The 264,306-nt window shown below is 38.7% G+C and overlaps 10 protein-coding genes and 1 long non-coding RNA gene across 45 annotated transcripts; 5 read left to right on the forward strand and 6 right to left on the reverse strand.

Moving 5' to 3' along the window:
* Positions 1-13,758: 13,758 nt before the first annotated feature.
* On the forward strand, positions 13,759-139,277 carry LOC122829959 (nuclear factor 1 X-type-like). Of its 26 annotated transcripts, XM_044114903.1 has the most exons (14): positions 13,764-15,312; positions 26,599-26,682; positions 61,556-62,087; positions 111,342-111,404; positions 111,635-111,709; positions 111,993-112,116; positions 113,341-113,376; positions 113,680-113,807; positions 114,646-114,720; positions 121,361-121,489; positions 125,663-125,829; positions 127,970-128,117; positions 130,797-130,885; positions 134,535-139,277. In XM_044114903.1, the coding sequence occupies exons 1-14, from the start codon at positions 15,310-15,312 to the stop codon at positions 134,547-134,549; spliced, it is 1,668 nt and encodes a 555-aa protein (XP_043970838.1). In that variant the 5' UTR covers positions 13,764-15,309; the 3' UTR covers positions 134,550-139,277. The 26 variants fall into 26 exon arrangements, with proteins under 26 accessions (XP_043970848.1, XP_043970845.1, XP_043970850.1 ...); XM_044114910.1 differs by lacking the exon at positions 121,361-121,489 and having other exon boundaries at positions 13,760-15,312; XM_044114906.1 differs by lacking the exon at positions 114,646-114,720 and having other exon boundaries at positions 13,762-15,312.
* Positions 139,278-140,050: 773 nt separating this feature from the next.
* Positions 140,051-144,601, reverse strand: LOC122829962. Its single transcript, XR_006370463.1, has 4 exons — positions 144,412-144,601; positions 143,651-143,836; positions 143,416-143,565; positions 140,051-141,808 (listed from the first exon to the last, which is right to left on the reverse strand). It is a non-coding gene; the product is annotated as an uncharacterized LOC122829962 (long non-coding RNA).
* A 268-nt stretch (positions 144,602-144,869) lies between these two features.
* rnf11a (ring finger protein 11a) lies at positions 144,870-149,522 on the forward strand. The gene is made up of 3 exons (XM_044114929.1): positions 144,870-145,295; positions 146,860-147,032; positions 148,054-149,522. The coding sequence occupies exons 1-3, from the start codon at positions 145,197-145,199 to the stop codon at positions 148,223-148,225; spliced, it is 444 nt and encodes a 147-aa protein (XP_043970864.1). The 5' UTR covers positions 144,870-145,196; the 3' UTR covers positions 148,226-149,522.
* A 985-nt stretch (positions 149,523-150,507) lies between these two features.
* Positions 150,508-152,532, reverse strand: LOC122829965 (heme oxygenase-like). Its single transcript, XM_044114940.1, has 6 exons — positions 152,411-152,532; positions 152,219-152,290; positions 151,972-152,083; positions 151,660-151,875; positions 151,067-151,339; positions 150,508-150,941 (listed from the first exon to the last, which is right to left on the reverse strand). The coding sequence occupies exons 2-6, from the start codon at positions 152,266-152,268 to the stop codon at positions 150,759-150,761; spliced, it is 834 nt and encodes a 277-aa protein (XP_043970875.1). The 5' UTR covers positions 152,269-152,290; positions 152,411-152,532; the 3' UTR covers positions 150,508-150,758.
* A 2,541-nt stretch (positions 152,533-155,073) lies between these two features.
* LOC122829964 lies at positions 155,074-166,475 on the forward strand. Of its 9 annotated transcripts, none has more exons than XM_044114936.1 (14): positions 155,074-155,326; positions 156,207-156,231; positions 156,405-156,511; positions 156,754-156,810; positions 156,888-157,179; positions 157,780-157,902; positions 158,020-158,118; positions 161,239-161,573; positions 161,723-161,833; positions 162,005-162,127; positions 162,929-163,292; positions 163,522-163,581; positions 164,191-164,525; positions 164,635-166,341. In XM_044114936.1, exons 7-14 carry the CDS (start codon positions 158,115-158,117, stop codon positions 166,117-166,119), a joined length of 2,817 nt encoding a protein of 938 aa, XP_043970871.1. In that variant the 5' UTR covers positions 155,074-155,326; positions 156,207-156,231; positions 156,405-156,511; positions 156,754-156,810; positions 156,888-157,179; positions 157,780-157,902; positions 158,020-158,114; the 3' UTR covers positions 166,120-166,341. The 9 variants fall into 9 exon arrangements, with proteins under 9 accessions (XP_043970871.1, XP_043970866.1, XP_043970870.1 ...); XM_044114931.1 differs by having other exon boundaries at positions 156,928-157,179; XM_044114935.1 differs by having other exon boundaries at positions 156,471-156,511; positions 156,928-157,179.
* Positions 166,476-172,628: 6,153 nt separating this feature from the next.
* lyl1 (LYL1 basic helix-loop-helix family member) lies at positions 172,629-181,205 on the reverse strand. 2 transcript variants are annotated; one of them, XM_044115019.1, is made up of 4 exons: positions 180,593-181,205; positions 178,379-180,004; positions 176,312-176,409; positions 172,629-174,695 (listed from the first exon to the last, which is right to left on the reverse strand). In XM_044115019.1, exons 2-4 carry the CDS (start codon positions 179,134-179,136, stop codon positions 174,175-174,177), a joined length of 1,377 nt encoding a protein of 458 aa, XP_043970954.1. In that variant the 5' UTR covers positions 179,137-180,004; positions 180,593-181,205; the 3' UTR covers positions 172,629-174,174. The 2 variants fall into 2 exon arrangements, with proteins under 2 accessions (XP_043970954.1, XP_043970953.1); XM_044115018.1 differs by having other exon boundaries at positions 178,379-179,656; positions 180,593-181,180.
* Positions 181,206-198,008: 16,803 nt separating this feature from the next.
* Positions 198,009-201,386, forward strand: LOC122829800 (sialidase-3-like). The gene is made up of 2 exons (XM_044114652.1): positions 198,009-198,301; positions 198,406-201,386. Exons 1-2 carry the CDS (start codon positions 198,110-198,112, stop codon positions 199,381-199,383), a joined length of 1,170 nt encoding a protein of 389 aa, XP_043970587.1. The 5' UTR covers positions 198,009-198,109; the 3' UTR covers positions 199,384-201,386.
* A 2,297-nt stretch (positions 201,387-203,683) lies between these two features.
* On the reverse strand, positions 203,684-204,657 carry LOC122829801 (forkhead box protein D1-like). The gene has a single exon (XM_044114653.1). It carries the CDS (start codon positions 204,594-204,596, stop codon positions 203,787-203,789), a length of 810 nt encoding a protein of 269 aa, XP_043970588.1. The 5' UTR covers positions 204,597-204,657; the 3' UTR covers positions 203,684-203,786.
* Positions 204,658-206,451: 1,794 nt separating this feature from the next.
* zglp1 (zinc finger GATA like protein 1) lies at positions 206,452-211,774 on the reverse strand. Its single transcript, XM_044114654.1, has 5 exons — positions 211,709-211,774; positions 208,810-210,156; positions 208,599-208,711; positions 207,485-207,578; positions 206,452-207,242 (listed from the first exon to the last, which is right to left on the reverse strand). The coding sequence occupies exons 2-5, from the start codon at positions 210,141-210,143 to the stop codon at positions 207,110-207,112; spliced, it is 1,674 nt and encodes a 557-aa protein (XP_043970589.1). The 5' UTR covers positions 210,144-210,156; positions 211,709-211,774; the 3' UTR covers positions 206,452-207,109.
* A 92-nt stretch (positions 211,775-211,866) lies between these two features.
* fdx2 (ferredoxin 2) lies at positions 211,867-216,345 on the reverse strand. Its single transcript, XM_044115086.1, has 5 exons — positions 216,136-216,345; positions 215,766-215,817; positions 213,127-213,233; positions 212,965-213,052; positions 211,867-212,892 (listed from the first exon to the last, which is right to left on the reverse strand). Exons 1-5 carry the CDS (start codon positions 216,320-216,322, stop codon positions 212,736-212,738), a joined length of 591 nt encoding a protein of 196 aa, XP_043971021.1. The 5' UTR covers positions 216,323-216,345; the 3' UTR covers positions 211,867-212,735.
* Positions 216,346-260,102: 43,757 nt separating this feature from the next.
* On the forward strand, positions 260,103-264,000 carry s1pr5b (sphingosine-1-phosphate receptor 5b). The gene is made up of 2 exons (XM_044115174.1): positions 260,103-260,202; positions 261,214-264,000. The coding sequence occupies exon 2, from the start codon at positions 261,421-261,423 to the stop codon at positions 262,639-262,641; it is 1,221 nt and encodes a 406-aa protein (XP_043971109.1). The 5' UTR covers positions 260,103-260,202; positions 261,214-261,420; the 3' UTR covers positions 262,642-264,000.
* The last annotated feature ends 306 nt before the right edge of the window (positions 264,001-264,306 follow it).

Genomic DNA, 264,306 nt, shown 5'->3' on the forward strand with positions numbered 1-264,306 from the left:
TAAGCAGCGCTGCAAATGATATAGTGCACATGCCAAGCAGATTGGAAGCATTGAAACTCTGTGAACTTTCTGATCGAGAGGCTTGATTTTATAATCCTATGGTTGTACAGCAGTACACATGATCCGGTACATGTAATCACTGCATGTCTTCTGATGGCAGAAATGCTCCACAATGAGCATATTTTGCTTTGAACACACCGAATGGTCTGAACAGGTGCAGCAGGAGCATAGAGGAAAACAAGGAGGTTTGCCGTTGTTATTCTCTGTGCTGGTGAAAACGGCCCTGGGTGTACTAGCGTAAGATGACTTTTTGTCGTTTTTATTTCCAAATATCTTCAATTTACATCAACATGCATGAGGAGTATATTATTTCCAAAAGGTTTCACTGTGGGGCCTGTTGTCAAACCTTTTTTGTGACAACTAGCAAAAAGCATTATTTCCATTTTGCTGTCCAGGCTCTGTTGTACAAATGGGGCCAAAGTTCACTGCTTTTATTAATGAACAGACATGTCCTAAATGAGAAAGAGAGAGCAAGACTTTCAGTGGCTACCAGGAGGGCTGACTAATGCACCACAAAGTAGTTTTATTGTGTACCTTTTTAATCTCTTATGGAACATCGTGGATTTGAAATATTGGCAACATTGTTGAAATCTTTGACTAGAAATAGGGACAGGTCATACCTCAATACCATCTTGAAGAAATTGAGTTGTTTGACTGGTATGAATACTTTGGTGTACACCTAGACAATAGACTGGACTTAACAATGAAGTCAACTACAAGAAAGGACAGGCTGTATTACTTAGGGAAACTTAGGTCCTTTAGTTTTTGCAGAAAGATGCTGCATATCTTCTTTAACTCTGTTGTGGAGAGTTCACTGTCTTCTGTCATCATCTGTTGTGGCAGCAACCTGATCAAGAAGCCTTGTTCTGTTCAAGGGTCTGAATCTCTGGAGATGACGGTGACGAAATTTGTTTTCATTTAATCAAGAAAATTACTGACAACCCTGAGCATCCTCTTCCTGAGACTGCTTTAGAACAATATTCAGAGGCTTCCTCACACTCGCTGTAACACAAACCGCTACAGCAGATCCTTCCTCCCACAGCAATCAGCATCTACAACAACTCTTTAAAGAATCTTGGGTAATATCAGTTGCAACAAAATGTGCTTTCTCTTTGCGATCAATAAAATATTGTGACTTTGAATTGCGTTTGAAATAGGATGAGGGTCAACATTATCCAACAACTACACATGGAAAAAAACTGCTTAAGTAACGGTAACTTTATCACTACTAACATTAGATGTTAAGAATAATTTAAAATATGTTTCTTTGTTTTAAAACAATAGTAAGGCCTTATTTCATGACAACTGCCCTTGTATGTGGCATAATTATTCACTTATATTAATATTAATACATACCAGGAAATGTTGAAATAATTGTTTCCATTTGTGTTAATTATATTTCAGTGCTGGCTAACATTGGTATAAGCATGTGAAAGTTATACAAAGGCCAAACCGGCTACCCAATTCGGATCAATGTATCTCTGTTTTTGTTTTTGTATTAGAAATACACGCAGCTTTCAGCTAAGTAAGACCTGAATGATGCAATACTTCAGGCCTGGAGAACAGTGCATCTGTGCATATGTGTCTGCATACAAACGCCTGTGTTAATCCCAGTCTCTCCCAGCATCTGGAGCCTTGACACAGTTTAAAGGGCTGGCTGTGTCCGCAAAGAGCCGGGCCAGTACTCGCACACATGCAAACACACACACACACGCAGCTCACACATATGCGCACACTCTCACTTAGCTATCTGGGGCACCAGAAGGCCCAGGCAACGCCAAGGCAGAGGCTGCCCACTTTGGCACCATGAGGTGGGGCTGTGCTGGCGCTTTGGGGGAGAGAGAAATGGCAAAGGGGGTGTGCTGTTTAGGTGCTGTGAGAAACGAGGGAGAAGGGTAGATAGGGGTAAGGTTGAACTGAAGTGTGTGTGAGGGGAAGCGAAGTAAAGGGAAGGGAAAGCACCTGGCGTGTGGTAATATACCAGAGAAAACCCTCCTTACCTGAAAAAAGATAAAGTTTGTATGAATGTGAGGTAGACAGAGTGAAATACTCCCAGAGAAAAAGAAAAAAAATGTGTTTTTCTTAGGCAGGCGTGGGGGAGCATGAGAAAAATCACAGCTTCATGATATTTTCTCACCAAAATTTAAAGATATTAATATATTATGGGACCTTAATACATTTTTTTTAAATTGGAAAAGCAACTTTGTTCACTCTCCTTCTAAAATAGAATATTGATTGCTACAGCTACAGTATAATGCTGTTATATATAGTCTTTATTGCTATTTTGAATCTCATACACTGTCTGTAAAAATATAAAAATCTTCTCTTTTTTCATTTTATCTTTATTTGTTAAGTTAAATCTCTGATGTTCTACCTTTTAAGTGTATATTGCTCAGATTATTACACTTTTTCCAGCCCTACTAGCACAGCAAGCAGATGTCAGTCAGTTAATTAGTGGGGCTACCAGCCCTTGTAGAGCGAGCTTATAAGATGTGGTTTTAAAACACCGCTGCCTGAGAGTGATGGGAATAAGTGATGGGTGCCTGTCTGTCTGTTTTTTTTTTCTTCTTTTTCTGTGACTACAAATATTTCCAAATTTTCAGGTTTGTCTTGTAACTTACTAAAAAGTTTCAGCCAGCTTCCTGGCAGTGCAAAGAAACAGTTGTGAGAGGGGCATTGCTGGCGGTTATTAGTCCAGCCCTTTCTCTGGAATACAAGGGCTTTAAACTGTGGGAACGTTATTATGATTTTGAAACCTTAGCTTTTGGAAACCTTGATATACCGTGACACCAGTAATCAGGCCATGGTTGTTCCTTATATGAACGTTAAGCAAGAGTAAGCCCCACAAAGCCAAGGTAATTTGGGAGAAAAGTGTTGCTCCAATTTCTTTGCAATTTGCAGCACATTCCTACAAAATGAGTGAAAAGAGTGAATAATTCAGTTTGAACAGTAGGAGCAGAAATAACAGTTCTGACACTAACATTTTAAAACATTAGCAATCCTTGATACTGGTGACCAGCCCACACCCATTGTTGCTGAAGACACAAACTTTCACCTCAGTGGAAGCCATTTGTGTGTTCCCATGTTAATGTTGGATTTGTTGTGGTTCTGAACGCAGGTGTAATTTGTCATCCACAGCTCGGCTTGGAAGAACTGGGAGAAAATGAGTGCTACTTCGCTTTCTCTAACTCTAGTAAACCCTTCATGTCTCCACAGCAGCTCTAAGAGTCCAGCAGCAATCCTGGAAAGTTCACAACACAAATGCAGAGACACGGTTTGTGTCTTGATGCTGTTTGCACCCTCTAACCCCACCCACACCCACACCCCCACCCCATCCCATCCACTGTGGCACCACAGATGCCCATGTTGGCCTGCAACAGCTGTCTCACCATGTGCCCTACCAAGTGTTGCCACCCAATGGAAGGGAGAGGAAGTGAGAAGGAGGAGGGAGCATTTGAGAGGGAGGGTGGTGAATTTGGAAGGGAGGGATGAGGTCATGAATAATAATTTTTATGCACCCCGAAAAGAAGCCAGTGTTGTTGTTGTTGCTTTTTCTGTTGGTTTTTTTGTTGTTTGTTTTGTTTTTGGGTTCCTTTTACATCACCACTTAATTTGTTTGTTTTACTTTTTACTGTATATAAAGAGATACATATATAGAGATATCTATATATCTATATCTGTCTATCTATATACACATATATATACATACATATATATGTGCACAATATTTAAAGTGGCTACATATATGTGTGTATACATAGATAGATAGATATTTGAATTTTGGCTTTGTCTGTGTTTCTGTTTCTGTCTCTGTTTGTCTGGCCGTTTCTATGAGTCTCTCTCCTCATTTGGTTCTGGATTTGGTCGATTTGATGGCCAGTACCCAACTTTCTCCCCTCTCGCCTGCACACCTCCCCTCTCCTTCCCCGGCCTCAGGAAGCCCCTGGAACCAGAGTTGATTAAGGAGGGACCAGTGGTCACGGGGCCCCAGTTTCCATTGGTTCACCCGGGTTGACGGTATTCGTGTTGTCCAGTAACCAGAAGCAGGCCGCATAGTAACAGCGGGACATCGTGAGAGGGAGGAGTTTTTTCCTCAATTGCAAGCATTGGTCCAACAAGTCAGGTGCAGGTTCCAGACTCGGATTCGGTGATGGAACAAAATGGAGGGCCAGTATGGTGGCGCCGCCATTTTCAGGGCAAAATATTTTCAGCATGCGTGCCATCCTTCCTAATTTATGTAGGAATTAGACACTTGGAGTCCAGCGCAAATCAGTGTCAGTAAAATGACCTTGGATTTTCTCATTTGCTGGCTGAAAATCCAGCCTCCTCCATTAAAAGAGGAAGAATAAACAGTATATTTTAATCTTTCTGGAACAGAGCGGGGCTTAAATGTGCCATAGTCATGACTAAGCCACTTTAAATATTGTGCAAATTGCTCAAAAAAACTCATTCAAAGACAGACATCTGTGCTCACATACCTGTGATTTTCTTTTTATATTGATATTTGAAAAGTAAAGCAACACAGCCCAAATGGTGCCAGGACAGATGGATCTAAGAGTGGAACCGAGAAACTGATGCCACTCACTCCCCCCTCCACCACACACATGCATGCTAAATAAACGCCGCTGAGGCCTTGAGACACTGAATAATAAAAGTAAAGTAATAAAAGAAGCGCTGGGCGAAGAACACGAAGAGTTGTGAGCAGAGTGTGGCAGCGCTCTGGTTGTGTATTTGTTCATTTAATTTTGAGGGGATGAAAGCAAACAGGCATAAAGAGGGGCAGACGTAGGGAGATCACAGCGCCGTGTACCACGTTGGTGGGGAGTGTGCCACACAGTCTGCCTCCTAAAGCAATAAATCTGAAACAGCATAATAGATAAACGCAATACAGAACACAAAATACCCTGCGAGGGGAAAACTAATAAAAAACTGAGCGATTAAGTGGAATCAGAGTTCTTAGGCGAGTATCTGGAGATGAGGGCTGTTGCCATACAAAGACCGGAGCGGGCCAACACAACAGATGAGGGAGCATAGGGACGGGGGGCCGCGAAAAAACGAGGGCTAAAAGCAGAGGGAACGAGAGACAGATGATGGCGGCGAGGAAAAAGAGAGACGGAGGAGAGAAAGTGAAGGGATGGATGGGGCAGCAGATCAGAGGGAGCCTCTGGTGTGTCTTGCTCTCCCTTTAAAGAAGAGCCAGGAAAACAGATTAGGAGTCCTCTCTTTTTCCTGGGGGAGCACGCATACACACACGCACACACAACCTTCATTCACCGTCCCCCTCCTCCCTCTTCAATCAAACAGAAAAACTAAGTTTCACACTCCGCCCGCCGCTGACCTGCCCGGCCCAGAACAAATCAAGCTGCGGTGCCGAGGCCACGGTGGCGCCCAGGCTGGGAGGAGATGCCGTGGCCGGCCTCAGTTCAGGTCACGTTTGCTGACGGTTTATGACACAAAGAGGGGAATCAGATGGGAGCACACGCAATGAAACACTCACAATTTGGCGTGCATGGAAGATGTGATCCATGCAGGCCTCTGATTATTATGTGTTTCATAATACTAGAATCTGATTTCACCTGCGTTTAAAGTGCAAAAGAAAAAAATCCCAACAACATCACATGTAATTTAACGATGTCAAACAGTGTTTTTTTTTCACTAATGAAACAAAGCAAAGAGAAATCAGCCAATCCACACGGGGGAAAATCTGACATGTAACTAAATTTAGGTTTTCAATTATTCATCTGTTTAAAAAAATAGAAGATAATTACCCAACCGTTCTAGACAAGAAAGCTAATTTTTTTTGTCAATACAATTTTTGTGATTCAGAACTCAGTTTATCTGGGTAACTGTGTGAGTGTGTGTCGTGTGATAAGTGAGCTGAGCCCAGTACAGGCCAATGATAAAGCACCGCTTGGCCTAACACACACACACTCACACGCAGCAGCTTCATAAAAATTCTTGGAAAGGTGACGCCTGTGTCTAGAAAGCCAAACGTCTCTCACATCAGTCTAATGTCACGTCCTCCCAAGGGTTCACAGTTTACTTCAGGCCACAGCATTTGTCTCCAAAAGTCTCACTGCAAAGTGTGGGCAGGCAGACAAACGAACGAACCGCTGAACTATTATACAGTAAATCACATGGAGGTAAACGAGTACAGTAAAAACAGTAAAGAATGCTCTTGCGGCTACTGATGTCTCTAATTGCGCCTGAGCATTGTTATGTTGGCCTTTTCAAATGATTTCATTTTGTATTGAGGGGAAACTATTCTCACATTGAGCAAAAATGTCTTTAAAGAGGATGCTAAAATGAATAATTCTGTTACTTTTGCCTACTTTGTGAAGAGCCCTTTTCCCTCTCTGGGAACCTCTTTAGATATTTGTTATCATAAGATTTCCAAAAGTTTCTGTTGTGGATTTACTGCAATAAATCCAGTATTAGTCTCATTAACATCATTAAGATTTTATTTTTTATTTACCTGGACAAGATGATGTCAAGCATTGTTTTCCTTTCTTTTTTTTTCTAGAAGTTTCTGCTGCACTCCTAAAACAACCCAATTTGGATTATTTTACTAGCCGGTCGACCCGTCCAGTCCTGAGTTGAATTTAACACCAGAGGTTATGGGTTTGACTCATTTCTTAAGCTTTAGACATTTATTAGTTAGCTGTATCAAGGTACTCCAAGTTTTTAAAAAGCTAGTAAAGTCTTCCATCATACAGTGCTCACTGTTAAAAGTTCCTTTAATGAGATAAAAAAAAATACAAAATAAAATAAAGTGCATACAGACAGAGTTTTGCCTGTATGTATGTAATCTATAGTAACAAAGCAAAGCCCCTCCCCCACTTTTTGCTGCACACTTACAGTCAGCTACATTAAAAATACATTTTTGCCTCTTTCTGCAAGAGAAACACATTTGGATGCTGAAAAACATTTTCAGTCACAGAAAATCTAACTAAAGCAATGCTGGTTTTTTAAACCACAAATGGCAACCTATGTGCATCATATTTTTTTAGCAGTTGACTGAAGGTCCTACCAAAAAAACGGTAGTTACTAGCAACTAATTAATGCAATATCACCTTGTCTTACTCTATATGGATTTTTTTTTATGGATTTTGAATTTCTAAATGTATGAAATTATTTGCAGTGAGCGACTCAAAACTACTTTTATTTGTTCCAATTTTTTGAAAATCTAATTAGCAATGTATAAAGGTAATAATTATAATTATTATAACTGTATTTCAGCAATATTTGAACAGAAGCAGGGACAACTGTTGTTAAAATGAAACAATTACATGAAGTTATGCATTTTTGTTTAAATGTTGGTGCTATAGCGCAGTATTGTCTTCAAGATGATCAAAATCATAACTCACAAAATGGGTCAAGGTGACTAGTATCTAAGATTAAGGTAATAAAGGGAGCTGCAAAGAATAATCCATAACCTGAATTTATAAACAAGTATTTTTTATGGTTGAATTGTTCATCTTAACTTTAATCCCGTGATGAAAATGTGAATTGCTGCTGAATGAACAGCGTCATATAAAATAATTCATACTTAACCTCCTCAGTGCACCTTCAGTGAAAACTCAAAAATTAAATTAAGTTAAAACAAGTGACAATGTAAAGACAGGATTAAAGGAAATTTTTGAAGTAGAAATAAAAAATATCTCATAAGTTTGTCTATATTGACTATCTCTTCCAAAGTAGGAATGCTGCATAGATAACATTCTTTGCTTGTGGAGGTGTAGTCTAGTGTTATTGTCACTGTACAAATTCAATCTCTACATGAGCGGAATACATCATATTTTTACCACCTTACTGGGTTTTATTTCATCTTCTGGAAGTGTTTCACTGAGTTCTGACCAGATCCTCATATGGTGAATAAGAATTATGAGGCTCCTTCTTATAAAATTGCCAATTTCTTTTAGGTTTTATTGGCTCTTGTGACCTTAATTTGATAGTGAATTGACAGGAAAAGGGGTAATGAGAGAAGGGGGAAGACAAAGGTCAGCAGGCCGGGACTAAAGCTCCTGTATGTGGGTTGTGCTTAACCCCTGCACCACCACAACACTCCAAAATTATCAACCTTCTGACCCAACAATATTGAGGCAAAGGAATAACCCAACAGTCCGTGTTTACCTAAAGAGCCTGAATGTATTCATATTTGCCTCTGCTATTGATACCAAAATCTGAAAACATTTTACACTGTGAAACTTATGATGTATTCCAAGCCCTATGTAAAGTAATAATATTTACACTTTTCGGTCACTTATAATAAAGGTAAATTCTGTTGTTTAGAAATATTTCTAGGTGTGAAACATAGAGGAGGGCGTCCCATTACTCCCGCTGCAAGAAAGCTGCAACTGGTAAGCTACAAGAGATGCTGCTGAATGTCGGTCCGTGATTAATAAGGAAAATTTCATAATTACAAAGTTCCTCAGTCAAATCACAGTTTGGTAAACTGAGTTACATTGTCTCCTTATTCTGTTTCTGTTTCCCAACTTGCAGAAACAAGACAGAGAAACCATTTTCTTAATGTGTGTCTTTTAGTCCCCAGATAATATTACTATTATTTGAGGTGCTAAGAAAACAATTATTCCAGGGTTTTACAAATCAGTCAGAAGTCAGAATCATACTGCTTGATTACTTCAGTTTCTGAATATTTTCCTACTCATTAAATGCAGCAAAACTCCCACCACGTTTGTCTCTATAAAGACATTGAACAACTGCCAGTACTCTGTACTTTTTTCTTTATTTCATTTCAAAACCAATATAAGTGTTGAGGATCTTTGCTTTATTGCATAAATATGAAGTACTTGTCGTTTATTTTTTCCTGGATTCAAACAATAATCTTCATCTATGAACCTGGCATTTTTCTTCCCTTTTATGTCCTAAAAAATTATTTGGAAGGTCAAACCTCAAAGAAAACCAAAAATTGGTATTAGCCAAAAAACCGCTAAATAAATAAACCTTGATCGGTTCACGTTCTACTTTATCCCGCTGTGTTTTTCAGAACAAGTCACTGCGAGGTGTACTGCTGGAGCCTCTCCTGAAGAAAACTGCTGCTGCAGAAATGTGTATGTTAAAGAGTCTCCATGACTGTATAGTGGGAATGTACTCAGCTTGGCAGCAGAACTGTGAACATACTCCACCCTCCACCCCTGCTCTCCTGTGCCAGGGCCGGGCATTCCTCACACCTCCAGTGGCCGCTTGGTAGCCGCTCTTTTTCTCCCTCTTTTGCTCACAGCAGCTCCCACAGACACACTGTCTTTTTGTTCGTATGCAACTACTCGAAACTAACTACTGCCTTCCTTCCTTCCTTCCTTACTCCAGCCACATACATTTCCTTCATTTCTTCGGCCCTTCACTCTTCCCTCATTTGCTTTTTTTTTAATTATTTTTCCCTTCAACAGCCCTCCATCTCCTCAGCGTTTGGGTCTGATTTGCATGGCAGAGCGTAAAGGATGCAGACAGTGCGAGGGCCCTCCCATGTCCGTGTCCATCCAGGCTGCAGCAGGGCTGAGATTTGTAATGCTAGACAACACTCTGCTACGCAGGGATAAAACCTCAGCCGCCGAGCACAAAAAGAGCCTTGTTTTTTTTTTTTTCTTCTTCTTCTTTTACTTGTTCTTCTCCTTTGCTTTTGAGAGCCTGTGTTGCACTTTTCGCAGGGATGTGCGGCATTCCCAGTGCTATCTGTTACAGTGAGGAATGAAGATTGCAGAGAGAGAAAAAAAAATATATTGGGATGACAGAGTCTGATGGATGATGTGGAGGATTGTTGTTTTCTGTCTGCCTCTGCAGCAGGGTGGCTGAGGCCTACAGCTGAGAAGTCTTACAGAAAATAAACTCTATTTTTATTGTCCCCTCTTTTCACTGATTTTCAGCCATCATACTTTTTAAAGTACCGTATTTGTGAAATTACAGTAAAAAAAAAAAAAAAAGAAAATGAATTCTGATCATTTTCTTTTTCAGATTTGATTGATGTATTTTCATATTCTCATTAATACACAACATAAAGTGACCTTAGTATTGTTTCATAGTGTTGGGACACTTTGTTTATTGTTTTGGCCTTTGTTTAAGTTTTTGTTGACTCTTCCTTTGAAAGAGAGAAACATTTTAAGTCAGAGGAAAAATGACTAATACAAAAAAATTGTGTTCCTTTCTGTCGACACAAAATGACACATTCTTTATTGATCATTATTATCGGCTTATCAAACTTTTTGGAATCTTTTTATATTTGTAACACACACACACACACACACACACATGCACACAACTCTGTGCACCTGTTGACTTCTCTTTATCATAAAACTCCATTTTGTGTCTTTAAATTGAATTTAAGAAATAAATTTTAACTATTTCTCCCCATTTTTGGGGCTTTCATTGTGGTGGTTTATTATGTATGCATCACATTTTAATATTTCAATTATTTCTTTTTACATTACTCTCTTATACTTGAGTCTTTTACAGAGCACTTTGTGTATAGTTAAAAAATTTAGTTTAACTGTGTTATAGCCTACATCAACACACATATTTGATGGGATGTTAATGCCATTCCCTGACCTTTTTTTCAGTTTAATTAATTAGAAATAATCAGCCTCACCAAGTCTTGCAGTTATTTCCTTGCGTGGGATCTAGAAGTTGTTTTCTTGGAGTACAGCATGTAATTATTTCTAGCTTTACAGACCAGCATGTTGGCATCAGGAGAAAGTGCTCCTGTGTTGCCCGAGTGCCTCTCTCCTCACTCTGAGGTTTTTCTTTGGGGGGGAACTTATTGCCCACATGATGCTGGCTCTTAAAGCAGCGTGCTACCAGAGGCATTGTGGTCTGCAGTTTAAAGGGGGCTGCGGCTACATACAGGCACACTGCTCAGGGCTTTCATTAACCCCCAAAGCTCAGCCTAATTGACGCTTACAAGTTGCGTGATTAGGACGCCGCTGCCTGCCAACGGATGCCCCGCAGTTTGTTTTGTGACTTTTGGATCTAGCCAGCATCAAATGGTGTTTTTTTTTTTTTTTTTTTTTTTTTTTTTTTTTTAAGCTATAGTGTTCTTCCAAGAAAATAAAAAGAAATGCCTAAGTCTTACTGTGTGCGCTCTTTCTCTCCGTTTCTATTGATTTAAATAGCGTTTGCAGTTTTTCTTGTTTTTATTATTATTATTATTATTATTATTATTATTATTATTATTATTATTATTATTATTATTATTATTATTATTATTATTATTATTATTATTTATTCCCACCTTACTTAGATTTTGATTTATACTCGCCTTTGAACTCCGATTCGCAAACTTCGCTCCTGCTTGGACTGCAAGAGACGCGAAGGAGACGATGAAACGAGGTCAGCCTGTACAAAAACACGACGACTCAAGGTGAAATTGTTGTTTAATTTGCTATAATTCATAAAAAAATATATTTACTGCTTGCGCGAAAATTAAATGGAAAACAACTGCATTTCGTATATTTTCAGTAAAGACCGCTGTGGCGTTTTAGGGTCGATTCAGCCACTTGATTTTTGCATCATATTGGTACTGAAGGCCTTTCAGATAAAACTCCTCATGCATCCATGAAAATGATCTGGGTTATGCCTATATTTATTTTTGAGTACGAACAGGTTTGCATTTTAGGTTAAATATTTTCTTTTTCTTTCTTTTTTTTTGTAAAATAAATATAAATTGTTAATTACAAAACTACAAAAGATTTGGAAATCGGATTGATTTTCTTCTCACCCCTAGAAAGTTGTGCTTGTTTTGTTTGTTTTATATTATGTTGAGATAAAACTTGATGGTTAAAAGCAACTACGTTTTTTTTTTTGTTTGTTTGTTGTTTTTTTTTCGTTCAATAGACACCACTTTCCACACCTTATTGAAGTTCCTTAATGATCTAATTCCCTGAAACCTTGCAGTCAGGGCCTTTTGCAAAAGTTGGCTCTACAGTTGGTCAAGGCGCTCTTCGGTGTGCTGACTGCGCACTGCAGTTTGCGCTTTAATTAAGAGTGAAGAAAAAAATGGTGTTGAGGGATTATTTGGAGGGTTTCAGAGGCCCATTTTGGGAGTTTTCCAGTAAACTGATCATTTTACAAACAGGCCATCGCGGGCATGCCTGAGTTTAATACCCAACAGCACCTGTAAAATGAAAAAAAGACGACGAAAAGCATGTAGAAGTCAGCTATTAAAATGTAAGTACAATTATTTTAAAAAGACAAAATTAGAATCTAAAAATATGTTGCTTCCATAGGTTTATTTTTATGAACATTTTCTTTATTATTATTATTATTATTATTATTATTATTATTATTATTATTATTATTATTATTATTATTATTATTATTATTGTTGTTGTTGTTGTTGTTGTTGTTGTTGTTGTTGTTGTTTTTGTTTTTGTTGACTTTGTGGTTGTTTTAATGCATTTTTTAATTGCTTTAGCTTTTGCAAATTTTTAATCAGTGCGTTGTAGTCAACTTTTATTATGATGATGATTATTATTTTATAACATTTATAATTTATTTAATTGACTTACCATCATCTGGCCAGTTTTAGCAACTATTTATTTATTTATTTATTTATTTATTTATTTATTTATTTATTTATTTATTTATTTATTTATTTATTTATTTATTTGTTTAATATATGTTTTCTTTGTTACTTTAACGTCTTGATAAATGTCTGACCTAGAAGCTCATTTTAAGGAAAGAGAACATGTTACAATTTTCACATTGTTGTTAATGTTTGGTTTTCAGTAGTTCTATTTATCATAAATTAAATGCTGGTTTTAAATGTATGTTGGATAATAAAAGGAAAGTTATAGATTTGTACATTTAGTCTGCTATTTTGATTTTACATCAATTGACAGTTTTGAAGATAATCCTGCAACAACCTTCCACTGTTATATGTTAAATACTGTAAAGTCTATATTTCTTGAGAAAGAAAAAAAAAATTGTATTTGTAACAAAACACACAGGCATACACACGTTATTCACCCAGACACATGTGTGTTTCATGTAAATCTGAAGAATTAAAAAAAAACGAGGCTAAAATAGAAAACAAACCTAGTTACAGATGACTAATTCATGGGGCCAAATGTGTGAGGGGGGGTGGGGGGGGGTCACCGCTTAATTATTAATATTTCGCCATGTTGCAGGAATGTCATCACGCACACACACCCACACACACCTACACATACACCACGCACGCACACACACATGAACACACATGAACGCGGACAAACAAAAATAAATAAATATGCAGGTGCCGCATTCATCACGCAAATGTTTATTTTATGTGTGAAGACTTCTTCTCTTCACTTTCATTAAATTTTAAGAGCCTGAAATAAATATCCTTGAGTGTAGAAAGCTTTGTGTATTCACTTCAGTCCAGTTGTTTGTGTTTTATCACATCAAAATACTTTCTTAATTGTTTTGGGGGTTTTGTTTGAAAAAGGGCCCCATGCTGAGATAGCCCCCTGTCTTTTTGACAGGAGTCTATCCTTGCATGGGGCTCTTCGGGGGTCACGATTGTGTTTGAAGCAAAGCCTCCATTATTTCTGCATTAAAATCGTTTTTTTCTTATATATATATATATATATATATATATATATATATATATATATATATATATATATATATATATATATATATATATATATATATATATATTTTTTAGCTTATAAACGTATTTCTACAACTGTCGTTCGTCATCTGTTTCTTTTTCAGCGGCTTGCTCGTATGTTTACGTTTCTGCGAACTTCTTTCCCCAAAAATCAAATCTTCCAAGCTGATCTCTGCACTCGTGTAATCTCCTGGTGACGTTTCTTGCACAGATCTGTGTCAGGGAGCTAAAACTTCTTAAACCCCAGCTTAGCATTACCCAATCAGAAGTCTGATTAACAACCCATCAGAATGTCTTTGACCTGATGAGCTACCCGTATCCTCCTCCCCTTTGCTCCCCCAACACCACGATAAAAAAAAAACAAAAAACAAACAAACAAACAAACAAAAAGCAACTGCGTATTAGCAGAGTATTCTTATTCTGATCATATTTTCCCTCTTTTTGCTTGAGCTCAGCTCTAAGTTGGACCAGGATAAGTAAAGTGTGTTGACGGAATGTGCCGGAGCCAGTGCAGCCTGTAATAATCCCCTCCACCCCCCTTCTCCTCCTACAGTCCGTGATTTTAGCCCCTGGTGCTCCTAATGCTCCTAAAGCCCCAGCTGCTCCCCCGTGGTCGCTGCGCTCTCTCCGCGACAGCCTGCGCACCGCTCGCTTTATTAATAATTCACCCAATAATTCCCCGGTTCGAGGTGGCTCACTGTGAACAACTCATCCACAAAACCACCGTGTGAGATTCTGATTGTGCACGCCGGTGAGGTGAGCCGTTCGGTCGCCGCCGGAGCGCTTCCCTTTCCCCGCACGTATCTCCGCTACAGTCCGGGTCCCGACCGGCCGACGTGTCGCTGCTCTGCCAGCATTCCGCTACCGGCGCAGCGCAACGCTGCACGCGCTTTCATCTCGTCAGCTTCAAGGAGGAGGAGGCGGTGAGGGTAAGGGTGAGGGTCCCCCGCCCTCCCCTCAACCACCCTCCTCAGTTTGTGTGTATCTATATTCTCTCGTGTGCATGTGCATGTGTGGGAGTGAGTGTGGATCAAGAGAGAGAGAGAGAGAGAGGGAGAGAGAGAGCGAGCGAGCGAGCGAAAGAGAGAGATATACGACGGTAAAAGCGATCGGGCGCGCTGCTTTTTGGACGAGTTTTGGACGCAGAAGCTGCTCGACTGCAAAGACTCTTTAATGAAAGCATAAGAGAAGAGAAACTTACTTTGTGTCACCCCTCCTGTCCATTAAATTGGTTGTAATATTAAGATCATTTCGGGATATGTTTTTTGTCTAAGCGTCTTCCAATCTGGACAAGTTCATCGGGACTTTGACGCGCACGTCTCCCCGACTTCCTCGTGCAGGACATGGGTGCATCTGACACCAAACAGCGATAGGACGGAGGGAGGTCCGGAGCTGCTGCTGTCCTCTTTTCAACCAGTCTTCTGCAGAGTGGACCCACTTTTGTTTTCTTCTTCTGGGCCTTAGGCCGACTTGTTTAAAGGTCCGTTTTTTGTTTTGCTTCCGGCAACAGTGAAGAGAAGAAGTCGTCCTCCCTCAGCTCTCTCTCCCTCACTTTTTTTTTTTTTTTTTTTTTTTTTTTTGGACGCTGAACTTTTAAAGGAAAATGGGGCATTGAGAGGGTTGGCAGATCTCCCCGCGCTATAATGGTACGTGCTGTGGAAACTCAATAGTTCCTTTCTGTTTGGCTCTATAGGGTGAAGTATGGAAGGCTGGATGTAAACAAAACAGGGATTCTGTTTGATTGAGCAGAGCTGAATTTCATTATGGTGAAAGATCAGAACTTTCCTCAGTGTGTTATTTTGACTGTAGCTGCGGCGCACCTGTGTGCGTGTGCGTGTGTGTGTGTGTGTGTGTGTGTGTGTGTGTGTGTGTGCGTGGGGGTGGGGGGGGGCGTGTGTGGTTTGTGTTTGTGAGTGCCTGTTTGTGAGTGTGTGTTGGTGAATACAAATCAGCGGAGTTCACGTTTATTTAACAAATTTCTTATCAATGTTTAACATTGATTTGCTAACTGTCAGCTGCAGTTTGCATCCTTACGACCGTCCCTTTTAAATGTACAAAAGTAAAACTCACGTCAGAGTTATGATTTAGCTGAAATTTAAATTTCAACTAATGTGTCTTTAACGTATTCAATGTTTTAAAGGTTGGCTCTGGCTATGTTTTCTTTTCTTTTTTACTAGCAAATTTCCTCTAAAATTAAAACACAGCATGGTAATAAAGTACGGATTTCCTTTGCAGGATTATACGTTTTTAAAAGGCATCCTAAAGGGAAAGCTTATAATTCTGCTTTGTGTGTGTTTATATTGATGACATCACAAGAGGCACAAGAATCAAGACAAACGAGTGTAATCAATAGATTGAACACAAGTTAACACTTTTCAGAATTGATCTTGATTAAATTCAAAAGGGGACAAAAATAGCGATAGATATTCTTAAAATAAATATCATCAGTTGCTTTATGCCATGTGTGATGTCACCAGAGGCATATGCATGAGGGAGCTTGCTTTGTGAAAAGTAGATTTTTTTTTTGTCTTGATAAAATCTCAATAAAGTAGCAAAACAAATAGAAAAAACACACTACGAGTGAGCTTTGATATGTAAATTAAGTTTGATTGGCGTTTCAGAAGAGTCAACCAGGTAGCTTTAAAATGTGAATTCGGTTGCTTTAATGGACTGAAGCTGCCTTTTCTTGCTCTCCTCTGATCAGACGGAATAAAACAGAAATTAAAGAATAAACAGAGCTGACCAAAATTGTACAATACTTGACACAAAATCCCATTTAACATTATAATTAACATGTCCTATTTCCGCAGTCTTCTCCATTTGCGCCTTTACTCTGCGCCTCTTCCCTGCTTTCATTCGTGCGCGCTTTAACTCCTTTCCTGATCACACTTTATCGAGTTGACCGAAGGGGGTGTGTGGAGTTGAGATGCCGCTGAAGGACCGTCAAGTGAGGGTCGCACAAAGAAAATATGATTCGCGGCATTTCCCTAGTCTTTAATATTGATCTGAAAATCGGATGATTTGAAAAAGAGAATTATCTCCCTAAATCCTGCAGCATTTAAATGCATAAATCCCATGATAGTAATAATAAAAATCGTCTTATAAAATGGCTGTACTATAAGCTGCAAAATACCAGATTGCTTTTATTACCCATGTTTTTTTTCTTTCAGCATGCAAGCTGTACCAAGCTTTCGCATTAAGAACAGCTCAAGAGATTCCATCAGGGAAATGTACTTCATACTTCTTTATTTATTGGAGCTTCCATACTATTTGAAATATTAAATATTACAACATGGATTTGGCAAAGGTTGTTTTCTTTCACTTTTTTTCTTTATTGTGCAAAAAAAAAAACAACTAAAAATAAAAAATTGCAGAGCATTACTGGGATAAATACTGGTTAAAACAAAGACATTACTCAATATTTTACACATGTATTCCTAAAGTGGCCTGTCCAGGTTTTTGTCAGGAAGACTGACGTAATATTTGAAAAGGTTAGAAAGTAATAATTTACATTTTCTACAAAAAGTGAAAGTATTATGTTCTCTCTTTTTCACATTAAATAAATAAATAAAATAGTCAGCATTACATTAAATATTCAAAAAGAAATATTTTCAGTATAATAATATCAATAGCAGTCATAGTCATAATTTTAAAAATCATCATATTAAAGTGTACGCCCAATTCAATCCTTGAATTAGATTAAATCTTAAATATTTGCATGGCTTTACAATGGTCATTCGAAAAATGCAGCAATTTGAGTCTCTCTAAGCTCATTATATTCACGCTCATTTGTGCAAGTCAGTGTTTATTAACAACTTCATGACATCACATGCAATTAAATAAATAAATAAATAAAATAAAAGTGTATTAGCACCCATAGGAACCCCTAATCCTAGCAGCACATCAACAAAGACAGGGCCTCCAAATATCAAATGGCATGCGTCATTTTAATGTCAGCTGTCCAACCATTTCTCCAACGCAAGTGACCTGGTAGACAATGGTTGATAACTGGCACTGATATGATAAGCGTGGTTCTGTTTTGATTGTTGGCCTATAATTTCACAGTTGGTTACGCTGCGGTTGTTGTAGAGAAAACCTGCCAACGGCACAACCTGTCAGTCAAGGAGAAAAGCAAAGAAAGTAAATGGTGCCAAGCAGGGAGACGGGTGTGAATCTTCTTGTTTTATTACAAAGATCTTCAGAGCATTAATAGAGTTTTGAAGTCACCTCAACCCACTGCTAAATTCAGTGCGCTTGCATCATGATGTAATACAAATCTACACAGCCTGATCGTTGTGGTAAACTCTGCCACATTAAAACCATAACCACAAGAAAATCCCTCCACGGATCACTCCTTGTGGGAAACAAAAGGATGATTGTACCAACCAAAACCTCATTGTTAAATGCACTAACGCAGTGCAGCTCTTTACTGAGTGTGGTTTGGCTATTAAGAGAGAGGGAAAAAAAAGATTGGATTAGGATCCATGCAGGAAAAGCGGTGTCCATGGCATTTTGGTAACATAATCCGCAGAGAAGGTGCGTGGTGCAAACAGTACAGCAGAGGAACGTCGCTGCCCTGGTAGATCAGAGTTACAATTGGTGCTGTATTGTCAACAAGCCACAGTTCAGAGCCTATCCTGTCTAGTAAGATCAGTAGTTGGCAGGCAAGCTGCCAGGACAAGTGAGTATTGGAGTGTGTCACAGTGTGAGTATCTCCTCTAGTTTCTCTGGAACCGTTTGGGTGAGTGGCTTTTTTCAATGAGGTTGGGACGGCGACTGTTAGTGTTGTCACATAAACAGCTTCACTGTACCTCGTGCTTCGTGTGTTTTTATATGCCGGTGCCCCACATGTAGGCTTCCCAAAATACACTTCGCACCTCCTCCCAGTTGTGCTTTTTGAAATGGGTGATTTGGCTCATCACCCAGAGTGCCAATCTAACTGGGGCGGTATGTGTCCTCTTCGTAAAAGGTATCAGTCAGTCAAAGGAGTGAGTGAATAAGAAAATCTGGTCATATTTTACAGCTGGCATACAACAGCTGCAGCCGATGTTTGCATCTGATTTGTGACTTCCTATCATCCCTAGAGTAATTTCACAGGTTGCATTTGATCTCAACTAACCAAACCTGAACATGATAATTTAACATGAACAAAGATTGTTTAAGACCCAGTATAAAATTCTCTTCATGGTCTTTGTGAAATCACAAACAGAGCACTCTTAATGCATTTTGTTCATTAGGACAATCTTTGATTAAGATAAGCAATTTTAGAGGGTTTTAAATACTAACCATTTTTACATTTCAATTAACTGCATTAGTTTTCGATGCAATGCTTAAAAATGGTTAAATTAACTACTTTCCTTTTAGTTACAAACCTAAGCCTTTTGACTATAATTTAACCAAAGTTGGTTCAGTCAGAAAATGACTATGGATTGTAAAATTACAGAAGCATTTAACTGCCAGAGCTAGGAATAAATTCAGGGGCAGTGTTGTTATAACACTTTTTTTTTTTTTTTTGTATAACAAGATATATAAACATATTCTTCTGATAGATTACAATTTCTTAGAAAGGTATAAATCTCCCCCTGGCTTTTCATCTTCTCGTTCTGTTTCTTCTAGATGACGTTCAAACATCCCTTAAGATGTTTCCACTTTGCTGTTAAGGCCTTTCTCGTTTAAATGAGGAAATATTTAGATTTTGTATATAGTTTGAGTATTGAGTTTTGCATCACGTTTCTCCATATAATGAGATATTGTTGCAAAATGGATTGTGGAGATTCTGCTCCTTACTTAATTTTCTATCTCTGGCAATAAGAGGCTGTAAAAATTAACAACCGCCATGAGTCTTGTGGTTGAGACAATTTGTGTATTGAAGCAAGAATTCAAGGCTTAGCTAGTTTAGCTGCAACACTAAATGGCTGAGTTTTGACTACAATCCTTTAATCTTAAGAGATTCATATAATTTTAAAGAAAGCTTTATTGCCAAACCAATCCAGCACAATGCATCTGCACCTGATATTTTTTTTTAAAGGTTCCTATTCAACTCTCTTCTGGATCCTCTTTTACTATCTTTCTCTTGGCCCTTTACATCCATCCGCTCCTCACTTCTGTTCCGACTGACATCATCCTGTCCCACTTTTACAACCCCACAAACAAAGCTGATGCTGTCAGTGTCTACTACTTAACATCAACAATGATCAACTATAGCACTTCTGCAAAGAATTCATAGTTTTAGTACACAGATACAAAATAAACTGAAGCAAAATGCTAACCACACAGGAAGTGAATTATTTACTTTATTTGTATTTTTTTAGGTGGAAAAAAAATAGAAACAGAACAGGACAGCTGGATGAATAGTCTGCATTTTGAGATACTTCCTTTTTAATTTTGGACACAGACTTGGTGTGTTTTCCTTTTCAATAAAACCAGTATGGAATGTTTGTTATTGATCAAGCAGATTAATTATTTATGCACATATGGTGCAACACTGCTGGTTGGCCACCGTTAATGTGTGCCCTGAACACATCCAAAAACAAAAAACATACTAAGTCTGGGATGGGACAAAAAAGTCCCATCTTGCACAACTAACTTGCTGTAGTCAGCCTGCTTGATCCTGTGACATCACTGACCTCCAGCATCCAAAGTGGCTGTTAATTTGGTGCATTTATCTGCACCATGCACTAACTTTTTAGGGTTTTTTTTAAAGTAGTTTTTCAGCTCCATCCATCTCTTTCTTCTGTCTTTTTGGTATATTGGATTAGCTAACTAGGCTTTCTACACAATTCTGCTTGATGTTCATCTCTCTTCAATGGTCCGTATGGGATTTTTGCTATTAAGCTAGATTTCTCCAACAGAATTTCAACCAGGCCAATCAGCAAACAGAAGGAGGGGTTGGGAACAATGATGTTGATTTTCTGCAGTGTTTTAGAATTGTAGTCTGCCTGTAGTTTTAGCATTGGCAGCCGAGGAAGTGAACGAAGCCGTTCAGTCAGTGTTGCCCCTCCTTCCCCTTAAAAATAGGGAATTAGCATTAACAGCTGTCTTGTTCAGCTTAGCACTTTTCTCTTCATAATGGGCGGGTCGGTTGTTTACAGAGTAATTTTTGGTAAGCTTCATAGCCTCAAACTGACGCATTGCATACGTCACAGCCAAATATTAGTGAAAGGGTAAAACTGAAAACTTCAACATTAAGTAAGTTATCCTTCTCAATAGTTGAGAGTCCAGATCCTCTGGAGAAAAGTATCAAACAACATTTGTATCCGGCTTTGAACATGGTCTAGCAGCAGCTCTAATGCTGAAGTCAAACTTGTTAGCAAGCTGAGCTATTGAACCCTAAAATTGTTATTATAACTAATTACAATATATCAGCTATGGTTGTCAGTTCAAAAGTTATCAATTTGATTACATTTATTTAAGATTATTACTAAATTTCAGGCAACTTTATATGGGCAGCAAACCAAGTAGAATGATCCCCATAACTGGTTAGGAATTATTAAATTAATTTATTTAAAGAAGTAAATTTTAACAGCTCTTTAGCAAGAAACCTTTCTTTGGAGTTTGATCTCACCACTCAAAACCTGCAGCAGATAGTTGAGCATCTTAAGCAGCAAACATAACTTCTCTACTCTACTTGCTCAAGATGTAATTGAATTTGAATCAATTTATATCATTTAGTTGATCTGAATATACATATCTGTGTGAATTGGACCTGTTATTACATTTTTTCATAAATTAGCACTAATAACCCGACCTGAACTCATAATTACTAAGATCTTCCAAAATATAATTTATGCAAACTGGTGTACTATTGGGGAAATCAAGTTTGTTCTATTATTGTACATACAAGCTCAGGAGGAGAAGGCAGTTTAGGGTGGCATTCATGAAAGAACCCTAACAGCCTGCTACTATTTTTTTCCACAAGCACATTGAGCACAACACGAGAGTTTAGCCTCATGCAATGTTAAACTCTTCATCTTGGCACTACAATTGGTCGAGCTAAATTATTAGGACTGAAAAGAAGAGTGAAATAATTAGCCCCCACTCTGCTCAGCCTTCTTTCTATTCTTACTTTTTTTTTTTTTCATGTTATGTCTGCTATTGTTTTCCCATTTCATCAAGTCTCCCCATTCCCAGAGGATAGTTGTGTGAAAAATTGTATTTTTCCAACATTTCTCCCTGAGGTAGCTTTGGCAAAGACTCACACGGCGGCCATTTCTGCCTTTCATACAGTGCTCAGACACTGTGGAACAGATCGCCGGTGCGGCCTGGAGTCTTTGAAGTGTCTGCCATCTCACACAGGTTGGCTGGACCATCACTCTCTCTCTCTCTCTCTCTCTCTTGCTCTCTTTCTCTCACTCTTTTTCCCCCCTTCATCACCCCTAATTTTCATCTTGCGTCCTCAACTTGGCAGTGGTAACGTCAGCGACCACATCTTGACAGTGAAAACGCTTACTGAGGTAAAAAGGGACGGTAATAATTTTGGATTTTAAAAAGATGTGCTGACAGAAGCTGCAAATGATGATCGCAGAGGTACAGTGAGGTGTAGAAGTACTGCAAGTTTCTGAGATGCAAACGCAGGATCATTGATATGTTGCCATTCATGTGCTTTAAAATGGAGCCATCTGAGAACAAATTTCACCATGAGAGGCTTCCCTACACAAAGCTCTGTGGAGGCGTGTGCGTGTGCGTGGGTGTGTGGGAGTGTCTGTGTGTGTATGTAGATGCGAGAGTCTGAGCAGGTTTCGGAGATCTCACCTCCAAAGAATTTGGCCATATGGTCGTCAACACATCCACAGAGAAAGAGAGAGGGAGACGGAAGACGGGTAAAGAGCGGGCCAAGAAGGACTTAGTGAGATGGTGGGGGAGAAAGTGAAAGAGAAGTGTCTTCTTTTGTCAGAAAAAATTCAGCTAGAAACACATCTTATACCCCTACCTTAGATCAGATGGTTCAAAGGAATAAAACAACAACTACAAAAAAAAAACAAAAAAAAACATGAAATCCTCCAAAGCATCCTCTCTCTACGCCACATATTTGCGAAGTAGGAAAATCTGTCTCAATTAGCACATTTGCATTGGGCGATGATGGACTCCAAATAGGTCACTGACTCAATCTCCCGCCTCCGAATCTTCCCTCTAAAATGTTAATTAAGGAGGGCTTTGAGATTTTTTCGCTCTGGGCTGGCCATATGGGCTGGGCATATGCTCTATATATACAGTACAATATATAATTCATACACTGCTGCAGGAGAGAGAGAGAATGAATGTTTGGGGCCCTAGAGTTTTGTTTTTTTTGTTGTTGTTTTTTATTTTTTTGAGAGGTTTACTACAAAGGGGCGGCAGTATGTTCTGGCCTCCCCAGTGGCAGGTACAGAGCTTAGTCTATTCATTAGCTCCGTGTTATTCGCTCTTGCACAATGGGATTGAGGTTCATCAGCACCTGTTTCTTTGGCTGATGACATAAAGAGGGCATGTAAACTGCTCTTTGTCAGTTGGTTAATATAAAATGAGAGCAAATGATCTGCAAGTCAGATTGACCTGTTTTTTTTCTTCTTCTTTTTGGGTTTTTTGTCTTGCTGATTGTGAACTCTGGTTAAATGGATAGCTCATGATTTTTGTTGTGATACTCTGTTAAAAGATTATAAGGGGTTGGTATCTTAATTGCAGTTGACAACTCCAAGCATTGACTAAAATAGACTTCCACTATTTAAAACTAATCTTGCTCAAAAACCTCACAAAAGTTTGTTCAAATCTTTTGTCTTGTTTTTTGATAACCTTTAACAGTAGTCACAGTTGCACTTGATTTTATTTATTTATTTACTTGATTTAACCTGAAATGTCCCATTATTGTACAGTGTGTTTTCTGCCGAGAGACATGGGTTCAGATTTTCAGCAAAATTTAATTTATTAAATCATAGAGATTTACAAACAAGCCATTGTTAATTTAAATGTGAAACGAGGTTTGAAGGCATTGTAGCACCAAAAATCTTCCTGAGTGAAAAACCACTGAGAGTTTAACTTGTAAGTAATGATTAGCTAGCTAACAGCTTGTCTGAGAGAACATTTTTAATTTTTTCAATTTTTGCACTTTTTGCCATTACGTTATTCAGTTAGTTTGACCAGAAACACTTTACATGTTCCACTGTTTGAAATTGTTTTCACACCTTAAGATCATTGGTGTTGATATTTCATCTACCTCCATTTCTCGTGCTGACAATCATTGGCTTCTGTGACTATAAGGCGATTGTATGAAAACATACCAATGAATATAATAGCATTCAGATAAACTACCATGTTTGATTTGTTCTAAATATAAGTACGATTCTGTTGAGATTGTTGGAAGTCCACTTTGGTCTTGACCTCTCTGTTCGTTAGCTCCAGCTTCCAGAATCACTAATTTGAAATTGTACTAAACAAAAACATTCACTTTACATACAGCGCTGGAGCTATTAATAACCTTTTTAAACAACTATTTGTTAAACTGCTGAACTGTTCTTTTAAAGCCTGCAGACATGTAGGGCTACGGTGCAAAGAATTTCTCAGATTTCATTAGATTTCCTTGCACACTCGCAGTTGTCCTGATGCCATCAGGCCAGACTCCCATTCACTAGCAGAATGAGGCACTTGTAGGCCAATGAAAACAGCTCTTGCCCACTCGCAGCTTATTTGGGCATAGCCAAACCAATGAGGGGAGGCCTGCTAATGCACCTGACCCTGTTTCTGGCTGCTCCCAGCCAATCACTGAAGCTCCAGCACACCTGATGCATTGCTGGTTATCAGAAGGCTCAGGCTGGTGTGGACCCCCGCACAGGTGCCGTGGAACCAGGCCATTATTGGGACCACCAGCCAATCAGATACATTGTTTCATTAACACACATGTGTATCCTGGCAGACTTTGAGGTGTTTGCTTTTTGTCCTCGAGTACGCTGTTGTATATTAGCATGTAAACGTGCATCTGAAGAACTCCACTGGCCTGCTCCCACAATGCTTTGCTGCCTTATCAGCAGGCCTCTCTCTCTCACGCTGTTCCTGGCTCCATCAGCATCGTGAGACTCAACAATAGGCGCTGTGTTGCCCCCTCAAGGAGCCGAGGGCCTCCGCAATAAAAGCAGACCGAAAACAAAAAAAACCCCAAAAAGAAACATGTTTATGGACTAATAAAGATGATTAGAAATCGCACAATTGCAGAAAAATAGGAGGTTTGCGAGTGCAGATTATCTGTAATAAAAAGACGGGTTAGAGGGGGAGATGGAGAGTGAGCTGTACAGACCTCTCATTGCGAAGGATATGAATAGCCTTTGTTTTCACCACAACTCAGGGCTGTGTGGTCTGCCAACGTCTGGCTCTTATTATGGGGTTTGTGTCTGTGTGTCTGCGTAAGTGGCATGCACGTGTGCACTGGTGGGAGCTTGCGAGTGTTGCTGTGTGTTTGTGTGCAAAGCAAGTAGCACATGTTTGTGAAAAAAAAAAACATATATGGGAGATTATATTTCGGGTGGGTGGGGGGTCTGGGGGACAGAATAGTATATATTTGTGTGTATCTCAATACAGGCACATACACTGTTTCTTCTCTGCTCTCCTTCGGTAAATGAATGGTGCATGGGGTCTTGGGCTGGCACAAGTGGGTGTGCACGCTTTTTTATCCGTTAAAGTTGTGAAATGAAATAGGATTTCATAGAACGCCGCAGCGGCTGTGGGATTTGGGCTCCCTTTGGCGAAGTTGAGTGGGGATAGGTTGATCCAATCAACAGCAGAACTGCAAGGAGAGCCTATTTCACAGCTCCGGACCCTGCCAGAACCCTGCCTCTCCGCCTGCCTGCTTGTCTTAGAATACAAATGAAGCTCCCTGCATGCACACCTACACACATATGCATGCATGTACTTTGATATTTAGACTGTGGATTTATGAGGCTGTAGAGTCCCTCCAGAGAAAGAATAACTATTATCTTCGCTATTATTATAATGAGGCAAGCATATTTTAGAAAATGTCTTTTTCAGAATGAACGTCAAAGATTTGACCACACCGATTGCAGAGCATTATATATATCTATGCAGATATATATCTACAAAGATTTTCTTGTCTTTTCCAGTGTCTGTTGAACTTCAGTCAGATTTTTTCTTGTCTTTCCCATTTTGAGGAATGACTAAAAGACTAATTAGTCTCGGGGCAACTTTGCCACACATTTGGTCACAATTTACTTATTAAGGTTCTGTCAACGCTCAGCTAAAGCTTTAAGATATAAATGAATAATTTCTTCAGTGGAATTTAATTTTATTGGAACTGTTAGGAATTATGGCACCAGGACTCTGACTGTAGATATGGATCGGTTCAGTTGATATTTTTCTACCATTCAAATGTCTGCCTGACTTAAAAGGGATGTTCTGTTGCGTTTCCTATTTCGAATAGTGGCTGTTAAAATTAGTCCTCTGTGGTCAGGCATTTGTATATTTCAGTCAATTAAAACATTGTGGATCAGTAATTAAACGTTACTGAACTCATAGGAATTAAGAACAAGGCTAAGAAAATAAGCTTTAATTATTATACTTTCATAGAATTGTTAAGGGTAAAACAAACAAATGATTAACTAAATTAAGTAATAAATATTTCCCTGGTGAAATAAAATTCCTCAAATTAAAGGTGGGGAGTTCTTTTGTTTCCAGGGTGACATTATTTTAAGGCTTTATACAAATATTTACAAGCAGTGCCCATAAAAGTAGAAAGCACTGCAAGTCTTAAAAGATTATAACAAGTACTTTTCACCACAGTAAAAAGGCATTGCGAGCTGATATAGAAAAGTCCAAAACAAATAAATGCTGTTTCATGCATTGCTGTTAAACTGTGATTGCTGTACCTGAAAAGAACAACAAGTAAAGGTGGAACAATGAACACGAAATGCTTCAGTTCCCTCACTTCTGATTTCACTGTGTTTGTTTTTCAGGCTACTGACACTTACCTGGTGAACGACGATCCTACTAGAGGCCCAGGGATGCCCGAATGTTTCCTCGTGTCGGACACATACAGGGTATACACTCCACCAAGCACACACATACTTTATGCTCTATTCATTTAATTTTGAAGACTTCAGTTCATAACAAAGCAATCATATGTAATTTGTATGTCATCTGTACTTTTTACACCACATATTTTAGACAAGAGCAGAAAGATAACTTTGGAGGCAAACTCCTAATGTGTTCACAAACTAAATTCAAGGTTCCCCACCAGGCATTATTTTCTTCAGATCACTTTCGTTTTACTGTAAAATCCCTACGCATTCCATTGAACCCTAACAATTTCGATTCCACACTTACATTTAACCTTTTATACTTCAAATTGTCAGACAGGCAAGCTGCAAATCTTTAGCATAAAGAGAAAAATAACATTTGAAACTAGTTTAAACATCACTTTTTATTTTTGCAGGATACGTTCTGTGCAACAAGCGTTGCATGTCCCCCCCACCCCCCTTTTTTTTTACACATATGTAAAAAAAACTTCTGCTTATCAGGTTAGCATGTGACAGCTGGAAACCCACTCACTTGGCCTGTGTCCTCTAATCTGACATGTGCCGCTTTTTTTTTTCTTCTTCTTAATGGCAAAATTAAGACGTGATGACATCAGACTAGCAAAATAAATCTGTACAGTTTTTTTCTCTCGCTCTCTCTCCACGCTGAATGCAAACACAGTAATCCAAACCAGTCCGAGTATAACGTTCGAGTGGCTATTAAACACAGTAAACACATGAAAAGCAGCAGGCGTGACACATTGCTCCGCGCACACGCTCAGATTGGAAACAGATCCGTGCAGTCTCTGGGATGTACGCTGGATATCATACGCTCCTATAAGCCGCCGCAGCCCATGAGCCATTTCTTTCTGGCTGCACACGTATGTCTGTATAAATTTGACTTGGAGTGACCCCCTTCCCAGAACACATATATAAACAGCTTACCCAAACAATATTTACACTGTACAGCAAAGTAAATGGGCACAGTTACGCACATTTTCCACTCACATATTTCCTGCCTTTTGAGAAAAGGCGACCTCAACCACCTGTCTCGCACATTTAGCATGCTAATGGCTGCATCAGTATGCTACATCACTTTCAATATTTAATGGCCTAGCCACAGGCGATGGGAAATATCAAGTATATGGGCAGCACTGTGTGTCAACTGCAGACCACAACATGCTAACTTTAGACAGGCCCATATGGTTTTCTCATGTGCTCTTTAATGGCTCAGAAACCAGCAGATCCGTGCTCGCTAGAGCCGCTTTTCTAGGTGATGTACAGACAGGTCTTCTTGTTTGATCACAGGCCGGGGAGGGACTTGGAAACCAAACCATGAGTACTGAGGTTCTGCAGCGCCAGTGGTTGCAATAGTATATTTGTTATTGGGACGGACACTTTAATGGCAGACTCAAGATGACAACACAAACAGCCGGCAAAGTTGGACAGCTGAAAGGGGCGGTTTGTTCGATGGAGAAAGCAACTAGAGAAAGACGCAAAAGATTAGAAAACAGAAAAGGGAGAAAAACCTCACTAAAAAGAACCACAGAGAAAAGGCAGAAAGGGGAAGACGGAGAGAGAAAAGAGGGAAAATGAGGGAGCACACACAAAGGCTTTTGGTTTGGGCCTGTGCCGTGGTGGGGTGTGGTTTGGAAAGAGGAGAGACTCTGGCAAGGGAACACTACACCTACAAATGCTTTACTTTCTTTCACATTTATTTTGCATTTTACTCTTTTTTTGTTCCTTCTCAATCTTCTCCTTTTTCTGTCGTTTTGTGCCAACACGTCTTTAACCACCAGATATTTGTGCCCATGAAAGAACGCTACGCACGGGTGTACGCGTACCTTGTGTTCTGTACTTGATACACGTTTTTCTTTTTTTGTGGTGTCTCTTAAGTATCGTACATAGGCTGAGGTCTCGTAAAGCTGCACAGCTTCGTATCCCCCCGAAAAAATCTTGGCATTAGAGCAATAGGGTGACTTCAGCCCCTGAAACCGCACCCTTTTACACAACTTAAACACACTCGCAGACGTATGCACATGTAGAAAATGTATTCCAACTTAGGCACTCACAGATACACACACACACATATGGAGCAGGGGCTTATGTATAATTGCAGGCACTCTGCCTGCATATATGAGTTTGATTAGACTGAGTAGCAGGGAGCGGGCGAGGATAAAGCCAAGCCTGATTAGAAACAGAGTGTATTTGCTTCCATACAATAGGACTCACAATTTGAACGGTTAAGTTCCCTGAGTTCAGGTTATTATGTCTCTTTATTTGTATAAAGAATGCTGGAATATAATATAGAGTTAGTTAAAGACATCAACCATAGTAAATGTTTTTATTATGAAATGTCCATTAATGATAAAGTCTCTAAGTAATGAGGTCTTGATTCTCGCTGGGGAATTTCCAAAGTAAAACATTTTATTAAAAAAAAAGCTCACCGAAGAAAAAAGCTGCTGGATCTCATCTGTTTGCTTGTGACATCACAAGAGGCAAAATACGCCATGTTTATATATATATATATATATATATATATATATATATATATATATATATATATATATATATATATATATGGCTCTATTGCCATGCACTCTTGAAGACATTTAATTATTATCCTGTGAATGGAAAAGAAAAATAGGAAAAATACAAGTGGAGGTAGTCAATATGTCTGGTTTATTGTCTTGTGCCTTATGTGATGTCACTAGAGGCATGACTGCATGCAAGCATGTTTCTTTTTTGGGACAGCAGGAGGTTTACCTTGAATAAATAACAGTTTACAACAATTATAAAAACTGACCATTACATGTTGTTCTCTGTGGTCAACCATAAAACTATGGTTTGCAGAAAAGCTTTAAAATCCAAAAAAAGAATACCAAGAGATTTGAAAGTGAACTTTTCACAAAAGCAAAATTTGTTTGTTTCTTCTCATGGTGGTTCCCAGTTATGTTAGTGTTTTTGTAAATACCTCATCTCTTATAAAATATTTTATTTATGCTCTTCAGAGGAAGAGCTCCTCACGTTGAAATTGAGAGGCAAAAGAGAATCCTCTTGCGGAACAGGACTTCACACTGCAACACCTCATAAACTGAAAACTAAAACCTCCCCATTTAAGACAATGCATCATACAGAAACACTCTGCACTGCACACGTTAAATTCAACGTATAGCAAACCTTCACATTCAGGACACAGAACACAGGGGCCTCTTGGAGTAGATTATGGGCTGACAAAAGACCACAGAATCTGAGCTGTAAATTTAAAACATTTTTTGGTGCCTATTTTGGTCACTGCTGGGTTTGCTTCTGCATTCTTTGTAACGGCAAAGGATATGAAAGTGCAAAACAAAAATAAAAAAAATCACCATGAGGCAAATCTGCCACTACAAAAGTCAAAGAACTTTTAAAGACAGTTTTAAGAAAAAAGAAAAAAAAAATACTGCTCAACTTTAAAGATTGAAAGTCGAAGTGTGAGCCACAGCTCGGAAAAAGTGCTAAACAGCGTAAGAAGTAAGAGCTGTTAACTTAGTCGTAGTCTAGTTGATAGGCAGACGGACAGAAAGTCAGTAACTCATTCAAAGAATAGTTCTGTATTCATTCACTGACAAGTTTACACCTACAAAACAGCTGGGTAATGAAGTATGGATTTTACCAGCTGGCTTCAAATAGAAACAAAGTTTTTAAAAGTTCACTGAAGAAGAAGACAATTTTCCTGTGTGCATAGTTTGGGTCAGTGACATAAGAGGTGCAAGAATTAAGTTAATCAGCAGCCATTAGTAGACTTAATATAAAAGATCCCTTCACAAAAAAATTAAAAAGAAAAAACAACAAAGTGTTTATACAGAGCAATTCAGTCAGAAAATGCCAGTTGTGTTTTGTGTGTGTTTGGGTTATAGACATCACCATACAAACAAGAGCTGAGTCGCTGCCATTGGTAAACAGAACTAAATACCTTTAAGGGGATATTCAGATCAACAGTTTAAGGGTAAAGAGGAAAATAGAAAAGAAAGAATTGATAGAAATTGATATTTTTCAACAGAACTCCGATCAGTTGCGTTATGTGATCTCACAAGATGTAGCTGTTTGTAGATTTCTGGTTTTAGGAAGACAGATTTTTATCTTGATCAAATATTGTTATACATCAAATAGGTACAGAGAAAAGAAATAATTTTTTATGTGGTAAGTTATACCTGAAATATGTTGGACTGATTACACAGAGAACCCTGGTAACCTTCACAATATTCTCCTGCTGTGCATTTTTTGCACATGAAAATGTAAAACCGACAATAAAAACTGCAGAGTACATCTGGTGAGTCGCTGTAAAGCTCACATCTCCCTAAGTTTCCAAAGCTCTTCTGTGCCCCTCTCCCCCCGCCCCCATTAAAACAGTAATCATTCTCAGGGCCTCATCCAACCTCGGACCGGCCCTGGACAGAAGCTTCGCTAAAGAGGAACAAACTTAATGTTGAAAGTTAGATTTGTGTGAAGGTAATGGAGGAGCGGGTATAAAGGACAGAGAGGGGGAGAGTCAGAGAGAAAGAGCAAGGGAGGGAGGGTGCAGAGAGAGGGAGAGAAAAAAAAAACTTTCCTCTAAAGTTAGTGAGGAGCTTTCACTGTGAGCGAGGCGGGGTTATACAGCCTGGACTCAGCCACAGCGGCTTTGCAATGCGGCACCGCAGCGAACCTCCATCCAACTTTGTGATCAACCTTTCCAGTTTTCATCTCTAGGCTCCACCATGTACTCCCCTTACTGCTTGACACAGGTATGAGAGAGAAAAGGGAAGAAAATCTGCCGTTCGTTGCGCTGCTCTCCGCTGCTGTTTTCCGGTGTCCTCTCTCTGGTTTGTTCCTACTGTAGACTGTGCGGTTACAGTGTTGTGTTGTGTTGTGTTGCTGCTGCCTGTCATTTGCTGCGCATTAAGGAGCTTTTTACCCCCTCTCTCCTTCCTAACGCTGCTCTCTTTCTCCGGGTAGTGTTTAACTTCCCTGTACGGCTCTCTCTCTCTCTCCTTCTCGGTTGTATCTCATGGCATTCCTCCAGCGGGCTTATACTTGCGCGTCTCATTGCGCATGGTTTGGAGAGAAAATGGCGCTTCTCCCAAATCTATTTTATATTAAATGGGGGGTCGGAGGGAAAAGGGGAAGAAGGGGGTGGTGTCCTGCAAACGCCTCTGGGATAAAACCGACTTTATTATATATCAAACTGATATTTTTCTTTGAGTTCTTCCTCACATGTTTTATTTTGACTTTTTGACTTTGCGGCTGTTTTAGGGAGATCTCCGCCGTGCTCATGCGATCGGCTGTATGGGGCCTTTTCGGGTCACGGTATAAGTGCACCGATCCCGGCCCCTGAAGCTTTAATATGTTCTGCCTAAAGGGATACTTTTTTTTAAAAAAAAGAGCAGCAGTTACTTTTCATGCATAAAAGCTTGCACGTGTGTGCGTGGGGACTCCACGCTGCGTCGTTATTATTCAGAGAAGCAACAGAGTCACTACGAGATTTAATTAGTTATATGATTTCATATACGTGATTTCACTAGAGGCTCCATAAAGGAGACTGAAGTCTTTTCTTTATTCTGAAGGTGCAACATTATTATCATCACACCAAATATTAATTTGCATAAGAAGTATTTCAAAACAAAACAAAAAAACATATTAAATATATTTACAATCCTGTGTTCACATAAAATGCTAGAAACTTAGGATTTTTTTTTCTACCTTTTGGCCTCATTTTTGTTGGCACTCAGTAGTAGAGAGTGATCGGTCTACAATTATCTTTTTTATGACCTGAAAAACCCTGTAATTTTCTTTCCATTTATGAGATTTCACTCAAACTGTTCATTTGAAACAATATAAAAAGGTCTAAGGTTACCAGCCCTATTCTTTAGTTTCACACACACTTCTTCACTTGTAGCGTCTTTTCTTTCTTCTATTTTTTTTAATTAATACTTTTATTGGTACATTTTTCATTTTGTGTTTTTGCATGTGTTAGTAAGTGAAACATATAATAATAATAATTTTACAGTAATTTGTTTGTAAATTGGAACAGCTCTGGCTCATAACTTTCCAAACTCAAAGGTCAAGCTGCAGATGACCTTTTGCATTTTCTTTGCATCGCCTTGAGTCCTGACCCGGGCACATGGCTAAATACACTCCTATATTTGTGTTTGTCTCATGCACTTTTGCTTCTTTTGTCTTGTGCAGTCACTGCAGAGTTAACGGAGGAGAAGTGCAGCAGCGGGAGAGCCTGCAGCTTCAGGCCGCCCTTCATGGCGTTTCTCCCTTCGACTTCCGCTGACTGCAGTTTCTTTGTCCAAATTGTCCAAATATGCATCATATTTAACTTTTTAGATTTTTTTTTTTTTTTTTTTTTTTTTTTTGTAGTTTTATATTTAGGAGATTACCAGTAGTTTAACATAATTAACCTACAGCGTGGTTGTTGTTGTTGTTGTTGTTTTTTTAACTCTTTGTCAGGAACTACATCATTAATCTTTTTTTATTTTATTTTATTTTTTATTTATTTTTTCAAAAATCACTTGAGTTGATTTTGACTTTACAAAACTAATCACAGCTAATTACCTTATAAAACAGATGCGTGCAAGATTTTTCTGTGATCCACGGAGGTCACGCGGCCCACAGCGTTCCTCTCGCTTGCCAAGTCGCCCCGTCTTGCTTTATGGTAGTTTTACAAAATCTATATAGGAAATTTCTATCGGAACCTCACACACACACTCTCTCTTTTTCTCTCTCTCACACACACGCACACACACATGCGCTATATTTTGCTGTGTTTGGCATTCACGGCCATTCCTTTTCCTTAAACAGAATAGTCCGTGGAAACCAGGCAAGATTCCTTTCTCCGCGTGCGTGTTGTTTCAGGGCCCTCTGAGCTGCCGAGATGGCCAGAAACACAAACTCTTTCACAAATTATCATCCCTACTGATTCTCCTTCTAGAAAAAACTCTGATGCCATCATCAGACTGTCTTTTCTCTCTCGCCTTGGCTGATCTTGACCTCTGTGTGCGTGTCAAATAGATATTTTCATGATCAATGCACAGAGTTCATTTGATGAGCTCCGTAAAACAACTCCTGCGGCCCTATTGCATATTTAGTGCAGATAATTTTCCGAGCCCGCTGGTATGAGACAGAGGTCCGCATCGAGTTTCCTCTTTCTTTCTTTTTCCATTAATTAAAATTAATTGGCAGCAGATCCTCTCACGCGAGCGCACCGCACGGACGCGCGTGTTGCCATATGCGCGCGGTCCATATTGATCTGCTGCGGGTCTGCTGCTGGACATCAAGTAGCTACAGATAAATTTTACCAAAGCGTTTAGATGATATTGAGTTAAACAGTAGTCAGAAATATGAACTTCAGCTTCATCTCGCAGATGACGGATGGTGTCGTGCGCAACGACATCAAGTGAACTCGGAGATCGCAGTTGTCTAAATAATTCACAAATCAAAAGAAAGAAAACATTCAAATCTGATGCAAACAATCACGCATGTATTATTAATGCGGGTAAAAGCTTTGTTGGAATGGCCACGCAGGGTTGACGGACCCCGAGCAGCCAAAAGGCGCTCTCGCCAAACATCACCAGGAGGCTGGTTATGGCGTTGTTTCATATCGTTGCGACCGAAGTGCACTTGCATGAAGCTTTAATGCGTTAATTAAAACTTTTATGCGCTGCGTTTTGAAATCAATTATTTCAGACTCCGGTTAAATCCCGTTTTATCCTGTTGAGATAAGCCCTTAATGCGGACTGGGGCGCGTTTTGGCGTGCGTCACCAACTTCTGAAGGTCTGCCGCAAACTCGGTGATGTTTAACAATGTGCAAGAGACTGCAGTTTGCACACAAAAGTTCCTATTTGCTCGCCGGATTCTCTCTGTAAACGTTTCATGTCCGATTGTATTCCTCTTCTAAGTGTTTCAAATTTGGAGATCAAATGAGTGTTTGAAATTCTCTCTGTGCAATTTGGCAAAACTGTTGAAAGAACGAGGGTAAAAACTAGCCTCTGCGGTAGTCATAGCAACAGAAAAATGTGTAAGTTTTATAGAGTATAATCGACACAGCTCGTTCTTTCAAATATAAAATAATATATTTTTTTTCATATGTGTGACATTGTGCATGGATGTGCGAAAATCTAAAGTTGATTTGAATTATAACGTATAAATTCCCCCAAATCTACCTTAGTATCTTCTTCAAAGGTGTTATCTAGTCATATTTTTTCTGTCAAATAACTGGGTACAGACAGCAAGCTCGTTAAAGAATTGTTTACTTCCATTGTTGTATTTCACAAAAGTGCAAACTTTTTAAAGGTTACAGACACACCTCTTTCTGTAAAATCCATCCAACTTACTTTTGACGTACTGTCACTTTTAGAACACCATGTCATAGTCAATTCTGTGTTTTTTGCTGCTTTCACCATTTACTGGGGATAAAGCATAAGGGAATATGGCAAAAGAGTTCTTTTAAGTGTATCCATTTGTATTATTTTTTTAGGGCTTGAATGTTGTCTTTAATTATGGTTTTTAAATTAAATTTCCACAATATAGGTTCATATTTGTGTTCTGTTTAGTAATGTTAGCAATCAACATGATTCTGGTTCCTATTAAGATGTTATCATCTTATATATACAAAAAGCAGTGCAAGATATTTCTCATTAAGGTTTTTTTTCTAAAACTGTTATATTTTATGAAATCCTGCTCTCTAAATCTTTTTGTCATTAGTTTCATAGAGAAACAAATACGCCAATAGATAGTGTCACTCACTAAAGACCCCCCACTCCCTTACCTACTCGCTAATTCTGCTCAAGGTGTATTTTAGTTGATGACATGACAATAGGTGCAAAAAGCAAGCGAATCAACTTACACAATGCAACATTGTGGACTATGCTCTTTGCCAGATTCAGACGTAGATCCTGTAAAATCTGTGAGCCAGACCTGCAGTCTGTCCTCTTTACGGAGCATTTCCATGTGTTTTATTGTTGCCAAATCTTCCTGAAATCCATGCAGTGTTTGTACATATAGCTAAAATATGTTTGCTGCTGCTGTACAGAATATAAGTAAACACATCTGAAGGAGGAGGGAATAATGAAGAAAAAAAACTAAATGAACGACACCTTCGGCTTGTCTCAAGATGTTTTAGAGGTGCTAGATTTCATCTGGATCAGTGATTTTGAACAAAAATAAACTTGCTGCGTTGGTCTGTAGGTGACAAGCTGTGTTTGATCGAATTTGCAGAAAAAGGGTAGCTTTTTCTTCTTTTTTTTTTTTAGAGCTCTTAATTTTTTGAGGCCTGGAGCTCACCGTATGACCATTCACATCTTTTGATATGTTTTATGTTCCTGGCTCAGTTTTTTGACAAGGAATCTCCTACGTCAACCCTCAGTTCTGGTTTCACTGGGAATGGACAGCGCCGGTGCTGGTGTAAGCCGAGGTGGGCCTGCACGATCTGGTAACATAGCGGCCAGCACCAGCATCACTTTGCACCGGCACACACAAAAACACACAGTTACATACATGCACCTCTAATTCTAAATTGGTAGGAATAGCACAGGCAGAAGGAGAATAGCCTTTTTGGTTTAGTGGACAGTAAGCTGGGAGGAACTGGTCTGTTGACTGCAGGCCCACAGGCAGGTGGTGGGTTGCACACAGAACCCGGGGGTACACGGTGTTCTTTTTACTTATTCATCCTTTCTGCCGGAGGCGGATCAGGTCCACCTTATACCATTTTGGCCAACAGCGAGAGCTTGTAGGCAGGAATGGAGGAAAAGAGAGCAGCGAAGTGGGAAGGACATGTGTCAATATTAGCTGAACAGTGACTAAATACAGCTTGATTGCAAGAGAAGAAAAAAAAATACTAATCTTGATTTGCGAGTCATGAATTGACTCCTTCCCAAGCTCAGTTTCAATATTTGAAATCTGTTCAAACTAAACATGTCATATTTTATTTGTACCTAGAAAAGAAATGCTTTTAAGCTGGCCTGTGAGATAAACCTTACTGCAGCGTGTGGACGGACCTCCTCTGCCTGAGTGTGTTTGGGTGAAAGTGTTTGAATCTGCCTCCGAGGTTGGCTAAATCCAACTCTGCGGCTCTCTGCTTATCCCTTATCTGTGCAGTCTCCCTGACTGCCCATAGAAAATGGATTCATCATGCTCCACCGAGGCGGTTGGCATTGCAGGGTAATAGGTGGCTGTCCCATGGATGGATGGGCTTGTGTTCGTGTGGCTGGATTGTTGTCCCCCCCCCTCTTCTTTTGCCCCCTTTGCCTGCTAGTGTGGATTAGGTTTCGGCTGATCTGTGGCCAGCGGAAACAGGCAGCCCCGATGGCGGACTTGTGGTGGCCTGAGATATAGCTGGCCACATGCATACATGCCATGCTCAGTAGAAGAAGAAAAATGAAATTACCTAATGTTTGCTTTTTATGTTAAATCTTGAGAACGCCACAGTTAGGACATTAAAGATATCGTTCCAAATTTTGAAGTGAGGTTCTTTTCAAATTTATGAGCAGATCTGCATAGCTTACACTGGGCTGAAATGTTCTATTCTAATAGCAAGACAAGATGATGTTTGGTTTTAGGCTTATCAGAGTGACACAAGACAGGATTTTAAGGGTCTTTATTCTAATAACTTTATCAACTGAGGTAAGGCATGTAGCTCCCAAAAGTTACATTCAATTCCAAGACTGGAAACGATCGTGGCAGATGGAATTTTTACTGAGGCCGATTCTGCTGGAGGTTTTTCCCTGTTAAAAGGGAGTTTTTCTTCTCTGGTGTCGCTACATGCATGCTCGGTATGAGGAATTGTTGTAAAGTCAACAACACAATGCAAGCGATTTTCTGCTGTTTCTATGTGCACGTCCAGGAGAAATAATTCTGCAAATCAAACCCTTAATGCAAGCTGGTGCTGGGTTTCCTTAGGGAGAAAGTTTTGAAACTATTCTGAGAAACTAACGAAGCTTACTGTACAGTTTGATAACTAGAATGTCATTTTTAGTAAAGTACTTTGAGACTACATTTGCTATGAATTGGCGCTTTATAAAAAAATGAATTGAACTGAAATAAAATACAGAAAATAAGAATAAGAAAGCATTTAAAAAAAAAAAAAAAAAGCATAAATATAGCTTTGCTGGAGAAAACATAACAAAAAGTTGCAGATATGTCTGAAAAGGGTGCATGTGGAGACAGCCATTGGACACTGTCCATGTGCGTTGCCTGTAAGCTTCTCAGACAAATGCAGAATGTCAAGCTGAATGTCTTAACTGAGGCTCAAAATAATGACTTCCATTCGCTTCATCAGATGAAGTAATGCTGATTCAGCACCTAAATAGCGCTTTTGGACGAGAGACTTAATTTGGACCAAAAGTGTTGCATCATTTTAAAGTTGTATGAATTCATGGCAAGAAATCTCTTTGCACCCCTGTTTCCTGTTGTGTTTTCGTTTTGTATCTAAAACTAACAGGTAACTTGAAAGGCGCTAAGCGTGAAGCACACGTTTATCCTCTTTAAAAATATATCACAGTAGAATAAACAAACATTTTGTTGTTTGCTACACTTCATTACAATTATATGATTTTAACAGGAATAAACATTTAGTTGTCGGAATGAGTTTCACGTGGGAAGATCTTCGGTGGCAACTGTCCCCAATATCCACTTACAGTATAAGTAATTAGTGGCTTCTCTGCAAATAAAATTCAAATGTGACTGCTTAAACATTCGTAAAATTACATTTGCTAGTTAGCTAAATGCCTATTAGCTGTGTGTTCCATTCTCAGTACGTATTTCACACATGAAAATCGTTAGTGGTGTACCACCATCAAACTCCATTTCCTGTGTAAATATTCATTGGTTTCTATGTATAGAACCTCCAATTAACAAACTGCTAACGTTGTTTTTGAGACTCGAATTGCTTGAAGATGATAAAGCTTGTGTGTCAACTGTTAGTTTCTGTTTTGGGACCAACTAATCTGAACTTGTACTAAATAAAAATGCCAAGAGTTATCTGCTGCAAGTAAGATATTGACAGCTTGCAACTTTCCAACAAAACCTCACCTGAAAAATCCAGAACTATCCCTTCAAGGCTAAAGAGTTCTGCAACTAGAGCTTCAACATCACTTGGGGGTGGAGGAGACCATGAGAGGGTGGGAAAACACAGAATGTCAATAAAGAATGAAGGGATGGGAATATGCTAGAGCAAACAAACTGCAGTTCATTTCTCATAGCTACTTGAGACAGACTCCCCTTCATCTTCATCCTCCTCCTCCACCCCTGCCACCTCCTCAATTAGCTCCCTTTAAAAGAAGGAGCGACGGTTGGTGAAGATCTGCATTGTGGAAGGATGAGCTTCAGTTGTTGTTGTTGTTGTTTGTCTCTCTTTGTCTGTCTCCATCCCCCTCCCCAGTGACTCGTTGGTGTGTTTTTCACTCGTTTTTTTGATTTTCTCAGAGGCTTCTTTTTTTGTGGGGGTAACCCCACTGAATGGGACAATGCAGCCTAGCGTGAAATTAAAGCTCTTAGTTAGTTTGCAGTTGTTCAAAAGAGGATTTTACACATGCATGCTTTCATCACCCTCCCATACGCTATAGATATAGCTAATTAGAGGAAGTACACCCTATGTCGAGCTACGAGAGCCCAATTAAAAAGAGTAGGGTAGCTCCAGTGTGTGAAATTTAGGCCATATTTGCTCAGTGGATGTAGATCTACTGCCTTTTCTGTGATGTCTTCACTTTTAAAATAGGTGAAACGACCAAGACATTTCCATAAATGTGTTACGTACAAGGTAGAAAAATCTCAGGAAACTGGTTGTAACAAGCATTTAGATGATTCAGCAAAGAAAGCTGACTCTGACTCTTGCAGGTTTCATTCTGGAAGAAGTCTTCCCCAAAACGTCTGTCAGGCAATAACACATCACAGCTTTCATTGTTCTTGTCAACATCATTTATTTCTGCATTTTAATTGTAAAACACTGAGAAAAGCATGAATGACTGTTGTTTTGATTTGTCAAATTAGAACTCTCCTGCAGACATACAATATGGGACTAGCTTCATCATTCAGCCTATTTGACAGCCTGACCAGAACTGATCCTAAAAAAAAAAAAAAAAAAAAATCTAAAGTAATCAGGCCATCTGTAAACTAACATTTCATGGTGGTAGGTCTTATTGTGTTAAAAGGCTGGCTCTGATGCACAAAGGCAAAACTAGAAGACCCTGTTTATGCTGAATGAAACCACAGTGAATGCTGGCCTTCCTCAGCTTACACATGTGGCCAGCAAACATCCCTGAGTTCAAGTACAGTTGAACTCTTAGTGTTACGATACATACAATGTGCTACCCATTCATTAGCAATTGTGAAACTTTTAAAATAAATTATGGACTCAAAATGTTGGAGAGATATTGTGTACTTTCTCACAGTACACAATACACTGTCTTCACCTTACTTTGCATTAGTTTCTTAAGTTTATTTAATCAAGCAAAGCACATAAGACAGTTACATAATAAAACAATGTAACAGTTGTTTTACACGAAAGTTTTCTGGCCAAAGGCTAATCTGGAAACCCAGTCATAGGATACGCTATTTCATCTTCTTTAAAAACACTCAGTCTTTTTGAGTCCCACCCATATATACCAGTTATGCACATCACTGTTGCAAGATCCATTAAACTTTGACTCAAATGTTGCAATGATAACACTACTTAATCAAATACAGATAATTTGAAATGCATACTCTTCACTCACCTTGGCATGTTGGATGCTTGAAACTGCAAGTGAAATTAATGACCAGATTTACTTTTTGATTTATTCAGCTAATATTAACTGGCCATGTGGAATCTCTCATACGGCATTGAAATAACACACCCACATCGTCAGCTGCTGCTTTAATATAAGAAAAAAGTTAAGTGGTGGCAACGGCACAAATAAAGTTCCCCGTGCTGACACAGCTCGACATTAACGCCAGATCCTTGATCCCAATACAAACACACTAAAGTAAATAAAAGTTGGAGTTTTCTATATTTTTCTGTGTGATATTTCTCTGCTGTTGCTTTACCAGAGCTGTCAATTATTGTAGAGGGTACTAAATCAGTAAATCAAGTGATAAGTTGAGTTCATTTTAGAATAAGCTGTTTTCCACCATTGAAATGAACCACATTACTTTAGATTATGTATTTTTTCTCAACCGCGTCTCTATACTTTGCCAGAAATGATTTTACTACTCATTCAAATGATTGAAATATCAAATCAGTGTCTTAATGAGTTTTCCAAAAGCCTGCAAATGGGCAATAATTCAAATAAGCTTTGTTGACACTTCAAACCATCTGAAACATGTAGACAGAAACTGGGAAACGCTGCTTCAGGAAGTGGTGACTTTTCAGATTATTTTAATAAACTGTTCTCTTACTGACTTGTTTCAGCTTGCTTAATGAAATACATTGGACCTAACTATTGACAATTCATCTTTAAAGAAAAATGGATGTTAGAACGTTTTGCTAAATTAAGTTGGTTTAGAGACCAGGGCAACTATTTGGTATGGAGCTCTGCTTTGCTGCATTTTTGAAACCAAAGTAAAACAGTCATAGTAATAATATATTCTATCTACATCTACCTGAGTAAAGTTTTTGTTGTTCTGCTGCTCCTCTTCATTGAGCTTTCTCACTCACCATAGAGTGCTATCAAGGTTTCTTTGAATATATGTTCAGAAAGAAGCCACGGCACAGAAAAATCCCTAACTCAGGGACATTACATGAAGAGTAGTGTGGACACACCAACATATGGGTATAATGTTTGGTGTCCCCACAGGTGTTGCTACACGTGTTGGGTTGCAAGCTTTTCTAAAAGTAATCCCAGAAGAGCATATCCAATAGGCGGTGACATGACAGGTGATGTGTTGGGGCTTTCCTTCCCAGAAGCATAAAAACAACACAACTGACAAAACAGCTTGTTTGTTTGTTTGTATTTAAATTGTAAAAACTGTATTTGATACTGCATGTTTTTACTGAGGACTTGCATTTGTCTTCAACTTAACAATCAAGGTGCAGCATTTATTTGGAAGGTTTTTAAGTTGCACTAAGTCCATGGTTACTTGTTAAAACGAATCAGACTTTGTTTTTTTAGATGAGGGTTAAGCAATATTGCACAAGAACGTACTGGCCAGGCTACTAAAAATTTAGTTCATGAGATGTTTTCACATCCCTTACCCTCATCCTATTGAGTGTGGCAAACTTAAGTCTTCCTCAAGCTGTTTTTGTTGCACCTTCTCAGTTTGTTCCACACTAGAAAGTGTTGTTGTCAGTGTGACCCTGTGCATTTTTAGGAGCATCTAAGAGAAATAGACCACAGTGTCCGGTCATATGAATTCTCCATGTCATGGATTTCCAATTAAAAATTCCTACTTTGTAATTGCTGAACAATTTTTACTGAAATAAATGATGAATTTCATTTTCAAAATGGGAGATGATCCTGTTGCAAGAAAACATAATTTTTTTTTAAGGCTTGATACGTTCAAGAGTACAAATAATTATACAAGGTGCTGTTAAAAGCATAATATAAATACACAAACCAAGCTTCACACAAATAAGTTGTTTTGATTAGTAGTTTAGGTTAAAATCTTTCATTTAGGTTTTGTATGGTTAAGTCATTTTAAAGTTTGCAGACGTGCTTTAGCGGCTTGCCAAGGCCGTTTATTTTTGTCTATGCTGTGCGTCTTTTTGCGTTTGATTCTGGACATAAGTGCACAAACATTTCTCAAATCAAAAACTATTTCCCCTATTAAAAGAGTAAAACCAACAGCCTGATCACAGAGATCTGTGGTCCCATTACCAGCCAATGAATCCAGTTAGCTAGTCAGACTTTGTGGAACAAAGTGTGCTTCTCTATGATTCCCCAGCCCTCCCTCCTCCCCCCTAACTGTTGCTTAGGGCACTGGCAGCTTGCCAAGGGTGGAAAAATCTATAAGCCATTGCGTAATATACCATATCTTTACCTTGTTTGAACCCTGCGCAAGAATCACAGCTGTGTGAGCACAGAGAAATGAGGGACCAGGAGAGACAGACAGACAGACAGAGACAGACAGACAGACGGAGGGAAACGTAAAGTCACTTCTTTGTGGCTGGTTTTCAGGGCTTGCCCTCATAAAAACATTTTCACTCCAGTTGGATTGAATGGTGTTGACTGAAAATTTGTCTAACTGGTGTGAGGAAGGTTAGTCTATTGGAGCTTTTTGTCTCCAGTAAAGCAATATGATATATACCACTTTTATCAAATACAAATCAGATCAATTTAGAGTTTTCCATCCATTGCAACAAAACTGGGAGATCAAAATTGGAACAATGAGTTAGCTCAGTATATTATCAGCTGCTGCTGGAGTTACTCAGGCCTCGTGCATGTCTGTAGAAAGGAAATTAGATTTCAGACTGAATTAAAAACTGTCAGTCCTTTCATGTTTGGCACTCTTCCTTTTATTCACAGATATTTATCTGGTGTGTTTGTACGCAGGCATCTCACTCTGTGTCAGTCCACACCTGAAGCTTCTTTGGGAACTCAGAGTGTTTAAACTCCTGAGGGAAGGAAATGTTTTTATTGGATGCCTTCAAACAGGGTCAGAGTTGCTCACTTTCACTCTGTCCTGCTGAGTGTGTAACCTCGCTGGTGTCGCTGCTGTTATGACTCCTATCTAACTCACACAAGATAGTTATGTTTCCATTAAGAGGCCTTATGAGCACAGCACAGGTCAGAAGTTACCTTATTTAGCTCATAGGTGTGAATATCAATAAATCTGAGATTTTACTGATTTATTGGAGGCATTATTTAGAAAGGAGTGGCCTGATATACAACAAGCCGCTTTAGTAATTTCTATAATCAAGAAATGTCTGTTCAAGTTTCAGTTTATAGATTTTCTCCAATTTGCACTGGGCCACTTTACAAACTCCCAGTTGTGGTGAACTTGAAGAATTTGGAGGCAGTCCTTCATAATTCCACCCTATTTATTCAGTGTATCATTACCACAGGCAGGAAAATATGATGCTACCACCACCGTTCTTTATGCATACTGCATTCCTGCAGTTTTGTTAGGTTTGGATAACTTTCAGTCATGTTGAAAAGCATTGACTATGCAGCAGGTGCTTCTTTCATGGGTGGGACTCCATTAAGCATGAACTCACTTCACTCCAGGCCACAGCACTGAAGCTCCTCATCATATAAAGAAAAAATGTGGGATTATATGGTCAAAACTTGGACACAACCGGGTGTTCCAACAGGAAAATAATCCCAAACACAAACCAAAACTTCTTGTGTAATTGATAAAGCAGACTCCCTCTGACCTCAACACAGGAAAGTCTTTGACCAAGAAACTAACCTTTAAGTTAACTCTACCATGTCCAATACGGGGAGATGTTAAATATCCAGTCAGATTAACATCAGATTCTTGCTGAAAGTTTAAAAAGATCAAAAAGTTAGTGGAGCTGCATGTATATATTTGAGTCTGTATAATTTTGACTCTAGGTGGATTAGGAATAAAAAAAAATTGTTAATTTCAATCTTGTGCACCTCGTACTTGTTTTTAAAATCCATTAAGGTATCGTTGTGTATTATCGCTTGCTTTAAACGGTTTTAATGTATCCTTAAAGGCCCATTCCATTTATGCCGATAATGAGCGTATGTGGACTTCCTACTGGCACCGTCCAGTGAGCTTTGGTCTTTGCAGTCACAGGGTACTCAGCGTGTGTTAGAGTCCTCTCTATATGACATGGTAAGACTGATTCTTTTTATGGTAGTGATTTCTGTTAAATGGCCACTAATGACTACTGATAATCCCCACATGCAGCTAAGCACCCTGGAATCACCAGCAGGCTGTTGTTTGTTAATGCTCCACTAAAAACTAAAACACATGCAGATGTGTGTGGGGCTTAACCGCAAACCCAGTTGAGATTGCAGCTTTTCTCTTTTTTTCTTTTCCTGCTTGTACTTTCTCTGGCATGCTTTATGGCCCATTTCAACACAGGTGAAAGTTTTCTATGCAAAGCCCCCATATTAAAATGATTTTCCTTCCTCCCCCTCGAACTGTACAGATCAAAAGGTCGATCGGTGTTTGCGCGCTGATGGTGGTTTGGGCCTCGAGTGAGAAAGCTGTACGCAAGAACGGTGCCTGGGATGGTGGGTTGAAGTCGGGTGCTGGGAGCGTACTGCATCATTTTTCACCTTGTGCATTGCATATGCATTCGTGTGAATGCTGTGTAAACGTTTGCGAGACTGACTGCTGATATGTTTGTGTTTATTGACTCAAAGAGACGGGCCGTGGCTGCGCACACAGCGGTGTACGGGTGGCAGGGGTCCAGGCTTGGGGGAAACGTGTGTGTTTAAAGTACACACAGGCCTAATTATGCTGATTTAAGCATTCTTGCGGTCCTCCCTCTGGCTTGTGGTGTGTTAACTGGCACGGCGGCGTCCAGCAGAGAAGTGAGGCAGGAAAATAAAATTAAAAAAAAGCAGGGGGAAAAGATAAAGAATACAGCAATGGAAATGAGAGGTTTAATCAGAAACAAAAAAAATAAAGGGGAAAATAAAGGTGGTGAGGGTGTAAGAGCAGACAGGGCATGTCTTCCCTTTATGTTGGTGAAGCAGAGGAAAAACACACACCACCACCACCAAAACTTCCAGGCAGCTTTTTTCCTTTCTCGCTTCAGGGTTAACAGCGCGCCCGCGCTCCATATTTATTTTTATATTCAGATGTTATGGATTGCTCCGGGAAACGGTCGTCTCTTTTCCCAGCAGTCAAATTAATACAGCCTGAGAGTTTGGTGTGGAGTCTAAAAAAAGGAGGAATTTAACGAGGATTATAATGTTGTTTTTTTAAATTAAAACTCGACCACTGAATAAATTATAAATGATCAAAACTGGATTATAAATGGTTTGCTCTCTAACCTGTTTGTCCACCTGCGTTTTGTCTTTAAAGGGACATGCCTGTAAAAGTATTCATACCGCTTTAATTTTTTTACATTTTGTCATGTTTTGACTGCTTAATAAAAGCTGAAACAAAATAAGCACAACACTATGCTTGGATCCCTAAAGTCCCCTAAAGTATAATTCTGCCATCACTATGCATGCTACCAGCACTGTGAAACATGGTAGTGGCAATGTTGTGCTGTGGGGATGCTTTTGTTCAGTTGGAAAGGTGGGTGGAGCTAAATACAAGGCATTCCTTGAAAAATTGTTAGAGTTTTGAGAATGGAGCAGAAGTTCGGCCTCCAGTAGGATGACAACTCTAGAGTTACAAATAGAGCTACAATGTATAATATATCAGCGTACAATAATTTGTTAGAATGTCCCAGTCAATAAAAGTTCAAAGGGTGTGAATGCTTTTGAATGTCACTATATGTTTAAATTGGAAAGACTAAAAAACAACTTAAAACAGACAGTTTAAAGTGTCTTTATTTGTTTTTCTGTGTTACCATCGTGGCTATTTTGGTAGTTTTTTTGTAATGCAGTTTAGTTGCCTTGATAAATTCCTAACACTTATAAGTGCACGAAAGGCCAGCACGATCTCTACCTATAACTCAGCGGAGCAAAGATTGATGAGGTTGGCTGGTGTGTATTCAAGCCGCCTTACACGCAGGTGATAAAATCCTGCTGGAGAAGCAGCCGAATCTGCTCAGTGTCTCTGGGTTCTTTGCTGCTCTGCATGAGGCAGGCTCTCGCTATATAAAAACATGTGTGCTCATATCTGGAAATATGCTTTTTCCTTTGATTTTCCTTTTTTCCCTCTCTTTCTCTTTTTCTCTTCCTCTTTTCTTTTTTTATTTGCTTATGTTTGACCTCTCTTCCATAGACTCGCCCTCCTTTTCTTGCTTTTAGTACATCTGCCACCTCTGCCATTGTTCTTTCTGGTTTACCCCATTCTTTCCTCTCTGCTCCTCCTGTCTTTCATTCCCTTCAGGAAGAATCTCAGTCTTATCTGGGATATGTTGTATTTGGTGAGCTTAAAAGCCACTTTACTAACTCCCAGGCTGTGACTCCTCAGAATAGCACAGACTATCTCAAACAGTTTCACTATTCAGAGGGGCTTTTTCCAAAGGAATGCCGTTCATCAGGGAAACCTATGCATTTCCTCATTCTAATCCTTTACCTGGCTCTCCATCTTCAGGGCCTATCTTTTTCCTCTTCTGCTCTGCTGACAAAAATGTTTCGTATTGTATTTCTCTGGCCATGTTGAGGAATGCTAATGTATTATAACCATATTATACCACTTAAAGTAAGCAAATGGCGCCAAGCAGTATCAGGAGAATCAAATCTCTGCGTTGCTTCAGACTGAAAAAAAAAAACTGCATTCATGTTTTGATTTTCCCTGCATAAATAGGCTGAAAGATCCTCCAAATTTACTGAAACAATGGTTTCGTTGTGTTCACGTAATGCAATTTCTCCAGGAAATGGAAAGCTAGCCTAAATAAAAATGAGGCCAAACCCTATTTTGCATCTGATCCGTTGCATGGTGTGTTCTCTAGTAAGATGTGTGAGGACTGAGCATTTTCCACAATTTGGTCTCAGTTTGAAGAAATTATTCAAACCTACTAAGAGATATTTGAAGAATAAATTTTTGAGTATGTGAGTTTTTGGGGTTTGTACTCAACAAATCCAGCATGAGGGCCAATAGAATAAGATCTGACCACAAAGTAGACTCTTCACTTAAGGGAGGGAATCTGCTGCTTTTATTCTGTGCTCTACCATGAGTTGGGAATAGAACGCCTCCACCTGCATTTACTCGCAAACGGACACTGGTGACAAACCCCCTTACAGATCTGCAAAGGCAAACCCTCTTTTCTGTGGATGTGCAGAGGCATTTGCTTCAGTTGCATATATGTGTTTGTTTCTGCTTGCGTGTCTTTCAGTCTTGACAGCCAAGAAGCCTCGGCAGCGTCTGACGTGGCAGCTCCTGCTGCTTTCACTCCAGCTCTATCCTGCTGGCTCGCTGTTCTGTGATACTATCTTTTCATCCAATCACGTGTTTAAAAAAAGGGAGGCTGACTCGATTCTTTTTTCCTTTTTATATAAAACCAGTTTTGCTGAAGGTTTAAGAACTACAAGCAAAAACATGGTATGAATGTAAAAAAGAATAACATAGCAGGAGAACAGTCTTCAGTGCAGTGACAACGCATTGCACAAGTATTCTGTTCCATGAGCTTTTTCAGATTGTAGGTTACAACCAAAACCTTTTATTTGGATTTTAAGTCACAAGACAAATAATCTGTGGTTTAAATTTTTTTAAATACAAAATCTGAAAAAATAAAATAAAAATCTGGCCTTACTTTGACACTTCCAAATAAAATCCAGTGCAACAAACTTACTTCAGAAGTCACCTAATCAGTAGAGTCCATTTATGTGTTTAATCTTCGTGTACATGTGCTTGTTTTATCAAGGTGTCCAACATTTTTAGATAATGCTAATATTATCTAAATAAACATCATCAAAATCATCAAACAGATCAAGGAAAATGTTGATAGCATTAGTCAGAGCAACAACCCGGAGGCCCATGGCAAAACTGGAGTTGATTTAGAAATGTACTGTTCATGTGGGCGAATCTGTCGACAGGATAACCTTCAGTCATGAGCTCTACAAATGTGGCCATTATGGTAAAGTGGCAAGAACTAAAGTAGTTGTTCAAAGAAAAACATAAGAAGTTCAATTCACAGTTCACCACAAGCCAAGGTCTTCTGGCCACATAAGACCGAAGCTGGACTTATACCACACATGACTCTTCCCATTGTAATGAAAAAAAAACTTTAATATTTTAACATAACATTGTTCTACTTCACAAATATGGACTTTTCTGTTTTTATTTACAGAAAAGGAAATAAAACTTTTCTGTTTTATTTACCATTCATGCCGTTCATCGGGTAAACCTATGCATTTCCTCATTCTAATCCTTTACCTGGCTCTCCATCTTCAGGGCCTATCTTTTTCCTCCTCTGCTCTGCTGACTAAAATGTTTCGTATTGTATTTCTCTGGCCATGTTGAAGAATGCTAATGTATCCTCATTAGCATTCCATATTTGTTCTACTTCACAAATATGGACTTTTCGGTTTTTATTTGACATGTAAAATCTCCTACCAACAAAACCAATCATCTTTAAAGCTGAAGTATGTAACTTTTACAAAATATGTTTTTTTTTTTGCATATTTCTCAAAACTGTCACTATGTTGTGACAGAATAAAGCTCATCTGCCTTATTCCTGTCATCCTACTTCCATCGGCAGAAATACATCTCTAGCTATCAGAAACCACCAATCACAACCATGAGGATGGGCTTAGCATAATCATGCTTGTGTATGTGCTACAGAAACAACTTACCGTTACAGGAAAACTGTTTATCCACCATCATCAGCGGCCATGCCAATTTGCCAGAGCGTTCATGGCAGGCTCTGTTATGGGAAAGGAGTTGTAGGATAGCAGAAACCAGGGGGGGAAAGTATGAGTAGCATGTACATGAATGTGATTGACAACTCTAAGACTCATCCTGGCTCTGATTGCCTATTTGTAACTGAACGGTGTATTTCTGCAGATAGCAGTAGGACCACTCTCATAGCCTGTTAGTAGTTTTAACAAATATGTAAAAAAAAAAAAAAAAAAAACTAATAACATATGTTTTAATAAAAGTTATCTACTGCAGCATTAAAAGAAATCTGGCAAGACTGCTTTTTGAGGCAATCAGATTCACATTTGGTTTTGCATAAGTAGTATGCTACTCTGTCTCCAAATACAATAGAGGGGTTTTTAGCTCAGGGCAAGCACAAAATACTGTCTGCAAATCCACCACATGCAAGCTATTAAGTAGTTATTTTCATGTACTGTAGCGTAAAAAGCATGTGCTTGTCTTTACTTACAGAAACAGTACATCATAACAGCTGTTGCACTCAAGAAATCACGGTTTAGAAAGCTGCTTTTAAATACAGAAATATGTGTGATTTCTTAAAGCTGTAAAAATGTAGAACATATGCATAGTTGGTAGCAATGCAACTTGGATAAATATACATTTCTTTATGCTTTTTTCTCTCTGGCCTGTTTTGAAGGTGCTTTTTATCGAGGTAGGTTTCCTCAAATTTATGTCCCCTCTAAGGACCGGTACTTATGGCCGTCTGCCTGCGGTATTGCGGTGCTCCTGAGGTCTGAAGGAGGTGGTAGTTTAGAATGAGCGTGGTCGCAGAGGAGATAACTGCACTCGCTCTCTGCCAGAGGCGCCCGTCTTCACTGTGTGTCTGTCCGCCCCTCCCTGCTTTGGTTGGAGAGAAAAAAGAAAGCTAGTGGTCATAGATGATAAAAGTTTCAAAGTGATTTAGATGTTGTTGTTGTGGGGATGAGCATGAATGACTTTCTGTGGCTTTGGAGGCTCTTTGTCACCCGCCACGCTTGTGTTCGAAGCTGTGTTTTCCTCCTTCCGGCATGGCATGGGGGTCGCTCAGCGGGGAATGCCACTCAAAATGGCCAAAGTGACCTTTAACCCTTGCAATGTCATTGCTGAGCGGTGCCACCAGTTCAAAAAGCCTATTTTCTCTTCTGCCCAGACTCAGTCAGGAATGGCAAAGACTAGGACCCTGCTCCCAGAGGGCCGTATGGAAAAGGGACCTTATGACCACACTGGCTACAGAGTCACATAGGAAGCCACTTGGAGCAGCTATATCCACTTTTGACCCACTGACACTAACAAGTGAGAGCAGACAAGGCAGAGTGCACAGGCAAATTCCCAGCTCATATCATGCCACAGGGAGCAGGCACAGTTTAACCCTTGCTGTGCCAAACCTGAAAAACTCTACATTATGTGATAAGATGAAATAAATCTGCATGCTGCAGTGTTTCAGCCAACACATGGCCACTGATGTGGAGAAAGGATTTTAACATAAACAGCTGACATGGTCACTATTTATTGCTTGCTCAGGGCATTTTAAAGATTTTTATAACATATATATGTTTTTGCTTTTCACTTTTATTAAGCTTCTCTTTTATCCTTTTTTTATGATGTTAGTTTATGTTTATAATCAGCATGGGGATTATAAGTTATTGTCAAAATACAGTTTACAAAGATGGGGAGAAAGCAAAATAACAGAAAATTAATAAATAGATAAATACATATATAAAGCCACATTAAATAAATAAATAAATTCAAACACAAGTTCAAGAAAACAAAAGAACCTATTATGTATAGGTGGTACACATTTTGAGCCTCTCTTATCAATTTGTTCCTGCAATGTGTTGAGAATCTTTTAAAATGGCATATGTGTGCCCTTTAGTTTTGTCGGTTTTTCAAGAACAGTGCTGTAAAAATACAACAGATTACTTAGGACATTTTAAGTTATGTGAAAATGAAAAATCTAAAGGTATTATGAGCAATGAAGGTGTACTAATTAAAATCAGGCAATTTGCATTATTGTGTTCACAAGAAGGCAATGAGGTCAGATTTTAGTGATGATTTGGAGAAAATTTTCTATCCTGATTTTCATGTTTTCACCAGTATAATAAAAGGTTCACAAATCCCAACTTCAGAATTTAAAAGTTTGACCGGTCCATAGATTTTGGTGTTTATACCAGCCTAAGGTGTGCTAAAATAACAGAACCCACTAAAAAAATGTTCCGTTTTATGTTTTCTAAACCAAATAAAATGATTTATAAATCTCAAACTGCATTTTCAAGAATCACTGTTCAGTGTAGATTTATCTAGTTAAGGTTTGATGAAATTGCTGTTGACATGAATCTCAGAAGTGTATGATACTTCAGATTCAGAGTTGTTTGTAAGTGATGGCCATTCACTATTAGCCATAGTTTTTACAAATCATATATATATTATACATCATTCTGTCATCATTTTTTGCTAACAACCCAAAATACTGCCAGTGATTTTTTTTTTAAAGTGATAGAGACATTTTATGTGCTTTTATAACCAAATGTTGTCAACTAGGGTAGTGAGAAATCTCTATTAGTTAACTCTGTCAACAAAACAATCAGACTCAAGATCTACATTATTTCTCATTTCAACCTTAAAGGAACCACTGCTATGTCACTCATGCCACTAGAAAGTGGCATGGGTGATATGGCCTGGGTGTCATTCTGACCAGGGGCGCCATAAATAATTGAAAAAAAGTACTTTTTTTGTTAAATCAACCCAAATGTCCTTAATGATTGATCTAATTAATGTCCTTAATGACTTATTAATGTCATTAATGAATTTTTAATGTCATTAATGACTGATTCAAGATTCTTCTTACTGTTATTTGGGGGCTATTTTACACGTGCTTTTTAAAGTGATCTGGACTGCATAGGGACATAAGTGCAAAATCTTCAAACAGTACAATTCTTCTACAGGAATTTTTTTTTTTACCTTACACTCACATGCAATTCACAAAGTATATTTGTGAAAGAACATAAATAGGATACTTAGTTTTCCCCAAAAATGTAGGTAAAATCTGTTTGGATACCCAAAATACTTTGGGTGGAAAAGGCCGGTCAGCCCCTGGTACCGTTATTGTAAAACCTCCCACTGATAGGAGTTTAAACTGTGGCTGACAAAGTGACATGCTGAGGGCAAATGGATTATGCTTTGCAACACAGACTTCAGTTTAATAAGAAATTATTATGGCCTTTTCAGTATCTCTATAAAGATCTTAATTAGCACACTTTTTAGGTTGGACAATAAAATCTGGTGCTTTATGAAAACTGTGTAAAAAAACAAACAAACAATAGAAGTATAGTGCATATGCATGCAGGAAGGAAGCAATTAATTATAAAAAACAATGAACAGATTTTAATGTAAGGGACAGGGAAACATGTCAAATTGATATTTTAAAAACAGTCCACCTTTGGTGTGAAAATGCTCACAGATTATTAACCTACTGCAAAAATGGAAAGGCATAGAGCAAATGTATAATTTGTGGATGAATGTCCTAGGCAGAGAGCAAGAGAAAGAAAGAGCGTCAAGGGGGTATCTGCACTTGCCGTCTGGCACCGGCTGAGGAATGAAAGTGCAACCCCGGGTGAGGCGAGCGGTGCGTTAGAGATAGGGAGAGAGACAGTGGCACAATGAAGAGTTGAAAAGGGGAGAAAAGCGGGAAATACAAGAGCATGCATGGATGACGGCAAAAATAGAGAAAGCACATGAAATTTAGTTGGATTAAGATGAATGAGTGAAAACCAGGAAGTTCAGGAAAGGGAAAAGGGTCGGTGAGAAGAGTTGCAGGGTGCAGCAAGAGGTACAAGGAATAAATAAAGGAATGAGGAGTAGACGAAGCTGGGAGGGTACAAAAAGAATGTGCGAGTTGGGGTTGTGGTAAATCATTTGCATAAAGGGTGAGGGCACAGTGCCCGGCTTCGGCAGAGAGGCTGGCATCTCGCCTTTACGGCTGGCAGAACTGGACGTGGGTAGGAATAAAAGAACAAGAAGGGGGTGAAAGAGTGATGGAGAAAGTCTCTCAATAGTGCATCTCTTGTGCGAGGACTTGCAGGCCTTGGCTGCCGCCGGAGCAGGGCATGATGGAGGGGAGGGGTATATCGGCTTTCATTATCTGCTTGAATCCTGCTGTATTCGCTAATCATGAGGTTCAAAGCCCTCGCTGCAGCTGTAGGCAGGGCACGGTGGCCAGCCTGTTCTGCTGGCATGTACTGACTGGAAAGCTGAAAGGTGTGTGTAGCGTCTGCTGTAGTTTGGATGGAGACAATAGATGTGAGACGGGCGTTAGACCTAAATTGCCCCTTGCACAGGCTCATATCCACCCTGTCAAAGCTATACTGCCCAGCTGAACTTATCAGGAATAATATCAATGGCGTTATACCTACACAACCTTGGAGACCCTGCAATGTATTATACGCAGAGCAGGGCCAAGATTGTACAATGCTTCGGGCAAACCTCTAACTCATTGTCCACCAGCCACAATAGTAACACTAATATCTTTTATACCATCGATGCTTCATTCTGTTTTTCACATTTTGCATTTACCACAATTTGCTTTAAAGTTCCCAATTTAAAAAAAAAAAAAAAAAAAAAAAATTGGCTTCAATGGCCACAAGCAATTAAGATCTTTCCTGTAGTCTATAACTCTCTTAACGTTTTCTTTTTTTCTTTTTTTTCTTTTTTTTAGCAGATTTGATTTTCTGAAGGTTGAAGCTGGTAACTGAAATCAACAAGGCAAACAGCAAAGTTAAACTCCAACGTCCTAAAATTTTAATAGTATCTTGTAGAAATGTTTTCGCATTGTTTCCTCTTGCTTTAAAGTTTTCTAGGGGCCCGAAGGAGCGGCATGTGCCATCAGTGCTTTGTAATAACTTTGCTAATGAAAGAATGTGGTACTATCCCATGTAGAAAGGATCAATTTGTTATATTAGGTCATTGTTTAACCTGCGGATATTAAGATGATCTAAAATTTTACAAGACACCATAAGAAAATTGCGACACTTGTTAAGAAAATAAAATTTGATTTTCTTATTGGCAATGACGTTTTTACTACTGCAGCTGTTTAATGGCAACAGAAAGTTGCTTTGGTCTTGTTTCAGGTTGGATTTGTCACTACAGCCTGCATGTAAATATAATCTGTTTGTGCTCAATACAGGTGCGTGGTTATATTTACACCAAATAAGAAACTGACTAGTCATTGCGTTTGAAAAAAACCTACAACTTTTAAGAAATCTGAAATAACTTCCTACTTTTTTGTCTACCAGTTCATTTCAAAGCAAGTCGTGGTGAACACAAAATGCAAAAACTATGGACAGCTTTTTAAGTGGTCCTCTAAATCCACTTCTGCCAGGATGTGTACAATTTTTGCCTGAAATGCAGCAAAAAATATTTAATGACAAGATAAAAAAAAACACCCAGCGCATCTTATTAAATGAAAACAATGTAACTTTTCCAATACCCATGATAGGTTTTTGTAGTAACTCTTTCTGAACAGTTCTGTTTATAATTAAATGTTCAAGGTGATGATCAGAGTCTCCGAAAACCCACACAAACCTCAAAACAATCTTGACTGAACAAATTTCTAAACAGCCCCGGTCATTACCAAGCCCTTCATCTTATCAGAGAAGCACTTGCATTTTGTGGCTGGAACTGGAAAAGTCATGGCCCCAAACAAAAAGGCAGATTTGAGTCTAACATTACCCCCGTCCGCAGCCCTGTCAGAAGCAGCCCGGCTTGCCATCAGTCCTCGTGTAGTTTGGAGCTGCTTTAATGCTCCCTCGCCCGCCTGCTCAGTCTCTCCCTCTCAGCCTCATGCCACAAATGGCTTCCAGACTTTCACACATAGTAATGCTTCAGTGTGTAAACAGGCGTAATTACAAACGATGAGCAGGCACACTTTTAACATCAATCTGTAGTGATGAAAGAAAGAGAGCAGAAAATTTGGATTTTTCTTTCTTTTCTTTTGGGGATCAGAATAAATTCGAAAAGGTTTTATAAAGAATTGAAGCAATGAGATGACATGCAGAAAAATGTTAGGAATACTGTGTCCATATGTGAAGGCAGGAGCAGCTGAAGGATGAAAAAATACATTTTTTATATTAGGAGATGAAAGTTCGCATGAACGTTTCCATCATTTCTTTCCCTTCAATGTTGCACTGTTAAGTGCTATTCCATGTGCATTTTCTTTATTTTTACAGTATTTCAAAAAGAAGCAAGAAATGTACTTATACTGAAACCTATTTTTCAACCTCACTTTTATGCAGTGTATAGAAATGGAATGAGGTGTTTCAATGCATTATGGCATCCTGCTTAATGTAAATTCCCTCTAGTTTAGAAAAAAAAATGCAAAGATTTTAGATGTAATTATTACTGATCCTTCGAAATAATAATAAAAAAACAGCCTGTCCACACACACATTGAAAATAGTCATCTCGCAATGTTTCCCTTATCATATCAGTTATTGTCAATATGCAGTTTAGACTGCAGATGTGAAAGTCAAATTCCAGTTTTGACAAGTCCGGACGAGCAGACAGCTTCACCAGCTTTTCTTTGCGTGTGTGTGTGCGTGTGTGTGTGGAGGGGTGGGAGGGGGGGGCTGAGTGTGTATCCCTATTTCTCATATTGCATGATTATTCTAACCAGTTAAGAAACAAACCCCAAAAACTGACAAACTGATTTAACTTGTTTGATAAAATCTGGTTTTGCTTACAAAATAATAATAAAAAAAATGTATTGTGAAATTATTATAATATGTAATTTATTATTAGAATGTATATTTGGAACAGAAGATTTCCCAGATGTGCTTATCAAATGTACAAGTCAGTTTAATAATAATAATAATAATAATAATAATAATAATAATAATAATAATAATAATAATAATAATAATAATAATAATAATAATTTGCTTCTAATTGAATTGTTTTATACACAGTTATTTAAAAATAACAATTTCAACATAATATTGAACAGTTTCTAAATTCATTGCATAGGTTGTTAATAGATTTTATTCTAAATTTGTTTTAACATTTTAATCAGTCTAAAGATTTTTTCAGCATTTTAGACAATTTAGAGCTTAAATTATATGAAAGAGAGCTGCAGTTGCTGTTTTCACAAAAAAACACTAATGTTGTTTTTCTTGTTCTTTTCAACATTATTAAATTAAGTATTTTTCTCGGGTGTTTTTTTCCCCCCCCCGATTCTAAAAATGATCCTTGTAAAAAATGCGTTCGTGTTCTAAATATAAGCAATGATGTTACTGAACGTATTACGTATTTCTCATCAACAGGAATCGAGTAACAGGACTTCTAAAGGTCTTTTACATCTCCAGTAAACAGTCGAGCATTTAACCTTTTTATATTAATAAATTAATTTAAAGTATTTTCAGAGCTATATAGAAAGCCCTGGAAACAGGCCAGAATTCAGCTTGTTAAATCATTCCTTTTCAAGAAGCTCACAGACAGGTGTTTCTTTAGCGGTACAAAAAGTCATTATTGGACTTTCAGGGAAAACGCCGTTAATTTGCCTTATTAGTTACTTTTTGTGTTTATAAAAGGGTAGGGTTTTTTTCTTCTTTTTTTTTTGCTAAATGAAAGAAGTAGAAGGAGTATTCAAGAGGCATTTTCGGACGGAATGAAAAGAGGGGCGTCTTTATGTTTTAACTCTCTCTTCTGCGTTGCTCAGTTGCTCAGTCGACGTTCGACCTTTTATTTTGACTCAAACCTTTCATTAAGGTGGACCGAGTGTTGGAGAGATGCGTTTAAAAACCTCGGGTGGGTGAGTTTATTTCGATTTTCAGAGAATTTCACTTAAAAACAGCTGTTTTATATTTTAAAGAGAAAAGACAAAAGGTTTAGGGGACAAATGGACGCACAGAAAGTTATTAAAGAAACATAAACTCTAAGTTCCCCGAATCTTCTGGGCGACCGCTGTAAAGCATGAGGTTTACTTTATTCCTTGTTTCTTTCTGAAATATTATTGCATGTTGTTCATCACAGAAATAAACACGGTGTTTAGCTCAACAGTTAGGATTTTTTTCTAAGTTCGTCTCAGCGGAGTTTGTTTCTCTCCTTCCTTTATCGAAATATGCCAGCTCTCATTTAAGCTAGTAATGGACGCCAGAAACATAACTTTTTTCCATTTTAGTAAAAAAAAAAAAAAAAAACCTATAGATACAGGTTTTTTTTTTTTTTTGTCTTAAATGTGTCTTAGTTTGTGTTTTTATTTTATATTGGGCCTCATTTTACTACTTTCATCCACTTCAGTGTTAAATCGTCAGTTGTCCAAACGTTACGTAGTCCTATGCAATTTACCTCCGTTTTTATTTCTTCAAATTTAACTCGCCAAACAGTTAATATTTTGCTTTGGAAGCTGCTACTGCATACATCTTGGCCGTTTAGGTGTCTTTCATTTCATGCTTTGTGAGCTTTTCTGTGCCACGGTTTGAATGGAGGAAGTTTTTTTTTTTTTTTTTTTTTCTGCCCAGCCTGCCAAACAAAGGTCATCACTTTTTAAAAGCCAGAACAGGCCAAGCTGAGATAAGATGAACTTTCACTCAAATTATTGCACAGCAGATACCTCTAGGAATCCAGTGGTTGAGGCCTCAAAATGGCCCCTATTATATATTTATTGTTCTAAATACCTCTGAGCACACACGGAAAGCCATCACTAATGAGCTAAAAGAAATGTAGGTTTTAAAAACACTGAAATAAAAGGACATATTAAATAGTAGGGTGCCACACGGACGTGTTCCTGGGCCAAAGTCATAAAACATTTTTGCCTTGACTGCAAAATGTTCTGTGAGCTTTTAGGCCCAGTTTTGATCACTGTTACGCTTGCAGCTGTTTTATTGTGATTTGCTTACTAACATAGAAGGGCATGTGGCCACATAAAAGGTTCATGGCAATGATTGTTTTTCTAAGAGGTACACAGAGGAAAAAAATGTGGCAGAACCGGACCATCAAAAGAGAAATGTGTCACCAGTTTTGGGAGAGGTTATAATTACCCTGAAAGCAATACTGTGTTTTTCTGTCACCTAATTGTAGGATTATGTTTGAAAGAATGTGGCTAATTCATCAAAATCCTCTAGTGATCTTTGTCACTTCTAATAAACAGTGTGCATATATTTTTTAGATATTATGAAAAAAAGCACACACTTTTAATTCAATCTACTTGCATTCTGTTTTTCATACATCATCTTTGCCTGCAATCTTCTCCCTTCCCATATTTTCACATCATCAGCTCGCCTGTGTGGAGCAGGCGTATGTTAGAGTGAACAAGCGGCACTGGGCCCGGCTCGGCCCGGTCCAATAGCAGTGACCAGCCAGCAGACCAGACCACCAACTATAGCCAGCTATCTACCTGCCTGGGCTGCCAACTGGTCATTTACCCAGCCAGCCATACAGCTTCCCGGCCAACCTCACAGCCAGCTCGCCAGCCTGTCAGCGAACCCGCCAGTCAGCCTGGGCTGAAACTCCTCTGTCAGACGCTGACAGAAGGGGCAGGCCACACTAAATCTGATGGTCCTGGGAGCCAACCAGAGGACTCTATAGCCTTTGTAGGCCGTTCACACAGGCAACTTGTCCCGTTGCACAGCAGGTGGCTTGAACCCACAATCACATGGCTGTGCCCTCAACTTTGCCTCATGACAAGTTAGCTTTTTATGGATGCCCACTGTCGAGATTCCAGTTTTGACAATGTCTCTGTAATTCCTGTGAGTCTCGTGGATTAATTCATGCAATTTGGACAGCACCATTCAGCAAATATATTCCCTTTTTATTTGTGAGTTTGGGAGACTGACATTTAAATGTAATTGTAATCAGAGGACCGTGCCATACTTATTATAAATCCAATCATTGCAAATGAAAAAAAAAAAAAGTTGAACTTGTTCCTGGTTAGAGCCAGCCTTTTCTTCCAACTTGTAGAGGACATATTATCCGCCATTACAGAACAGACCAGGGCAACCAGCTGTGCTCCTCCACTTTTGTCGGATAGGCAATAAACTATCTACTGCAGGAAACCGACTTTTAATATGCTGAGGCCATCTTCTCTGGTTAGGAAAGCTGTTAATAAATCAGAACTGCCTGTTTAAGACAGTTCCAGTATTCAGTCGCAGTATTAAAAAGCATAACATGCGTGGGCTGCTCATGTGAAGCTGGCCACCACAGCATTTTTCGGCAGTCTGCTTAATTGTCTCTCACCCACAACTAGGATTGAACCCTAATTTGTTAACAGAAACTTTTAATATGTTTCTGTGTCTGTGCTGTTGGGGGCTATTAAAGTGGAGTGACAAAAAATGGAGAGGAGAGGAGAAGAAGAGGCCAGTTTGGACATGAGTGCATTTTGAAACAAGAGAGCATGTTTTTGGACGGTATTTTTTGTTTGGGGGTGGGATGTGGGGGTGTGGGGGGCATGGGGGGGTCTTCCTAGCCCCCCATCCCCCCCCCAACACACCATTCTCTTTGTTTGTGTGGTAAATCCAGGAGCAGCTGCTGGTCCCAGGGTCTAGTGGGATTTTGGGTCTGTGTTTTCTCATGCCATCCCATGCCAAGGTGGTGTAACGCAAGCACATAGAGAGAGTGTGAGGGAGTGTTGGGGAGGGTGGTTGCGGTTGGAGAGCAAGCTGGTTTGTTGGGATGGTTGTGACCATGTTGGTGATGAAGGCGCGTGCGGGGGGTGTTAGCTTTAGAAGGCGGGTGCTGTCTGGATTCATGTAAAATTAATATCCTCTGGACTTTGCCTTTGCACTAGATTGGAACTTGTCTGTTTGGCTAATGACGTGCCTTCTGCCTGCACCGCACACAGTCCACCCCCCAATCCTTTCTCCACGACCAGCCACCAACCATCCATACCCCCACCTCTTTGCTTCTCCCTCTTCCATCTCTCTCTTCCCTCCCTTTGAGCACTGGGAGCGTGCGTATTGGCTGGGCTGCGAGAGACTCCGTGCCAAATAGGTGGGCCCTCTACATGTTGGCACAGACTCAGTCAATGGTTAGAGACGGAAAGTGGAGAGGAAGAGAGAACGGGAGAGCCAGAGTTGGAGAGAAAGAAGGGGGAAAAAAGAAGCTCCACTCGGGTTTGCCAGTGGTCGTGCACAGTCTTCCAACATTTACTCGGTCCTCTTGTTTTTGTTTTTTTTCCTCCTTTTCTTCTTCTTCTCCTCCGTCCGCACCCCCCTTGTCAGCTCTTCTTCTTTCTCTCTCTCTCTCTCTGTGACTCTTTTGCAGATCAGAATACAACCAATGCCTTGTGCAGTTTTGCCAACCAATCTTTTTTTGTTGTTGTTTTTCATCGAAATATTTTTCTCTCCACGTCTTTGTGAACAAAGAAGAATGTTTTTATTTTTGATCCTTTTTTGTCTGCCTCATGTATTTTAATTTAATTTTTACACATCAGAGTCTGTATTTTATTTTAATGGCTGACATAGAGAGCTTGCTAAACTTTTCTGCACTCTCCTTCTGATGTGCTCTTGAGCAGCACCTTTCCGCTCTTTGCTCTTGCTCCAGTACCTCTTGTGTTCCTGTGCTGGTATTGCACTGTGCCTCTTTTTTGGCCTGTCTCCTCTTTCTCAGATTTCCCCCCCTGCTGCTTTTATTGGACAGTTTCTCAGCTTCTGTTTTTGCTTTTTTTTTTTTTTTTTCGTCCTCAGTCTTTTGTTTTGTATTATTCACAGCAATACTCCAGGGCTCAACAATCCAGTCACTGCACTGGTTCTGGTTCCGCATTTTAAGTTTACCCACAATCGATGGAGTGAATTTATGATGAAAGAGCGAAATGGTAACTACCATGTCGTTTTCGTTTTATTCACGGATTTTTTGAATCCAGTTGTTTGGTTAATTTTAATTTCAGACACAATGCTCATGAATTTTTTCTTAATAGTGCATTTTTATTTCTATTTTTTTTAACCAACTAAATTAATTTCAGTAGTTTAGTAACTTGTGACATTACCCAAGTGATTTCAGTTGCCTTTTATAGAAATTTTCGTCTGTTTGTTATTACTTTCTCAATCCGAAACTGATTCTTTTTTCTCTATTTAGAGAAAAAGTTGTCCATATTTAATAATAAGCATTGCTAATATATATATATATATTTAATTTAAGCATAAAATTTAACTTGTTTCTTCATCTCTTACCTTAGTCTGTCAGTGGTTTGTATACGTGTCCTTCAGTGTGATATCTCCCTGTTAAAGAGTGGAAAGCATCCTTAGCTCTCTCTCCATCACTATCTCTCTTTCTTTCTGTCAGTCTCCGAGCGCCTCTCTCTCATTCTTTCCCTCCGCTCACACGGAGCAGGCGCCGCTCCTCCATGCTGCGTGCCGGTCCTAACTGCCTCTCTTCTCTCTTCCCCTCCTCACCCCCGCTTCCTCTCTCCCCATCCTTCTCTCCCCCGTTCTCCCCCTCTCTCTCCTCTGCCTCCTCGTGCCTCCCCCCCTCCTCCCTCTCCTCGTCCGCCCTCCCCCCGTCCTCCTCTCTCATCCAGGATGAATTCCACCCCTTCATCGAGGCCCTTCTGCCCCACGTCCGCGCCTTCGCCTACACCTGGTTCAACCTGCAGGCCCGCAAGCGCAAGTACTTCAAGAAGCATGAGAAGCGCATGTCCAAGGAGGAAGAGCGTGCGGTGAAAGATGAGCTACTCGGGGAGAAGCCAGAGATTAAGCAGAAGTGGGCCTCGCGCCTGCTGGCCAAGCTCCGCAAGGACATCCGGCCCGAGTTCCGCGAGGACTTTGTGCTCACCATCACAGGCAAAAAGCCCCCCTGCTGCGTGCTGTCCAACCCTGACCAGAAGGGCAAGATTCGTCGCATCGACTGCCTGCGCCAGGCCGACAAGGTGTGGCGGCTGGACCTGGTGATGGTCATCCTGTTCAAGGGCAGTCCCCTAGAGAGCACGGACGGAGAGCGGCTCGTCAAGTCCCCACAGTGCACCAACCCTGGCCTGTGTGTCCAGCCACACCACATCGGAGTGTCTGTCAAGGAGCTGGACCTTTACCTTGCCTACTTTGTCCACACGCCAGGTATGTTGCAACCTGCACACTGTTACTGTGCACAGAATATTCAAATCATGTTGCACATGAGCACAATTAGGCGTGCTGATTTTTTAATATTAACAGACATGGAGAGAAACACAAATGAAGACATTAAAGATTTGGGTGAGGGACAATAAATTACATAAATAACAAATATTTACATGTGTATTTGTAAATGAACAAGTAAGCTTGAAAAAGGCTACACCAAGAAGTTTTTCTATATTACATTTTATATTTAAATCTTAATGTTCATAATTTAAATTATTCTCAAAATGTATGTAAATTCTTTACGAATAATGAAAGTAATGTTTCGTGCTGCTTTTACAAAACCACTGTCATTTTGATATTTCTATTTTTTATTTTTCTGTGTTGTTTACTTGACAACACAGCGTCAACAGTAATAAAAATAAATTTTGGATGTGTGTCTGGGGCATAGTTCCAGCTTGCTCTGGCAAGTTTCTGTTTATATTTCTGAGGGAGGAATTTATGGCTTCATGAGTATATATTTTGTGTTTTTTTTTTATAGAAAAGAATTTGCATGCCTGTGTGAGCATGTGTGTGTCTGAGAGGGAGAGTGTATGAGACGAGCGGTGTTCTAAAACGTAATGTTTTCATTGCACAAAGAGGGAGTCGCTGTTTTTTAATACTGCTGGACGTGGAGCTGCCACGAGGAGGTTGCTGGATTCAGGGATGGTAACTTGGCCAAAGCCCAGATTGCGTGTTTTTGTGTGTGTGAAAGAAGAAGAGAGCAGAGCCGTGAGTCTGCAGCTCTCAGGCCACAGGCTGCTGCTGCCCTCGCTGTCTGCCTGAACAGCGAGCACCACGTTGGACCTGACTGCCAAACACATGCTCACACACAAAACGGCAAAGCTTAAAGACAGACAGTACTATTGAAGCTACTTTCACACTCATGAAAACACAGCTAAATACAGCCACACATTCTTGTTTTTTTTTTAAATTTTATTTCATTTTATTCGTTCATCTTTTTTAGTTCACTTTCCGACAAACAGCCAAACACGGTTTTACTCACAATTACGTCCACAGACCAACACAGTGCACAGATTCGTCCAAGAGACTATCACAGATACAGTTTGAAACAGCCAAACATTGTTGTATCTCAGCCACCATCATAGATACACACTCACACACCCGGCAAAACATCACTGCAGCTTCCAGTGCGTGGACTCCACACACACTGGTTGGGTTCTGTTTTTTTCTCACAGTGTAAGAAACACAGACACTCTCACAAAATACATTTCACAGCCAAATCCTCCATATACACACTACATCACCATTTGCTGTCTGGTTGTTCAAACAAGCTCATGACCTAATGTTGTCTCAGCTGGATTTTCTGGAAATTTTAAACACTGATTTAACCACTACATATATATTTATACGCAGCATGTCCCCCGTCACCGCCTGAACACATCGACCTGCTCTGTTAGCCAAATGCTATCATAAGCAACTCCCACTTTTTCGTCTCTCCGAGACACACACACACACACACACACACACACACACACACACACACGTTAAACCTCAGTCCAGGCCAGACACCTCACACAGCCAGAGCCAAACCTTGGCAGCAGCTCCAGCTTTGCTTTGTTAGTTTTTCTTTGATGGTAATAAACGATATGTAACGGGTAATCTCTCTTATTGTTGTCATGGTAATTTTATGTTTTTTTGATAAGCTGTCTGTCAGTGATATTGATTTTATTAGTTCTTTTTTTCTGACAGAAATGTTGTCTTATTGAAATATATATGATTTTACAAAAATACCTTAGTGTTTTGTGTTTTTATATTATTTAAATATATATGTTTTAAATTCAATAATACACTAGTTCTTAAAGGTACGGTTTAAAATTCAAATTATGTCTTCATTATGTATTTTTTTGATTAAAATTTTTTTTACACTTCATTTTCAGCACATAAAATTTCACATTAAAGGTACAAAGATCAGACAAGTAAGGTTGCAGTAAATATTTTAATTATTTTATAGATTTTATATTATTTTTCATCCGTATAATGCTCTGCTGGAGCAGACTGTACCGGTTCTTCAAAACAGAAAATGTTGCTTGTTCACTTGTGCACACACACATGGAAACTGTAATTAATCACCATAAGTTTGCTTCCTTGACGTCAGCTGTTCCACTCCTCTGCAGTACTTTGGTTTACAGCAGGACAGTAAAACACTTTCTACACAGTGTGCTATCCATTCATGATGTTGACTTTCTTTGTGTTTTCTCGTATCTGGCTAATGCAGTGTTCCTCGGTTGTTTTAATAATTCTTTCAAAGAGTTGACGCTCAGTTTTAGTCGTGCTTTGAACGATTTATTTGGCTGAAAATTAGAAACACGACATTCACTTTCACCTTGCAAACTGATGTCATGCTGATGAGTTTCAGTGATATGTGTAGTTTTTTTGTTGTTGCCTTTCTGCAGCAAATGAGAAGATGTGTTCATTATTTGTTTTTGTATGGTTTGCATTTTGTCAGTCTTTAGCTTCTCTGTCTTCCTGGCTCCTCTTTGATCCTGTACACACTTTTGTTTTGCCTCCTTAAACATCGGCCTCATTGTAGCTCTCACAGAGGTAAAGCCTCCGCTGATCTCTTTTGTTTATATTGTAGGAGAGACGGAGAGAGAGTGAGGTAGAGAGAGCATATTGGAAAGGAGAAGAGGCTACAATAGTGATTGTTCGGTTTGGCAGCACCAGAGCCCCGTTGGTGTGGGAAGAAGAGAAAGACGTCTTGTGTTTTGTTTATGACAGAGTGGCAAAAGCTGCCACGGGGAATCTCTGGGCTTGCCGTCAGGCTTTCTCAGACTGTTCTGCAGCCAGCCAGCTTTTGAGATCCTCTCTGTTACAGAGCAGAACACACCGCAGCCGTTTCTGAATTAACCACAACACCGCAGCAGACAACCCTCTCCTCTTATTTCTTTGAGGCACCTTAGATAAAGAGAAAAAATAGATATAACTACACTTTGAACATTGCAGCTGGAGCACTGGCATTGAATAAGTGTGAGGTAAAGCAGGATTGTGTTGCAGCTCACAGTGTAGTGTATTCTTAGCCTTCATCTAAGTGATTGGTCCATGATAATAAGGATAATGATCTTTTAGCCCCAGGGTCTGCTAGAACAACACAGCAGGGACTCTTTATTAACCTGTAAACAGTGTGTATTGGCTCTGATTTACTTTACAATACCAGTTAAGATATTTTTTTTTTTTTTGTGAGAGTCTGACTACTGCATAGGTGGCTCCACTTTTACATCATCTGAGGAGAATTTATTTGGCTGCTTCTCAAAGTCTTCAGTGAGTTATTTGATTTATAATCTGTGTGCTGTTTTAGATTAAACTCAGCACATTTCTGATTTATTCAGGGTAGGAAAAATAAAAAAATATATAATATATAAAAAAAAACATTTGTCAGGTCCAAAGTTAGCTCACTGCACTTACTCATAGTTTGGACCTTTTTCATATTACTTTTTTTTTCTTATATTTTCTTTGTACGCTGTAAGTGTGATCATGAAAAGATGTTTCAAATGTGTTTCCAATCAAAAGTGCAGCACAGGAAATTTGCAGTCACTCTGAGGGAGGTGTGAAATGTGCTCGCCTTGCCATTTCTGCTATGACCGCTCCACACTCCACGCTCCGCGGTGCCAGATCCCGCCTCCGTCTCACTATTGCAGTAGTAATGCCTTGGACAGCTCTGTGAGAAAGTCCAGAGAAACCCTGGTGCCGTGGCCAGCCTCCGGCCAACTCCCTGACCACGGCAAGGATTCAGAAACAAAACGCCAATTTACGTTCATCACAAAAGAAAAACTCTTGATTTATGGGCCCGCAATGTGCAAGGTAAACTTTGGCTGGGGAGAGAAACACAGTGTCAGTTGAAGGAAGGCAAACAAAAAAGACGGAATATCAAAGCTGCCGGGATGAATAATTTACAGCGTAGTAAAAGTTGATACTGTGATGGGTTGCGTGGGTCTTCTCTTTTATAACTCCTCTGTTTTCTGAGAAAGTAATCTGTTGTTAATTAGCTCCCGGTCTCTTCTCAGGCTCCCGAGACACCATAGTTGTTGAGTGGACTGTCTTTGTGTGTGAGTGTTTGTGTCTGCGCAAGCGGAGCCCTGGGTGACACTCAGCAGTGAAGTTTTGATTTAATGAAATCTTGACACTCGGGGAGTCCATCAGGTCAGAGGCTTTTGTATTGTGTTGTGGGAACGAGGCCTGATGTCGGCTAAGGAAAGCTCTTCACACAGGGAGAATCTTTGGCATCGGTGTATGTTTACTGATCGCTCTCACTGTGTTCCTGATGCCTTTCTGTCGGGCATCAGGAACACACATGTAAAATCTGAAGGGTTAAGATGCAGCGAGAGTTTGACAGGGAGTCTTCTCACACTATTCTTGGCCTCAGAAGAAGAAAAAAGTGCGTTTTGGAGGCTGCTGGTGTAAGGAAAGCCAAAGCCTTGTTGTGTGCTTATTTACTCAGAAACATGTACATACACAGATACATGCTGACATTGGAGTGTCAAAGGCAGACATGGACTGATCCAAAACCGCATTGTCTCTGTTTATCTCATGAGAACATGGAGAGCAGAGCACATTCAAAGAAATAAAAGTGAAAGACAACATTATGTTTGGTTTCCACTTAAACTGACCAGTGAAAATTGGCACAATCGTTGCCCTAAAAATAGCTGAAGGCTTTTTTCCCCCCCTCTTTACATAATGATAAACCCAGATTTCTCGGGAGAGACTAACAGCCATGAACATTTCTGGTCTACCCGCATGTGTTTCCTTTTGTGTGAAGAGTGTCAGCGTCAGGAGAGATGTGGTAAACAAATTATTCCAGTGACATGTAGAGACCATCAGTATGTGGTTGAACAGACAAATATGGCAGCTTGTGCCTTCAATGTTTTTACACGGTCTTCTCAGATTCCCTCTAATCTTCCTGAACGAACCCAGCTGTTGAACCTCTTCTGTTTTTTTCTAAGAGGTAAAAATTGGAAAAGAACCTCTTTTATTTTTTCAGACTTTTTAAATATAAAATATGAAATTAAAAAATATATTTTAATGTTAAATGTAGCTGCATAATGTCTTTATTGTATTTTCACTTTGATTTAAAGCTGTGTTTATATTTCACATATTTGGATTGTGGCGTAGTTGGTGTGAAGCATAAAAGGAATCTTCTCATTTTCCCTGGAGTGGTTGTGATTTGTGATTGGTAGATCTAGTTGTAATCTGTTCCTTATTCATTAAAAGCATCACATCAGAGTAAAAACTCAGACAAGGATGTTGATTTGTTTTTACTACTTTGAGGATAACACTAAGGCGTAGCTGGAAAAATTACTGAAAAATATTATACTTCACTTTCTGCTATTTTGAGAAATATTACCACTTTGAAAGTGCTAGTTTTTCTTCTTTTTCTTGTGTCCTCACAAGAAAAAAAATCTCAATTATTGAAATGAACCAGTCAGACCTCAATGGAAATTAGTGCATCTGTACCTTGAAATATTTTGAACAGATCAATATTAATAAATGTATTTAATAAACTGAAAAAATAAATTTCCAAAATTAAAACGTTTTCATTTTTGTCAGTGTTAGACATTTTCTCTGTGTGTAGCATTTTTTAAAATAGATTTTTTTTTATAATTAATTGAACTTGATATACCTTTTATCATGTTGTTAATAAAAAGGTACAAAGAAGGAAAAAGTACAAAAAATAAATATAAACGGGAGTGAGAAAAGACAGAGTCAGCAGCCCCAAGGGGGACGTATTGTCTGTCTTAATACTCTGTCTTCCCAGTGCCGAGTCTCTTTTCAGGCTTTTGTAGTGTTGCTGACCATGAAATGTGTATATTCCCAAAAACCATATCCCAACTCAGGCGGGTTTTCTGACCTCAGAAAGACATGGAACAGGAGAATGAATAGAAGAAAGAGAGCAGTGGGCAATTCCCGTTCCTGGGCATGGCCGCCAAAGAGGAGAGAGAGCCAGGGACGGCAGCCTTTTAGCCGGGCTGCAATCACAGCAAGGCTCTGGCAAAGGTTGTTGAGACTGGCCACTGGCGGTATTACCTCATAGCCACAGCATTGCTGTAATATGTGTCTCAGTGCTTGGTTTAATGTTGAAAGCTGTAACATTTTAGCTCAGGTTGCATTATTTGTGCTTTGCCACACTGCTGTAGCTTTGCTGAGTTTATCGGGATAAAACGTTGGATCAGCACTGATTTAGATGAAAAAAAAAATAAAAAATTCAAAATAACCTATTTTATTTTACACATGTGGGTTAAAGAATAATGAAATTATTATGTGGGCGAGTGCAACACAGCAAAGGAGTCTGATGTTGAAAGTGAGAGGAGTTGTGTCGGCGGTCGCTTTTGGCACGATGCTATCTCTCTGTTTGGAAGGCGCCAAATTTTCATACACAGTTCCTGCCAACCTCCTCCCTCTGATCCTCTCTTTCTTCTCATTTCTTTTCTTTCCTTCTCTTGTTCATGTATTTTCTTTTATTCCTCTTCAGGGTTCAAATGAATTCCCTTCCTTAGCCTCATTAACACCCTGGTCTCCTATTTTAGGCTGTAGAATAATTCATAATAACTTGTGAGCGCAAACATTTTAGCGCTCAATAGGACCATTACGCTTGCTATTTGCTTGCCATAGGCTGTGAACCTTGACTTTTACATTGGAGGTGTTCTATTTAACTCTAATTTGGATGAAGATGAGAAAAATGATTAGCGAAAAGCCTTTTAGTGACTATGGTTATTTCCAAAGACTCGAGCTCTGCCTTGTAAATTTTATACTCGTGTGCTTTCAGGCTTTGATGCCTGATTGCTCTTTAGTCCGTCCTTTTTGTATGCAAGTTGATTGCTCTTACTTTATGTGATTTTCAGACTATTTAATTTAATCACTAATTTGGGTACTTATTTTTCTGCTAAGAACATTTCACATAATCATACTGTGGGTGCCACTTTTTCCTCTTACTCGTTGAGAAAAATGCTTAGCGAAGGTGTCCTTTGGTGTGTGTTACGCGACGAGAAGGAGAGGAGCAGGAAGGAGAGTTTAGGGGGAGGAGAGCGAAAGAGTGATTTAGTTGAGAAACATAACAGAATGGCAGAGAAACAAATTTGGCATGCATCCGTGTGAGCAAGTAAGCTTTAAATCAGTTTGGCCACAGATCTAGGACACTAGACGCAGAAAAGGAGGCAGGATGAAACGGGGGGAAAGAAACATCATGGGATTGAAAGTAGGGATAGGGTGTGTATTTGAATAAATACGTGGCATATGAGAAGCGCCGTTAAGTAGAGGTTTGGATGGAGGGGGGAATCGACAGGGAGCTCCGGTGGGTGTTTGGTAAAGTGTCGCTCAATGTCAACTTGAAAAACAGGCCGGTAAATAAATGGAGTGGCAGTAAACAAGGCTCTGCGTTTCATCAAAAGAGCCTATTCATCTGCAAACAGGACAGTCTCTCTTTTCTCTGAGGACACAGAAAAGGAACCCTGTGACGGTGACGAGAGGATAGTGCTTGTTTAGATAACAGGATGAGTTTGGAGTGGAGTGGCATGGCGTGTGTGTGGGTGTGCGTGTGTGGGTGTGTGTGTGTGTGTGTGCCTTCGTTCGAGTGTATTTGAGCTCAAAGGGGATGCAGAGCAGGTGGGAAGTGTGTGAAGTTAAGTTGGGGAACAGGCAAGCTGGATATTCATTCAGATGTATGACAAAACTTTACACAATTTTTTAGATAGGGTACTTTTTTCTCATTTTTTCTGCTTGTTTTTTTGGCAGAAATAAAAAATGAGAGTTCAACAGGATGACAATAAGCTTAAAGCTATATGTAAAAATTTTGTGAAATTATTCCACTTTATGTTTTATTAGTTTTTTGTTTTCTTCTTATAGTATTTTCTGTGCATCAGCTGTTGAAAACACCTACAAAGCACCTGGATTGTAATACTTTATTTTATTGAAACAGGTATTAAATAAAATCCCATTTGAGAAAAAAACCAAATCTTAGATCAACATGAGTCACAACAATTACTGTCATAGATACATTAACCGGGAGAACTCAAAGCTAAATATAAACTTAATCAGCTATAACACATAATAAAGAAAATAATCAAGCCATACAAAGAAAAAAAAATTCTTGACTATCCCACATTGCATAAAACCTAATTAAAAGCGGTTAAACTATTCTACTAAACCCGTCATTAAAAGTAGCTTAAAATGACTAAATGAAGATAATGATCCAACGTTGGGTGTATTTGGAGATCATTACACACATAACAAGCACATGTTTGAAAAGCAGTTTTTCCAAAATTAGTTTGGGATTCCAGAACCTTTCGGTTATTAACGACGAAAACAACTAAAGGTTGTCTTTCTTCTAAGTATTATTGTTGTGCAATTAACCAACTTATAAAGCAACAATAAAAGAAAATTAAAACAAAACTAACTTTACTTTTTTTCAGATGGACAAAGCTATCTTCAAGCATTTTATAGCAACCAGATTAAGACCATCTATTGTATAAATAGTCTGCTTACATTAAGTACCAATTTTATAATTTAGTATAATTTGCAAAATATAATAGAAATGTCTTGAGCACATATTTGTTGAGTGATTGTGTAATGTGGGATTAGACTTGTGGGTGAAACTTTTGACGGCCTGTGTACGAATGTCAAGCACAAATCAATGCAGGGAGCGTTGTCTTTTTTGGCAAGGCTTCTGTGAATATGTGAGAGAGTTCATATGTATGTCTCATTATACATTTGCACACCAGGTGATGTGTCTCAATTAACATTTTATGCGATACTGTAAGCCAGCTGCATGTTTGGAGTCCAAGGATCTTCGGGACACCTTGGTGAACTGGCCACTGCAACTTTCTCTGCTTCTGCTGTTTGATATTCGTCTCATCCACCTAACAGCACAAAGAGTGAGGTGTAAACTGAGCGCTAAAAAGACCCATGGTGCACTTCATCTTGAAAACTTTTCCATTAAGAGGAAATGAGGTTTTGAACTTAAAGATCAGTGTTAAGTCACTTCAAACCACTTAGTGAATATTGACTAAAAGAGCAGGGAAGAGAAGCCAGGAGAGTGGCGTCTTTCAACATTAACAGCTTCTATTCCTTTCAACCTCTCAGTTTTTTTTTTCACAAGCTTGTCTTGTTTATACCACTGGCCTTGTGAAGTTAAATATGAGAAGTGCATCTGTCACTTTGTAACTTGACTGATCTGACAGCTGAGCTTCATACTTTTTAATTAGAACTTCCAACAAGTAGAAGACAGAATAAATTCATCCGTTATTTGTGTCCTTAATTAACAGCCATACGCAACACACTTATTCTCTCTGCGTCTCTCTTTGACTATTGAGGTTAGTGTTTCACTCTTCTTTTTGATTTGATCTTTTTAATATTCTGGGGTGCCCTCTTTCCTCCTTCCTTTGCCTTCCTGCACTAGAGTCCCCCTCCCCAGTCCACCGCCTGTTCGCCTCACATTTATTGGGCCCAAATTCGGCTGCCACCATGGCAACCCAGGCTCCCAGGGAACCTTGTTTGGGTACAATCCAAGCTGCCTCCAGGGTGGCACTAGCTGGTGTTGTCTCCGACAATGGGCTGTCACTGTGGCAGGTTCCTACGACAAGGCCAGCCCGGTTCTGGCCCTCCACAGTGGGAGTGCTAGCTTGCCGTCCGCCGGTAAATAAATACGAGCTAACATGACCTGCCGTATCCGGTGACATTAGCCAAAGCTTCCACAACTTAAAGCCTCAGCAGTGTAACACAGGCTAAGCAGGGGAAGGGTTTTCACCAGCACGCATATTGATGTGGCATGGCTTGGTGCCCAGTGCTGCCTCCTACATAAAAGAAAACTGGAGAGGCAGATGAGAGAATGAGAGGGAGAAAGGCAGCAGAGAGGTGTATTTTCAATGTATAATATATGAGTGTATATGCTTTTCCACACAATCATTTTTCTTGTTCAGTGTAAATATTTTGACATATTACTGTATTATTTTCCCGATGGGAAATTTCCTCTGCAGCCAGGTGAAAAACAATAACAAAACAGACACAACCACTTTACAACATTAAATAAAACTCAAGGGAAAATATATCTGTGTGTATTTCATAAATACACAGAAACTACATCTTTAAAATAAATAGTTTTTTCTTTGGTTTGTTTTGCTTTTTATTTTTGTGCTACATTGTAAAATTGAGTGTGTTTTGTATTTTGAGAATGTATTCTTGAGTGAGAATGAACACCCGACCACTGACTTTACTAGTAAATTGCACTTATTATGTGGGAAGATCTTTAAATCATTCAAGGAATTATTTCATCACATGCAAAAGCACGTACAAAGTCTTTTCTACTGTCTGAAAACAGCAGTAAGATTTATATCCATGTCGTATTCGTTGTTATCTTGACTTTCTCTGATGAGAAGTTCTTGTTAGATCTAATATGTTGGACCAATGATCTCCTTACTTCCCAAACAATACCATATCTGAAGAAAAATGTGCAAGTGTTAGAAGGCAGACAAATCAAGGCTCTTTGATTCTCTTCTGGGTCTGAACTGTGAATTTTATATCATATATTTGAAACTGGGTTTGTTCTGAAAAAGAAAAGCAAATTTCTAATATTTTCCTTCGAGTTATAATTTCATCATTATAAGCTAAAAGCAATGTTTCACATTGTAAACTGAAAGAAAAGAGATTCTTCTGCTTTTATTTTTATTTTTACCCCCCACAATGTCTCACTTTAGGCTTTAATTTTTTTCTAGCTTCACGTGATTCTCTGGGCTGATTTGCACTAAACCAGGCTGCTCCCTCTGCAGCTGTGTGTGTGTCTGTGTGTATTGCAAATTTTAACTGCATGCAGACCAGGTGGGGAAACACTTTTCCTCTGCAGGGAGTGGATGGATATCTCATTGTCCTGTTTTCTTAAGCTATGAGTCAGTATCCATAGCAGGTAATGAGCCTGTAATTGCTAGTATCCCAGCACTTGATGAGAATTCCAGTTCTGAATTTGTTTGACCAGAGGTAAATATTTAAGATATGTTTATTAAAGTTATACATATTAAGCAGTTAAGCTTAATATGTCAAGTTTCTGATGGTTCAATTTCTTACAATTTATTAGCCTGAGATTATTATTTCTTTTTGTTTCTTTTTTCTTGTCTCTGTAAAGAAAAATGTGGTGTTCCTTCATATAGTTAGTTCAGAACATGGCAAGGAGACAGAGGATTCGTCATGCGAGGTGTGTAATAAAATATGGTGTGTGATCCATGACAGTGCAGTGTGCGCGCTCAGACGGGAACTAAAGAACTCTTTTCTTGTTTTATTCCCCCTTTTTTTTCCTCTCTCTGCTCCCTCTGACCGGTCTTAATTTCGGGGTTAGATTGAGGATAGTGACAGGTTAATGACCCCCTTTTCCTGCAATTACAGTGGTCACTCCTACCCTCTTTGTGTCCCTTTTTCTATCTGTGTCTCAAATTCTCTAGTTCAGCAGTATCTGCTCGTCAGTTTTGATTTTTATTACTCCTAAATAGTTTTCTTTTCTGCCTTGATTCTAGAGTTTTTCTTCACAAATAATGAATATCTGTCGTGCTGGCCAGTAGATAAGATGGTCAGTTAGATAAATCGTAGTTTGTAAAGGAGTGAGAGTTTACTTAAATGCTGCTTGTTCTTAGCAGTATGTTATTTTTTTTCCTTTTTCGATTTAGTTTTTGGTTTATTTTTCAACGTATTCCTCTTCTTTAATATTAGCTTCATTGGATGTTCTCAGTAACATATGAACTGAATATATTTATGTACGACTGAATGAAATAGAATAACACTGGAAACTACAAAGGTGCAATTTTAAGCACAATATTTATATATAAATATTTTGTTGGGGGGCTTTAGATGTTTCCTTTTATTTTAAAAACTCCTAAATGAACTTCTTTATTCTTAGTTTTAATTTGTTTCAGATCTTTGTAAATATGCATATTTCTCTAAGTTGAACTCCTCTCAGTTACCCGTCTTGCGCCACACTTTCAACGTTATCTTGGGGAATCTTTGTATTTATTCTTTGTATTTGTTTCTGTGATGTGGTGCGAAGTGCTTCTCTAAAACAGAAGAGCTTTTCTATATCTGTGTTAATATGTTGAACTAGAAGTCAACATGAAACAGAACATGATTTCTTTTCCTCTCATGGTGTCTGGCTGCAGCTTGTGTTTAGTTTGGTTGCTAGCCTACACTGCTTTGGCCATTACTATAAATGAAGTTAAATTGTTAAGCATTTGGTTGCTCACCCTGCTTTTTTATTCTTTTGGCTCAGTGCATTTATGCAGACCAAAACCTTTTGTCCTGACTCAGATTTTATTCTAAAGACAACAGGAGTTTTAAAGGTTGTACACACTATACTTTAATTTAAGGCTGCCTGCTTCCTTTTTAAGATTGGGTTTTCCAGCTTTATTAATTTCAGTGTATTTTATTAAGGATGTGTGGGTGTTTTCTTATGAATAAAACCTAATTGTAAACATGTTACTGTCAAGGCACTTGTACAGCTTCCAGCTGAATGGTCGCCAGCGGTTTGAATAACCAAAGGGTGGCTGAGTGAGTCAGATTAAAGCTCTGGTGGTCGGCAAGCAACCAACTTTTTTTAGTAGCCTCTAACAGCTTGAACAAAACACATTTCTACAAATCTTGGAGTTTTTCTTTATTGGCGATCAAAATAGGGTATCACATTAGTTGTTACTGCTAGTACAGAGCTGTACTCTCCGATGGTAAATGTCTACCTTAGGTGATAATGGGAAGCCACCTCCTTGTCTGGCAGCAACTGCTTCACATCCTTCCTCCTAGCCTTGTGCCAAGTAAAAGTAAGTGAGAATGCCAAATGCTTACCTAGTGCACAACGCTAATGAGTCCCAATCTGGGCTGATCCTGATTAATAGTCAGTCCCAAGAATCCTTAAAACAGTGAGGCACCCAGGGATAACCCTTCTTTAGATTGGCCAGCCTTGTGGCTCCCTGATAGAAAGGGTTAGGGTTAGGGGGAAGATGGAAGAGTTGCCGAGTTCTGACTGTATGCGACACATGTGTCGGTGTTGTTGATTAAAAGTTGTTGTTGTAATTGCGGGGCTTAAAATGCCAGGTGGCGGATGTGTCCCAGTAATCCCCTATCTAATTTCGAGGTCCAGGGGTGAAGCTCTTAATCCGAAACACACGCATACGCTCACTCGTAGTTCTGCAAACAGGCATGCTCGTATGCACCCTTACATGCACACACACCAGATTTCCCCACACACATATGAACATATACATGTTTTCAGTCTTCTGTGTTGATTCTTGACATTCCCAGAAAACTGAGGGCACTGTCATGTCTTAAAGTAAACTCGTAAAGCTTCACAAGTTTACTTTGCAGATTTATTTTTGTCAATCTTTGTTTTTCTCTGCATTATCTGTTTATGACTCACAGGTTTACTTGGGGTTGTTACCAACAGTCAAGCCATATAAATGTACACTTCAGATAGAGGAAAGTGTCAGGGTGGCAGGGAGATAAGAGACCTAACTAACTGCCCCACCCTTTACCTTATTTCACCCTTACTCCATGTGCTTTGCTATAAGTGGGTCAGCCGCGCAGAGCAAACGTAGCACATGGTGGAAAGCTACAGTATGATAGAAAATCCTTATCTTTTCTGTCTATAACAATCAAATAGCATTTCATGTAGCTTTGTGTGGAAAATTATCTGCAAAAAAATACACTTTGTTGGAATTTTTTTTTGTTTTTGAATATTTGATATACTTGTATGCTTTGTTCATATGTCAGTATGTCATGAAAGTTTTAAAACAGTTTAAACCAGAAGCAGTGATTGTTTTTTTTTTTTTTCTGGTTTCAAAACCTGCTGATATTCTTAAGCTCAGCTTGGCCATCTTGCTCTTCCTGTCTGTCTGTCTTTCTTTCACTCTGAGTTTTGGTGTCAGGTGTAGAAGCCATGTGTTTGAAAGTATGTGAAGTAGTTTACAGCCCAAGCTGAGAAGGGGGAGGAAGGAAGGAGGCATGCAGGGAAAGAGCAGGAACCGCCTTGCCCCGGGCTTAGGGTCATCTCAGGTGAAACGGCTTTCTGGCTATGTGGGTGTGGCATCAAATAAGAGGGAGGAGACAAAGGAGGAGTCCATTGACACAGACCAGGACAGTCAGAGAGTTTTCAATATAAAAATTTAGTTCACAAATTAGAAACCCAGTTCCCCGTAAACAAGAATTTAATGCACAAAAATGTTCCACATTTAGTAATTGAAGTTTAAAGAGTGAAAGAAGAAAGATAAAACAAGCTTTGACTGCTGTAGATGCAGCAGGAGCGCCTAATAAAGGAAAAATATGTGTCTCTGCGATACATTAAGTGAGCAGAACAGTGTTGTGAACTTTTCATAACAGCAGCAGGATTTGTGGTCAAACTTAGAGCAGTGAGAAACTTTAAGAAGACGCAAATAAATTCAAGTCTGGCTTGGGGTCAAAGTTGACAAGTGACTTCCTAAATGTAGACAAGAATAGAGGGTGGAAGGAAGAAGAATAAAAAAACCCCAGAACTTAAGAGTGGATAAAAGTCTGCAGAGTGGAGGAACGTAAAAGATGAGAGTGTTTCTCTGCTGCACGGGTTTCTTGAGGTCATAGTACTGAATATCACTGAGGAATGTGGAATGCTGAATCGCTGCCAAGGCAAACACACCGGCCGCATCACCACCACCGCCCCAGTGGCTTTCAAGGGCTAAGTTATACACACACACAGACATACAATCAACCATATACTGTGTGTGGATAAGCACATATGGTACAGTTGCACAAAAGGGCCGATGGAACACATGTATGAACCACTTGTGTAAACATTAATGGTTGTAGGAACTGCAGAATGTATTTGTTGTAACTGTAGCTGACAGTATGGTGTTGCACTTGTCACAGACAAAACTTAGGTGTTTTTTTTTTATTTTTTTAAGTTTCCTTAAAAAAAGGAAACTTCGAGATCCCTCGACTGGAATTTTCTTCCTCCAAACTGAAATCTACATTTGCAAGGAATTATATTAGACACTATAAGCATAGTTAAAATGCTGCAGCTGTAGGTTATTGCAGCTGCAGCGCTCACAGGAAATACACACAAGTAAAAACGTGCATCTCCATTAACTCACTGAGTGAGTGAGTCATTTACTGCAGGTTGGACAAACTTGTTAAAACACTCACACTTGCGCTGATCCAGTGACTCATACACCATTCACACACACCCGCACACGCACGCCCACACACGCTGAGCCAGCATTTGATGTTGTGTCAAGGATTTAGGTTAGATCCACCATTGGCTAAAAATAAATGCAAAAGACGGGGAGCAGAAATCACCTTTGAAAACTTCACTTTCAGCTCAAATGAAAAATAAAGTGCTAAAAGAGAATTCTGTTTTTCCTCCAGGTGCATAATAAAATCAAACAAAAATTATTCTCAGTATTTGAAGTTGATTGAATTAGGGCCAGATGATTACTTGTAGATCTAGCAGAATAAACAAAGTAGGAAAGATACTCTGCCTTTAAGCAGATGCAGAGAGAGTAGACGGAGTAGAAAGGAATGTTTCTGTTGTCGCTGTACCCAGCATTTACGGTGATTTACTTACCTCTGCTGCACATGGTGAGTGTAAAAGTTAACAAGACAAATTATATCAATTTACAGTCATTTTATTTAGCTGTAGCACATTTAAAGACTTTGTGTCCCACCTTGCGTGTGTGCGTGAGTACTTTTTACAGACGTTTTCTTTTCTACTGCCCTCCCTCTGTCTTGGAGCATGCCAGGGTCAGAGGTCATTACAACTAAGCCGCTCTGCAGTTCTTTGATGTGGTGCACCACACAGATGCTTGCATGCACTAATGCGTACATCTGCACATGTATGCACACCAAGGTCATGTCAAGACAAACAGCCCTAGTGCCTTGTGCCTCCATATATTCTTTCTCAAGGTCTTGACAGCCAATGGGGGAAAAAAAAGAAAAACAAGGCCAGGGTTTTGCTGTTCTGCACTTGTGCTTTGAAGTTATCTCCTGTTGCCTACGAGCTTATTTGAAGGTTTCAGCAGCACTGCTTAAGTAATAGGAAAGATCACTTGTGTGAGAAGTGGATGCACATAGAACCGGTCCGTCGTTTCAGATGGCTGAAAAAGTCTGATATAAAATGAAAAATGTTATTCCCAGCTCTGAAAAGGAATGAAATCCTATGCAATTAGAAAGTTTAATTGAGGACAAATATTAAAATTAGCTTATGTGCCACATCAACAGTAAATATATGATGAAGTTAACATTGTAGCTAAAATAATTATTTATACTGTTACTGCAGCAGTAGGAATGATTGGCAACTCTGATTTTGTTTAAATCTAAACAATGAAATGATATTGCACATTATTTTTAAATTGTTTGTACAAATACTGCAAACTCTGCTAATTTTACAGAAGGTTATCATACCGTGAGAATCTCATACCTTCCCATGCCTGATGCTTCCACGGTTCTGTGAGAATTTGCTACTTTAAATCTGCGCCCACAATACTGTAAAAATCTTGGGACATGTTTATTTTTTTAATAACTATGATCTACACATAAATTACCAACATTTCCCCCTACAGAGAGCAGGATTTATATATGTTTTATTTAAGTCACCAGTTATTATCTAAAATTAAGCAGGTTTGAGTGTTTGTTCACACCACAGAAGTTTAAATGAGGTCTTTTAATTTGTGCAAGTGCTTGTCTGCACACATATGTATTTGTTTATGTGGTCGCTCACACATGTACAGCCAGCATGCATGTGTGTTTTCTGTCATTCTGTCCACACCCTGTCATCTATCGCTCTCTCCCTCACTCCCTCTTTCCCTCTGGTCTCCCTCCTCTCTCCCCTCCCCTCACTCTTGGTTGTACAGTTGAGAGAATCAGGCCTGGAGTCAAAAGTGCAAGTGTGCTGCTTGGCTGATGAGTCACTGAGATTCAGCCCACCCCACACCCCACCCTCTCCACTGTTTGTAAATATGTGGTTTCCTTAATTGAATGCAGCACCAGTTCCCAACAACTTTCATTTCTTCTTTTTTTGTGTGTGTGTGTGTGTCTGTGCACAAAGCGCAGCTTTCGTGCCAGAAGGAAGACAATATCACACCGCTGTATAAAAATCTCACGTCATACATACGATAACAGAAGCATCTACCAGCACACATACACATGTTGCCATGAAGTAAAAGGATTTAAACAATTTGTGCGTCTCTTGTAACACATATGGACACAGAGCAACTCAAACATCTTTCCATAATTACAGGCTGTATGGTCCCAGTCTAGAGGCTGTGGTTTGGCTGGTCCTCCTCTCTCCCCATTAAGACACTAAGCAGCGTGTGTCACTCAGTACTTGGACGTCTCCTCCCCTGAGGTGGCAGCTTGGGGCCAACAAATGTTCACTTGAATAAACAGACATAGACAAACAGTCGTTCTCTATGAGCATCGTACACTGTAAGAGTTGGATGCTACTGTAGGCTGTTTCTTGTCTGCGTATTTTCTCGTACTGCACTCTACTCCATGTACACTTTAAGCCTAAGAAATTCTATAAAAGGAACCAGTTGTATCTTAAAGAGGAAAAACACCTTTAAGGTGTAAAAATGCCTGAGGTATCTTCCAAAAAGAAAATCTTTTAAACATTTGAAATCTTCTGCATGTGACTATTTGGTTACACTTACTGTAGTTTAGCTGATAAACCAAGAGCCATCATCTGTTATTTCGACCTTTGACCCAATACTTGCCTTGACTAATCTGCCAGAGCAGAACCAAAAGTAAGCCTCTCTAAGTCGCTCTCTGCTTCATTTTTTTTTAACTCTTACCATATCAGCACAGATTTAGTCATTTAACATCTAGGTACTTAAATATTTTGAATGTAACTAATTGGATTATGTCTTCTTTAACAAGCCCAAAAGCACCTTGTGCAGAATTAGTCTCATTTTTTTAACCTATTTTTACCTCCATACGTTTGCCATCCCCCTGTACTGCTGCCTTGATTTAACTTAATGATGCATGAGCCTTTTAGTAAGCAAACATGAGAAGATTTTCCCCAGATTTAGGCTTATTGACGTCATCTGAGAAAATCTAGATGGTGGCCCAGACGGCAAATCCTATATTACTTCTCACACAGTACATTCATCTTTAAACTTGAGTTTATTTCACAGTGGGGTGCTCAGGAAAATGTAGTTGTGTTTTACCCTTTATCCACATTAGGACTTTGAAGTCTAAACACAGCATATCAATTACTTATTCTATTATTTCTTTCTCAGTAAATATTGTTTGTGTGATTAAACTGCCAAAATATAAACTACTTGTTGCTCCATAAACAGCACATAGCTAGTATGGGAAAATACCACAGGACTGATGAATTGCATTTTAAAAACACAACAAGTTTATAGATGGATAAATTAGTTGGAGGTTCCACTTTAAACATTTTTTTTTTAAATCACAGAAAGACGTTACTAGGTCTTTGATTGCCATTTTCTGCAGTGCATTTGTGTGTACAAACCTTGTGGGAAAATGTTAAAGTTGCTCTTTCATTTACAACAACTTAGAATCGGTCCAACATTTTAAGTTACACCCACAAACTTTATTTCATCCTAATCCTTAGATTTCTTTGTATCAGGTAAACCACCACAATCTTTTTACATTGCAAAAAATACAAAACTTCCTCCTAGGTTTTAGTCTGAATTAAACAAAAAAGTCCCCGCTGTATGTAGAGACAATGATAACAGACAGAGAAAGAGATCTTTGGGTTAGGTTACTATCCTAAACTAGAAGCATGGACTCAGGTCATTTAGCCAGTGCTGAAAGCAGTAACCCCTGAGAGAAGTAAATTTCGTTTAATAATTTAAGTGAGTGAACAGATTTGCAGGAAACTTTGCAGAGGCATTTCAGGTGATGGCTTACAGCAACCATTTAGCACTGTAATAAATGGATGAAGGGGACAAATGTCCTTCAGTAAATCTAAAAAATAATAATCCACTGACACATTAAATAAATTAGAATGTTGCTGAAAATCCTAGTTATTTCAAACACTTCATCACTAAGTGGAACACGATCTTGAATAACTACACAGAAATGGATGCTTGGGATCCTTTATTCCTGTTAATTTTGATGATTTTGCTCTTACAGTTAACGAGATCAAGATATTTAAAATCATAATAGTACATCAGACCATTAAAAATATATTTATTACAGAAATGTGGGTTTAATGAAAAGCATGTTGAATGCCTACTTAAAGGTTGTTAATTTAAAAAGGCACCTTTAATCTGACAAACGGGACATATCTGAACACATATTCTAATTTATTCAATATTTTGAACATGTTTTAAAAGAAATTACTATTGTGCTGCTAATAGTTTGAACTGTTAGCCTGAAATTGTAAATATTTCTTTATAAGTTACATTAAAATAATTTACAAATGCTTTTGAAGTAATGTCTTTATACACATGTATAAAGACATTACTTATTTTGCATTCAGTGTTTATTTTTTGCCTAAAATCTATTTGTACAACTTGGACTGCTGTATCTTTATGTCTGATCTGTGCCTGTGTGCATTTTTTTTTGGTTTGGTTCTGGAGGAACAAAGTTTACTGAGATTGTGGGGCAATAGATGGGATATGGGCATCACTGGAGTTGACAAGGGGGGCATGGACCCCTTTTATAACTGCTTGTTGCTCTGGTTTGATTTTCCAAACCATATTTGCACCTTAAGCAATCATTTATGTTCAGATCACAATAATTTGATCTCCCTATGACTCTCCACAACGTGCAGACCCATATAGCATCAGACTCATGACCCTGCCTGGTGTTGGTAACGACTGATTAATCGACTTGTGACCCTATCCCTCGGTCCCAAAGCAGCTTACCCTTCCCACTGCACAGCCAAAGCACCCTGTGATTGTATGTGTTACACATGTACGAATGTGTTTGTGCAGCACTTCACTGGTAAAGTACACCTTCATAAAACAAACCACAAAAGAAATGGTTAAAATAGCTTTGCGATATTTATATCTTTGATTTTATATGGAAGGCTGCAGTATGACTATTGGAGTATTTGCAAAAAGTAAGATGGACAAAAGACTTAGTAACTGGGAAAAAAAAAACAAATGCAGCTGTGCAGACACACTCAGATCAGCACACATGCATACACACTCACACACAGACATTGGCTGTGACAGTAAACACTGTTTAAATCCACTTGAGGATTACAAATCCACTTATAGTGGGTCAGCTTGACCATGTCAGCTGCATTTCCCACTCTGATCCAAATGCCCTTTCACACTGCTTCATGTTGCATATTTGAAAAAAAAGAGATCATAATTAAACCAGTGTAGCTTGTCAAAAAATGTGCAAAGTCCATGAACATGTTCGCAACATTATGACACATTTGCTTTCCGTGACTGTTGCTGATACTATGAGCTTATGGTTTTTTGAGTTTAAGGACGGTTATGGGTTTAGTTTTAGGTCTTCTGTGGTGTATTAGAGAATGTTTTCTTGCATTTGCACAGCTCATCCTGGTCCCCCTTCCCCATGCATTTGCCAGTTGGGATGATCAAAAATAGTAGAAGATAAACAAATGAAGGAGTGCTACTAAAAGAAAAGGGTAGAGCTTTAGAGTCCATGTTTTTTATATAAGGGGTCTCTAATGAAGGAATACGTTGTCTGACTGAGTAATGATACATATGATATTGACTTTAATCACATCTGTTTATGTGATTTCATCTCCCCTCATTCCCATTAGACCTCCCCTAGTTCTTGGAATGATCTGCTGCCTGGTCTGCCAAAAATAATCGCTTGTTTGCTGCTATTTACTTAAATCTGTCAAAGAGGCACTGTTGGAGCCTGTGCTGTTATGGTTCTCTTTTGCTCTATGAGTACAGGATGGGTGTGAGAGAGAGAGAGAGAGAGCTTACACTTGCCAATGTGTGTAATATTCTATACTGTTCTCTCAGTTGAGTGAGAGTCCTGAGTGTCCAGTCGGCCGCAGCCAATCGACATGCTCTTCTTTACACACATCTAGACATCTAGGGTGAGATAGCTAGAGAGTGTGATGTGCCTCAGTATCCGTCAGTGAGTAGAAACCTGACAGAGACTCTGGGTTCAACCCAACGTCTCAGTGTGAGACCAGCGGACTGTGAAAAAAATACACCCTCAGTATTTAACACATGCACACAGCACTTCAGGAAAGCAAGGGAGTGACAGACAGCGGTGTTTGGCTTAGTTGATCAGTTTGGATGTTTGGATTGTCATTTCTTACTTTTTTACTTTACAAGAGTTGAAGAAAGGGAAGACTATGGTCAAAGAGCATGCAAGGTAAGGGCATGCCAGGGAGATGTCAGCTCACACCTCCCCTCCTTTTTTCTTCCTGTTATATATTTTTTCTGGCTATATTTTTCTCAGCATTTCTCCGAACCCCTCTCTTTCTCTTTCTCATCTTTTCCTCTCACACTTTGAGGTCTGGAGGCATCACATGCTGCTCCCACCTGGAGCTGTGTCTAAAATCATCCAGGGATATATTGGTTGTTATTAAGCTTTCTTTCTGGTTGCCAAATACCTCATCGCTCAAGTGCACACTTGCACACATGCACATATGCATACACCACCTGGCAAAATGAAGCAACTATTCTCCTGACAGAGGCTAGACAATAAAAGAGGGGGAAATAAAAAATACCCCTCTGATTAGAAGTTGGGGAGTTTGTCATAAATCTTCTTCTGTTGATGGCAAAATGTTAAACACATGTCAAAACTTCATCCTTACTTCAAAACTTGCAGAGCTATTTTTTAGAAGGTAAGAGTGCTGATCCTACCTCTCCCTTTGGACCAATGCTGCTGATTCTAATTTCAAGCAATAATAAATCTATTAAATGACAATATGCTTCACAAAGAGATCACATAATCAAATTTGAAGTTGATGGTGTCTGAAACCTGGATAAACAGCTCCTCTGTAAAGAAAAATAAACTAAACTAGTAGCTTTCATGAATGTTTTCTTTCTTACATCTTAGGTTTACTTAAGGTGTAATTGTATTTATATAAGCACTAGCAAGCAGAATAAACGACATGCATGAAATAAAAGCTTTCATTTAACATGGCACTAACTGAAGAAATTAAGCAAGGTTTATTTAAGAAAATGCCATTCAGACTGGCAAAGGATATAGTTTGACTTTGAAAATAAATATATGTGTAATGATTAGAGCAGAAGGCTGCTGGCTTTCTTTAAGCAACACTTCTTATCCTCTTCTCTAAGGTTCTTTGCATTTAATTTGTTCAACTTTTAAAATGAGTAGAGTGCAAATATCCTAAAACCAGAAAGTAGCTTCAAGCAAGATTAACTTTCCAAAGAATATTTAACAATACTGAAATGTGAGGTATGTAACAGCAAAACAGACATTATTTTTCCAAGCTTAATAGTGTTCTTGCTGCAATAACATGAGGCATATTGTGCCAAGATAAAGTTCTCCTAAAGAAAACCACATCAGAAAAGGCAGACTTGGAACATTTTGAGAAAAGAGAAACACTTCAAAGATGCAGGTCACCCACTACTTGGACAAACACTTCATGCAGTATTTAGGAGATTAAAGATTAGCTTGTAAGATACATTAAAAGGACTTTGACGTGTACAGCTTCCTGCTTTTACTCAAGATTAATGAGACTATCAAAGTGCTTGCCCTCATTTTAAACTTGAAATGAAACTCTGAGAGCTCATTTTAAATTTCAAGATCTCAAGATCTCATCACCATGCATATTGAAATCTTTAACAGCCTTTAAAGAAGTATTTGTGTCATGTCAAAGTGGCTTTTTTTAATTCAAATACAAACATTTACTTGAAAGTTGTTGCTTTTGTAGGTTATTCTTCTTCTTTGGTACTCGAAATGCATTTTAATGAGCAGAAATTACTGCAGGCCTACCTGTGGTTGAAAATTATGTGAAACTATATGTGTTCAGCAGTTATGAATTATAAAATGGAAATACCTAATCAGGTGTAAAGATACAAGCTTCCCACAGTGCCCTACTGCAAATTCACAGGTATTAAACAGGAATAAAAAGATACTCAGGAAAATACTAATAAACTAACTTCAGAAAGTATTTTATTGAAAGTTAATGAGAAATGGTGACTGTTAAAAATGAGCAAACTGGTCACTTCAGATTTGATAACCTTTCAGTTGTGGTCTACATTCTGTTTATTCCCTATTATGTTAAGTTTAATAAAACTATCAGCAGATTTTAATTTTAAAAAATCCGAGAAAACACGCCAAACAGGTAGCCAATGCATATCAATCTCTAATAAGCCTCTCAGTTTTACATTGCATTTCTCTTCCTCTTCCTTCCAATCACCTCTTATGATGGAGTTTACACATCCTCTGTCTAGTTGGTGCTACTGGTGTTTATTTTGTTCCCTTTTTTGGAAAAAGCCTTTTGGTCCCATTATTTCCCACATCATAAGAGCACCATATCATTATGAGGCTCTGGTCCTGTTAATCAATTGACATAAAAAAATAGAAAAACGTTGAGCCTTCTTTATGTTATTGATTAGCTTTAGCAATTTTAAAGAAAAATATCTGCCATGTGAGAAACCAGAATTGTACAACTGTCATAAAAAAAGAGAAAGAAATACCATTATTTCTTGAGTTTTGAGATTGAACTTGAACTTGAGCCTGAACTAGAGTTCCTGCTCATTCTGTTCCTCTCTTTGCCCTAGTCTGCCCTTTCCCCCTCCCTTAGTGTTGGGATTAGGGAGCAGAGGCAGCATCAAAGGCCTGTCACCACTGGAGTTAATGGAGCATCACACGTGTGCATTCACACACACACACACACACATGCACCCATACACACACTGCCATGAGAGACAGGTCCTGCAACTTGAGATGGGGGTATTTGGAGATTTGGTATGGGGGTATTAACAGCATAGAAAAAAAGGAGAGAGTGTTACAGAAAGGGTTAGAGGCCAGGCCAAGAGAAGCATGTGTGAAAATCAAATGTTACAGTGCACTTTTTAATGAGTCCATGTGTGAGTCCTCATTTATTAAACGACGGTGCCAAGAGAGGTCACATTTAACAGCCAAGTCCTTTGGAGTAGATGAGGGAAGTTTGTAGTCCTAAGGAGTGCTGAAGAGAGGCACTTGCACAGTGTAAAGCCTAATGCCATGCTTACTTACACTTCAAACAGAGGGGCCGCTGGAAAGAAATGTATCCTGTTATCAGACACACACACTACAGACAACCATACATTATGTACATAACCATGTACAATGGCTTCCTGAAATGAATGCATACGCACACAAACACACGCATACCAACTTATTGGGTTAACAAGGGTACAGTTCCTGTTGCTTTCTTGTTCAAACAATGGCAGCTCTATTACAGGCCTGACAAACCAGAGAGTACCAAAGGAGAGAGAGTGAAAAGAAAGAGAGAGGGTGAAAGAAACTGAGAAGACAGAAAGAAGGGGCAGCAGGCTCAACAAAATAGCCTTTCGTGAAAAAAGAGACTTGGAAGAATAAGGAAAAGGAGAGGGATTTTGTTACATATAGGACATACTTTCCAGTCCTCCATGTTTTTGTCTTTGTAGACCCTGCAACACTGAAAGTGTATTTTGTTACCTGAATCCAGGTTTTCACCTTCAAGCAAAAGTCTAGATATGCAAGTACTTTCTTGTCTGTCTGCCCTACATCTAAATGTGTTGCGTTTTTTTTTTATTTTGTCCACAGTTACACATGAGGCTTACACTATCACTGTCACAGTTACACTATCATTTTTTGTGTTTTGCTCATGCTCCTCCTGTTTGTAGTACATAAGGAAATGGCAAGCAAGTGTTTTGTCCTCCTCTGGTTGACACAAACATGTACAAATCCCCTGTAAGGACACAACCTTTGCCTGGAACAAGCCAACTCTATGTTTCCCCACCTCCTTCTCCTCCCCCCTTCTGCATATCCTGCCTGCCCCGTCTCTCCAGGAAACGCTCCTCCTCCCTTCCTTCCTCCCTCCCCTGCACCCCCCCCCCCTTCCACCCCCTTTACTTCTGTCTGGGTCTTTATCACTCCTCTACCTCCTTCCTCTTTTTATCTATCTGTTAGGATGAACGACTAAGTGAGGGGGTATGTGTGAGGAAGCATTCCCTATGTGCATAAATGTCTGTGTTTGGGTGCAGCCACTTATGTGTCTTTGTCTGTGCAAGTGTGTCTCTGTATATGTCATTAAAATTCTGTTGACTCCAGTGAGCTAGCTGTGTGAGGGCTTCTATTGACTCAGAGCAGGTGGGCTGCTACTACAATCCTGCTAATCACTTCTTCCTCTGGGTGACTGACTGGGTCAGGCAAAGGGTAGCTGATATACAGACAGGCCACTGTCAAGTGCAGGCTAGTCAACATGAGACATCTTATCTACTTGTTAGGTGATATTCAAAGGGATTTGTTGGGTCTGTTGTGGAGTTCCTCTTACAACCTGCATCAGAAGCATTGTTTTGGAAATTGCAGCAACAACGAAAAGTTGTTGCTGCAACATAAGTGTGGATGCTTTTGAATGTTAGATTAAAATATATAACAGTCTGATTCTTTTAAATATAGTTTAAACAAAAAGTGTAAAGTAGATATAAGGATAAACCTGCATGGCTGTAACATCCAGGTAGCAAGAATGTTTCTGCACTTTTACTTTTATCTAAAACACCACATTTACACTGTCACAGAAAAGATTTCACATCCCTTGAATTGTTTTCTGTGTCACAGTTTTCTAAATTCACTATATTATTTTATACTACACTGACACAAAATAGGTTTTTTGAAGTGGAAGTTTTTATAATACAACATCTTAAAGTGTGTGGAATGCATTTGTATTCTGCTCTAGTATTTTTAGAATAACCTTTCACTATACGAGTGTCTCTATCAGATTTCAAGTGTTGCCACAGACTGGCTTCAGGATGCTGTTTATTCATTAATGTTCTCTATTAAAACCCCTGAGCTCCTCACAGAACAGCTGTATTTGCTGGTTACAAATTTTCCCTAGACTTTTAATTATAAAGAAATGGAAAAACCTTGAATGAGTTTCCTTCTTCTTTCCAATTATACACTACCTTGTGTTGGTCTGTCACATAAAACATCAATGAAATATATCAATTCTGTTTTTCTAATGTAGCAAAAGCACAACAAGTGTAAATACTTTCAAGGCACTGGAATGACATAGAGTTGGATTACAGCACGGGGTGTGCGGTATTACCAAACATTCTTCCATTTTCTTCCAAAAGGAGTTTTGTTGTCTCTTTTAAATAAATGTTTCCAGTCATCGAATCAGCGTTTCTATAACCACATTGTATCAAAGTGCAAAGACATCAGACCATCAGGCAGATGTGGTCAAGATAAAGCAAAAAAGCCGTTATGGCTGAAACTTGTGTTAACAGTTTGTCTGCAATGTCAGCTGCTGCACAGATAAGCCTCTGTTGTGTGGTGACAGAGGGTGAAGCAGTTAATCTGAATACATCACACTGCCAGTAACCCCAGCCAGATTACTACACACCTGTTCATGAATCTGATGACATCCAAAATGTCCACTTCATGTAGTCATATGCTAGCACGTTTTTGGCAAACTTCATGGTAGCCAACTTACTAAATTGGACATAGTGACATAGTACATTTACATCTTGTTATGAGTCCAAGAGGCAACATAGTTGTTGGATACTCTCAGGCTGGCATAGTTTCAGAACAGAATAATGACAGCAATATTTATTTTTCTATACCATTATTAAGTACACTAAATCAACATCTTTTCACCATTCACATTAGTCATTGTTGACAACTACTCCTCTTCTGAGTTGGAGAGCAGTCAAAGCAAGCTCAATCATTCTTTTCAACTCCTACATTGATACACACTCACTGTATTTGTATTGTACTCACCTTCCAATGTTGTACCCTCATATGAACAAACATTTTAATATAGCTTTCCTAGGCTTATTACTGAATAAAATTGTTCTTGCAAATCTATGACGTATGCAGCTGCCAATCTGTCTTGGTAATCCAGTTACTACATAACCTGTCGCCTACTGAACAGCTAAAGTGGAGTTGTAAAAAATATCTGGACACCTGACAAGTCAATATAAAAGCCATTCTAGCTATCTTACTGCAGTCATTACGTTTTTTAAAATCTACGTTTGAGCAAAGAGGGTAAGTAACAAATGAGTTTTCAAATGAGACCGCTGTAAATGAAGAATAATACTGAAGTGAGGAGGGAACACTAATTTGTGAGCGGATCCATCTTATTTGTGTTGTCTGTTATCTCTTAACCTTTGTTACATCGATGACTTTAGCTCTGAAGCAATGAAGCATTGAAATCAGATTTCTTTGGCTCTAAAGCTGTTTCTTTTAGATAAGAGACCTGGAAAAGATTAGTCGGATGCAGATGAAGGTGAGATAGATGTGAATCTGTTTGTCAAATATTTCATGCTTGGACTGTCCGTGTCCTGGATTCCAGCCAGTGCAAACAATAGAATCACCAGTCATGCGGGTTGGAGAATTAACAATGAAAAAAAAAAGACATTTTCATTTGTGATAAAATAAAGGCTACATAAAGTGATTGCGCTTTGGGGTACTACTTCAGATAAGCTGGGTGGCAACCAAGATATTTTTAAGACCAGAATGGGATTGAAGTACATTTTTGTTGCTGTCCCATAGTTTAGAAAGTACAGAAGCTTCATTATATCTTCTTTTGTCTGAAGCAGCAATTGTGTGCAAAAGTTGGTACCTTTACCAATCCCCCCACCCCCAGAAAAAAACAAGCAAAAATATATTTAAAGTAACGATTAAAAGTCAGTGAATTAAATAGAAATCGACCTCCTGCTTCTCCCCTTCTCTTACCGCTTTCCTTGCTTCCCTCCATCCACCTCCCTCTCTGCTTCTCTTGCGTTGGTATTTTATTTATTTTTTTTGCAGATTCCTTTTTTCCCTGTCAGGCTTAATGCCGCTTACAGCTCCATTTAGGCTGCATGCGTGGAAATTGGGTAGGGGATCTTGTGGGTTTGTGTCGTTGGAGATAACCAGTGTGTGGGAGGTGACAAAGGTAGCATAAGCCATTAATGTGTGTGTGTATGTGTGAAAGAGAGTGTCTGCTTTAAGTGCAGGAATAGATCTCTGACAAATGAAAGTGCGGAGGGGTATGCATCTGTCACTGTTGTTTGAAAAGCGAGAGGAGACTTAATCTGAGCGAGTCACTCCTCCTTGTGTTTGATAGGCTTGGTGTCTCAACCCAGCTAGCACTGCACTGCTGTGTTCTCCATTTAGTACAGTTATTCCTCTCCTCAAGCTTGTTGGCTTTCCCTTCCACATATTAATCAATTACTTATCAAAGTTACTCTTAGAAGAATGAAGAAGAAAATGAAATATATTTCTTTCATCTGTGAACATCAGTAAGATCTTGCAATGTTTGAAGAATATTCCATTATTATTGCACGGGTGTAGTTTTTTTCTTAAATAATGTTATATGCACCACATATAATAAATTGATGCTTTTAAAAAATGCAGAAGTCTTCATTCGCAGCAAATGAAGGTATGCACTGACTGGAACTGTTTGACTGATTTCAGATCTCTCTCTTTTTTTTATAATATTTTACTTTTAATTCCAATTTTAACCAATTAAGTTTTTCAAAAGACTTAGAAATAACATTAAAAATAGGTTTTTCTGACCTTCTTACTTTTAGCAGCCATAAGTTTATTTTAGGAACAGAGACAACATCAGAAAACCGACAAAACAGTTGGAGTTGGCATTTTAAACTGGCTAAAGCATTTTTAAGTGGTAAATACCATGGTCATATCTACAAAATCAGCTATCATATGAAATACAGAGAAAATGGATCCTTACTTTAAACCTGTTATTTCACAGAAAATATTTTTAATTATCCAGAAATCTAAATGAGAGAAAAAGATTGAGTTCAAAAGAGCTCAACAAAGCAACATTGTTGGACTCTGTTCAGCCCTGCTGTTCTCTCCTGAAAGTGTTCCTCTCTCATAGCCTGAATCCACTGCAGATATGTTTTGATGTGTCTGAGGAAACAGTTACCTCTTCTTACATGTCTGTGCTTCCTCATTATTCATATTAAACACCTTTCTGGCACTGAAAATAGCTAAAATTGGCGATTCTTCCCTCACTAACACCATCTACAACAAAGAGTGTTCTTGTTAGTATGACTTAGTAGCGCTTAGCATAGTGTGTTTACTGATCGGAACGAAATTGTATTTATGAGTTTCCACCCAGCCGTCACTGGTCAGGGCTAATCAAGTTGACCGATTGAGGTCACCAGCCAATTTCTCAGTGCATCTGCATCTGTGTAATGTTTGCTATGCACAGAGCTGGGGATCTAAAATGCTTCTATTTGTTTTTATATAAAACTTGAGTAAACATTATTCATCTTCACTTTGTTTTAGATAAAAGAACATAAACATGTTTTATCCTAAGAAGCCAGTTGAAGTTTTTTTTTTAAATATAGTTAGATTTTTGATGAAAATAATATCTTCATAAAGCAGATCAAGAATCTGATGCCAGGGCTTTGAGGTCCATCCGCTTTATGTTGTTTTAGTCGTGCATTAAATATCACTCTGCCATTTCCTTAAATTTCCCTCATACACTGATTATTTTTTTATAGCAAAGTGATTACCTACTTCCTCTGCATCCCCATTGCTGTCATCATGGCAGTCAGTAATCCTCTCTAAACAATCCCTACTAGCCCTAATTCACTATTAGCTTATCAATAAGCTCCAATAATCACTATCAGCTGGCAGAAGGATCTGCTTGCGTTAGCCAAGACCAAGCGCTAATAATCAGGCCTTATTGAGCTTTCTGCCCCAGCCAGGACTGCATGATTTCTGGCTGAGTATTGAACTACAGCCAGCCCAAACTAAGAGAGGCTGATACAAGCTTATTGATCACGCACATAATTAGAACGTTATAGAGCCATAATACATTTAGAGCCAATGTTGTTAACTCTAGCACAGTAAGTCATTAATTTCTGATTTCACATTAACCACTTGCCCTCCCCTTGTTACCCTTTCTGCCTGTTCCCTCCCAAGAGCGGTTCACTCTGTCAGGGCGTCAGTAGTTTCGCCACAAAGCCCTCGAGCGGATTACATCACCACCTCTGCTAACGAAGCGTTGTGTCACAAGTCCTCAGCATATTGAAGACTTCATATAGTCCCTAAGTTTACTTTTAGTGTGGATAGCTATTGAAACCAGTTATAAATCTTCATAGCAAGCCACAGGCATGTACTGATATATCAAAGTTTCCTTCACTTTGCATCTTCATACCCACTTACAGAAGTTTACGGCAAATCTTTCTTTTTGTTCTTTCTTTATCTTACTTCTCCATCTTGTATATAAAGAAGGAACCACTTCCCTGGAGTTAAAATGACAATTCCCTCACGGTTCACATCTGGCAGATTGTGTAACGAGAAGCCGAATTTGGTAAACTATCTATATAAATAACTGCATAGATATAAAATTTGTATTCCTTCATTAGTTTCCCTATGCATCGGAGAGAAAAGGCTGGAGAGTCTCATGTCAACAACAAAAAATGTATACAAAGAAGAATGAGGCTTATTGGTATTACAAATACAGTGTAATTAAAAAAGTGTTTGTGTGAAGCAAAAAAGGAGTGGAAAGAGGAGAGTTTGTGTAAAATGAGGCCAAAAGTAAGCATGGTAATGGTGTGAGAGAAGAGGAGAAGCAGGGAAAGTTGAGCGCTGACTGAAAGGAAAAGAGAACAATTAAAGAATAGATTGATGGGTGAGAGGAGGGAGATAATTGCAGGAAAAGGGGATTTTTTTGTTTGTCACCATCTTCAGTCTAGAGACTCACGGACCAAGGCCATGGATAAGTGAAATCATATGGCTGCCTCATCACAAAGGAGTGCAAGAGTTTTGCCGAATGCTTCGAAAGGAGCAGCAAACATTCATTCAAACATGCTCATTAAAGCAGCCGACCAATTTAAGTTATGGCCCATATGGCTCTGTGAATGAGCGCATGTTTGTGCATCTTTTCTTCCATATGAAGCATATCCTTCATCTGCAAATTTTCCATACTTGTCTTTATATTGAAATGAAATGCAATCAAGGCAAGCTGTTGTGCTGTATGAAACAGTCATAACCATACGGTAATGAGTCCATGAAATAATTGGTTGAACAAAGGACAGCAGAGTGGAAGTAAGCCAGGGGAAAGCCGTGTTGTTAAGGTAAGTTCTGCTTTACTTGTCTGATTGGCGGAGTCAGAATATAAAACACAAAGTTCAACACAAAGTTGAACGGTTTGTGAAGGGGAAGTAAAACAGTGCATGGTTTTCACATTTTACAAAAAAAATCTGAAAGATGTGCTCTGGGTTTGTATGCGCCGACTTTTCTCTGATACCCCTAAATAAATACAGCGCAACTAAATGATTTCAGAAGACGTACCGATTAATCCATCTACGCCAGATTTAGTTTCAGTGTAAATGCAGCTGTTCTGTGAAGGTCTCAGAGGTGTGTTAGAAAATGTTTCACAGGAAACTAAAATAAAAGGAAAGGAGAGCAATGCCTTGAGAAGGAGCCAAGAGGTATGTGGTAACTTTGGGAATGAGGTGCAAAAATCCACAGCTCAGGTGTGATATTCTGTCAAAAGAGTGATTAATAGTCACCTAACTTATGAAATAGCAGCATGAATAAAAACCATTGTTGGAAAATAAATAATTCAAAGCAGGTTGTCAGAAGCCAAATTGGGTACGTTGCAAAAAATGTTAAAGAAGGGAACCAGGTGAGAGCTAATTGCAACTCTTACACATAAATGCAAAATGGTGGGTGTGGCAACTATTTTTGTTGGTTTAAGTTTTATCTTAATCCACCCTTCCTGCAGGAAACACCCAGAAACAACATTACAGTGCCTGGCAACAATTTGGAAAGTTCTTCACATTCATTTTCATCTCAGGAATTTCAAGGCCTCTGGTCATCTCTCTCCTCCCTACAGCTCCTCTTTATCTCCTGCTGTAATGTCCTCAGCCAATCCTAAGGAGCTTTATGTGAGGGTTTGGTGGTTTTGGGCTTTACTCAACATCAATCCTAGCTGGACAAGTGAAATGCCCTAAAATGACTGAAATCCCCCCAAAGCTGATCGTACAGGGATAGTACAGGCTTATGTGTTCCAGGAGGATCTAGCTGGAGTTAGATTGAGAGCGGCAGTGAGAAAGAGGGAAGCTTTTCCACTGCATAATTAAATGAAAATCAATCTTGTGCATAATATGCGCATAAAGTTGTGCTGTAGAAACATTTTGCAGCACAGTTAGCCTTCAATGGCTTTGTCTTTAAAAGCAGAGACGATAGCAGAGCCAGTACAGTTAAAGACTTGTGTAGAAAGGGTGGTGAGGTAATGAAAAGCATGTTTTCATTATTTCATTGCGTCATACCATCGTTTCATTCTCTCTGACCTATTCCCTCAATCTATCGTCATGCTGTAACTCCCCAATATGTTTATTTTCTTGCCTTGCAACTTCCTCCGCTCGCCTATCCATCTATTCTCCCTCTCCTCTTTCTGTCAATTAAGTCATGTAAACTTTTCTTTCCCTCATTGTTTTTCCAGGAGAAAGTGCCTCTGCTTTTGATTAAGAACAGCGCTCTGCTTTAATACCATAACTCCCTCTTTCCCCAGTGTGTGTGCGCGCACATGCACACACGCACGCACACACATGCAAACAGTTCAAACATCATTTATCATATCATGCTTTTCTAGTTTATCTTTTGTAGGCACTTTTATTCTAGTTATATCTTTGTTTTCAACATTAAGACATTAAGAGTACAATTAGCTCTGAGTGTGAGTTATTTAGAAACTTAAGAATATCATGACATCAGTACAGAGATGCAAAATTAGAGAAAAAGACGCACAAAGGTGTGGTTCAGGAGATGGACAACATTAGCACCTGTCTGCCAGCTGTTTGGTGTCCCTTGGGGTGTTGGAGCCGTCTGACTGACAGGTGAGGAGGCCCGGAGCTGAGAGGCACGCCACAGCTGTCCTCATCCAGATGCTGAGGGGGGACACAGATCCTCTGTGCATGGCTGCCTTTTTTGTGGCTGCCTCATTACTTCGCACCTTCATTCTGTTGAATTCTGAATGAATTTGAGTTCTGAAAAGGACTATCTGCAGGTGATTCGGATGGACAGAAGTCCTGTCCTCAGTTCCACTAATGTTTATCTGGATTCTTTTTCTCAATTTCACTTTGTCTTTTTCTCAAAAGGCACTTCATTAAAATGTATTGTCTTGTCTTTTTCTCTCCAATGTGAACTCTTTCTACGTCTCACATTCTCTCTTCTCCCACCTTTTTTGTTCCTTCTCCCTCTTGCCTCTGCTCCCCTTCCTTCCCATGTTGCCTCTTCTTCTCCGGTTCCCTCCATATCCACTTTTCCACATAAAGCTGTTTTTCATAGAAGCCCATGCAGCCTGGAATAGCATTCCCCCGGGCGCTGTAGGGTGAAACACTAGACTTTTCTGAGCCCAAGCCAAACAGATGCTGGCTCTTGGAGTCCAACCAGAAACAAGCCTTCGTGCTTCTCTTTTTCTCTCTGTTTCTCTCTTCCACTCTTCCCTTATCTTGTTTCTCCTTCTTATTCATGTTCATGTTTTTTCTCTGTTCTCATCCTATTCTGTCCTTGAATCCTCATCTTTCTTCCTGGTTTCTCCTTTTCTTGACATTTTCTCACACTCTTATTTTCTGTCTGACTCAAGCATTATTAACTGTTGAGTTTCCTAATCTTTTTGCAGTTACATCCAAGCAGCCCAGTATTTGTTCGCTAAAGTCTTCTTGGATGAATTTTGTTCTGAATTTGTCTGTAAGATGCCTCTACTTTAAACAATGACTAACAAAGAAAAAAATCAGTGGGAAAGTTTTAGTTTTTTTACATTACTTTTTTTTTTCCCTTTACTGACCCTTAACTTTATATTCTTCCATTTTTGACCTTCTCATGTGGCTGTCTTTTCCATGCATTCACGCATTTATTCCTCTTGAATCTTTATCTTAAACTGGGTTCTCCTGTTACTCGCTGTACTTATTTAATTTAGCTTTCACCAATGAACCCTTGTTATTATGTAAGCTGTTCAAAATTCCAGACACATATGCTCCCATGCTGTGCAAACTCATACCTGCACATACAGAGCCATTTTCATCACATATGCACACATGCATACGGTGCTAAAGGGCCAAACTTGGCTTTGCAGCTTTTGGCAAGCGTTCAACTCTTTCTCTCCTACCCTGTGCTAGCTGCAGTGTGTTTACATGAGCTGCCAGTCACAACCAAATCAAAAGCTTTTTCCCCTCAACTTGGAACAGTTGGGGGCTGGGGAGGTATGCTGGGAGCAGACTGTAGACGTTTTGGTAGCTTGAATGTTGCCATTGGTGTCTCCTGCTCCTCAGCATCAGTTTTAAAACATTAAAATGGCCTCTGCTGGAGTGCAACTTTGTCTGTTTCTCATTCAACATATGGTGAGTTAACTGCAAATTAAGCCTTATTTTAAGGACACCATTTTCTTTACATTATAACCAACATGTATCTAATTGTGACAAAAAGCTGAAAACATTGAGAGTGAACCCATTGAACTCTGGGGTACAGAAGCCCTTTTTTATGGTTATGTAACATATTATGGCGGCTGCAATAGGCCTTACATCACTGTGAACAGATTACAGAGGATCAGGTCTGCTTACACACAGTCCAGAACACACACATATTACTTTGTGAGTTATTGGTCTACACAGTGTCAATGAAAGCTTATATGAGCTGTTATTGAAATCTAACATGTGGGAAAGAGATTTATTGATTGTGGGATTATGTTTTATGCTCATGCGTCATGTGTCAGACTCTGTACTAAGCATCAGGGACCTTAATAAACCATCAAGCTGACCAGTTCTAAAGTGAAAGTGGAGTTTTCAGCTGATCAGAGATTAACGTTAGTTCAATTAGTCAGATTTAGTCCGATGCGGTCATGCTGCATAAAAACAGAACTGACAGGGAAGCTGTGATTTATAAAATAACAAACTTTGTCTTTTGTCAGTCAAAATGTTATGGGAAACTAAAATGTTGTGAAACTAAAATAGAAATTAAAAAAAATAATACACTATAAAATATATTGTGTTTTGGTTAACAGTTTCCTAACCTATGTAGATGTAATTGTACACAACTTTAAAAAATTCGGAACAGATTATAAGAGTTTCCCTCTTCTACTTTGCTCTTATTCATAAATTTTAGGTGCAGTTCACAGTCTTGACTTGACTTGGGAAAGAGTTTGGTTTTGATTATCTTCTGAGGAAATTAAACAAGTCTTACAGGTCCTTCAGGCGTGACAGAAGGAGACAGAAAGAAACGCATGGTTTTGTTTAAAACCGGTGAGGATGGGTTTGCATTGTAAATTATTGCAGTAACTGACTCAGACTCATGTCACAAACTAAAACTGAAAGCTCAGATGTTCTCACCTAAGGGCTTAACGAATGCTGAGGCTTCACTAAACCTGCTTTCTGGTATAATCTCCCATTGTGTTTATGGCCTGTTCTGTAACTGGAGGTTTTGGCTTTTACTCTGACTGTGTTGTTCCACTAAACTGAATTGATTAGAGTCGTGGCTGAAGCTAGCAAAGCACTGTTGGTATGGATTAACAATACAGCACAGTAAAAAAAAAAAAAAAAAAAAAAAAAACAGATGTGTTGCCCTGTGGATAAGGATAGATTGTGTGTGTGTGTGTGTGGTTTTGCTCAGGCAGAGTACAGGGGTGATGTGAAGGGTGATTGTGGCAAGGATGTGAATTAGATTAAGAATTAGAATTAGGGACAAGACATTAAGCAGACTGGGATTATAGGCTAAGCACTTGGAGGTGCTGGTTGCTGTGGTGGTTCTTTGTGGTGCTGTAGATGCTCATACACACACACACACACACACACACATGGTTATACACAGCTAGATCAATCTATCTGGTCTCTTTATAGCAATATTTGGTTGTGGGGGGAGAACTGGCTGAAGCTCGCAGACAAACTAGGACAGAGACCCACACATAAACAAATGTTATGTCAGTGTGCAGTGTTTTAGTGACTTGTGGGCTGTGGGCACACACACTCTTTGTCTGTGATCCAAACTCTGCTAAGAGTGGAGGCCTCTGTTGTCTGGCACACGCCTTGGAGTTGCCTGCTGTCCTCTGCCCAAACTGACTGCTCTTTTTCTGGCGGCGAAGACTGAAGATGGTAAAAGGTTATGGGGAGAAAACATGGGTGTATGGGCTTGGATACAATGCATTGGTCTTTGACTGTTTATATCTTTCACTCAGTCACTCGTGCCCAATCCTTCATCCTCACAAACACGCATATAATTGACCCAATGTGCCAGTGATGCAGCTCCCCATTGGGTGTCTATACTGCCAAACAGATGGGGTTCTGCTTTATTGTGCATCTACAATCTGATTGGTTTATGTACTTGCCTGTGTCGGTACCCTCACTTGTTTGTTCGGACTCCAAGCTGTTTGAAGCGGGGCTCGCTGCGAAGGTTATAGCGATCACCATTTGTTAGGGCATAAGGTGTATAATGTTTTTTTTAATCTGCAAAACTCACAAGACTTAATAGTTTTCTGTGATGACTACATTTTAATTTAATCACAAACTTCTTCCACAATGTTTTTCATTTTAATATTTTCGTGCATTTAAAATACACAGTTGCTTGCCTGAGGTAGTATTTTTAGCCTTACTAGAGTTTGGTAGAAGCTGTGCAAAGCAGTCTTCTTGGCTGAAGGTTTTGCATAGAATTCCTTAGCCAGCTGTTCATTCATCAGCATCATTGCCCTTCATTGATATTCTCTACATCCTTACACACCAATAATTTTTGCTGATTTATGTGTGCAGTTGTAGCTCTCAGCTGTATCACTGATTACATCCAAGGAATCACCCACACATACAAGCACATGTTCACAGGGTCACCCGTTGGTGATAGCAACTGGGCTGATTTCAGGCTGGCTCTTGCGCCTGGCTCCGGCTTCCTCACATGACCTCACCCTTTGGCCCTAAGCTCATCTTGCTGCTGGCATTAACAGGCTACGCACAATGGGGACAAGTGTATGCCTCTGTGTGTGCCTGCTTTTGTGAAACTGTGTGATCATTACTAAACGCTTTCATTTTGAGCATAGTGCTTTTGTGGGAGTACATGTGGCCCCTAATTGCTTCTTGCTTTTTGAAGCAACTGCTATTTGTGAAAATATTAGATTTTTGTATTCAGACATCATTAGTCAATTCACTAAATTAAAATTTTTTATGCAACTCTCCAAGAAAATATAAAGAGCTAGTAACTGAACAAATAACATCAGTGGACACAATGATAATATTTGATATGGAGAAGTTCCAATGCAGGGTGTCTGTGTGTGCATTCCCCATAGAATGTTGATTTTTACATTTACTCTTTCATTCCCAACAACTTTGTAAAACTTCTGCTTTACTTCAGTCTGGTAGACTACAGTGTGGTGTGTTCACTGACTGAAACCACCCCCCACCCCTCTCCCCTATATTTTCTGGGCTTCTTAACACCCAGTAGGGACATGCAGGATGAAGTGACTTTAGCTAACAGGAAGTAACTTTTTTGCATTTCTATATATCAAAAGGAGAAGTGGTCTTAAATGGACATAGAGGATCTTTGTAAGTTCTTATCCAATTCTGCTAGCATCAGGGGGGATTCATAAATAACACCTAAAACATGCTTCAAGTGTGTGGCACCATGAACTGCAAGACTAACCAGTTCCAGACACTAGTTAAAAAAACATGTACTGCAATGTTGTACATGGAGCACCAACCTGAGAATCCAGTACACCAACTTGAACTGTGACTTGCATTGTTTTCATCACTCTGTACTTTGGTAGTAAAGTAAATAATGATTAATTACTCTGATGAAAAGTTTATAGCAGATATTAATTAGATCTGCCTGCTCATGTTGATATGCATTTATTTTGTAGTGCATAGTCAGCTACTAATAACAGCATGACAGTAAGTTTAACTATAACTGGATGCAGCTGAATTTTTTTTCCCCATCTGAATCGCTCCAAACCACTATTGTGGTTTGAAGCAGATCTGGAAACATTTGAAATGGTGGATTTATGCTGAGCTGACTTTCTAAACCTATACCAGATACAATCTGGATTTGCCAGAAAACAGATTTGGTTTAGCAGAATGAGCATGGTGCATGAGCGAGAATGGACAATATGGGAGTTCAGCTTGTGAGATGTGAATCATCAGGGCATAAGGTCACAGTCTGCAGCATCTATCATGCCATCTCCAATACATCCTCCCACTGTTTCTTTCATAGTCTCTAATCCTCAGTCTGCATAGCAACACTTGAACACACTCAGACACACCCATACACACCAAGTAAACTCCACCAATACCACCTTAGACAACTGCTGACATGAGACAAAATGATGGAACATCAACTCTTGTCAAAGTTTGCTTTCATTTGTTCATGTTTTCTGACATCACTGTGATTGGATGGAGTGTGTCCACGCCCCTGTGTGCAGTACACACCATCACACAAGCACATTCACACTGTTTGCTTTGCCTGCCCTGCACTGAGCTGTCTGGCTGGCATCACCAATCAGCACAGAGCCAAAGAGTCAAAGGTGATAACCACTTGGCAGGACAGCTTTCATGTCAAGCTCCTTTCCTCATGCCTATGTGTGTGCCTTACACATAGACACATTTGCAATGTGTATCTGTGTGTTGTCAGTGTAATAGTGTAAATACAAGTTTGCTCCCATGGAGTTTTCGCTGTATGTACAGTATAGATTGGTATAGAGCATCTCGTTTTCCCTTGTTTTGCTGGCATTTCTTCTTATATTTAGAATTCCCTGCTCAAACTGTTCTATGAGTTCCTGCATGTCCCCCTCCTCCTGTCCTCTTGGCACACACTGACGGGACTGACGTTTGTATTGTTTATACTTCCCAGGGAGATGCATACTGTGTCAGAGTCCAGCCTACTGAGAAGTGCGCTGTATGTGTTCAGCCAAGAAGGGGAAACTGTCCAACACCTTCTGTATGATGCAGACTGTTATTGTGCAACTCAATAAACTCAAAAGGCAAAGCCAAATTGCTTCAGTTGCGACAGTACAATTGACTTAAGACGTAGATTAAAAAAGTTTTTTCTCAGAAAATTACTTTGACTTTTGTGCATTCCCCAAAGATCTTTTTTTTAATATTCAAATATATTGGATGGATTGTTTTTCTGTTTATTTTCATAATACTGTTTTCTCACGGGGGTAGAACTTAAGTGTTCCTCTGTAATTGGGTCTTTTGCTTTCCAGCACAGCACATCCACCAGCTGACGTATTGTTATGTTCATAAAGTGGCACATTTGCTGTGAATTTTCATTGAAGTGTTCCTCAGGAGGAAAAAAAAATACTTGGCTGCTGGAAGAATGTTTGTTATCACTGTTATCTCAGTGGTGCTTTTTGGAGGAGTTGCCAACCTTCTTTAGTATCACTTTGAGGCTGTATATATACGTGTGTGTGTGTGTGCACTGAGGATGTTTTTATACTCTTATCGACATGTCCTTGGCTGTGCTAGTTCACCAGCCTTCTATCAGTGTAATTTACTTTCTTCTATAATACTTGAAAGAAATTAAAAGACTTGGAGAAATAAAACTGAGGAAAAGTGTAACAGCGTTAAGAGAGCCTAGAGAAATAACAATAAACAGATATGAGGGGTGAAAACCAGTCCAGTGGTCAAAGCTGTTTCAGCAGTGATTCAACTAGATGGAAGAATATGGATGAAAATAAAATCTGAAGTGACAGTTTCATCAAAGTAACACGTTTGAGGTTTACCTTAAGGCACCCCATTTGCTAGCCAGACAGGCAGTGTGTGTAACAGCCCCAGCACAAAGACCTACAGTGTGTATATGTAGGGCAGCAGGAAAAGAGACCGGGGGAGGAGAAATCCAAGTCTCAGCACAGGCCCTTCCCTCACTCTGGAGCTCTGCTCTCAGTTTGGTTCTGTACTCTTTCTGTCATATTAAACAGTTCTCAAAAGGTCTTTGCTGCTCTCTCTAAAATGTTTTTTTTTTTGTATTTTCTTTCATGCTTGCGCTCTTTTAAAAATGATTCTTTCATTCTGCTGTGGATTCCTCCCATTACAGTGCATGCTTGCACTTTCTCCACCTCAAACTGCTTTCATGTGCTTATGCAAAAGAGTGTGCAGCATTTTGATTTGAAACACTTTCTTTAAACAGAACAGCATGAGTGCTGCGTGAGGGTCTCCCTATCTCAGGGCAAAATGCAGGGATGATAAGCTCCTACTCACATTTCAGTATTTACAGCTCCATATTTCACTTTGGATTTATTCACATCACATCTTTCTCTCTTTTCATGTCTTTGTCTCCTTTTCTGGCCTGCTTCTCTCCACAGTCTAGAGAGTGAAGTCTGAGCTAGCTGAGACGCCTGGCCCAAGGCCTTGTTGCTTTATTTGCATTTCACCATGGTGTACATGTGCCAGGAAAATGCCACCTGGTGGTGATAATCCCCTACTGCAGAAATAGCTTCTTAACATATGTGTGTGTATCACTGATGTTTGTATCAAGTCAAAGCTGTGCGGCAGTAGCAGTAGAGAAAGTAGTAGAGAAAGTGCACCGCCTTCTTCCTTCTCCCACCTGGTGCTCCCCTTCTCTTTTCCTTTCCGGCCTTTGTGCAGCTGTATTTATTTGGGCTGGTTAAGGGCTTTGCAGAGACACTGGCCCCTGATACACTCGGGACCCCCTCCACCCCCCTGAGTTGACTCCTTTAAACTGAGTAGAGATGGAGGGTGACAGGATAATAATGCTGGTGTCAACACCACTTACAGGACAGTTATATCAGTATCAGCTCGGCAGGAGGACGTTCACACTCTGTTAGGCTGGGTCATGAACCGTGCTGGGGGCCCCCAACCACAGCCACACACACACCCACACACCAAATACTCTTCAACCACTGTTGATGAAACAGATCAGCTGTAGGTTGACCCTCTAAATGATGTAAAGGAAAAAAAATCTACAACCTCCACAACGTTAAGACATTGACACAAACACAAGTGTGAATTTTATAAATTCTAATATATTCATTCAGCTTCACTGCATACAAGAGCCTGTAGAAGAAATATGGATATATATATACTTATATATATAAACACTGAAATCAAATGTGGAAGTCAAAGCATTTAGACCATTGTAGACTGTTTTAGTGTTCATTCAAGTAAAGAAATGTTGGCATCCACTAAAAGTCATGTTACATTTCTTTTATTATATTTTTTGTACATGTATCTTCCTACCGGTCTTTTATGCCATATTTCAGAAGTTATGATAATTGACTCAAATATATTTAAACTCTTTGAGGTTACAGGATTCTTGTTCTCCATATTTCTCCAGTCATTCCTTACATAAATTTATAGAACTGAAGTCTTTATTTGAAGATGCCGTTGCTGGTTTTACAGCTTTTTCTTTTCAGTTATACAAATTTTTGGAGGTCTGTGCAGCCAATCCCAAATCTGTAATAGTTAGACATTATAGAGTACCTTGTGGTGCACTCATAGTTGAGTAGTTGAGGTAAAGAGGGTAATGGAGGGAGGCAGGGGGGTGGTACTTAAGGACAGGGACAAGCATGGGCATCTAGCCAGCCAAATTGTACCATTAAATCTCTACTACATCATAAACTCCACCCATTCCCTGCAACTTTAGTTACACTCTCCAAATCCACCTTTTTCACCTCTTTTACAAACCTACAAAAAATGTCCTGCCTTGTAATACCCCTGCCTCCAACCTCTCCTCCCACTGGGGGCATTTCTCCTCCCTTCATTCTTCCCCATCCCTCCATCTTTCTTTCTATCCCTCTCCTCGTCACTCTCTCTCCTGGGCCTTCTTGCCGTAGTGCCGTGCTGTTGGCAGCGCGTGGGCGCAGGCGGCACACAGACGGGAGCACAGATGGGCAGCAAGCTGTGCAGGGCGGCCAGGCACACCTGCTCCACACACACGAGCAGGCAGACACACAGGCTCACAGAAAAATATACATACGCACACATACAGAGCCCTACTCTGCCACCTCACCACACAGCCTGCCTGCCTGGCACGGTGGCAATGTTGCAGGGACACACACACAGAACTACACACACTATACATACATATAGACGTGTGTTATATATACATATTTATATATATATATATATGCTTGCTCTTTGTGAAATGAGCGAGCACTACATCTTCCTGGTAGAACCCAAAACAAAAAGCCATTCAAGAAAAGCTCATGACACAACATCACTAGGACTACTCCCAATACACAAAAAGCATTAGCATAGCATTTCTGTGGCTTTAGGGTCTACAGCACTCTGCGCTTTTGCTGGAGATCACAGTTTTATCCATGGTAAAAATCTTCTCTTTTTTTCCCTCTGTTTTTATTTTAAGATCTCATAGCAAAACTCAACTTATAAAAAATCAGTATTTGTAGATCTATGTCTGTCGCTGCTCTTATCTACCTGTAGAAAACACCTGGAATGCTGTGAAAAAGATTTCTACTGAAATTTGTCTAAGCTGGCCAGACTAAGACTAAAAGTCAGTAACATACTGTCCATTCTCTGTAAACTGTGCAATTGTTGGATTTTTTCTTCTCCACTTTTGGCTTTTCCCCATTGGGATCAACATAGCGGGTCATTTGTCTCCATTTAGTCCTTTCCTCTGCATCCTCTTTCCTGACACCAAGTAACTTCATGTTCTCTTTCACCATCCCGAAATCTCCTTTTCTTCTTCGTCTCAGCCTTCTTCCATGTAGCTCCAATTTCAGCATCCCTCTGCTGATATGATCATCATTGTCTTTCCTCTGAACTTGACCAAACTCTATAGTACTGGCCTCTAACTTTATTTCCAAACATCTAACATGGGTTTCCCACTGATGCTCTCATTCCTTATCCTATCCATCCCAAAAAGAACCTCAACATCTTGAGCCCTGCAACCTCCACCTCTTTTCGCACTTTTCGTGATACATGTGTGTGTAGTACAAAAGTTCATACTGCTAATGAACTCCAAATGCAGAAATGCAGAGAGGTCAAAATCACACATCTGGATCATCACATGGGGATTTAGGATGAAAGCATTACAGCACATGTGTTTAACCAAAGTGGTGCTAAAGACTTCTTCATACTGAAGTAGAAGTTTACCCTGATATCACACACAGACATAAATGATTGAAAAAAAAAAATAGAACAGAAATATGTAGCTATTTCTAAATATATAAATAAACGGAAAAAAAATAAAATAACGTCCAATAAAAGAGCTGAGTGAACATCTGTGTGGGATAGCCAGGGGGATTAGGAGGGTTTGGAACATTTTAAGCGCATTAAGGATTAAAAAAAGGTCAGAATGTTTAGCAACATACCGATAAACCTCTTAAGCGAAACCCAATTGGGAGGCTGTACTGTGTTATCCTGTGTTTTGGGGAGGAGAGCAGAGAACAGGGGGAGGAGGGGTGGAAGGGTGTTTTAGAGTTGACATTTGTTCCAACAAGGAGGGGAATCACATTGTGGTATTACATACTAGCTGGCGAACACATATGAATGCATGCAGCTCTGATTTGACTGCAGATCCTAAATAATGGACTTGATGGTTTATATCATTATGTTGCTCATAATCATTTCTGCATAGACTTGCAATAATTTTTCTGTTGTTTCTTTTTTTGGTAGCAATGGTTGTTTTTGTGATGGTAGAATTTGTTTTATCCTGTCCTTTTTTTAGGCGACCTCCTGTTCATTAGGTCTGCTGATCATGCAGCATGGCTGGCAGGCGGCTTAGTTACCCCCATCTGTTGGTCAACAGCAGAATCCAACAAGTGAACAAGCAAATTTCTTATCCAAAACTCACAGATACGCAATGGGCTGTTGGGTTAGTTGAACTGTGGGTTGAATGGTGTAACAGAGTCAGGAACAAATGGAAGAGAAAGTTTTGTTAATAGAAGTTGTATTGAGACTTGAAAATTACTGTTTGCTGGACATGCATGTAAGGCAAAAACAGTAACTTGGAGAACATAGGACACATGAAATGCCAGGAAAGCTTCAGAAATATGTCCTAAATGCCAGATAAATTGTGAGCGTTAAGCTGCACTGACGGATGGAAGGAAGAGAGCAGTGTGAGGCCCAGTAATGTATGTCAGGGCCATGATGAGTGGGGTTGTGTTGATGGTGGTGGGGTCGTGGGACTTGCCCTGCAGCCTGTGGAGAAATACTGTAATCACTAACCCATGACAGCAGTCATCGCTTAGCTGCTGCCATGAAGAGTTATTATAGTTGAAGTGTAGGCAAATAGCATAAGCTCTTCAAAAAGCTTTTACTTTGTCCTATTTTAAGTTTCTGGAGCCCTTGTTGGGATATTCTATAGTTTCTGTCAGCCAATCCTTGGATATTGTTTGTAGTTCTGGAAATGTCAGGTGTAGAAATGTGTGAATGAATGATTGCACGTTATCACAAAACTATCTAATTTAAACGCATGCACAGATTCTAGTTCAAAAAACTTTTACCTCTCCTACTTTACTTTTTACACAGCTTTACTTTTCATTTGCTTGTTTATCTCTCTGACAATGTTTTCTGTATTTCAATTGCAATAAATAAAATGTATATAGGCTGCACAGTGGCGCAGTTGGTAGCACTGTTGCCTTCCAGCAAGAAGGTCCTGTGTTCGATTCCTGGTCTGGGGTCTTTCTGCATGAAGTTTGCATGTTCTCCCTGTGCATGCGTGGGTTCTCTCTGGGTACTTCCTCCCACAGTCCAAAAACATGACTGTCAGGTTAATTGGTTTCTCTAAATTCTCCCTAGGTGTGAGTGTGTGTGTGCATGGTTGTTTGTCCTGTTTGTCTCTGTGTTGCCCTGCGACAGACTGGCGACCTGTCCAGGGTGAACCCCGCCTCTCGCCCGGAACGTAGGTGGAGATAGACACCAGCAACCCTCCCGACCCCATTAGGGACAAGGGTGAACAGAAAATGGATGGATGGATGGAAAATGTATATACAACCATATATCAATACATGCTTTGCATATAAAATAAAATTAATTAATTGTTCCTTTAAATTTAATGTCATAAATGGAATTAACATAATATTGTCTCAAAAAGAACATTCTGAGAGCAAAAGGATTCAGAAACACACTTCTTTGGCTTTGGCACACTGTTTGTAGTTGTGGTTGTAACTATTTGTGCCAGAATGGGAAAGTCCAGTGAATTGATTTTAACAAAAGAAGAAACTTGTTTTTAAATTCAGCTTAACCAGTACACAATTTCACTTGATACACTAACTTTTCACCTTCACAATGTCTTTTACAGTGTACTGAAAAAGAAAGTGCACTATAATTTGTCAAATTGTATACTTCACATGCAGGTTACTCACTAAACATACATTACAAGTTACAGTATTTCCACTGATTGGCAATAGATACCTAACTTTTTGCTACATTAGATGAGTATCTTTCTATTTTATGATGGCATCACTGCAGGAATAATGAAAAGTATCTGAACTCTTACAACACATCTTTTCTTTTCTGGCGAATATCGCCAAAGTCCCTGTTGCTGCTTTGATTTTCTAGTTGTTTTCTGGTAGAAAATCTGGGCATGCAAGTCAAATATTTCTTGTTACAATATCCAATAAACAAAACATTAACTGTGTTTCCGTGGCCACTCATAGAAGGTCTTTTGGTAGACCCATATATTCATTAACCCACCATAATAGTTTTTTAAGGATCATAATAAAGCAGTGTTGGATATCACAAAATGAGCACAGCTTGTCTCTTATGTACATGTCTAGGTCATGCTTTGGTTTTATCTCTGTGCATTGTTTTTAATTCACTAATTTGAAGGGCCTGCACAGTTGGCTGAAAGATTTTAGGTTAAAAATGTGTTTGTTGGCGGCAAACGCAGTGGGGCAACTAAGGAAAAGGGGCTGCAGGACTCTGATTGGGGTCGCTGAAGGGAGGGCTTTAGGGGGCTGCGGTGAGAAGATAAGGGGCTGGATGTGCGCTTCAGAGGCTGGGTGGGGGTAGAGATGGGGGCGTTATGGCTGCTTTGGTAGCCTGCAGCTTGCAGAGCAGTGATAATCAGTAACCAAACCTCTTTTACCTCCTCTTTCACTATGTCCTTCTCACTTCACTATGCAGCTATATGATGCACTGTCACACTCAACAATGAGACTCGTTTCCAGTGAGTGACGTAGTGATGTGGTGTAAGCACTGTGACCGTTGGCTGACTTGTCGTTTAACTTTAAAGTCACAATTGTTGAAAGCTCCAGTGTCCAGCGAAGTTTTGCACTCCTCAGATTAGCTAAACTTTGCTAAAGAAATGAAACTGCCGAAATGTTTTTTTGTTGTTTTTTTTTGTTGTTTTTTTTTTATTAAAAAAACAGAAAAGCAGGACATGTCACACTGTCTCTATTTGTTGTGTACTGCAAGAAAACATGGTGTGACCTGTGAAGATCGAATGTTGATTATGAAGAGAGGTATCACTTTTCCTCTACTACTAACAGCATCTTATCTAACTTGAGTTTCAGCTTTCACAAGTTTGGGTCAGTTGAGCATAGTGGTGTTCATTGTAACTAGCCTTAAGTAACTGGCTAAGTTTAATTTGGTTTACCAATAATATGAGTTCATGAAAAACTGATTTGTTATCAGGAAAATATGATGACTGAAATTATGTCTTGAAAATAGGATTAACTCTTCATTGGTCTCAAATTGTATTTTATAAAATTTCTGTTCAATGTAGAATAATCTTTTTTAGGTTTAATCTGTCAAAAAAAAATTTTTACATTTCAGACTCAATGGAATCAAATTTAGCGCAGAATCCTTAAAAAGAAAAATAGCCCTTTAGTTGAATGATAATACAAACTGTCCAATCAGAAACTAAATCTAGCACTGTGGTGGGGATGTTTAGAAAAGTATCGCACATTTTTTTACAATGCTACCACAGCAAAATTAATATTCCTAATCAGTTTTTTTGTTTACAAGTTTACATTAAAAAGAGTTTATCATTATCATCACACATGACCACTTTTTATCTCTATCTTTTTATGAGGATGATAAAAGATCCAGTTAGTGAATGTTTCTTTTTTTTGTTTTGTTTTTTTACCACATACTTGAAATGCTGCCACACAAAAGATTTAAAAGAGGTGGAGATTTCTTCAATGCTTCATTATACAGCAATCAATGTCAGCAGCTAACATGTTTCTTTTTTCATTAAAATAAAAGTCTCAAACATAGATAAAGGGTTGTAAGCATGTAGCACAAATCTTTATATCTGGGTTTCATTTCAATAGCTTAAGGCTAACTCGTATCAGGAGCGTTGAGGAGTATCTCATCAATTTCAGTGAGCTGGTGGTACCTTTGTCCCACATTGGATGCATGGCACTAAATTTCACTGAGACAAAAGAAATTATTGGAGTTGTACTCTGTTTTATCAACACTTCACAATTTATTGTCTCCGTTTACAGAGAAAGTTGCCTGATTTAAGAAACATAATAATACAGTGAAGGGACTCAGAATATGTTGTAGCCTATCTAAAAAGCACTACAGTAAACAACCATGTAATTTTTCTACAGTCATAGTTAAGAAAACCTCTTCACAATGTTTAACAATAATGTAGGAAATTCATAAAATCTCATTGTATCTGGAAAAGATGTTAACACAATTCCTCACTCACAGAGTTGTTTTCGAAGCATTAGCTCAACCATGTTGTGAAGACTGTATGCCAGCGTTTTTGCCACTAACACTGGACACACCATATGGAAAGCTGGATATTGTGCATTTGTGGTATGAGACAGAGAGTTTACAGTATTATAGAGTTCTTGTGTGAAATACTACATGACGGTAAAAAGTCCACTGAAGTCAGGTTGTTTTCTCAACAGCTTTCATTGGCCATGGTATATGTTTACTCTAAGAGCCTACCTCGGTGTTTGTCCACGTATGCGTGTGTGTTTAAATTTGTCTGGGTGCGTGCGCAGCGGGGGCACTGCCACGTATGTTTGGAGCGAGTGCTGTCAGTTAGCTGGAATGCTGCACTGCCGCCAATACTAAGATGGCTGCCAAGCTCTAAGATGGCTGCCAGGATTACACCCAGCCTGTGAGAGACACACAGAGGAGCGAGAGTTTCAGCAAGAGAAGCTCTCTTTCATTTGCTCTTTCTTTCCTTCATTCTTCCTCTTGTCTGCCTCAGTGTAGCCCTCTTTTTCTCCCTTTCTTTCTCTCTCTGAGGATAAGCAGTGTGTCGTAGGCAGCGAGACAGGTCTGTTATTGTTTCTGCTCAGTAATCTGTGGCTTAGTGTGGCTGCAAGGCAAGTGCTGCTGGCAGGAATCTCTGTGCTCTGTTATCACCTACAGCCTGCAGATAAACACCTCCTTTAGCTTGCTTGCTAGCAGGAGCCTAGCAAGGCCTGAATGGACAGCCATTAACTTACCCATACCTCACTAGCCCAGGACATGGAGAGCAGTCTTATTCACTTAATATTCTCCATAGGAACATATGTGCAACACTATTGTTTGTGTTTCATGTCTACAAATATTAACATAGAGGCCTATTTTTTGTAAAAGACTGACTCTGATACTCTCTTCGACCTACTCTTACAGCATGTCTCTCCTCATATCATGAGTTTAGTCTGATTGTTTAATATTATTAACATGTGTTCCCATGGTGGTCTTACCTCGCACAGCCTTTCCCTGTAGCTATCTCAGTGCGTAAGCATGTGTATGTGCAATCATACAAGGATTACAACATGTATTAAAGTATGAAGCACAAACTAAAGGAGAAACAGATTGAGAGAGAGGCCAGGCGTTTGTGTGCACATGTTCACATATGTGTGTGTAAGGTGCTCTGTTTATGTAGACCAAATCCCTACAAGCAAGAAGGTATTAAATAGGATTAGGGTGAGTGATACGATTACGTGGTTAGATACTAAATGCCATGGCAGCACACTGTAAATCATTGCACCTTGATTGTGCAAAGACAGGACCAGCAGGAGAGAACATTCTTAGACACAAGAAAATCTCACACACACACACGCACGCACGCACACACAAGAAGGATGTGTGAATTCATAGATATAAATTTACAAGATGTATAACATACTCTAGCACATACTGCCGATTTTTCTTATTTTCTCTCACACCTCAAATTTCAAAAAGCTGGAATCAGTAAAGCACTGAATGCTTCTTAAGTATGTAAACCACATGTTGAACCTTTGTCTTTTCTCTTTCTGTTGCCATGTAGAATCTGGACAATCAGACAGCTCCAGCCAACAGGGAGACACAGATATCAAACCACCACCCAATGGTAGGTACCCGCCTGGGCACTTCCATATCTAAACACTCCTAAATTGGCATAATGCAATTGTTTTTATCATGCCTGTTTGCTTCAGTGTAGTCCAGCAGTGGATTCTGGTAACAAACAAGCCTTCATAGATGTTGATCAACTGGGATTTTGCAATAGTAGCCTCCTCAAAGACAATTTACCACAAGACCACAAATTTGCATATTACTTTCATGTTAACCCTTTCTGTACAGGACACCTGAGTTTCCAGGACTGCTTCGTCACCTCGGGAGTGTGGAATGTGGCAGAGCTAGTCAGAGTGTCACAGAGTGAGTTATGTATGTCTTAAATGCAACAAAGAAGAATTATGTTGGTAACAAAGTATAATTTCCTTCTAGTATGTTTTGTAGTTTCCAAGAACTGCACCAGGATGATTATATAAAGTCTTCTATGGAAAGACTTTAGTATAATCAATAATGTTCTCTTTGATGCTGTTTTTTTTATTTGCTAGATTAACATCTTGAAAAACAAATTATCTTTATTCATATTTTGCATATTCCTATTTTCTTCCCATTTCTGTTCTCTTCTTCCTTCTCTTTTGCTCTTTCTCAGCTCCTGTAGCCACGGCGTCAGGGCCCAACTTCTCACTGGCTGAGCTGGACAGCAGTCCCAGCTACTACAACATTAACCAGGTGGCTCTGGGACGGCGCTCACTCACCTCCCCTCCTTCTACCAGGTAAACAGACATCACTTTACACGCACACACATGCACACAATGGCAGTATTGGGTGGTAAGCGGTGTATGTTGCTCAGTCCAGAGTAAACATGGGCCAGTTACCCGTGTCAAGGTGTGTTAAGGTGTAAAAAAATTGGAATTTCAAAATTACATTCTCCATCACAACATTCCTACATTTTAAGTCATTTTAATTAGATGCCAGAGAATATGTTTTCTCTCTGAGTGTATAAAGGATACAGTAATGCAGTGCAGCTCCTCCTGTGCCTGTTGTTCCTCACTGCACCACACTTACATTAAATTCATCACATATGTATTTTGTTTTAAAATATTTATTAATATGTAAATACAAATAAATATATTTTATAAATAACAGCTGTAGCAAACAAGACTTTATGTTTTAGCATCAAGAGGTTTAAATATACTTTTAGATTTAAAACAAAAATAGTTTGATAAGGTTATACATTTTAAAATCTTACACTGCGAGAAACTGAAATTGTGGTATTTTTTTCTCATCATGCAGTGGAAATCTTATGCTGCTGCTTAGCAGTTAGAGGATGTCACTGTAGACAGTAAAAGCTTTAGAGGAATGCTTCTTTGATAAAAGAACCATGCTAGTTGCCTTCAGACTTGTTTCTGATCATTAAAAATATTTACTAAAAGATTCCCTCTAATCAGTATAATCACCATTCTCTGATAACATCTTTTTCTGACATTTCAAATAAACAATTAAATCGCAGTTTTTATGTTTTCAGTTGTACCTCCTCCACACAGCAGTTATCCCACTATATATATATATATATATATATATATATTATTTTGGCTGAAAATAATGGTAGAATCTGTATAAAATGTCTATGGTAAAACAATCACATCATGTTTTAATTACTGCATAAACGTTCCTCTTTCAAAAGACAACTAATTCTATTTAGTTGTCTTTTGAAACTAAAAGCGATATACATTCATCTGAGTTTATGTCTTTCAGGCAGTAACTTTTTACTGTGAAGATTTTCTAATGCAAAAGACAGTTATTTGCTGTCAATAAAGAGTTTTTTTGGTAGCTCAGCTTGCAATGAAACGAAACTCCTCTGAATTTCTATATATGTTTGTGTGTGTTTGTCTGTTATCGACTTTCCTCTTTATGAATGTGATTACTCTTCTGCTTTATTCTTCTTTTGTGTCTTTCTCTTTCTGTCTCCTTACTTCTGTCATCTGCTGTCACTTTAGGTCTGAGGTGGAGTTGTACGCAAATCTTCCACGGAGGTAGTTATAAAAACCTAAAAGATCAAAAATTTTGAGACGTAACAAGGCACTCTCCTCTTTTTTTCTCTTCTTTTCCTACACTTACTGCTGCGTTTCATTTCTGTTTTGTCTGATATGCTTTGAAAATATTGGCTCCTCAAACAAACTGAAATTGAAATTTGTCTATGTGACCACTTCATAACTCATAATGTTGCTAAGCATTGTATTTATGTTTAAACCTGTATGATAGCTTTAGAGAAAAAAAACATTTTTTTTGTTTTCCATCTTTCTTTCTCCCTAAAAATGTATTCTCATTTTCTTCAGCTCCACCAAGAGGAAGTCCTTAGATGACAGTGAGTTGGAGAGTCCAACGGATGATGTTTTTTATCCTGGACGTTCACCTGCTGCCAGCTCTTCCCAGTCCAGTGCGTGGCCTAATGACATGGATGCAGGTATCCACTCCATCTCACCCTGCTCCTGTCACCCACTACCTGGGCATGAAGAAGCTTTTGCACTCTCTCGTCTGACCGCCACCAAACCATAAAAGCCCAAGAATGATATTCCACACGTCCTAAATAAATCAGACTGTTTCATGCTGGTGATTCACATAGTCCTCCTGAGCACCCTCGAAAACCTCCCAGTCACTCACCCAAATAACCATTCAATGCATAGAAAAAGAAACACTCCTATGTAATTAGTCAATTATTTGTTATAATTGGTGAACACTAGTATTGATCTAGAACCAAGATAGGACTGCAGTACTATGCTAACTAATCCTAGATTCTAATTGGTAACTTTTTTAAGCTCCAACACCTTTTACATTATGTAGTACCCTACCTCATACTGTAACAAAAATATTTTTAAATAGAAATCCTTTGAGATAGAAAGTTTGATTTATAGATTTATATATAAAAAAAAAATCACACAGTGGTTCTGGTCATATGGAATAGGCTGCTATTTTAATCTGCAATGATTTTGAAAATCAGCACATTTATAAGCTGTAGACCCACTACCCTGTTCCCACTCCTGTAAAAATGCCTCACCCATTCTACAGGCAATAACTCTAATAACTCCACGTATAGTTCTCTTCCAGGAGAATGCACATTTCTTCACCTCAAAGCCATAACCATGCATAAAGTTGATCTTAATGTTATGCATATGAGCAATCATTCACTACCATGATCATACACAAATTCTCTCTCCCCTCCCCTCCTTCTCTCTCTTTCTCTTGTCTTCTGTCTCTCACTCTTTTCCTATCTCATTGTTAACAATACCCTTCTTCACTTTCAGTGCAGCACCATTTGGCGAGTGTGCAGGAGAGGAAGATAAAACATGAAAACGATGGCGTGCAGTTTCCTTACCATGGTTAGAACAACATTGATTACACTCATATCTATTTACTTTATGAAGCACAGTCATTCCTTTGTAAATGTGTATATGTGTACGTGTTTCTATATATTTACAATACATACAGTAGGCAATATTTGTATTTCAAGTAAACATATTGTATGTCTGTTTGTGTTTGCTTAAATACATCAAGAACAGTGATAGCAAGCCAGATAGACATTCAATATACTGTTTTCATTTCTGATTATTTCTCAAAGAGGTGCCTTGCTGAATTAATTTACCTCAAATATTTTAATCATTTTTCACACTACAAGCATCTTCATTGTTTTGTATTTTGATGTCATGTGAGCAGAAAAAGGATACATAATTTCAAAATCAAGGCAAGAACAGTGCCATTGTTGAAATATAGCTTAAAGAGGTCTTGTTTGCAGTTTGCCACGTGTGGACACACCAATCAAGTGGAAGAATTTGCTCTGAGCACAGCTGGAGTTTTTGGCCTACATACAAAACAATATTTTTGAGAGAATTAACTCTGCGCATTTCCATGAGCATGGTCAAACATGGTAGCAATAATGCCTTTCTTCAGCATCACAATGAGCTCAATGCATAGCTACTGCAACAATTGAATGATTTTTAGACTAAACCACAGTTATGAGTTACAATGGACCAGTCAAAGTCCAGTGAAAAATCAATGTTTTTCAGATTTTTTAATTTTGAACATCATTCATAGTTTTTCTTCCACCTTCCGATTATGCACTCCTTTGTGTTTGGCTAACACATACAATCCCAATAAAATACATTGAAGTTTGTGTACGTAATGTGACAAGTATGAAGAAGTTCAGGGCTGAGGCCCTTAACGCACAAGAGCTGTTTTCTGAACAATGCACCATTTACAAGCTTCATTGGTGTGATTCATGAGCCTTCAAGCAGTGGCTTTATCTCTCATAACTGTCAGTTCTTCTTGTGAAATGTTTTGAGGTCATACTGCTCGTACTGATTAGAGAAATTCACTGACAGTAAAATATTTACTTGAACTTGTTTTGTCTCTCACAAGTGCACACTTGCAGAGATGCTTAGTCATATCCATACGGACCCTACGCTCACATGCCCACACGCACGCACACCCACACCTACAGTGACGGTCTGCACATATGTAAAGTCCTTCCAACACACTGCAACTCACAGTACTCCCTACCCCATCCCCTGACACGCTACCACATTGCAACACACTTACTTATCGTGCTCCCCGCCCCTGCAGGTGTTCAGGTGGCTGCTCCGCCTCTATCCCTCTGTGCTGCTCTCCCCTCCATCGCCTCAAATCCATTTCTTAAGATGTTCCTGAGGATCTGAGGTGTAAAATCCATCCTCCAGCTCCCTAGCTCCTACTTTGGCTCCTCTTCCCTGCCTCCCTTCCGTCTAATTGAAAAAGGTGTACAGTGGGAAGGGCCCCGCTGAGAGAGAAAACATGTCAGAGGAGGAGAGGTTGGAGAGAGAACCCAAAAATTAGGCAAGCAAATGGGGAAAGTGGGAAGTGCAAGAGGGAATAGCAGGGATAGCTGGCAGAGAAGATGACTTTGGTGTTTTTAACTGGTGAAAGCTGATGAGGAAGAAGGGTTAATTAGAGTGTGAAGCAGAGGAGCCAAGAGTCTTGGATAGGTTTTGCCACTGTCTACTCTCACCAGAGCCTCGGCGGCTGCTCCTCAGCTTCTGTTCCACTTAGCTGTAAATGTAATTAAGAGGCTGTTCATTGGACCCACATTGGAGGTTCCTGCACAGCCTTACCTTTCATCATTTTCTCTTTCTTTACATCACCTGGTTTCTTTGAAAAAATACCAGCACAATTAAAAGTTGTGATGATTTAAAAAAAAATCAAATTAAATATCTTTATCATCCGAAGATGGTAATTAATATGCAAAATTCAAGTGAAAATGTTTTAAGCCTAAGGCTTTGGAAATTACCAAGTTAAACTCAGAAACAAAACAATGGATTATTGTTAAGGGAGAGCAAAAAAAAATACAGAGTGTATGTGCGATTAAAAGTGTGGTGTGCGTCTGATTTTTCTAAACAAGCCTACTTGTTATTGACAATTTTCACATGGGGATTCCTGTACAGGTGGGACGTGTATAAACAAACAAGCTCACTGGCACACACTAGCACAAACAAACAAGTTAAATCAAAGGACCCCACAGGTGCGCTGTAATGTCTCTGCATGCCACCAATCACTCACCCTGATTTCCTTGAAAACCCTTTGCGTCCGCACATCCACACACACTTTTCCTCAAGATGCGTTACTACAAATAAGTCGCACAACAGTTTGATTCAGAAATAGATTTCTGCACATTTACAGCCCAGTCCAGCACACGCACACACACCCTCTTTCTCTCTCTCTCACACACATGCACACGCAAGGAGACACAGCTGAAGCACAGTCCCAGATGGTGTTTCCGTGTGTTTGTAGCCTTGGGATCTATGAGGATACTAGAGACAGCTGCTCTACAGGGGCGAAAAGGGGTGGGGGGAGGTTACAGGAGACTATCGAAGCAACCATGATTTCTGATTAATTCCAAATTATTTTGAAATTTTCCTGAGACACCGGAGACTCATGACAGTGATGGCCTTCTTTTAAGATAAATGCTGCATTGTCGCGGAAGCACACAGCTGGACTTCCAGTAATGCGCATATGTGCTTTAAATCACTGGAGAGAGAATTCCCAACTTTCCTGCAGTAATAATTATGCCCTATCTTTTAAAACCATGTGTGTGTCTGTGGCTATGTGTTCTTCAGAGACGCATCTGGTGGTAGGCCTGTTAGTGCAAAGAGACAGAAGGGTCATCATGGGAACGCTTGATTAGTTGCCAATGAAATATTAAGGAGTGCCAGAAGAGGAAACAGTGCAAATTTGGCACACAAACATAATTCCAGATCAGACCACTGCACCGTCTGTGAAGAAATATTGTCTACAACATTCACTGATACTATCAAAAGTTCCCCTACGCAAATGTCAAACACTTTCTGTTTTCGACTCCCTTTGCTCTCTTTATCCTGAATACACTGATTTGTGAAATTATTCACACCCATATTCTGTCCGCTAACCACCACAAACCATCACTGCATTTTGGGGGAGATTTTATCTGAGGAACCAACATTATTGAGAAGTGGAAGGAAAATGATCCAATTAACTTTAAAATACAAATCATAGAAATGTGGTGTATCTTTCTGGTAAAGCCTCTATACTATGATGAGGCTAATAAAAGTCCAAAGCAATCAAATAGCTTGCATTGGCCTGTTTTTGCATAGCACTTTACACTATATTCAGTCATTCACACTCAGTCTTTGATGGTGGTAAGCTACAACGTAGCCACAACTACCCTGGAGCCAACTCACAGGAGGTAGGCTGCCATAGTGTAGGTGCCACAATGACTGAGACAGAAGTAGCGAAGTTTCGAACCAGCAACCAGAAAAAGAATCCCTACCTCCTGAGCTACTGTCATCCGGCCGATCAGCTGCTTTCAGATCAATAAAGTATTTTTAAATTTGAATTTGAATGCATGGTGTGTGCTTTTCTGTAATTTAATCTTCATGTTCAATTCAGATGTTCTGTGAAGGCCTCAGAGGTTTCTAAAGACAACTTGAGTGAACTAATAGCATCTTGAAGTCCAAGACTCACATTAAACAGATCAGGGAGAAAGCTGTAGAGGAGTTTAAAACAGGGTTAGATTTTAAAACCAAGCTTTGCACTTAACACAATTTTACCACAACTCTTGAAAATCCATTCTGTACATGGAAAGAGTATGCCACTTTGGCAACGCTACCAAGGCATGGCCGTTCACCTAAACAGAAGAAGGTGGACTGGAAAGGTAAACCCAAAGTGAAACTTATGATGCACTTGCTAAAAGGATTTGTGTGGAGGAAAACTAACTCTTTACATTACCCTAAACAGACTGCTATGGAACGTGGTGTCAGCAGTATCATGTTGTGGCAGTGCTGCACACAGATCTATTGATGTATATTTTTGTTAACAATGTTGAAGACCATATAATATTTTCCTTCCATATAAATTATACAGTACTTTCTGTTAACATAAAGCTAGGGCAATGTGAATATGTTTGAAAGGTACCCTATTTGTTGAATTCACATAGAAAAGAAACGACCATCTATACCTAAGCGAAACCACTACAGTTTATTCCTTAAGTTTTTCTTTCCCCAGTTTCTGTGTCGGTTTTTCCCAGCTATGCTCTCCGGTGTCTTTCCGTCTCTCAGTCTCTGCAGACTGCTCTTATTTCCACCTTTCTCCCTCAAGTGTGACAGTGTCATAGCAATCATTGCTAACTGCTGGTGTCAGAAGTGGGATTGGGGTTGTTTTCATGCTTGGAATCTCTTTGACAGTACAATACGCCCCCAGACTTGTGCTAATGTGGGGTGAGGAGGAATGTGGGGGGAATAAATATCTGCTAAAGACATAAATGGTTCACACGAATTCACTCCCACCTGCTTGAGACTTAACTCTTTCACACAGGGAGGGAAGGTTTTACACGCCTCCACACTCCAATAGACTTTCACACGTCTCCAGCTGGAGAACTGAGGAGAAATCATATTTAATGCCTTGTATGACGCGGAGAGGCCACAGAAATAGACTACAAAACAAAAGTCCAAAAAAGTTTAAGAAGAAATCTGTATCACACCACACACTTATTTGGAAGATTAGAACAAAACTTACAGGGGAAGAAATATGTCTATTGTTGCATCAGTCAAACATAGCAGTCTTTTCAGTGTGCGTGAGTGCATGCGCGCAAGAGATAATAACCATATTTAACATCTTATGACATTCCAATTTCATACATGTTGTCAGAGCAATGCATAGAAGAAAAAAAAGACACTGCTGCATTTTTCACAGGTTCTGCTTTGCTCTTTTGCTCCTTCACATATTTTCATGTCTCTCACATTCTTCTCGCCTCTCTCCCTCTGTCTCCTCTCTCTGTCCGTCTGCTTGTCTTTCACACTTACCAGCTGCTGTGTCCATACTGTACAGTGCGTGCTATTTCTGAATGAAGCTGTCTCATAGTGCAGCCAGTCTGTGCGTGCGGCTGAAGCCAGACCACTGCTAGTTCAATGTGGCTGCATTGTTACTGCGCTCATAGACAGAGAAACCCTAATATTGGCACCTGGAAGAGAGAGAGAAACATTAGATCTGAAAAGCATATTGTGGGAGAGTTGAGATTATATAAGATACAGATGTTTCTTTGCATTGAAATAAAGACCAGATTCAGTTTTGATACAATCATGATTTTTTTCCTGTAAAGATATATTTTGGAGTTATTGTTAAAATATTTCCTTGCCCCTTTTATAAGACTATAGGGTATCCTTCATTCTCTCTTATTTGTACAACAGTAGCTCCAATATTAGCTCTCAGGAATTTTTTTTTCTTCTTTTTTTTTTTTTTTTTTGCATTGTCTGGTCACTTGTAGTCTTGATTGGCATAAATGAATTGGCTGGGCAATTTATAGTGAGGTTCTGTGATGTCATTATCAATAAGAGTTTCCTTATCTGTCTTTAAAAAGGTGCTATCCTACAGTTAGTTTTTTAAAAGGTTATGAAAACAACAGAACCGGTGGACAGCTAGCTGCTAACCAGACAGCAACTCTTGTTTTAGCTGAATTTAGCTACTCAAAATGACTTAAACTCAAAATCTTTCATCTTTGCTATGTTACTCAATGCCAGTGCTTCTCAATTCCAGTCCTCAGGCCCCCCTGCTCTGCATGTTTTAGATGTGCCTCTATTTCAGAACAGCTGATCCAAATGATTGCATGACATTTCTGGAGTCATCAAGAACTGTAGAAGCCTGTTAATCACCCACAGATTCAATCCAGGTGTGGAACAAGGGAAACACCTAAAACATGCAGGACAGGGGGGGCTTGAGGACTGGAACTGAGAAACACTGCACTATGCTAACAAGTATTAAACATGTTTTATTGCAAGAGATCATTGCAACAAGTTTATTACTGCTTTTTCAGCTGAGTAACATCCACATTAATATTCTAATATGTTGGCAGAAGCTGCTAGCTGTATTAATGTGCCAGCTCAGCTTCAAGCAGGTTGTACCAAGCCTACCAACAAGGCAGTGAACCTTTGGATTTGGTGACATGCTGTCACTTGCACAGCAGTGTGAACAACACAAAAATCACTTAACTTAAAAACACTTGGCTACAAACCTATTGTTGTCTTGTAAACATGTAGTCATTTATTATTTACAAATATGGTGGGTGATAAAATTGTTTTAAACTGTTAAAACTTTCTAAAACAAGATCACCCACCCGACTTGCCATTAGCTTTTCTTTCCTCCGAGGATTTCTTTTTTTTTTCACTTCAATTTTCTACAAACTCACAGTGATATGATTTTTTAGTTCAGGTAAGAACACTATTACTGATAACGTCACAGAGCTTCACTTGAAAACACCCTGACTATACCCTTGATTATACTGACTGGAGGAAAATCAGTCAAAAATCATACTAGTTCAAGCCCCCCCTCCATGAAATTCAGACAATTTTTTTTAAGTGTAGCTAACAAAACGAGCAACATTTTCTTGATTAAAACAACCTCTCTTTTTTCCTCCCTTTTACCCCCAATTTTATTTTTGATCCCATTTTTTTTTTCCGTCAGGACTCTCCTCGCCTGGTTCACTTAAGAAGCCGGGGAAGTTTGATTTCAACGCCCTGACTTCCCAGACGAGGTCCCCCCGCATGGCGTTCACACACCACCCGCTGCCTGTGCTGGCAGGAGTGAGACCAGGTGAGAGCCCTGCCATGAAACCAACAACCCCAACACCCCCCCTTAAAATCTGAAAAAGAGAGAGAAGGAAAGGGAGTTTTAAACTTGATTCTAGATCACCATATTTACATTCTGCAACTCAAACAAAATGAAGTCCTCAATCGCGCCTGAAAATTTAAATCCTGAGCTTATGGTTGGTGAATTAACAAAAAAGGAAAACTTTCCAGTTCCTCAGTTGCAAACTGTAGAGAAGCAGCATGCCTGTGGAGTTTCACATATTCAGTGTTACTGCAATCATAATGGTTGGCATAAATTCCTCTTTCTCTCTCTCTTTTTCAGACTTTCTCCATCCATCCATTATTACCACCATCTTTGTGCTTGTGTTTTTAATATTATCATTGCATGGTACTAGTGCTGCATCCATGCCTTTGTGAATGATTTGCTTCTCATCTTACTGCTCCATGGATTTGTTTTAGTGTCTGTCAAGGTCGGATTATGCATTTAAACCGACAAAGCTTTTCGCTCTGAAGGAATGACTTTGAATGGATGTAAACACTTCACCATATGGAGCTGTACGGTGGAAACAGGAACATTCTTTGTTACAAATGTGAGACAACAAGGCTGAATAACAAGGTCTAGCTTTTACATAGTGTACATTAAACCCAATCAGTTCCTATTTTCTGCTTCTTTACTTATATACATACCCAATTCTAATGTAGGTTTACGTCTTTCAACCTTTTCCTGATGCAGCAGACATGGTAGGTATTTGGGATTAGACATTTTAAGTCATTTTCAGCAATATAAAATCTGGAAAAGATGGAATTTCTTTACTTCATGGATTTTCTTTAAGTATTTTTACAGCATTTCGGGGTTGTGGACAACATGACCTTTATTTCTTAAAATTAGGCCTGACATTTCTAGGTGGTATTGATAGCCTAAGTTTCTAAGCATTGCCATTATAAATGTTCCTCTCAAATATCGAGGCTGGTGCTACAAACCAGCCAATCCAGGAGTGCGGTTAATTTTTCTCAGTGAAGATTGGTTGTACCCCCAAGAGCTGAGATAAGAAAGACTGTGGATGTTGGTTTATGTGTTTGTGCTAAGCTTCCACTGTGTATTAATTCAGATGAAGTTATATTAGGTGTTTGAACTATTGAATTAAGCAGTGTATAGTTTGAAACTTGTGTAGGAGACCTAGATTAAAAATTATCATGTTTGTCATCAATAAATGTAAATATTTCCATGCGTAATCTCGAGAAACTTGAAAAGTAGCATAACCAGCACATGCCAAAGTTGATCTCTCTGTTGTAACTTAAACAATGAAGAACCACCATGCCTCAGTTTTCTTTCTTCATCAGTTATTGACTGAATTTCAATACATTGAAAGCAATGTTAGGTCTGCTTCTGCAGTAATGATGCACATGCCAAAAAATGTTGTTAATCATACCAGTAGCACTTACAATTATTTCACTAATCGGAACAAGTTGAGGTTTTTTAAATTTCAAACTGATCAGTCATCATTCAGAGCTTAATTCATCATTCATCAGTCACTAACAAGTTTCTCAGTGAATGTGTAGTTAGGCTACACAGTATGTGAGCGAAAACAGGTCCATTGTGCAGTGGAAGACATTTTCTTGAGTTACCAAAATATTACTTCAGTAGTCAGGGTAAGTTGTCCTCTTCTCACTTCCCAGCCTGAAAAGGTAACAAACATAGTATCTCTAACAGGATTCCCTCTGGCATCTCCAGTTTGCCAAAAAGTCCCTGTGGAATGGTCTCACTTTTCAAAGAAATAAATATGTCCTCTTCTCTCAGTGCCTGCCCCCCCATTCTATTTGTCTCTCAGAGGGGTAGGTTGGTCTACAGCCAAGCTAGAGCTGCCATGTAAAGGTCACTTAAACGCATTGGACACCATGTTAAACCGTATTGAATTTTGCTTTTGGAGCTCCCTACAGTATATTTAGAAAATGTATTCTTGTCAGGATATGCACAATTAAGACATGCTGTTTATCTGTACAGTGCAGTCTCAGGTCCCCTTAAGAATCCAAAACACTAGGTTGAATGTTGAGTTGAGATGTGTGTAAAGTGTTGGGGGAATATCTCTGCTTCCTTTGTTACTCAGCTAACCTCATACACTCTTCAAACTGTAAGAGAACTGCTTGCCAGGAGTTTTTTATGAAATGGATAGGCTTCAATGACACAGTATTCACAGATAGGGTCTCAGTGAATTTACGCACCTACGCATCGATACACACTTGCATGTTTGTGTGAATTTACACTTTTATGGATGACTTTCTGTGTAAAAATGGCTGCCATCCAAATAAAATGTCCCCCGAAGGCCTTGGTTCCACAAACATACTGGAGGATGATGGCAGGGAGGAATGAAGAGAAATGGGGGTAGGCAGAGTAGAAAGTGAAAAGGTTTAACTAGGCTTCACGACATGCTCTGGAAGTGTTGAAGCTGTTAGTCATTCCTGTGGAGGTCTTATAAGAGTGGCTGTACTGGGGTTCGGACTGGATAGTTTACACCTGAATTTTGGCTTCAGACTGGCGTGGGGAGTTGCCAAATCGACTGATGCCTCATTAAACCAGCTTAGAAAGTCAGCCATCATGGCCGTAGTTAATTTCGCATAAACTAATAAGCATACAAAAATAAATAAATTAAACACATGAAAACCAGAACAATCATGGTAATCCAGGCCACTGGCAAGAAGATGGGTTGGAAAAATAAACAATACAAACAAAAAGGGTTAATTCACTTATTTGGAATAATTCACATTAAGTTCACCAGGTTTTCCCCAACCTAGCTACTTGTGTATCCAGTTAGCTGAGCCATTTATCAAAACCATAAAATCACAGCAGAGAGAGTGCAATCTAGTTTTTTGTTTGATTTGTACCTGTGTGTGTTTTTTTGTGTGTGCTTGTGTTTGTGGTTGGCTGACTCGCTGACTAATGTCTCTGGGAGGTGTTTTGTGGTTGGTTGGGGGCAGAGGAGAAATTCTCTCCCAAGCTTCAACCTACTGGGCAGAACCACACAAGGATGTGCTCCTGATGGATTGCACATCACTGACAAGCAATAAAACAAAAGTGGAAAAACCCAGTGAGTTTGAAGCTCCAGTCAACCCTTGTGGTTACTTTGTGTGGGCAATAGAGAGAGAGCAAAAGAGAGAAGGGGAAATGAAGATAATTTAGCATACTTCCATGAAGTGTAGAGACTGTGAAGATAAGCTAGCTTTATCGGAGTTCCACAGAAACCTCTTGAGTTGAGCAGGCACCTTGATGCAGTTAAAACTAGACATGCACCAAGAAATAGGCAGGTGGTTGGAATCCTTCCACAGCTTGATAAGCTCTGACTGGTGACTTTTTTTTTAATCAGTGAATGCACTGGACACTACCAGGTCCCACTAACAGTTCTCTTTTGTGTTGATGTAGCTTTGAGTGAAAAAAGTGAATTAGCCATTATAAGCTACCATATTTTTAACAAGATGTTGCAATGTTTCTGCATTTCATTTAGGCTGTGATATAGTGAGAGAGAGCAAGACTTCAAATGGGAGGACAAAGACTACGAAGTTGATCTGCTTTATCCTTTTGAACAATTAAAATATGTTACAGAAAATGCTGGATTGGAAATGTTTGTAGCGTTGGGAAACCTTAGAACTAAGGTCTACCTTCTCAAGGGAATACACATTGAGTCAAGCTAAAGACATTAAGTGCTTATATAAGATGCTAAAGACATTTTAAAGTGTGAACTCTATAATCATGTTCCTGTTATAGATGACTAATATAACCCTGTTAGAAAGCGACTGCTCTTTAACCCATGGTGTGACCTCATCATTGCTCCTAAGAGAAACAATTACTAACCACCAATAAGGTTGGAAAACAGATTTTAAATGCTCTTCTTATTTTAGTTCTTCAAAAGAAATGGAAATTTGTTAAAATTGCTAGGCTCAAGATGTACAAAAATAAGAAATCATTCCCAAATTTTAGACCATTGCATCTCTATTTAGGACATATGTCTGTCCTAAATATTGACACACTGGAAATACTACATGCTAATGTAAACGGCTGAATTGTTGAGCATCTTATCTTTGTTTTGTTTCTGATGAAAAAAAAACCTGATTTGGTATCCTCTCCTTACTTTTCTCTTCCTCCTCTTTTCTCTGTTTTGCTTCATATGGTCTTGTTTTTTCTTAGGGAGCCCTCGTGCCTCAGCTTCAGCCCTGCACTTCCCTTCCTCCTCTATCATCCAGCAGTCCAGCCCATACTTCACCCATCCTACCATACGCTACCATCACCAGGACCCACTTAAGGATTTTGTGCAGTTTGTGTGCACGGATGGCACAGGACAGCCCAGTGCACAGGTAAGTGATTTATTCTTACTGTAATCCGTAAAGGATGGAGGGCCGACTGTGGAATGCTGTGCTATGTAGCATCGTAGTTTGTGATGCAAACTCACGCAAAGGAAACTGATTTAAATCATAAATTACTGAATTAAAGGAACATTTTGAGCAGTGTAGTACCACAAAAAAAATAGGAGAGAGATACAAATCACCTTTGAGTCTAAGATTCATTACATTCTATATATTCTGCAGTTGGTCTGAAAGAGATCTTGTTTATCAGATGTGCAAATAGAGGTTTTGGCCAGAACTGGCAACTGGCATTTGGTCAGCTGTAGAGCAGCAGGGCTACAAACTTGGGGCAAGCCAGCTGAGGATTTGTAGCAGCATTAAGATTTGTACTGTTTGTAGAAATAATTATCCATGGAATGAACCCAAATGTGACCTTTAAGTATAGAAGTGCACTCCAGGAACAAATATTTCTGATCATATGACTTTTCTTTTTTTTTTTTTTTTTTTTTTTTTTTTTTTTTTTTTTACAATTTTACTGTTTTGTACTAAAACAGTGTTCTCTCAAGACACACAACACCTGTCACAATCTATTTGACAATGTATGAGGGTTTTGTTGCTTACTGCCTGGTAGGGGACCAAGTAATATAAATGGAACAAAGCAATTCAGCATTAGATATCTGAGAGCTACCCTCAGTGCCGATCTACTGAAACACAACATTCGGGTAAGTGTTTATTTGGAACGAGGTATAAATTAAATGCCAAAGCTCCCGGAGGCTCAGAGGGAGCTGTTTTAGGGTTGCGTATACAAATCTGTTTATGGTACCTCTGCTCGTCCAACAGCATGCCCAGCTTTTTTGTCAAGACGGTTAACTTTTTGACTCTTGAGGGAAGGTTCTATATGCTCTGACACAAGTGCAGAGTAGTACTGTAAACCTTTACTGTAAACTTGACCTTTTGAATTTCACATTGACTTATCAAGCCTTGTTTTTTTGTTTTCTTTAAACATTTATTCTCATTGCTTTTCAAACTAGAAATGATGTATCATTTTATCTGTAACATACATGTGCTGAAGGCACAGACACCCATCCAGATAGACATCCTTTGCACACAGTGCTGATTTTCCTTTTTTTGTAATTTCCAGCTCCTACATTTCACTCTAACTTCTCCTAACAATCCATCACTATCCTTAAAGAAATCACACCATCTGTCTTTCTCCCCTGTGTGTGAGATTATGTTCATCACTTCGGTAATTTACAAAATTTAATCCTGCATATGTATTTCGATCACTTTCAACAACTTAATGGTATCTTTACAGTGCCTTTTTGTACTATTGCCCCTTTTCACATTTTGTCTCAAACCACAAATCTTCTAAATATTTAAATGGGATTTATGTGATAGACCAACAACACAAAGTAGAGCATAACTATTAGAAAAATAAGACATGGTTTTTAATTTTCAATGCAATCTAATAAGTGTGTTGTGCATTTATAGTAACACCCCAAGTCAATATTTTCTGCATTTTTATACTTTTAGGACAGCCTTTAGGACTATACGTACAGTTACAAGTTTGTTTGTTTTTTGCCAATTCTACTTGCTTAATCTCTCAAGTTCAGTCAAAAGGTATTTGTGATGAGTCATTTTAAAGTCTTATTTAAAAAAAATTGGATTTAGTTTTGTATTTTGACTTGGCCATTGTAACTTATTAAAATGCTTTTGTTCCAAACCAATACATAGTTTAGGCCTCTGGGACCTTCACAGAACAGCTACATTTACAATATTAAATAACACAGATAGGCTCTGTTTACATATTAGATTAGGTCTGAAGGCCACTGGTTTATTTAAGAATATCAGAGTAAAAGGAACAAAATAAACATTGTAATTTTAAGATTTTTATTTGAAGAAAATTTTGGAAAACCATATAGAATTTTCCTTCAGGCTTGTGTACTACTTTGTGTTCTTCCATCACATCAAATTTTAACAAAATCCTTTGAACTTTGTGGTTTAAATACAACAGAATGTGAAAAAAACAATCAAAAGAAACTTCTTTGCAAGGGACTGTGTGTGTGAGTGTGTGTGAGTGTGAAAGGCTCCCTGTCCACTGTATATTCTTGGGGTGTGCCCTCCTCATCCTATCTGTATGGTCCATCTGCAGCCAAATGGAGGTGGCCAGAGCAAAATGCCGGGCTCCTTCCTGCTGCCCCCGCCACCCCCGGTGGCGCGCCCTGTGCCCCTCCCTATGCCCGACTCTAAAACCATCAGCACGCCCACTGACGGTGGACTCAGCTCACCCGCATCGCCGTGTAAGTCACTCCCCGCTCCCCTCCACAAAAGATGCCCAGTCTTCCCCAAAAATACAAGCCTGTCCAAATCAAAATTTGCTGTAAATTTATTCTGTAGTCATCCTTCTAGAACATAAAGTTTGTTGGACCCAAACAAGTGCAGCCATCATAGAAGTTCCAGTATTATGTGTGGTATCACTTTGTGCCATTTATTTTTATAATTCTTTAATAAATGTATGAAATATCTGGGACCTCTATTATGGCTACTCTGGCAGTGGTTAGTTTTAGTGGTTTGAGTTTTCCATTAGGTTGCAGTCTGCTCAAACACCCAGCAGCCCTCAGGAAACTTACAGATTTGCTTGCCTTCCTCTTATCAAATGTACACTACCTTAGTGTACAAGCAACCAGTGATATTGTCAGGCCAGAAGCCCACGCCTTTGCCAAACTAGAGATCCTCTGTCACACTTCTCTGCAGCCCTTTTCAGACATGATTTTGTTGCATTAATGCCTTCATCAAGCTGTTAAAAGGCATAATTCATGTATTCATACATTCAGGTCACATTCATGTTATTCTTACCTCATGGTTCTAATAATAAATAATCTAAACAGTGATGGACATAGATACTGTGTGCACAAACTGTTCATATATATCTATTTATATGTAGATGAAACACTAAAGGCCTACTAGATTTGGGACTTTCATTCAAACAAATACATGTTGTTTTGCCGTAGACATGCCTAATAGAATGTCATGTGCACTGCAGAGACTAAACTATAGCAGCAATAAACAGTAGCAGCTAAGAAAGGTTAATATTGAAATTGAAAATAACTTGCTTTTTGTTTCTAAGAGACTGAGTCATCTAACAGAAATGAAATTTAGCTTTATGAGCTAGTAAAAATGAGTAATTTCGGTTTTTTTTACCCCACTAGGGATAATGTTTTAATCATCACATGTCTGCCCCATCTTTAGCATCCAAAATGCTAAATTAGACAGCCTGATTAGGAGCATGTCAGAAATGGTTGTATTGGGAGCACAGATGCCGTCCAGTTTAATGAAAGCAGTTCATGTCTGAAAGGGGCTCACTCCTCCACGCTTTGAAATTCAGTCGTCTTTTCTCTCTCCATGTCTTTCCAAACCAGCTCTGCTTCCTTCCTCCACCTTTTCTCTCCCTCTTTTTCTCTCTGGTGTTAGATTTCCTCTTTGCTCCACAAGAGGCAGTGTAGTTTCTCTCCTTTCTTTTGGATATGTTTGGTAATTTCAAAAGGAGAGCAGAGCCTATTTCCTCTCTTGCTCCAAGCCTTTGATCAAAGCAGCCTTTGCATGTCCCTCTGACATCTGCAATACAATCTACCCTCGTCTCATTTCCTTTTTGCTTTCTTCCTTTCTTTTTTGTGTATAAATATATTTGCTCATATTTTTCTTTCTTTGTTTCATTTTTCCTTTATTTTTCTCTTTTTCATTTTTAAGGGAACAAAATTAGGGCAGTTGGCGTCGACTCCAAAAAGACTCCATGCCCCACTTCACAAAAGCAATCCCCTTGCCATTTTCACACAAATCTCATAACAATTAAAAATTGGGAACAAACTAGACAAGAAAGTCACATCATTGCTAGAAGAAGGAATGTCTGTAAACATGAAGAGGAAAATCTAATCAAACCTGTTTAATTAGTGCTATGCTGGGGGAGTGCATAAGAGGAGTGTGATCTGAGAGCGGTGAGGCTCTGGTTGGTTCCATCCCAAACAGGTGCGGTGCGAGAGTCGGGTCATGGGAGAGGCACACCAGGAGGGGGCGCTGGACAGAGCAACCGGGGCTCCTTTTCCCTTCTTTTTCTTCTCTTCCTTGCATTTCAGCTTCTTCCTACAGTCTCAGATTAAACTGTCAGGCCTATTTATTTATATTAACATTTATATAAATAAATACGGAGATGTTTCGTCATTTTTTTCCCCTCATCCTGATGACTGTTATCACTGTAAAGTTTTTCTTTCCCTTTAATTTTTTGTCTGTATATCTTAATAATAATCATAAAGCACATGTAAACATGCATACAGATGCATATGGTAAAGCTCACACATGCATCAGTTTCCAGTCCTGTCACTGTCACCCCTACGCATCCCCATCCCCTCTACTCGTTCAGATCAAGCACAGCAAAGGTTCCTCTCAGCCACCATGTTGGAGTCCTGTTAGCACAACTGCCCTAAATTTGGTCCTGTGGCTTAACTGAGTGGTACTTCCCACCCCCAACCCTCTCCCCATCCAGCCCTTATTCTATTAACTGTGAATTAGTTATAAATAGCAATGAGTAGTGTTCCTCCATGTGACGTCCACACTATTTTCTCACTGGTTTTCTGAAAACCCAGTGGCTTCTAATTGAGGCCAGGGGGCTGCTGAGGAGTGTCTGTTTGCAGACTGTTTGCCCCTCCTTCAAAACAATTAAATGGTGGGTTTAAATATATTAAAAGGAACCTGCCAACAATGTGGACAAATAACTACTATCCAATAAAAAATCAGCATTCTTCCCTCTTAATGAGTTTTTCAAGAAACTCATTTGACAGAAATATACAGTCACACCCTTAGCAGGTTAATTATCGCTATATTCAATATTAAAGAAAACAATGATGAGAGCATCAGACTCTATTACAGGCTGAGTGTGTATGCGTGTGTGTAAAAGCATGTACACACTTGTATCTCTCTGTTTGTAGCATACTCCACGCCAGGCTCCACAGCTCCCAACCGGTTTGTCGGCATCGGAACACGGGACAACTTTCTGAATATCCCCCAGCAGACTCAGGTACCCTGCCAGCCTCCCTCATTTACTAAACATCCACATATCCACCGCCTCCTCCTCCCTCTTTGTTTGTGTCTTTTTCTTCCTCTTCGCTCATCACCCACTATAAGCCCGACTTTGCACTTTGCCGTTTATAGATGCATCTTTTCAAGTGGCAGGCTATGATTAAAGAGGCATGTTCTTTTGAATGAAGGCCATGATATAAAGGCAATAGTTAATCAGTTGATCTGTTTTAGCAGCCTGCTAAAGTTGATAATTAGGCATGATATTTGCCACAGGTTTTCTGAAATCTAAACTTTGGCACTTTGAGGGTTAACTTTTTAGGTTTTTCCCATCTTTTTCCGTTATGTTTCTGCTGAAAAACTCTTTTCCTTCTCTCCAAACTTTCTCTGCTACATTGAGTGTTGCCCATGTATCAAGGCCTTCAGTTTCAGTATTGGTTTACAGTGCCTGTACCACAGTAGATTCCCCACAGTGAGAGTAAGCAATGCCAGTTCGTTTTAGCTCCAGCAGTGTTGATTTATCTCTACAAGGTCCCACAGTGTGTGTTAGTGCAGCGTGTGAGGCCAGCAGTGCACTACATTGTGGTTTCAGCTTTGGCTATGCTCCGCCACTGGGCTGCAGTGTCTTGGGCCTCCTCCATCACCAACACAACTTTTCTCATTAGGGGCTAACCGCACCTGCCTGCAGCCAACTCAGCTCTCCCGTCCTACCTACACACACATGGAAACGATCTGCGTTTCTGGTCGGCACGTCCCCACACCCCGCGGTGCATGACCTGTCCACGTTCCCCATGAGCTCCTTCTGCTTCCCAAACCCCCCACCTGCACCACTCCTCCACAGATGCAGCTTTGCCACTTAGGGGACATCCAAACACGGTCCAAACGTGATTTAACGTGTATGCACATACACTTTAGCGCTGAGCCAAAATCCTGCCCCTCATTCTGTGTCCTATAATAAAGAACTTACTTCTCCCTAGCATGCCAGTTTTCTCTTGTTATCAATAAAAAAATCATTTGAAAATTTGCACTTAAGCCATTTCTTTTAGATTTCTGCTATGCACAGTAACAACGTAAGCACTGATAGCATCAGCTCTCAGTTAGCTGAGCCTAGTAGGTCAGCTCCAGCCTCAGCTTGTGTGAGTAGCAGAGGTCTCTGCCTGTCCTGCTGTTCTCTGGCATATGGCGAGCTTCAGACGATGGCCCTGCCAGCCCGCCTTGAGGTCTGCAAGCCAACTAGCCAAGACAGAAGGAGAGAGCCTTCCCACTGTTGTCAGAGTAATGAGCAGACAAAAGCTGGTCTGAGGAGCTCTCTGGTGGCCAGGCATCAGCTATGCAGGAAAGGGGAAGGGAAGATATGGAAGCTTGGATGACAAACAAGAAAGAACGGGACAGTTGAAACGAGAAGGAGTTAGTTGAAGCTCGCTGCACTCCACAGTCACGTCCCGGCTGTCTGGTTGCCAGCAGCAACCAGACATGATGTCATAGGCAGTTGAACTTGGACTTGAAAGGGGGGGGATGTAGGGGGTCTCTTTCCATTGCCAAGGATTACATTGAGAGAGTTGAAGTAAAAGAGAGGAAAGGAAAATGCTTGGTGAAGCCAGCAGAAGGAGGTGTTATCTACAGACACCAAGATCAGACAGATGTGTTGGGGATGAAGAAGTTTGAGAGGATTGATACTTTCTTAAGGTTTACTTATGTATGTGGAGAGTTTGCTGTTGAAGGTGTGGTGAGTAGCTGCTCTCTTTAAGCTGAAGTTTGTGGAATGACACAAGTTGCCAGAAGCGCTCGGCCTGTGCCAAAGCCTCTACTCTGCCATCTTATCAGACTGAGAAACCCGATCTCTGGACTAGCTGCTCACAGAAGCTTTACATTGTAGCCTGAGAGCACTCTGGCCCACAGTGCATACACATAGTAGTAGGATCACCTTACATGTAAACTGGTAGCAAATGATAGTCACTACAGTCCTTCACTGGCCAAGTCAAAAAACTAAATAGTGACACAAGTACTGCTAACTCTGTAAAAACACAACTCTTTTATTTTAAAAAGTAAGCCATGGGACATAACCTGTGAGAGGAAGGTATGAAATTGAAAACAACTTTGTATTAAGTGGGATAGCTGAGATCAACTACTGTTGCAAAAGGAGTAGAGGGTCGCCCTCTAGTGGTTGATGGATAATTCAGCTATATGGTTCTAAAGGCTTTATCTATTTCACAAAAACACCTACTTGGTGTTTTTTCACCAAAGCGGTTCCCATGATAAACTGAGCCTGTGTTGTACTGACTTCTTAACTGAGTTTTTTTAAATAACACACCAGTTTGGCACAATCTCTTAAAATGTCCTCCAGTAAGTGTTTGACCATTCTTCTGTTACATTGTGATTTCTGTAGACAATCATAGTTCAGAGTGATGGCTTAACTATACAAATCACACTATTTATGTATAAATCTCTGAAAAACAAATTACTTATTAAGTTAAATTTAAGTAGTTTTAAACAACATGCTGTTTGTCAATATACCTGCCATGTCAGGCTTTAATCCATGTATAACTGTGTGTAAGCTGATGTCAGCCAAACATTTACAGCAGAGAAGAAGAGCTTGTGTTATTTCAATGCCAATCTAACCTTTTGGTAATGTTTTATCTTGAACTAGGTAGATCAAAAACTAAATCAGGAGTTTAGGAGTTTTCGAGATGACAAGCGTAGCATTTTTGATTGCCGGTGTCTGTTAACCAGTGTTCAGTTTAGTGTAGCCCTGGAACCAGTTTGATGGAAAATCCTGCTGTGTATTAATTCTGCCAAGAGATTGATCCTAAAATACTTTTACTTAGGTAAAGTATATAAATAAAACACCAGAAATAAAATTCAACATTCAATTTTAAATACAAATACAATAATGTTCGATGCATTTTAACATTATAAAAATGTTTATTTATCTCAGTACCTCAAGTCATTAAGTGGAACATATTTTATAGATTACAAAGACTACAAAGTCTTTATTTTTGTTAATTATGTTATTTTTGTCTTACAGATGACAACAAAAAATTTAACAAAACAAAAACATCTATACTGAAGGGGGTACTTAATGAAAAGTATGTTTAGTAGCTGCTTAAAGGTTATCAGTTTCAAAAGATACATTTAATCTTACAAACAAGCCTCATTGCAATGGATATTGAATTTTACTTAGTATGACTGTATATGTTTCAAAAATATTAATGCTTATGCATCCGTTCACATAACATTTTACACAATCAGAAAGGTGACTAAGTGGTAGAAATATATATATATATACATTAGAAATAACTAAAAACAAAATGTGTTATTGTTAAACAAAAATTTTTGTTCTTTAGATTTTTCTCATCTTCCTTTCCTTATAATCTAGTTAAAAATGAATGCTGTAACAATGATTTCCACTGAGGTTTTGTGATTTTAACATTTTTCACTTTACTTTTAATTTATATTATAATTAAGCTCATGTATATATGTGAAATGTTCTCTGTTCAAAATGAAAAACTTTTTTACACCTTCCCATGCTTTTCTCTGCATGCTGCTTGTAATGATTGAATTGGGTTAATTGATTGGAAATATGAATGCCCCGAGAATGTGTAAAATCTTAAGCAAAACATATTTTCTGTTTTTTATTTTTTTCTCCACAGTCCTGGTTCCTCTGACAAGGCCTCTCTGAAGCAACAGCTAAATGTGTGTCATGAAAATTGGAAATCTGAAAAACAAAAAAACGCATCACCTTTGATAAAGAACAAACTGCTGACACTAAAAAGGTCTTTCTCGCCAAACACTATTGAAAGTACTACTATAGAAAACGGAAAACCCCACAGCGCCCCAAGAGGACTCCCACTCCAACACGATTCGAATAGGACTGTTTGTCCCCTTTTCATGGAGGAGGCTCCAATGAGATTGAATGGACAGACTCAGAATGCAGGGAAGAGGAAGAGGAGGAACTGTCTCACAAACACTTTGAAATGGCAGAAAGGAAACACAATGTAAAAACCTGACAAATGACCAATTTAACATTTGTTTATCTTTCTTTTATATACATATATTATATATTTCTTTTACATTTTGTTGTCTCCACAATGAAACTCCATGCATTGGCTGGGAGATCCAAACAAAAATGAACGTAACGACAAATGGCGGAGTCAGATGTGCAAGTTGAAAAGATCACTACCCACATTTCATACGTGCATATCCGTGAATTTTATTCTGCACATCTCTCCTCCAGTGTCACGGCCCCACTTTCCACCCACTGCCCCACATACCGCCATCACAGCTGGAGCTCAAGAGTTAACCACAGCCTCATACCTCTTTGTCAGCACACTCTGCCGCTCCACTCACCCAGCCCTGAGCCCCTTTCATTTCCGATTGGCCAATCATGGTGACACCATCTGATGGTGTGACATATATGCACTAAGTGGCTGGTCTTTGTTTACCTGTCGAAGAATCAGGGCGTCCTGGTAGTAGGAGAAGTGAAAGCCATGAGGCGAGTGCAAGAAAGTGAACACACGACAGACAGTCATAACACTAACTCTACATGTGCTCTTTCGTCCCCTCACCTATGCACTATTAATTCAATTTTAATAAGGGATGAATCATGTTGCACATCAGTGGTCAGATGAGTGATTGGAGGAGAAGACTGAGGTTGACTGTCACCATAGGGATGAAGCTGTGTTAACGTCTTGGCCCCTAAACATGACACATTCTCAGTCACAAGCATGCACACAATCACCCTATTATCCCTCAACAGCAGTGCGCGCACAGCATCAGCTTCAGTTTATTAGCTTTAATTGTGTTTTTCTTGCAATTTCTTTCAGATTTGGTTTTGGGTTTGTATCACTTGGATTGTTTTGCACCTTCTCTTGCATGTCATCCCATCATGCGTTTCTGTAGTTTGCAGTTATTCAATAAGTAGCACATTCAGACTTTAGCAGCAGTTTCTCAAACTTCTCACAAATGGACAGCACAGTGGCAACAGCTCATCACATGCATCCTTTGCATTGCTTCACGCTGTATCCCAGTCACATGAACATCCAGAAAACATACACACACACACACACACACACACACACACATATATATACCCACGCATACACATATACAAAATGCACACTAAAACCACCGGCAACCTGAATAAAAGGGAAGCCTTTTAAACTTGGTTCTCCAAACCGCCTTTGTTAATGGTTTTTCATTCATTTAAAGGTTGTCTTTTTAATTTGAACTATTTTTATGTAAATGTTCACATTAGAATCGCTGTTATTTTCATCATGACACAATCCAACTCACAAAAGCTGACCTCACAAAATAACTGGACTGCCGGGCTATTGGTTCTGTTTTGCAGGGATAGTAAACTGGGCTGTGAGAGGACTTTCTGGGTCTCTATAGAAACATTAGCTCTATGTACAGCAAGTCTACGACAATATATGGAAGTGCCTCTGTATTCCCTCCATGCAATTAGTAATTAACTTGACTTCAGGTTCTATTCCCGTATATAAGCTAAGGCTACAGGGAACGTTGGTGTTGGTGCATGTGGAAATCTTTGGCCCTGGACGGATGTTCATAGAGGACTGCAACCATTTTTTTTTTATTTCTTATAAAGACAGAGAGATAATATACATATATATTTATGATGAATGCTTCTTTTCCACTTTTACTACTCAAGCTTGTTGGCAGTCTAGTTATTTTCTGAACTCTTACCCCCCCCACACACAATCCGTTTCAGTAAGATCAACTTGCTGTTTCGAATCAAAACGACACACACCATCGCCATCTGCATTATAATACCTAGATGATCATGTTTAAAAAAAAAAAGAATCGACCGTAGGTTTGAAGAAAAGTGTTTGTTTTTGATGGAAAGTATTATTATTGAAAATAATGTGTCGATTGAGCCACGTGCAATGCATTGGGTAGATCATTGTGTTTGTCTGTTAGAGATTTTTAAGAAAGCTACGAGAAAAGAGAAAAAAAAAAATTGTATTTGTTTCAAGTCCGTAAGCTCCAGGACTCTAAACTAGAGGGCCATGAAAAATCCTAGTCTTTGTAAGTTGGGGGTATTTGTTTTTATTTCTTTTGTCTCTTTTTTTAAAATGTTTTATGTGTAATCATTTGTTTATAAAAATGTGGGAGGGCTGAAGGAAAAAAAAAATCTACTCAGCTTCAAAACAGAATCTATCAAATGAAAACTGGTGCTTTAACACTATAAATCCAGATTCCTTTTCAGAACTATTATAAATGAACAAAAATAACAGACCATTTAGGAAACAGCATTATTCCTCTCTCTGTGTATTCTTCTCTTTGTATCTAGTATGGGGAGAGGTTCCTGTTCCTTAAGGTTGTGACACAAAAGGCATTCTGGTTCAACCTTTCAAAAAAAGCAAACCCTAAAGAGAAAACTTAGCCATGCACTGCCTGAAACTCACCAGCAAAAGCGAAACAACCCTCCCAGTTTCATTCTTTCTTTTCTTTTTTTCCCCCCCCACACAAAACATTGGCATAAACAGCTGAAATTATTCTCTTCCTCCTGATGGTTCACATCCGTAATCCTCTTTTTTTTTCAACCTTTTCGTGAATCCAGAGTTGGAATTGGAGTTCTGGTGCTGATGTGGATACTGAACGTCTGTACAGATAACATAATGAGAAAGGGGGCATAATAGCATCTAATCAGGCAGAAATAAGAGGTCTGAGCCATTTATATAGCAGTCAGCAAGGTGAGCCTCTCCCCCCTTCCTTTCCACTCCCTCCTTTGTAAATGATGACTCTTATAGTGCTTGTGCCGTAGTGTATAGTTTCCCAGCTGTAAAGGTTGTCCCTTGAAAGTGCCTTTTGTTCACAGACTCCATTTTGTAATTCAAAATGCCCCTTTTTTTTTGTTTTTTGGAAATGGCTTTAGGTTGCAGGTTGCCCCTGAGTGTCACAAGGCGGTAAAAAGTTGCTGCCCAATCAGCGCTCAGGGAAAGCTCCTTCCTCTGGCTGTAAAATGAATCCCCTCTTCAATGTTCCTCCCTCTATCCTTACTTAATTTTCAAAGCTGTGTATCTATATGTTTATAATATATATATAGATATGCGCCTTTGTAAGTACAAAAGAAAACTGGTGTGAATTAGTTCTTTACTTTTTATTGATAAATGATGAAAAAAAAAATTTCAAATAGGCAAAAAAAAAAACTTGTTCTTGTTCAACTCTTGCTTTTGTTTTCTTTTCCTCTGTCTCCACTGTCTGTTTTCTCTTAGGCACTGGAGTAGTCTGTAACTGTGTCCGTCACTCTCCGTCTCTCTCGCGCGCGCTCTGTCCCGCCCTCTCCGCTGTGGCGAGGGTAAAAATAGAAGAAAAAAAAAAAACTGAGAAAAAAATATTTGCAGAGGAACTTTTTGTCTGAGCAGAATGCAGTTAGCTCACATGTTATTCTTGTCTGTATGCTTCACATTGTATTACCATACCCATCTTCTTCAGCTTCTCCATTCAGCAGCTAATGTAAGTGAACAAATTACACTGATGGGCTGTTGGGGGTGTCCTTAGGTGGGTTCAGGAGGTACGGCAGCGTTTTAGGGTGTGTGCGCAAGAGAAGAGAGAGGTTTACAAAGAAGACTGATGGGGCCGACAGGGCTGAATGAACTGCTATGGCGAGGTTGGTAAGGGGCTGCTCAGGCTAGGATAAGAGTTTGAACTTTTCTTTTGGCTATTTATATTATGGCTTTGTTCTATACCCCCTTTTTGTTCCCTTTTAATTAGGAAATCTTTTTTCATATTTGCTATCAGGGTATGCTGTCATTTAGGCTTCCTATGCGGAAGCTTCGACCTGCAAAATTAAAACTACAAGCACCTTATAACCGGAAATGTCCCACATGAGGCTGAAAGGGGTGGTTTTATTTCCTTGGTTAAAATCTCATATCAATTCTAACCAAACTTTTCAAAGAAAGGTATCATTGTTTACGGCAGGTTCCACACTGTGAAACCCTCAGCAGTATTAGCCACCTACCACGCAACAACCAGAACGCTAAAAACGCCACCAAGAACCTGATCTCTCCGCTTTGAGAGGATTCAGGAAGTCCCTCCCCGTTTCACCCCTGCCCACCTCATGCCGGACTGCTCCATCTCTTTGTTTTGTTGTTTATTTTGGTCTTCTGATCTTCTTAATGTGTATGGTTACTGGTGAAATAGGCAGCCCCCCACCCCCATCTCCAGTGCCTCCCTACCCCCCTCGATCCCTTGATTCCCAGCTCTTCTGCACCCCTGTTAGTATCCTCAGTGCAGCCCCACTTCTTTGTAAGAACACCCCCAGAGCTCTAGGTGAAATGCATGTGTTAATTACAGTTTCTTTTCCATAAGAAGAAAAACACAGTTTGAGAAGAGCAGCATCTGATTGAATAAAAAGGATGTTCTTGACTGTACCACCCTGCTGTGTCATGTCTTTCTTCCTGATGCCTCAAGATGGAGTGGAACTGAATATAGAAGGGTAATTAGGTTACTATCTGATCTTTGCTTGGATATCCACTCCAACAAATACTGGCAGGTGTATTATTTTTTTCCACTAACGTTTTTTTCTTTAGTTTGGAAATGGTTTTAAAACCCTTCCCAGATTAAGGGACAGCAACAGTTGCATCTCTAAACTGCTGTGACCTTCTTCCTTGGCGTTGTGCTGAACGAAACATGTGCGCTCCAGACCAGCATACTTCTGTTTTTATAGAGGCTTTAAACACCAGTACCTGGCAGCTGCTTTCCCTCCGAAATCCTACCGTACAAAGGTTTTTTTAAGCTTCAGTTTTTGTCTGATAAATAAAATCATTTTAGAACCTGCTGTTGCTAAAACTCAGTTAATCTAGATTAGGATTTCATACAGTATATGCTAGATTTAAAAGAGGGTTTACATTATTTTCTCCAACTTAATTTTAACTTTCTTATTGTCAAACACTACTTGGTCCTTATGTTTCTGACTCCTCTCTTAATTCTGTAAAGCAATTTCACTTTTGTGTTTTCCCTATCAAATCAATAGATGTATTATTTTACTTGTGAGATATTACTAGTCCCACTGTGAAAATATACTCCAACACTTGAATCTTTAGCATTCTCCCTTATGGATCATCAATTTGTCCTGAAACACTAAATTACAACAAAAAAGTTTGAGTTTAAGATAGAAAGAAATGTTTTGATGACAAAAAAAAAACATAGTTTAAAATTTTATTCCGTTTGTTTATATACTGTCATTTCTCAACAAATATTGTTTTAGAGAAACTCACAAGGAATAGAAGTTACATTTCTAATTCAAAGGAAATTAAAGGAAAGTATTGATTATTTAATGCATTATCCCATCCTATGCATGCACAAGGGACAGTGGGGAAAAAAAATCCTAAAGGCACATATTGAATAAAAATATATCAAACTAAAACATCTTTAGAAATGCATTTGCAAAGAAAGTCACTAACTTATTGCAGATTTTCTCTACAAACATATTGAAATGTTAAATTTGTCTTTAGAATAAGTTATTCTCCTGTGCAAAAACTTGGCTTTCATAAACAAAAATTCTCAAAATGAAACATATTTATCATGTGAAAAACCAAAACATAGCCGACCAGCATTACACACGGTGTGTTAAAGTATGGAAATAAGAGCTAAACAGATGTTTTCACATAAAAATAAACCAACAGCATGAATTTCAATCTGAGAAGTAACTACCCACTGCAAAAACAAAAGAACAATTCACTTTAAATCCAGTATTACACAACTCTGATACTCTTTTCTTTGGTGATCTTTTATTTATTTATTTTATTTATTTATTACAATCCAGCATCAAGATCCATTTACCATACCTCAAAACTTAAAGATCTTCTGACTTGACATAATAGTTTCCTGTTACACAGGCAATTTTCATTAGAACTTAGTGCATTTTTTATAAATAAGTTAATTATCTACCATATTTACTAGTCTAGTATTTAATTAGATCAAAAGCAATGAATAACATTCCTTTTGTAATTTTACTTTTTAAATAGCTGAAAGTGTGGAAGCTGAAGCTGTGCAACTCTCACTTGAAAAACAGGCCATATTTTTTTTTTACTTTTTACTAGTATGAATTTAACGGAGGAGAAACCAAACTTCAGAGTTTGGCATCCTTGTCAATCTGTCCTTCATTTGACACCACTCACTCCCTATATATGGTAACATATAAAACTCCCACAATTCTATTCTGGCTTTGACATTTTGGTCAAAGCCAAAATTGTCAGTGTTCCCTGTCTGGTCACCTGTTTGAAAACTTTCCAGAGGCATTTCTTTAATGAAATATTTTAACGTTCCATTTTCAGAATGCCCAAATAAGCGATGCTTGAAGCTGTGCATCAGTCTTTATCTCATGTCTAAAGCACAAAGAGAGAGACAGAGTTCATTTTCTCATACCCCCGTGTAGCAAAAGAATCACAAAAAAATAGTTCCCTCATCTTCACTTTTGCTGGCTGGAAAAAAAAAAATGTATGCACAGCTCTCAAAGGTATTATAGCCACAAAATGAATTGAACCAACTGTCCCCCTGTGGAACTGCAAGTGAAGGAAAAGTGGAAGAAAACAGACAACTCATTGTTCCGTTGCAAGATGTCTCTGACTAATCATGTGCTTCAAGGTTATCGAGTGTGCCCAAATTTACTTCTACATTGCAGAGTTATCCCACAGTGAGATATCTGTGGGATAAGAAAACATCTTCATCTTCAGATCTGCTCTGAACAAAGTAAAAACAGTGTCGGTTTTACTGTAGCCCAATATTTAGACAGTCTGACCAAAGCAATGCCTCTAATTTGTCCCTATGGGCATAATGTTCAATCATTTCAACTGAACACAGTATATATTCTGAACATAACTTAAGCACTTCTTGAACGCTGAATGTCATCATCTTCATCCATCACACTGACATTTCCTTCAGGATTTGCAGTCTCAGAAGGCTGGGGATGTGAAAATTTACATCGCATTAATGCATTTCAATAAATTATAAAATTCAACAAAGGTTTATTTATGGAAGTAATAGAATTTTAAAAAAGAAACTACCATAGATTCGATGTATTCTGATTTAGTTCACGTGTTTACTTATAATTACAGGTTACAGCTAATAGAAAAAAAAATCCAAACTGAAAATTAGAATAATAACACATTTCTGAGGAAATCTGATGACTTAACAGCTGATGTGGCAAGACAGTCACATTATCCGCAAAATGTCATTAATCACAGGAGGTTCAGTGGAAGAAAAAATGTGACTCAAAGATATTCAACTTTGAGTTGACTGTAAAGCAAAAGTTATTCAAGAGTTTTGGGAGATTCACAAGGAGTGGACTAAGACTGACTGCTTCAGGAGTCACTCCACACAGATCTGCTCTTCCTCGTTTTAAGTCATGTTTGACACATGAGCTATTTGTGTGGCCCTCTAGAGCAGGGGTGTCAAGCTCCAGTCCTCAAGGGCCGCTGTCCTGCAGTTTTTAGATGTGCCACAGGTACAAAACACTGGAATGAAATGGCTTAATTGCCTCCTCCTTGTGTAGACCAGTTCTCCAAAGCCTTGCTAATGACCTAATTATACTATTCAGGTGTGGTGCAGCGGAGGCACATCTAAAAGTTGCAGGACACCGGCCCTCGAGGACTGCAGTTTGACACCCCTGCTCTAGAGTCTAGAGAGCCACAGAAATACAACTTCAATACATCAGTTGTGTGCTTAAATATTATTTTATCAGTCAGATCAAATCAGATTTTATTTGCACACCACCACATTACATAAATAAGAATAGAGGTTTAGTATCGTTTCATTTTAAGAAGTACTCACTGAATGTAGAGAAAGCTAGTATCTTAAAAGTCATAGGTAGTTTTATCAATTTATTCTGCCAGAACTAGCCTTTTGAGGACTTCTGTTAACTGAAATTAAAATTTTAAGCCACAAGTGAATGACAGCCACATCTTACTTATATGTGGTTCAGTGTGCCAAAATAAAGTTTAGATTTCATTTGGGAATCAAGCTCCCATAGTCTGGAGGAAAAGTCGAACAGAAGGTCAACATTCCTCAAAGTCCAGGGTGAGTTTTCCGTCATCAGTGAGGAAGTGGGGAGGCATTTCATCTCCTTATGTTGGTTCACTGTGTTTCATTATATCCAAAGTCAGCTTAGCAGGAAATCTCATGATATCCTCTGCTGAGAAGCTTTATGGCGATTCAGCTGACAGTACCAACACCTGCTGTAATGACCATGCTGACAGTTCTTCACTGACCTAAACCCTTCAGTCACCAGATGCAACAACGCAGACTAGCTGAAGGCTGATGACCTCTGTGCCACGTTGCACTGATGCAGTAAATGATGAAATACGAGCTCAGACCAACTACTACACTGAAATATTTTTCTGTATTACAACCTGTTTTCACTGATCTTATGTCCAAAGAAATCAGAATTTTGGGTTTTTATTAGCACAAACATCAAAAGGAATGAAAACAAACACCTAAAATGAATTACTATCTTTCTTGCTGTCAAAAGAGTTCTACCGTAAAAACTAAAACTTATTTCTGATGACACACCTGCGGGTTCTCATACGCCTGGGGTGGGGGGTCAGTTTCCTGGACTGGGTGTTGCTTCTTCCCCTCATTGGTCTCTGTGTCCTCCTCTCCATGTAGAGGTGGAGGTGGAGGTGTGCTGTTGTCTGTGTGCTGGGGTGGAGCACTAGTGTTCTGGATCATCGGAGATTTTATCGAGACATATGTTAGATGTCTCCGGTCATTATAACTCCAGAATAATTAGAAGGAGCTTGCTTACCTGGAAGTTATGTGAATTGTCGCCCTGATCGCCTGTCTCTTGGATTGGACACCTTGCATCACATATAAAAGGCCTAGCGGCATGTTGAGGTTGCGGTGGAGAAGAGTCTCTAGATGGCCCGGTCCCACAGGATGGAGGCGGAAGTGGGGGCGGAGGTGGGGGTGGAGGTAGGCACGACTTGGTTGTCTGAATATGCACACATTAAAATTAGATAAAGCGAAGCTGAAGTAAAACCCATGTCGTCTTGTTGATGCATTTTGACTCCATTACCCATTTGAGGTCTAACCTGCTGATTCTATTTTTGTCCAATTCAGGTTTATAACTTCCTAAGGACAAAGGGGGGAAAAAAAAGGAGCACCGAGGGCTTTTTATAGAGATAGTGCATCGTGATTTTAAAGTGTGATTCAAACACATAAGGATGAACATGTTCAACTAAAGTACTTTAGAATCTATGTGAAAATCTCCCCAAAGTGAGATGTCCTTTACTTTAGTGTTTTGCCAAAGAAAAGGGAAAATACATGACAGAAAAACTATAGAAAAGACAGTTAAGGCCTTGTTAGAACTGGAGAAAGGCCTGTGTGGATTAAGTGTTAGGAAACTAAACAGAGAACCGCACACACCCAGCTGCATAAACCAGTCCTTAAATGCTTCTTTCGTGTTTTCTGTTGCCACTCAAATTAACTGTTTTAACTGGAACACCCTAAAACGGTAAAAACCTGTTCCGAGCTATGCCGAACGGTATCGCATCTTCCTCTACTTACCATCTCTTTGTGCTTCTTGATTTTTTTTATTGGAGGTTGGCAAGAAACGTTTGGTAGGCTCCTACTGGTATTTTATCCTCTTCTTGATTTTTATGGGCAGTACATGTCTTATCGTTGACTAAACATCTCTTTTCATCTTCGGAAAGCTAAGAACCCAAACAAGCCACGCCCGCTTTTACGACTTCCTGTAAAGCAGGTCATCACTCAAGCACCACCTTTGGGCATAAAGTCACCACATTTTAAATGTACATTTTTTTTTTTTTTTTTTTTTTTTTTTTACAATTTAAGCCGCTGGTATTTTTGTTTATGGTTTATTCAGGTTGTGTCTTTTTTTGCACAACTTTCTCTGTTTTAGTCAACTTATTATTTGTGAAAGTGTGTTGCAAAAAGTCTGGAAGTTGTTTTTATTCTGTACTTTTATGCTGCTGCCTTGAGACTTTTATTTTGAACAGCAGGTCGGAAGTGTAGTATTGGCCAGCTTCCTCGTGACGACATTTTCTGCTTGTTGCCTGTTGTAAATACAGCAAACAGCTGGACGCAGACCCGTTTCCTTGTCAAACACAGTTAACATCTGTGTCACCTGCTGGAATAAGAGAACCCGTATCAATCCGCGTTTGCGGTGATTTGTCTGAACTCATGTCTCATGCCGCTTCTTTTCTGCGGCTAGCAGCTTCGAGCTAAGTTGCCGTCCGGGTACTGCTCGGGTTGTTTTTTGAGGCTCAGGTTCTCTGCTGAGTTCTGCCCACAGAAAGAAGTGTCTTCTCTTTCATGGTGGTTTTAGGTCAATGGGGAACTGCTTGTTTTCACAAGGTGGGGATGACCTTTCGCTGCTGAACGATTCCGAGGGGGGTAGTCTGCCAGGAGAACCCCCGCCGCCCTATCAGGTGAGCAACTTGGTTGTCTACTTTACACGCAGATTGATGTCACTCTTAATTGTTTTATGACCAAAATGCCATCTATAAATCCATCCCATGAATAGGTAGTTGTTTGAAATGTCTTAAGGTATAAAAGATATAGTTTGTAGAAGTGTGATAAAGGCAGATCATTAATTTGTTCGATTAATTTCTAAAGCCCTAAAGGTATGGGTCATTCTAATGGGAGGTTTACACTTTGACATGTGATTCTGTTGGTTTAAAATGAATTGATTTGGACAGAACTGGACTCTATATAAAAACAATTGGAACTGGATCTATTTGTAAAATACCTCAACATGACATTTGTTGTATTTTGGTGCTTTATGAAAAATAAACAAAAAAAATTAATTAAATTGTGTAAACAAAAAGACTATAAATAAAAGGAAGTTTGTAAAGGAGCATGATGTGCAATACTCTTCATTGTTTCCAGAGAATATAAAAAAAGAAAAATAATTTCTTGACATGTAGGTAATAAGCAATAGTCTTACCTGAATCTTCCCTTATGGTAACTTAAAGTTAATGCTCAGAAAATGTTCCCTAAATTTTATAGTTCCTCTAATCTGTTTGCTTCAGAGAGGACTATCTTAAAGTTTTTTGGGGCTACCTTAACTTAGGTTGTATGATTCTCACAGCTATTGTAGATGTTATACTTTTGAAAATTTTTGTGTGAGGAGAAATGAGCCAAAACTCCAATAAACTATTGGTAGAGTCTTGTTTAAGGATACCCCAAACATATCTCTAAACACAAATACCTCATTATGACAAATGCAAATATGTGGAGAAAGTGAAGCACTGAGAAGTCTTTCTGAATGCACTGTACATTTCTGAATACTCAAAATTCCCTCTCTCTCATTCTTCTGGCATTTAGCATTTGGATATAATGTTGTTAATCTTAAATGGTTCAAGACAGGGAAGGTTTTGTTTAATTTAATGTCAGATAGTGAGAAAAAAAGTTGACTTTTTATGTAGCGCATGTATCTCAATGTTTCTGAATAAAAGTCTCATCTGCCAGCTAATTTCACAGTCAGATAAATAGACTTCAGTGTCTGGAATATCTCCCTGCAGCCATGTTTCAGTAAAACATAAAATACTACATTCCTGATGTTCCCACTGTGTCCCTGCCAGCTTTTTATTCTCATATGTTTTTGTTTACCTTGAATCTAACATTCCCCATGTGTACTTCATCTTTTTCTTTTTCTTATTTTTTATTTATTTACTTTTTTTGTCCTACATTTTCAATTTCTCCTGCTTAACTTGCATGGGATTTCTTGTCTTAATCCAGGTATTATTTGGTTTTTGATAAGCCCAATCAACTGGTTCAACATGTAAAGCAATTCTCCAGTTAGCAATGAGTACTTAACAGTGAAGATTTTACAAAATGCAAGCTGTATGAGCAGAAATCCCATGGGCAGCAAAACATCTAAGCAGTGTAGAGGAAAAACTAGATTTGTGGTCGAATTTGTGTGAAACAAATGCTCTACACCTCTGCTTTTGGAGATGACCCGGGCTGTGTTTTGTGATCTGTTCTTTGTAGCAGCACACCCCGACGGTGCCAGTCTTCCATCCTACGCCAGGCGAGAGTCGTCTGGCCAACCAGCTGACCGAGGAGGAGCAGATCCGCATCGCTCAGCGTATCGGACTCATCCAGCATCTTCCCAAAGGTATCTTCGACCCTGGCTCTGATGCCTCGGAGAAGAAAGTAAAAGAGTAAGTCCTAAATGTTGACCTCATCACAAAACTTTATTCTAAAAGACCTTTTATTTTCTGTTTCTTGCGGAAGTTTTCATATGCAATCATGTTTGTTGTTGATTTTTTTTTTCACATTTAGTCTCAGCATAACCACAAAATTCATCATGTTGCCTTGCAGATTTATTCGATTGACCAACTAAAGAAAGGATTTGATTAGGAAGAGAAGGGAAATTATATTTAATCAATTGAGACGATCTGCTGCGACAGACTGGCGACCTGTCCAGGGTGAACCCCGCCTCTCGCCCGAAACGTAGCTGGAGATCCGTACCAGCAACCCTCCTGACCCCATTAGGGACAAGGGTGACCAGAAAATGGATGGATGGATGGATTGAGACAATTTGTGTGTAGTTGAACCTTAGTGTACATCCAGATGTTCTGCGAAGGTTTGTTACAGAACATAAGTGAACAAACAGCATCAAGGAACACAGGCAATATGTCAGGAGAAAGTTGTGGGGTTATTGTAAAGCACAATTAGGATCTGCAACAATATCCCAAGCTTTGAATGAGTCGCAAAGCTCTGCTTAATCTATCTTCCATAAACGGAAAGACTATGGCAATGTTGCACGTACTAAAACATGGCTCTCCACCTAAACGGACAGGCCTGAAAGGAAAGAGTGTTGCAGTGTAAAGTAGAATGGGTAAAAAGTTCAGTCTCTAGATGTATAAAGCTGGCATAGATAAAAATCTTGCAATTGTTATTAAACCAAAAAGGCTTCATTCAGAAGGGCTAATTAAATGCATACTAGGTTTTTCAGATTTAGTTTATATATATATATATATAAATGTTGGAAAACTGAGTCATTTTCCTTCCTCTTCACTGTTATGCACTACTTTGTACTAGCCTATCACCTAAAATCCAAGTAAAAATACTGTTACACCCAAGATTGTCTTGTAAAGAAATAAAATGTGAAAAAGTTTTACAAGTTTACATTCTTTTGCATGATGTTGTTTGCTGAAACGCTGCTTCTCTCTTCCTCAGGTGTGTGATCTGCATGATGGACTTTGAATATGGCGATCCCATTCGGTTCTTGCCTTGCCTTCACATCTACCACCTGGACTGCATCGACCCCTGGCTGATGCGCTCCTTCACCTGCCCCTCCTGTATGGAGCCCGTGGACGCCGCCCTGCTGTCTACATATGAAACCAACTGAGCCCCACTTGGTGGCTGCTTCCGTTCCTGTCCAGAAGGAACGGCACCATTTTTACCCTCGCTATTAAACAGGTAGCAGGCTGTGGCCCTGCGCAGGTATTTCTAAGATCTCTGGGGATGAAGGCACACATCAAGAACACTTACACACACGTTTGTGTTTGACGAAATTTGGGGTTTTCACAGGAGGATAATGTGCCAAATCTAGTCAGAGGAGCTAAAAATTACAAAATGCAGTGATTTTAGTTTTTCAGCTGTTTCAGCTGTTTACTTCCTCTTTGGCGTAATGGCCGTTATTTCAGGCAGAGAGATTTGTCTGAGTCATGTGAGAATCAGTGTTCGGTTAAGTTGACGATGAAAACACAAAGTGAAAAGATGATTTTCTTACAGAGAATCCATATTCTGGAATGTTGCAGAAACATGTTCACACAATTCACGTTAGTTTCCGCAACCAAATTAAAGTTGTCAGGACTTTAATTCGGTCATTCACATGATTCAAGAATTGATTGTCTTTTATTTTGCAAGCGTTAGTTGTTGAGTGCTTCCTCCTTATGAATTCTCCCTTTTGCTTTCGAATTGAATTAAAATCCAGTTCTTCCAGATTCTATACATTTACCATCAAAAACTTTTACAGAATCACAACTTCCTGTTCAGGCTTCCTTAACGCCATATTGAGCTCCTAATCTTAAAGTCTGTAGCTTGTGGGATCCATATAAATATGTGTTTTAATTTCTGTTTTAAAGTGTTTTAAGTAACGGTTGTTTGAGACGGGCACGAATAGGGAGTGTGACTTATGACTTCCTGTCTCTCTTTTTGTTTTCTTTTGTTGTGTGGTTCTGAACGTCGTTTAGCAACTTACAAATTTCCAAAGTTTCTAAGTTTAGTAGCGCAAAATGTTTTCGCCTTCGACACGTAATGTGAGACTGACTTTGTGTTGCGTTGGAAGAACTGGTGAAGCACTAGGAAGGGATGTAGACTGATTGAATGTAAAGAATGATTTGAACCGTTGAGAGATTTGAGTACGAGGACATTTTTGATTTACTGTGCGCTCGACGTGCCTTTTCTAAAGGTTGATGTAAGCCAAGTTCTGTGAAGTACAATCAGTTTGGACTTTTACTTTGTCGTTCTTCAGTTTTCCTCTAGGAGGAAACGCATACCAGCACAGTGTCACAGGTGTGTCTGAAGAAGCTGCTGGTGACAAACAGCAAGAGTCTGTGTCTGTTTTAATTTATAATGTATGTAAAAAGTGCAAAAAAAAAATGTGAAAACTGATAAAAGTCACAATAAAAGTATATTCTGAATCTTTTGAGTTGATGAGTTGTGTTCATTGGTTTTGAGTATTTTCAGCCATAATTGAAAATCCTCAAAAAAGAAAAAATAATGCACAGAACGTACTAGAAAACACATATCACACTTGGGCACAAGGAATAGACACATGTGGAGTGGGGTCTAAAACAAAACCGTAACTGAAGGCACATAAGAACAAATGACAAAATATCAAGCCCTCACTAAACAAAGGTCTGTTTATATAAAAAAAAAATTATGTAGCTGTTTTTTTCAAAGCTTAAAATTCAATGTTTAGCTGACAGTATTTGATATTTGGCATGTCCTCAAAGATGACAACTTATGCTACTAGCTGGACATAAGTGAACAATTGAACTCGATGTCAACAGAATCCAGATGATCAGGAAGATATTTGTTTATTTTTTTTGCTTTAAAGTTCTTTCTGTAAATTCTCATCCTATCTTTCAGAGACACTGAGGAAGAAAACTTAGGCAGCTTGTAGCTCCAATTTCCTTCTTTCAGTCACTACCCAAAGCTTGTGACCATATAGGAACTTAGATTGACCTGTAAATCAAGACCTTTGTCTTTTTGCTCAGTTCTTTCTTGTCCATGAAAGATTGATACAGCTCTGCAGACGCAGCACTAATCCCCCTATCAATCTCCTGCTCCATTTTCTCTTCTATTAAAGATAAAACTCCTCCACTTAGGGCTCAAGACCATGGTCTCAGATTTGATTAATTCATTGATATGAAAATAACTTAAAAATCTACAGCTGTAGGGAACCATGATAAACACCATCCTCATTTGCCTGGCAAAGAATCTTTTTTTTTAACCTCTTATCTCCACAGACTGTTGGTGTTTTTCAGATTATGAGTACAAACAGAGCCAATAGGTCACATAAACAGGAGCTATCAGGGACAACATCCAGCTGTGGGGGCTCAACATTCACACGCTCATAGTCATGAAAAGATAATAATGAGAGAAGTGTAAGATAAACAAGCATTTTTTTTTTCTCTTTACAGCAGATTTTATTAAAAAAGGTGGCAGATACACAATATTTTTTTCAGTATTGCACATTTAATGCATGTTGTGCATCAGTGTGATAGGGAAAATAGTACAAGCTGAGTCAGTACATAATATAAACAAAAACAGTATAAATCCAGTTTATGTTAAAAGCTCACAAATTTACTTGAAATTGTTAGTTATTTACAGAAGGATCTCCAGATCAGAAAAACATTTTTTTCAAACTGTCTCTATAATGCATAGAGTCCCACGACAGCAGCCAGAGCCACAAAGATTCCCAGTATCATCCTCAGCATTGGTGAAATGGTTCCTGGGATCTGGAGTGTTTTACTGTGAACTGCTTTGGAGTCTGTTGAGTTTTGCTGTTGCAGATTTCCCGCCACACTCAGCATCTTCTGTAAGCCATCGAACACCTGAAAACCAAGTGAGAGAACATCAGCTGCTTGTGAGTGAATGATTAACTCAGGCTAGTCTTGTTTGCTCAGCTGCCTGGCACCTGGCAGGTGATTCCAGTGCTCATCCACCGCCCCCTCCTCACCTGGATGTTAAACTCGAAGGCCCTGACTGCCTCTTCCAGCACGCCGTTCCTCTCCTCCGCCGTCAGCTCCACGCTGTTCATTCGGCTGCGATAGAGCTGCTTGAACAGGTTGGGGCTGGAAACGCCAGGAAAGGCAAAGAAAGACAGACCATCGCCACTTTTCAACCCCATGGACTTCTGGGCAATTCGGCCGAGCACCTGCCCTCCAGACAGGTCTCCCAGGTATCGGGTGTAAGCATGAGCAACCAAGAACTCAGGGTTTTCTTTGCCAATCTGAAAAATACACAAGAATAAAGAGTGTTACCTCTTTCTCGCCAAATGTATCATTTGTGATACAAGCATTTCTGCAACCTGTTAGTCTTTTCTCAAAAACTTGCTATATCGGATCTTGCAGAATACATTTCATGCATTCTGTGTAAAAATGAGAAATTCATGAAACAGTTTCCTTTTGTCTATGCCAAAACTTTACGTATCAAGTTATATTGGGCCTTAAAATAAACAGAAGAAAGGGTGATGCCTCACGGCTCTGACACTTTATATGTGGACTGTAAAGTGTCATTGTAAACTTTGCATGTGGAATGTAGAAAACCTACTTGTCTGAGTCTGTGACTATATCTCTGAGTGGCAGCAGGGACGACAATCTTCTCCCTCCAGTCTGGTCCGTAGAAGTACTCCAAATCCTTCTCGATGGACTTGAGCCGGGCCAGTTCAGCGGGAAAGTAAATGGGTGCAACAGAGGGATGGTTGGAGTTCCTGTCCATCTCTTCCTCCAATGCCTTGTAGATCTCATACAGGGAGCACAGGAGGAGCTGTGGAGGAGGCAGAGGAGTGCATTTGGTTAACCTGCTGGAATCCAACCAAAATTTAATTCATCTCAGCGGTCTTGCTGTAGAGTTAGTCATTACCTTATATTGTGGAAGTGTAACTTGACCCCGCTGGAAGCTCAGCATCAGTTCTGTGTTTTCTGCTCTGACATGACTCTCCTTGGTCACCTCTTTGATTTGTTCTGACAGATCTCTGTGTGAGAGAAAACGGCAACGATGGTTTTCAGGATATTGAAGAAAATCAGTCATATTTGGACAATGTTCACTGGGGAAAAGTCCAAAACAAAGTTTTAGAGGTATGAAGAAAATCACAGTAGCTCAATCTAACCTGGTTACGGTCTGCTCTGCTGATTTCTGAGTCCTCCTTTCTGTTTCCATTGTGCTCCTAAGTATGCTAAACCTGTCAGAAAATATGTATATGAAAAATGTATCATTTTGCACATAATATCCCAACACTGAGAAGATTTAGAAAATCTAAACATCAGCAAAGGTTCTGATATTTGACTTGTGATTTACTTACCAGCTGTGATTAAGTCCTTCAGATGGAGTTGCAGCTCTCTATCTTGCTCTCTTGCTCAGTTTGAGATCTTTAGCTCTTCTCCTTCTTTTATACAAGCTGCTCGTCTCCTCCTCCCTCCCCCTTTTGCCTCAATGAAAACAGGAACTCTGAGTCACAAACCGTCTGCTTAACATAAAATGACAACTTCAGCAGAAGCAGTGGGCGGAGTCGAGACAAACCATGATACAGCTGTTTTCACAATTGGGCTTGGAAAACTGCAGGGGGAGGGAGAATGGGACATAGCATGAGTGAGGACTTTTTGGTAATTCCCTGGAAAATAAAGCCTAGGGCGGGCCGAGTGCAAAACATGACAGGGCAAATTAGTTCCCAAAGTTGAATCGGAGGAGGAGCCGGTGCTAAGCATGACACTGAACAATTCTGAGATCGCCATGAAAGGAAGAGTTCAGACTCTAATGTCATACAAGCACAGGTCACATGTTAATTCATAGCTTTAATTTGAGTTGGAAGATGAGCAACCACCTCCGCAACAAGTTTTAGTTGACAAAACTAGTCACAACCTCACAAAAATCCAACACAGTTAAGTGTAAATGTCATTTCATTATCGAATCCCAATAAATTGGATTTTATGTAACTCACATTTGAACACAACACAGATACACTAGAAAATAAATGAATAAACTACATAGTTTAGGCTAAATCTCTTGTAAAAATAAAAAGGCTATGATACATGTTGCGAAGGAACTGAAAACACTGGAACAACAGTGTTTCAAATCACCTCTTTTTAGGGAAAACCGATGACCTCTGAATAACCTAAAAAGGCTAAAGTTGCATTGTAGAAGTTTACCATTCTAAAAGGAGAAACACTGTCTTTACAAAAGACAGATAGAAAGATCTCAATCTTTGTGGCATATCTAATGTGCCTCTTCACTTCTTGAAGCAGCCACCCCAAAACCTCAGTTGCCTTGTTTGGAAACTTCCAGCAGACCTAATTGTCCTGGGTGGAATATAAAGATCCAGCAGTTCAGCAAAAACATTTAAGTGCCAGCTTGTTAAAAGATTCAAAAACAGACAGCAACATTGAAAATTACTCTTAATTAGCAGTGGAAGCCAGTGGTTTGAAGTGTAAGTGTATATGTGGGCACACTAGCTGCGTTTCCATTTACCATAAATTAAAATAAAGTTGTGTTTTAAGTTAAAAAAATTTAATAGTGCTCTTACTGATATTAGCAGAATATAGATTAAGATCTGCACACATTTGTAACACAGTTAGTGCTATGCCAGCTGTTAACATAGTGACTGATCAACATCACAGTCTAAGGAATCCAGCTGTATAAAAACATGAATTACTTCTTCCAAATTCATTGACAGGCAGATGACCTTTGACCTTAGTGAGGCATCTGAGTCAGTAAAAGCCTGACTTTATGATAGACAGTCACCTGCTTAGCGAATAAATTGCACCATCAAAGGTTATCCTGCTGTTTTAACAGAATATGCTTATTCTAGAACAAAGTATTCTGAGTCTTCATGTCATTTAGACTGAGAAACTGACAGGTCATGTGGAAATTGCTTTTAGGAAGAATGTAGATTTACGCTCCTTCCTGGTTTTTAATGGTAAGATATGCAGCCAGCAGAGAGAACATTTTCCAAAGAAAAGAGCTTCAGTATCAGTGTCACTTAATTATATTAATCAGATAGTTTAATCAGATTTCAAGAAATCCCACGGAGTTTTCAAATGAATACCCTTTTTGATAAGTGCAAGCAAGATTTACAACAACCATAGTAATGTAAGCATTCCGTCTTATACAGCGACACCCAGTGGTCATGTTTATTATAAATCATGAAACATCACTCCAGACTGAAACGTGACTCAGCATTTTAGAAGGAGGAGGAGCACGGACTAAACATGAAACAGCAGCTGTTGTTAGTGTCTACGTGAAGAACTGAGGTTCACCCCTGGGTTCCAGTGTGAGCCAGCCAGATTTGTGAGGTCATTAAAGTCGTGAGCTTTAAGCTATAAAATCAATAAAGAGTATTTTTCCACTTCAGAGTTTGTACTAACTTGAAATCTCATAACAAAGTCAGATGGTCTGATAGGACCACTTTTATTTATTAATAAATGTTGCGAGAATCTAATGGCTAAATGAAGCAGAACACTATTTTCATCGTGAAAATATAGCAAGTACTCGATCAAAAATGTTCTTAAATCGCTTGTTTGTATCGTAATTTGTTGGTTGACATGTTTGTTTGACTTGTCACATGCAGCAGTCTTACCACTCAGTCAGGTCAAATCAAAGTGAAAGTCATCAGGAAAAAGTTAAATCATTTACCCACTGTGAGTGTCACACAGCACGACAGCTTACTCTGGTTAAACATGCGGGTCTTTCAATAGAAAACATTTGCATAACCTTTGATCTCTGGCACAGATTCAGCTGGTACAACAGTAAAAGAGACAGGAAAGCCTCTACTTGCTTGTGATTTTTGCCTTTACTGCACTTGATTTAAATAGCTATAATCAAAATTTTCTGATCAGCTTGAAATAAAATGATTCTGATGATCAGAAACCATCAGAATCAGGTGTGTTGCAGCACACCTTTTTTCTGACAAAGAGAACAGCATCCAAAGAACCAATGATCAAAAAAAACAATGGTCTAACCTGGCGGCGCCCAAATCCAGTTCTCATATCCCGCTACCTTTAGATGCATCTCTTCTCCAACACACCTGATTCAAATGATCTGCTTCTTAGGCCTCTGCAGAGCTCAGTGATGTGTTGCTCGGGGATTAATAGCTCTGGTTATCTCTGGGCTAGCCTGCAAGGACTCTGTAAACCCAAAAGAGGAGCAGAAGGTGGATTTTCTCATGGATTTGAATGGCCTGGAGCAAGCAAACCTGAATGCTAAGGAATGTAACCCTCATAAGGTGATTTTATTATTTATTTTTTGACATTTCTTATAATGAACAGACAAAATAGGAATTTGTGTGTCAGTATGAACAAAATGTAAATAAATTAAAGGAATACCAGACAGAAGAATCATGCTGAACCTTGGGTTTTCAAAATGCTCTAGAGTGCTGGCTACTTATGTTTTCCATTTATAACCTAAATGCCTTTTGATTATATCAACCCCACTGGAGGGAATGATTGACACAGAAAAGGATGGATAGATAAGCTTATGGAAAGCTTCAATAAGTGATCATGTTCCTTTTAGTCACCTGTCCAGTCACTGTGGTAGAAGTGATGACAAAAGCAGAGGGGAGAGTTTTTGTCCGACAGAGCAAAGAGTTTTCTGGAAATGTGAGGTCAGAGATGACTTATCAAAGGGATACTTTTAAGTTGTTAATAACCAACAATATAATGTAAAGTGGTAAATTATAAAACTACTATGGCTATACACAGCTTGACATTTCTCACACTCTGTTGCGTCATCTACTAAATTCTTTATTTCTATTTTTGAATGCATGTCACTCAGTCCCGGCCTAAACATGACAACAGCAAAATGAAATTTCAGAAACTTTTGGTGTTGGTGTGTCACCACTAGACTGGAAGTGGTCCCCTTTGAACAACTTTTTAGAAACACTTGATTGTACATTTTCTAATGTGTGTAGCTGAGAAATCATCTTTTTTTTTTCATGTCAACAGACTGAATGTTTTCCAGTGATCTTGTATATTTAATAGATTATTGTGAATACTGTTGTATGATGACAGCATTGTCTGTTAGAATGTTGAGTTTTTCTGAAAAACTGAGATTTATTCATCATCATTACCATTATCTTAAAAAAAAGAATTGCTTATCTATTTCAGGAACTAATTGGAACCCAACATGCTGGTAAGGACTCAATGTTGTGTTTCAACAGTGTTTAAATGTTTGGAATTAGATATTTAATGAGATGATAAAAATATTAAATATGATTGCATAAGTCTTTCATATCCCGTGTTTTCAAAATGAGTAGTCTGGGGAAATGTGAGTTTTTGTGGGTTGTGAAATTGCTACAATTCCAGATAACATTGGAAGAGAGTCTGAACCTCACTGGATGGAGTCCTCTTGTGCTTTCTCTATGCAATTAGCCTACATGCCTCAAGATAAATGGATGATGGAGGATCTGGAAGTGAGAACACACACTGTAAAAAGAAAATAATAAAAATGATCAAGTGATTTCAAATTAGAACAGAATCTAATGCTTGATTTGAGTTGGAGACCAGGAAAACTTTGAAAATGGACTGATCCATGAAACTGCCTGCTGATAGTATTGTCACTTTACCAAAAAAATGAACCTTTTCAAATTAAATCCTTTAACTGTGAGGGTTTTATTTATTTATTTATTTATTTATTTTATTTTTATTTTTTTAGAATTTTCAAGACAACTTGCTGCATTCAAGCTGCACAGTAGAGGGTGCTGTTCCTCAGGTATTCATTTATTTGCAGCATAAAGTACTTCGTCACTTCACCTCCCGCTGATGCATATTCGGCTATGTTTCTGACAGAAACATTCAAATGGGATTGTTGTGTCTTGACAACCACCAGGAAATGGCAGACAGAGATGTCAGCATGTCGTTCCCTCCAGTTATGAACAGCGCTGACCTGCAGGTCCCTTCGCCAGTCAGAGCCACTGCTGGTCCTGAGTTATGCAGCTTCGTGTCTGATGCATGCGCTCCCTTTGGTTCATCAAGCAACTATCCCAGTTGCTCTGACCACTGTCCAGTCAGTGCTGCAGCACACCTACACCTCCTGGGAGAGTCCATGTCTCTCATTGGCAGCCATCTGGAAGAGACTGATGTAGGTAGATCAAAAAAATGCTTTTGTAAAGAAATACAGTGCTTTGTAGAAGTTTACCCCTGAAGTTTTTCACATGTTATGTTAAAACCACAAACTGATATTTTTGGAAACTAAAACAGGAATTTGAAAATGTTCAGCAAAATAAAAAAAAATGTTGCGTGCAAATGTTCAGGTTCTGAGTCAGCGAGTCTTTTTTTTTTTTTTTTTTTTTTTAAGTGAAATATAGTTTATTTGCATTTAGTAAGAAACACCAGAATTGTGTTTTTTTTTTTTAAACATCTGGAACATTTCACCAGTATAAGTTTATTTGTTTTAAAAGCGGTGTGCAATTAATATAAGTGATTCTAATAAACAATTTTTTCTTTTAGACACCAGTGGATTAAAAAAAGCACACTACAGAATTAATGCAATCCTTCTGAAAAGACTTTGAAGAGCCTGAGTTTGGCAGACAGTAAAACATGTCTTCACATTTTCAGGGCTGAACTTTTTTTTTCTTTTCTTTTTTTCTAAGTACAAAAAAATGAAGTGGAATAGCCAGTGCACTGCGCCAACATATTCATGCCCTGCAGGAGTCATATCAGGCTCTGTGTGTCTCTGCAGAAACGTGTGTGCATGTCTGGCAGCCTCTCTCTGTTCTTGGACTCTTTGCTGTGTGCTCTGGCTCCTCTAATGTGCCTCACAACACAGATACCTGAGCTGACTAGCTGCACTGAGCACACACTGGTGAGCAGGGCTGCAAGGTCACACCAAATGCTTTGCACTGTGTATGTTCATGTAAAGGAAAATTTTATTAGAAATTGACGGGAAATTTCCTGTTTCTAACCCGTTTTTCTCTTTTAGGCCTCCACTCTGGAAAATGTTGCTTATATGATGCCTGGGCTTTAGATGAAGGTGGAAAACTCAATCCGTTCTTCACCAAGATGATCCATGGATAGATGTGTAATTTTTTTTTTATTTTATTTTGAAATGTATTAATGCAGTTATTTAAGTTCAGTATCAACATTTATTGCATTGTTTTTGTTGTGTGACTAAATGATTTGTCTGGGCAGGAAGTGGTGTAGGTGTTTTTTCATTTGAGAAGTCTCAATGAGATCCTGTTTCACTGGGAAAAGGATGTGCTGAGGTCACATCCTGGTTCAGGTTCAACATACCTTCAGTGCTTGGAAATTAACCCACCGTATTCTTATGATTAAAATTTCTTTATTGAATCGTTGTGGATAATGTGTAAATTAAATTAAAAGAAAATGTTAATTAGCAAACAATATGCTAATTATCTGACACATAATTGACATCTTTAAAATTGGATCAGGTGTGAATAAACATTTTGAGAATTTCCAACAGGACTCTTTTAAACTATGACATACAGCCGGCCATATTTGTTAGCACACCAGTAATTATTCTTGTAGCATAATCTTACACTCAAAATACTGAACATTTATTTCTTCATTGGAAGAAATAGATAACTCTTTTTGAGCAAAATCACCCATCTCACACTGAAATCTTTTTTGGGAGGATTTTTTTTGTGTGTATACTATAAAACAAACTTACTCTATACAATACTTTAGTCTAGACTAAATTTTTGATTATTTTCTTAATTCTGTGATTACACTACTGTTGGGTGACACATTTTTATTTTTTTTTAAGACTTTTTGAACATTAACAGTGGCTAGACTTTGGAGGTCACGAAATGGCTTCTTGTTGGACAAGCTTAACTTTTAAGTTCATTTTGGTCTGCATGTCATTCAACACGATTCATTGAACAACTGTAAAAATACACCAAAAATACAAGAGGCTACTGAAAGCAGAACGTTTGTGAACTTGTACCTGAAGCATTTTAGATGAAATATGCAAAACAAAAATGCAAAGTACTTTTCCATTACTTCTTTTCTGATGAAAACAAGCAGAAGGTTATGTTTGAACCACTGTGTCCATGTGCTGTAAACCTGTCTGGTTTCTGACTTGCCCTCAAACCAACCCATGCATGGAAACAAAATATTTTCTCACAGCTTACAGTTTATTCTCCATAGTAACAATAAAACCCTGAAGGAGATGTTCTCTGACTGACACCAGCAGTTTTGCTTCTTCGTGGGTGCGGCAGATAAAACTTAGTGATTCACGTGTGGCGGGATATGCCATCTCTCCGCCCCAAGCTGGAATGCTCGCCGCCCTGCAGACACAGAAACCTGTTGTGCACAAAAATACACAAATAATTGTGTTTGTGCATGTATGGTCATAGCTGGGAGTGGTGAGATGGTAAACCCGCCGGCAGAGAGCGCCTCACCTGAGCTGGCAGCTTTTAGTAGACTGCTGGGAAGCGACAAGCGCAGAAGCTAACTGGATGGAAATCTTCATTTAGGAACGACTGAAGAAAGTGAAACCTTTGTGTGAATCCAGCTTTGTAGATATCAAATACGAGTAAGAACATTTTTTTTTCTTTTTCTTTTACATTCATGTGTTCTAAGGAAATAAAGGTTTTTAATGCACTCTTGAAGCTTTAGCAGCTAAAGACTGATTTATGTGGAGCATAAGTTTCTGGGCCATTTTAGCTTTTTGTTTCTGAGAATGTATTGTGGTCAGGGAAAATTTGGGTTCTGTCAGCATTTTTTTTTAGAAAAGAAACGATAACAGCTGTCACGCAAGTGCTATTGCGTCTATAATTCTTTTAAGGTTTACTTGTATGCTCTTTTTTTTTAATTTAACCTTTATTTAAGAGGAATACTGGTGTACAATTTACAAAACAATTAAAATAATTAAAAGATATAGATAATTAAAACATAATGAAATTCACATAAGTATACCCAAAATAAAAACTAAATGAGCTACTAGTTTGTTCATGAATTGTACCAGTGCTCAGTGTAATAATGTAACCATAAGTGTTTTGTTGTCTGTGTGTACGTTTACATTTGTAGTTGTTTAGTATCTGCATGCTAGGCTAAATATAATGTCAAAGTCAGAGCAGAATGTCGCTGGACTGGACTGGCCAGGTGTGACTTTTCGAACACCATGACATCAAACAGGTTGTGGCTTCAGCCTTTTGGTACAAAGGCTTTCACTGTTCTAGTTATCTTGATGGATTTGCAGATAAAGGAACAATTAAACATTTGGGGGTGACAGTGGCTCAGGAGAGAGACGTTTCTCCTGTAGTTGGTAGGCTGCTGTTTCAAAACGGCTTCTTTCATCTCAGTTGTTGCATCCAGTTGAGCAAGACATTTATTTTGACTAAGCTACTTGTTCTTCATTCATGATGGGGTCTAACACTTCACTATTTCATCTTACATTGAGCCAAACACCATCTCTCTAAGTGTGAGAAATATGGAAATGTCTTTAGAACAGATTTTAAATGAACAGTTCCAGAAGATGTAGACATCCAGTCACAAAAGCAGTGATTTTACTCATTGCCACAGCACTGTAACCAGTGAATTGGTCACTGCAATTACAGTTTCTCATTTTTGTAGTCACTCCAAATCTTTTGAAAAGATATATTTGCAGTAAATGTTAAATTAATTTTGCTGATTCAGACCTCTGCTATATGTCCAATTCTTTAAAATTCAAAATCAGTATTTATTCATAATATAGGTGGGCTATGATTGTTAAAATTTGCATCTTGAAACATAACTGCTTAAAAGCATGTAATGATGTTGGTTCAAAATGGAATCACAGTGTCACCTTTGAATCACAGTGTCCATGATTCAAAGGTGAATTTTATTCATCATAAAATGATTTAATTTATTTTCCATTAATTTATTATTTCCTCTGGCATCAGATGTTTTTATTAAGGTGATTGAAGGTAAACACTGTAAATGATGTGATATTCAGTATGAGTAACTGAGTTGGAACATTGCAGTTGAAAACAAAATAGCTAAACATTCATGTGCTATAAACTAAAGTTAACACAAAATAGTAACTGTTTGGGTTTTAAATTGGCAGTGCTTGAAACAAATTGAGGGAAATATTCAAGCAGTAAGAAATGTTTTGTTGTGAATGTGAGTTCTAGAAAATCATTGAATTGTAAATAAACGTCGCTCATTTGACCTACCACTCCCTCATCCTTTACATTAGGCATGAGTGAATACTTGAGAAAAGGCTTCAATGGGTCCTCGCCCTCAGACCTGCGGCTTCTTCTCCTGGGCAACATCGGGTGCGGGAAGACGTCCTCAGGGGACACCATCCTGGGCCAGCTGTCTCCCAGCTATTCCAACTCCTCCAGGATCTGCACACAGCGGCAGGGCGTCACTGAGGGCAGGAGTGTGACCATTGTGGAGGCGCCAAGATGGTACTGGATCAGATCCAACTTAGATGACGAGGTCAAAAAGGAAACCGAGCGGGCCATGACCTTGATAGCACCGGGTCCACACGCTGTTCTGCTGCTGGTGCCCGTTTGCCAGTTCACTGAGGTCTGCCGCTGTTTCGAAATTTATTCTTGTTTCTTAATTCAAAATGTTTTGCCCAGTTAAGATCACCTGTAACAATTGCCTTACTCCAATTAGGACAATGCACAGTCGAACAATATGTAGTTGGTAAACATTCCCTTTTTTATCTGCAGATGGAGGGTAGAGTTCCCGCAGAGCTGGAGAAGTTGTTTGGGACTGAAGTGCTGGATCACACTCTGGTGTTACTGACATGTGGCGACTATTTGATGGGGAAATCAGCGGAGGTAAAAGGAAATTAAATCTAAGCATGTAAAAAAATAAAAACTCATTAAGATACTCTCACTAGCACTTCCTTGTTTCCTTTCCACACCTGTAAGTGGTTTCATTCTACCCCAATTAAGAAGAAACACAAAGCATTGCAGGTCAAAGTTCATTCAGGCCTAATTCATCTACAGGAATACCTGCAGAGAGAAGACCCAGGTCTGAGGCAGGTCATCGAGCGCTGCGGTGGGAGGCACCACGTCTTTAACAACCGCCAGCGGCAAGACAAACAGCAGGTTCAGGAACTGCTAGAGAAGGTGAGCAGATGAATCAGGAAATAATTAGCTAATAGTTATCAGTACAGAGTCTGCTCAGGCATCCTGTCTTCGTGTCACTGTCACGCAGTCAGCTGCCTGGAATGTCTGCTGTTTCATTTTGCATTGTTCAATACAGAAACTAGAATTCAAATGCAATCAGGTCTGGTTGGGTGATCATGTCATTCACCAGCTGCAGCAGCACAGCAGGAGTTGTTAATGAATATATTTGTTTTCTGGTTAAATGGTGTCATGGAACTAAGGAACAGAACATTTGCTTCTTTGTAAGGACTTGCGTGATGCAGCATTGAAGTTGTCTCTCAATCTAAGCTTGGATCTGTGAAGGGTGATATTACATGAGAGTTCAGTCTGTTCCAGTGGCAAGTTGAAAAACCAGCAAGATTTGAGATTGTTGTTGTGCTGCTTTGAGCAAACAAAGCAATGTTGTTTTTTTGTGTTTGTGTGTTCAAACACCAAGATATCGTTCAAAAAATACAGATTAAACAACGTTTTGAGTACAATCTGTCAAAAGTACATGTATTTTGTTTACGTGTGAAGATTATAAGTCCGGTGTTATATAAAAAAATTTTAACGGATCACTCAATATGTAGATATTTTTAAAAATTTGGTGGAACGGGGATTCATACTGAGGCTATGGTCACAGCTGGCCTTGGTTTGATTTCCAATCTTGAGACCTTTGCTGCCGCTGCATGTCTCCCCTCAAAGGCAATAATGCCAAAAAAGTTGTCAAACTGCATGAGAATAACTTCAACAGTAAGCAGCTGCCATTCTATTCATCAACAGATCGATGACATGGTCCAAAGGAATGGGGTATTTTACATGAAAACAGCCCAAGAGAGGGAGCTGGAGAAACGGGTACTGGAGCGAAAGCAAGAGCTGATGGAAAGTTTCAAAGCTCAGAAGGAGGAGAAGAAAAAGCCTGTGGTGGTGAAGAGCATCCCAGACACAGGCGTCTTTGGCAGAGGAGAGGAAGCTATCAGCACAGTGGAGAGGAGAAGAGAATACAAAGATGAAGTAGAAGGACGAGTAGATGAGACTCAAGTATCTAATGGGCTTTATTCATCTCCAGCACCTGAGCAGCCCTCATACTCAGAGCCACAAGAAGACACACAGTTTACCCGGACACCCAGTTTCAGACTGAATGCAGGTAGGTGCTATAAAAGATTTTTACCCAATGTGACAGCTTGGGTGTTTGTGACACCTTGTTTCAGCATAGTAGGCTAAAATGTTTTATTTTTTACACAGATAAGTATCAAACCTGTCTGTGTTTTTATTCTGTTTTGTAAAGTACATTTACCCAAAGAAATCCTTCCATCCATGGCTTTGGTAAAATATGTGGTGAAATAATTACAACTCTTCCTGTTTTTTCCCTGTAGATGGAGCCATACTCTCACAGATCTCTGAGGCTAAATCAAAGCCTAAATTGATCTCCACTTGTAAGTCTGACAACTGTTGCTTAAAGTGGTGGGAAAGTATTCATACCCATCAAATCTATTTAAGTGTGTCATGTTTCAAAGCAGAATCTTAAATGTGTTTTATCAGAACATTTATGTCCCTGAAGCTGAAAGAGATTACTTTTATAATTATTTTATAATATTTTTACAAATGAATATGCATTTGTTTTGTCCTGTTTTGTGGTTGTAATGAGACAAAATACATAAAAGTTTGTTTTAGCAGTGTTTTCGTACTGTATATCTATTTAATAGAGAGCGCTGTGGTGGCCTATTTCACAATGTACTTTAAACAAGTGGATAAGAATTATATAGAAGCAGTAAATTACAGCAGCCAGTTAGTGATGATCTCTTAAGTATGTTGAGGATTTCAAGAAATGTTTTAATAGCAATATATTTCCAAGGATACACAATAAGCAGATTGTCAAATGATTTTAAACTTTTCATTGGATGATATTAAAATGCAGCACTGACATCTTACTTTCCGTGTTGTTTTCACAAAAACTTTTATAGTTCTATTATATCTGCATCACAGTAAATGAAATTTTTTTTTCATTTTTAATGTCCTTCGTTTCTCTGTAATTTGATTTCCAGTTCATCACAGAATCAACAGCTTTGAAGAGAATTCCCCTGAGACCTCGCCCGTCTCGCCTCCTCATTCACCCGTTTTCTCCTTTTCCTCAAACTCCACACAAACCTTCGCCGCCTCTCCTTCACCCATATCCCAGTTCTTGACACCTCCTTCGTCTCCGTCTCTGCCGTCATCCACCCCTGAGGTTCGTCTGGTCTTGCTCGGTCGATCCAGGTCAGGGAAGAGTGCAGCTGGCAACACCATCCTGGGACAGGCAATGTTTGAGTCCAATTCAGAGAGCTTCTTAGCAGTCACTCAGAAGTGCGAGAAAAAGAAGGCAATGGTTGACGGAAAAAAGGTTAGTGATTGCAACCAGGAGAGTCAAGTTTGCATGTGAATTTTCTGGATGTGATTTCATATAAATATCCCTCCAACTTCAAACCTGATTGAGTTTTTCTCACCTGCAGGTGTCAGTGGTGGACACACCTGATTGGTTCAACTCAGAACAGACTCCAGATGAAGTAAGAGCCCAGATCTCCTCATGCATTGCTCTGTCCAGCCCCGGTCCTCACGCCTTCCTTTTGTGCGTCCCACTGGACCAGCCGGCAAAGACCGAGCTGCAGGTCCTCTCGGCACTAGCGAAGGTTTTTGGCCCAGATGCAGTGCAGAAGCACACTGTGGTCCTCTTTACATATGCAGATCGACTGAAGGAAAGCGGCAAAACAGGAGGCAAGAGCGTGGAGGAATACATTGCCAGCCAGAGGGGGGATTTGGTGAAGCTGGTGGAAAGGTGCACAGACAGGTTTCACGTGATGGAGAAGGGACAAGGTTGGAGGGAGAAAAAGAACGTGGCAGAGCTGTTAGAGAAGGTGGAGCAGACGGTGAAGGAAGCTGGAGGACAGTGTTATTCTAGTCCTGCTTTTCAAGAGGCAGAGGACAGAGTGAGGCAGAGACAGCTGGAGATAGCAAGGGAAAGAAAGGGCATAAAGCAAGAGACAGCACTACAAGCTGGGCAGCTCAGCACCATGAGGCAGCCTCTGGCACAAATAAATGAGGAGATGACAGAGGATGAGATTGGGAACACAAGGGATGAGGCAGAGATGAGTGTAAGCAACACAAACATAGACAGCCTTATGCCTTTTACTCCTTCAACCATGTCACCCTCACTCCTCCGTTCTATAATGGAGAAAATGGAGTCCAGTGGCAAGATGTTACCCAAACTGTTGGCAAACAGCGCAGCGTGGCTAGGGCAGGGAGCGAAACAGGTGAAGGATAGTCCAGTGTGGGGAAATGTTGGCAGTGGTGCCCAAAACGTCCAAAAGATGATGGTGGATAGTTCTGTGTGGGAAAAGATGGGAGCTACCACAGCTCAAATATCCAAAGCTGTGGGTAAAAGGGTTCCCCAAAAGTTTGTGGATGGTTCTGAGTGGGTGGGATCTGGGGCAAAAGCTGCGACTGCAAGTCCAATGTGGGGAAAAATGGGCTCAGGGGCCAAACTGGTCGCCAATGGCTCAAAGCGTGTCGGAGCTGGGCTTGGAGCCGGAGCAAAGAAACTGGCTAAGAGCCCCATGTGGGGGAAGGTGGGTTCTCGTGCCAAAACTGGAGTTAAACTGATGGCACAGAGTCCCGTATGGGGGAAGATGGGTTCTGGAGTCAAATCAGGAGTCAAATCAGGAGCCAAAATGGTGACAGAGAGTTCAGTCTGGGGAAAAATGGAAAATGCTGCCAAACAGGTGCCGAAGACGGTCATCATTGGTGCACTCCTGGGTCTGGTTCTTGGTGTGATTTTGGCAGGCGTGATTGGTGGGGCTGTCGGGACAGCTGCTGGATCTGGAGTTAGTGAGGTGGTCCGGCGCAAATTCAGCAAGAAAAACACATCAGATGGAACAAGAAACAGTCAGATATCAGTGAACAGCAACATCGATAGCACAAAACTCAAGAAAACAGAATAAAGGACTGGAATACTCATGCTGAATTTGCAACAATAGAAAATTATCCATTGGGATCATCATCTTATGAAAAATTGCTTCATCGATTTTATTTTTTTTCCTGGCATCTATGCTTTTTCTCTTATTATATTTCTGTTCAGCTTTGTCCCAATAATTGTATATAGTGAAATCTGTACATTTTGGTAATTAAAGTAAATTGATATTTAGGTTTTTGTGTACATAAAAAAAAATAACACATTCATTTAAAATTATGTTTAGCTAAAAACACTTGTTGAAAATAAATATCTAATTTGGATCTTGACAGAAATAGAAAACTTTTTTTTCCTTTTGTGAGAAAAATAAAGATCTTATAATTATTTACAAAATTTGTATCTTTCCTTCAGAGGCCAAATATCTTACAGTACAGGAATAATAATTTCTACCGTCATACTTAAAAAAACAAAGACATTCTTGGTGCATTGATCCTATGGTTTTCAATCTATGGTGCAAGCACCACTGGTGGATCCTACATCACTAGTAAAAATAAAAACACTGTATAATTGCAACTATGACCATGTGATAAGCATCTGGGAGCTATTTATGACTTCAAAGCCATAGCATTTGGATTTTCCATTTATTTTCATATTTGTAACTTGAATATAGAAATGCGATGCACCATCCTTTAACACTAGAACTACCAGAGAAGGGTCATTTGACATTTCTACCTTTGGAACCCAGAGAGGGGTCAAATGACCTGATGGATTCTAATTAGCATCCTAAAAGGAGGTGTGAACAGGCGCTTTTGTTCTGTAAATAAGGCCATTACTGGCGCACCAAAGGAAGAGGGAAAGCTTAACTCCCAACTAACTGTCTAGTTAGTTCTATTCAGTATATTGTATTTTATAATATAAAGATTATATATATTATATTTAGCTTAGTTTTATTTTAGCAAAAAACCACAATGAATTAATTTTAATATTTTAAATGGAGAATTAGAAATTTTACAGCCAGGTACAGCTGTGAGCAATGACCAGAAGTATTTGTGTCTAAGTCAAGAGGACTGAAATTCCAGCATGAGAAATATACAAAAGAACAACTGTTATTTGTTTAAATGCTTTTTATTTTTGCCATTAAAAACGATACAAAAAATACAAGAAATAAAACAATTCCACACATATTTACATTAGGCACAGTGGGGGGCTGTGTGTGTGTGAGTGGCATGTCCTTGTGTGACTGGCATTTCAGCACGCAGTCTGCACTGTCGGAACATACCTGGCACTGCCAGGGTATGACCCTGGTGCATTTGCCACATGTGTATTTGTAGCATTCAACGCATCTCACAGTTGTACAATTGTTCCTGCATCGATGGTTGACCTGACACTTCGCTCTTTTGCCTAAGCTGGGTGTGGAAGCTTGTTGCCGAAGCAGTTTCTCCTTGTGTGCCTTCTTCCCACTCACATGAGAGTTACCCAACTCTTTTGCAAGCTCAACCAGGAAGTCCACCCGTCTCTTCTGCACCCCAATGCATGCCTAATAAAGCACATGTGCATTCAGTGCTGCCATGTCAATCATGTTATAGAACACTGCAACTGGGCATCTCCATGTTCCTGCACGCACGCTGTACTCCCGCACCATTTGGTCCATCACATCCACACCGCACTTTGTTTTGTTGTATTGTGTGACCGTGTTTGGCTTCCTTTTGGTGGTATCCTCAGTCTCAACCACGCTGTGCATGCTGCTGAGAACGTAAACAGCCTTCTTCCGTTTGGGCACATACACTGCCAGCGTGGCACCAGTGGTTGAAAACACCTGAGTGGTGAATTCAGTGCGATCCATCTGTCTAGCGGATTGAGGAATTTCCCGACATCTCTTGTTGACTTTGCCGAGGATAGTGGTTTTCCGGCTAAGCAGTCGTTGTGCAAGTGACAGTGATGTAAAGAAATTGTCCGTGGTTACAGTTCTGCCCTTGTCCATGAACGGTTCCATCAGCCTCATCACTACAGTCTCGGACAGTCTCTCCCTGCTGGGACGACTGGGGTCCTTTCCAAGATATGGGAAGACATTACAGATGTACTTTTATTTCAAGTCGCAAGCCACCCAAAACTTGATGCCAAACTTGTCCGGTTTTGTTGCAATGTATTGCAGAAAACATCAGCGAGTCTTTGATGAAAAAAGCTGTTCATCAATAGTGATGTGTCGACCAGGGTTGTAGGATGCGATGCAGTTAGTGACAAACGATCCCCAAACATCGGAGATTGCAACAAACTTATCGGTCTCCGCTCGCTCACTGCGTGTAAACATGTCATGAAAGCGTAGGTGTCGCATGATGTCTTGGAAGCGTTTTTGGGCCATAGTTGCAATGATCTTTGGGTTTGCCAGGTTTGCTGACCAGCTGTCACATAGTGATGGAACCTTGGTCACCCCCCACAAGATAATGACTGAAATAAATGCCATTAGTTCCGGGAGATCCATGAACCAATCCAGCTGCTCCGTGTGACGTGCATGTTGAGTAGTCCATTCTTGAATGCTACGAAGCATGTCAAGAGTGATAAAACAGAGGAAGCTCTGAAGGCGACTCCAGATACTTTCTCTGGCCTTAGCGCTTGGCTCTCCATCTGTGGCGGTTCTATTGGAGTGAAATGGAGATGTGTCCCCACTTGTTCTTCACGCCACACTGTGCCATTTTTCATGGTCTCTGACAGCTCACTCCTCAAACAAGCTCTCTTTTTTGGTAGAGGGAGAGTCTCCTCATCTGCAAGATAAACAATTTCAAATTAACCTTTTGATTGGTTCTAAATAAAAAATAGTCAGGAAAATAAAATAGGTAGGTTGAGAAATCTAACCTGAAGACGGCTCAGAGTCCGAATCCAGTTGAAAGTCTATGTCTTCTCCATCTGAATCACAATCTGCTCAGAATCAGTTCCAATGCCTTCTGAGTGGTGAACCTCTTCTGCATTTTGTTTCTTGTGAACTAAATAGGTGAAGCAGTCACCCATTTATCCTCCACGGCACAAAAGGCTGCATGCAAATTTGCATGTGCAAAGTCTCCCAGATCTCTTTTGCTTACACTTTTTGCATGATTTTTTTTAGGTGGATCAACAAAATTAATTTGGTTAGTTTATTTCTAAACTGTCATTTTAAACCCATCCATCCATCCATCCATTTTCTTACACCCTTCGTCCCTAATGGGGTCGGGAGGGTTGCTGGTTTCTCTCCAGCTGCGTTCCGGGCGAGAGGCGGGGTTCACCCTGTACAGGTCGCCAGTCTGTCACAGGGCAACACAGAGACATACAGGACATACAACCATTCACACACACACACTCACACCTAGGGAGAATTTAGAGACCAATTAACCTGACAGTCATGTTTTTGGACTGTGGGAGGAAGCCGGAGAACCCACCATGCACAGGGAGAACATGCAAACTCCATGCAGAAAGACCCCGGGCCGGGAATCGAACCCACGACCTTCTTGCTGCAAGGCAACAGCTCTACCAACTGCACCACTGTGCAGCCCCATTTTAAATCCACTTAGCTTTATTTAAAAGAAAAACATTACTAATTTCTTTTAGAAAAACCTTTGCATATTTCTTGAAACAGATTGTATGTTTTGCAAACTATATGTACATTTGGCAAAATGACCTGGACCTAATGCAAAATGACCTAATGCAGCACAACATCATGAATCAGCTGCAAAAGGTCACATCTCTCCAAAAACACTTCATGTATGCTTCAAAACTACCCAACCCTCTCTGAAGAGCATTACCAACAGGAAAGTCTACTGTAGAGCTGCCTCCATCATAGATCGCACCCACCCCCAACATGGACTATTCACACTCCTACCTTCTGGCCTGACGGCTCTCCTCCCCCCCTCCTGATTCCTCAGGCAATGGCCATATTTACATTTGAAGAGGGGATGCTAATTTGAGCCATCAGAGTCGTCAGTTTGGACTCAGGGTCTTTTGACCCTCTTTCGGGACTTCTAGGAGGAGGTTGAAATCCCTGGTAGTTCTAGTGTTAACCAAACATTCAGTGGTCCCGGTACACTGATCCTCCTCCTAAACCTAACCATTACCAGTACATGGATAACCCTAAACCTAACCTAAACTCAACTCACATCTGAGTCCTAAACCTAACCCCTAACCTAAAAACAGCACTTCTATAGGACCCGGGTTTTGGGTCCCATAAGGAGAAATCAGGTCTCACAAAGTAATTTTTGCTGGTAAAATGGGCCCTACACACACACAGACACACGCACACACCTACACACACACACGCCCCTACACATGCACACACATTTAAAACAAAAATAGGGGATTTTAGCATTTGAGGTGTTTTAGAATGGCAGCTCTAATCTTCAGTGTCTGAACAGAAGGCCTGCATTACAAACATGACAGGGCCTTTGCAAGGTGTCAGGAAATTTATTCTTTCCACCAGTTTAAAAGTCATTAAACGTGTGAACTATGTGGCAATGATGGTCAGTTTTATCACAAAAATGTTAGAAGCTTTCCGCTGTGTCATTCTAATACCCCGAAGCAGCTATTTTGTTTACGCAATATCCGAAAAGTGGCGTCCTCATTTGCATGCTGCAGTCCTGCCTGTGCTACCAAAAAATAACTGGCAGGTTAGTTGGCGCTTGGCAGATGAAATGAGGCCAGAGGTGCAGTATTTGTCTGGCATGGAGGAGAAGGGGTGGGGGCAGGAAACATTATCTCTGAGTCCCAGGCTGGCATGTGTGACCCTGCTTGACCCCTGTTTCAGGAGGAGAGAGGGTTAACACACTACCTGTCAAAAGGGGCAGGTTGGGATTTTTGAAAAAGTTTAAAGGCAGTTATAATATCCTACAAGGAGCAGATAACTCTCTTGGTATCTTTCGTTTAGTATAAATCCAGTTCAGTTGGACCTAAAGTTTTGGTCCTTTGCTAAAAGAGGCAAAGACCAAAGTGGACTTTTACTGTCCTAGAAAGACGTCAAGTCTCAAAAACACTAAATAGATTCTGATCAATTCTGTCTTATGAACTTTTAAACTATTGTCATGTTTGCTGTAAGTGGTTATTGAGAACGAGGCCAGTAGCAATTTACAAAAAAATGAGGCAGGAGAGAAGGTGTGAAATGTGAATACTGATAATGACACATCATAATGAGTCTCCATTTCTTATGTAAATAATTGAAAGCTTCTATGTAGAAAAACAAACAAACAAAAAACACCTAATGCAAACAGCTTAAAGGTTCATAAAACAGTATTTGCATAAACCTTTGTGAAGTTTGAGGAGTGAAATTGTTTTAAGATGCTGTGTCTTCTTGGTCTCTCAAATTATCCATTAACTGTGTCCTCTGGGACCAGGTATTCTGGATTTATATTAGATGAAGACATCAAGTGAATTTGTTACTACAGGTAGGATGCTCACTGCTTGTAACCTTTAAATTGAACCTGGCTTTTAAAACCTTGAACTTATCCCTTAAGGGTTCAAGCTGAGAAGATAACCTAAGTGAAATAAATTCAACAAATGCAGGTTCATGAAATTTCCTGTTAGCATCTTTTGTAGTTATTAAATTAAGCCAGGGTGCATAGCATTAAAAACTTAAAGCCTCATAATTATGCTGAGTCCAGCTCGTTACGGCACATAAATCCAATCTTAAAACTGCTTTGTTTTGTATGTGAGAATCCTTTAAACTCATAAAAATTGTGTGAGTGTGTCTGAGATTGCAGCCCCCCTCCTGTGGCATCTGAAAAAAGCAGGGTGGGGACAGAGCAACTTGGCACAGAAGAGCGGACAGATGCAGCTGTAGCAGTGTTGTGAAAGCTGCCCTTCCTGTTGTGTGATCCTGAAACTGGCTGCACAGGGTTTCCCAGAGCATCCTGGTGGGTTTTTTTTATTTTTTTTTTATTTGGGCCTACCTTTCTCTCATTCAGCGATCACTGCCCGTCATGCCCAAAAACTTCTCATCGAACACACACTCGCATGCAACCACCACCCCCTCCTTCAGGAAGCTTGTTGGCCATCAATGAGACAGCACTAACTGTAGCCGTTTCCTGGCCACTTGATAGAGCCACAGCTGAACCTCGGCCCGCAGCTTTTCGCTTTCCTCCTCCATGATGAACCCCATCTTTAACCACATCCCACATCCATCCTGACCTTTTTCAACCTCAACCGCACAGCCAAAACTGCCGCTCTCATAAATCTATGACCCTGCTGTGCAAAGGCACCTGTGGAGCAGGAAGCTTTATGCTTTCTCCAGCTAAATCTTGATGGTGTTCATATGTTGCAATAAACCTAGAAACTCAAGGACACATTGTCTGTGTTTAAAAAGAAATATGTTGAAAAGAATGAATATCTAGGATCTATATGTTGTTTAATCAAACAGTTGTTGCTTTTTGCAGTCAAATCTCACCGAGATTTCAGTTTACGGAACTTTTTTTTTTTTTTTTGGGAGGCTGAATGTTCCCTGAACTGAGCACAGCAAAAACATTTGGATGTGTTGAGAAATAGTGCTGACTGTGAGTCGTCTTCGGAGAGCAGTAAGAGGATGTCAAATAAGGAACAGCAGCGTAAAGCACACTTTATTATTGTCTGGTAGAAGTGTGTCACAACTTCAGGGTGGAACCATGGACCCGCTTCTTTTCAACAAGGACAGGAAGAACATTAACACAGCAAATTGTGAAGCATGCCATGAGCTTTTCTGCTGGTGCGATGAAGATTGTAACTGTACACGTAAACATCTAAGATTCAGATGGGAACAAAATACATTTATGCAAGACATTTTTGAGAGTTAAAACCATGTTTCCCATATTTTGTCAAAATAAATTAATTCCAAAAGAGGCAAGAAGTTACTGGAATCTATGTTGCCATTACTTGATGGAAGGTGGCAGTTCCTTGCAAAAGTATTCTAACATTTTCACAGCCTCAAGTGTCCATGCATTTCAATGTAGCATCCTAAGATAGAACATTGCAAAGTATTGCACTTGTAAAGAGGAGGAAAAATTATTTTCAAGGTATTCTATGAATAAAGCATTCTGAAAAATGTAGCATGCAATCTATTCATCCTCTGTGAGAAAGTAGTTTCTTTAACTATCTTTTACTGCAGGCTTTTTTTTTTTACTACCAATTCCTTTTTCTCAAAATAGTGCAAGCTCGTTCAGAATGGACAGAGAGCATCTGTGAGCATCAATTGACAATTCTTGAGTCAGATTTTTATCTATAAAAGGACTGGACTTTGACTTAGCCATTCCAATACTGTCTGCAGGGTGAACCCTCAGCCCCAGTCAGGAATCTTTTACAGCCTCTAAGTTTTCTTCTAGGATTAAGTTGTTTAGCTGAATTTATCATCCCATCAACTCTAACCAGGGTCCCTGCTGAAGAAAAAAAATCCTCACAGCGTGACGGTGACACCACCATGTTTTATCACGTGTGTGTTGAAGGCACTTTACTTCTCCACAACTTTCTCCTTGACACGTTTGCTGTATTTCTTGGTTTCATGATGCTATTAGTTTGTCAGCAAACATCGGAGGAACAGTTGTATTCATACTGACTTCTGAAGGCAGATCATTGGATTGTATTTTATCCAAGGAAATGAGAAATAAAGAGTCTGAATGCAAATATTATACTACAATTTTGAAAATTTTATGACAAAAACGTTTTGAAACCGCGTACTTGTTTCTTCAACTTCTCAGTAATGCACTGCTTCTTGTCGATTTATAATGAATCCCCATAAAACACATTGGTGTTCATGGTTTGAATGTGATGCCACATGAAATAGGGATGTTTACTTTTGCAGTGAACTATAGCATGCTCCAGGTTATTGGGTTGCAATATATTTTGATTGTTCTGTTAAATTTCATGGCTAAACTTTCCGCTAAGCAAAGGTTTATTTCATGCGCAACACTTCAAAATCAATGTTTGCACAAAAACACAAGCTATTAAGTATGAAATATCACCAAAATGGACATTTTATTCACACTACTTAGAGGCAGATTTTCAAAAACTGGATAATCAAAGGGGGGAAAAAATCTATTATTCTTGGCAGCTCCTGGTTTGTTGCATGTTACATTTTCCTCCCAGCGCCTCTACAGGTCTTTTAAAGTCACCGCTCATCATTTGTAGCAGCAACCATCCTAATCTGACCTTTAATTTTTCCCAGAATATCATGCGTTACCAAAGCGGTCTTCGCCCCAAAGCTCTCCTCACTGTCCGTGTCTCCATAGCAGCTGGACGTTGCTGGAGAGTTCACCAATGCAATGACTGAGTCAGCTGAATCTCTGTGGGCTGACGCCACAGCAGCGGGACGGGCTGCTGCGGGCGGGGTGTCCCTCTGAAACAGAGTCCTCTGACTGTTACCGTCCAACCCAGCAGCCCTGCTGTCATCCTCTGCTCGGTCCTCAGCGGAGTTCCTGCTCTTGTCTTGAGCCTGGTCGTTGAGCAGTGTGACCAGGAAGTTGATGTACTTCACGGCCAGACGCAGGATTTCGTTCTTGCTGAGCTTCTTGTCGGGCGGGTGCGTAGGAATCAGTTTTCTGAGCTCAGAAAAAGCCCCGTTCACGTTCTGCTGCCGCCAGCGCTCGCGACTGTTGGTGAACACCCGGCGGGCAAGTTTCTGAGGAGGGCCTGACAGAAACACAGGAAGGCCACATTAGTTAACAAGACATTGCATCCGTTTTTCAAAATTATGTGTAAGTGGTATGAAAAGACAAAGTTGGTTATTATTCATAAACAGGCACAATGAACAACCAAAACTTTAAAAGCACAATGAGTTTGTGTGTCCTGCTTGTTAAATTTCCCACTTTAAATAAATGATAGTTTTCTGTGCTGATGTAGTTTGACCAAATTGTAGTGACTCCACAAATACTTTTGCAAATGATATCCATAAATATATATAAAAAAAACAAAGCATTTAATCCAATTTTCTTTATATTCAGACTGAAAATCCCATAATTGTGCAACTTTCCAACATTTAGTGCTTTCAATGCAGGAAATATTAAAAAGCATTCTTTATATTTTTGTCTACTGTTACTGATAACTGCTAAATCATTCATAATCTAAATTTGTAATACTTGCTTTCAAAGTGTTTAATGTTTAAAGATACTATTAGACTGGTGTTAACTGGCAATGAGTAGTACAAGAAAACACCCTAAATTTTTAAGTCTTTCAATTAATTACCCAATGCTTTCCTAATTGAGTTATTCATTAGTCTTACGTTTATGTCCAGGACTTTTCACATGTATTATTCATGCACTTACTATTATTGAGGTAACATTGCTGGTTTTTATGTGTTTGTTTTTTTCCTTTACAAATTAAGGTCCTTACTTTCTGATAATGAAAACAACAGAAATGTGAATATGAATACTTGCTTAAAAGCTATTTGGAAAAACTAGCTTAACTTGACAAATGAACGCATATTCTGATTTGTTGAATATGACTGTACATGAACATTTCTCCATACTTATCACTATTTTCTCTTCACTTCAATCATAAGAAACACGGAGCATTTTCTGATATTATTACGTAAACTAAAAGAAACTAAAAGAAAAAAAAATAGATTAGGTTATCAAACTAGATCAAATGAAGCCTTCCTCCTCCTTTGATTTTTCATGCACCATATGCATTTTTTTCCAATTTAAGTCGAAGCTTAAGATACTCTGAAATCATGGACATTAAAAAGTATCATTAACTAAAGTTGCTTCAACATTGAATTCAGGCCTGTTGCTGGAAATGAAATACTGTAAAGTAACTCTGTAAGAGGGATTTTCTTCTCCTTGTGGAGTGGCGGTGAGATGCATTGAGAAATCTTGACCCACTCAGCTGTTCCAGCCTCATCAGGTCAGAAACCGAAGCACTTTTTTAGAAAATGCTTTATTGCTTTGATCCCTTTTGCATCTGCTTTGAGGCTAACGTAAAAGAGGTCGGTAGGTGAATCTTTGTCTATGTCTAGCAGATTGAGACAGAAAATGGCCAAAATAATAATAAATAAATAAACTAATTGCATTATGTGAATTTCTCCCTGGATGTGTACATTTATCTCGTAAATTTCATGAGTTCACTTTGTTTTTATTCTTATTTCATTAGTGCAAAGCCATTTCTGTAGATATTTAACAGGAATAATATTAAAAGGATATAATATTACATTTCATTTGTAACTTAAGGACCAGGTTCTCACATATGTCCAGTGGAAGTAATCTCTGAAAAATGCAAATAACTATTTCCAAATCATTACTGAAACTCACATTCGTTGATCTCCATCTCAAAATGAGAAGAGGGCCTCCTCTTAATGCGGATGTTGTTGTTGACACCATAGCTTCCCCCTGAGGGTCCCAGGTAGGAACTAAGAAATAAAAACACACATTAAACAATAAGCAACATAAATTATATGCAGCAGAGGTAAAAAAGAAAAAAAACAACACTTGGGATCCACCTATAATTTTAGATGCTGCTACATAAAGAGAGAGTGTAGTGAAGAGGCATTAATGAGGGTTTAATTATTATACTTTTATTAATTCATCCATTTATCCACTCAGTTCTCAAGAGTCTTGGTTCTCAGATAATTTTTCTTCTGCATGTTGAACTATTTAAACTAATAAAAAGAGTGGCAACTTCCTTATTCCCACACCAATTAGGACAGCCAGACTAGTCCACAGTGAAAAATAATCTACTTTCTTACTTAGTCGGCAGCAAAATTGAGGAAATTGTCCCTTGTGGAACAGAAACTAACGTAACAGGAGAGCTTGTAAACTGAAGACTTGGTGAGAATGACCAAACAGCTGTGAGTTGAAGAGATGTGCTGTGTTGCCTTTTCTCTGTGCAGTTCAGGCTCCTATCAATCACAGCGGGAAACTGTGAAATCCCAGCAGTTTGAGTTTTATGTAGAGCAGAAACTTGGCATTGTTACTGAGTGTGTTTATCATCAAAGCTTGCATCTCAGGTAGTTACGCTCAACTAGGGTTCATAATGTTGTGTTGGCAGTCTTTCTAAATTGTCCTTTTGTGTGTCATTATTGAAGGTGTATTGATAAATACATTATTTACAAGTTGTAGCAGCTTTCAGAGTTTCAGGCTTGATTTATCTATGATAAAACATCCTGGATATATAATTCATTTGTGTACTTTCTGATAATCTCACTATACAATTTGTAGTAGACAAAAGAGATAAACACAAAATATATTATCACATTATCTTAAGCATCTAAATAATTTCAGGTGAAACATCTGGAACATGTTCTAAAGGTGGTACAACTTGCAAAAGTAGAGAAAATAACAGTGGCAGAAATAATGCATGTATTTTTCCTGCTTTTTAATAAGAATCTGGAATAGGTTGTGCAGATTTGCGCTGAGCTTCCATCACTCTGATACTCCTAACTGAAGTAGAGTAAGAGAATTAGTGAGTCCACCTGTTTTAAAATTACTGTTAGTATGAATCCAGCTGTTCTGAGAAGGCCTTGGAGGTTTATTGAAGATTATTGCAGCACCATGATGAAGAAACAGAGCAGACAAGTTGAAGTTGTTGAGGGCTTTTAAAGCGGCGTTCAGTTATAAAACAATATTCCAGACTTGAGCATCTCTCAGAGTTCTGTTTAATCCATCAGGCTGCTGTCAGTCATGCACGCTACAAATCTGCTCTTTATGGGGAAGTGGAAAGAATAAAGCCATTGTTGAAAGAAAGCCATGCAGGGGAGGCAACAAACGTGTGGAAGAACGTGTTCTGCTTGATGAAACCAAAATAGAATTTTTCGGTCAACATGCAAGAAATGGTATGCATGCGTGTGTGTGTGTGTATAGCAGAAAACTAATACCGCACATTGACCTGAACACACCATCCTACCGCGGAAAGACGTGTTGGTCTCAGAGACATTGAGTTCCTGTAAAACTAACAACCCACCTGCTTGGAGCTATTATAAATGGAACATTGACCAAAATATTTGATGTGTACTGATGGTTTTAACAATGGCACTTGACAAAATGTAATGTGTGTTACTGTTTTTCATAACTGTTGACTATATGGTGAGGTGATGATGTTTTTATGCACTTTGAAATGCACAGATAACTGCTACACAAGTAAATTTGATTGATTAATTGATCATGCTGTGATGATGCAAACAATAATATTTTAAATCATGGCATGTTTTTATGCTAGAATCATTCTGTCCAGACTATATCTGTCTCATCGGACTGATGTTGAGCCCTCTGGAAGTGGAAGACTAACTCTGATGTACAATGTGTTCAATCTGAGGTGGTAATGAGGCAAAAAAAAAAGTTGGGAGTGACATACAGTACACAAACGCAAAAGTCAAATCTCACCTGGTGAGGAATGGATGTGTGGGGAGATACTGCTGAGCCAGGAGGGGCCCAGAAGGACCAGCGGAAGGGCCTCCAGGACTTCCAGGTAATCCTGACGCTCCAGGACTGATCATGGTCAAACAGGTCTGCTGGCTGTGCCGAATGTCCCTGTGGGGTCCGTGGATGAGGCTGGGAATTGGGTGGAGAGCAGTCAAAGGGGTGTTGGGGAGAGGCAGAGGGGGCTTGCTGTGACCAAGGCTGATGACTGGAATGTGTGGAGGAAGAGGAGACAGTGAGGATGATGAGAGGACAGCTGAGGTGGAAGTTGCAGGCGGAAGGGGGCACGGAGATGTCTTGGCTGGAGCAGGGAGGAGTGGCGGTGGGGAAGAAAGAGTCGGGGATCCATTTGTGGATGCAGGAGCATTAGAGGCAACGGTTTTTGATCCCTCAAGTTTTTCCATCTCGTCATCTTTCTCCATCTCCCTGGCAGTAGACTCAGGTGGTTCGTATGCACCTGCTTGGTGACTGGTTAACACTGTTGTTAGGATGATGGGAGATCGAATTGTGGCTGGAGTAGAGATGTTCATATGTTCATTTAGCTCAGCTTTATTTATGGGCTTTGGGCTTCTAGTGGGATCTGAGGACGTTGAAGGACTGTGCAGCTCCACGGATGCAGAGGACTGTGAAGAAGTAGAAGATGAGGGAGAGGAAGAGGAGGTGGGACGAAGGAGGTCAGGTGGGGAGGCAGGTGGAGCAGAATGTTTCAGTTTTTCCATCATGGTGCTAATGTCTTTGGAATAAAGAATCACTTATCAACCTCGTTCTTCTTTCAGAAAGTGTGTCTCTTCATCACATTTGAGATAATCTAATGGTTTCATGTTCATCAATAAGAGTCTGTAAAAGTGACATCCAATCTGATTGGTGTTCCAATTTCAGCAAGATGCTCTTTTGTGTTTTAGATGTTGTAACTTCTTGTGTCTGATGACTTCCTGGTCACTCTGCATTGCAGTCCTCACAGTGCTGAATGAAAGACTCACGTCTTTACAGCTGGATCCGGCGAAAACGTACAGCAGAGTTTGATCTAAATTTAATGTGTGTGTCTGTAAATTTCTTACAGTACATCCTGAGTGGCAAAGTTTATGTTCTCAACAAATCCCCAGTGACTGCTTTTCTTAAGTCTGTTCAGCTGTCTGTAGCGTGCGTGTGTGTGGGTGTGTGTTGTCTGAGGATGTGACTCAAAATCTCTGGAAAGATTTGAAATGGCCCAGATCCTTGAAGATTGGACTGGTATCAAAGAATCTGCCGAACAAAAGAAAGAATTTTTTTAAAAAAGTTACGATGCACTGTTTATATGCTTGAAAGGTCAGTTCTAGCATTGCTGTTACTAAAACTGTCTTCAAAATCACTTTGTTTTTCCTGTCATGCTGCAGCATTGATTGTGGTGAGGTTTTTTTTGCTGAATACTGAGGAAAATAGTTGTTCTACTATAAGGAGAAACAGTCATTCCCTCCACCCCACCCCTGCAGTGCAAAGTACTTCTAATTTTCAGGTTTTGCAATAGCAATTGTTCCTGTTTTGTCTTTTCTGGTCATCGTGACTTTAGTTCTGAGGAGTTCCGTCTTTCTCTGAGTTGTCTAGGGACGACTCCTGCAAGTGAATTCAAATGAAATCTCTTTACGCCGCCGTTAAATTTAAACATCATGCAAAAAATATATTAGTTAAAACAAGCTTGGTGGAAGCTGCACATACAGAGCTCTGATAATAATCTCCCTGTACTGTAAATAGTCGAGACCGGGTTTCTCTCATCATTTAGCTTCTTTTGTATTGCAACTCAACAGAACACTATTAAAATTAATGTTTTTCTTCTTTTTGGTGTTGTATATTTTTCTTTTCTTTTTTTTTTACATTTTATTATTAATATTTGTTTATTGTCTATAATAAATATTAATATTAGAAAGATACTTACGTAAAAAAAAAAATGCAACTTTAAAAAATTTTTAAAAACATCATTTTGAAGAAAAAAATCTAGATTTTTTTTAACAACAGAAATTCTCTCTTATAGCCCAAAATATTTTCATGGCAACAATATTTCACTGGAAGTCTTTTTGAACGTCCCACCTGTACCATATGGTGCGCTGAACACAACTTAATATTTCAAAAACAAACTGGAGACTATTTCAATTCTGACTACAACCCTAAAATTTAAAAGGTAACCAAAGTAATGTGATTACTCACTGACACATGTTGTGAGGTTCCTCGTCTGCCTGTCATGCAGAATCCGTCAGAGTCGAAATGATCTGTGAAGGAGCATGTTGAATGTGCGCAGCACTTAAGCGCCGTCTCCCTCCTCCCTCTGCACAGCCGCACTCCATGCAATCCTGTCAGCGTTCGCCTGTCAGTGTCTGAAGTCAGAACTGGAGCCAAACTGTCTGACATTACTCAAAAATGCCTTCCTACTGATGTGAATCCCCTTCACAACTCTAAATGATATTTAAGTGTTAATGTTGCAAAGTAACAGCTGAAGAGAAACAGACTTAACCTGAAGTCTAAGCTGAAGCATAAATATTTCTTTTTTTGACGAAGATGAATTCAAAGCATGAAGATTGACAGCTCTGGTCTTTCCTTCCCCCACTTTCTGTCCCTGTGTCACCCTCACCTATCTGTCTTTCTCCGTTCTGTCTATCCCAATCCCACTTCTTCGCCAAAAAGACACAATGATTTAGTTGGATGCCAGAGTTTTGGTACTGGCAAGGGAGAGGTGGGAGAGCGAAGAGAGGGGGGAGAGAAAGGGAGCCATGTTGCAAGGAGAGTTTTCCGCTCCCTGCTGGACAAGAGGATGTGCTAGTACAATGTGGTGGCTGCTGATAAGAGCCTCAAAAGCTGCCTGTGGTCTACAGATAAGGAACCACCACTCCTCCTATACCCCTCCACCCCCCAACACCAGTGCACACACGCACACACACGCACACACACACACACATGCACAAGCACGCCTACATGCATGTATGCACACAAACACGGTGCTGGACTGGTCAGTCCCAGGCTTTGGAAGGAGTTGGGCTGTTCGAGCATGTGCTGTATGTGCCATTGCACTGACATCACATTATAGTAAATAGAGACTGTAACGTTCAAAACATTCAAACTTGGGAAAATAGTTATAAAAAGTTCAACTGGATGTGTGAACAAAACCAAAATGCAACATATCTCTTATTTATTCTGAAGGCTTCAGGGGGAAATAAAGAGGAATGGCTTTTTTGTGAAAGTATGATGCAATCATTATACATATTCATTTCAAATCAGAAACCAGTTCCTTTCAAATGCTAGTTAAAATAAATCTCTCTTTTTTTTTTTTTTTTTTTTACAAATATGTAGCTCTGAGTCATTGGGGGTATCCTCTACTGCATCCAGAGATGTAATTTTTGTGTCATTTGTCTTTATAAAATCTAGCTTTGTCAGATTAGATGGGAAGCATGCTTAAACAGTAATTTTCAGCCTTTGAAGAGTTTCTTAGTTGAAATTTTAGGACTGGATTTTGGCATTGATTTGGTTGTAAGTTCAGTCTGGAAGGTGAACCTCCATAGCTCAAGTCTTTATCTTAATTCTTGAAGAAAACTAAACTCACAATTTAAGATTTTTTTCCTGCACTTTGCATGTTGACTTAAAATGTCCATTTTCATTTTCATCTGTCCAGAGTACTTTCTTCCACATGTTTGAGTTATTTTCTACATAGAATGTGGCGAGATGCAAACAATGCTCATTCAAATCAGCCCACTTGTGCATTTTTCTTCATAGAGCACATCTAAAATAGCACAAAGAAAATGCAGCTTGGAAAGCTGAAATACCCAGAAATACACTTGACATGACACTGGCTGGTGCCAGGAACCCCATTTATTTTCCTTGGCGCTGATTGGCTGAACTTAAGAATAAGGAAGGCTGTAGATTAGCTTCTGCTGTAGTGTTTAGTCAGTTTCTATGTGTATTAATGCATACAAAGGGATATTTGGAGTCTGAACTATTAAAATGGGAAGTTGTAAACGTTTTTACAGGAGGGCTCAAGTACTGATGGATTTTAGCTATTTGTGGATGGTTGTTGTCCAAATAGTGCAGTGTACTACTTTGTACACAGCCAAATTAAATTCATTGAAGGTTATGGATATAACACAACAGACTGAAAAAAATAGATGTTAATTATTTGCGAGGCGATTGACCTACAGATTAAATGTCAAGTTGAGTTCCATTGAATTAAGGTGTATGGCACATTTACTTAATGTAAGCATTACGTATATTAAATAAATCCTGAAAAAAATACTTGTTAAAGGCAAAATCCCATATTTTCAACTGTTTTACACTAACACTGGTGTTCACTGGTGTTTCTGTTTTGGTGCCTTGGTGTTTCTATGACATCAGACCACACACCCGTGTCACTAATGACCAATACTTGAATCATCATCACCGTAACTTTCCGTGCCGACAGCTCTGAACTTCCTTCCTCCGATCTATTCCAGAACTGCTCTCCTTGGTGTCGACCCGTTCCAGTTCTCCCCTTCCCAATCTGTCGCTCGCCGCCACCCTCAGGGTCAACGCTGCTTTCACGTTCCCCCAGTCATTTCCTTCTCAGACACATTGAGCACAAACATTATAGTGCCTTTACAGTTACCTGACCTTGAAGGTCATGGGAATGAGCACAGTTTAAAGAGCAATAAATCCCTCAGAACCCTCATCATCATCAACATCATTGTTTTCTTCTTTTTTATCTTTTGTCATTGTTGACATCTTTGCCATCATCATCATCATTAAAAACAATGGTGACTGTGTCTGAATCAGAGTGCAGACAGTGTCTTTACTGGCTGTTACACTTTTGTGCGTCCAACAGCTGTGGTTCTGGTTGATCAATCCATTTGAAAAGAAAAACGTTTTAGTGGCACTGATGCGCCTGCAGATGCAACATGAATTTGCCTGTAATATATAAAAAGCTCCCCGAGGGACAGAATCAAATCCTTGGGGATTAGACTTCCTGCCCGGTACTCCCTGTGAAGTATTGGACTGGTAAAACTGAAAATATACATAGCTAATTTGTTAAAGACAAAGCTGAAGCTCATGTTTCTGGGTCACTGGTTGTTTCACAGTGAAGTTTGTAGTTTTTAATTTTACCTTAATACTACCAAATATAAAGGTTAAAACCACATGTCATGAGCTAGAAATGGCAAAAAGTTACCAATTAAATTTCAACTACAAGATATTCAAGAAATTTGTTCATTCTTTTTTCAAGTTGTAGCGAAACCTCGTAAAAGCTAATCAATTTGCAACTTGGGATTCCCCTCTTCTCAGGCAGTCTCAGGTTTCTCTACAACAAACACAAGGAGAAATGTTGAGTTGCTCATTAAGGCGCAACTTGCATGCTCAAACTGCAAACTGAGAACAATAATAGAAACAAACGATAACAGACAGCTTCCGCTTTTCCTTTGAGTGAGGAAGAAATCAAGAGAGGATTGTTGTAATCTCAGAGCGATGCTGCTACGCCCTCCTCCTCCTTACCTTAACATAAGTATTTGATGTCCAAAGTTAAGAAATATATTTTTAAAAAGTACAAATAAGGTAGTTGAACATGTAGTTAAAGGTTTCTAAAGACCCTGTCCAGATCAAGCAGAATTTCAAACACAAATTAAAACAGTACAAAGTCAGTAAGCAATCTTAAACTAATTAATTTTGAGTTTGGATTTGAACAGAGGCAGAGAATCGATGTGATGATGAATGTGTGGAGATAAAAAACTCCAGAGTCTGGGAGCAGAGCGGGAGAAAGCTCAGCTCCCCATGCTACTGAGGCGAGCAGAAGGAGCAGTGAAACAAAGAGAGGAGAAAGATCTAAGCTTGCTGCAGGAAGGATAAATATGAAGGAGAATAGTACATTTCCTAACCAAAAAAACCCCCCCAGAAAATTATTCTTTAATAAGATTTCTTCAGGACCTCTTAGGCCTGGGAAGCAGAACTAAAACTGATTCAGTAGTCAAACAAGGATTCCACAAAAGTAGTAATGGCTAACATTTTTCTCTCTGCATGAAGCTTATAACGGAATAAGCTCTGATTAGATTATTCCTGAACTACACGTAGGAAAACTTAGCAGTGGAGCTTTTTAAGCTATATTACAAATAAGACTTTAAAAGGATCTTGCAATCTCACAAATAGTGACCGATGGTGTTTTGTTTCCATTGGAATGATAATAAATAAAGCAGCATAGAGCTAAATAACGCTCTATCCTGTACCAACTCGTGCAGTAATGTATCATGGAAAAACAAAGCACAAGACATAGTAAGAATTTGGGTTGCCACACAAATTTAGTGTCACACATAAGCAACTTCAGTTAACTCAAATAGCTCATTGTAGATATTTATAACTTAATATAATTTTACATTTTTAAGAGAAAATTCTGTCCAAGCAAACCTGTTCATATGTGAAAAAGTATTTGTTCCCTACAACTAAAAACAGGTCAACCCAATATTGTGAAAAAAGATGAATATTTTTTTTGTCTCTAGTCATCGACTCTCATCAGGATTCGGTCAAAGGTCATTATTAAAGAGGCTGGTTGTTCAGAGTGCTGTATCCAAGAATAATCATTGAAAATTGAGTGGAAGGGAAAAATTACGGTAGAAAAAGCTTAACAAGGAGTGGACGGAGTCAGTGCACTATTCATAAATGAGTCTTAAGTCAAAAAGTCAATATAATCAGCAAGACTTATTTAGATCGATAACATTTTACCAACTGATATTATATATCAACTGCATTTGAGGTGATATTTGTTCTGAATTGCTGCTGTACAGATACCACTTCATAAATCAAAATAACATTGAAAAGGTAAGTTATTTAAATAATTCAAATAAATAAATAAATAAATTCCTTCATAGAGAAACCTAATTTCTCTAAATATTCAACCTATGGTACATCTATATATAAAGTGAATTTTGATACAAAATGACATGGCCTGCACAGTGTGGAGTTTGATATGATTGACACCCTTCACAAGCAAATCATTGCTTAAAAAAATAACTTGCTTTTCACAGTGTTCTGTATCTAAGCAAACATCTAAACCCAAAATTATTCACACCCCTGACAGATTTGGGTTTACTGTAAATGTACCTGAACACAAAGAAAGCAATGTTTTGGATCCTGAAATGGCAGTGTCATGGTATACAGTCTAATTTTAGACATTTTATTGTATGCCTGGAGTCTGACAAAGTAAATGATTATGAAGTGAAGACATGCACATGCCAGAGAGAATAATACATACACACTCCCTAAAGTGGTCTCCATGGCCACATTTCCTCCATGTCATGTAAACACTATTGTGTGCTTGACGATAGGGATCGCTGGAACCTAATTGTTTGAGGCAATATTCGCAGTGAATTTCATAGAGAAAGTGACAAACAATGTTGTGAGCATTGGCCGGGGCAGATGCTTGCTTTCCTCCTGGGCTGCGACAGATGTTGGTTGTGTTATTTTTTATGACTGTAGCCATCCAGTGACAGTATAGACAGTAAGCAGAGTTTGGCTTTCTTTGTGTTGTTATGCTGTCAGCCTTGACAACATAAACCCATTAATGTGTACCGATAACCGTCAACAACAGCAGGCCATAGCAGATTCGCCTTGAGCGGTTTAAGAGGTTTAAGTGCTAGTGGCAGATTATTTAACTTAAAACAAGACATTTTTCCCATATTATAAGTGAAATAATCTGCCAGTGGAACTGGTACTTTATAAAATGTTCAAGAATTATTGGCTTAAAAGAAACTCCTATATTTTGCTAAAAGGTTACTTGTAAGTTAGATTTGTCTTAGAAACTGGACCAAAAATATTCTACAATTTTGCGTTTTTGCAGTATAACTGTTTGTGGGTGGCTGTGGTCCATGAAAATATGGAGGGGGGTCCACTATAATGGGATTACCATCCAGTTACACTCCACACATCTACCATCTAGCCATTCACTCCTCACTTGACTTTTTTTTTATGTTTTTTCCCTTCTCTCTGATAGGTTTAAAGAAATATCATGCATACAAAACAGCCCATATAACTAGTAACTGCTCAAGGTCAGTGTAGTTTCCCTTTAATCTGAGAAATGACTTATAAATATGATGAAGCTGCAAAATCTGAATCTTGAACAGATGAAACACAAAATGACCTGGACCACCTTAGTGATGTCCTGCAAAATTGTGGGAAATCCTCTGAAGACTTAATTATCCAATAAATATTCAGTAGCATGACCATCAAGGAGGCTTATTTTTATCCACTGTGTGTATAAAGTTCATGGTAACCCTGATTACAGTAACGATACCTCTTACAGTGTCAACTGCATGTCCAAGCTCATACATTGCTCTTTTCCCAGGATGCACCTGGCCTGGGGCTAACAGGCGGATGTGAGGGGCAGCTGTTTCCTGTGCACACTTCCTGGTTTGGCAGAGAGCGGGTTGGAGGGCGGGGAGGGAGTTGAGGCCAAATCCAGGAGTAGGGCAACAGGCTAGATTTGGTGAGATCTTTTCAAAACAGGACATATCTCTCAAAACCACAGGTGTGAAAGCACTGCATTCTCCTCACACACTTTGAATCAATTAAAGCATTAGGAGAAAGAGCACTGCGAGAAACAAAGGGGTAAGGACGAGTGTAGACACATGGGGAGGTGGGACAAACGGTTCCTTTATTGTCTCTTTTCTTGGAATAGACTCATTCAGCTGGAAGGTGAGCTAATCAGAGCATAATGGCCTCAATCAGTAGTTTCCTTGATTCCACACATATTGTATGTTTCCCCCAGCAACATGAGCCAGAAAAATGAGCAGAACACTCTATTATCATGAGCTGCTCAGTATGTAGCAGTGTAATAATATTCCCCTTCATGAGAATAATTTTGCATATTTAAGAAAATGCTTTACAGATCCTGAGATTGTGGGAAAATAGAAAGTTTTTTTTATGAAAAAATGTATTTATTTATTTCAGGTAGATACTTTTTGACCCATATGACTGATAAATGTCCAGCTTCATTAATGAAAGTTGGTGAGTCTTTTATTTTTACTTTGCATAAGTATATAATAAAATTAAATAGCTTTTTTCCCCCCCCAGGGGAATATTGATGCAGTAGAATATTCTAATCAGCTAAGGTGATCAATGGTCTGCATTTGTATAGAGCTTTATTAAGTCTGAGGACTCCAAAGCACTTTACACAAAAAGCAGTCATTCACATTCACTGATGGTGGCTTTATTTTAAAATGAATGGACAGGAATTTGGGAGAATGGAGAGAGGAAGACATACAGCAAATGACCTGAGACTGGGAATTGAACCTAGGACAATTGGTTTGCAGTCTCTGCAAGTGATGCTCACACTCTGCCAACTGAGCTACGTAGCGCCCTGGATTAACACAGTTTGGAACAATCTTGTTCAGTGTAAACCATTTACAACAATTGCCTGTTTCCTACTTGTATTTCTTTCTTTTTTGTTACTTCTTCAACACTTTTCAGCAAAAATCCCAACCAATTTATAATTTCATGGGGCTAATTGGTGGATTTATCATGTCAATTTATCATAGGATAAATTGATTGTGCCCATGTTTCAGACATAAAGAGGTTGTGTCACACTACGATACTAGCTCAATGCAGAGAGTTAGCAGAGAAGAGATGAGCAGGAGTTGAGTGGTATGAACCTCTGACTCTGTGGATGACCTTTGACTCCGAAGTGTCATTACGTGCAGAACTTGACGATAGCGCTTAAAACAACCTCACATCCACTTCCACTTTTTGGCAGCACAATCACAAATATTTTCATACGACACGAGCGCTGACAATAGCCTTTCTGAGTGTGTTTGATTCTCCACGCAGGAGCACCAAACATGCGCTTTGCTGTTCCAGTGCATGTGGGGGAGCGCATGGGCTTGTGATCATCACTAAGCATGTAGCAAGTGTGCGTGTGTGTGTGTTTTTTCTTTTTTTGGAACAACAGCATATTGGGTCTTCCTCTCTCATATTTCTCATCATCAGCACTGCAGCCGTCCAAATTCCACTGGTGTGTTCACAGTGCAGCCAGCGAGGCTTGGCCCTGTTGTCAACCTCCATCCTTCAATAATAGGAAACACTGCATCACTTTTCCACATGGCCCTCACTTTGCACTGCTAATTCATAATAAACTGGTTCCTGTTTGTGCTCAGTTATTTATTGAAGAGGGAACAGTGCATTTTGCTCCGGCGTGGTCTACTTTTTGTGTTTACTTACAGACTTCTAGAAAATGACATCAGTATAGGTATGCATGTGAAAACAAAAAGAGAGCAGGTTTTGTGTGTCCTTTCATATAATTTATATGTTCAAATTAATTTTTTTTAAAAAATGGAACAAATACGCAAAATTATAGCCAGATATATAGTTTCCGTCTCCAGTGAGCTTGGCAGGTTGATGTTAAAGCACATAAGAAGAACAAGAACAAAAACCACAAAATAACTCTATGCAATAAGCAATGCAAAAAAACAACCTTAAAATCCATACATATTTGCATATAATCAATGTTGTCATTTTTGGCTTTCCAAGAGTCAGTTTTTAAGATGATTTTAAAATGAAATGAGAAGTGAAAGGTTCCTTATGTTACTCAGAATTGTATTTCAGGTAATGAGAAGCACGACAAAGCTGTCGTCATGAAGGAGACCAAATGAAGAGCTGGTTTTCAAATTTTGTAGTCAGACACAGAGTTTCTATGGGATCAGTAGATCCAAAGCAAATAGCAGATAGAACAAAACAAATTGTTGATATTGTATAATGACGGGGAAAAAATAATATTCATTGTAAAGTCTGACTGCAGCATAAACCTAGGAGTGCCTCACGGAAAGATTTCAGAAGAATGTCCAGATAAGGGAAAACAATAACAATACTGAAGCTGCAAACCAATATCAAAAGTACCAAATGTTACTAGAGAAGTAAAGATAAATAAATAAATAAATAAATAAATAAATAAATAAATAAATAAATAAATAAATAAATAAATAAATAAATAAATAAATAAATAAGTGGAACACAATGTGTTTCCAATATTTAACTTTTTCGAAATATTCTAATTTTCTGACAAAAACTGAATTTTTGATTTTCATTACCCGTATGTCATAATCTTTCAAATTACAAGAAGTAAAGACTTGAAATATTTTTACTTAATATGCAATAATTCTAAATAACATGGGAAAGTGTAATTTTTAGAGATGTACCTGTAAGTGCTTGGCATTTACGAAAACCATTTTTTTATTATTCTAAAACATGATTTTTATTGTTTTGTGAGTTTGCTCACTTTTAATTCAAGCTCACAGGTCAGAAAGGGAAAAAAAGTGCATCTCTTACACATTGTTGCCCTCGTGTGGTTCTTCAAATCAATCGTAACCATCTTAGTACTTGCTGGAAGGTAAAACTAAACGCTGACTGCCGCTTTGTGTACTTTCATGGTCCCTCCACCAGATGGCGAAAAAGTCAAAGAGAAGACAATCATCCAGCCCACTTCATTGCATTTTTCAGAAATACGATTTTGTTTACGTGTTTCTTCATCTTTTGATAATTTATCTGGATGTGTGTGGGTTTTTTTCATCCATTTTCATTATGTCCACATCTTTTGTTGGACTGGAGTTGAATTTCTTTAAATCTACACACAATGCAGACATTTTGAGTTTCCCTGAAAGGCACAAAACATAACGTCAATATGAATCAGAATCCATGCAAAATGCATAAATTGTGTGCTTCATATGTTTTAGAAGTCTTCATGTTACAGTTGCTTCTGTGTGAATTTAAGTACAGGTCTCCCTTTGTTTGCCCAAAGTTGTGCTGCACACACCCTCCAACACACACACTCTCTGCTGGTGGGCCGCTCCGTGCTGCTCTGAGCGTGGGTGGTCTCAGCCAGGTGGAGGAGAGAAAGATTAACACCAGGCCTGCCCAGAGGAACACAAAGGAACGATGGAGAGAAAATAAGGGACAGAGTAGAGATAAACATCTGCCCACCAGATGTGCTGGTCTGGATACAGAGCCGGTTTGCAGAATAAAGAGAAGAGAATAAAATATGATTTGTCTCTAACAACAGCATGCATTGTTGCTCTCCTTCTCTGTGATTCCCTATGAATATTAAGAGTGTGTTGCTTCCTGTTTGTCTGTCGTCGGGTTATATACATCACTCACACCCTGTATATTCACAAACACTTGTTCTGTTCTCTCCTGCTCTGCTGGAGGAACCTCTGCAGGCGACCATGCTGCACTGTAAACCACAGATTACCACCACCTCCTGCAACTGTGTGTGTTTTAGGAGGCTGTTGAGATGACATAATGAAGCTGGATGTATACACAGCACCAAAACCTCATTGCAGACCAGTCAGTGAATTTATTTTTATCATTTGTATTAGGAGAAAAGAGAGATTTTCTTTTTTATGTGTATCGTTTTCCTTTAAAACATCAAAAATCTTTAAACACTTATGAATGAAGTTTATATTTTTATCCTAACCCTCTTTCTCTTGTCATTACACATTTACAATGTGCAACTTGTTTAAAATTGTATTTATTTCTTAATTTCATCAAGTAAGTTACAGAACAACAAATAGCAGCTTAAAACAAAATCAAACAACACACAATTAAACAATCATAGAAACTTGAACTTGCCATGAATGAAAAGTCACGATTTAAGTGTTCAACAATACACTAATTATTAAAACTGAATGGACAGTACATTTACAAAAATCTAAAATGTGTCAGAAATTTGTCAGTGAAAATTTTGTACAACTACTTTTCTCTGTAACTGCAGCTGCAGGTGCATTGGTGACTCTACCATTTAAATGTGGAGTTTTTTTACAATGTTCTGTGTGCAAAATAAATAACTTGCTGTTCATTTAAATTGGATAAAAAAATCTTTGAACATGATTTTTTCCAGTGATTTTTCCAGTCTTGTGACAGTTGGATTGAGTCCACTGGTCACTTGACTACATTCAATTTCTGATGCTGTTGGTTCACTAATCTTCTCTAACAAACCTTCACCTTGGATTTATGCTAGGATTATATACAAATTAGGTAACCTTTAAAGAGACAACTGCTAGAACTAGATTTAATTCAGGAGTATCAGAGTAACAAGGATTAAATCCAAATGCATGCCATATTTTTCAGATTTACATTTGTAAAAAATCTTAAGCAAAAATAACTGATGCAGCATAGTAAAATATGCAGAAGTTCAAAAGTTATGAATTCTTTTGCAATGATTTTGTACATTTTGGCGAGCTGCGTGTTTTTTTCTGTCTGACTCGCCTGTTTCTTTTCTCTACAGTGTGGTGTCTGTGTGTGGTTTACAGCTGTTTACACAGTTAACAATGGCTAAGCTCTTTCTGAAGTCCAATAAATTCACGATGAAAGAAAAGGCCAAATTAATAAAAGTTAACAGGAAAAAGATGTGGCTAGTTGCACCACACGATGTTAAAATTACCCTCTTAAATGACAGGGGAAAAAAAGAGTATTTATGAGGTTTTTTTGCCATAGACCACTAAATAAAGCAGGAAAGTTTATGTTTGTGTGAGCTCTGTTTGTATTAAACCTTTTTCCTGTGCATGCTGGGCCTTTACTTGTTTCCCTTCTGCCCACTGGCTCTGCTGACCTCAGAGCCTGCTCACATAACGAGGTATTAAGTTAAACCAGCAGCCCTGGAAAGACAAATACAAATAACTGATGATTCAGTCCCCATACGCTCTGTTGGCGTGCTACATTAGCTGGAACTAGAGAAACTCTTTTCACTGATTCTCTGCACATTGGCTGCTGCAAAGTTTTATCCCACCTGACTCTGTAATAACTGTTGTTCTTTCCAAGCTGGGCTGTAAAACGTGTCCTTCTTACTCATTGTAAAGGCCAATAAAATACTAGCAGACATACGTAGTGCAAGGATCGCTCTAAATTTCAAGGCTGTCTGGTATAATTGTTCAGATTTCTGGCTACAGTGAAGCCTATGGATTTGAGGCATGTGTGTGGCCCTGCGTAGGCTTTTGCTCCAGCATGAGTCCATCTGTGTTAAATATCTGTCATCATTTAAGTGGCGTGTGTCTAACATGGGTACTCTATGCATCCAAGACCTATGGGAGGAAATACGGAACAGCTCAAAAGGTACAGCTATACGATGTGTGTGAAGTGTTTATGTTTTCTGAATATTGCTTAAATATTCTCATTTTATAAGACCTCCAACACTACTTCTCTAAAAAAGACTCAATGTTTTCTTCCAAGGCTTTTGTTTTGGATCGCTCTATTGCTTCTCCTGTTCAGATGTAGTTCCAGCATTTCCTTTGTGTAAGCTGAGACCCTCGTGAAGAATCCGGCCTTTTCCACATGTGTCCATGCATCTGTCTTGTTTCACATCATCAGATATTTGAAGTGAATCCCAGCATCATGTGGTCGCCACTCAGCCATCCTTTGTGGTGTCTCTCCGGACGTCTGGAGGATTACAGTTCAGCACAGCTGCGCCGAGGCTTTTTCCTTTCACAAAAAAAAAAAAATCTGTTTATTGCCTCTTCAGATGTTTTAAACAGAAAACATTTAAATATAACAAACACACATTCTCTTTCGCTCTCCCTCACACACACACATACAGGTTTTGCCTGAGCACAAAAATTGGACAGAACAGAGAGCCGGGTTTCTAAATGTGGCCTGGTATGCACCACAGTTTGTTCTGCCATTTGTTTTCAGTTAACTTTGTTGCATGTTGGAATAATTGTTAAATTTGTTACAGATTGATTTCCAACTTTTCTTACAGAATTTTCATTCAGCCTAGAATACTGTTTCTGATATGCGACAAACGACTCTCAAAAGATAGTAAAAAATATATAACCATTGATTCAAAACAAAATAAAAAACAATTCCACCTAAAAAACTGTTTCAGAAAAGATTTACACTCTTGAATAATCTGTGGAAAGTCTTCATTGGCATTACAGACCCTCTTATAGTTGGCCATATCTTTGTAAGCTTCTTGTGGTATCTTTATGATTTTTAAGACACAACGTTTCCCAAATTCTACTGGTGAAGAAAAAATAACTAAAGATCACACAGTGTGATAGATGTTGTATAGTATTTACTCCTCTGCTAAAGATAACATCTTTAGGCTTCAGATGTATTTTGTTCTTTGCTCCTTTCATTTCACAAATTTTTTAAGTTTACAACGTGCTGTCAAAGTGAGGAACAAAGAAAAAACCTGTATGAGAAAGCATACGACCTTGAAGCTTCACACACAGATATTGAAGCCTTATTGCCTGACAATTTATGTCAGAACTTTCATCTATTGAGACAGGTTACTTTTAAACATTGATTAGTGTTAAACTCTGAGGTGATTTTGTTGTTGTTGTTGTTGTTGTTGTTTGCAAAACTGAAATGGAAAACATTTTAACAAGGACAGTTGAGGCAGTTCTTCTGAGTCCTGAGCTTTATTGCTCTCTGCAGCAAAGAGAACAAACAGTACATCAGCACTCTGGGTGTTGCTATGAACAATTCAAGCTTCACACGGTCTTTTAACAGTTTTCTAAACACACCCACAAACTCACACACCCTCTTTACACATGTATGTAAAAGCATTCTGGAAACTCACGGTGTCATTAAAGTTGGGGGTGTCATACTATTTACAGTAGCAATTTATTTTGCACAGAGTAAAATTTCCACCACAAAAATCATGGATGTAAAAACTTCCCAGGGATAAAAAAAAATAGCTGATCTACAAGAATAGTTTGTTGACAGAGGAGAATATTTCTTGTTGCTCTGAGGGTTCCCAAAGTTCCTTCTGATTCGTTGATCGGTTTTTATGACTCCTCCTCCAGAAGCAGCTGGTTGTGAGGGAAACCAAGTTCTGTGACTACTGACACACTCAGAACCAGAACCAAAAGGTTGTGCCCAATCAAATGAAATATTTTTATTCACACCATGTACTTTCTTACATTTTTTTTAAAGCTTAGCATCAGCAATAACTGTCTTTAAGTGTGTCACCTTGATCTGAATCAAAACTGAAAGGTCTCCAGAAATCTCTACAGCCAGAACCAGAAGAGAATCGTAATGCTCGTTGTGTGTACAACATTGATTAACCCGTTCTTACACTTTAATTTCTTCCTTCTCTTTTAATTTATCTCAAACTTTTTCTCTCAGACTTACATTAGGATCCCCATCAGCTTAGACTGATCGATTTAGAAGCATTAAATAGTTAAAAGCAAAATAAATAAATAAATAAATTAGGGATCAAGTAAAGCCATCAGCAGTCTTCTGTATTTTGTGCAACTGGTCACGTTTTAGGTTGAAGATGCACAGATATTTTTTTTCTTAAAGGAAGTTGTGAAGTTTTATACAACTGCTTCAGAACTTCTACAAAAGTTTATTTTTAACTAGTTTTGTTTTTATGTTTTGCAGTTTTATATAAAAATTTAGAACTCACCATATAATCAAAACCGCCTCAGGATTACTACACAGCTGCTCTTTAGAGCATCATTAGCTTCAGTTCAGGTACTAGATAAAGTTTCTTCATTGCTTCACTAATGGTGACCTTGCAAGATAATGTTTCCAGCCTGTTGTCCACAATAATGCTCAGCCAGGGGTCATAGTAACATGACTTTCCATAAGTCTTAAACTCTTCATGAAACCCGTGTAATGTGTGTTGTTAGAAAGAACGAACAAAGCAGGAGGTCACTTGAAAATAAGAAAAAAACAAAAGTCAAAGAACTCACAAATGACTTGAGAAAGGAACAACTGAGGGTGAAGGAACGCTTGTTTTATTGAGAACTGAGCGGCGAGCAGGGTGGTCCAACCCAGAAGGGAGGGTTGTCAACACAACAGTACAAAACAAGCAAGTCATGGCTCTCTCACTTTCCTAACTGCTTGCCTTCCCTCTAATGTGGTGCACTGTAAAACTCCGACAGTGAGTTCGTTCATTCAGCTGATCAATGTAAGCATATAGATCACTTAATGTTATTTACCTTTAAATTCATGGTTCTTATTGGTTTGTGTAGTAGTAGTTGTTTTCCTTTCTAAGCATGTTTTTAAGGAGGTAAAAACATTGTGTCATTAAGTTCTCTCCCCAGTTAGGTTTTTGGATGGGGTCTGTGTGGGTGAACAGATCCAGATGCCTACACCTAATACCCCATTACACATGGTATCAATTTCAGTTCTGACACCCTCATTGAATTGGATCAGTCCCATCCCTAAAATATGATGCTGCCCTCTAAAATATTCTTGGCACAGTAAAAGAAGTGAGTATTAATAAAAACATAAATCTACCTGTTTTATTTTAGCCCTGGTCTGATAAGTGATTCTCAAAATCTATACTCTGTTCTAGATGTGTTTTCTACTTTAAACATAGTTTTAAGAACTTTAAAGCTCTTAAGTCAATTATCCATTTAAAAAAGACATTTTTTTGAAATGGTCAGCCCAGAGCTAAGTAATGACTTATGATGAACGCCCTTCCTCTCTTTTTCCCTGGCTTTTCTCTCAGGCACCTGTCATGTATAAGAGTATTAGAAACAGAAGTAGATACAAAATGGAGGAATGAGAACAAGAAAAAAAAAGGATAGAGGGGTGGAAAACAGTGTAACATGATATCTGCTGCATGGTAACAATCAGCGGTGGTTTTTGATATGGGTTATGTGGGCAGTTGCCCAGGGCAGTGTTGGAAAGGGGTAAGGCGGTCAAGATCTTATTTTATCAGTTGGCAAAGCTGAACAAGTTTGCCACTACTTGTATGCATGTGCAGTGGAATAAGTTTCCCTTGCTTGCTGGAAAGCTAGGAGAGTAGGCTACCCTCTTTCTTCTGAAAAAATAAAAAACAAACAAACTGATAATTGTTTGCATTTTAGTTGGTTGGGGGCTGACAGAAGGAGGGATTTGTCCAGGTTATGATTCTTTGAGTAACCACCACTGGTAGCGGTCCATGCATGGTACTGACTAGGCGTTCATGGTGGGTTGCAAAAACAAATCTTTGGGAATTTGTTCAAGTTATTTTTCAGCTAATGCAACTAGTGTAAAGAACTTAAATATAGTTTTAATGTGTCCTACTCTTCAGAAAAATTATATACAATATTATTGTCATATGCCAAAGAATGTTCATTTGCTACAAGTGCGCATTCATCATGATCAAGCTAATGATGATCATGACAAGTGCATCATGATCATTTTTGGATTTTAATCATTTTTAGACCTTTCTTTTCCCAGGGTGTTATCACTATGTTTGGAAGGATTTGTTTGTCTATTGAACTGGCCAAAACTCAAAACAAAAAGAAAGTCCCAGAAAAAGATCAAAGGGAAATTATTTTGTGCTTAAGAAAAGCCAGGAAGGACCATTATAGAAGAACACAATCAAAAACAAATTACTGGTTAAATTTAGAAGGCGATGCTATGACTCATCCAACATGGGACATTTTAAATCAAGGCTGGGAAACAGAAAAAAAAAAGAAATGATGAGTTTTGGATAGATAGTTAAGAAAAAAGATAAAAGAACATCAAATTGATAGTTTAGCAATTAGCCAAACAACACCCATATCAGTTATACCACCCAGGATTTTACCAGAAGCAGTAGTGTATCTGACATTAATAGGAAAAGAAAAAAAGATAAATCACATTATAGATCATCATTCAGTAGAATTATATTTAAACATTTACCATCAATATGTTCAAATCTACAGTAGTAATTGCATGTGTTGTACTGGAATTTAACTTAAAAACAGAGAAACGAATCACTGTTGTACAAACGTGAGATTTTGGCAGTATTGTTGGCTATAAAATAAGAAGACATAAAACCATTAAAAACAATAATTTGTTCAGATTCAAGCTTTGTATTAAAATATAATCATCCAGATTAGTAGGCCAGACATTTTACTAGAAATATTCCTTTCATTATTTTAAGTACAGAATATTTAACAGAAATATTTGAGTGGTTACCAGCATGTTGGAGTAAAAGGAAATAAGTTGGCAGATAGATGGCAAAAAAGATTATTAAAATTTCCATTAGCTTCATAGTTAAGCCAAGCAAATCCGAGGAAAATAGTATTTTCAAACAAAAAGTGGTGAAAGAATAGCAAGAAAAGTGGAATAAAGAAAGAAAAAGAAAAAGATGGTTTTATAACATTTTAAACATAATAGGAGAAATAAGGACTGGAAGAAGAAATAAGAAAAGAGGAAGAATGAACATGCCCTGTGACAGACTGGCGACCTGTCCAGGGTGAACCCCGCCTCTTGCCCGGAACGTGGGGATAGGCACCAGCAACCCCCCCGACCCCATTAGGGACAAAGGGTTATTAGAAAATGGATGGATGGATGGATGAATGGAAAAATTAACAAGATTTAGATTTGGACAAACATTATACACTTTTTAAAATACAAAAGCATAAATGTGATCCCTGACTTATTTAACAACAAAGCTTGTTATATTAGAATGCCAAATATGAAGGACTAACAAAGAAGGGAGTTTAAAAATATTAAGATAAACGTTATAAATTGAATAGGAACCGAGGTAGAAAATATACAAATCATTCAATTTTTAAAGAAAACTAAACTGTTTCATAAAATGTGATTATATGTAGTAGTTATGTGTGTAAGACAGACAGACGATTACAGATACACTGAGGTCATCCTGAACCATACTCCCTACCAGTAGGGGGCGGCAGTACCAAATGTTTCTTGCCAACCGCCAATAAAAAGTAGGAAGAAGAAGAAGACCGTCACATCACTACTCAGTACAAACAGTTGCAGAGCTGCATCCTTAACTTTCCAGCAATGGACAAGTTGCATTATACTTCACAATCGTCCTGTAAATCCAAGGTTTACAGGATTCCTGCTCTTTTGTCCGTGGGAGAAACTCTTCTGGCCTTTGCTGAGCGGAGAACAGAAAAAGCCGATCATATGGCGGAGGAGCTGGCTATGAAAAAGGGAGTGCTGCAGAGGGAAACCAACAGAGTTACAGTTGAGGTATTTCCTCCCCCAGTTAACTGTTAAATTGCTGCGCGACGTCTCATTTTACATTTTTTTCTGTCGAGCACACTGTCTCTAACGCTGAATATCCTGTTTTGCAGTGGACTGAGCAGAAAGTTGTGGAAGAAGCGCACATTGATGGTTACCGTACTATGAATCCCTGTCCAGTATACGACAGGACAGACAGGAAGCTATTCTTGTTTTTCATCTGCGTAGAAGGAAACTGCACAGAATGGTGGCAAATTGACAATTACTGCAACAAGACCCGGCTCTGCTACGTCACGAGTGATGATCTTGGAGAAACCTGGAGTGGACTGACTGATCTGACTGAACATTTGCGTAGTGACTGGGTGACATTTGCAATTGGGCCAGGTCATGGTCTTCAGACAGAGAGTGGTAGACTGATGATTCCAGCTTATGCTTATGTGGGTGTAAAACCCCTTAAGCCGGTTCCACGCGCCGTCTCCATGTATAGTGACGACTCTGGTGTAAACTGGCAGTTTGGCACGTTGTTTGAAGGACAATCAATAGAGTGTCAAATGGCTGAAGTTTGTGATGCAAATGGTAGGTTCATCTATTGCAATGCCCGCAGTAACGAAGGGCATCGGGTGGAGGCTTCCAGTGACAGTAAAGGACAAATGTTTGCAATACACAGTGACAAAAAGCTTGTGGAAACAGGTTGTGGCTGTCAGGGAAGTGTGGTGTCCTTCCCAGCCCAAAACAAAGACTCAGCAGCAGGAGGTGATACAACTCACTGGCTTTTATACACACACCCAAGCCATAAAAGAAAACGACTTGATTTGGGTGTGTTTCTGAACAAATCCCCACCCAATCCAAATGCATGGAGTGAACCCTGGCTCCTTTACAGGGGCCCCAGTGGTTACTCTGACCTGGCTTACCTTGGTGACGGTTGGTTTGCGTGTTTGTTTGAATGTGGGAAGAAAGAGGAAACTGAGCAGATTGCTTTAAAAATTTTCAACTTAAATGAAATGGAGGGAGACGCACAAGAAAGTCACACCTCCACATTGCAGCAACCCACTAAGCCTATAGGGAGTGAAATAATTACTTGCTTTGCCTAATCAAATGAAAATCCTATTCCTCAGTTTTGACAAATGGACCATTTTTGAAAGGTTGACCAAAGATCTTTAATGAGAAATGAAGACAGTCAAATGATAAATGATATAATTTCAGTTTACATGAAACAAATGTCTACATGAAATATTTTTTTCTTGTAGCTTGTATTGAGCATGAGATGTATTTCCAACATTAACATCTTTAACATTAATTCTTAATATTTTTATGACATTGACAAAATATAGTGTCATCTTTTTTGTTATGTTTATTTACTTCTGTAATCTTTTTGATTATGTTTTCTTAGCATAACTGAAATTTAAAAAGTGCATTAAATTCCTATGAGGCAACATTATTATTTGCAATTTCTAAGTTTTAGTCAATCAAACTTTCATTGAGCTGTCAAAAGATTTTTCTTGAAAATACAAAGTGCTTAACACACGTGACAAACTGAAGGCCCGGGGACCAAATCTGGCCTGCCGGAACTTTTTGTGAGGCCCCTAGATAAACCTGTTTTGATGTAAAATGTGTTTACCCTTCTTGAAAGATTATGCAACAAGAGGGGCAGGTTTCCTAAATAGGACAGAGCATCATGTGGTGATTATTAAAGCAACATCTCATAAAGGTAAAGCTTCAGCACAAATGTTTCTTCAAAACAGACAATGACCCCAATAAGGGGGTCATTGTCTGAAGGTCAGGTTTGGTCTGATTTAATAGACAGGAAAAAAAGGTTTACTTTGTTATACAAAATCACCTGCCTTTGAATATTTCTAAGTTAATTCAGCAGAAACTCCCACCAGACTAGACTTCTGATGTGGCACATATTCACAAAACTGCCTTGTATTATTATAGATTACACATGTTCTTCTTCAGCCTGTAAAAATCTTTTCACTGAAAATGAATAAGGTGACTGGATGGTGAGCTGGATCCTTCCAGGACCTCCACAGGAAGCCAACATCTGTGAAAGACAATGCAGCTGGAAAAATTGGCCTCCTGTCTTTAGCTTGTATTACATATTACAAGATGTAATACAGTGAAATACTCCCAGAAAGTGTTCTGCATTTCTGACTTGCAGTCTTGCATCCCCGCATGGAAATGGTTAGCAGACTGCTGTTTATGGATCCCACACATGACAGAAAATCTGCGTTTTTGAAGGGCAAAGTAATTTAGAGCTATTAGCAATGCAACATAACAATCTAAATGAGAGACAACTGGGATAGTGTTTTAGTGTGTTTTTATTCTCTTCATAAACCTGCAGATTTTTGATGGCAGTTACTGAACATGTGTTTATCATTTATCTGTCAAGACCACATTATACAATGAAAAGACACCAGATGATGGTTTACATTGTGAAGTAAGTGTTTTCCTCTGGAACAACAATCCAGTCTCCATTATAGTGGGGCTTAAGGTGCGCCTTGTAGGCATTACGTACATTCTATGTTCTGTGTGGTACTTTGCAGCTAAATAGTGTTTTTGTTTTTTTTAATTGCTGACTTTATGCTTAAATTATTAATATTTTAGTTTGCTGACACTACATTTCACAAGGCATTAAGTGGCACTGAATTCCTCTTCATTAGAAATGGATTACATCAGATTATAAACTGAATTTTCTTGTTAGCACTGAGAAAACCAAGGTGCCCTTTAATATATTTAAAAGTTGTTTTGTTTCATCTGTGCTGCTGTACCATGAATATCTGAGGAACTTTGATAAGGTTCAAAATAATAGTTGCTTTTTTGGTGTTTGAGGTACATTTCAATTCCTGCCATGAACTTTGAAATGACAATGACCACCGTCCACAGAGAACCAAATTTTAGATCAGCATGGACTTACCGGATGCCGACCAAGAAGGATGTTCCTGGGATTTGACTGCATGAACGAGCTAAATGCGTCCTGGAGAAAGACTGAAATTTTTAGTCACAATGACAAGACTTGTTTTTGAAAAATCAAACTTAGACTCTCGGAACATGATTGTGGTAGCATAATGCTGTGGTACTGTACCGTTGTCATTCATTCTGATACATTTCACAGTTTGACAACCAAAGTTGTTGAACCATTTTCTGTTGCAATTTTCAGCATTTTTGGTGAATTTCTCCACCAGCGTTGACCAACTGTATAAACTCTGAACATCAATTTTCATGTTATTCTCCATAACTTTCTCCCTGCTGTGTTTCTTGATCTTCATGAAGTTGTTTGTTGACTAATGTTCTAGAACAAACCTCAACAGAGCAGGAATTAAATTACCCATAGATAAACTCTATTTACTTATCAGATTACTTCTGAAGATATTTTTAATACAATTAATGCTAGATTGAATTTAGAGGTAAAAGAATGAAAGGAGGACAATTGCACATTGTCCTCCTTTGTAATTGTATATATACAGTTGTATATATACAATTATATATATATATATATATATATATATATATATATATATATATATATATATATATATATATATATAATTGTATATATACAACTATATATATATATATATATATATATATATATATATATATATATATATATATATATATATATATATATATATATATATATATATATATATATATATATATATATATATATATATATATATACATTAATAAACAATTTGAAAACAAAGTATAAACATGTTCCTTCATTTTATGTGGGTCTTTGGGTCTATTACAAAAATCCTAGTTTAGGTTTAAATGAATTTTATTTAATCAAAGTGCTTTTTTTTTCTTCTTTTTTTTCTGAGTGAGGGTTATATTAAGGTTTTGAAGAGGCCCAGCAAGAGCTTTGACATGAATCTGACACAGAATATGTGCAGCGAGCCAAAGGTTAGGATTATTGCATGGAGGCCTCCGACCTCAAAAATTGTGAAGCTCATCACCAAACATAAATAATGAAAACACCAGTGAAGAAAAATAAATTGATAAAAAAAAGAGTCAGGACAACAAAAACGTTTCCATTGATTACTGAGAAGGGTAGAAATATCCTTTGAAATGCCATTTAAAAAATATATATATATATAAATTACATTTCTTATTTCATTTTAAATCAGTACTCATTTCATAACTGTTCTATTTTTTGAAAGACGTCTGCCTCATTCCCTATCAGAAACAAACATCTTAATTAAAATAAATTAAAATTAAACAAATAATGAATCCAAATTTACCAGGGCTATAAAACATTTTGGACTTGCGCGGATTGTGACAAACTAAAAGCCACTGGGGGACCTTAATGCCTCTTTAAAAAGGACAATACCACAAGATATCATTTAATAAAATTCTAAATATCCACAGCAAATATTTTTACGTGTATGTTTCACTTTGGAACAGTTCGTAATATTTTTTATGTTTTGCAAGTGAAACAGATAGAGCAACAATGTTTAGCTGCAGATGTCCATCCTCCCATTTACGCGCATGTAATTCGCACATCCTACCTTCAATATCTGGCTCAGAGCTTAAACCAAAACCAAAAACAGTAATGTGTAAATATTTCAGAAGAATCAATTAGAGATAGATATTTTAGACATTGCCTTCCTCTACAATTCCGCTCGAATAAACTCTCGCTTGCAGCACAGTAAACAGGACAATAAGGAGCTGGTTCGGAACAGGTTAGGATAAATAAAACAAAAAACTGGTTTTCGGTTTCATTTTATATATATTTTCCTCTATATTTTATGTAAACACAAGTGTAAGAATAGGAAACATTACTTAGGTTCCATTAAAATATGGAATGGATCTCCCTAACTCTAAAGTCTAATTAAATCTTATAGGCTTTCGTGCATTTATCAGTTTGGAATAATTTTTGATTTTACAACGAAGAAGTTACAGGTTAGTCTGTTTCCACTTTTTAAGCAATCAATCCGCAGTAATCAGTGTCGTTTGAAAATTTGATATCACTTACCGATGATTTCATCTGTAACATTCACCACTTCTTACATTTAAATCTGGGCCTTTTTCAAACATGACACAAACATTCATCCAAAAATAAATTCAACTTGTAGTCTAAAATTGCAGCAAAAACAGTTCTTTATATCATTACTGTAGACCGTTGTTAATGCAATGAATGATTATGTCGCATGTTTTTCCCTAGATTATTTTTTCTTCATGCGTCTCTTTGATTAATAAATGTTATGCCTGAATACTACTACTGTCTGATCATTATTTGGTTATTTATTGCTTTTTTGTCTCAGTTTTTCTTAAATATTTTTAAACTTGACTTTTTCACAATTGAAAAAAATAGCATAAATTTTAATTATTTGATTAATTCAAACTGACACTATTAGTTTATAATTAAAAGATTTATTTAAATCAGCATTAAATGTGAGACAGTCATATTTATAAACACGGCCTGTTGGACTAAGAAATATATGTACCGATATGGCGTCTGGATGTTTGCAGTTCAAATCAATGCAATATTTTAGATCAAACAGGGCGAAACTTTCAAAGGGAAAACTGGCGTCTGAGAAACTGGATAGGACGGTAATCCGTGCAGCGAGGCGGAAGGAAGGACAAGATTTGGAGTTATTGCTGGGAATCCTGAGTTCCAGTGTTCAAACATGAGCAGAGGATTTCTGGGGAGGAGCGAGGAGAGCGCTGGGATCATGCAGCCCGCAGGTGGCACCCCGGGACAAACTTGAAGTCGTAGCCGGCCTCCCGAGCCCGCTTGGAGGCTTGAATAAGGACAATGGAGTCCGGAGCCAAACGGCGACTCCGCAGCCGGGCTGCGTCGCTCCTGCGCCCTGTGCTCCTTGAGCGCTCCCAGAAACAGCTGCTGCCGCTTGAAGCGTTTCCTCCTGCGAAGAAAGCTCCCGTTTGCGAACATGTCGGCAGACATGGGATCCAGCGTCCAGTAGTTCCCCTTGCCCGGATTCCCGGGCTCCCGTGGCATTTTCACGAAGCAGTCATTTAGCGACAGGTTGTGGCGGATGGAGTTCTGCCACGCCGGGAACCTCTCCCGATAATAGGCGAAGCGCTGAAGGATAAAGTGACAGATCTCACTGAGGGTCAGCCTCTTCTTCGGACTCTGGAGGATCGCCATGGTGATGAGAGCGATGTAAGAGAACGGAGGCTTAGAGGCGGATCTCCTGCTCTTACCATCCTGCTTGGGGACAGCAGCAGCAGAGGACGCGGATTTCTCACTGAACACAGAAAACTCCGTGTCTTCACAGTCGCTCTGACCCTCCACGTCAATGTCCGTCTCATCCATGGGTCTGGGGTCCAGCGTCATGGTCCAGAGGGTGCCCAGTAGAGAGACTACGGCCCCAACAGGGGAAATCAGAGCCTGTCTAATGGGAAGGACCCCCTGCTCTCTTTTCATTAACAAAAACATAAAGCATCTGACTGCATCTAAGTGCAACCTCCCACTCTAAACATCCTCCTCCTTTGCCCCCTGCAGACTCAACCCAAATGCTAACATCAAACAAAGCGCCTTCTATTTACCAGCAAAATATTAACTATAACATGTCCAAGTTTACAAGCCACTGCTGCAAAACCTTTGCATAGAAATGGAACAATCTTTTAAACGCATTAAGATGTCAAACCTAAACATAATTACTCACAGCAATGCTTTTACAGCTTTTTATAAGCACAATTTCAGTGTTCTTTGTTAGAGTTTGGTTATTTTTATTTTAACAATAAAAGGGTCTCACAAGAATTACGACTTCAAGTCTCATAGAGTACGTCTCTACCAGCTCACCACATCTACATATTAAATTTTTTGCATGTTCTTTACAAAGTTTCATCAGATCAATGCGGGGAGAGCTCAGCTGGCCTCAGGTGTAGCCTTGATCAGATTAAACTTATCCTCATTTTATTTATTGTCAGGTTTTTGTCCAGGAGTCACCTGTATATAGTTTTATCCATCTTCCCATCCAATTAAACAAACTTACTGGAACTTGATAAAAACAATTCCCACAGCATAATGCTGGCACCTCCGTATTCAGTACGCCGTGGCGTAAGGCTGTAGCGATACACTAATCTCATGATACAATACGATGCGCAATATTCTGCTCACGATATGATATATATCACAATATTCAGCAAATGAACCCTCCCGACTCCACTAAGGGACCAGCGTGAACAGAAAATGGATGGATGGATGGATGGATGGATATTCAGCAAATGGTGATTCTATACGGTTTTAAGATTTTCTGAAAGATTTTAGAGGGACAGAGTGATTTTGGTGACATTTTGTGACTGTTCCGTAGACTTGGATTGAATTAATTGAACACTGATCACTCAAGTCCCATTTTGGCAACATTTACTACTGGTGTAATAAATGTTTTTGTTATACATTTGCTTTGTTTAAATGTTAATTGTGTTGCTTTTCCAGCACACATAGCTTTTTGTATTTGAAGAAAAATGTTCAGCTTTGCTCTCATCTGATCAGAGCAATGGGTTGCAATGAATTTCATTTCAAGTTTAATGCAGGAAGTTGAATACAAATGCACGTCGCACTTTTCGGTGGTCTAACACATAAAATCCCAGGGAACATAGAAGTTTTTATATATCGCGCAGCAAAATGTGAAAAACGTTTAAGGGGACAGAATGCTTTTGCAAGGCAACGTAAGGATGATCACTAATTGAAATCAAAAGTTTGCCTTTGGAAATAACATGCATACACAAACCTGTCTTTCATTAGTGCGTTTGTTGTAACTTGCATTTACCATTCCCTTTAATTGACAGTAACAGGTGAGTTTCAAAATGTTTTTTATAGGAAATCTGAGAGGACACGTGAAATTTATGAAGCTGCTGTTTGTTTTATGTTCTTGGCTTACACAGTGCTCATTTCCACCAGTGTTTCTCCTTCCTAAATATTTTGGCACATGGTGAGAGAGGAAACCGTTGAAGACGTAATCCATTTTGATATAATAGCTGTGTAGTATCAATTTGTTTGAGGCCACCCACTTGGACAACTGGGGGAAACTGTGGGAAGCCTCATTATGGAGAATTTGTTACCTCCAATGTAATCTGTGCACCTCTCTAAAACCGTTATTTTATGCTGTAATCCCTGTAATTATCACAGTGGATTTATGTCAGCTGTACAGATTTTATTTACACACATGAAAGAAGTGGAAAACATATCAGATGTTTCTTTTTGAATTTACTACAGACCAAAGCACACGCAAATACACAAAATAACTGCTTGTTTTTTTCTCTCAGAGGCAACAGAAAGTGCACCACTTCAGCCTTCAAAATGTATTTTGCCAACAAATGCAACCAACAAATACAACAAGACAAAATAAAATGTAACTTGTGTATGTTTACCCACTGGGGTTTAGCAGACAGAGTCACTGTCAGGGTCAAAGGCAATAAATTGTTTTGAAGTTAATATCAGCAAATATTACCATTAAATACTGGAGCCACCAGGCATAACTGATAGTCATTACACGGAAAAACAAAGTTAAATGACAAGTTAAACGTTCTGCAATACGTTACAGCAATTTTTCAACGTACTGTTTTTGAGGCTACATGAAAAGCTTCAATCTCCATATAAAGCAAATATTTCTATCCACACACACAAAACACTGTCTGAACACCATCACACTTGATGCATAAAAATTAAGATGCGCAAACTGGCATCAATTATTCATTTTATGCTCTGACAACAATTGTAAAGCATTTTACAACTCTTTTCAAACTTTTTTTTTTTTTTTTTTTGCATCATTACTTACGCTTAACTGTAAACAAAGAAGCAGCTTTGCCAAGAATAAACCTAAAAAACCGGCATGTGTGTGCAGCCTAAGAGGAATGTTTCCGCTGAGCTGAGGTGAGTTTCACCAAGTTTCCACACCTGATGCAGAGCGAGCTGGAGTTGCCCTCTTTCCGGGGAATATGCCAGCATTTGACACAGCGGACTCGGTATTTCTTATACCTTCAGCAAAAAGGACAAAAAATGTTTTTACTTTTTGTAAAATCTTTTTTACTTTTACTAAGACTACAGACTTATTTTCAGCCATTCCACAAAGTATATCTGTCTTACAAGATGCACATTCATTCAAAAATATCTATGATTAGCTTTGATATTAAGAGGAGAAAATAATTTGATGAACTCAAAAAAAAAAAAACATTGGAAATTACAGTAAGCTGAAAGGGGTTTTAAGACTTTAGATCTACCTTATGCCACAAGCATTACAGAGAGGAGTGCCATCCTCTGCATCCCTCCACATGGGAGTCTTCCTGGTGCAGCAGGATGCACAGACTTTTCCTTCTGATGACACAGAATTACAGCTGTATCAGTTTTGTATTACAGAAGTAAAAAAAAAAATCATTATCGAGCATTAGTCTCAATCTAAAGTAATACCACTGAACATTTTGGGATTTCTTTGTCTCGTTAATGACCAATAAGTTGACTCTATCATGAAAGCATTCATACAACTATGAACTTAAAGAGTGTGAAGTCCTAAAATAAATACTAGTAAAATATAAATTATGGATACTTAAAAAGAGTTTGAAATCAATTTGTAAATGCATTTTGAATTTCACCCACCAAAAGATGTCTGGGAAAGTGTGCTGACCAACATATGAAATGAAAGGAACATTTGAGAGAAAATCTGAAATTCTTTTCACTCAACCATAGTGAAAAGACACATCTTTTCACTGCGCATGATAGATTATGATTCATACAAGCATAACATGGTTACAGACAATTACAAACAATTTGTACTCTGTTTTTTAAAGTATTCATTAGTGCAAGTCATTTCAATCATGATTCTATTTTTACCAATATTCCCAGAAGTTTTACTCAGACTAATGGTGAAAGATGGTGGTCTAGTCACGCCCCCTAGTGGAGAAATTGACATTTATATTACTTTTTAAAATTTTGCCAATAGATGACATTTGATACTTTAGTATTAAACTGGTATGATTTCCTAAGACATGGATGTTCCAGGGTTTTTATATTAAGTGCAGTAAAAATGAAGTAAAAATGAAGCTATTCTATATGTTCTCCCATGCTTATATTGGAATACTCTTCAAAACTATCACAACTTTCACATAACCTGCAGCATTTTCATTTTTTCAAAATGCCAAATTAATCGGTTGGATAAAAACTATTTTATTGTGATCTAATTTGCATGTGTTACACTACTAAACAGATTAGAATCAAAATTGGTAGACCTCCTAGTGTAGATTGGCTCGAGCCAGTATAAACCTGGTCAGTGGATTATTAGGGATCTCCAATAATAGTAAATATTATTACAAAACATTTTGCACTTCATGTTTTACTTACTATTGATATTACTTGTGTGGTTAGTCTCCTCATCTGAACTGCTGGTTTTAGCCAATTTCTGCAATGCCCGTGTCCTCAACTTTGGTTTCCTCACACTTTTGCAGGGCTCCTTGCTGTGACAGACACACGTGTTGCAGACCGTTACGTCAATCATCTCAAATTAAAACACTTCAAAAATGTCATCATTAAAATGTGCTGAAGGTATTTTCACCTGTACTTTGAAGTAATGAGAAGCCGACACTGTTGCCTGTTGTCATCCAGCTCTGTGTCTATCCTGAAAGTTACACCCTGGAAGTCTGGGTCCTGACTATCAGCGCTGCGAGAGGGGTGAGGCTGTTTCCGTCGGGTCTTGGTTCTACATTTGTTGGTAGAAAGCTGATCTTTTTCATCATTGCTCACCTTCCAAATATCTGTTGCATATGACAAGCTACAGCTAGAGACTGTTGAATAGTCAGCTAAAGAGTGGCTTTCTTCCTGGGGAACATGACAGCATTCCATTTTAGATGCTGAGAATTGATCATGTTGTCCCGATTGCGGTGAGAGCAGACCTGCACTGGTAGGAGGTAGCTGGGTGTTACATGGTTTCTCTGTAGAAAACGTAACATTTGCATTGTGGTCTAGTGTTAGCACTGCTTGTGGCACATCTGTGCACTCCATAAAGGTTGAACTGAAAGTAATCTGGGCAGCAGAACATACACTGGAGGTTTCTGCTTGCTGCAAAGCACTATCAGGAAACAATACATTCAAATTATCCTTTTCAGTAAGAAACCAGTCCCTCTTGCACTCCTGGATCAATGATTGCTGTTTGCTAACACTTGGCGTCTCCCTGTAACTTTGCAGGGACTTCAAAGTTACTGCTGAGCTGCATTCTCCCAAAGCTACAGCATGAGCAGACGTTTTCTCAGCAGAGTGCAACTGTAGGCTACAACCCTCACCAGAATCTTCTACAACCTCTTCAGAGCTACCCATTTTCAAATCCACCACAGATGCTGGAGATATCTGTCTCTCACAGAGTTGAAGTGACAGCCCTGAAGTGCTCTCAAGACTGTCTACAGTATTTCCCCTCTTTGTTGTGCCTGGCAATGCAGTTGTAAATTTTGCATTCAAGTGACTGACTCTTGAAGATGATCCTAAACTGAGGCCCGCCTCCTCAGCATCTTTATCATGAAGTAGCCTTTCACAGTGCAGGTTGATTAGACTGAGCACTTTCCAGGGGCTGTTTGGTATCATGCAACACAAACTGTGTTGGTGAGAACTGCAAGAGGATTGGAATAAATGTTCATCCCTGTCTTTTACTCCTGAAGGGTCCTCCAAAGGGTTGGAAGTGGCTCGCTCTTCCTTTTCAGTTATGCAATTATTACCATATGATGCCTCAGGAGGTTTTTTGGAAGCAGGATTTGTGTCAAACAAACTTTTGTGGATGGGAGTTGCAAGCTTGGAAACTTCATGAAAGAGGTAGAAGAGGGCCGAATGCGAATCATTGTGTTCTGCTTTGCTTTGGTTGTCCTGGGTAAATTCAGCTTCTGTCCTTGGCACTGTGCTCATGCTAAGCCACTGTCTGCAAAATGATCAAAACAAGTAGATAAATTAAGGGTATCACATACCAATTGAATTGAAACAACTGTCAATAAAAGCTGCAGCTGGCCTACTATAGACTGAGTCTAACCCAGTCTATTTCTAGAAAGTGGCAGTCATCTGAACTATAGATGATAAAATTTGCCCTGTCATTCTGTGCTTAATCTCAGCTCTTTACTGGAAAACCCATTTTAAGCAGCAACTGATGTGACTAATACTATGCACATTTTTCTTTTTTATGGAATCTACATACTTTCTACTTTATATATATATATGTTCATATAATTTGTCCTTCTTTGTCTTCTGTAAGATATCTATATACATCGATTTTCTGCAAAAGCATAACATTTTTTTTTTCTTTTGTATATAATCCATTACATTTACACGCAACACTCGCATCCAATGATGTCCAGTGTGCTGCACAGCTATCACATCACCCAGTAGCATGATACTAGCAGCACTTATAGTTGCCCGTTTTTAAATGACCAAGTCATACAACATTTTAAGTTTTAATCCATAATTTCTTCCACAAATTAACACTACAAACCACTATGCTGATTCTTATCAGATAGACAGATAGACAGACAGACACAAGAAACGACAACTATACAAAAACGCATTAATTCTGATACGAGTTCAGATTGCATGTTCAGATTTTTGAGCCGAGTAAAGATTTGACGTTTCTATTACTATTTCCCTCTAAAAAGGTCAACTCAAGACTTTTACACATAATTGGGGTTCTTGTTTCCATTTGACGTTTGACAGCGGACAACATAAACTCTGGAGTCCACAACATTTTCAGTAAATACGTCGCCTACAAACAGCTTAGATTGGCTAAGAGGAATTGTTTTTTACTAGCAAGGTAAAGAAAATAATGCAAACACATGATTGACGTCCTAAAACTTGATCTCATTTAATAAAATGCAACTTTTTAACTCACCAGAAAGAATGTAATCATTATTGGAATCTTTGGTCTCGTTTAAATTCGTTCTAGAACGAAAAGGTTGCACTTTCTGCGTTCTAGAACGTCGAAGGCTTTTCGCGGCCATCTGAAGTAGACTGTCGCGAGCGCATAAGCTCTGCCGGCTCACATCAATAGACTGGTCGTTGTCATGGAATCAAACACATTCAAGGCACAAATCCTATTTTCTGGTGGATCAGACTGCGAATTAAAACTTTTAGGCGTGGAGATTTGACTTAATAGATATGAATTCAACTGACGTTGAACAGGTGTCAGAAGGATGTTTGCACGAATATTTCCTACAACAAAACTCACAAACAGCACCAAACAGCTAACTAAGTACATTGAGTTAGAATACTAGCTAATCGCTTTTGTAACTCACCGTGGATCACATAAATCCCTTTAAAATGTTGAGAAAAGAAAATTAATGAATTTGTTAGGAACACAGCCCGACTAAGCAGTTATCTATGAGTTGGGTTTTGGGTCAGCCTGAGGCCACACAGGTGTTTTTGGTTTACTAGATTGCACTGCACAGTATAAAAATGCTGATCGGGGCTAGGCTCTATTACTTTACCTGACGCTGCCTTGAAAACAGGCGTAGTTGCAGGGTGAGCAATGGCTGCTTGTTAGCCTTGGAGTAAACTAGTTTTTTTTGGGGGGAGGGAGGGTTAAGGAAGACGGATGATTTTCTGATTAGGCATGTATTCAAATAATGCACTGCTTACAAGTGAGTTTCAGAGCGGATTTTATTGCACAGTCTGAACATTTTAACAAAAGAAAAAATAATCCTATTTGTGCGTATGTTGGACAATTACAGTAGACTTGAGTAAACTCCCACAATGTTATCCATCTTGTCACACCTGAAATTAATCAACTAAACTCTTTATACTCAAATCCAATCCATCTGCATGTTTTGAAATGTTTAATCAAATGAGCATTAAGTATCGGCATCATTCTGGAATTCAAACATCAAGTACACTTACATGGCTTTTCTGACAGCCTTGACAGCCAAACAGCAAGGAAACCCTTAGATGTGTGACTTATGGCCAATTTCATAAAACACAGTCACATCTACAAATGACTATGGTACATAAAAGGAAGTCCAGTGCATAGTATAAAGTGTGACAATTAAGATCAGAAGAAACTGGTCAGAAAAATAATCACTTAGTAATATTTGTGCGTATATAAGCTGTAACAAGGAATGTGCTGTTCACCAGCAAAGACGACTCTGCTCTCAGTCTGAAACCGACATTGGAGCAGTGAGCAGTCTGTAACATTGAATGAAATCTTAAAATGGCCGGAGAACTTTTTATTTCAATAAATACATCATCAATTGAACCACCACAGTTCCTTTTGCATGTAACCTTTGGGATCACCAGATTTTCTTAGTGTTGGACTCAATCTCATCTATAATCTATCCTGACATTATATACACAACTTTAAATGTCAGTAAGACGTTCTCAGAGCTGCTGTGGATAAAACTCTCCTAGGTGCTCCATCTCTTCAGTCACCTCCATTGCTTCACCAGCACAAGGTGTTTGGCTCATAGCATCACCCTCTTTCTTTATTCAGTTCCCGCTTTTTCTCCTTTGTTTCTCTGCTCAATGAGGTTTGGGAACATGGCCGTCCACATAGAAGTTCCTGGTGACTTTGGGCAAAGTGAGCTCAATGCCGTCAAGATCCGGGGTGAGAATGATCTGACATCCAAGGCGGGAATTCTCCTGAAGCATGGGTGCCATGTCGAGCATGTCATCCTCCCTGGGGACCGAAACATGTGTCAACTTTTACCAAGATCCAGAGCACACAAGAAAGATTCAGTTGCAAATCTACCTCTCTTCAGGTTCTGGAAGTTTGTTGAGATGGGCAGAGTTCACATAGACGTGGCATGTTGAGCAGGCCAGCGATGCCTCACAGGCTCCTACAGGAAAACAGGAAAACACAAGTTCCAATTATTCCAGCATTATACATTAGTTAAGCTGCATCCACCCTCACCTTCCAGGCCAATTCCATGTTTATGAGCCAAATACAGGACGTTGTCCCCAACTTTGGCCTTAACTGGGATTCTTTCGCCAGAGCGGTCAATATACACTACGTTGACCCTGGAGATTAGAAATGATAACAATAATAAACAAAAAACAGATTTTAAGTATACTTTTCAACTCAGTGCCTTGCGAAACACAGAGAAATGCATAACTGTGATGTTTGTGGAAGTGTAATTTGTATTCAGCCCAATTTTAGGCAAAACTCAGAACTTTTGCTGCAGGTATTTTTGGTATTTCACCAACTTTTAGCTCTAGCTCTCTCTTCCTAATATTTTTTACTCGCCTCCCTGTCCTTGCATCACATCATCATGTTTTAAGGTGGGGTGCAGTGCATTGAGGACGAGGTGTGTTTTTTGTTTTCCACCACATGTAGCATTTTGCATGAAGAGCGAACAGCTCAGTTTTGGCCGAAAACTGACCTGCAAGCCAAACGTTGTAGACATTGTCTTCAGAAGACAATTGGTTGCTATAAGTTTTAATTTTGGATATCAGCTGACTTTTTTGTTTAAAAAATAATGAATAAAGGGAAACCATACACCTGTGATGGACTGGCAACCTGTCCAGGGTGTACCCCGCCTCTCGCCGTTGAAAGCTGGAGATATGTACCAGCATCCCTCCTAACCCCAGTGGGATAACAGTGTAAGAAAATGGATGGATGGACGGATGGAAAACCATACATCACTGACTTTCACTTCCAAATTACTCTAATTTGCATTACTTTATAACATGAAATGATGTGAATACTTTTGGAGGGCAAGTGTTTAGGGTGTTTAGGGTAGTGTTCGTCAATGGGGACGGTACCGCCCCCCCCCCCCCCCCCAAGGGGGGCGTTCAGCGGATTGCAGGTGGTGCTGGCGGAAATTTTTACAAAAGGGGGGTGCTGGGATTCTTTTGGGGGACGATAGCTTGGAGGTAAACCCTATACCTTAAATGCACAACAATACAAGCTTAGACTGAGCAACTTACTAAAACTTTATTGTGTAACATTAAAGCATGCTTGGCTGCAAGTTTATCGATGGCAGCTCTTCTTCTCTTCAGTGTTTATAGCTTCTTGGCGCAGCTCTGTTCTCCTGCTACTGATAGCTTCACTACACCAGCTCAGCATTACGCCAGCTGATGACGTTGCTGTTATTCACTTGGATAATGTCTGATTTTCAAATATTTTATGTTCTACTGGGAATTTTTGTACATATATTTTGGCAGTGCTGTGGTCATGTCAAAGCAGCAACTTATATTAAAAAAGTGTTTTAATGTTCGTCTGGATGCTGCAGGCTTCCATGAAAGGACAACAGAAAATCTGTGTATCCCTCAGAAAAATGAACCCATTTAAATAGAGAAAACCCTCCATGGGTGATACCTTGCTAGAGAGCGTTCATTTTATAGAGTTAACATTGGTTCTGTAAGTGATCTGGTATGAAAGAGCAGCATCACTGCACTTTTTAATTTTAATCATCAGAATACTGGAGCTAAAAGGTTTCAGTCAGTCTGCTTTTTGCACTAAACTCTGAAACAGGAGAACCGTGACATAGAATGGAGCAACAAACTATTAATCTATAAATCAACAGACAGGTCTATATAAAGATCTAATCCATGTTCCTGTCCCATATTTGTATGGCATTAAAAGGAACTGGAACTTTTGTTTTTCCACTGAAAGCTATGGTTTACAAAGTAAATGCTATATAGGTGAAATTTTATGGATGATACTGTGACGTCCCATTCTCCTGATGGCAGCATTGAGCTGCACCACCAGACACTCAGAAACATTGGAGAGAAGAAGAGTTATGATTGACATAGTTGGAGTTATAGCCATGTTTTAATGTTGCAGAGCTCAGTCTTTTTGCAAATAGTTCAAAGTTTAAACTGGCATTGTTGCACATCTTTTATCTGGTCATTTTGTGTAATATTTAACAACTAGAAAATGACACAGAATAAGAATATTTTTTCCACTATGATTGGCTGCTGGTCTACCAATTAGAAGTTGAATGTCCATTGCATTTTTCTTAGATGATTGTAAAAAACAATTTCTATTCACATTGCTCTTTTGTTTTCTCGAAAATTATTTTTAAAAACAACAAAAAACAAACATAAAAATCAAAACATCAACAACAGTGATAGTAATATTAATAATAAATATTACTTCAGTGCAAAGTAGCCTACAAATTCTTTGATGGGGGGGCAGTATGGGAGCTGGATAATGGATAGTGGGTTGCTGACCCGGAAAAGGTTGAGAAACACTGGTTTAGGGCATAGGTTTCCATAACCCATATAAACAGAAAACAATATTTATCATAAGACTTTTTAAAATTTAATCATGTCCACACTAATACTGATAACGCTTATCTAAAATGTTGACTATTATCACTGAAACAATGGAGCATTTGCAGATAACAGTCAGTGTCTGAAAATGTAAAGTATTCTTTCTTTGATAAACCAAGACTGTGAACTAAAGTACATAATTCAAAAAAATTGAATTTAACCAGTTCAAAAATATAACATTTTCAACGTTTTAGTGGGTATTTTTATTTTTATTATTGATTAGACCCGGTTCATAGCTGTTATAACTCCCCAATAAAAGCCCTTTGAACTCACACATCATTTGGGTCTTCTGCGTTGGAGCTGCCCTCTTCAGCTTGGGAGAGATCTTTGGAAAGAGAAACAGTAACTTCAGGAATCACGTAACTGTTTCATATCAAAGAAATACAAAGAGGGGAATCTACAACTTGTTGCACAGATGTTACAGAAGTCTCATAACAACTCCAACTGGGAAAAAGTTACACAAGAGGTTTTAAACAGTGTTTGGTTTGAAATATAAATTGCAAGCCAAACTTTGTATTATATGAACAATACAGTATTTATAAGATAGGTTACTATTTATTATATGTTTAATAAAAAACAGTTTATCTTCACGAATGCACCCTAAAAATTATGTTAAACACAGCTAGCAAGCTACGCCACTCACATATACTGGTCTGTAAATGCCGATTTATCGTCCGGAGATTATCAAACGACCCCCTCCTCTGAGAGCCGGGGGTGTTGTCGACGCAGCCCTTGAATCTGTACAAAGGACATGACCGACAGTCAGGGATAACTCTGGAGAACCTCAAAGTCAGTCCCATGCTCGACCTGGCTGCAACGGCCGCCGCCATGACGCTACTTTGGTCACATGGCCAAAATCAACCAATAGGAAAAGAGGGGAGCCAAGCGGTCGCTTTCTGCTGTGAAGCGCTTTTCCGACAGCAGAGAGCGCTACTGCACCACTGTCAAAACAGGAAATTGAGGTATCTGAAATGTTCAATTTCATTTTATTTTATTAGACCGAGCAGTGTTAATTGATAAGTGGAAGGAAAGCAGAAATTGGTTTTTAAAAGCTGATTGGTGTGGCGTGAATTTGTATTTGATTCAATATTTGGTAGAACCAACTTTTCCTGCAAGTTTTTTTGGGGCATGTAACAGCTGTAAACGCATCTAAACATTCGGATTATTACAAACTTTTGTTTGCAAAATAGCTTATGCTTATTCTGATTGAATGGATAGCTGCCACCCGACCCCGGATAAAGCGGAAGACAATGGATGGGTGGATGGATGGGTGGATGGATGGATGGATGAATCTGGGAACATCAATTTTAAAATCATTACAGATTCTTCATGAAATTTATGTCCTGACCTCACCATGTCTTTTTTAAGGCATATTTCTTCTTTGGTCTGAACCATTCTAGTGAAGGTCAGGCTGCATATCTGGATTATTTGTCCCAGGTTGCCTGTCTGTTTATCTGTCTGTCTGTCTGTTCCCACATCCCCTCAACATGATGCTGCCCCTACTGAGCTACCCACAGAGCTCAGAATGATGATTTTCATCTACACACAGTCTTCTGTGTTTGAACCAAAAGTTTAGTTTTAATCTGAACTTTATCTACCTGCTGTTGTGCCTCCACATGATGTGTAAAAAAAACAAACCTTTGAAACCAGAAATAATGCTTTATAACCACACCCTGTGTTACACTTTTCCACACCTTCACCGTGACCTGTTTCTGTGTTTTGTTTTCTTTTGTTATTTTCTTTGCCTTCATGATGCTATTTTTTCACTAATCCTATTTAACAGCCTCTGAGTGCTTCACAGAACATGGATTGCAGTCCATTCCACAATTATGGACTGTTTTGATTTTACTAAGTGACTTTTTAACACAATTGATACCACAGGATTTTGCTTAGGCATGTCTGATTAAAATAGGCTGAATATGAAGATTTTGATTTGTAAAACAAGGTTCCCATGAGCATCCTCTTCACATTTATATAAGATATTAAATTGGTCAATATTAAAATACATAGAAATTTGAGTTCGAAATGTGAACAAGATAGCACTCTACATAAACAAGGTACTGTAATTACTGAGATGCTATATTCATATTTATCACACATGTCAAATAATGTATGACAGTTTTTATCTGTAATATTATTGGTGATGAAAAGGTACTCAGAATGAATTATGGCAGATTTGAGCTTTTAGCCTTCTTGTAAAGCCTTCTTGGTTTTTGCAGGGTTTTACAACAAACCTGCAAAAACCAAAGATATGACTTTCAACTCTGACTATCTGCCGTGTCTTGTCTCAAAGTACAGAATGATGAAACTTGTCAATGCAAAAGGTTATAATTACGATTCATCAGTCATAACAGATATGTGCCTGTGGCAAAGTGATGAGGATTTTTTTTTATTTGATTATTACAAAATTCTTACAATTATATCTTCTTTAGCAATTGTATTATTAAGAACCACTTCTATGAACTTTATCTTCTGTGTTCTTTAAAACTTGACACCATACATGTAAGCAGCTAACTGGGTGAGAAATGCGCAGAGAGATCAAAGCCACAACAGTTTTGTGTCAAGCGTGTCTGAGGGGAAAGTGAAAGTGGAAAAAGACAAAAAGAGAGTTTGAATGTGATATTATAATTTCCCTTTACTTACACATGAACAACCACATTTGACACGTACCAAAAATCAGTTACTTAAGAAGCAGCATTAATTTCTCTTTATAGGGAAAGAGATTTACCATCCTGTGATGCTTATTGTCTTGGAGACAATCTTTTAATTAAAGAATCAGTAGATAAGAATACACATAAACAGATTTTGTGTTCAAACACTCTACAATAGTACTTTAAATTAACATTCTTAGGAATATTTACACTGGTGACATAAGTTATTTGGATAGCAGCAGCTTTGACTTGCCTAAACCTGTTAAATGTTTTGCTAATGTGAGGAAAAATGTTTGTGGTCTCAGTTCATTATTTCACTACTTCTGAGTAGACTAACAATTTTATGTGAATATAGGGCAGAAAATACAAGTGTATTCCTCTTTCTACTCCTTTTCATTCACGATTTCTTTTAGTTGTTGCATAATAAAATATGTAAGAAATGACTGAATAATATATTCCTTTATATTATTGAGTGAATAATTTAAAGCATATGAAGTAAAAATGAAACTACTCCGTCCACTTTCCACGGTGCCTTCCAAACAAAGGTATTCACTACCCCTAACTTTTTAAAACATGATTTTTTTTCACATTTTGTAAAATTAATAACGTTGTACTTCATTTGAGTTGTACATGACAATCCAATGCAATAGAACTGTCTTAAAAGCAGACACAGTTTTTATTTTTATTTCATTTTATTTTTATTCATATTTGTGAGGAGAAACACTAATAGTTGTCTGGTCAATAGATGTGAATCTCTGCTGTTTATCCATAGTTACCATGGGCTTCTTGGTTACTTCCCTGATTACTGCCATGTTTTTTTTTCTGTGTTCTGAAACAAATTGGTTTTGCAGGATTTTATTTAGTGATGTCAGAGTAAAGGGGGGCTTTAAACAATTGCACAGAATTCCATCAAGATTTGTGTTTATACAAATGTGTGAAACTAAGTGTCATGTTTCTTTTATTTCACCCTCACAAACTGCTCTTTGTTGGTTTATCATCAAGAATCTCAATAAAATGCATCAAGATTTGGGGTTGTACAAAATGCAAAATACTTTTATCAGATTCTGTAGAGATCCTTAATTGTTACGTTGAAATGCAGAATTACTTTGAAATTACTGTTCAAAATGGCTTAACATCTTGTTTGAATAACTTCCCCATGTTTGCATCCTCCACTTGTCTAAACTTGTTAAAGATTTTTATCATGTTGAGAGAAAGGTTTTCACTTCTGTTCATTCACTTTTCTATTATTTGTAGGTCAGATGACTCAAAACAAAAGTCTCCCATTCAATCAAAAAAAAAAAAAAAAGAAGCACAGGCCACTTTTATACCGCAGTGACTGATTTCATGTTGTGTCCTGTCTGTTTCTTGGCTTTAGTTTAGGAAGATTAAGACCACTGATGTGTGAAGACAAATAAGTGATGTTATGACTGGAGACAAGTAAAGAGCTCTGGCTCTTTCATTCTTCCCTGTCCTTATAGGAAATAAGGGAAGATGATTTGAAAAAAAAAACACTAAACTGTGCCAATTATATAAACCCTTTTTAGAGGAGAGATTTGTTTATGTTTGAGAGGCAAATCTTCAACTTGGCTGACCCCTAATAACCTATGACCTCATACTCATGGATTCCCCCTAAGATTTAGCTTTCCCTTCATATTTCTGTGTAACTATCTCACAATGAACTTTGCTTAGTAGGATCCGTAGTCATAAAGCAAGTTGTAAGCTGTGTACACACCTCCCATCTGGAACTAGCTGCAGGGGGTTCCTCCCATGTAGGTGATCATAAAAAAAGCAAAATGGGTCACTTTGTCAAATTTTTCACTTTATGGTGGAGCCAACTTGGAGTCAAACTGACTGGCATATAAATTCATCCATTTTATAGACTGTAAATCCACATAATGAAACATTATCAGACTTTTATGTTAGTACGTTTTCTAACAGCCGCGCACCTGAACAGTGTTACTGTCTAGGGATATTTATTTGCGTGTGAATTCGGGGGTTTTAACCTTTAATTGGGCCCTGGATACAGTTATATGTGTGACGGGGATACAAAGTGGCCTTTAAATGCTCCTTAGACTCCCTTTATTCCCTGATGACTATGTAGCACAAAAACATATGCACCCTCCTGAGACCCTCCGTAGGAAAGCTGTGCAATTTATTTTGCTATCCTCACTGCCAATGCTTGGACATTTTCTCATTGATATAATGAGCTTGGTGACCCTCTGGAGACCATGTGCATACACACGTGTTTCCAAAGCCAGATAACGTATGGAAAGTACGGCATTTCCCTGTCTGTCCTTTGGGTGCTTTCAATCACTCCTGTCAGCACAGCCATTGTTGTTGTTGTTTTTAGCTAGCTTTACTTTTGCACTCTCAACAGCACATTTGGTCCATTTACCTTTTCCTGTCATGATCCATTTGCACTTTGAATTTGCATTTTGTGCTATTCTTAATATTTTTATCATGTTTGTTGTGCATCTTGTTAGATGGTTCACTGATCTGTGTTTTCCCTGTGCATTTAGTTTTTTTCAAGAAGTTTTCCCTCAGCCTCCTCACTTATGCTCCCTGCCCAGCTGCAGTTAAACTCACCCATTTCTCGCGCCAGGAAACTTTATTTTTTCAGTTTTTCTACCATACTGGTAATGTTGTCTCTTTGCCACTGCTGGTTTCCACTCTGTAGTTGTAAGTAGTGATTTTATTTCTTTTATAAACATCCCATCATGAACCTGCCTGCCTCCTACCTGAGTTTGACTTCCGTCCAACACCAAATTATGCCCTTTCCACCAAACTGCTCCGTATCGTGTTAACAAAAGCTCTTACAGCCCATTTATGATTTCTTCTTCAGAACTGTAACTAAGAGTACTCAAGATTATTTGTCTAGTCTTGCTGGGGTAATTGGTCATTAATTATTCATTATTAAGAGGAGAAGCAGTCACTTAGCCACTGTATTACTTGGTTTTATTCATTTAAAACAGAGACTTAGTGATCTGAAATGGACATGTTGAGCTATTTGTTGACAACAATTAGCATAATTAGCATTTGGTGTGTTTATCTGAATGCTAAGGTGTTTGGGTATTTAATCAGGAGGCCTTCTGGGTGCATCCTTAGAGAGATCCCATGCCCTTCCCAAGTGGATATCTCCCTGATACTGCAAAATACATATCAAGGAGAGTCTGCTTCTTGTAATAAAACTTGTATTTTTGTTAATGTGACCTGGCAGCTGTTAGGTATAATCCATTCATTGATCAGAAACAGATTTCGACTTTACCATCCAGTTACTGGTCAGTGCTGGCTAAGCTGAAATCGTCTGTTTCTGGTCACAAGGCATTTTCTCTGTGCAGCCACACAGGGGTTCTCAAATGTTTAAACTGACAAGACCAAAGACAAGAGTCATTTATAGGATTAACGTCTGTGGGATTCATGACAGATTAACTGTATAAATGTCCTAAACTCGTCACATCACTGCGAGAATTTATGCAATGTTGAAAACTTGGGAAATACCTTGGGCAAATCGTGGCTGTTTGAAGAAGCTCCAAATATCACTTTTTTTTAGAACTCTATTAATCAGTCAGTGGAATATCTACAAGGGGAACAGAAATATTAATTTATTAAGACTTTACACACTCACGGGTTATTTTATTAGCTACATCCATTCAACTGCTTGTCAACACAATGGTGAGTCATCTAGTCACATGGTAGCATCTTTAATATATCTAGGAATCTAGGAGGTCAGGACAAGTAAGTAAAGATGCAACTAGGCATCAGAATTCAGAAGAAAAGATGTTTAAGAGACTTTGAATATAGATCTACATGATACAGATAAAAATCAAGGTCCTTCAATGGCTATTGACATGTTTATAGTAATAGAATATAGCAGCATTTTATACAGACATAGCAGATGAAGTTAATCACAATTAATTAGCACTTACTTTCAGTTTTATATCAAGCTTACAAGAGGACATTGCTATTTTTTTGACCACCATGTTAGATGGCAACAGTAGTTTCAATAAATTTCTTACTTGTCTTCTTTGGGAATCCTGCTTAGAGCTGGACTGATTTAAAATGAGAGTTTTAATGGAGTTTATCATGGTTATAATTTATTAGTCAGCTCTGAACAAATGCATCAAAAATGCAATTATTTAAAGTCAGTAGTTTTACATGTTTTGTTTGCGAGGCGGTAATGTTAAACTACCGTGTTGGATCTGTTGCCATAGCCCTGTCAGGAAGTTTACAGCAATCATGTTGTTGGATAGGACTTCAAAAGCTTCAAAGGAAATATACTGACAATGGAAACTATCCGAACTACCTGCATCAAGTCACTCCCACTTAATCTTATCAGTATCTTGATCTTAATGATGGAAACCTCAGCGTGTGCTAACCTGAATATGAGCAGCATTGTCGTAACTCTCCTGCTCCCCGATGAGTCACCAAACCCTCTGAAAGAAGGTAATTAGAAACAGGTTAAAATAATTGGCCCTACGACCTTTCATGCCTCATCTGCGTGGGAATGCTTGTTTTTCAGCTCACAAAAATGGGAAGCGTACCGCAAATGAGTAAACAGAGAAGCAGTCGAAGAGCTGGCACTATTTCTAGGGAAAGCTGACTCCTCTACTTTAGGAGATCTTAATGTTCCTTCAACACTTTCACTGCGTTCTGTGTCAAACATTTAATTGAGAGGAGCCCTTCCAAGTCTTTCTGGGGACCAAGCTTCTGTTGCTGGTAATTGATGACCTTTCCCACACGCTCCACTGAAAACATCTCGACGCTCATTAAGATGCTTGAGCTCTGGATGTTGTTTCAAACTGCGTCTGGAGTGAGTACCGTCTGGCGTGTGACAGACGGCGCTGACCACTGAATGTTGACCTTTGACCACAGATAAAGAGAAGTTGAACGAAGAGGTCAAAGGTTTAATAGGTCAGGGAGGTCTGACAAATCACGTCAACAAATTTCCATTGTCAAAGAAAGCCTGATTAACCAATTTCTGGGCTTGTTTTTTTTTAAAAGGCAGCATTAATAAAAACACTCTTTGTTTAAAAATAAAAAATGCTCTTCTGTCTGGCATGCCTGTCTGCCTGTGTGGTCCACATCACTGAGTTTGGATTTAGAGGTTGGTGTTTCTGTTCTTGTTAACACTTCAAAATGCAGGAATTTCAAAATAATCCATGGGGAGAAGAGAAAAACATTCATGAGTTCCCTGGATAAAAGGTAAAGAGAAAGAGCTGTTGGTTGCGCATACAGGGAAGCATCACGAATACAGAAGAAAACTGATTTCTAGATTTTTATTTTTTTATTTAGAACTGTATTTTCTCCCCGCTTCTAAATACTTTTACAAAGTCCCTAATAATTGTACTGAATTAATAGTAGTTTCATTAAAAAATGGAAAAATCTTCTGAAGTTGCAAAAAAGTATCAATTTAAAAACCCTTAACCCTTTGCTGTTTGTATTTTACTATTGAACAGAGCTAAGAGGAAAAATATGAAAACATATTCATATCTTTGACAAACTATAATAAATAAAATAAAAATGTCTTGAGCTAGTTGCAATTTTAGAAGGTATTGTGTTAGTGAGAAGTAAATACACACTTATTTAATTCATTTGGAATATTATTGAAATGTTAATTTATTTATTAGTTGCTAATGTTAATAGACATTTGATTGTAGCCTATGTGTAAGATTATGACCCTTTTTGGACGGGGGAGCATAAAGAATAAATTCAAACTTGTGCATTTGGTTTTAAAGTTGTATGGTTATTATCAACTTGCCTTTACATAGTATGATACAAGATTAATGGGTGGCAGGAAACAAATTATAAAGTTATTCAAAGTTTCCTACTTCAGGAATACCCTGCCAAAAGACAGCAGGATATAACAGACTTTAGCTTCAGGGTTGATGGTTGTATATCAGGAGGAACTCACAATTTTCCTGCCTTGGTTTTTTTTTAGGTATTTCCCACCTGAGATAACATAATTTCCTTCATTGAAGATGCTGCTCATAAGGAAGTTCAAGCTTTTTTCCACTTAAAAATTATGGTTTCCATGCTTGTTGGATGGCAGTCACAAAGTAATGGAAATAATTGACAATCACACATTCTAAGAAAGCTTAAACAGAAACTTATGTTTGTCATACTAGGAAAACAAATTACTCTCTTCGCAGATGTGTTCTGTAACTCTACTGTAGAGCAGTAGAGAGTAGATATTTTGCTCTTGGTTTCATCTGTCATCCTGTAAGTTGGATTTTTGTTTGATGTTTCCAAATGTTTTTGGTGTTTCCATGTTTGCACTGGTTCCCAAAAGGGGGTCTTGGTTTCATATTTCTGTGCCTTTGTTTTGATGTGGCGCTCTATGCTGCAATTACTTCACTCTGCTTTCCTTATACATCCGGTTCTTGTAATAAAAAGACCTTTTGTTGATTTCACTGCTCTTCATGGCTTTTTTATTTGTTCTGTCTGTGCTTTTCTCTGTCTTATCTGGATCTGCATTTGTTTTTACTAAATATTCCTGACTTCCTGTTTGCTGTTGGGCGCTAACATGCTCTAAATGTAAATGCCAGAGAATGAAAAATTATGCTTTTTTAGTCTTATCATCTTAGAGAACATAGCTCTTTATGCCCTGAAATGTAAGAAGTTGGCAAATATCGCTTGGATGGAATATTTTGACTTTTATATATTGCATTGATTACTCTCATACATCTCTTGTGTCAACTTTTCTATGTTGATGCAAATTTCCAGTTTCCAGATCAACTTAGATTTTATTTAGTCAAAGGACTAAAGCACATAAAAATTAATAAATGAGCTTCAGGTTTTGACAGCAGATTTCTTTAAAGAAAATCCCTGTGAGTTCTGGGTCATGTTTCATTTAACAAACAGGAAGAAAATCTCATTCTCTTTAAGAACTGACCTGCAAGCCACTGACCAGAGGTGGCATCTTGGGTTCATGCTGCCTACAAGAAATTTACTCAGTATTTTTTTACTCAGCCTTAACTTAACGTACTGTTTCCTATATCTTCTGAAAATCTGTTTCATGTAGAAAAACGTCAACATGCCTATCAGTTGTTACATGCTATTTCTTAAAAATGGCAAAGCTTACCAGCATGCATGCGTACGTATGTGGGTGTGTGTGTGTGTGTGTGAAAGCGTCCGTATAACATGCTCCTGCTGTTAAACGCTGGCTGTAACTGACCCACTGTATGGCAGAACTGATGTCTCTCTTGGGGCTCTGAGGTTCTCGCTCTTTGCCAAACTGGGTCTGCTCTGTTCCACATAATAAGAGCACAACTTTTCACTGCAGCTGTAAATTCTCTCAGCAACATATATTAAAAATGAATGATTAGCTGGTGGAGGGCTTTGTGGCTGCAGCTGTAGATTTCACTTGTAGATGGCCACAGTTTAATCTTTTTTAAAGCAAGCTGTGCCTTGGTAACACATTTTGTCACGTCACAACCACATACATATACTTTTAAATGTTTTATGGTAAATGTAGTAGAGCAGAATAAAGTAGAGCATGAATGTGAAGTGGGAAAAATAATACATGGTTACAAATTGAAAATGTATAAACATAAATAAAAAGTGTGATGCAACTAACTGCCACCTTATTCTGATGCAACTAAATAAAATCTGGTGCATTCAGAAGTCACCTAATTAGTAAATAGCAGTACATTTAATCAGCATGAAGTTCAGCTGTGCTATAAAGGCCTTAGATGTTTGTTACAGAAAATTAGTGAACGAACATAATGAAGAGGTTTTCAACATCTCAGACAGTTTAATCTTGCCTACAAATATTGATGTCCAGTCATCTACCTTGGCAATCCAAGTATAAATAGAATCTAAGAGGCTCATGGTAACTCTGGAGGAGCAAGAGAGATCACTTATTTCACACTTCACATGTTTTCCAGGCTTTTAATGGATATGAGAAAAAAAGAACTGTTGAGAGAAAGACATAAATTGTCCCATTCAAACTTTTCCAGAATACCTTCTTCCTGACCATGAGGTGCTCTGTTTGGACAAGACTGAAGATTATCTTTTTGGTGAAAACTATATGAATGGCAGAAAACAAACATAATAGAACATGACAGAGGCAGCATTATGCTGAGGGGACACCTTTCTTTCCACTACTCTCTACTTTGTGAGTAGAAAGTAGTTCTTCTCTACTCAAAGTAGAGAGGGACAAAAATGTGGTGAGGCAAAGACTTCAGCAACACTCAAATTACTGAGAACCCAACCAATACATTTTGGTTTGTGGCTTATTGGTCTTTTTGTAATCAACCTTAAGAAGGCCACAAGCACTAAAAAAGTAAACTGCTTCAAAACAATATTGTGTAATGACCCTGGTAAAAGTATTCATCATGAACACAGAAACTGGTCAGAGTTAAAAAGATGGCAATCCTGGAAGTAAAACTATTAGAGACCGAGAAAGAGTGGAGATGGACCAAAGGTTCAACATACAGCGGGGTACCCACTCTAAACACACAGCCAGGAGTACAACAGACTAATTGGATTCAATTTTTTTTGTTAGAATGATCCAGTCACAATCTGAACTTGAATCATTTTTAGAATGTGTGGCAGTATTTAAAAGGAGAAAAAGAGCAGTAATGGCACTCTCTCACTCTTCAAAGCTGGTTCAGACATGCAATAACAATTGGTTCTGCAAAGTTTACACTCATGGGGGTAAATAGACTAGCATGCCACACTTTCAGGTTCTCTTTTGAACACTTACATGGCAGATTTTCAATGGTTTATTAGTAGTGTATGTTTTGTTTCTTCTGGTTCATTCTAGTTTGAGCGACAGCTGTTTCTTAGGGCCAAAAAACACACAGGTACTTTTTTCATCTACATGCCACCTCTACAATTTTTAGACAAACTAAAACTCTGAATTTGCTCCCTCTGTCCCTGCATAATAGTCTTCTCTTACTATTTTAAATCTCCTCATCAGTCATTCCCCTTAACCCCCATCTCTCTCTTCCAAACCGTATCAAAACACAAGAACAATTTAGTTGTAGGACTCAGGCAGACACGTCTGCAAAAAATCCAGCCTAAACAGTGTTATCAGTGTCTGCAGATGGCTGGCACCCTGACACAGGAAACCAGTGTGTGTCCAGAATGGGAAACCTGCGATGTAGATTCAGAATATGTATTTTAAAATCTTTTTTGACCTTTTAAAGAAAAAATAGTTTCTACTTGTTTCTCTTTTAGTTTTTAGATAATTACTTTGAATATATTGCTTCACTGTGAAAGTCTCGAGTAAATCCCAAATGAAGTAAATACAAGTGTATGTTATCTTTTTCCATCTGTATTTTGCATGATGGTGTTGTTGTCTGCTGCACTGTTGGTGTTTCGTCAGGACCTGCCGTCTTTGTCACTGCCCAGCAGAGACAACAATGACGTGACTCATGATGTGGCTTTGGAGCATAAGTCTCCCGCTGTCAATAGTCATGGTTCTCAAACTGCGGTACATGTCACACTGGTGCTACTCAGGCCCTATAGTGGTATTTATAAGTTAAATACTCAGCTTACATGTTTCTATTAGATTGGATTATACTGTAGATTGGCACTGGAGATGTGACAAATTTCCAATCTCTCTTTTTGTACAGTTCTTACCTTCTGATATTGATTTTGGCCAATTCCAATATCTTTAAGCGATATCAATATCAACAAAGTATGTATGACAAATATTTTTTCATAGTCTATATATTAAATCTGTAAACATGTAAAGTCTTTGTTTCTTCCATACACTTCAGCAAGCTGTGACTAAAGAAATGCAAAGCTCTTTGTGAACAGCAATACATTTGATCAACCTCCATGGTGACTTAATTTTTTATTCTTCTTATATGTTTAGGGTCTGTGATGCCGAGTAGAGGAGGATTATACCAAGAGAAATGTGTAAATAAACCGAAAAGCGTAGATAAGAAGAGTCACACTCAGCAAAAGCTACTAAGCCCCAAATTCAAAAGAAAATTGATGACCATATGAGCCTCAAGCGAAGCAGCTGCTTTCATTTAAATTGAGATAAAAAAAATTTGTTAGGGAAATGAGAAAACGGCTTTTTATCAGCCTTTCCTTTCCTTCAACAGCACACCCTTCCTCTGACAGAGTAAATTTACTTTCTCCTCTATCAGGGGCCACATTGCACCACACACATACGTTTAAACCAGGATAAGCAGGCCATGATAAAGGCCTGGTAGATGACAGTTGAACAGTCTGCTGTTCCTCTTCCTGGAATATGGAGAGCTGTGAACACAGCAGCCTGAGGCCAGATCATGTATCTGCACAGGGCATCGTAGCAGGTCCTGTCACCATGCTATGAGTTATTACTCCGAGGTTTTCCTCTCGATGTAGTCACAGACACACTGCCTGTCAAGCAGATGAGATCACAAAGTTACATATTCTAATTATGAGCCCAAATGTCATGTTAACTTTGGGTTGATTTATACAAAGTGTTTCTTTTTCCAGGGTGGAATGGCAATACCACAAACAACTTTTAACATTTTTTTTAAGCTTGGATTTATTTTGCAAAAGGGTAGGCAAAATGGCCTAGAAATCAAATTTCCAATTGTTTCATCTTCATTTCTCCCTTTCTTTTCATATAATGAAAATACAGAATTATTTTTTCAAAACTTGCTTTTAATTCTGATGTCTCTTTTGGAAGTTGATCTGAATTCCAAATCCAAACAAACACAAGTTGTAAAACATGCATGTAAAACAAAATGGTTGGCCCTGAGCGAGCTGACATAACACTAAATTACAGAAGCCCAACTAATGCAATAGCAGAAAAAAATAATCCACATTTTTCAAAAGTTAAATCCTCATAAACATAAAATTTGATTAATAGATAAATTTAATTTCTCCCCCAGCTTTGATTTCACATAGGCTCTAAACTTTAAATGTAACCCGTCCTTTTTTTAAAAAAAAAAACCATAAAAAAACATTGCAACAATATGTCATATTTTAACTACTTTAAAATGCTTACATAAAAGTCAAAACTCAATATGGCCTACATACAGACTATTAGTGTATAAAAACATCCTACTGCAACTGTAACAACTGTAACATAAGAGTTGCTTTAATAGTCTTTTTTTTACCATGTGAAACCTCTCAGAGACGTTCACCTGTCTTTACTCCTCATGAAGTGGCATAAAACAGAACCAGACACCTGAGGAGGTGACGCCTCACCATCACGTGTGTCCAGTGATGTTTTCTGTGTCTGTGACTGAGCCCCACCACCATGCAGGTTTAGTCATAAGCATTCCAAGACAGTGTTACTCACATCATATTGAAATAAACAGTCACAAAAGTAATTAGCAGATGAATCCTCTGTCTACCCTTAACTTTTGCATACACTGCGGTCTGTAATTGTTCTGTCTCATTTACGTCATCCTTTCTCTCTAACACCTGTGACTTCATTGCGACATTCCAAATCTGCATGTTCACACTCGTTGGCAAGCCTGTCTTGGTTTGTTTACTTGTCAACATGTATGACGAGAAAACGCCCCTACCATGACAATGCAATCAACAAAAAGGCTAAATGTAAACAGATCAATGATAATTTTCAGAAAAACCTTTCTGTAAACACAGAATGAAGATATCAATTCAAGAGACAAAAAAAAATCTGATAAAAGACAATCTTTACTGGAAGCCGAGCCGCAGGGCGTCTGGCAAGTCACAGTCTGTTTTCTTTTTTCTTAACCAGAATTCAGCTAGTAACCATTTCTTTAATTAATCTTGCAACACAATCAAGGTTTTTGCTATCCCAGTGTGGTTGTGTACGTGACATGCCTGCAGACGGGGCCCCGCTCACACAAAGACATACAGTTTAGACAAGTATAAGTAACCCAGCATGTGGAAATTCCCAAGAAAGAGTTCCTCACTAATTACTAAGGATGTTCTCAATGTATCAAATACTAAAGCTTTCACAGCAACTAAGCTACACTATTTCTCTCATTCAGGAACATTCTCTTATTTGAATGTGTGTTAATTTAAATTAGCTTAAACAATACTTAGAGCTTTTTTAGGCTTATGTGGGCTAAAGACATAATATATTTGACAATTGCCATTTGTGTGTTGTAACAGTTTAGTGCTAACATGGAAGGTTTAATCTTCTCAATTCCTTTTATGGTAGATCAAGTGTCTTGAATGTGACACCTTGACTTGTATTGATTTAAATGCAACACATGGCAACCCAAAATAATCCAAATAAAAGTGAAAATCAAAAACACAAGAGTGCTGTCCATTCAGACTAAAGGGTAGTTTACTCAGTAAAGTTTTGGTCATTTTCATTAAATCCTTTTAACACTCAAAAATCTATAAAAATAAGTCAAAGCAGAGTCGCTTCAGTGTCCTATGGACAAATCTTTTGTTTAGGTACATAAGATATTACATTTCCTTGCTGTCAGCAGTTTGTAACTTTAAATTCTCCACATCAGACCTTTCTTGTGCGAATGTCAAAGGTCAGCATGCCAAAGAGGTGTCAGGCTGTTCCATAAAGACATGAAGGTCAACTTAAGCATGTCTGAGCAGATGTTTCTTTGAATGTTCACGGAATAAAATGAACAGTTCACTTTTATGGGTTGCTTTCTTCCCTCCTGGGAAACACGCTCCTGAAAAAGTTGATAAGTAGCTGCTGAAGAAAACTACTACAAATTTTTATTATGCTTCTTTGTTAAACTGTGAAGCCTTCAGGATAGGATGTAAGTGTGGTGGGTCTAATTAAGTAAATGCCTCTTGATGATTAACGTGAAACCGTAGGCTGGGAGGATGTATGCTAGTTACACAGTCTGAACTCCCTCCTGACACTGTGACTCCCTTCCAGCTTATGATTACTCTTTTTCTCCTCCTAACTCCCATTCTGACGCCATGTTATTTATTGCTCCATGAAAGGACCTTTGCTGGAAAACCCCATTTAAGGAACAGGATTCCACATGTATCTGTAAAACACTGCTATCATTTTTTTTTGTCTTCCCAGGACAAAAAATACATGCACATCTCCCCTGCATGTATTTTTTTTAAGTAGCCATAAAACTGATACCATATGCAAATTTTTAACTACCTATTTCAAGCCTCCTCTGAACCTTTATAGAAATCCTCCTTCCCATATATGCAAATCATTGCAAATCTACATGATGTTTGGTTGTTATCTCTCCCTGTAGATTCCTTCTTAGCAGCTATTTTTGTATGCACCTCATAAAACAGTCAAGTACACTTGGAAATACTTAATCTTCCAAGTGGCTCTAAAACCTATATATCAAGTGCCCACTGAGCAAATATAAATGTTCCAAAGCAGCACCATTTTAGCATTTTCAAAACTGTAATACTGCTCGACTTTAACTTACAGCTTGTTGTTTTTTCAAAAGCATAAAAAGGTGAGAAAAAAAAAATACAATTCTTATTCATTAACTCTGTGCATTAAGTTTCCCTTAAAAGTCAAAATGTGCTTGTTCCCAGGTGGAAATATAGCCAGGAAGTCTGCTAAAGTCAAATTTGCATCTAAGAAACTCAGAATTTTCCTTAACATGACCTTAAAATCCAAAATGGCTGCCATTTGTTTGAAATGTAATGCCAGCAGAGTTAGTGATCATTTCATTAATTCTCAAACACACAGTGTGGTGGAACTTTTATTAGTGAACATTTTAGACTGCACAAAAAAAACATGACTCAGTTTGAACCAAATGTATATAATTCTTGGTTTTCAGAAAATTTGTTCTTTTAAGTTCCTTGAGGTTTAACAAAAAAATGACTCCTTATTAAACAGGCTCCTTGTGTATGGAATGACTTCCAGAACAAACTTGTATTGAATTAATTGCTGTAAGATATTAGCTTTAACCAGCAGTTTAATTAAAGCTTTTGTAGCGGCTAAAATCCTATATTTTAGGCTACCGGTTGTTCTTGAAAGGCGTTGGTTTTACGTGTGCTCAGTTAATATTCAGGATGCCGAGCTTTAGTTTGACTTATAATAAAGTCGTTAATTGTCTGGACAATGTCCATTGTTTGCTATTTCCATTACAATTCAGATAAATTAGACATCAAACCTCAACCAAGCACAGTAGAAAATTGTTGCCTCTTCCTATCAACAACACTTGAACAGACTCATCGTTGACCTTAAATAATCCATCCCCCATCAGACACACAGAACTCAAAATGAAATACGCCCCCTGGTGGCAATAAACACAGAAAAGGATAAATGGCTACTACAGCTTTTATTGAAGCTTTCTGTCTTGAGAACCATATTTGTTTTCGGTCATGGCAGTCACTGTGTTTGTATTTTAGCTTTGTGTGTTTGTCCATGCAATTCTTTTTAACACTGATCTCAATGAGGACTCTCCAGTAGATATTGTATCTTAATGGGACATTCCTGCTTAAATAAAGAAATGAAAGTAAGCAGGTTTGAGAATCTTAGATGACTCAGGACAATTTGTGATTAAATTTACCTAGAGAATGAAAGGAAACAGAAGATTTAGACTTTCTATGTGCTCACAGAGAAAGTGTGTGGGTGACTATGTCCATATGTGGAATTTAGTGGGTTCTGTCTGTGTGAGGTAAATCACTCTTAGGGGAGGAATCTTGCTGCCCCGCACCTACACACCACACCACAGTCTGGCTGACTAACACTCACACCGTGGCATGGGCCCGATGGTCTCCACACATCTTTGCTTCCTGTATTTTCTTTCAGACTAAATCTCATTGTTCCTCCCAAAAGTGAGCATTGGCTGTACCTTGCATCCCAGAATGGTGAACGCCCAGTCCTGAGAAAGAGAGTAAAGGAAGCACAGACCAGAAGAAGTCAGGGAATGCTCATAAAGAGTGGGAAAAAACGAGAGCTGAGTGGAAGAGTTGGCCAGTGATTCTGTGACGCGTTGCACTCGCCAACCCAAAACCCACAAGGAATGAGATCGGAGGCAAAAGGGAGGAAGGGATAGAGAGGAAAGGGTAGAGGGGCTTATGAAACAGGCTATGGATGCAGGGAGTCTCTAATAAGCAGAAAGCTTGGGTTTCTGTGGTGTCTGTTATGTCTGTTATGGCTCCAGTTGTCTAGGAGGAGAACTGAACAACACTTTGTTTACACAGAGGAACCGAGACTTAATGGCTTTGCAGCTTATAGCATCTGTAATGACAGCTTGGCTCAGTGGTCAGTTGAAGCTTTGCTTTCCCAGAGATGAGCTGACCTTCTACTTCCAAACACTCGCCTTGAAGTGAATCTCAAAAGTATTCACAGCCTTTAATTTCTTTTACATTTTGTCACAGTATAACCACTATGTATTCATGCATTTTGATAGAAATGTAAGGGTTAGATTAAGGGTCTGCAACTTGCGCTTCTGGAGCCACAAGTGACATTTTAGACAGTGGCTCTTAATAATTTTGGCAAAACATGATGAAGAACAAACTAATATTTTTGAATATATCTGTAGTAGCAAATATAGTTTCTATGGAATAACTACATTGAATTTCTACAACCGAATGGCACTAACCAATACTTTATGTAGGTTTAGTTCTCCTGTCATTAAACTATTAGCTATTCGCTTTTTAAAATATTTTTTCACAAATATCAATAGCACATAAGAGAATTGTGTATTTTTCTTTATCCTAAAATCAAGAAATAGAAATAAAATAATGCTTATTTTAAAGAAAACAACAAATTTCCTACAAAATATATTCATCAAAATATAGGTACTATTTTACCTAAAGTCATGTAAGATTTGTGACTCTGAACTTTTATGTATTTGGACTGAGGTCAAAAACGGCTGTTTGGATTGTAAATGTTGCAGAGTCCGACGTTAAGTAGTGCCTCCTTATGAAGTGAAAGTAAAATGATACGTGGTTTTAAATTTCTTCACAACTAAATGTCTAAACTAAGTGCCGTGTGTATCCAAATGGAGAAGCTGTGTGTTATTTAAACACAGGTATATGGCTTTGAAGTATTACACAACTAAAGACAAAATTCTAGGGAAGTAACTGTCTCTGCAGCAAGAATGCAGGAAGTGTTTTGTTTTTTTCTATAAAGAATTTATTAACGTGTTGCATGATCTCGCTTGAAGACTGTGCACTCACTTGTCTGTCAACCAGCACTTTATAAGATAGACGATAATTTTAGGTAGCAGAAATACATTTTCATGAGAGTGTCCGTAAGGTAAACCAAAGATCATGGTAGAAAATTTACAGCACTATGTCTGCGTTATGTCAGAGACAGTCAAAGGTCATTCATGAGTTGTGTGACTCCCTAAACATTCAGCCTTAAAAATGTGCTGCTCCATGCAGGAAAGGAGAAGTCATTCTGAGGGAGTTAAAGCTGAATATAAAACTGTAGTATTTCAGAGCAGCTTCTGCCTGGACTGCTGTACTTTAACACAGCAATGTTTCCGGTCTCTGTTGTATGTACACAGTCTGAGAGACATCCGTGTTAAACATGTCGCAGCAGATGAAAGTCTTGGGCACTTTGACAGATGGTGGAATGGAAAACGGAACGATCATAAAAAAGCGTAGCAATCTTTGAGCTCCACTTTATGTTTAGACGAAGCCCGATGCATCGAGTTCTTCATCAAACTGGATGGGTTTTGCTCAGAGCAAGCAGATGTGTGCTACATCAGCATCATTAAACACAAAAGCCACCCTGATGTATGCGTCATTAAAAAAAAAAAAAAAAAAAAAAATCCCCTGATGCCAATTACCTTCTGCTCATTCTATGATGTGGAGAAACACCACTCCAGATTCGAGATCTATGCAGAATTTACGATTTGTAGAGTTTACTGCACAGGGAGCAGTTAGCTGTAGAGATCAGAACCACGGAGACCATAACCACAGGAGAAAACAAGTGTTTAAGTAAGCGCAGATGATGAGAAGAACTTGTAAAACTCACATTGACTGATGCTGGAGAGGCATTCACTCTGGGACAAAAAAATTAAATCTAACTTTCTGAAATTAGAGTAGTTGTATTTGTTTGCAAGAATGTTACTAACTTCTAAGTTGTTCTGAGAAGCCTTCGTGTTTAACTGTTTAAGAGTTAAACATAGTTAAACAAGTTAAGTTGTGCGAGTTAATTATTGATATTTAAAGGTTTAATACACCAAACTGACTGTTTATTTATTTAAATAACATTTGTGATATAGGAAATACATTTTAAACAATGATTTCAATATTTAACTGTTATGTATTTCACACATTTTTGAAGCCTTTCCAGAAATATGTATTTATTGTATTCATTCATAATTTTTCTATACATGATCAAATATATGAATATTTATTTAATGTCTCATTTGATCTTTATCCTTTTGGAAGTTCAACAGGATCAAGAAGACACAATTTTCTATGAAGTTGCATGCTCTTAACAATAATGGTCTCCATTTTTCCAACAAAACTAGAAAATGAAGCACTTCTGCACAAATTAGTTACTTTAGCTTTTTAAACACTCTTTGTCAGGGGATCTCTTATTATAATTCTTTATTATAGTATAGGATTGTATATTATAGTATATGATTATTATGTGTCTGTTACACACCGGTTATGAAACCTGCTCAGCACTGCAAAATCAAAGCCAGAGAGAAGAAAGTGAAAATAAGCAATCCAAGAAATTTTGAAGCAATGATTCATGGTAGATTTTCCACCTTGTAATGCCAAATGTATCATTTTGGGTGCAATTATTTCTAAGGTACTAATTGCATTAAGTTCTTTCTCTCATTATAAAATGTCAAAAACTGGGATTTGCTTTTGATTATATACACCTACAGAGTGAATATGTATAAGTTGTTAGCATTTTTTGAAAGGTTTTTCTTTTCCCCTTTCCTCAGCAGTGCAAAAAAAAAATGTTTCCATGCATGCAGTCACTACACAGGCTTAGGAGTAAATGTCATGACTCCTTCAGTATGTTGGACTGAAGACTCGCCCAGGATATGGTTTCCAGTTTAACAGTCAGATCATAAATTAGTTGAAAAAGTTCTGCTCCATTCAAATTGCCAAGTCATAATCTCTTCCTATGGCTTCAACACCTGAGCCCATTATTTGTTATGTAGAAGTATTTTTCAAGTTAAACAAGTGAGATGGTTGGCATAACAAGACAATATGTTGAAGTGTCAGTCACTAGTCAACTATAGGAGCCAAGCTCAGTGTGCATAAATAAGCTTTCTGATGAGACACAACCAAATTTCACCCACACAGTTGTGGCTCTATTTATCATCACTACCAGTAAAACCCTTGATGTGTCCTTTGATGTCACTGAATGCATCTGTTGGTTTGACATGATTTGGGGCAATTATTTTCTGTTTCAGTGTAATTTGCACTGTAAATCTGGTGTAAATTCCATCAGTAACAGGACGAATGTTAGTTGAATAAAAAGAAAATTACAGCTGAAACAAAGTCTTCATCTGCAGTTTGGCACGAGCCACACGGGAAACATGTAAAAGAAGATGCTCTGGTAGATGAGACCAAGATTAAACTGTTCTGCATACATGCAAGTCAATATATGTAGTGTAATCAAACTAATACTGCACATGTCTTTGGACACACCATCTACACTGTGAGAGGTCAGTTAACCATTCAGTCAGGATGGTGGACTGTAGGAGAAAGCAGCAGTACCTGGAGATAACTCATACATGCACTGGGAGAACATGCAAACTCCATTCTAAAGACCCCTGACTGGGATGCGACTCCAGGACTAATTGCTGCAAGGCAACAGTCCTAGCTGGTCCACCATACAGCACAATCCTAGAAGAAAAACCATAGGAGGCTGCAAGTTTTGAGATTAGGACTGAGGATCTTCATATGAATAACACAAACATGATAGATACAACATTCCAACTCTAGACCTAAATCCAATTTAAAAAGCTGAAGTGCTTTGCATACAGTTTAACTGAGCTTGAGGTATTTTGCAAAGAACAATAGTGAAAAGTCTCTCCAGATATGCCCCCGAATGTTTGCAACAATGATTATGACAAAATATGGTTCTAAAAATGACTGGCTTTGGTGGGATGAATACAGATACATACAACACTGACAAAAAGTTGTAAAGGAGTTGTAAATAGTTTTCAAAGGGACTCCATGTAATGTTCTAAATACCTTGATTTTGCTTATAAATCAAGCAAATCAGACATAAAATAAGCTAGAAGCTTCAGAGGAGCTTTTAGGATCGCTTCTTTGCAATCAAGTAATTGCCTTGTGAAGAAAAACATGCAGACGGATGCTGACATGAGAGACTAAACACGTGAGTGAGCATCTTCATCCTGGCCAGGGCAGCTGGAAGCAAGAAAACGTGAGTCATGAGAAAAGAAGTTTTGAAAGCTTGATCCTATATGAATAGTCTAAAGACAGCAGCAACAGCAGCGAGTTTCCCTTGAGAACGCAGCTGTCTGGCTCGGAAAGCATTTACTGGCAGCACCATCTGAGACAATTACTTGTTATTAATCACAGGCCAGTTGCTATGAACAAGAAACATGCAAACCTCGTTCAAGTGTCGCAAACAAGCAAACACAAAATTCCATTAAGTAATAAATCCTGGGGGGGAATATGCATTTGATTTTGTCTTAGTCACCATAACCATTTGAATCATGTCACCACAAATATGAGTTAATCAGCAGCAGAGAAACCCTTTTTTTCCCAGAATCTAAACATTATCCCTGCGGTGTTATCATTTGGATACCTTGGGAAGGACATGATCACTCAAGAGGATTTGGCAAAAACAGACATGCTCTGATTTAACGAGCGAGTGGGCTCATTTTGGATCTTTAAAATCACCAGGAACAATTATCCCTCATTTCTTGTGACATAAACTTCACTATGTCCCATCTGCTGCTTTCTCTGCTGTTCTTATGAGAGCTCTTTTTTAGTTTTTGTCTTGGCGCTGTAAAAAAAACAACCCCAAAAAAACATCTGGAGCCAGTCACATCAACAAGGGCTCGTGGGTCCAGATCCTAATGGAACATGTGAATGTGTTTTAAAATCCTGCTCAAGCAGCTGCTGTTTGCTCAATTACATATTTGGCTGGAGAGCAGCATCATGCCGGCTTTCCACACATTCTAACTTAAATGAGTAAATTGATGTTAATGTGACACTTAAGAGAACCAGAGAATGAATATGGAGATGTGAGGGTCAGATTGTGGGTGAGGTGCTGGTAGAAGAACGGGCTAAATGTAAAGAATGAAAATAAGCTCGGTTAGAAGCATATAAGGTGACTGAGACTGCTGCTGAACTTTGTTGCCTGACAATCGTTTTGCCGACTCTATTTCTCCTCATTGCTCCAAGCACGGAGTTACTTGTGCATTCCCTTCCTTTTCAGTTTCCTGTAGAAACTTGCACAGTCACTAATAGAGTAGTGCATATTTTTAAACATGCATGGTAAAAATTGCATTTGTGGCATGGGAGCTTTTGAGCAAGAACCGAAACAAACCAGTATTCCCAGTCGGACAAATAAATAAACTGCCTTTCAAAGTTATCTTCTTTGCTGATCAGTCAGCTGAGCCGTGACAGGCGTGACAAGATTAACAGTAACTGATAAGACTAAATTAAATAAAGTCAACTGGATTCATGACTAAGGTTTTTTTTTCTGGTGTTTGTTTGTTTTTACCATTAACAAAATGCAAAAACATTTTTTGGAAATAGAATAATGTGATACTATGGGAGCGAGAACATGGCATGAAATTGTCAGCTGTTCAGGAAGAAATGAGCCTTTGGCCAGTAGCCCTCAAGAGAGACTTCATACGAGCTCTTTGTGTTGCTCTTATTCCAAAATACTATTAACACAGAAGACTGAATCAGAGGAAACAAATGCTGCAACAGCTGGGTAAATGTCCAACTGTGTGTTTTCTTGGTTTATTGTTTTATTCAAGACCACTTATACAAAATATACTTTAACTAAATCCTTAAAATACAATTTTCTTCTGTTTTGGCCTCTGACCAATGCAGAACAACAATGCGGTTAGAGTTCTTTTACAAGGTCAAATATGCAGAAAAATTCCACATTCCTAATTAGATCAACTAATTGAACCATATATCAGAGACAAACATGTAAAATATATATTGTATCAAGAATTTGTATTATTTTTATAGACAAAGTTGTCTCCATCTATTCCATACATCAATATCCATTGTCTGTGCTTACTTATTCATGCAGGGTAGTAAAAGGAGCCTGGCTGGGATTTGAATTTCGGATTTTCTTGAAGTGATTCTAACTGTGCCACCATGAGCCCAACTACAATCCCTGTTCTTGGAAAACAGCTGTGAATCTTTGCACCTCCTTTGTAACTATCAGTGTCTTGGCTGCTCCTTTAATCAATGTTCTTTTGCTCCTCCAGTCATTTCTTGGTAGGTGTATTGAGTTGTACCATTCTCCTTCTACTATCAGATGATGCATTGAGCAGTGCAAAGTTCAGGATATTCTTTGATAATAAATAATAATAATAATAATAATAATAATAATAATAATAATAATAATAATAATAATAATAATAATAATAATAATAATAATAATAATAATACAGTTTAATTATAATGGACTTTACATTTACAAAATCTCAAAGTGCTACAATCAATAAAAATATTAATTCAAGTTTATTAGCATGTTTAATGTTAGTTACTAACATCAAATATGTTTATTAACTAATCTTATTTCTTGTTATTACCCGAGCCAGTAGGAGCATGTAGATATTGAATAGGAGGGGTCCCAGGTTTGAATCTTGGGGTGCCCCACATGTGACTTGTGTCCGCCTTGGTGATCAATTGACACAAAGAAATCCTTGTTCTTCAGTTGAGATTCAAAACAAATTAGTACTGAACCAGATAATGCTATACCCATCTCTCCAGTCGCTTCAATAATGTGTCATGGGCAGCAGTGTGAAATGCTGGGCTGAACAGAAGACGCTGTGGTTCTTCCGCAGCCTGTGTTTATGTTCATGTTTGTGTCATTGAACACTTTGACGAGGGCAGTGTCAGTAAAGTTGTTCACACAGAAACCGACTGAAAGACGTCAAAGCAGCTAAACTTTTTAAGGAAAGTTGTGGGTAGGACATCTAGACAGCAGGAGGAGAAGCTTATAAGTTTTCATGGTTGAGTTGTTGAAATTCAGCCATTTTTCTCTGCATTTGTTATGGATGGGCATAGCATTGTTACTGGATTTGGTATTGGTGTGCAGATTAATCTTCGGATCTTTTAAATTTTCTTGGCAATTTCATTGGAGGCCCTGCTAGAGTGGAGTTCAAGTCAACTAAAACTCAAGCATTGATATAATGCTTTTGTTTTTGATATTCGCAAAGAACATTTCCCTTGAATGTGTTAGTGTTGAGTTATAGCTTTGCAGTCTTTTGTTTGTAGATTTCATAACAAATGTGAGTTTTGCGCCATTGATGTTGAACGCTTTGATTTAAGCTTATCCCACACCGAACCAGTGGAACAGTTCTCCACAGAAACTTCTTCCTTCCAGACACGAGCTTCACTTTCACAGGGGCAATGGACTCAATTATGTCTGAAATTTTAGAATGGAAATTATGTACCAGCTCTTCTACTGAGTCACAGCAGAGAAGTACAACAAGACAAGCAGAGAAGTAAGAGTAGGTTTGATTAAAAGTTTCTGTTGTCCTGTCTGTAAAAAAACGTTTTGTAATAACATCTGTTTTGGTAAGTGAGTCAACAGAGATTGTACTTTCAAAGCTAACAGAGAAATGATCAGACAGGGCAACATCAAATACAGAGACCTGGGAAATATTTTCATGCTTACTGATATAAAACAGCAACAAACAACAACCAAGGAGAGCATTGCAGTAATCAAGTTTGATAATAAAACTTCATCCCTGACGTTCCTTTTGGGTTTGAGACTGAAGAAGCCAAAGGTGTCCAGGTGAAAGACACTGAGACAGAGTAATTATTTCAGATATCTATGTTTCTTCTAACATCCAATAATGCAGTACCTGTATTCTTTTGAAACCACTGAGACATTTGTTTTTCCTTTCAGTCTATTCATTGCCAAATTTACTTTATTTTGGTTTAGGAAAGTTTATGATAGAATGGAAAGTACAAAAACTGTCATTCTGTACATTCCCAAGAAGCAAACCTACCTTCTTTAGGTGAGAAACTTTGAGATCATAGCAACAAATCTATTGTGTCCAGCCTGAGCTGGATTGGTCTCTTTTTTTCAACCATCCTGTGTTTGTGCAAAAAGTACATCATGTTCTTTAGATTCTATTTGATTCTTTGTTTCCCATTTAGGTTTAATTCCCTTCATTTCTCCATGTGTCACACTTGGGTTACATAGTCAATTTATTCTAGCTTTGTTTTATTCTTTGTTCTTGTCCTGAATTTGGTTCCTAGTTGTTGTTTTATTCGTTGGAATCAGAAGGTTATTCTGTAGACTTTGTGGGAAGAACATTCTTGCCTTTAAAACACAGAGTTCTGGTGTTGATGCTGGCACGATCAATCGTGAGTGAGCTAAGTGAAGTGGTTTGTCCAAAAAAAAAAAATGAAAATAAAGAATTTGCCAAAGGAAGAAAAGATGAGAGGGCATGGTGGGGGAGAGGGATCACTGAGAAAACAGAGCAGAAGGGGGGAGGAGCAGCAGAAAAGTAAACTATGGGCAAGTTGAAAACCTTTTGACTCCTCTGAACAGGCTTTTTGAGGTAAAATATGATGACTCAACAAAGTTGTGTTAGTCCCGTAGACAATTACTGTGGACAAAACATAGAGAGGATGAAAGGGCACTTGCATTTTTTCCTCTTTTTTTGTAACATTTAAATGTTTCAGATTTTCAACCACACTTGAATGTCAAGCAGCCAACGCTTGAAGAAGTGTAAAAAGCCTTTCTAAAAAGTTGAGTTCATTTATGAATGGAAAGTAGCTTTGATAACCAGTCTGGACCTTTGAGGCACCAGTTGCCATCAAGAGTTTGTGATAAATGTGTCTTTTACATCGCTGTGGAGAAATCGTACAAGCACTCTTATTTGCACTATTGTTTTAGTTCAGTCACTCTGAAGGATCAAATTTCTTCAAGAATTTTAAGTCGAGACTTTGACCAGCCTTTATTTGATTCTAGATGAGCCATGCAGATTTGGACTTGCTTGTGGGCTTTGGATCATGATCCTTTTGCATAACCCAGATAACAAGAGACTCTTCAACAATTTTTGATAGACAGCAGATTTTATGGTTCCGTTCATTACGGCAAGGTATCCAATGACATTTTCTCCAATTGCTTGAAGATCCTTAAGATGTTTTTTGGCAAAAGTGAAGTGTGCTTTTTCTTTTTTTTATCAGCAATTTTCACCTTGGAAATCTTCCATGGATGTGATGTCTGTCACTTACTGTTCAAGTCACGAATACAGAGCTTTACTCATGCAAGTCAAGCTTGCAGTGAAGAAGTTCAGGGTTCTTTAGTAGATTGGTCACTGTTTCATGTTTCTACATTTCTGGATAATGACTCTCACTGTCTTTCATTGACATCCCAAAGCCTAATAATGACTAACTATTTCTAGACTGATAGATGTCAGTGGCTTTGTTGCTCATTGAGGCATGATGTGTTGCTTTTTGAGATCTTTTGGCCTGATTCGACAGATAAGGCAGTAATCAGAGTGACTGTGGAAATTGTACCAAAAAATGAGGTCAATGATATTTTCACTGACAGCGTTGGTTGGATAGAATCTGTCCCTTAATAAATCACAATCAGTAGAAGACTGGATTTTCTATTCACTCATCTTTTAGTTATCTTTATCTGATATTTAGATTTACTTACTGTTGTGAAACAATTAAGTGTGACAAAGATACAACAAAGAAGAAATCTGTAGTCAGAGAAGTACTATTTCTTTGCACCAGTACTCAAAGAGAATATTATTTTTCTTACTTGGGATAAAATCTTGATGATTCATGAGCAATGCTCTGCTCTCTTGTCTTAACAAACCAGAATGAAGGCTGCCAATGGGAATTTTCTGGATTTCAAAGACAGACTTGGCCTTGTTTTTGAATATTTCCAATTGTTGGTCAAAGACTTATTTAATTTAGCATCATTTAGCATTTTCAATTATGCTTTATTTTTCATTGGACTTCTTCATCAGCTTTCGTTTACATATACTTCCCAATCAAATCCTCCACTCCCCTGAAATGCTCCACTAATCCTACTCCTGGCCAAGGTCAGATGAAGGTTTCCACAAGACAAGTCCCAGAGGGAATGTCAGACACCCAAAAGGAAACTTATAAAATCAGTCTCCACTGGCTGGTTGTTTTTTTGTGTGTGTGTGTGTGGCTGTGTGTCTGTGCCACATGTCAAAAATACATCTGCATATAAAATTCCATTTATATACAAACTTTTAGCACGAGGTGCCTCACAAAATACAGGCTAGGCACAGAGTCTGCCTCACTGCCCAGCAGTAAAAAGGTTTACAGCAGTGACTGGAGACACCAGCTGCCCCTTTGCGAGGACTAAATGGTTAGACTTAAGCTGGCTGTTGGGGAGTCCCTGGGGACTCATTGAGAGTCTGTGAGCTACCAAGTTGCTCGTATAATTGTGCTTCCGTAAACAGTGATCACTGGGAAAACTAAAATACCCTCTCTGCTGAAAATCACCCAAACAAAACACCAAAATAAGATATGGAGCTGAAATTTCTGAGTGGTCCCCTGGCTGCTAATTTTGGGAAGTCCCCTTGTTTGGTTCCCAACATGTCCCTTCAAATACTCTGCAGCGACCTTTGATTTGAAGAAACTGGTTTTCCTCAGTTGGATAAAGTCACAAAACCATGCTCGAAATGCATGTCCCGGCATGCCACTTAAGGTGCAACGCAGTGGTGATATTTAAAAATGCTTTATCCTGTTGGTCTTTACTCTGTAATTTAGACTGATATATCTGATATTTCAGTGGAATAAAACTGAAGCTTTGTACAGACCTGCCAACAATCCCGTGGGAGCCCAATGATGTCAGGATCACTTGTATCAAGTTAGCCTAGGGAACACCACCTGAATTAAAATCCCTTTGATGATGTACAGTACCTCAAGAAGTGTTCATACACACTCACCTTTTCCACTTTATTGCTACAATGCACCTATAAAGCATAAACTATGCATTTTACTGGGATTTTATGTGACTGGCTAAGTAGTGGTCAATTGTAAAGTGAAAGAAAAATGATACAAGCAAGGAAATACTATATGGAGTCACCTTTGGTTCCAGATGCAGCTGCAAGTCTCTTAGGCATGTCTAACAACTTTCCAGATACGAAACAAGATTTTTTACGGCTTTCTTTCAGCAATGCCCTTCGTCTTTCCACTTTTCCCTAACGGTCATATTTGTGGATTACATTTGTGGACTAAATAGCTAGTCTGCTGCTAAGAGACTCTCAAACCTAAGCTTCTGATCCTCCTTGCCTGGCCTGTCAGATCAGGTTGTCAGCTATATCACATTATGTTTGAAGTTGTGCCATCCTCTTTCCAATTTTTGAATTATTGGATGAATAATGCCCGATTAGATATTGATTTATAACCAAATCCTGTTTTGAAATTCTACACATCTTTTTTCCTCATCTGTCTGTTGTGTTCTTTTTTCCTTATAACACTGCTTGTTCACTAATGTTCAAACTTTTGAGGCCTTCACATTACAGCTGGTTTTGTACTGAGATTAAATGACTCCCAATTGGACAGTTTGTCTGATTCCACTGAACATGGGGCTGAAAACAAATGCAAATCACAATTTTCAAATTCTTATTTGTAAACTAAAAGAAAGACACGTATCATGATCCATAACATAAACTCTAATAAAGTTTGTCTTCGTAACACCTCAAAATAGTAAGTATGGGGCTGTGAATAGTTTTACAGGGGAACATTTCACTGAAACTCTAGTTCAAACCCCCAACCTTTGGACTTCTCAAGAAATTAACCACACAGTAATTTTGTCCCATAAGAGGCTATGGTTTGAAATAAAATGAAATCTCTTTACTCAGTACTCAAGAATTTGGAGGATTCATTTGAGGGGGGGAAAAATCAAGAAAACCACAGAAACAAAACAGTTTGACAGGGAGTTTTGTTACTTCAGAGAGTTTTTCTGGATTTCTGTTTCTACCAAATCATATTCTCCAATAGTTTTTCCAAAATAGGTGGAGTCAAGCATGGCTTCGGAGGAATTTACCCTCGTCCCCCCTGGGCATTCAGATGTATGCACATGCCTTTGCGTGAACAATAAGTGTGCAGGCTGGGGTAATCATCCCACAGCTCTTATTGGCTCAAAGCAAGAAAGAAAACATCCAGATTACACTGAGAACCATTTCAAATTGATTAAAATTCCACTTGCTTTCTCTTTTTACCAATTCCCAAAGAGGCCAGCTGGTTTGTATCTGTGTACACTCCACCAATAAACTCAAGATACCCACTTTACTAAAGCCTGCACTGAACGTACACTTCAGCACAATGAAACAGAATCCAGCTGCTGCCATGCGTGAGACCTGATATCTAACTGAACAAACAGCCTAGAGATATGGTTTCTCTGAAAGAGGGGGTGATGTGGGGACAACAAAATGAGTGACTGACACATTTACTTGGATTCGCTGTAACTGAGGAAGACATTAAGGTTTCTGCTCTTAAATTTCTCCAAACCGCACATAATTGTTTGCAGAGGCTGAATGACATCAGAGAGCTGATTTTGCTAATGAGCTAGCTAAAGGAGAAACCAGACTACCAGAGATCGTGCATGCAGCCTTTTACACCCATTGATTATGTTTCTGTTTTATTATGCTTCGTTTTGTTTTATTATAATGACTCCATCAGAAATGATCTCAGTCTGTGCGAGAGTTGCCTCTGCAGACCTCACTTTGCATGCTAGGCGTCTTCAGATGTCAATGACGCTTAAAAAAAAAGTGTGATCGCTTTGTTACAATAAAACATCTCACAGTGAAACTGGACCAGACAGTTTTGCTAGAAAATAAAGTAAAACAATCTATCTTTAATAACACTTTTCAGATGGCTGAATGTCAAATGTAATTACACCAGATGTAGGACATATGTTTGACTTGCATTTTGCTGCTTTGATTCTGGAAAACATGTGAGCAGCAATGCATTGAAGTATGGTAACTTTGGCTTGTGCTTGTGTTCTTTACAAGCCTCCTTAAATAGAAACAGAACTGTACATGAAGATCAATCTATTCAATAAATCCAGCATGCTGGAGGATATTGTGTCAAGAGATCCTAATTGTCCTTTTGCAAGAATAATTTGACATTTTGCAAGCTTTTAGGCCAAGTTTGATGACAAAATTACAGACGTTCAGGTTTTTATTTTATCATCATGTTTGCATTGGAGTCCAATGTAGGTCATTATTTACAAAATGATATCTTGAGTACACTATATTAAACAGAAATTACACACCACAATAAAATAATTCAATGTTCCAAATGTGTGTCAGCTTGTTTTGTTTTAGAAAACCATCCCAGCTTGGGTTGGAATATTCCTTTAGGAAAATACTTTTGTTTCCCTGTAAGGTTTCTCAAAATGTTTTGCACTTATTTGTCAGAATGAGAATGTTGTACTATGTTCCTATTTCAAGGTAGTTAAACATTTTATCATTGAGTTAAAGTTCCCAGACAATAATCAAAGTTTCCAGCTGTATGAACCCTTTCCACGTGTTGCTGCAAACTGCTTGGAGAAAAGAGTTTGCTACGTTTTTCCTGAACTTGTCTGTCTGTAAATTATCTGGGTGCAAAGCCATGGTGCAGGATATAAAAAAGCACCAGCAAGAAAGTTTCACTTTTTAAAACCACAGCTGAAAACACAAGCAACATATATGCTAAGAAACCAATAGCAGGTTCGCTATTTAAGTAGACGGCCTGACTGATTAACATTATCCTCTTGTTTCTCTATCAAAAGCAAAGGCAAGGCTTGTTTATTCTGTACAATGTGCACTTGAAAACTACAACTAAATTTGCTCTTTATTTTTGTTTAAGTTGATTAAAAATTGTTGATGTGCTAATCAGCGTGTTTTTTTCCTCCAGCACCAAACTGAGTCATTTAAGAATATGCAAAACTGTGGTCCTATTTGACACGTCATTACACTCATTAAAAACAATACCACGCATTTACCCTAAAACTTTGACTTTAAAGTGCAGCAAAATAACATCTTGCAATTTTTTATAACTCACTCACCAATTATATTCCAGATGCTGAATCCATTCATGGATTTTCTCCCATTTCTTGACAGTATTAAACATCTGGCCCTGAAAGGATTTTCTGAAGGTCTCCTTCAATACATTGCTCCAACACGGGGCAATTGTAGCTTTAAGAAAGCTACCATGATGTTCTGACAACAAGTCACCTGTAGTGAAGACTCAAACCTATCATTTGTTAAAAAAAACAATGTTTATCTGACTTGACACTAAAGCTACAGTCTTGCATCAAATCCTGCTATTTATCTGTTAGGCAGTTAGCTTTAGCATCCGTTCTGTTTTGATGAGTCATTCATAACTAACATTTTCTGCTTCTTGGACGGGACTTTCTTAAAAAAATGGGTTTTTAATCTCAATTAAACTTTCCTGGTTCCTGTGTGGACTAGCTTTACAGAATATTTTCATTTGTTTAGAATGTGTATCCAGAAACTTCAAAACAGGAGTTTTCTAATCCTACATTATGATGTGACTGTGGAAGTAGAGTACTCTCCTGGTAAGCACTCTCTTCACTAGTCTATTTGTAAAAAGCGATTTTTGCTACCACACTATGTTTACGCATTTTATTTCCAACATTTTCAAATAGTGTAATCACTTTAAAACACTAAAAAAACCTTTGAGTTAAGCATAACTTAAAAGAAATACTTCAATATTGTTGTTTTTTGCTCAGGCGGGTGCCTGGCACCGTCAGACTAATATTTTCACTGGGATCAGAATACAGATGGGCACAGTTGTGTTCTGCTTTTGTGTCCTGTTATGATAAGGATTTGCTATAGCATGCAAACCCTTGAGTTAGAATTTGAAAAGTTATCTGAAAAGCAGTTTTTATGCGTTACGCTGTCTCAGATTTCATGTGCCTATGTAAAAGTTATTTTTATAAAGTGAGCTCACTGGCAACAGCACATCAATAACATGGCAAACGTTTATTTTCTTATTGACTTTTGTTTGAAGAGAAGAGGAAGGAGAGATATGTGGACTTCCTGTTCTGATAATGGAAGAAAAGCTCTTTTTTCATGGAATTTCTCACAAATGTCCAGATTGTTATTGCCATACTGTTGTTGCATATTTATAAGAAATTCTGCTGACTAGAATCCTGTCAGCTGTATGTCTCAGACATCCCTGCTTCTCTTTATTCTGAGTTGAGTCTTGCACATTAGTTTGATGCTATAAATACTGACCACATGATAAAGTTATAAATGTGCCACATAACTGAGACTGATGTATGCATGCATTAATACAAACAGTTACATCTTCACTAGGGACTCAAGTATTATATTTGATGATGGTAATTTTGACACTCACTGGCACAACTCCATGTCATCCAGATCTCACTGCAAGTTTCTGGATTTCTAAGCGAAGAGAGCAGAGTAAGTCCCAAAAATAACATACAGATAGGGATCCTCAGGAGCCTCTCTGTCTTAATGTCAGCATCATTGCAAAGGGCTGGAAAACCTTTGATCTTAGGTATAAATCCCAAAATATAATTTGCACTAACTATAATGCAATTCATGCACCCAGAAAAACTGAAAAAACTGTAAAAACTGAACCCACAAAATGCTGCAGCATGTCTCCCTGGTGGTGCAACTGACTTAATTGCAAAAATAGATCAACAAGAGGTGTCAGGAGTTGAGTTTAGTCAGTAACTCCAGCACTTATTGTTTAAAATCTTGCGATCTGAAATGTTGGTTAGTTAATAATAATAATAATAATAATAATAATAATAATAATAATAATAATAATAATAATAATAATAATAATAATAATAATAATAATAATAATAATAATAATAATGTTGCAGTATCTTAGTTGTAGCTGGCAGGACTGCTTGCAAAAACAGATTATTAAATCACTATTAGGGCCACATATTTCTCGCATAAACATTTAGTTGGCAGTTTCTAATTTCAACTGTAATCTAAGAATGTCACAATCCAGGGTGTCAGTAATTTAGTTTTTTCAGAGTCCCCTACGCCATCCCTACTTTATTTACCTGTATCCTAAATTCCCTTTCTGTAAAATTGCACCAGTGCAAATGTGGAGAAGAGTTGCAGTTTTCTATGAGAAGAAAGGTTGCTGTTACTCACCTTAGGTGACAAGTGTTTTGGCACTGTTGCAATCCAAACAAGACTGGGCAACCTGATGGTTCTGGCTAAGTTAAAGTGGAATCAACATTTTAATCTTTCTCTGTAAAGGGACAAAATACTTTTCACACAGCGTCTAACTCGGTCATCTGTTTTATCGGACACGGCATATCTGCTGCAAATCTTAGCTTCATGAAACTGACAACAATAATTGGAAAAAGCCATCCAACGCTTGTTGCTGACATTCTTGTTTTGATTTGGTTTAAGAGATTTGAAGGGCTAGTGTTAAATCTGACCGCCAACATTTCAACACTGAGAGAATGTGGGAAAAACTCAAATTGTAGTCACATTAGGCAGTCTGTCTGCATGACTGACTGGGTTAGTGCTACGCCCAGGTCTCCTCTGATTGCTCTAAAAACTTTTGATTGAATACAAAGAAATAGAGCATATAAAACTGAAAATGACAAAGATACGTTGTCAGGTCTGAGCTTGTCTTGGGCCTTTCTTGATGCTTATCAGTGGCTCTCCATTTCAACAAATTATTCTGGGAAGCAGAGGGAGGGCATATCCTACCGATCAGATGTTGTCTTGTATTGTTACCTGTCTTAGCCTCTCCCTTCTTTTTCTTTCTCAGTTATCAAAGTTAAATTTCATTAAAGGTGCAAGTGCAAAAAGAACTGAAATTATTGCAGCATAAATAACATGGTGAACATTTCACATGGAACTTTATGGCTTTATACTTGTGCTCGTAATGTTGTTGATTGCCATCGGGGTTTTGTGGAAAATCCATGAGAAATGAGTTTATGTGCTTACATGTGATTAAAAGAATCTGTATGGACAAGTTTTTATTCAGTTTTATAATTCCTCTGCATTTAAGGTGTAACTTTGAAATCTGTTTGGAAAGTTTTGGTCAACTCAAAAGCAGATCATCTTTAAATAATAGTAAACTCTAATAATGTGGCTTCAAAGTGTTGACATGCTTTACTTTTTTTTTTTTTTTGCTAAACTACAACATGTTTTTCTACTCCTTTCTTTTCAACATATTCAACTTTTTGATTCATTGATGTAGTAAAATAGAATCATTTCAGGTTTTTATCATAAAACAAAATGTGTAGATTGTTGTTCTAGTATCTCTTCCCAAATGTTCAAAGAATTTAACAAGTCCTGGTTCCAGTTCCAGTGTTAGACCAGTTTAGATGCCAGAACTTTCTTAACTTGTAAAAATAAAAAAACAACTACCAGTTTAGTTTCTACATTCAGAGTGCCAACATGGAGCCATGTCAGTGAGTCGATTAAAATTCCTTTTTATTTATTTTTGCAAATGGTTCCACCTCAGAAAAACAATTTATCTGCCAAAGTCACAAAACATGTCATGCTATGGACAACATAGCTAACATATCCCATAAAATCCAGAGTCAGATTTTCAAATGCTGTTTCAAACAACGGATTTTGTTTGGGAACATTCTCTACAAGGATAACCAATGTTTTTGTTTTCTGATCAAAGCTTAGAGCATTTATGTTGCACAACCCGTTTTGGCCAGGATGAATGAACCTCAGCTGGTAACAGTGCTTATAAAGAAGGATGCAAACTCAGTCTTATAAATACATCTATTAGAAAAGCTCTTAGTGCATTAACCTGCATTCACAAGATCATGTAGAATAAAGTAAGCTGCCAGAAGGTAAACAATTTTGTGTTATTTTCATTTTTTACCAGGGTAATTTCAAATGTATGTCACTGAATTGAGTCTGTGTTATTAATACTGATTAGATTATTTATTTCTGTATCTAAATTTGACCTTTTGACCTTTCAACATCCCTTAAGACAATACTTGTTGTGAATTAGAGTCATTTAAATAAATTGAATTTGATTTAATCCAAACTTATGTAAATTATCAAAAGCTAAGCTTTGGCAAGATATAAGTTTTAATCATGGCTCTCACAACAGTCTCGAGAGCTTCTCTCCCACCTTTGTCTCCATGAACAGCAATCCTCTGGGTGGTGTTTTTGCTGGAGCAAAGTGAAAGAACTTATGCTAAACAAGCACTGACCCAAGCTTAGCACTTGAACCACTTTGGTGGGAAAATATCAATACAGAAGAGATGGTTTGTTACTGACTCCAATTTGTTAAAATTGAAAATGTTGAGAAATTATCTTAGTATGACATTAATCAGTGTTAAATTTGCATTGCCATTGAGTAAAGAGCAAAACTCCTTTTAGTTTTGAGTTGGCTTCTCTGTATTTCTGCTGAACTTGTTAAGCCTGGTGATCCACAGGGCTGCAGATGGAATCTGGTATGAAAGGGGCTCAGCTTTGATGGTTCTGTGACAGAGGAATGATGGGAGTTCAAGACAAACAACCGCAGTCAGATAAGTTCTCATCAGCAGCTCTAATGTCGTTTATGTTCTTGCTCATATAATAGAAAACTAAAGAATTAATTTTCTCTGAAATGAACAATCTATTTTTAATAACCTATTTTGTTATGAAAACCCAAATGTTCCAGTTGGAAAAATCCACCAGTATTTTCGGTTTGAGCTTTTTGTTCAGGTCAAACTTCCACTGGATGAATCAAATATTTAACTTTGGGTTTGGCAGTTTCATCAAAGTTATTATTCTTTCCCCCAGAGATATGCAGGTGTGTGTATGTTTGTGTGTATTCTTGTGTGAAAGTGTGAGAATATGCAAAGTCTAGCTGACAAAAGCTATACAGATGCACATTAGCCCTCGGCAGGCAGATCTCATTGGGTGCCAGGAGTTACTTCTGGCTCTGCAGGAATGAACACATCATCTTGATGGTTGTGTGATATGGTTACAGCCCCGTGGAGCCGAGAGGAGTGTCAGTGTCACGCTTTAAACCCAGAATGTTCTCAAACCTGGATCTCATTAGGCCATGCCAATCCTGAACACATCCAGACGGCAGACACAGACCCCCTGATGGATCGGCACACACAGAGAAAAATATTTCATCAACGATCGAGTAAAACAGCCATGGAGTTGAAAATAGAAACCACTGAATAAATGTTGGATTTGGGTTCAAGTGTCTGCTTTCAGAGGGAAAAAAAGAGATTCCAATAAAAACAGATCCAAATGCTTGCATGTTGGTCCTGACACACACTGGAGCAATCTCTTACTTCTCTTTTCTCCAAGGAGCTATCTAGTCTTATCACTCTAATTGGAGAAATAGCTGACCATTTCCTGGGCTTCATGACTCATTGCTCTCCTCTGCATCTTTGAGAACACATCCAGCTGTTTCACAAAGCAAGACCAGATCACTTTTAGCCACTTTCCAGAATAGACTCCCGCTCACTCTCATCTTTGAACTCATTCCCAAACTCATCCATCCTTCTGAGGCCAATACAGTTTTGAAGCAAAGAAAAGCAGCTCTTTATGAATTACCCTATCTTGGCCACCAAACCACTGCACGTTGGCTGGAAAACCCAAATAAACAATACGTTGATGAGTGGGATAGTCTTTCTTAGGTCATGCAAAGAAACTGTCAAGTAATTGGAGGAAATATTCCGGTGTGTATGAGAAGGTCTGAGGAGAGACATTTAAAAGGCGCCACCAGAGTAGGAGGATTGAGAAGAATCTTTTAATGTTTATGGCAACCCGCTCTGTACAACATTGAACTAATAAACTGATCTGTGACATCATCTTTAATCCATGTACTGATGTATGATTATCTTAATTATTCCAGACATTAAGGCTGCTGTTCGTGTGCTGATGTAAGACATTTTAGTTTGGACAACTCACATCCCGGCTACTCAATTTGGGTTTGTGTTTCTCACTTTTACATACATTGAACAGAGTGACATTGAATGCTGCATTTGTATTGGCTAACTTAAAGAAATAGAAATAGAATTAGCCATATGGGATTGTGCTCACTGGGTCATGGTTGAGGTTGTTTCTTGTGACCCAAATCTTATAGTCACATGTAAGCTGCAAAGTAATGTGGAAGCAGACTTGTTGTAAAATGTAAAATCTAATAACAACTTCAGCCAGGGATTTCTCAGGAAGACGAGGGAATATGATTAGTGTGACTCAGGAGACATTTCTGAGGATGTAAGATAGTTAGAGTATTATTTGTAATACACAGATTAATGGCACAGGGGGGTTGGGTCCTGAAATGGCAAAATCAGATGTTGAACAGCCAGGTGCAGAGGCGTTTAAGTCCTTAGTCTCTGTCATGAGACAGTTCTGTCATAATCTCTCAAAGACAAGCCGCTTTCCTGTGGTTCATTCATAAGTCACTAGTAAAGCTGGTGCTCAAACAAGAGCCTTCAGAAATCAAACTGGTTTACCCACCCTTGCCACCTCAGTACTTTCACTAAGCACAAAAGCATATTGAAGTGGTGTCTTCATCCTGCCAGGAAGTGTTGTGTTACTTCTTGGCTGGTTAAGAGATCTCCTGATGATGTTTGACAAGGGGATGCAGTCACAGGTAACAGTTAATTGATTTGCCACGTTTTTCCTTTGCACACAAGCTGATCTCCAGATTGTTTTTGGGAGCCAGAGCAGATAAGCTGACTGTGATGATATAAATGAATGTAGATCTCCAGGCCACTGTAGAAGTGGTTTGAACCAGGAAGAGACTTAAGGATTTTGAATTTGAACATTTGAGTATAGCCACAGGATCAGTAAGGAGCAAGGTATTGCTATACTTCTGAGTATTCCTCTAGGAGGCGTCGTCCTGTTTGTCATAAACTCCGAAAGTAACAACAGGATTATTTGCACATGAGCAAGAAGTTCTCCAGAAACAGCCGTGGGTGCGGCTGTTTCTAGAGGAGATCATAGATTACAAAAGTAAAAAAAAAAAAAAGTTCCAATCAGGGAACATGGCAACACAACATTACAAGCCCACCTGACAGACAAGATAAGAGTGAAGCTGGTCCATACCATATGCAAAAGAAAATATCACAAACCACTGACATAAGAACATGTACAAATGATAAGACAACAATTGACAAGTACACCTGAAGAAGATTTGAATATTGTGAAAAGGTCCATTCTTTTAATGTTCCTCATTTTAAAAAGTACAACTTGTGTACTACGTAGATCTATTACACATAGAGTGAAATCTTTTGCGCCTTTTATTTCTTGAGATTTGATGAAAATCTCAGAAAGTTTTTGTCAACATTCATTTGATGACCATTAAGGCTTGGAAATACTTCTGCCTGAGTAGAAATATATCTCTGTGACAGGAAGTACAGATATTTTTTGTGTTAACTACATTACTTGGTTCCAAAGTGTTATTTTCAGGAGGTATTTTAAGTCAGTCACATTTTTACTTCCTTCATTGAACCAATTACTTCCTTTTAAATCTAATAAGTTTTTAGACTCTGCCGCTGTTTCTGACTGGCAATCTCCGTTCACATTGTGTGCAACAACCTCACAAAGATGGAGATGTGTACAACCAGCTGAAGAAGGGAGAAGATGAACACACCCACTTCCTGACAGGGTTAACACCACAATCTGTGTCAAAGAATGCTGTTCATCAAGACAGTGGTGGTGATGACAAGCTGAACTTTATTCAAACTTTTTGAGACAGTTAAACCACTGACATCCACTCACCAATAAACACCACCATCTCTCAGGTGGTAACAATCTGCTAGTTTGTAAATTGTTTACAGCACTCAAAAGAGAACAAGAAGAAGTAAAGATTTGAGTGGGTTCTATTTATTTACCTAAAAAAAATCAATGTAATCTCTTTGACCTTGATGTCCCTGAGAGAAAAAATATTGAATTAAGAAGGAAAACTGTTGGCCAAACACTCTATTGCTTTAAAGTGTTTGCAGATAAAAGTGGTCAGGCATGGGAAGGCAGGTAGATCAATTTTTTTGAGAGTGGTCATATTTACACGAGGATCCAACGTGGATTTTGTAAGTTTAGACCAGCAGCGAGCTTCTGTAAATTAAAGTAGGTTTTCCAGGTTAGTTGTTTTAAAGTGGTGAGAACTAGAAAGTGATTTTATGAACCTACAGATCATCAAAAGAAGCTTGAGGAGTTTTCGAGACATAGAACTGAAACAGTATGCATCTAAGAGGCTTGATTGCTGCATCCAAAAATGCAGCTGGGAGAGTTTCTGTTCCTCTTGTCCTCTGAGGGTAAATATGTGAAGAGATGATGATCTGCATCTGGAGCAACCTCTCCCGAGGAGGCAATCAGCTTCACAAGAATTATAGACACAAAACCTCAGATAGCCAAACCATGATCAGAGGGAATATCCATATCTTTTCTGATTTTCCTTTAACCTACAGTTTCCTACACAGAATGAGTGTTCAGGATAGATCAACACATATTAGTTTTTACTTTGGGCATCTTTGTTTAGGGCTGTCCAGAAACATAGCTGTAAACTACAGTCTCAAGAGTGCAGTCTGCAGCTGTTCTGCATCTACGCAAGTACAAAGAAGAGGATGAGAAGCAATTAAAAGCTGAGAGGAATGTTTTCTTATCATCACAGACATGGTCTAGACGTTCTGATTTGAGGCCCTTATCGGGGGAGTAAGCCTGAGGACTGACTGGTGATAGATTGCAGGGGGTCCACAGTGATCTGGTCTCAGAGAAACGTTTGGAGAACTTGGCAAACAAAGACCCCTTAGATGATATTTCAAGGTTCTGTGTTTATGTATCTCCCTCTTAGGTGTTCAAATCGCTAATGAATGTCTGACAGGCTGAAGCTGTGACATCTGGAGTATTTTAAACTGTGAGTGCTCTGAGGGGAAGTACTGGTCTGGTTCAAGTGAGAGCCAAACAACTCCTTAAAAAGTAAAGACAACAAAATAATGCCATAACGTATATGTTCTCATTTTAATTAGGAAGTTTGATTGGGACGTTTTTAGTAGTTTTATAATGGACACCTACTTTTGAGAGACATGTCTTGACCAAGCAGATCTTAATAATTCATAGATTTTTTTGAGGGTTAAATGGGTCACATGTACAGCTGGAACAGTTTGGCAAGTGCTATCACTACCTTGTTAGGATCATACAAGAACAGGGATTCTGGACCCCAAAATAAACTTCTGTTAACCACAATCACATATAGTGTGTCACAAATAGTCCAACAAGGTCACCATTACATCTGCGCCCAAGAGGAACCAGCTAAGCTGAAAGCAGCTATAGTATTACAGCAGAGTGTGTGTGTGGCCATAAACATATGCTAGTTGGAGACCCATGTTTTCCATCTTCAGTGTTGACCTACATCGACTTGCGAAAGTATTTACACTCTGAAATTTTTCGCATTACAACCATAAGCTGCAGCGTTACATTGAAACCCGCACATAAACTAACATGCCTTCTTGAAAAAAATGCTTTGCACAGAAATAACATGATGGTGGCAACATCATGCTGTAGGGATGCTTCTCCTCCTCAAGAGAGAAGTTGATTATTTAAACTTAAGACCGGAATGGACTTCAGACTGGAGTCCAGGTTCACTTTTCAATACTAAAATAGCAGCCAAGGCTAAAAGTTAATTGCTTATATCGAAGAATCTATTTCAGAATCTTTTACAAGACTTCAGAGTAGCTAACACTCTTCAACCAATCTGACTTTGAACTATTTTTCATAGAAAAATGGACTGTCGTGTGAAAATCAGAGATGAACTCCAACAATAAATGCTGCTTTTATTGCGGGGAAAGGTAGTTGGATAAAATGTTCATTTAGAGGGCTTAAATACAAATACACACCACATTTTTTTATTTCTAAAATGTTTTGAAAGCCATTTTTCCTTTTCCTCCATTTTACAACTAAGCCCAACTTCTCATAAAATCCAGGTAAAATAGATTGAAGTTTGTGATTGTGATTCCAAGAAATATGATAAAGGTCACGGTGCATAAATACGTCTGCAAGGATCATTACAAAGATGAGTCAGAAAGCTGATAATAATCTGCGATCTAAGAGGGGGTGGGGGGGTAGTTAGAAAAAGAAAAGAAGATTCCAACACAAATTGGCCTAAAATGATCAGAGATCAAAAAGGACATAATTTTTTGTTGTTGTTGCTGTTGTTCATGCTAAAAGAATCCTATCTGCCCGTTAGATTACTGATCTCTATTCTCAGATTTCCGTTTCTTCACTTCAGACTCTGATGTGAGGCCACTGCTTTTGTCACAACAGGATACTAGTCTCTAATGACTATTTCTAAGAATCTCCTCCTACATGCACTCTGACATACATAGCTGAAAAATAGACATAAATGGCCTCGAAAATACCCAGAAAGACAACAAACAGTTTCTGAAACAAGAAATTAATTGAAAAAGCAGTAGTATGTCTTTAGTGATTATTTGAAGTCATTCTTGATTATGTTGAGTTACCATTTTATTGTTAGCCCCTGGCATAAAAATTGAGAAAACAGACCAACAGCATTTCTGGACCTCTACAGTACTTGACAGTGAGTTAGAGCTAAGTGTTTGTTCTGATATCCATTCATTCATTGTCTATAATCGCTTGTCGTGGCGGGCTGGTGCCCATTTCCAGCTGCTGTTAGGCAAGACGCAGGGGACACCATGGACAGGTCACCAGTTGTGGTGCAAAAGTTTTGCATTCAGTATTGAAGAAGTGAAGAAGTGAAAAAGTGTTACTGTTCCTCCCGAGCCAGCTCCAATCCAATTCATCTCCATTTCCCCAATTTAGCTATTTTTTGGAACCATCTCAGGAGTGATACAAGTCAAACTTAGCCAGGTATCACGCACGGCGATTTGATTGGGAGCAGGTTGCATTCACTGACAGGCCCATGGATTTAAATGAACCAGGGAATAGTGAGCCTTAACAATGGATAAGCGGCTTCTGACCTTTTCATAAGGGGTAGATAACTTTGAGCGAGTGTGATTTAATAAAGGCACAATGTATGCTCAGAGCAGCAAAGAGAAAGTTGCTAAGGTATCAGTTTAATTTGTGTGGTGAACTTTGAGAGTGTTTTAAATTCATGTTTTTTGAGTAATGTGTGACTTTGTGGGTGTGTTCAGAACACTTTAAAAAGACTATGAACTGCTTAAAGTACATGAGAATCTGATGTAGAGTTTATTTCAGCAAGCAATGAAGCTCAGGACTCAGAAAAATAGCTTCAACCATCTTTATTAAAAGGTTGTCCATGTCCCCAGTCCGTCATAGAGCAACACAGACACACAGAACGTGTTCTGCTTATTCTTTAAATACTTGTCTGCATTAAGTTTTCTGCTGATGTATTTACGGACTGTGGTGTCAGTAATGTCAAAGCAGTCCACATATTTTATCAGCCCAGAAAGCAGCCACTTGACTCTGTCATGATGCTGGCTGTGGGTGAAAAGCATGGGAGATATTGAAATTCAGAGAAGGTGTGACCATAATACAAAACAATGAAAATCCTTTGTTTAGGTACAGTTCAGACTCAAAGAAGACAGATGATCCCTCCGTTGAAACTAGGTAAAATCCTAACAAACCAGTTCAGGAGAAGGAAACCACTGTTTTAATAAGGCATTGCTGCGGTGTAATGTGTCAGAAAAGCATCCGGATTTCAGAGCAGGATTTCCATCTGAGAAAACATTCAGCGCAAGGAAAGTTGTTTAAGTCACAGCTGTTTCACATTTATGTATTTATATACAGGATCATGTTGAATGATGAGGGCAGCATGTGTATCCTAAGGAACCTGAGTTTAGAAATCTGAAGCAAGTTACAAAAGAAACTTTTTTGGCTTCTCCAGCTTTACTGTCACCTTTCCCCTGCTTTACTTTATCCTGATGAATCTTGTTCAGGGCTGACAGGTAAAGTTTCACAGGTGAACCAAGGAGGCGTGTCAAAACATGTCAAAATCTTGCTGACGGGTTGTGGGAATTTGGATTTCAAAATGGCCAACAATTGCTGCCAACAAATTAATGTTTCTTATTTAAGCTTGTATGCAATAAATGTAAAAAGGAAGAAGAAAATTTTGCTTTTAATAGAGAGGGTTGCTGAGCCGTTTCTGTTTTTAAACTTGCTCTTCCAGCTTCAATAAAAATCTGTTCCTTTTGAAAAACACTGGAAAAAATACATACTTGATTATGTGTTATCCAAGTATAAATAGCTGTCAGTTTTATCTCTGATTTTAGATCTTCATATGGACAAATCTTCATCTGTGCTATTTAATAAGTATGGTTTAGACAAAAACTGTGAAAGGCTGTGTGGGACCATAAAATTTAATTTGATTCATGGAAGCCTTTCCCCTAACATCAAGCACCATTTGTCAACAATGTGCTTGATATTGACTTCTTCCATGCTCAGACATTTATTATAGATATTACAGAACCATTGACAAAGTTGACAAAGCAAAGCAATAAATACCATTCTGACAGCATAAGGTGTTTTAACCGAAAGAACAGAGATAAGTTGTATCACTTGAACACAAAAAACATTTGAAAACCTGACTTGTGCAACAATTTCATTCTATAGGTTCTGGAGCCGCTCGGTTCTCTTTGAGTTCACTCTGGATTTAAAATGAGGGAAGCTTTAATTTCTTCTGCTAGGATGGGCTCTTATCTCGAGAGGAAGTCTCACTTGATATGAAGACGTCTGCGAGTCAGTGTTGCCTTTTATCATCTGTTCCTGTTTGGCAGCAGGTGAGTAATATCTTTTCAGCTTTCACATCGTGTATATAGGTCACACACCTACAAGCTCTGCATTAAGAAGTTCAGAAAAATAAGTGGCATCAAAATCTAAGGAAGCAAAAGCTGCTTGTGAAGTGCAATATAATGCAATACTGAATGAGTGCTAGTTTAAAAGAACCTAAGGGGGACGGACTGTTTGTGTTGAGACCAACCCCCAGAGCCGTTGCATGTTTCAACTGAAGACTACACTCCCTCTCCCTTGTCAGTTTGACGGTGACTAACTTACCGCACATGTTTGGAATCTCTTGAGTGCATTTTCAGATGAATGGCAGGATAACCTCAGCACGACATTGCTTCCCAGGTAATATTTACTGCAAAGCTTTTGCAGTTGGATTAAATATGCTAAAGACTTTATCATCAAAAACCTTTACTTGAGATATTCTTGTTATAGATGCATATTGTTTATAGAATGAGTTAAGTAGAAGAAAACTATGGTTATCCTGTGAGCATAAGTTTTAGTATGAGCATAAAGAAATGTATTGTAATACTTTTGCATGTGAAGGTAACATCTATTTCACTAGAGGAAGGCAATACCAGGGCAAAGTTGGGTCAATTGAAACCTGAATACTACATTTTAGTTATGCTATAACGCAAAAGGTCAAAAGCCATCATTATATATTTTCAGTGCTATAAAGGCTTTAGATACACATTCATTTTTTAGAATTATTTTAGGTACACAAACAAAATATTTAATGATTAAATGTAAATCTGAAAATCTAGTCTCTGTTGACTTGGATTTTTTTTTTTTTTTTACAATCAATGGCAAATTTACAGTATTTTTTCCAGCACACTGCAGGCTAAAGTAGTCAGATTGAAAAATAGGATATGAACTTTTAATAAAAACCAAGAGAAATACAACCATGATTACAAACAATCATTAAACTCCTTTTAAACGAAGTTGAAATATTTTTAGAAATCATTTCTCTTAAAAGCTTATTTTTGTGTCATACTTTTGTTTCTCCGCAACACCTGAGCCAGCTGCAAATGTTATAGATCACATGTTGAAGTGGTTGCTGTCTCACAGTTTTACTGGGGCACACAAACCTCAACTCTAACTGAAATGATTATAGCAATAGTTGTACATCATCGTTTTATCTTTTAATATGAAAATACACCTTACTAATCCAATTAGAATGCATATCTTGTCTGCCTATGAATTAATATGCAATGTAATTTAGTGTTTTGCTTAGGGTGACATATTTACATGTTCCTCTTTTTTTTCAAAATGCATGTATCTTTGACTCAGCTTTGTAAACCTTCATGAGTTAATGATTTAGTGCAACTACATTGAATTTCATTTTTGTTTCCATAGTAATTGGAGCCTACAGCCAACCAGAGCTCAAGAGCACCGTCTGGTGGCAATAAAGAAAACATCTGCATCGTTTTCATCAAACTTCTCCATTTACTGAAGGCTCTTCCTGTTATTTTGATGTTTCCTGCTCTTGCTGTCAGCTGCAAGTCAACGAAATGACTTCATAATCCCAGCTGCAGGAAGAGAAGGTAAAAAGCAGCATTCCACATGGGTGCGTCATGTTCTGACCCTGCAGGGACTAACCCCTCCACAATGATGGCCTCCACCTCCTCACCTTCCTCTCCTGCCAGATACTTTGAGTTCTTCTGGGATTACCACAATAAGTCTGTCATTTGTAAGCATTACAACTACACTGGCAAGCTCAAGAATCGTGAGGATCTGAAACCTGAGAGCATTATATTCCTGGTGGTGTGTCTCCTCATCATCCTGGAGAATGCAGTGGTGCTCATTGCCATTTGGAAGAACAAGAAGTTTCACCTGCCCATGTATTACCTGCTGGGAAACTTGACTCTGTCAGACCTGCTGGCGGGTGTCACCTACATGGCCAATATCCTGATGTCAGGACACAATACTTTGAAACTGACACCGTTGCTATGGTTCCTCAGGGAAGGAGGGGTCTTCATCACTCTGGCTGCGTCCATCATTAGCCTGCTGGCCATTGCAATTGAACGTCACGTCACAATGGTGACAATGCGTCCATACCACGGTGCAAAACGGGGTCGGATGATTGCACTGATTGGTGGAAGTTGGGCCCTGTCAGCATTCCTGGGGGTTCTCCCTATTTTGGGATGGAACTGCATAAACAGATTGGACCAATGTTCAACAGTGCTCCCACTTTACGCCAAAAGCTACATCCTTTTTAGTGTGTCTGTGTTCAGCACGGTGCTTTTGTCCATCGTGGTCCTCTATGCTCGGGTTTTCCGCATTGTCCGCACCAACACGAGGCGGCAGCGGCTGAGCCTGAAAACCAGCATGAGAAACAGCCTCGCCAGGGTGACGCAGAAGTACATTGCCCTCCTCAAGACTGTCACCATTGTGGTGGGGGTCTTCATTGCTTGTTGGCTGCCCCTCTTCATCCTCCTTCTCTTGGACTTTTTCTGCCCCACAGGCCAGTGCCAGATGCTCAAAAAGGCAGACTACTTCTTGGGAGTAGCCATCCTCAATTCTTTCCTCAACCCAATCATCTATACTTTGACCAGCAAGGACATGAGGAGAGCCATTCTGAGGCTACTCTGTCAGTCGTGTTTGATGACCAAAGATGGACAGGTCAAGAAGATTGGGATGCCATTTATAGAGTGCAGTTTCAGTAAAACTGAGGTGCCTTCTCAAAAACTGGACCATGGACTGGATACAACCATTTCTTCGGGGAATGCAATAACCTCTCCATCCACCATTAAATCTCTTTATCCTAAACTTTTTAAGTCATAAAATTTGAAACTCTAGGATGCAGAGTCCAAAAGACTGTGAAAGAACCCTGCAGTACACAAAGAAAATATTCCAATAATGGAATATTCAGAATATTCAGAAAGAGATCTGTGGGGTAAACCTGAAAACTGAACAGTTGGAATGAACTACAAATGGAAGCACAAAAAGAAGACATTAAGACTTTATCCTCCAAGCAAAATTTAGCGTAAGAGACTGAAAAGACATTTCCTTCTGTCTAAGCAATGTTAAAGTGTGGTTGAAGGTGGATTGAGTAAATTAAATTAACTAACTTTATAAACCATGCTAAATATGTCCATGGATAAAGTTCTTGGAGTTTAACATCTCCTCTTTCACTAATAAAACTGGGTTTGGTCAAATTGATAGCCTACACATACCAAAGATTATAAAACAGTTATAAAGTAAAACTGGTATTATTTTCTGTATTTGAATTCTTAAGGACTTTTTAAGACAGCACTTGCAGTCTGTGATGCCTGCTTTTGCTGATGCTTGGCTTTCTGCTGGTTCGGAAACCCAAGGCGCACCAATATTTTTCAGATAAGATTCTTTTGCAAACACTTGCCTGTCTGTAAAGAGTTAAGAGAAGTCTGAGAGATAACAGGAAAGGGGTATCTCACTTCTCAGCTACACAGCCCCACAATGCAGTGGAGAACATTGTGGTCTTATTGAGGGATGAGAGGTGCAAACCAAATCCCCCACACAACGTTTTGAGATGACTGAGTGCTAAAGTTTGACGGAGAAATAGTTGGTCTTTGGGTAGGTGTGCTATTCTTGTAAAATGTCACTCAGTCACCCACAGGTCAACTGCTATACTGAAAGAAAAAGAGAAATGAGCATGGCAAAATGTCAATGTACCTGTGCTATGACTAGTGTGCCCTTGTAAAATTATTATTGCTTTTTTCTGTTGCAACATGCTGACAGTTTAACCATGACTGAACCTGAATCAGCTGGCTGGTGAGTGAGCGCATCATGATCTGTAAATGTTTTTGGTTTTTTTAATCAGGTGCATCAGAACTTTTTCTTGACAAAAGTGTGTGCTCGTTTAATTATTTAGGTTGTGGATGTATTCACTCTCAGATCCCTTATTTTACTGTTCACCTGGAATATTTCTGCTTCTAATGTGAGGCACGCATTTTTAGAATAAAACCAGGCTGAGAACCACTTTTGTAGCGGGAATGATGAATGTTATTTTTTATTCTGAGATCTGTGTGGTGGACTTTCTGGGTTTCAGAACCTGTTTTTGTAACATCTGTAATATAAATTATACCTTTTTTGTAACAGTCTAAATCCAACATAACCTTTCTTTTCATAAAAGAAATCATAATAAAAATACATTTAAGTGATTCCAAAGAGTTTGTGATTTATTTTCATTCTCTGTTACAGATCTAAATGAGGCTGGGTGTATTTTGTCTTGAGCGACTGAAGTTGTAAGTACCACAGGAAGTCAGCCCCCCGTCTCACATCTGTTGATGACATTAGGCAGCACACATTAAGGTCTGCTGGTCTCAGACTGGCTTGAACACAAAACAACACTCCTCTTATGAAACAATGAACACGCACCCTTTGTTATTCTGCTTTTTCTTGAAGAAACATAGGTAAAATTTACTATCACCATACATTGATGTATGTAATGTCCTCATTTGTGAAGAA

This window comes from Gambusia affinis, linkage group LG04 (assembly GCF_019740435.1).
Source record: "Gambusia affinis linkage group LG04, SWU_Gaff_1.0, whole genome shotgun sequence".
NCBI lineage: Eukaryota > Metazoa > Chordata > Actinopteri > Cyprinodontiformes > Poeciliidae > Gambusia > Gambusia affinis.

Coding starts and splice junctions, on each gene's coding strand:
- LOC122829964 (XM_044114930.1), top strand. Junction 161,834..162,004: donor TGATGGGGAAATCAGCGGAG/GTAAAAGGAAAT, acceptor ATTCATCTACAG/GAATACCTGCAGAGAGAAGA. Junction 163,293..163,521: donor CAGTTTCAGACTGAATGCAG/GTAGGTGCTATA, acceptor TTTTCCCTGTAG/ATGGAGCCATACTCTCACAG.
- LOC122829959 (XM_044114902.1), top strand. CDS start 61,382: ATGCTGCGTGCCGGTCCTAACTGCCTCTCTTCTCTCTTCCCCTCCTCA. Junction 62,088..111,341: donor CTACTTTGTCCACACGCCAG/GTATGTTGCAAC, acceptor GTTGCCATGTAG/AATCTGGACAATCAGACAGC. Junction 111,405..111,634: donor TATCAAACCACCACCCAATG/GTAGGTACCCGC, acceptor CTTTCTGTACAG/GACACCTGAGTTTCCAGGAC.
- rnf11a (XM_044114929.1), top strand. CDS start 145,197: ATGGGGAACTGCTTGTTTTCACAAGGTGGGGATGACCTTTCGCTGCTG. Junction 145,296..146,859: donor AACCCCCGCCGCCCTATCAG/GTGAGCAACTTG, acceptor TGTTCTTTGTAG/CAGCACACCCCGACGGTGCC. Junction 147,033..148,053: donor TCGGAGAAGAAAGTAAAAGA/GTAAGTCCTAAA, acceptor TCTCTTCCTCAG/GTGTGTGATCTGCATGATGG.
- LOC122829800 (XM_044114652.1), top strand. CDS start 198,110: ATGGACAAGTTGCATTATACTTCACAATCGTCCTGTAAATCCAAGGTT. Junction 198,302..198,405: donor CCAACAGAGTTACAGTTGAG/GTATTTCCTCCC, acceptor CCTGTTTTGCAG/TGGACTGAGCAGAAAGTTGT.
- lyl1 (XM_044115019.1), bottom strand. CDS start 179,136: ATGATGGAAAAACTGAAACATTCTGCTCCACCTGCCTCCCCACCTGAC. Junction 176,410..178,378: donor ACACATCCATTCCTCACCAG/GTGAGATTTGAC, acceptor TTTATTTCTTAG/TTCCTACCTGGGACCCTCAG. Junction 174,696..176,311: donor TGAGATGGAGATCAACGAAT/GTGAGTTTCAGT, acceptor TGTTTCTGTCAG/GCCCTCCTCAGAAACTTGCC.
- fdx2 (XM_044115086.1), bottom strand. CDS start 216,322: ATGGCGGCGGCCGTTGCAGCCAGGTCGAGCATGGGACTGACTTTGAGG. Junction 213,053..213,126: donor ACATGGAATTGGCCTGGAAG/GTGAGGGTGGAT, acceptor GTTTTCCTGTAG/GAGCCTGTGAGGCATCGCTG. Junction 212,893..212,964: donor CTTCCAGAACCTGAAGAGAG/GTAGATTTGCAA, acceptor TTCGGTCCCCAG/GGAGGATGACATGCTCGACA.
- zglp1 (XM_044114654.1), bottom strand. CDS start 210,143: ATGAGCACAGTGCCAAGGACAGAAGCTGAATTTACCCAGGACAACCAA. Junction 208,712..208,809: donor CTCATTACTTCAAAGTACAG/GTGAAAATACCT, acceptor TGTCTGTCACAG/CAAGGAGCCCTGCAAAAGTG. Junction 207,243..207,484: donor TGTAATGCTTGTGGCATAAG/GTAGATCTAAAG, acceptor TTTTTGCTGAAG/GTATAAGAAATACCGAGTCC.
- LOC122829965 (XM_044114940.1), bottom strand. CDS start 152,268: ATGGAAACAGAAAGGAGGACTCAGAAATCAGCAGAGCAGACCGTAACC. Junction 151,876..151,971: donor TTACACTTCCACAATATAAG/GTAATGACTAAC, acceptor CCTCCTCCACAG/CTCCTCCTGTGCTCCCTGTA. Junction 151,340..151,659: donor ATAGTCACAGACTCAGACAA/GTAGGTTTTCTA, acceptor TGTATTTTTCAG/ATTGGCAAAGAAAACCCTGA.
- LOC122829801 (XM_044114653.1), bottom strand. CDS start 204,596: ATGACGCTGGACCCCAGACCCATGGATGAGACGGACATTGACGTGGAG.
- s1pr5b (XM_044115174.1), top strand. CDS start 261,421: ATGGGTGCGTCATGTTCTGACCCTGCAGGGACTAACCCCTCCACAATG.